We start from the raw sequence: 288,358 nt of genomic DNA, 5'->3' as shown, positions 1-288,358 counted from the left end.
CGATTTATTGTTTCTTCTGTCGTCCCGTGCTAGTATTCACGAAGAAAGAAAAGAAGGCTCTAATAGCATTACAAGTCTCCACAAGAGGGAGCGAAAATGAGTGATCACATCTGCACTGAGAAGAGGCCGTTACGTCACATTTTGTGAAGCTGAAAGTGGGGAAGATCGAGTAGACCAGCAGACCCCGAGTAGACGACTCCTCCACGAGTAGACGACCACGAGTTGACGATGGCCTCGAACCAAGTGATACTGAAACTAAGAACTGACTTTGCAATGTACTGAGTACCGAGAATTCTGATAAGCGACAATGACCTGCCATTCACCGGCAAAGAATTCAAAAACGTCACAAAGAGCTGGAACTTCGAACATAAAACGTGAAGCTCGGGTTACCTGCGTGCAAATGGAAGGGCTGAATCAGCCGTAATGAGAGCAAAAATGCTCCCTAAAAAAAGCACATGGAAGCCACTCAGACCCACAAATGACATTTGTTCATTAACGAAACACACCAATTCAAAAACAGAATGGTAGTACAGCACAAGTGTGAATGAGTTGCCACACTAAAATGACTGTGCCAACAGCTTCACAGTTACTGCAATCCAAAACAGTCGATGTGAGTGAAATAAGAATGCGGAAGAGGTGAAAAATCATGAGCTACTATAACAGACAAGCGAAGGACTTCCCAAACCTTAGAAATGGTCAGTGGATGTGCCAGTTCAACCAACGAAAACAGGAGCATGGGTCAAAGACAAGAAATAGGGGAATTGATGACAGGTCGCATGAAGTTCAGAGGGAAGACAGCATCCTGAGAAGGAACTGAGTACTCAACAGGACAAGCTTTTTCTCAGGCCAACACTTTGAAGTCAGTGAGCCAATTAGAGAGATCGATCAACCAAAGCAGACTGGAACTTCTACCGGACCTCGAAGATCCATACAGCCTCGAAAGAGGCTCTGGGATCCCACAGTTGGTTGAAGGATCGACTTCAGAAAAGGATGGATATAACATAAAAGATGGTTTCCATTTCATGAACGCACTTCACAACACCGGACAGAATCACTCAAATGTGACACGTTCCGCAGAACTTCACCACAGCGCAACACACAACAGCACTCGTACGGCGTTGCGCATTACGAATGATAACAATGACGAGCAATAAAACTTGCCCATAATTACCGTAGCAGAAGCTAACGCTCGCAAGCGTTCAAAATTTATGCATACAATTTGCTGCAACGAACGACACACCCAGAACAAACCCGGCGCGAACACTTGTTGCGATGATTACGAACTTTTCACTTCGGCGCGCACTGAACGCATATTCTGCTTTAGAAAGGTCGGTGATTGCATCAAGGAAATCTTTCAAGTTTCCTGCGATTACACTTGAAAGATGGACGGTACAACCCAGGAAACACGAAACGACGACACTCGCATCTGCAAACACACTTTCTACACTGTGCTCTTTTATCGTGTCCACTGTCGATAGCGCGCGCTGACGGGGCAGTGAACACTGGCTGGATACCGTTATCTCCCCGGGAGTTCACATAGCTTACGATGATCACAACGATAAAATCGGCTGTTCTTTTTTTTTCATGTCGCTGCAGTTCCCGCTTCAGCAACATGGAGGAGGGAAAAATATCCTTCCTCCATGTTCAACAAGCGTCATGCTTTATGTTTGCCAAGCGAACGCCGTGAAGGCCGTTTTTCGCACTAGCCAATAGGAGGCGAACTGCGAACCTGCGAACTCTCGCAAGGTGCCAGCCGGGGGAAGTGGTTCTTAAAATTGGAAAAGAAAAGAAAAGTGAACCCCGCAACTGTCTGCAGCTAAGTGCGACACCTCAGCAGTGGTTCACATGGGAAGGGGAATGGGGGATAATAGACTTGAGCGAAGAGAGGAAAGAGAAAGGAGAGAGCGAAGAGGAAAAAGGCACCTAATTTCTGTCTGCCTTCAGGCGACACGGCGCAGTGCCTTATAGGGGTGGGGAGAAGGAGGGATAAAAAGAATAGAAGGAAAGTAGAAGCAGAAGAAGACAGCCAACGAGAGGAAAAAAGAAGGAGATAGGAAAGTGGGGATCCGGTCGAAGCAGTCCAAGGGCGGGGTGCCACAATGCGAGAGCTACACGGCGTCAGGAGACCGCGGAGGGCGAACCAGTCGGCGGGAGCTACGCTGAAGTCGGAGATCGCGAGGGCACAACCGTCCAGCTTGAAATCCTGCGAGCGAATCGTGCCAGCCGGCTGGCACCTTGCGAGAGTTCAGAATAGGGTTCCTCGATGCGCACGCCCCCTTGGAGGGTAGAGCCGTCCTTTGAAGGGGTGAATGTCCATAGTGAGTGCCGCCTTCCGAACGGCGGTCGCCATTCAGTTCCCCCCGCCTCATTGTGGCTGGTTGAGGGATACACGTGCGCGGCGTTTTCTCGGGCAAAATACCTGGGTGTTGTGTGCGACAGTACACAAACAACTCGCCAAATGTCTACAGAATGTTCAGATTATCGAAAGATCCGAAAAAGGCGACTCTTGTGGCTTGTAAAGATCAAGTGCGAGGAGTGCAACCCACGGACCGTTCGTGTTTGTGCAGCGTAATTTATGCCATTTCAGCATTTCGAGAATTATAACTTAAAGCACTGTCACACGGGCACTTTCAATCACGATAAATCTCGATGTGATTTACTCTCTTACACCAACTGCAGAACGGCGCAAATCATGTTGAAAAATTTGATTCTGATCGGGCTTAATTATAATCACCAGTGCACCGGGTGCAATATACGTTCATTTGCATGCTGTGTACATGCGTATTTAGCCCTTTCATTTTGGATCGCACAAAATGCGTTGTTCTCAATCGCTTCTTGTACATGTTGCGCGAAGATGTGCGCCTAAGTTGTGCGCTTGTTGCTGCCAGCGCCTTCAACTATTTCTCTTAGGGGCAAAACCCTTTACGACGTGGGTCGTTTGTTGGGTGACGTCGTAGTCGTTGTAGTAGCCAGTTGCATTGCATTGCGTGTCAATTGAAACGGTGTCACAGCATATCCATGGAGTGAATGATTATGAGTGGGGTGAAGCGTCCGTGAGTCCGTTTGTACTTGCGTCCGTACGTCCGTCAGTTCGTCCATCCCTGCCTTAGTTCATGTGTCCATCCATACGTCCGTGCGTCTGTCCGTTCATGCGTCGTGTGTTCGTCCATTCATCCGTCCCTGCATTCGTCCGCGCGTCGGTTTGTCTGTGTGTCCTTCCGTGCACCCATTCCTAACGCCTACGATGTGAAATACGCTTTAAAGCTTGTATGCGTCAGCCAGTTTTTGCACATGCCAGCGAACTGTAGTTATGAAAATAATGAGTGATAGTACTTGGTTGACATGATTTCCTAAGAGAAAATAGTGTCGTGGAGATGCTGAAGAGAAAATTGATGATGGGGAAAATCTTTTCACTGAAGCGTTGACTTCAATAGAATGCGGCATTTTCACTCATATGGGTGGATTTCTCGTGTAAAGAATCTTGAACAAAACGGATTATGGGCAGTGCAGGGCTGCAATGAAGGGCTCGGCGAGCCATGAAAACGCATATTTAACTGCACTGAAGGAGTATGTTCAGGGTGACGAGACCTTGTGTTACCCGAGCATTGAGGTTATCAGCTCGCTCATATCTTGTGAAGGGGACTTGAAAGGATTCACATCTTGAGCAGACAACCTGTTCACCCTGATGTCCCCTTTCAAAGCTGTAACTGAGTATTCAATCAAAAAGGTGAAGTGCAGCGCGCAGGCATGCCAGCAACAGGAGGGTTCTCTCGAAAAAAATGTTGATATTGCCACTTGGCCGCTAGTTACGGCGAGCGCAAGCCATGGCTGCCCGCGAGAATTGAAGACGATGTTCTGGGATAGCGCGTGCTCTGGCTAGTTGTTTATTATTGAAGCAGCCATCTTGGAAGTTTTCGGTGTGTCTCCCCGCCGGCTCAGTTCTTCCTAGTTGAAGACATTTTGTAGCACGTGCCAACTGGTGGAGGTGCTGGGTAACCTCCAGCCGATGTTCCAAACGCCTCCAAGTAGCCCTGTACCTGCAGTGACAACACCTGTCCACCCCTCAAGCCGAAGACTCCGAGGACTACCTCCTGAGCGTGGACCTCTTCTCGAGATGACGTCTGTCACACACCCGAACGCTACGGAAGGCGCTGCAGCCTCCAACGCACAGGAAAGCGCTGCAGCCACGCATCATACGCTGTGGAAGCCACGTGTGCCGAAGGTGTTCCACGGTTCCGTCTAGGAGGATGTCGAAGACTGGCTGGCCCAGTTCGAACGGGTTTCAGATTACAATGGTTGGACCGACTTCGACAAAATCAGGAACGTGTATTTCAGCTTGGAGGACGGCACTCGTACTTGGTACGAAAACCGTGAGCCTTTTCCCTCGTGGAGCGTCTTTCGTCGATACCTGCTGGCAAGTTGGGCCAATCCCGATCGCCGCGAACGAGCCGAGCGAGCGATTCAGTCGCGCCTCCAAATGCCGAATGAAAGCGTCATGATGTACGTCGAGGACATGACGAGCCTCTTTCGTCGAGCCGACCCCAAAATGGCAGAAGAAAAGAAGGTTCGTCATTTAATGCGAGGAGTGAAGGAGCAGCTTTTCGCTGGCCTCGTTCGCTGTCCCCCAAAGACTGTGGCGCAATTTTCGACCGAAGCCACAACCGTGGAGCAAGTGCTGCAGCAGCGCTCTACTGTGTACGACCGGCAAGTGAGTGCCGCTTCGTCAATAGGTCAGATCGGAGGTGCGGCAAGCAACATCAACATCGAGTCTCTTTGCGATCTCATTCGATCGGTAGTGCGCGAAGAACTACAAAAGATTCAGTGCCAGTCCCACCCTACTGCAGGGTCTATTTGCCGCCTTGTCAGAAACAAAGTATGACAGGCTCTCCAAGTGCCGCCTTCCAGCTATGTCCCGCCTGTCCCGGCGGAGCCACATCGTGCATCATACGCAGAAGCTGTAAGCCGACATATTCCTGATTCACCGTGCTTCGTTAATCCTATGCCTCAGGATGCAATCCCTTCGCTGCAGCCAATTCAGCACTTAGAAAATCGACAGCTGCTTCCCAGAAAATCCGACGTATGGCGCACACCAAACAGACGACCACTGTGTTACCACTGTGGTGAAGCTGAACATGTGTACCGGGAATGTCCCTATCGTCGCCTCAGACTACAGGGTTTTGCCGTCGACGCACCACGGCCGAGATTTGACGAAAGACCGAGAGCTATTGAAGATTACCTCTCACAGCAGCGCATGTCTCTGCAGCGGCAGTCGTGGTCCCCATCCCCAAGGCGATCTTCTCCAAATTTTCGGAGTCTCCCAGGAGCGGCGCCGGTGCGCTCACCAAGCCCTAGGCGGGAAAACTAACGAGTGCGACTTTCGGGAGCGAGGCCGCTGACACTCGACGCAAGCAAGGCCTCCCACCGACGCAAGCACGGACACGGAGAGATTCCCTGACGACAGCGACGAAAGCCAGAAGCAGATTTTCTCTGGATATACATGTGGTAGTCGATGGTCACCACGACGTTAGTGCATTATTGGACACAGGTGCGGATTACTCGATAATAAGCGGGAAACTAGCAGCGCACATAAAGAAAATTGTAACGCCTTGGTACGAAGCACAAATTCGTACTGCCGGCGGGCACGTAGCCACCCCAATCGGCATGTGCACTATCAGAGTGAGCATTCGGGGACGTACGTTTCTCGCCAGCTGCCTCGTACTTCGTGACTGTTCCCGAGACCTAATCCTCGGAGTCGACTTTTTGCGGGAGCATGGCGCTATTATCGATCTTCGAGAGCGTACCGTGACGTTTTCGACTGCTGGATCCTCCGACAAACCTGACGACATCCGTGACAGCACGCTTCGCGTTTCTGCCGACAGCATCACGTTGCCTCCGCGTTCAAGCATCCTAGTTGATGTGGTGTCTGACAAGTTACGGGATGGTGAGGTTGTCGCCGAAGGCAACTTGACGCTTTCGTTCGCGCTAGGTGTCTGCGCTGCATGCAGCCTCGTCACGCTTTATGACGGACACTCTGCCCTACTTGTGACTAATTTCAGTAACGGGTACCGGCACCTGTTTCGTGACACCACCATCGCTTTCGCCTACCCTATCGCAGACGTTTCTGAATGCTTCGCATCTACATCAGCCAACGACTGGCTTCGACCGACACCAAGCGACGTGACTTCACTATTTGGAAAAGTTGATGTCAACTCGACCCTTTCGGAACAACAACAGACCGAGCTACGTGAACTGCTATATCAATTCGAAGAGTGCTTCGCGTCCACCTCGAAGGTTCGTCAGACACCAATCACCAAACACCGAATATTTACTTATAACGACGCCTCGCCCATAAAACAACACCTTTGCCGCGTTTCGACAAAGGAACGTGACGTTATAAATGCTCAAGTCAAAGAGATGTTGCAAGATGACATTATCCAACTTTTGAAAAGTGCCTGGTCATATCCGTTCGTGCTCGTGAAAAAAAAAAGATGGATCAGTGCGCTTCTGCGTGGACTACAGGAAACTTAATAGCGTCACTAAAAAAGACGTCTATCCGCTGCCTCGCATCGACGATTTCCTTGACAGACTGCGGCGGGCCAAGTATTTTTCATCGATAGACTTGAAAAGTGGCTACTGGCAGATCGAAGTTGCTGAACGAGATCGTGAAAAAACCGCCTTCGTTACACAGTATGGCCTATACGAATTCAAAGTGCTTCCCTTTGGCCTCTGTTTTGCACCTGCGACATTCCAGAGAATGATGGACACTGTTCTTACGGGTCTAAAATGGCACACGTGCTTAGTTTACCTCGATGATGTCGTGTTTTCTGCCACCTTTGAGTAGCATCTGAAGCGTCTGTAGAATGTGCAGAAAGCGCTCCGCTCTGCTAACCTGACACTGAAGCCAGAAAAATGCAATTTCGGTTAGAAGGAACGTAAGTTGCCCGGCCATGTTGTCAGTGCGGATGGTATTCGACCAGACCCTGACAAAAGTACCGCCGTGGCCTCGTTTCTTGTTCGACGTGATAAGAAGGCAGTGCGTCGCTTTCTAGGGCTCTGTGCGTACTATCGTGGCTTTATAGCCAATTTTTATAGGATTGCTGAACCGCTCACTCGACTCACTCGTGAAGATGTTCCATTGGTCTGGGAGGAAGAACGAGACGCAGCTTTCTCTGAACTACGGGAGCGTTTGCAGACACCACCAGTCCTCGCTCACTTTGACCAAGACGCTGATACTGAAATTCATACTGACGCCAGCAACGTGGGTCTTGGTGCTGTCCTCGTACAATAACAAGAGGGCAGAGAGCGAGTGATAGCATACGCCAGCCGCACTCTTTCCCGCGCCGAGGTCAACTACTCCACGTCAGAGAAAGAGTGCCTCGCTGTTGTATGGGTCACGAAGACATATAGGCCTTTACGGACGCCACTTCAAGGTAGTGACCGACCATCATTCGTTGTGCTGGTTAGCCAACCTACGAGACCCATTGGGGCGACTGGCACGATGGAGTCTTCGTCTGCGGGAATACAATTTCACGATCGCTTACCAATCGGGCCGCAAGCACGAAGGTGCTGATTTATTATCCCGTGCACCTGTCGAAGTTTGTGGCCACGACACCGAGGATGACGATGGTTTCCTTGGGGCCCTTTTTACAACAGATCTGATTACGCGACAGCGTGCGGACGATGAAATTCGCGCAGTTATCGAAAACCTTGAAGGACGCAACTCGTCTATACCTCGATGTATTTCTCGAAGTCTGTCGTCATTTTGTCTGCGAGATGGGGTCCTGTATAAGAAAAACTCCAACGGCACTGAGAGAACCTATATTCTAGTTGTGCCAACTGACATGCATGACGACATTCTTCTTGCCTGCCATGAGGAGCCCACATATGGTCACTTAGGTTCCTCTCGAACTCTTGCTCGAGTTCGACAAGCATACTACTGGCCTAAGCTTTCTGCATCAGTTAAGCGATACGTGAAAAGCTGCCGGGAATTTCAACGCCGCAAATCCCCGCCACTAAAGCCCGCGGGGCTTCTTCAACCAATAGAACCGCCCAGAGTGCCATTTGATCAAATAGGAATGGATTTACTGGGGCCCTTTCCGCTATCATCTGCCGGCAACAAGTGGATCGTAGTAGCCACCGACTATTTGACGAAGTACGCCGAAACAAAGGCACTACAACGCGCTACGGCTTCCGACGTCGCCCAATTCTTTATGGACCGGATCGTTCTTCGACATGGCGCCCCGTCGTGCGTAATCACAGACAGAGGAATAGCATTCATGGCCCAGCTCATTCATGACGTATTCAAGCTCAGCTACACGAGCCATCGCAAGACCACGGCATATCATCCGCAGAGCAATGGCCTGACAGAGCTACTCAACAAGACCATCGCTGACATGTTATCTGTGTACGTAGATGTCCAGCATAAGACCTGGGACCAGGTGCTATGGTACGTCACATTCGCGTACAATAGTGCTGTCCAGGAAACTACGTCATTCACGCCTTTCCGTCTTGTCTATGGACGTGAGGTCCAGACCATGCTGGATGTGATGCTTCCACACAATTGCGATGCTTTGAACCCTCATGATGCTGTGCAGCTTACCCAGTATGCCGAAGAAGCACGCCAGTTAGCACGCCTACACATTACGCACCAGCAGAGTACAGACGCATGCCGGTAGAACGCTTGCCATCGACAGGTTGAATACCATCCAGGCGATCAAGTTTGGGTGTGGACTCCAGTCCGATGCCAGGCATTGTCAGAAAAACTGCTCAGTCGCTACTTCGGAACATACAAAGTCTTGCGACGCGTGAGTGATGTGAACTACCGAGGTAGTCCCTGACGGCGCCTTCTCGCCACGATGGCGAAGGCACTCCTCGGAGAATGTCCACGTGGTGCACCTGAAGCCGTACTTCACGCAGTAGTGTGACTGCGCATGAACCATATCGCTGTTTTTGTGTATGTGCGTATTTTCTGTTGGTTCGCCCCGATTTTGCCCTTGTACTTTCCGAGCATCAGAGTGATGCCTTTTTTTCTCAGAGAGGGAATAATGCCACTTGGCCGCTAGTTACGGCGAGCGCAAGCCATGGCTGCCCGCGAGAATGGAAGACGATGTTCTGGGACAGCGCGTGCTCTGGCTAGTTGTTTATTATTGAAGCAGCCATCTTGGCAGTTTTCGGTGCGTCTCCCCGCCGGCTCAGTTCTTTCTTGTTGAAGACCTTTTGTAGCACTTGACAATATCAAGTTACGCCCGAGTAAAGCTACGCATTCACCTGCGCCAGCTCGAAACAACGAGAACAAGTGAAAGTGGAAGCAAGACATGCAGTGCGGTTAACTTTCAATGAGTTAAAACGCTTGTTTTTGAAGTGTAATAAAGTTGTTGGACAAATAAAGCTGTGGTATCTAAAAGTGCTGTATAATAAATGTAATTTCCTTGCTCATTGTTGTAAAGCCATGTGGTCGCTTGATTTAACGACATCAATGAACGCTTTAAAAATTGCTAATTTAAAATATATTCCTGTAGAAAACACACCATACCTGGTTCGACAGTCAATGTCTGCGTGCGAGTCATGATATAATGCTATGAAAGCCACATGTTGATCACCAAATAGCATGTTTTCAACATTTTTTTGCCAATCTGCTGTTTGCAGTAAGGTGTAAGAGATGAAAACAAGATACAATATACCGCGCGTTGCAGTGTGTGGTCTGTAAATGAGGTAGCTATTAAATCGGATAGCAATGTAAATAAGGTAGCAATCATAGTTTTGGAGGCGAAGCTTCTAAAGCCGTGGGTTTGTTCATGCATGCCTGTGACCTGTTCGTAACCACCTAGTTATATGATTCACTCAGCATGTGATGCTACTGCTAGTGACAGATGGACAGCCAGAGAGATGCACGGACGGACGGAATCAAGAACAGACGGACGGACGTACGCTTTGCTCCACTCATCATGAATAATGATAAGTGGAATGAAGCATTTGTCCGTCCGTGCTATGCTGTGCTCCGTGGATATGCTGGACTGATCGACGCGTGAATGGACGCACGGACAGAAGCACGGATGGAAGCGCAAACAAACGCTACACCCCAGATACATTGAATGGTCATGTGACTTAGGTGCTGGTGTTTCACATCTTTAACCTATATAAATAGTTATCGACTGGTCTAAAAAGACGCTAATTGAACGTGGCTTGCGTCGATGGTATTTTGTTACTGCGAGCAACTCCAACTGCTAATGTCACTAAAAATCAAGACAAGAGACCAGGTATCTAAGACCTTTACACTCCCGATGAAAAAAAAACTTTGTATTTCTCTCATGTTGTTTGAGTAACGCACGTTTTGACGCAACAAACTCTGTATGCAGCCGCGCAACACTCGTTGGCTGACAGGGCATCGTAATGGCGGACTTCGTAGCAGATAACGCGGTTGTCTCCACCCTCCTAAACGGCGGGGGGAAGGGGGGGCAGCGCGCATTGAGGAACCATAGTTGAGAACCGCTCTGCCTGACGTCACAGAGACGGCTGCTCTTCTCTGTTTGTGTGGTGCGGGTGTGCGGAGCGGGTGTGCGGCTACCGCGTGGGTTGGGGCCGTTCCACGCGCTTCCCGCACGGCCGCAATGCACGTGCCAGAACCCCTGCCACACGCAAGCGGAGACAAATAAGCCAATCAGCGACGCTCTTTCACCTTCTGTTTGGGAGCGGCAGGTGTGCCGTCACGTGCTTTGCGGCTGTGTGGCTAGCGGGCCGTTCCACTCGCTTCCCGCACAGCCGCAACGCACATCCCGGGACCCCTACCGCACGCAAGTGGAGGACAAATAAGGCGATTGGCGGCGCTCTCACCCTCCGCAGCGTCGTCAATTGGCTTATTTGTCCCCCGCTTGTGTATGGCAGGGCTCTCACCACGTGCGTTGCGGCTTTGTGGGTAGCGCGTGGAAAAGGCCTTAGCCGCAGCGCACTGCGAAGCGATCGAGCGGGGGAGCTTTCCGAAGGCCACGATGCCGAGAGCGAACCTGGGACGCCGACGCAAGTGGCGGTTGCTGCGGTCCTGAGCGGGCGCGATACCAGACTCTCCCCCTCTGGGAGAATGGGCATCGCTTTCAGCAGAGAAGAGCTACTGAAGGCTCAGCAAAGTGATTCGTTTTGTCGCGAAATGTACGATGGTCTCAGAGAGACTGACACCGTTACGCTGCTTGCCCTGCAACGGGCGCCGATAGCGACTGTCTCGGCGAGACGGAGCGCCGATACGCTGCTTTTCCTGCAGTGGGCGAAGATAGGGGGCGGAAACCAGCGTGTGTCGCTGAGTCACCGACAGATTCATATTTACTGGACCATGACGGGCTCCTGCTGAAGTATATAGCCACTGACGGCGAGTCCATCGACCCGTAAAGGTGGCTATGCTCAAAAGTCTGAGAGCCACACTGTTGCGACCCTCTCACGACGACGCCATGGCCGGTCACATGAGTGGCTCGAAAGTTTTTGCAAAATTAAGCCCATCGTGACCTGGCCTGGCGTGAAGCGTGACATTTTTTCGTCCCGGCCGCTCTTGCCACGTCTGTCAGACGGTGAAATCAAGGGGTAGAAACCACCCGGTCGAATGAAACCGATTGTCAGTGAGCGTCCATGGCAAGTGGCCACCTTCGATCTAATGGGACTATTTCCCAGAAGTAAGCATGGTTTCATTCACCTGATGGTAATCATTGATCACTTTTCGGAGTGGGTAGAATTGTTCTCTCTTCGGAAGGTGACAGCGCGAGCGGTTCTTGAGAAGCTGCAAAAAGTGTTTTGCTGGTTCAGCTTCCCGGAAAGGCTTATCATGGACAATGCTTCGTATTTTACTGCTCAGGTGTTTGGTGTCACGTGCTGTTCCCTCGGAATTGATCACTGCACCACTTCACCCTACCATCCCCAGTCCAATTTGACGGAGCGCGTCAATCGTACGTTCAAACCGATGTTGGCGGCATTAGCCAAAAGTCAAAGGGACTGGCTAGACCATTTGAGTGAGCTCGCGTTTGCTATTTGAATATCCGAGAGTTGTTCAACTGATTTCTCGCCCGCCTTCTTACATTTTGGAAGGGAGTTAGCTAATTCGGTGACCAGCGTCATTCAATGCCAGCTCGAGGACGAAAAGACGCAAGCAAACAGCTCTACTTACGCGTCGACACTTCGGGACAGGCTTTGTTGAGCTTTCTGCAAAGCAAGGCAAAGTTTGGCGCTGGCCGGGGCTCAGCAGAAGGCCCAATATGACCGCAAGCATCGCTACCTAGTTTTTGGGGTGGGCGATCTTGTCCTGAAGCGTAACCACACTCTTAGCAATACCAATAAGGGGTTCTCAACCTCGTTCGCTCTTAAGTGACTAGGTCCGTACCGAGTGGAGGAATTAAGCTTGGACCCCTCTCGCGTACTTGCTCAAAGATCCCCATTCAGGAAAACTTAGTCGTGTCCATATCGCAGAAATGAAACTCCATGTATCACGGTCTTAAGAGCTCGCGCCAGCTCCCTTCGGCACTTCGCGCAAGCAATGGGGCACACCCGGTGCGGCGGACTCCATTCGGACACTACACCGGTATAATATAAGGAAGCGACCACCTTTGCGATTTCGTGCTTCACGGTGGACTTCTCTGCAACCGAGGGCCCTCAGTTTACAGGTTGCCTCAGTATGGTTGACTTCTTTACGGCCTGTTCTCGTAAAGAAGTCGGCCCCGCCCAATTTGCAGCCAGTATTTCTTTTTCAAGTGTTCATATATGTTTTATGTGTTTCTTTTTGCCAATTATTGAGTGTCATTCGTGCTCTTTTCAACTTTTTGTGTTTCATTTTGTCTACCAGCGAAGAGAGTTGTGAACGTTGGTGCTTATGGGGGGGAAGGGACGAATGTCACAGAACGAGCGCTAAAAATGGGCGCACCGCCAAATTCTTGCGATAACGCGCGGGAGAGACGCCGCGAGGTCAAAAGAAAAAAATAAAGCAAACATCCAAGGCTCCCCGGGCGCGCGCTCTCCCCTCGGAAGCGTGGCTTCGCCGACGAAACTCCTCACCCCACATCGGCGGCCGAGCAAGCACTCGAAATTTCTAGAAGGAAAGGGGCGTGGTCGTACCAAGTTGAGTCATCTGTCGCGGAGGCCATTTGAACCATCTCGCCCTCTCCCCAGTTTTCACTGCGTATCGCGCCGACGAAAGGACGAGAACCTTCTGGAATCTCGCGCGGAAGGTATTTAATCGAGCAGCCGAGATGAGAGATCAGGAGAAGACGGAAGTTAGCGCCAGAGCGCGTTGGGATTCCGCCGTGTAGTCGGCGAAGGTTTTGTCCGTAGGGACAAAGCAGGAGTAGACGTGAGGTTATCTGGAAGAGAAACTTCGGAGGAAAAGACGGAAGTTAGCGCAAGAGCGCGTAGAGATTCCGCCGTGTAGTCGGCGAAGGTTTTGTCCGTAGAGACAAAGCAGGAGAAGAAGATCATTTCCACCTGAGGGGTGAAGGCTCGAGCTACAGGCAAGAGCGTGTGTTTACCGCTATCGAGCGAAGACGCGTGGCAACAGCTGCATGTGTGAAGCCAACGTGTTTCCGGTGAATAAGTTTGAAGCTTGGAGAGTGGCCTATTGAAGACGTGAGGTTTTCTGGAAGAGAAACATCGGCGAGGTTTCCTGGAAGAGAAACTTCGGCGACAGCGGAACGACAACAACGCTGGACTTTGAGTGAGTGATTCTCGGAAGAGTATCATCCGGACTTTTGTTCTAAGAACTTTGGACTGAATAGGTTTTCTATCTCTTTAGTCTTTAAGTGTCTTGGTTGTTCAATGCATGCGACTGCATTGTAGTGTGTATTGTTGTCTGTGTCCGTTGTTTCGAGTGTGGCTGATTGTACTGTGTAGTACATTGTTTGGTGTGTGACATATTGTATGCAACTATTGTGGGGTGTGCATTCTTGTGTATTGTTTTCGATCTGCCATTTTTGAGAATATAATTTTTGTTTTGTTTATCAACTCTCGGCTCTGACTTGTTCTTTGGGCCACAGCCGGCGTCCACTGGCGCGCCAAAAAGGACCACTTCTAAATTGTCCACGCTTTCGTGGTGCGGTTCGAGGGGCCGATACTTTGGCTTTTGGAATTAGCCCGGCGATCGCCTCCCGAATTAACGGGACCTGTGTGACAATTATTCTGGCGTCCGCGACGAGGACCCTTTTGGTGCACAGTGTGTCCAAAGTAGTGAGAAAGAGCCTCGAGTTGTGTATAGTGCTATCGGAACAATTTTGTGTGTTGCTCAGTGTTCTCGTTAACGAGTGCAGGGGAGTGTTCCGATAGACTGATTTAGGCAGAAAATTTTTACACGTGGCAAGACTTTATTTGCGAGACTCCGTGGATCTCGAAAAGTTAGTTGCTCTTGGTGAGAAGATAGGAATTTCTGGCGCCGAACTACGGAAATGGGTAAGCCAAAAGGAGAAAGAGGCGGTGGAGAGAGAGAGGTTGGCAGCTGAGAGAGCCAAGGAAGAAAAAGCAGCTGAGTTGGAACGAGAGAGGTTGGCAGCTGAGAGGGCCAAGGAAGAAAAAGTAGCTGAGTTGGAGAGAGAAAAGCTGGCCGCTGAGAGAGCGAAAGAAGAAAGAGAGCAGCAATTGAAATTGGAGCTGGAGAGAGAAAAGTTGGCAGCTGAAAGGGCGAGGGAAGAAAGAGAAGCAAAGGAGCGACAGCTGAAAGAAGAAAGAGAGGCAAGGGAGCGACAGTGAAAGAAGAAAGAGAGCTGCAATTGAAGTTGGAGCTGGAAAAAGAAAGACTGGCAGCTGAGAGGGCGAAAGAAGAAAGAGAGGAAAGGGAACGGCAGCGACAGCACGAGATGGAACTCGAGCGGCTCCGTTTGCAACAGTGAAGTGAAACTCCCGTCCAAGCTAGAGTTGAAAGCAGCGAACGGGAAGATCATGGCTTCCGCTTGAACCCAAGCAAGCTGCTCGTAGCGTTTGATGAAAGGAAGGACGACCTTGACGCGTACCTTCACAGATTTGAGACGATTGCGAGGAGCCAGAATTGGCCGGAACATCAATGGGCAACTGCTTTGAGTACTTGCTTGAGGGGTGAAGCGCTCAGTGTGTACGGTAGGCTGACGCTGACCGATGCAGCCAACTATGCAAAGGTGAAAGCTGCTTTGCTGAAGCGATTTAGATTTACTGTGGAAGGATTCCGGGACAGATTTCGAACAGGAAAGCCAGCTGATGGTGAAAAGGCTACGCATTATGCCGCCCGACTTTGCCATTATTTCGACAGATGGATTGAACTTTCATGGACAGCGCAGAAGTACGATGAACTTAGAGAGCTCCTAATTAGAGAACAATTTCTTACTAATTGCCACCCAAGCTTGTCGCTGTACTTGAAAGAGAAGAAGGCTGAGTCACTCGAAGGAATGCTTGAATTGGCGGATCAATTCTTGGAAGTGCAAGATGGCACTAATTTGGCCAAGGTCAAGAAGGATTGTCCCAGAGATTCGAAGAAATTAGCTCCCGAAAAAAAGAAGCGTGCACCGGAGAGCATTCTGCGATGTTTTCTGTATAACCGAGTGGGTCATCACGCGAAAAACTGTCGAACGATCTTTACGAGCCTTACGGTAGTAAAATGTTTCAAGTGTGGACAGACTGGGCACAAAGCAGACGCATGTCGAAACGGAGCGAGTCAAACTCACCAGGTATTCTGTGTGCAAGCGGCACCAAAATCAAGTAATAATGCCGTCACAGGTGGATTCGTAGAGTTGAAAAATGGGGAAAAAATTCCTATTGTGGGTGCTGTAATGGCAAAGCAGCCAACCGGTGTTACGAAGGGAATGCCAACGCTGCCTGGAAAAGTTGCGGGCAAAAAGGTTACGGTGTTAAGAGACACCGGTAGCTCCACGGTTATCGTGCGGAGAAATTTGGTACGGGAAAGTGAGTTAACAGGAAAAGCGAAACCGGTTTGCCTAATTGGCCGTACGGTTCGGATGCTTCCCGAAGCAGAAATCGAGGTTGAAACCCCATACTTCAGCGGGAAGGTTACTGCTTTATGCATGACGACCCCCCTGTACGACTTTGTCATCGGAAACATCGATAGGGCGCGAGGACCGAATGATCCGGAATGTTTGGGAGAAGACCCTAAGATAGAGCCCTCGCCAACCCAGCGACCGCGAGATACAGTGGAGGAGCAGCCCGTGACGGATCTCACTAGAGCCCAAGGTGAAGCCGTGGCGCAAGAGACAGTGAATGAGAAGATGATCGTGTTGGGTGAGTTCACGGGCCGGGCAACTGGACCTACGTCGGCACGACCTCAACCGACCGACAGTGAAAAGGCGACGGAGTCGGCCAGCCAGGCCAAATGTCGAGACATGAACAAGCTGGTGAAAAAACCGACAGGACCCGTTGAACGTTATGACCCGTTAACGGTGTCAGAAGTGACAACGATGGCTGAGACGCCGCCTCAGATATCGTCGTTGGAAAGGGCTCGCCGAAAAGGAACGTGGAAACACAAGAAGAGATCGAGCGAGCACCGCAAGAAAGGGCGCAAGCGCCGCTCAAAGTACACAGGATAAGTGCTGAGGTCGAATCAGAATGTGTTTGGCAGTGCTGAGTGCCATATGTTGTGTTAATGTTGTGTTATCCTGTGTCACAAGTGTCGAAGTGTTTGTGCTGTGATGTGATGTATAGTAGTGTACAATTGTTGTAATGAGAGAACTTTGTACATTGGTATTATTGGGAACGTGTGGTGGAGTGTTGTACCCATGTGCCTGTGGTTATATTTCATGTGTTGTGTAATTGAATTACAATGTACAATTGTATTAAGTGATCTATTGTGAATGTGAAGTGTCAAGAGCGACGGTTTGTGTTACAGTCTTTCAGAGTGTGTGGGGACTGTTAGCGCTCGTTTGTGTGGTTTTAAATATTGTGGGATAATATTCTTAAAGTGGGGGGCAGTGTCACATGACGAGCGCTAAAAATGGGCGCGCCGCCAAATTCTTGCGATAACGCGCGGGAGAGACGCCACGAGGTCAAAAAAAAAGAAAGCAAACATCCAAGGCTCCCCGGGCGCGTGCTCTCCCCTCGGAAGCGTGGCTTCGCCGACGAACCTCCTCACCCCACATCGGCGGCTGAGCAAGCACTCGAAATTTCTAGAAGGAAAGGGGCGTGGTCATACCGAGTTGAGTCATCCGTCGTGGAGGGCATTCGAACCATCTCGCCCTCTCCCCAGCCTTCGCTGCCTATCGCGCCGACGAAAGGACGAGAACCTTCTGGAATCTCGCGCGGAAGGTACTTAATCGAGCAGCCGAGATGAGAGATCAGGAGAAGACGGAAGTTAGCGCCAGAGTGCGTAGGGATTCCGCCGTGTAGTCGGCGAAGGTTTTGTCCTTTAGGGACAAAGCAGGAGAAGACGTGAGGTTTCCTGGAACAGAAACTTCGGAGGAGAAGACGAAAGTTAGCGCAAGAGCGCGTAGGGATTCCGCCGTGTAGTCGGCGAAGGTTTTGTCCGTAGAGACAAAGCAGGAGAAGAAGATGATTTCCACCTGAGGGGTGAAGGCTCGAGCTACAGGCAAGAGCGTGTGTTTACCGCTATCGAGCGAAGACGCGTGGCAACAGCTGCGTGTGTGAAGCTGACGTGTTTCCGGCGAAGAAGTTTGAAGCTTGGAGAGTGGCCTATTGAAGACGTGAGGTTTTCTGGAAGAGAAACATCGGCGAGGTTTCCTGGAAGAGAAACTTCGGCGACAGCGAAACGACAACAACGCTGGACTTTCAGTGAGTGATTCTCGAAAGAGTATCATCCGGACTTTTGTTCCAAGAACTTTGGACTGAATAGGTTTTCTATCTCTTTAGTCTTTAAGTGTCTTGGTTGTTCATTGCATGCGACTGCATTGTAGTGTGTATTGTTGTCTGTGTCCGTTGTTTCGAGTGTGGCTGATTGTACTGTGTAGTACATTGTTTGGTGTGTGACATATTGTATGCAACTATTCTGGAGTGTGCATTCTTCTGTATTGTTTTCGATCTGCCATTTTTGAGAATATAATTTTTGTTTTGTTTATCAACTCTCGGCTCTGACTTGTTCTTTGGGCCACAGCCGGCGTCCGCTGGCGCGCCAAAAAGGACCACTTCTAAATTGTCCACGCTTTCGTGGTGCGGTTCGGGGGGTCGATACTTTGGTCCTTGGAATTAGCCCGGCGATCGCCTCCAGAATTAACGGGACCTGTGTGACAACGAAGAACGCTTTGCGCCTTTGCGCGCGCAGCCGTTGGCGGTGTGTGTGTGTGTGTGTGTGTGTGTGTGTGTGTGTGTGTGTGTGTGTGTGTGTGTGTGTGTGTGTGTGTGTGTGTGTGTGTGTGTGTGTGTGTGTGTTCGTGCATGGTGCTTCTGTGCGTGCCCGGGAAGAGTGCCCGTCGTGGTTTCGTCCCATCGACATGGACACTGGGGGTGCTCGGGGCTCTGACCTGCTGACGACGGACAGTCCGGATGTGCTCTGCTCTCGGCCGTCGCCGAGAAGCCCTGCTGCCCCTTCCGCCTTGGCTCGGGCGCGAGGCCAGCTCACAGCAGCTATATGCTGCCTTCCAACGCCAGGGCGCCTCGCAGCCGATTCCGGTTCGGCCTCCCTGATCCTGGGGGAGGCTCGGCTTCCGAGTGAGGTTCCCCATCATCCATCGAGAAAGTGCGGGGCCTCCAAACCACCATCGAAGCGGCGTTCGTCGGACTCGCGACTAATCAAGAGCAGCAACGAGCCATCAGAGAGCCCCTTCTGTACACGGGCATCGCACCCAGTGGACATTATCACGCTTTGCTACTCCTCCACGTGGTAAACGCTATCTCGTCTCAGCCCCACGAACACTAGCCTTACTTTCCTTGCTCCCTTTTGCACGCATTTTATAGTGTCATGTGTTTATTTTGTTTTAATGTTTATCCTTTTCTTCATTTTTTTCTTCCGCAGCATTACAGTGCTGAACGGAGGTTAGTTGTTGCTCATAGCAGTGTCATTTTAACTGCATGGGTGACGTCTGGTTGCCTTTGCAGACCAATAGAAGGGTAATGTGGGAATTGAGGCTAGCCCATCGCCATAGCGCGGGCTTTGCCGCCTATTTCTGCCATTCTGATGTCCCGACATGACTCCCCTCCTCCGCGGTCTGCCGCACTGGGGAAGCGGGGAGTGACGTTTAACCCTTCTCACCCGGTAGCGAATGTCGACTGTGGCATTATGCGTGGAGTCTTTCGGGACGTTTCGCGCGCGCGTGTCGGGAGTGAGTTCTCTCAGTGAGTAAGATCTCTCCGGGATGACTTGGGTTGAGCACCCATTTTTTTCCGTCTGTCAGCTCCTGTTGTCTGGCGCTCACCGGACTTCGCCAACGACGTCTTGCGCCCACGGCGAACGCTCACCTTCCGTTGCGCCTTTTCGAACACTAGGCTGAAGAGTGGTTCGGTGTCCTGTGTAGACACCGCACCGCTCTTACCCGCACCCGTACCTCTCGGAAGCCAACGCGAGTGAAGTTTTTGCCCTCGCTCGAGCGACCAGGCCCTTTTGTCCCGGTGTGTCCGTCAATCACTTTTGCCCACGGAGACGTGCTTGAGGCACCCTGTGTAGTACTTTTCGCCCGTGACGTGGGTAAGTGCAGTTGCTTTCCCGCCGCGTCATTTGCAACCAACTCTGTACTGCGTTCTGGTATTGCCGGAGACAATACAATGTTGCGACCATGAGCAGTACCGTATTCTCGCCACGGCAACGGCTAATGCGTGCCCTGCAGCTCGCTAAGACCGAACCCACGCTAGTGGCCGTAATCCTTCGGGATGCGCGTACACTACACTATCAAGAAAGAAATTAAAAACGTCTTTTATATCAGTACAAGTGCTGTAATTCTCTCGTACGTAAATCTTGTATACTTATTTTGCATAACAGCAAAGCCAAACTGCAATTTTCGTCATCATGCAACTTCATTTTCAATGCGACCACGGCACCAAACTCCAGTGTTTCATTAGGCCTGAATGTATTCCGTACTCCTCTTTTATTACATACCGTAACTGCCACGATGATCACGTGCCGACAGTTTTTGCGTGGATGAAACGATCGGCAACGAACAGTCCGTCCATCACGATGTAGCGAACGAGTTTCATGCCAGCATGCTATTACGATTGGTACACGCCACGGTAGTATAACGGTTCCGGTGCTCGAGTGCTGACTCGCAGGTCACAACATCGAATCCAGGCCGTGGAGGCCGCATTTTCGATGGTGACGAAGATGCGTAAGGCCTTTAGATTTGGGTGAACGTTAAAGCAATAAGGCATCACTAATAATCATATGGTGGATGTTGGACGCTAAGTCCGAACGATTATCATTACAATGGTTTAAAGCTCTTCATTTTCAACAGCTTCTGCCATGTTCGTGTTTTGTGACCACGTGCACGTATGGCATCAAGTTCAAACGAAGCTGCCGACTAAAGGGACGATGTCCGACTAATTCGAGTTTTTAACGAGATTTTACTCTATATGGGTAATTTCTGAAGGCTATCTGGTTACTAGATTCTAACAACATATTGATACCTATCTCCAAGATGACTAAAATATAGACGCTGATTCAGATAGTATAGCTTTCTTTTTTTTTTCACGGTTATGTATCCACACATCGTGGCCACCGATGGTGCCTAACAAAAAAATGCTTTCAAAAATAGAACGAAGACGGTCATGTGAAGGCCGCGAGCCGCGTGACATTACCTGAGGGCCCTGTAGAGCTCGATCTGCGATCGGGCCAGGCCGGGCCTTGTAGACGAAACTTTTTTTCAGGTTCGGGCTGGGCCTGCGTCTCGCTTTTTGTCGCCGGGCCATGTTCGGGAGAGTAAACTTAAATGAGTTCCGCGCCCGAGCTGGGCCCGGGCCGAGAATCACGACCTCGTCATTACTCTATAGGTGTTCCGATATCCTTGTTCTTTCTATTAAGCTACATAAGGTAACTCTTATTTTTACTTGGAACTACAACATTCATTCTACAGTTCTGTACACCCCTAATGACCCAAAATTTCGTTTAAACTATAGGTTATGCACTTCGTTTTTTTTCTCTCTTTGCTGTTTTGAATTCAAACTGTTGTTACCAAAAACATTTCTGAAATGACAATATCAACCTTGAATTGTTTACTTCTTGTTATCCTAATTAGAACTATTGCAGTTTCTGTTACGTACACTTCCAATGGAACCCGCACTAGCTTTTGGTTTTAGTACCATCCAGTTCGTGAGTATTTTGTTTAAGATATGTGTGAAATAAGGAACAGTCATTCATTCAACTCTGTGCATATGTCCTATACTACACACAGCTCAAGTACCCTTGTGAGGTGCCTTCGCAATGCTCACTGGTGAGGGTGCCCATACAGGGCATGTCAAAAAATTGGTGCTAAAATAAAGGGGCTCTGCTACACTTTTTGAGCATGGTCAGAAAATGCTGCCAATCGGTAGTAGAGGCTCCAGAAAACACGCGAGCCAAATACTATCGTGCAGAACGTGGCCTGTAATTCACAATAAAGTATCAAAGTCAGCTAAAAATCTCTTTCTCTTCTCTCGAGGAATGACGTAAGATGCTCAAACATCGCGCGTAGAAGGTCATCTATCAGCCATTGGCTGATTTGAACATGGCGCGCTCGGTCGTTACAGGGACTGCCACAAGAGGCCGCGACTTGTCCATGCGTTCGATCACAAGAAAAAAGCCGCGTGTTCGAAGAAAAAAAAGAAAAAGTGCTCAAGGTAACGAGGCACACGTGACTTTTTTTTTTTTTGCCCATGCCATCTCTCCTTGCCTGGCCTCCAGCGCTTTCGCCGGGACGAGAGAAGAGAGAACGCGATTGCAGCGTGCAGCAATTCTTTGTAACTCCGCTCGTACAGTACGGATTCTTAAAATTTTTGCGGCGTTGAGTTCATGGGGAGATAAGCTCTTTTAGTGAATCCATTTCATTGTTACTTGAAAAAGTCTTTCAGGGCCTTTTTAAAAAAATATCAATAGCAAAATGCTTCCTCGCTGCCTTCGTATTTACTTTTTTTGTAGTGACTTCCATCACGGCAGTAACGTCACGAGTGACTTTCGTTTCGGCAGTAAATAATTTTAATGAGTGGATACAGGCGGCCAGCTCCCGTGGGAGAATTGAAGTCGTCTCCTGCGAAGAGCCCATTTCCGCTTTGAGACTTCCAAAAAGCGCGTGCAGGTAATTTCCACAGTAATTACCTTTTTCTAGTTTGACTTTTTTGAAATCTCAATGTGGCAATCGGATATGGGCTCTTAACAAGAAAGACTGCAATCCTCCCATTTAACCCCCGACTGCCTGTCTCCACTAATTAGAAAATTAATTTATTCAATTTCTATCAATACTGCCGCAGCTAATCCGTCTAGTAATTTTAAGACGAGTGCCTCTACAGAATAATTCATTATCAGAGCAGAGAGCAAGTATTCCATATTCCCTATTTTTGAGGATCTTCGATCATATGCCTGAAACACCCTGTATACAGCATACGCGGTACAATGCCGCCTCACATAGACCTCGGGAGCGTACTTGAGGTAAGGAAGGCAATGCAGCATCTCCACGGCTTGCTCCAAAGTGGATGATAAGGCTTACCTCAGACGTATGTTTTCTACGCAACGCAAGAGGGGGGGGGTGTTTTTGGCGGGGGGGGGGCAATTAGTGAACAGTGCGCAGTGAGGGAGACGTAAAAAAGAAAAATATTTTATATTGTGATAATGTATAAGTGTACTTATGCCCGAATCATTCCAGCAGTACTATTACATGTCAAGAACAAAATTCAAACGTTTCAAATTTTAATTGGTGCTGCTTCTCATGTGGCCCATCGAGACTCCTCTAATATCGCGAATTTTTTGGAAGGAACGCAGTCCGCCTCCAGCCTCTATTCCCACCCCCTCGACCCTTACTCGCACTTGTTCCTTTAGGCCTTCACTCCTTTGTCTTTTGACATTTCGATTGACCTTTGTACAGGTACACGGTTCGTGAGAATAACTCTTCGACAAGGCCTCAGTCAGGCAGATAGTGTTTTGCCTTTAGCCTTGCTTGCCATTCAAGATATTCGATGTCTGGAACATTAAAATAAATAAACAAATAAATAAATAAGTTAGGAACGCCATAAACTTTTATTACATAATTTATTCATATCGTGTGCTTTTCTTTTTCACAATGTTACAGGCCCCCGTGGTACCTGTGGTGCTCAGTAATTACAAATCCTTCTTCTGCTGTGAAGACAAGATATTTAATGACGGTGAGTTATGCTTGAAACCACAGGAGTTTGCGTTAGAGTTTGACTTGAAGAACTTTTACTGAAGGAAATATTCGCATCTACTGCATGAGGGGTCCTTCCCTTGAGCCTGCTAACGCCAGATTACGCGCGCGAATTTTCATTTTTTTTTTGTCCCGCGTAGTTCTCTACTATCAACTGCGTTTCCGTCCTCTTTAGGGCGTATTGTGTAACTGTAGAAAGCCTACTGGCCCTACGAAATTATTACAACGTATAATCAGTTAACTTCACTTCAAGGCCAGTTACATACCACGCTGTTTTCATCTACTTCAACTATAAAACTAACCTTATGAATGCAGTGATTGTGGGCGTTTAATTTCAAGGATATAAACTGTTAAAACTAATTTAGTAACACCTGCTCCAACCGAAATTCATTTTCACGTAAATAATTAAATAAAAATTAACAAATAGGTGTTATGTGATACAGTTACACAGCGTGGTAAATACAGAGTTGTACCTTAATGGGGGGGGATACACGGGTCACGTTCGGTTGACAACCTCACATCATCCGCAGCGGTATCAGACGCCATGGCGTTGCGCTGCTGAGACCGCTGCATCCCGACCGCATGCACTTGTCACAATTTAATGCGGCTTCGGAAGGGGAAAATATTTTATGCCCAAATTTGGGTGCACGGCAGAGATCTCATGAAGGTCGAGATAATTTCAAAGTGCGCGCTGCTACGGGGTGCCTCGAGGTAGCCCGCAGTATGTTTGGGAAATCAAACACCAGAATTCATTTAATTTGCGCGTAATTTAAGCATGCGCGTCCTTACAAAACGAGTGTATAAATCTAAGCGCACGAACGCTCCATGCAAGCTTTTGCTTTCATGCTTAAGTGAAGCCGCCACTTCAGTAAACTTTTTTTCGACGATGAGGTTACATTCAAATTCTAATGTTTTATTTACCGCTTTTACCAGACAAAACTGAAAGTTCACCAAGGCTATAAGCCGTGAGAACGGCTTGACAAAGGCACTGGTGACCTGTACATTCAAATGGCAGTAGTGCGGAAATCATTACAAGTTCATAACATGCAAGTACAATGTAAAACATGAACATACATACGAATTTAAAAATGATTTCCAACTGATTGTTTCACAATACCAATTATAAATATGTTCAAAAAGGGTTCTCAAAAACCAATACACGCCATGCATAGACTATCGTATATATTTACACCTATAAACTTAATAAGCACAAAAATTTACATTTACGTGAACACACATATAATATTATCGCTGATACAAAGCAAGATAACTACATGTAACATGATAGTACTATTTATTTACACTAGAGCTAAGTATAAAATATCACATAAACTGTGAGAATATTTTTTGCGCGTGTTCCTATGAAGCCAGAGAGCAGAAATATGAGGAAAGTTGTTTCTTGTTACAGATGATTGTACTTTGATGCGCGTTAAAATTTTGGGAACGTTGTAGGTCAAGTCTTTGTATCTATATGTAGTGCGGAAGCGTGGTACGAGCCAAATGTCTATACTTTTTGTGAGAATTGTGATGACACGACGCTCTAGGCATGACAGGGATCTAATGACGGTGCAGTGCTCCCTACTTGAGAAATAGAGCGAATAAAATGAGCGAAATGTGTGAAGGTTGTCAGCTCGTATTATATCAAACTTTCGGAAAGCTTCACGCGTCGTTCCGAACGATTCAATTTTACAGTCTCGCGGACTATCTATTTTTTTTTCGCAGAGTAATGACTTCATTACGTTTGGTTTGCTTTTCGTGGCCCGTACGAGACTGCAATACTCTAAATGTGAATTAAATGTGCATAATATATCTAAAGTCTCACGTTGAGCGGCAAAATGTTACGGCAACGAGACATCACTCCTCTTGCCGAAGAAAGCTTTTTACAAACAAAAGTTACATGTGTATCCCAGCCTATAGATTGTAAGAAAAATAAACTCCAAAAATATTGTAGGTAACCACGACATCTATCAGCAATGATTCAAGAACTAGAGGTTGATGGGTAGTGAATACTTTATTGTTGGCACGAAAAAAATGATTGTGCTTTTATTTGGATTAATTTTAAGCTGGTTCATTCTAGACCATGATGAAATTCTTGAAATTATATCATTTGTTATGGTTACAATGTCACCTAAGCTAACAGCATCCAGGATTATTGTTGAATGAGCCGCATATAAGAGGTAATAAACTGCTGTGTTCAGTTGAACAATATTATTAATGTAAACATTAAACATAGGTGAATCAATTACACCGCTTTGCGGCACACCACGAGTTAGGGGCGAAAATGACGAGCCATTTTCATTAATGTAAGCACTTTGGTACCTAGTGCTAAGATATGATTGAATTAAAAATTTACCAACAACACGAGTGCCATTTGATTCTAATTTGCCTAACTATAATATAATAAAGCGAGTCAAATGCCTTACTGAAATCTGAAAATATGCCAATTGGGATTTTTTTTGTTCAATGTTAGGACGCATAGATTCTTTTTTTAATGTCAACAGTGCAGTTTCAGTGGACTTGCCGCAGCTAAAGCCAAACTGCGCATCTGTTAACACACCCGGATGTTTATTAAAGAAATTATTATGTGGAAAATAATAATATTTTTTGTAAACATTTACAGAATAAGGCAACGACCAGTATAGGCCTGTAGTTACTTCCACTTTCCACTGCTGCGGTCCCCACCTTGAAAAATGACTGATGCTCGAGTTTTCTTCATGGCGTCTGAAAGCTGGAAAATCACCATGTTAAAGGATTAGGTTATATATATATATATATATATATATATATATATATATATATATATATATATATATATATATATATATATATATATATATATATATATATATATATATATATATATATATATATATATATATATATCACTCCCACGTTTAATTCATATATTCCCAGTAAGGTGGCTGGGAGGATAGCTGCCAGCTCAGTGGTAGAGCGTCGAACACGTTATTTGAAGGTCTCAGGTCTGGTTTCTGCCGACGGGAAGTTATCTTTTAACTCACTCTTCTTTCTTCACATTTACATTTCGATTTGGTCTAATTACTTCTCCTATACTTTCCTTGGCATTATTGTCTGTTAGATCTGATTAATATTGTGTCAAACACGCAAAAACGAGCCCTTCAGTGTACACTGCCTCACACACACACACACACACACACACAAACACACACACACACACACACATATATATATATATATATATATATATATATATATATATTGTAAAGAAGCTTCCGAACACTGAAATTGGTGGAACTCTCAGGTGCCTTCTAGTGGGTCTACCCAAAAGGGATGCCGCTCGCGCTGAGAGCCCGTGCTTGGCCGTTACGGTCGCCATTGTGCTTGCTCGCTGTGGGGGCCGGCTAATAAACGCCTTAACATTTTGGTGGAGAGTGCTGTGCCCTTCAAACATCTTCGGTTCACATTCGATGCCCTTGGAGCTTAGATCCCGTACCGTGCCTTCAACCATGCAACAAGACGCCGCCCAGCAAACGCTTCCTCCTGCGCCGACGCCATGTTCCGGTGTCCTCCGCATCCGCGACCCACCTGTCTTCACCGGCGCGGATGGCACCGACGTCGAGGACTGGCTCGCCATGTACGAACGCGTCAGCGTCCCCAATCATTGGGACGAGGCAGGTAAACTCGGCAACCTGGTTTTCTACCTCGCGGGTTTGGCCGGCATGTGGTATAACAACCACGCGTCTGATTTCGCAACCTGGTCCGCTTTTAACACCGCTATCACCAACGTTTTTGGCCGCCCTGCCGTTCGTAAGCTGCAAGCCGAGCAGCGCTTACGCGAACGCGCTCAGCAGGCCGGTGAATCATTCACCAGTTACATTGAAGACGTCCTGGACCTATGCAAGAAATCCGACGACAGCATGTCCGAATCAGACAAGATCCGGAACGTCATGAAGGGCATTGCCGATGATGCCTTCACGATGCTGCTTGCCGAAAACCCAGGCACAGTAGCTGAGGTCATCACGCTGTGCGAGAGCTACGAGGAGCTCCGCCGGCAGCGTTCGATGACCCGTCGCTCCACACCACGAGATGCAGGGCTTGCAGGCTTGGAGGCGAGCTGTGACCAGGTGGCACTGCTGGCAGACCTCAAGTCCTTCATACGTGAGGAAATCGCACGGCAGTTCTCTCTCCTGCCCTTTGCCCACCCACCGGCTGCTCAACAATCGGCCACTACCATTTCCCCCCCCCCCATCCGCCGAGCGATTGAGCAGGAAATAGCGGAGGTCATGCCTGCGTACCACCCACAACAGCTTCCGGCTGCTGTACCCCCAAGTTACGCCCAAGTGGTCGCCAGGCCGCCTCCAGTCGTTCAAGCGCCCGCCCCACTGACTTACGCCGAAGCAGCCGCACGGCCTCCATCCTTTGCAGCGGGTATGCCGGCTACGTATGTTGACGTGACCTCTCAGACTCAGCTCCAGCACCCCCTGCAGCCTTTCCAGCCACCGTTCCGTCCATCGGCTCTTGCGTCATGGACAAGACCTACCCCGGCGAACCGATGGCACACATCCGACAACCGGCCCATTTGCTTTGCCTGCGGTTACGCCGGCCACGTAGCACGTTATTGCACTCGCGTACAGACGCCCCATATCTCGTCGCCTGTTGCTGGCCAGATCAGGCGTACCTATCACGAGGAAACGCCGTCTATGCCACCGCCAACTCGCCTAGCTTCATCTTCTCGTAGGTCACCGTCTCCACGACGTCGTTCCCCGTCCCCCATGTGGCCAAGTTCAGCTGCTCACGAGCGGGAAAACTAGTCGTCGCAGTCCCCGAGGCAAGGACTGCGATGCTATCGCATTGTGAAAGCCCTCAGAGCCGCCCATCTAATGTCATTGACGTGCTTGTGGACGGTGTTCACGCATCTGCTCTTATTGACACAGGAGCTGCAGTATCCGTTATGGAAGAAACATTTTGCCGCTTGCTTCGTAAAGTGATGACGCCAATTTCTGGATTGTCCCTTCGTACCGCCGGTTTGCATCCTATCCATCCTACAGCAGGGTGCACAGTTCGCGTTGTCGTTCAGGACGTTCTGTATGTCGCCCAATTCATCATCATTCCCGCATGCTCTCATGACGTCATCCTGGGGTGAGATTTTCTCTCCCGCAACGACGCCGTCATCCATTGTGCCGCCGCCGAAATTGAACTCTCCCCCTTCTCGCATTTGACGCCGGAAAACAGTTCTTCGAAAGTGAGCAAGATTCTCGTGAAAGACGATACCATAGTGCCTCCAAGCTCCACAATGGGTGTATCTGTCTACTGCGCTGGACTCTCCGACACAATTGCACTCGTTTCGCCATCCGACCGTGATTGCCGAAGGAAAGGGTTGCTAGTACCTTTCGCGACCGTGCAAATCACCCAGGGCAACGCCTCTATTTTCGTGACCAACCCATCTCCGTACACTGTTACCTTGGTTCGAGGGGAATGTCTCGGCAGAGTGGAACCAGTGGATAACGCACAAGTCCTGGACATACCTGATGACTCGCGTTGTCCCAATTTGCGTACCATCAGTGCTGTTTCCACTTCTGATTCATCATCTCCTGATGTATTTGGCCCTTACATTGATGACAACCTCACGTCGGTACAGCCTTCCCAGCTTCTGAACCTGTTGCGAGAATATCGTTCTTCTTTCGATGTCGGGTGAAGTTCTCTCGGTCGTGCGTCCGCTGTTACGCATCGTATCGACACTGGTGCCCATCCACCATTACGGCAACGTCCCTACCGCGTGTCGCCAGCTGAACGTCGGGAAATTAACGAGCAGGTTGATGATATACTCAGACGCGACGTAATTCGGCCCTCGGACAGTCCATGGGCGTCTCCTGTTGTTCTTGTTGCGAAGAAAGATGGTTCTGCGCGGTTCTGTGTGGACTACAGACGGCTCAATAAGATCACTCGCAAGGATGTTTACCCACTGCCGCGCATCGATGACGCAATTGACAGCCTTCACGGAGCCGAATTTTTTTCTTCTCTCGATCTGCGCTCGGGGTACTGGCAAGTACCTATGGCTGATGACGCTCGACCGAAGACTGCGTTCATCACACCCGACGGCTTGTACGAATTCAACGTCATGCCGTTTGGTCTATGTAATGCACCTGCGACCTTTGAGCGCATGATGGACACCGCTCTGCGCAACTTGAAATGGCACACGTGCTTGTGTTACCTCGATGACGTTGTTGTGTTCGCTCCAGATTTCTCTACGCACCTCCAACGTCTGAAAGAAGTTTTTGCACGTGTCAGCAATGCCGGCTTGCAACTAAATCTGAAGAAGTGCCGCTTTGCAGCACGGCAACTCACCATCCTTGGGTACGTCGTGTCCAAGGATGGCATTCTTCCTGACCCAGCCAAGCTTCGGGCCGTGGCCGAATTCCCCAAACCTGCGTCCGTCAAAGAACTGCGTAGTTTCGTGGGCCTGTGCTGATACTTCCGACGCTTCATACGAAACTTTGCCACGATCATATCACCGCTGACGAAGCTCCTTGGAAGTAACGGGTCCCTCAACTCGTGGTCGTCTGAGTGCGACGACGCGTTCGCGAAGCTCCGCCATGTGTTGACGTCTCCTCCCATTCTACGCAACTACGACCCTACGGCCCCGACGGAGGTGCACACAGACGCCAGCGGTGTAGGCCTCGGCGCTGCCCTGGCGCAGCGCAAACCCGGATTCCCTGAATATGTCGTAGCATATGCAAGCCGTTCGCTCACGAGAGCTGAGACAAACTACACCGTCACGGAGAAAGAGTGCCTGGCGATTGTCTGGGCTCTTACAAAGTTTCGACCGTATTTGTATGGTCGCCCATTCGATGTCGTCACCGACCATCATGCACTATGCTGGCTTTCATCATTGAAGGATCCCTCAGGCCGTCTCGCCCGTTGGGCTTTTCGTTTACAAGACTACGACATCCGCGTGCTGTACCGCAACGGACGCCAGCATGCTGACGCCGACGCCCTCTCGCGCTCCCCTCTGCCTGAAGGTGATGTGCTCTGCTCAGTATCCTCGGCTGCTGTTTCTGCCATTGACGTTGACATAATCGCTACCGAACAGCGAAAGAATAATTGGATCGGCCCGCTGATCGAGTTGCTCTCTGATCCATCCGCAACGCCATCCACGCGTGCCTTGCGTCGTCGAGCTCGCCATTTCACCATCCGTGACGGCCTTCTACACCGACGCAATTACGACACCGATGGCCGGCAGTGGTTACTCGTGATACCCCGCAGTCTGCGGTCAGAGATATGTGAATCCTTTCATTCTGATCCGCAATGCGCGCACTCTGGGGTATTCAAAACCTACCATCGCATTCGGCAACGCTACTTCTGGTGCGGGATGTACCGCTACGTGCAGCAGTTCATTCGCTCCTGCCTCGCTTGCCAACGCCGCAAACCGTCAGCACACACGTCGCCAGCCAGTCTGCAACCGTTACCTTGCCCTGAGCGTCCGTTTGGGCGCATAGGTATCGATTTGTATGGACCACTTCCTCTGACGTCGGCTGGTAACCGCTGGGCCATCGTCGCCGTAGATCATTTAACGCGATACGCCGAAACCGCCGCTATCCCTGCGGCTACTGCGCGTGATGTCGCATCCTTCCTACTGCATCCATTCATACTGCGCCACGGTCCACCTCAGGAGCTTCTCAGCGATCGAGGCCGTGTCTTCTTGTCAGAAGTCGTCGAAGCCATTCTCACAGAGTGCCATTCTGTCCACCGCAAAACTACTGCTTACCATCCCCAGACGAATGGTCTCACCGAACGCTTTAACCGCACCCTCGGCGACATGCTTTCGATGTACGTCGCCGCCAACCACACGAATTGGGATACTATACTGCCCTTCGTCACATACGCCTACAACACCGCCCCTCAGAGTACAACCGGGTTTTCACCTTTCTTCTTGCTGTACGGAAGGCACCCCTCACACACTATCGACACAATACTCCCATACACGCCGGATCCATCTGAATGTGCACCTATTTCTGAGACAGCCAGGTTTGCTGAAGAGTGTCGAGAGCTTTCCAAGACATTTACGACGCATGAGCAAGATCGGCAGAAGAGTATTCGTGATGGCTCCGCCACTTATGAGCCCACGTTCCTTCCTGGTTCTCTTGTATGGCTCTCAATCCCGACCTCTCTAGCTGGCCTTTCTTCCAAACTACTCCCGAAATACGAAGGCCCCTACCGTGTCATCGAGCGCACATCTCCGGTGAACTATCTGATCGAACCAATTGAACAAACTTCGGACATGCGCCGTCGCGGGCGCGACATAGTCAACGTGGAGCGCCTGAAGGCTTACTATGACCCACTCGTAGTGACAAGCTGTTAGGTCGCCAGGCGGCTCCCTCTTCGACCTCGGGGTAATTGTAAAGAAGCTTCCGAACACTGAAATTGGTGGAACTCTCAGGTGCCTTCTAGTGGGTCTACCCAAAAGGGATGCCGCTCGCACTGAGAGCCCGTGCTTGGCCGTTACTGTCGCCATTGTGCTTGCTCGCTGTGGGCCGGCTAATAAACGCCTTAACAATATATATATATATATATATATATATATATATATATATATATATTGTAACGAACAAATGCAACGCCAGAAGCTAAAACAGCTATTTAATTATGGCGAATTTGTGCCCGTCAACTAAATACACAAAAATTATCCTTAGCTCGCTAAATAAAACCTCGTAAGCCTCTTCTTTTGCGTCTCGCCACGTGGCGTTCCTTCGAAAAACCGCCAGCCTTCTTTTTTCCAGGGCGTGGTGTGGTGACACGTGCAGCCAGCGTTGCATGGTGCGTTTCGCTTGGCGTGTTTGGCTTGTCAGGTGGTCTGGCAGAATTCATAAGAGCAGGAAGCGGCTCAAGACTTCAGTAGGTGCCTAACAACATGCGGCATTAATCCCCCTCCCGAAACACATCGTCCCGATGCGTATGCTGACGTCGAGCAGTTTTGTACAGAAGTATTGAACTGCATGATGCTTGAGCACATTTATCAGTTGTGTCGTTCAGTGCCTTTCGTAGTACGGTTTCATTCGTACTACATGTATGACTTCTGGGCGATTCCTGCGTCGGGTTGAGCACACTTGCCCTTCAGGAATTACTTCATAGTTTAGCGGGCCTAACTGATGAAGTACTTTGGAAGGGCCGAAATAGCGCCGCATCAGCTTGTCAGATAGGCCAGGTGCGCGTACAGGCGTCCACACCCGCACTTTGTCTCCGGGGAGGTACAGTACGTCTCTCCGCTTGAGATTATAGCGACTTGCGTCGGAGCCTTGTTGTAAAATGATACGATGTCTTGCCGATTGCCGTGCCTCTTCTGCCCTTTCTATGAAGTCGCTGTTGTGCGGGTTACTTTCATTCGAATCAATGAGAGGTAACATCGCGTCTAAGGTCGTTGTGAGCGTCCGACAATAAACAAGTTGAAATGGCGTGAAGTGTGTCGTTTCTTGCACTGTGGTATTGTACGCAAATGTAGCATAAGGCAGAATACTGTCCCATGTCTGGTGCTCAACGTCCACATACATCGAGATCATGTCGGCGAGAGTTCTATTGAGTCTTTCGGTTAATCCGTTTGTTTGTGGATGGTATGCTGTAGTCATCCTATGGTCGGTGTGGGTGAGCTTCATAACAGACTTCATCAAACGGACTGTAAATGCTGTTCCTTTGTCTGTAATGGCAACCTGCGGTGCGCCATGTCGTAGTACAATCTGAGTGACGAAAAAGTGGGCTACTTCATTCGCCGTTCCTTTTGCGAGAGGTGATGTCTCAGCATATCGAGCCATGTAGCCTGTTGCTACAACACTCCAGCGCTTTCCCGATGAAGAGAGAGGAAATGGACCAAGCAAATTCATTCCCACTTGCTGAAATGGCCTTTTTGGTGGCTCTATCGGTTGCAACAGACCCGCTGGTTTCGATGGTGGTATTTTGCGTCTTTGGCAATCCCCGCATGACTTGACATAATGGTGCACCGAATCTCTTAATTTCGGCTAAAAATACTTCCGGCAAATTTTGGCCAAAGTGCGACTACTACCTATATAGCCAGCCGATGGGTCATCATGACACGCTTCTAAGATTTCTGCTCGCAGTGATGATGGTGCAAGAAGCAGAAACGTCTCACCACTGTTTCCGCAGTTGCGCTTGTATAGGACGTCGTTTCGGAGGACATAGGATGTCAATCCAAGGACGAAAACTCGTGGTACCTTATTTTGGTGACCCTCCAAGTATTGGATAAGCGGGCGTAGTTCCGGGTCCATTCGCTGAAGACGAGCCATCTCCGACGCATTCAGAACTCCAAGAATTGGGGTGTCTTGTTCTTGGTCAGATGATGGAGACTCAACAGGTGCGCGAGACAGGCAATCCGTGCCATTGTGCTTGAGACCGGGCTTGTAGACCACAGTGATGTCATGTTCCTGCAGTCGCAGGCTCCATCTTGCAAGTCTTCCTGAAGGGTCCTTGATATTTGCCAGCCAACACAATCAATGATGATCACTCTTTGCTCTAAATGGTCTCCCGTTGAGGTATGGGCGAAACTTTCTGATGGCCCATATAATTGCGAGACACTCTTTTTCTGTCGCTGAGTAATTGGACTCAGCATTCGATAGAGTGCGGCTCGCGTAAGCGATGACCTTTTCTTCTCCATTCTGCCACTGAGCGAGGATGGCACCGAGGCCAACGTTACTCACGTCGGTCTGTATGTCTGTATCGGCCTCTTCGTCAAAATGGGCAAGTATTGGAGGAGACTGCAAACGGCGTCGCAACTCTGAGAAAGCCGCTTCTTGTTCCTCCCGCCAAGAGAATGGTACACTTTGTTTCGTTAGCCGTGTCAAAGGCTCAGCGACCTTAGCAAAGTTTTCAACAAAGCGTCTGTAGTAGGCACATAGTCCCAGGAATCATCTGACGGCCTTTTTGTCTTGTGGTTTCGGAAAATTTTCAACTGCTGCAATCTTTTCCGGGTCTGGGCGGACGCCTTCCGCACTAACTATGTGCCCGAGGAACCGAAGCTGACGAAATCCAAAGTGACACTTTTGCGGTTTGATGGTCAGTGCTGCCACGCGAAAGGCATCCAGTACCGTTCTCAATTGGTGGACGTGCTGCTCGAAGGTAGAAGAAAAACCACTACGTCGTCGAGGTAGACAATACACGATTGCCACTTCAGTCCGGAAAGCACAGTGTCCATCATCGTCTGGAAGGTAACGGTAGCAGAGCACAAACCGAAGGGGAGCACTTAGAACTCGTATAGTCCGTCTGGGGTCACAAATGCCGTCTTCTCATGATCTCGTTCATCCACCTCGATCTGCCAATATCCACTTTTTAAGTCCAATGACAAAAAGAAGTGAGCATTGCGTAACTTATCCAAGGCATCATCGATCCGCGGAAGTGGGTAAACATCACGCTTTGTGGCTTGGTTCAGCTTTCTGTAGTCAACGCAAAATCGCAGCGTATTGTCCTTCTTTTTGACTAGCAATACTGGTGATGCCCACGGACTGTTGGATGGCTGGATTACGTCATCGTTAAGCATTTCCTGCACTTGATTCCTGATGGCTTCTCTTTCTTTTGGCGCTACTCGGTATGGGCGCTGATGCACAGGCCTCACGTGTTCGTCGACCACAACGTGGTGCTTTGCGACGGGAGTACGTCCGACTTTCGACGAGGTCGAGAAGCACTCGGCGAACTCTCTGATGAGGTCAGCAATCTGTTGTTTCTGAGATTATGAGAGTTCTCTGTCAATGTCTACTGATTGGAGCACGTTATCTACTGTCTCTGAAGCTTTATCAAGAGTGCAAACATCTGAGACTTGCGCGTACTAATGCAGCGATGCTACGGATGTTCCCTTCGTGACATGCTGCAGCTCATTTCCAAAGTTAGTTATAGGACATACGCACATCCATCACGAAAGCTCACCAGGCCTCTTGCCACGCATAGTCCTTTTTCTAGTAGCAGTCCGATGTTTCCGTCCGCTAATCCGTCACAGTCACGGAGAACTTCGCTCCTCACAAGAACGGACACACTGGAACGCGGCGGCATGGTTACATCTTCGTCCCCAATGCGGAGAGGTAGAACGATTGGTTTCTCCGCGTGACAGATGGCAACGGCATTCTTTGTAGAAATCGAAACTTTGTATTCTTGCACGTCGATGACTGCATTGTTTGTTTGCAAGAAGTCCATGCCTATAATCAGTTCATGGGAGCACTCAGGAAGCACAATAAAGCTGCCAACATACACGAATCCTCTTATTCCTATCCTTGCGGTGCACAACCCCAAGGAACTAACTAAGTGCCCTCCAGCGGTACGTATCTGAGATCCGGTCCATTCAGTCATCACTTTCTTCAGCTTCTTTACGAGAACATTACTGACAACGGAATAGTCTGCACCAGTGTCTATTAGCGCAATGGCCTCCACGTCGTCGATCGTGACTAATATTTCGGAGGCAACGCCGCTACTACTGCACTTGTCCGTCGTTGCGTAACTGCCGCCGTCCTGTCGGGCTAACAATGGAGGGTCTTCAGTTGTCAGTATATCAGCGGCCCTACCTCCAGAGTTCGCTGGCTCTAGTTTTCCCGCCGCGGGCTAGGTGAACGTGGTCTTCGGAGATTTAATGACGGACGAGGACTCGGCGACCGATAGCGCATCGGTGCTGTCGAACGTGACTCCTGTTGTTGCGTGTCTTGCGGTGAATATCGTAAAGACAAGTACTCTTTGATTTCGTAGGGCCGTTCACCGTTCTGCGGGCACGGTGCATTGACTGGAAAACCACGCAGTCCCGTTCGACGATACTGGCACGCCCGGTAAAAGTGACCTGCTCCTCCGCAGTGGTAGCAGAGGGGCCGGCGTTCTACAGTGCGCCATAGATCGCTCTTACGTGGTCTTGCTTCCGGCATTGGTAGCGGCGTACTCGGAGAAAACGTCGGAGGCATCACAGCAGTCGCAGCCGTCCGATTCATGCGTCCGCGGTCCTGTCGTACTACTTGCGCGTACGACAACTGAGGTGGAGGCTCCGGTTGTGCGCGCTGTAGTGCCTGAGGTTGTGGTTGAAGAACTGCTTGCCGCACTTCTTCGCGCAGAACGTCGGCAAGTGAGGACATCGCTGGATAACCTTGAGTCATTTGTGTTTTCTGAAGTTCTTCCTTTACGACAGCCCTCACCATTTCACGCAAGAGGTTAATGTTACTCGTGAGGGTGGTCGACGCCGCGCTTACAGATGAGACGCCTACGTCCCTGTTGTATTGGCGCGCGCGCTGCTGCAGGGTCTTTTCTATCATTGTCGCCTCTGATATGAACTCAGCAAGAAAGCAGGGTGAATTACGCACCAGGCCTGCAAAAAGCTCCTCCTTCACTCCACGCATCAGTTGCCGCAACTTCTTTTCCTCAGCCATGTTCGGGTCGGCTCGGCGGAACAGTCGGGACATGTCTTCAATGTACATGCCAACGCTTTCGTTGTTTCGTTGGTTTCGCGTCTGAAGAGCGCCCTCCGCCTTTTCTTTGCGGTCCGTGTTTGGGTACGTAGCAAGAAACTCTCTTCAAAAGTCATCCCACGACAATAAGGACGCTTCGTGGTTTTCGAACTACGTACGCGCAGAATATTGCAGTACCACGTAGACGTGGCGAAGTTTCCTGTCTTCGTTTCAACCGTTCAGTCTGGCGACGCGTTCGAAACCGTCGAGCCAGTCCTCGGACTCCTCGAAAATATCACCGTGCAACACCTCTGGTATTCGGGGCGGGTCCATGACGATGTGAGATGGAAATGAAGTCCCTTGGGCGGCCATTTCAGGGGCTCCGGAACTTACGTCCTCCACTGGTCTCGAAGAATCGAAGAGGGCACCAAACTCCGGCTGCTCACCTCGTAGGCGGTGACTCGTGCGTTGGTGTACGGGAGTCAACTGTGCTGGCTCCAACCTTCGGGGTTCTGGGCTATGTTCCCTAACTTGAGATGGGCTTGGAATCATTCCCCGCACCTCCACCAGTTTGTAACGAACAAGTGCAACGCCGGAAGCTAAAACAGCTATTTAATTATGGCGAACTTGTGCCCGTCAACTAAATACACAAAGGTTATCCTTACTCGCTAGAGAAAACCTCCTGCAGCCTCTTATTTTGCGTGTCGCCACGTGGCGTTGCTTCGAAAAACCGCCAGCCTTCTGCTTTTCAGCGCGTGGTGTGGTGACACGTACAGCCAGCGTTGCATGGCGCGTTTAGCTTGGCGCGTTTGGCTTGTCAGGTGGTCTGGCAGAATTCATAAGAACAGGAAGCGGCGCAAGACTTCAGTAGGTGCCTAACAAGATTCGGCAATATATATATATATATATATATATATATATAGATATATATATATATATATATATATATATATATATATATATATATATATATATATATATATATATTGTAACAGACTAGAAAAAGGTACAGAAGAGAAGCAGAGGAAGACGGAGGGTCTTGGCACGATCGCTGTGTGCTGCTGCAAACGACCATCGTTCACCTCCTGTAAATAAAACCATCTTATCACAGCTCGCTGTTACAGTTGTGGTGGAGATGCGGGGTAATCGACACCCGAAGGCGGAAGGTGAACCGTAAGTTCTTCGACGGAGCCGTCGCATTGCTGGACTTCCTCCGAATCCATCTGGTCTGGACATGTCCCACAACGCAAATGAACATCGACCCCTCTCGACTTCTGCGCCGACCAGTTCGGCTCCACAACTGAGAGATGCTCGTCCCTTTGCCGGCAAACCAGATGAAGACGTCGAAGCTTGGCTCATCCATTACAAACGGGTGAGCACCGCTAACAGATGGGATGCCGCTTCTCAGCTTTTGTACGTCGCGTTCTTTCTGACGGATACTGCATTAATGTGGTACGAGAATCGGGAGGAAACGCTAACGACGTGGTACAGATTTGTTTCTGAAATCAAAGAGCGTTTCGGTGACCCAACAACGATAAAGAAAAGAGCTGAACAGACGCTAATGCAACGCGCTCAAGTGCCAGGTGAAACTTGCACGACCTACATTGAGGAAGTCATAAAGCTATGTAGGACCATTGACTCCGGAATGTCTGAGGAAGACAAAGTCGGGCACATTCTAAAAGGAATCGCCGAGGATGTTTACAGTTTCCTCATCGCGAAAGACACCTTGACATCTGTCACCGATGTCATTCGTCATTGCCGCACTTTTGAACAACTAAAGACGAGGCGCATCACGCCGAAGTTCGGCAGGCTACCCAATGTGACGACCATCGCGAGCATAGACAGCAACCAGGTGCTTGATCTTGCAACAACAATCCGGCATATAGTACGTGAAGAACTTGGCCTGTACGCGCAAGTGGCAAACCGCCCAAGCACTCATCCCCCCTATCAGCCACCAGAGTTCGAGCGAAACGTTGCTTCATTTTCCTCGCACTGAGTGGCGGAGGGCTTTTTGGATTCTGATGCCCCACCTCAGTATCAGCCACGTCTATACGATAGAGGCCCTGCCTATGACGCACGATCACGACGAGCACAGCCACATTCTTATACTCAGGGCTCTCAGCCAGACTACGTCCCGCTGCGGCAAGGACAGTACCAACCCTACTACCAAGATGTACCTTACGACGAATACAATGAATTCCAGAGAGTGACAGAAACCCGTTCTTCGCGTGATAACGAACTTCCTCGCTGACAGCAGCGGCCCAGGATTCGTCCCATTGAATATAGTATAAACCGTGACCCTCCCGTGTGCTACAACTGTGGTTTGAGTGAGCATATTGCTCGGTATTGCCGCCAACAACGCCGCCAATCACGAAGGACACCAGCCATGTCTTCGCCACCAAGACCCTTCGTCTTGCTCTGCTTCTCTTCTCTACCTTTTTCTAGTCTGTAACAATATATATATATATATATATATATATATCTGTGTGTGTGTGTGTGTGTGTGTGTGTGTGTGTGTGTGTGTTAGCACATTACTAAGTAAATATAAAATGTGTTTTATTGGAGTGATCGCCAAGTTGTCGGCATCAAGCAATTTAGTATTATTTAAATGCTTGAAGACTTCGCATGCTTCACTTTTTGGTCGAAAAAAATGCTTTTCCTTACGTTACTGCATCTGGCGACAAAATCTGCGTTATCATTGCACAATGAAACTTCATCTATGTAATACTTATTAAAATGATTTGCGAGCCCTGCGCCAGTTAAATCTTCACCCCCAAAGGTTACAGACTCGGGCAAAGCATTTTTATTATCATAACCAAGTACGGTATTAATTAGCTTCCACGTTGCACTCGAACGTTGCCGAGTGATATTTTCCTCCAGTAGGTTAATATTAACATATCCAGAAATAATGAGGAAATTATTACAACAAGCATACTCCAAGACATTCTCGTAAAATTGCGTGCAACTTGTCATGCTTCCATTTGGCGGTAGGTAAATTATCGAGATCAGTTCATCTCTAAACTGGACTGCAAGTAAAGATACGATGTATCGTAGCCATTCAGATTAAAGTTGGTTCATTATCTGTACCCTAAGCTTGAGTCATCATAATGAGGTCAAATTTTAATTGTAATTGCTCTAAAAATTCAACATTGTCCCTTTTATGATTAATTGACCTTGTGTTAATATGCAGAACTTAGTTGCTTGTTTGGTTGGGTAAGCAGATATCGCGAGAAAAAGCAAGCTCTAGATAATCCATAGCGAACAAACGCTGCTCAAAAGTTTCAAGCATGCACATCAACGGACATTACACAGACTCGGAACATGACTTCCAACAATCCTGTCGATATCACACTCGCTGTACATGTGTACAGCAGGTGTTTCGTCGGTCTGTTTAGCGTATATCTTTCCGACGTAGAAGGACCACTCAGATTTCTATTTCATTTCGTACTTCTTTTTTGCAGCGGTTGCGAGCAGTTTTTTCAACGTCGGGCAGAGATGTTCATTCACACACACAGGCGGTGAAAATGAAGTTGAGTTGCCAATACCCAAATCTGCATTTGTAAGGCACGTTTTTTTTTTTCTTCTTTAGCTCACTGTCACATTTGACACGAGTCTTAAATTGAACAACGATGTTGCTCTTGTTCTCCGCTCTACTCGGCACACGGTGACACGCCTCTATTTCATCCTTGCTAAGCGGCTCTCCGATAACCGTGCCTGGTGTACAAAGCAAGTCCCTGACTGATTCAGTCTCCGTTTTCACAATGCCTTGTATCTCGATAATGACATTTCTAGTGGACTGCTTACAGCTGGTCAATCGACCCTCCAACTCAAACACAGAGGTTTTCAAGGACGCGTTTTTTTAGGTGCAGAAAAGCATTATAACATTTAAGGCGAGCATTTTCAGCGACAGCTTCTATTTTTTTTTCAAATCCTCAATGCCGTCATGAACTGAGTCAATGCTTGTAGTCATGTTCCTTTGTTTTGGCTTCTTGTCTCGAATTCAATTCCAGAAGTTCCTTACCACAAAGTCACGGCACATTTTAAGTTCCTGCTGCATACCCTCATTGAACCTCAGACATTCAGCCTTTACTTCCTCTTTCAATTTACCCATATCAACATTTCACTTCCATAATGATGTACCAATCAGCAAAACAAGCACCATAGAATATTCAAAATAATTTGGCGGCGACGACGGAACATTTCAAAGCAAAAAAGAAGCTATAAGCAGCTATAGTGTATACTTGGTCACCGACCTGCACAGAAAGCATATTGCTTATTACGACGTTGAAAGTTCTGTTGCCACTGCCAAGTGATGCAGCCGGTGACTTGAACGCTCTTCTAGAGCGAATCTGGTGACGCGGACGAAGTTGTAGCGCGCAGGTTACGGCATCACGCAGGCGCATAATGAAGCACGCAGAAGCGCAACTATGCAGCCAGGAACCACGTTACTTTTCCTTCCAGGGTTGGGTATCACCGTTGAAAAACGTGTGTCCGTCTGTACAGAGAGCATATTGCTTATTGCGACGTTCACAGTTCCGTTGCCGCTGCCAAGGGATCTCATTTTAATACCTCTCATGGCAATACTTCTCATTGTATAACACCTCTCATTGCAATACCTCTCATCTCCTGGACGCGTGCACGCTAATGCGAAACAGCGAATGGGTTCAGAATGATAAATTGTACTTTCAGAAAACTATTCCCGGTAATTTAACGGTCATACGTTTATTCATAGAGGATAGCATCAAGGTCTTTCAATTGTAAATTTCGCGCCGAAATATAGACGCGTGGCTTAACGGATTTCAAAGTCTGTTTTTCGTATATTGGCAGCATTGCCTCAATGAAATTTTCTGAAACTTGGCATGTAAAGTATGACCCCATAATAGGACAATGTAATTCATTTTTATCGATCAAGAACTGCGTGTGACCTAGCACATTTCTGAAACTTGGAATGTAATGTATGGCCCCATCATAGGACAATGTAATTCATTTTTACCGATGAAGAACTACGTGTAACCTACGTGTGACACACACACACACACACACACAGAGCGCTAACTTGCTACTAATGTTTTATTTGCGACCACACATGCTACTTGTACATTAACAGTACATCGATAAAGCCTACAAGCACCGCCTCGGTAGTCAAGTGGCTGATGTACTTGGCTGATGACCCGCAGGTCGCGTCATCGAATCCCGGCTTCGGCGGCTGCATTCTCGATGGATGCGAAAGGTTGTAGGCCTGTGTGCTCAGATTTGGGTGCACGTTAAAGAACCCCAGGAGGTCAAAATTTCCGGAGCCCTCCACTACGGCGTCTGTCATAATCATATGGTGGTTTTGGGACGTTAAACCCCACATATCAATTGCCATCATAAAACCTAGAAAAAATCATGTAAAGATACAGGACAGCTCATGCATGTGTCATCACCGATTGCGACTATCTGCCCTCGCCAACGTCAAAGCGAAGATCTGGATACTTTTTTGCTTTAGCTAACAAGGCTAAGGAGGCCCACGCAGTTTTCTTTCATTTTTCTATCATTTTGTTAATTTCATAGGCTTCAATGATCTCATGCGTAGTTCTGTCACGGGCCCTATAGAGAACACGATTGTTTTGGAACACAGGGGAGCAACTAAACCTCTGACAATGATTGCCCGAATGACCGGATACGGCTTTTTCTGCGCTGTACTGGTGTTCCATAATTCTTTGGTTTACACACCTTCCACTTTGCCCTATGTACACGTGATCACAAGTCAAAGGAGTGATGTTTATATGATGTTTTTTAAAGTGTTATCGATCTACTGTTATTGTACATCTGTGATCAAAAAATAAAACATTAGTTGCACGTTAGCGCTGTGTGCGTGTCTCTTTCTTTTGTGTCCTTGTCGTGGTGCGCAGTACCCGTATGAGTGCATTTGTAATTTAATAGAGAGTAATAGTTTACCGTTAGCGTGATATAGCGGAAGTTAAGAGATTGGCGTTACCGTGCAGCAAACGTTCGTAGCCTACAGCTTCTTATAACTTAGCGAGATAGCGTTCACGTGGTTTACGTGCCCCAGCTGGGATGGTGGTGTCACCTAGAGAACTCATAAATTTGACAACACTGACATGGCCGGGCTATACTGCACCTGCGCGAGCTTCTTTAGCGCGCAGGTGCAGTCTAGCCCGGCCATGACAGTGAAACGAGAAAAGAAACGGGAATTTTCGCCTGTATCACCGCGCGAAGCGTTGTTACAAGTTTATTTTAGTAATAATAAAAATAAAAAATATGAACCGCGCACAAAACGTGAAAACATTCATGTTGGTGTTTTGTTTAAATATCAATCCTATATTAGGCCTAGGGACGCTCGAAATTGCAAGCTATCTCAAAAATTACGCTAGCTTATCCGTGATACTCTGGGATCGAAGCTAACTGAAGGCAAGCGAAGCCATTTTAAACAGTCGTTTGCTGTGAACGAAGTTAATCTTTCAACAACTACGCCAAAGTCACGTCGAAGAGGGCGTCCGAGAGCGCCGTCATGTTTACGAACACTACATACACTTACGCTAACACAGTAACCTTAAATCTGAAAAATACCGCGCGTATAGTAAGCGGTACGGGTAACGTACGTAATTGCGCATGCGCACTTTGATCCGGCTATCATGGTAAGCCCGCTATCCCGTGAAGCCCGGTGTTGTATAACTGTCTACTAGTACGCGAATAACTTCCGTACTGGAGTTTATTGACACATGAATTGATCGTTAAGAGTTTTTTTTTTTTTTGAATCCGTGAAGAACGACTGGGATTACAAGAATTTTTGTTCCGTCGAGTGCGCCATGGAAGCTACAGAGGTAGAGGCGAAGGAAGCTTCGTCAGCGCGCGTCACGAAACGCGATCGGTGTCTCCCATTGTGATTCTGGTGTGCGCTACACTGTAAATGAAAATAAGCCAAGATGGGAGTAAATGACTTGTTTTCTAGCGCACGCAAAGATGGGGATTCTAAAAGCTCTGTCAATAGGGGATAAAAAATTTACTCCCCTTTAGGACCTGGTTTTGGGTGGATTGAGGGGAGTTTTTGTTTACATCCATCGGGAAGGTTTTTCGGTCAGTTTGGGAGTATATATTTACATCCATCATGAGGTTTCGCGGGAAGCCATGTGAGTACATGTTTACATTCATCAGGGAGGTTTCTCAGGCAGCTATGGGAGTATATGTTTACCTCCTGCAGGGATGCTTTTCAGGCAGCTATGGGAGTTTATATTTACATTCATCAGGGAGGTTTCTCTGGCAGCTATTAGAGTATATGTTTACTTTCATCGAGGAGGTTTCTCAGGCAGCTATGACAGTATATGTTTGCATCCATCGGGGAAGTTCTGCGGGCAGCTATAGGAGTATATGTTTATGGACATGCTCTGTTTATGGACATGCTCTGGAGTATATGGACATGCTCTGGCCACTTGATGTCACCGTGGCTGCTGATCTGAGCTGCCAAGCGCACTGTGTGGTGGCCTCAGAGACTGCGTACAACCTGTCAGTGTGCGATCTCGGAGGTCTAGAATGATAAAAGCTCAAATCTTCGAGAGCGCTCATGAGAGCTCTGAGATCGCCAGGGTGCCTCATGGGTTGAGGAGCTCAGCCAGAGATGAAAACGAGGGTATGATACAATTGTCTGTAGCGACATTCGTACATGGTGTCAGTAAACTTGTGGTGCAAATAATTTGATGACACTCTAGTCTCAACATTGACAAAACTTCAGAAAACCGTTTCAGGGTCCTTTTAAAACAAAAAAAGCACTAAGTACAAACACTATATACCACTGAGGTGTCACACAGCCCCTGAAAAAACTAATCATTTCCAGTGTCTTAACACGGGGCTTTCAGTGGCACAAATTTAAGAAAACATGCTCGAAAAATGTTAGTATTCTGCGTGCCTTCCTTGGGTATCTTTGGGTAATCAACGTAGAATACCAAAAATGACGCGAAAAGACAAGTGATGCCCCCAAGTAACGAAGAGGCTCTCAATATTCGCTCCCTATCAATGTGTAGGGACAATCCTCTATCCGCTTCTCTCAGCAGAAAAGGCGTGAGTGGCATGTCCTTCTGTAGACGAGCGAGCAAAAGCACAAACTAAGATTACAGTTTTGCTAAATTCATAATTTTATTGACCAAAATGTCCTTAAAAAATTTCCTGAGCCTAGTATTTGCCCTTCTAAAGGCCAATACAGTCACATCTTTGAAAGTGTGTATTATTGCGATATTATACTCATCTTCGGGCTATCACTGACAACAGCCATAAAAATAAATTAAATTCGGTTCCCCAGCATTCAGCGCTAGTAAGCTGAACCTTTTCTACATGGTTCAGTTCCGTCTTATGACAATTAATGCATTTGATAACACTAGAAAGGGCCATATCTAGTTTTTGTAGCTACTAATATGCCTTCAGAAAACAAGTCACCCTGGTAGCAATGTACAGCCTATTTCTAAACCTCAATCATGTTTTCCAGCACTACATTCATGTGAACAAGAAAACGTGCAAGGCGCAGCCAACATTTAAGCAGCAGTTTGCCACAGCAGCGGCATGCCTCTGTCACATGAAAACACACATTGTTTTTCTTTCAGTACTCGGGGGTCAAAATTTCTTCCTTCATGATCACTGTACACTGTGTTCCACTACGGTAAGCATATTTACTAATATGGCTGCACACGAGACACCTTGTCATTGGAAACACAATGCATGCATTTAATAGTAGAGAAATCTGCAATGCCACTGTTCCCTGCGATGTCAAAACGTTCGCCTAAATGTCCAGCCTGAAGTGGTCCTGCTGACCCAGGTCAAATACAAAGAGTGCAGATGTAAGCTAGCCGAAGCATCAATAAAGACAATGCGTTCCTAGACCGAGCTTCGAAAAACTTAAGCACAAGCAGGGTCAATTCACTTGTGGAGCTGCGGTTGGTAGTCTGCAACGTTTTCAGACACTCGGTTGGAAAAGCTCGCTCCGGAGGTGGCCCTCAACTCGTATGCGCTCCGAGGAGCGGCGCTGGTGTAGCGCTGACATTAGGGGGCTTTCACACTACAGTGTACTAGACTGAGGCAGTGGGCTCACTGAAGTGCGGAGAGTGACGCACTTCATGTCGTCACCGACAGGCGGTGCGCTTCGTAGCGTCACCTGAAGCTTTCCGGTGGGTTGACAGGCGCGGCTTTTGCACGTGGTTGCTTAGAGCTATGAAAAGTTATGCCGCGCGTCTAACTGTTTCTTGTGAAATCAATTACTGCCATCGCGACTGGTTTACAAATAGTGGGGGATGTTTTAAGCAGCTACTGAATGGATTAATGCTCCTCTACGCAGCCGCTGCAGTAACAGGGCGAGTAGTGGGAAGCATTCAAATTTTTGTATCTCCTAATCAATACGACGTTCAATGCTATTTTGCCACTTTAGCGATAACAGCAACTTCGCTCCCTCCTTTCGAGCTCCACTGTGCATATATAAATGCCTCATTTTCCAATGCTTTTTTTTGCATATGAGCGGGTCCAATTAGAACTGAATGTTTTTTTTTTCGCAAATCACTCATGGGTAGAATCACTTGGTTTTGTGATAATTGTATCTGCATCGTAAACTTAAGCCTTTCAATTACACGTGTAGATCGTACGAGGTTATGGATTATTGATATGTGGGGTTTAACGCCCCAAAACCACCATATGATTATGAGAGATGCCGTAGTGGAGGGCTCCGGAAATTTCGACCACCTGGGGTTCTCTAACGGGTAGAGATCTGAGCACACCAGCCTACAGCATTTCCGCCTCCATCGAAAATACAGCTGCCACAGCCGGGATTCGATCCCGCAACCTGCGGGTCAGCAATCAGGTACCTTAGCCACTAGACCACCGCGGCGGGGCGAGGTACTGACGAATCCAGCGAAAAAATATCTAAGCGCTTAGTTATAATGAGTTTATAAAAAGTAAAATATACATCACGTGCCACGACATATTTTTACTGCACCATAGAAATAATTTCCACCAGTTTTTCTGCAGCGTGAATAGAACAGGGCACGAAGAGACACGGGACAGCATCTCGTGCTGACAAATTGATTTTATTTGCCCAATACCGTGTCTATGCATGCGCGAATGCTTGCTATATCACAATATAAATTAAACATGCAGGAAAATTGTCACTCGTGGTCAAAGATTAAACAGAAGCAACAAATGTGAATAAGCACCTGCAACTCGACTACAAAAATGAAAAAGAAGAGATGCAAGGAATATTCATTGTAATTCCAAAACCTATCAGTATACAGCCAAAGGCCGAAGACGGAAATGTTGTTACTGTGACCCCGATACAAAACGACCAATGAACGTACAACAAAGAATCTATGCATATATCATTCAAATGAGCATCAAATATAAAAAATAATGAAAACAAAAAATAGGGCAAAACAGTGCGACAAGCCACAAAAAACCACACAGAAACGCAAAGTTTGCGTCATTTAAATGACTGGTTGGCGTTGTTAGCAGCCAAAAGTTGAAATACAAAAAGGCCAATCTCGAAATGTTCTATTTCTGTTTGTCTTTCTGAATAAAAATTTTCCTGTAGTTGCTCATCTTGTCTCCTTCCCACTTTCACTCCTCTTCGAATACTTAGCATGGTACTTTGTGATCACTACCCAGACTTCTGGAGCCGCATTCATCTATGTTTATTCCCCTGAGCCTATCATACATCCTATGTGACATCAGTGCGTAATCTGTCGTTGACTGCAGCCTTCCTACCTCCCATGTTATTTGCCCTTCACACTTCTTTGTACTGTTGCAAATGATCAAATCATGCCTTTCACACATACCCATGATCATTTTGCCTGTTTGGTCGGTATACCCATCTATATCTTCTATGTGCGCATTCATATCTCCTAGTATAATTATCTCGCACTCTCCTCCTTACTCCTCAATGTCCTTTGATAGACACTCTACCATTGCCTGGTTTTCCTCTCGGGCCTTTTCTCCCGTCTACAAGTACACTAAACCAAGGAGTGTCATTTGCCCTGCGACTTTCCCTCTTAGCCATAAACGTTCCTTGCACTCCTGCTTTACCCTTTGCCAGTCTGCACTTTTATCAATGAATGTCCCGATACCACCCTCCTTTCTGCTGCTTTCTGTTCTATTACAATATTCCCACGCGTAGCCCGGATTGTTAGGCAATTGTTCCATGTCCCTAAGATGTGTTTCTACAAAACCGTATACCATCGGCCTCTCCTCTCTTAGCTGTTCTTCTATCTCTTCCCACTTCAGCCTCTTCCTGCCACCCTGCATGTTAATATACCCTATGTCTGCATTGGCTCGGCCCTCGTGGCTACGTCTATTTTTGCCCCGGACTCTACCTATCTTAGATACTGGTGCCGCTTTGCAATCGTATCTGTTCATACCACCTCTCAAAGGGTCTCCCTGGTTGTTTTCCTCGTTACTAGCTACCCTGCACCCCGAAGGGCCCGCGCACACCCCCCCCCCAAAAAAAAAAAAACTACTGCGCGTCCTGCAAGTCACCAACTCACCTCATGACCTAGCCGCCCATCAAAGTGAATTCTGTCTCATTGAAAACCATCTCATCTATGCACATTTCTGCTTATTTCCACCACTTCAAAGCCTTTCTCTCGACTAATCTGCCATATCTCTTGGTTTACGTTGACAACCACATTTTGCAGGTTGCCGTCACGCACCGGTACCTCCGGTATCGTGCATATCACTACCTGTACCTGAGGACAAGTGGCGCGCATGTCATCGACCCCTTTCGCCAGTGTGGTCGCTATTCATGCCGTATCTTCATTTAAGACATCGTTTGAACCGCCTAAAATTATCACGAGGTTTCATCTATCAGCTGTAGTTTTGAGTTTTGCGCTCGCTTGCCTCATGACTGCTTCCAGCTTGCGTCCTGGGAATGCCCCCGCTGCAACCCTCTTGTCACCTCTTACCCTCTCTTTGATGGCTTCTGTGCATCGATTTAAATTTGAGTCCCCGGCGATTATCACATGCTGTGACTTTTTAGCTGGAGCGTCCTGCGCCTGGGGGTTACTTGCACCTGTGACGCCGGCTGCTTTGTCCCCTCCCAGCCGCACTACTACTTCGCTGAAGCTGGGCCTTGCGACAATTGAGCCGGCTGAACCTGTTTTTTGCAAACTTGCTTGCTCTTTCTTCTCCGTCGTTCTGGTTGCCGGTTCCCTACTGTTCTCTCTGTAGGCCACTCCTCTGTTCACCTTGGCTAGTGCTTTCTCAGCGGACTTCAGCCTTTCTCACATTGCCCTCGTTTTCTCTTGCTCTGCCACCAACGCAGTCTCCAGTTCGGTGATTCTCATCAGCAGTACACACTGGGCAACCATAATTTTCTCCATTTTTTCTTCGACCTCACATTGCCTACACTCCGCGTCAGCCTCCTTTTCATTCGCTTCTGCACTTGGGTCTATTTTCAAACTCACCCCGCATCCTGAACACTTTACGGCATTTTTAACCATGTCTTTATGACACCAATTGTCCTTATGGCTTGTCTCACTCACTAATTACAAAACAGGATCCATGCCCTACGAAAAAGAGAAAGTCTAAGCTCTACTACAAAAATTTGCGTGTTCAATGTTCGTGCACCTCCCCCACGGGCTTGCAAGAGAAAAAACACAAGGAAACAAACACACACACGCACAAACTAGTAAATACCTGGTGACTGAGCCCTGAAAAAGCCGTATAATGTAATAAGTGCTACAAAGATTTTAACTCCTGCCTTATTAATTATAAAGGCAAGTTCAAAACATGCAAAACCACTTATCTGCGCAGTCGATCGGGAGCGCTCAAAAAACACGTCCATCCACCGTGCCAGTCCGAACTGAATTGGCGAAACTGGCGAACTGAAAGGATGGATGGATGGATGGATGGATGGATGGATGGATGGATGGATGGATGGATGGATGGATGGATGGATGGATGGATGGATGGATGGATGGATGGATGGATGGATGGATGGATGGATGGATGGATGGATGGATGGATGGATGGATGGATGGATATGGCTGTACCCTTTAGATCGGGCGGTGGCTAGCGCCACCAAGCCGTAATACTTAATGAACCCAAAACTATATTTATTTTTTCCTTAAAAAGTGAGTTTAAGGATTCGTACTTTGCCGTGAAGAGTTTAATTTTCACTCGTGCCTTGACTTTAGCCACCAACCAGATAACCTCCTCCTAGTTAAGTCTACTTGCTTAAAGTCTATTTTGCCCTCCCGGTCCCTAAACCCCAGTGCTTTGAAAAACTCTGCGCCATCATCCTGAACTATGGGGTGAATCCCTTTACAGAACATTATCAAGTGTTCGGCAGTTTCTTCTTCCTCTCCACACGCACTGCATACTGTGTCTACCTCTTCGTATTTGGCCCGATATGTCTTGGTTCGCAGTACTCCCGTCCTTTGGCCAGCACAAATGGACGCGAAGATTAAGGTGTTGGAGGAGGACCTGGCACGCAGTAGGCGCGCTGGGCTAATACCTAGACCTTAAAATGGCGTCGTCACAATCATTCACAATTTGGCAATGGAACGCAAGTACCCTCCGTACGCGGAGAGAAACGTTACAACAATTCATTGGCTCTATGACCCAACGACCGGCCGTCATTCTCCTGCAGGAAACGCGTATCGACCGGTTCGCTCTTCGCGGATACAGAGTCGAGGCCGTCTGTGGGAACAAAGCTCGAGGAATAGCCGTCTGTGTGGCTAAGCCTTATGCTTACACGACACATGCAGTACGCCCAGACCTCAAAATAGAGCATCAGATGATAGAGATCATCCCCAACGCTCACATTAAGCAATCGGTATTTATCCTTAACGTGTACAGTTCACCTTCACACAGCACAGAAACATTCACCACACTACTAACTAAAGCGACGCAGATAGCAGGCAACCATCCCCTCATCATCGCGGGGGACTTCAACGCCCCCCATGTAGAATGGGGTTACAACCGCACAACACAGAAAGGACGCCACTTACAAACACACATCACTCAACACAATCTCATGTTACTTAACGACCTCTCTACGCCCACACGCATAGGTAACTCAGTGTCACGGGACTCATCCCCTGACCTGACCCTAGTACGCAACGTTTCGAATCCCACATGGATTAATCTGCAAGCTAACCTCGGTAGCGATCACTTTATCTGTAGCACAACAGTCAATATAGACAGCCTCGAGCCCAAAGACTTTAAAGTAGTAGACTGGAACTTCTTTAGGCAAATACGCAAACAAGACACCAACCATTACTCTTCACTCTCTGAACTCTTTGCGAGACTACAGCGGGACGTAAAACAAGCTACCAAAAATATTTCTACAACACGCAACATAGACCACATGGACAGCCACCTCGCACATCTCCTGGAGGCTCACTAAAGTCTTCAAAAAAGATGGAGAATGCATAAACTCAATCGTAGGCTACGAAAAAGAATTGCATTGCTCAACCGACAAATCGAAGAGTACAGTCACACACTAGCACGCAATCAGTGGAATGAGGTATGTAATTTGCTTGACGCACGCATGAGAAAGGGTCTAAAATGGGACCTTCTCAGGCATCTGCTCGGCGACAAGCCCACCAAGTCAGAGCAACGACTAACTCTAGATAGACTGTTACACAAAGCGCGAGGACAGCAACTTACCGACGCGCAGATTTTAGATGCTACTGCAGCCCGGTATCTATGCACAGAACCTACCTCACATGAAGACTATCCACCTTACGCGGGGGCCACAGACGACCCATTTGAGCAGGCTATAACTAGCGCTGAAATACTCGCGGTAATAGCAGAGCTCAATACTCAGTCAGCCCCGGGTCCTGACGGAGTCACCAACAAGCTACTCCGCAACCTGGCTGACTATGACATTGAATCACTAGCCACCCACATGAATGAGGTTTGGAAGCAAGGGAGCGTCCCGCCAGAATGGAGGGCCGCTACCGTCATACTCATTCCCAAGCCGAACAAACCCCTGGAACTCGACTCTCTACGACCCATCTCCCTCACATCCTGTGTGGGTAAGGTCATGGAGCACGTCATTCTCCGCGAGTCACAAAATATTCAGAGCGAAAACACCTCTTTCCTTCCAATCAAGTAGGGTTCAGGCCGGCTATGGCCGCGCAGGACGTACTTCTCATGCTGCAGGAGACGTTACTTAGAGTAAGGAGCAAAGACCTCAGAGCAATTCTAGCTCTTGACTTAGAGAAAGCTTTTGATTCCATAAGCCACGCTCATATACTACACGAGATTCAGGTGGCAGGCTTAGGCCGCCGCTTCTACGAATACGTCCGCTCTTTCCTAAGAGCCAGAACGGCCACACTTAAAGTTGGGAATCTCAAGTCACACACCTACAACCTAGGCCCGCGCGGCACACCGCAAGGGTCGGTGCTCTCACCGTTTCTTTTCAATTTAGCCCTCAGGCAACTTTCGCAAAAGCTGAGACACATCGAAGGCGTAGAACACGCGCTCTACGCCGACAATATTACTATTTGGCGTACTGGGGGGAGCGATGGACAAATCGAAGCGAGCCTTCAGGAAGCAGTCACTGCAGTACAAACATTTTCAAAGCCCACGGGCCTCAGACTATCGGCATCTAAGTCCGAGTTGCTGCTTCTGCCACCACAGTACGGACGCACCAAAGCCGAACCTACCATACACCTCTCCACAATGGATGGCTCGGTTATCCCGATAGTGTCGTCGGTTCGAATTCTGGGCGTTACCCTACAGGAGAATGGCAAAAACGACTTAACCATCACACATCTCACCAAAAAAGCTGAGGCAGTCATGCACCTCGCCAGACGCGTCGCTAATAGACACGCAGGACTCACAGAAGAAAGCTTACTACGCATCTTTCATGCGTTCTTAATGTGCCACGTTCACTACGTTGCCTGCGCTCACCCGTGGATCAAAGGCGATGAAATTAAAGTAGACAACCTCATCCGAAAATGCACAAAACGAGTACTTGGTCTACCCATGTCCACAAGCACGCAGCGCCTGCTATCCCTTGGGGTACATAACACGTTCCAAGAAATCATCGAAGCACAAAGAATGTCCCAACTCACACGCCTGTCTTCGACAGCTGTGGTTCAGGAACTCCTCTCACACATAGGTCTTCCTATCCCAACTCAAGTCAACGAACCAGAACCATTACCGCAACACCTTCACGCTAAAATCACAGTGCTACCCTTCCCCAGGAACATGCACCCGGTGCACAATCAGGCTGGAAGAAGGGCACGAGCTCAATCCTTACTAAAAGCGGCCAGCCTACACGCGACAGACGTGGTTTTCGCAGACGCCGCTAAATACGTGGACAAACCTTACTTTGCAGCAGTGGCGGTCGCCCCAGACGGAAAAGCTCTTAATGCTCTTACCGTAAAAACACAGAAAGCCTGCGAGGCTGAACAAGTGGCCATTGCCCTTGCTCTAGCACTCTTTCAGCGCGACACAATATTTACCGACTCTAAACCCGCTGCACTGGCATACCGCCGCGGTACACTTTGCCAGGCGGCATTAAGAGTTCTATCATCTGTTCAGATAGCTGTAGACAAGCATATCCACTGGTTCCCTGGTCATGAAGGGATCAACGTTCAACCAGGGGTCCCCAACGGTAATGAGCTGGCCCATAACCTCGCGCGTGATCTTACGTGCCGCGGGGGGTCGTGGTCCGGCTCACTGGCCGGGGACACCAACACGCACCGGGAGCCACTCCTATCATATCATGAAATTTGCTCGCAATTTAGAAAGGAATTCCCCTCTCCTCACTCAGCACTAAATAAAGCACAACAATTAACGCTTCGACTGCTGCAAACGCACAGTTACCCCAGCCCCTATATCTGCAGCAAATACCTACCAGATATAAGGCCAGAATGCCCCAAATGCCAAAATTCAAGGTGCGATTTAAATCACATGCTGTGGCAGTGTCCCGTGCTAAACGCTAGCTTCGGGTCCCCTGCCACCGAGGACGACTGGTTCAACCACCTCAGGAGCCCCGACAAGGCCCTTCAACACCAGGCCGTCCAGAAGGCCCAAAAGGTGGCTGGCGAGCTCCGACTCCCAGTCCCCACATGGGCGGAGCCACCGGGCTGGCCCCCGTAAGGGGTGCCCAGTCCCCTTCAGGACCTTTATTAAAGTTAATTCTCTCTCTCTCTCTCCCGTCCTTGCCTCAAACAGTAAATAACTACCCTGAGTATTATCATAGATCCTTTCCTTGGCAATTTCCTGCTTAAAAGTTCGATAGATCTCTAGTGCGGACTTATTAATCATGCACATTTTCCACATGTCAGTCTCCGTTTCCTTCACTTTCTTCTTAACCGATAGTTCTTTTTGGTTTGGCCACCTGCTGTTTTTTAAGTATTTACCAGTCAACTTCCTGGTTCGCTTCCTCTATTTTCTATCGACATTCTTCATGTACAAGTAGCTGAAAACCTTCCTAGCCCAACGCTCCTCCTTCATTTCTCTCAATCGCTTCTCAAATTTTATCTTGCTGCTAGCTTCCCTGCCCTCAAATGATGTCCATCCCATATCACCTTGTACTTCCTGATTTGGTGTATTCCCGTGAGCTCCTAAAGCAAGCCTACTTATTCCACGTTGCTTAATTTCTAATCTTGCTCAAACTTCTGATCTCATACACAAGACCACATTGCCGAACGTCAGCCCAGGAACCATGACCCCTTTCCATATTCCTCTCACAACATCATACCTATTGTAATTCCACAGTGCCCTATTTTTAAACACTGCTGCATTCCTGTTACCTTTAGTCGTCACGTATATTTCGTGTTCCCTCAGATACTCTGTCCCATTGCTTATCCATACGCCCAGATATTTGTCTTTATCTGTTATCTCAAGCGTGACCTCCTGTATCCTAAGCTCACTACCTTCGTTGTCATTAAAAATCATGACTGCTGATTTTTCCTTACTGAATCCAAAATCTAACCTATCTCCCTCATTACCGCAGATGTCCATCAATCTCTGCAAATCTTTCTTGTTGTTGGCCATTAGCACTATATCATCTGCGTACATTAATGCTGGTAGTGCCTGATCAATAGGTTTTCCTTGTTTGACTAAAGAGAGGTTGAAGCCCAGCCCACTTCCTTCTAATTTTGCCTCTAATCCTTGTAGGTAAATCATGAATAATGAGGGTTACAGGGGGCACCCCTGCCTAAGCCCCCGTTTTACCTCTGCAGGCTTGGATACCTGTTTTTCCCATTTTATAACTACCTTGTTATCTTTATAGATACCCTTTAAAAGATTAGTGACTACATTGTGCACGCCTAGTGTGTCCAGTATTAGGATAAACTGGCGGCAGCGCCCCTGGTGGGTTCCCGGTCTGTCGACGTGGGGAGGGTTATGGCGGCGCAGCGCAAGAATAGGGCAGTGAGCCCACTGCCTCCTTCTAGTAGACAGTACTTCATACACACGTGCCTCCAAACCGGGCAGGAGGCGCGTGTGTATGAAGGCTCTCTAGTTGACATTGAGCCGCCACCACCACCGGTGTCCCGCGGCAGCGATGTTTTTTTTTTTTTTTTGAGATAGCAATTATATGGCCACTTTCGGCTGAATTTTGCCGCCGGCGTCGGCGTTGATGTCATGCACCGTATATGTACGCGTATTTATATATATGAAAACGCAAAAAAGAAAAAAAAATTCAGAAAAAAACACTCCTGCGCGCGCAATCGAACGTGGGACCTCTGCGTTGTAAAAAAAAATGCGTTAACCACTCAGCCACCCGGAGCACATCCTTCACTATGCAAACAACAAGCTACTTATATCTACCACCTACCGCTGCTCTCAAGTATCTCGGAGGGAATTGTGTTTTCAGCATTACAAGCAAGATGGCGCAATGAGCGCACGGCGGCGCCCAATCTAATCTACTACGCGTACTTCGCCCAGCGAGATGCTCCATCACGCGCCCTTATCTCGCGGCGGCGAAGAGAGGAAGGTCATACGCCTTGGCTGACCTCGGGCTTTACCTGGAACGATTGTTTTGTAGTTACCTGGAGCACAAAGGTCACTGCAATCATTGCAGTCTCCATTTGCGAGAAGCACGCGCTTTTCAGATACAGCAAAGTAACGAATTGGACGCTTATTCGCGTGCACTCGTTCCTGTGAGTACATTTTGTGCGTGAGGAACGCGAGACATGTTCCGATCTGCTTTCAATTCTGCGCGGGACCTTTCAATTCGTTGCTATCACGTTCATTGCTTCGCCTTTCTGGCAAAGCTACATGCAACTTTTTTTTAGTTCGCTTGCTCAGAACACAGCGGCGGGAGCTTGAAGGGAAGGTTAAAGGTTAGGTTTCGGTCATCACAATAGTACTTAACATGTTACACGACAATCAAGCATGCTTGATTAAATTAGCAGTTTAACATAGTAAACATGCCGGCCTGTCGAAGTGGCTATGCCTCTGAGGAAAACACTTGCGATCGGCGGTACTTCTTCAAACTCCCAAAGATATCCTGCAGTTCTCAGGACCTGAACAGCTGTTATTTTACGAAAAGTCTTCCTGATGATAATCAAGACATACATTCCCGACGTACATTTCGAATCCGAAGACCATACACTTGCTGCGAGCCCATCGTAAAGGGAAACGTGAAACTTTCATGTGGTATGTGGACACCTAAGCCCGTTGCGTTACCTCGAAGTTTCACGAATATTCCTGCACACTTGTCTAAACCAGTAGCAATAAAGCGCAAAAGGAAATCACCGAAACTTAGAGAAACCGCAAATGTCGAGGGCTGCGTGTCCGCAAGTGCTGGCTATGTGACGAAGTTAACATGGAAAACAGCGATGTTGACAAAGCTAATGGCGTCCCCTTCGATCCTGAGTTGTGTCCACAGGTAGCAACTTGGTTCCCTGTATTACAAGGCCGAAGAATGTTCTAATTCTGGAAGACCGAGCTTATCCAGGAAGTTTTATTTTATTTTTTTCAAATTCGCTCTTTGTGCTGCGCTGAAAGTTTCAAAACAAAGCCAGCCAGACGGTTGCGCTACGAAACCGAGTGGCTGATTACTTGCCTGTTATTTGAAATATCAAGCCCTGCTGCTGCTTATAGGTTGATGTCAAAAGTGAACATACTGCCTCTGCGGACATCTTCACGCCTTAAACAAATAAATTATCAAGGGAATTCTTTGCGAATTCACGTTCAAAGATGTTTCGGTGAGGAATATCAGTTGTGTTGGAGGAAGGCTGGTCATCAGTTAGTCCACTTGACAGGTAAAATCTTTGGAAAGCCATGTCTTCATTTTCCGAATGTCGTTCTACACTTTTTCTCCGAAACTTTGGCCCTATTAACCGTCTTTTTTTAGTTTTTAGTAGTCGAGCGTAATTTTTGGTGAAGCTTCGTTGGTTTTATAGATTTCTCTTTTTTTTTCTTCTACCGGGCTCGCCCATTCTTCCTTGAGGTCTTGTATGGTGGGCATAAGTCTTTCCGGGACAGCCCGATAGTGATCCACCACACGTCCCGGACCTTCGGGGCTTCTTGAAGAGAATCAAGTGCTATGACAGCCCGTGTATATCTTCAGGTGATCAACATAACTAAATAAAGTTGATACCATCTGCAAGCTCGTGAGTTTCAGCTGGCTTCCCAAATTAAGTTCCCTGTATTCACTCTAGGGAACAAGCTTCCCTTTACAACTGAGGACAAAGGTGAAGTAGTTTGTTACCACCACTACCTTGTCGATTTCGACAATACCTTTGTTTTGAATAACTTTGAAAAAGAAAAAGAACTTCCTGGATAAGCTCGACTTTCCTCAATAGAAACTTTCGTCGGTCTTGTACTGCAGGCAACCAAGTAGCTACCTCTGGACATAACTCTGGATCGGAGGGGACGCCAGCAGCTTCGTCAACATAGCAGTACTCCATGTTAACGTCAGACACATCGCCAACAACGGCCGACTCACGGCCGTAGAAATTCGCGTTTTTTTCTAGTTTTGGGGGGTTCCCTTTTGCGCTTTGAGGTCGCTTATTTAGACAAGTGTGCAGGAATATTCGGAAAAATTCGAAGAACAGCACCAGGCTCTAGTGCCAACGTACCACTTTGAATTTTGACAACGTTTCTACCTACTATATGCTCGTAGCAAGAGATTAGGTCCTCGGATTCAAAATGTAGGTCTTGACTGTCACCTGGAAGGCTTTTCGTGGGATAGCAGCTGTATATGCCTTGAGAACTGTAGAAATATTTGGAGTTTGAAGTGCCGCCGATCACAAGTGTTTTCTTTGGAGGCATAGCTACTTCGACACCCCAGAGCGCTACAGCTCGGTATCTTTACTATACTACTGCTCTTTCACTCAAGCATGCTTGATCGTCCTGTCACGTGAGAAATACAAAATGTGAAAGAGCTTTTCCAAATAAAAGTTATTTAAATACTGACTGTATGTGATCTATTGCACTGTGTTCTATTTTTTCTTAAATTAGTCTTCCATAACTTTGGAAGCCTTTATCCTAACTCCTCGGGTACTTTCAGCTAAAATCCAAGGATTTTGTATATGAAATGCATTTTCACATAAAATTTATACCATTTATGTCAGCTGTACCAGCGTGAGGCTTGCAAGCTTGATATAAAGCATGATTGTGGCGCAAATTCGTGCAAGACTTCCCATGCGGCCTGTCTATTTTCCCTTAGCTGCTCAAAAAAAAAAAAAGCAGAGCCGTTTCTAAATATATTCTTATACGCGATTTCTACGATGTGTAATCACGACAGGTTCGTTCGCTTAGAATCGTCCACAACCTGAGGGCGCAAATGAACCCTATTTATTGCAGAGGCGCACGCAGAATTATTTTTCGGGGGGTAGGGGCACCACCTCGATATGAAGAGGGTGCCGGACAGATAAGTGTGGTCGAGTGTCACTTTTTGCTCTGTAAACAAGAGCGAAAAGATGTTTTTGTGGGGGGAATGGGGGAGAACGACACTGGCTCGGTGTGCCACCCGCTGGCCACATCACTGAGTCATTGCAGGCAAAAAAAGTGATAATACATTCTTAGGTACAGGTGCGGCCCTTATTTATCACTAAATAGTATTCAAGCAGCGCCACCGCCACGCCGGATAAGGGAGAAAGCTGCTTCTCGCCGCTGCAACCACGCGCGCTTACCCAGCTCACGTTATCTAAAGACGTTGGTGGTCTGTAAGGCGGCGTCGTTTTAAAGGTTGCGTGCTTTTCGGCCAAAATGGTGCAGAGGTAAAATGCAACGCTTCTTCTTTAAAAGGCCCGGGTTCTAATCACAGCTGTAGATGGTGCACTTTCATTTTTAGGGTCACTTGCACAGCTGTATTCCTTTGACTTTGTTTTTTTTAATATAGCTCAAGTTACAACGTATACCTACAAAAAGTTGTCACAAATTCTCACACGGTGACCCGCACAAGGCACTGGAGCTTCACACCGGCGAGCTAAACAGGTGCCTACACGCTCGCACACACACTGACATACAGACACGCACGCAAGTCACGGCCATGATGTTTTTTTTTTAACTCTCATGTGGAGTTTCTAACCAAGTGATAAGCACGTCCAGGCCAAAAATACTTTTTAAAACTCCCACTGGGAGTCTCTAACCTCGTGACCTGAAAATCCGTATGGAATTTAACAAGGTTGTGTCGTTCGTAAACTCTTTCACTAAGCAAGGGGCGTTTTATGGCGACATGTGTCGGCATCACTCCGCTACCAGGGAGTATACAACTGGGGCATGGGAGTTTTGATACGTCTCATGCTGGCAAAACTCCCGTTTCGGCTAATTTCTGCTTACAGTGTATAGTGTTGGTTCTGTACAATTTTAGTACACTGCTCAGGGTGTAACCTTTTAGACGATTTAATAATTTTTTTCATGAAAATTCTTTCATAATAAGACTTCTTCCGTATTCGCACATGAAGGCGGAAATTGTTGGCCGCACTGAAGTGATATCGAAGTGACTCATTTACAAAAAAAAACGGTTTTTTTTTTCAATACAACTTAATCACGGATTTGAGGACCACTGTTTATACCAAAAATTTGCGACAATTTATGACGTATCCATTTTTTTAGTACTCACAAAAGTTGCACGCAATATGATATGTTCGCAATCGAATTTTTCATGCCGAATGTTCGCAATCGAATTTTTCATGCCGATATTGAAACTGGCCACGCCCGGCTCGCAGGAAGCGTCTGCACTTCGTTACGTCAGAGCACAAATTCCTAAGACGAGGAGGGGGCAAAATTAGAACGAGGGCGCTTTGAAAACAGAATCTGGTCAGGAAAAACAAGTGCTATATTACAGTAAAAGGTCGTTAATTCAGAAAATCTGAGAAATTCAGACGGATTCTCTGGTCCCAGCAAGCCTGTATTGTTCGACGTTACATCGAACACTCGTTCATTCGGTCGTGTTTGGCCGCGACCCACGTTCATTCGGATGATCCCCAGAGCGCGCCTCGCGCGTTGATAGTGCGATGCAAAGGAGCCAACACGAGGTCACACATTCTACATCACCATCGCCATTAGCGCGAACCGTACGGTTATAGTACGGTAACGCGGGCATAATGACGTTTCTGGCTGACTTCAGGTTAGCCAGTTTCGGGTTAGTTATAGGACAGAGAGGTTTTGAGTCTGTGGCGACATTGTGGACAAAGGTGCGAGTGGCGAAGACTGCTGCTATTGACGGCTCTTATGCAAAGTAAGTACCAGATTGCTATATTCGTCAAGAAAACGCCAGTGTATTGAAGTAATAAACATTTTGTACTGTTTTCTTGATACCTTCGATAATGCGGAATCCGGCTAATTAAAACATTTTTTCCGTCACGTGAAATCTGTATTAATGAGCTTTAGCTGTACGTGAAATACAGAAGCCACGCACATAACGCACGCGAAGAATAAGCGGTCTACTGCATTTGAGACTACTTGCTGGAGGTGGTATACCCCATAATACACATTCTTAATAGTAATCTGGAGTTTTACGTCCCCATAACCACGATGTGAGAGATGCCATAGTGGAGGCCTGGCTCCGGAAACTTCGACCATCTGGTGTTCTTTAGCGTGCACTGACATCACACACTTCACGGGCACACTTCGCCTTCACCGAAAAGTCTCCATCACGGCAGGGTCGAACCGGCCACCTTTGGGTCAACAGCCGAGCCCCCGCTGAGCCATCATATCATGGCGGACATAATGCATATCCTTGTGTGTATACATGTATACATATATGATCCGAAGTTTTTGTAGGGAACATGCAGTTACTGGACATGCTACACTTAGCCTGAATGAGTCATATGCAGTGATTGCAGACCAGGGGTTTCGAACACGTATGGCCCGCTTGGCGCATACGACCCATCGACATTTCGCTAGCGGCCCGCACATGACGCTCTTCGTTCGGTATTTTCTTTATCACTTTGCGAATCTTCGTAATATTGCTAACTGCGACCGCATTATTTTTTGGCCATCGTGATTAATAACGCTTTGTTCGGGCGAGCTACCCAGCTAGGCCAAAAGCTGTTCAGCAAATCGTTCCTTGCGAATTGATCCAGAAAGCTATCCTTCTCATAAACGTGCATGTACCGCAGAAATCGGGTACATCCCACTACTCATGCACAACTGGTTCAATAAACATTAAAAAGGCAACAGTTAGCCCATCAAATGGCTGCAAAGACACGGTGATGAGTCAGAGTATGTATACCACGAGAGATAGGAAACGAAAAAGGCAACGTCGGCTGCTAGAAGACGCTTAAGCGATGGATGGCATATACGCCAACGACGACTTGCCCATGCACATCTATGAGAGGTGCGAGCGCTTGGTTTCAGTGCGAGTTTCAGTGCGAGTTTGTGGAGTGCGGACATACGTGCTGTGTCCTTGACTGTCTGTGGTTGAACTCGAACCAATATGCGCCGATACGCAACTCATACAGCATCAGCTAGAGCCGGCAAAAATATGAGAGCAACCAGATTAGTCTTATGATTCGTCCAGTTTCGCTGTTTCAAGCCTTCCACGGCTTATTTTAAGCTTCACCGATTTTCGTTTTATTTGTTATTTTTAGATGTGAAGCCACTCTTTGACTAACCTGTGTAACGCTGTCTGTCCGTGTCTCCGGGTCAACGCGCTGCACCGCGTTCACCCCGTGCAGTTGTTGGAACGATGCCAAGTAGGTCAAGTAACAGCTGCGCGTTGACATCACTCTTCCCCACTCTCAGCAGCGGCCGGCTCCTTCCAACACACCTTGGTGGTGTTTCTCCTCCGCCCGCTCACAACACACTTCTCTCTCTCTCTCTTCATATCCTTTCCACTGCCCGCAACGCTCGACCGCACGTCGAGTGGAAACACTTTTTTCGGTTTGTTTATCTGCGATGAAACTTACACAAAACCAAACCCGCCTCCAGTGTCTTTGCGTTTCAAAAAAAAGTTTACTCGAGTAAAGGCTACACCGAGTTTCGCTTCAATCCATTCTTCCAGCACCCACGTCGACGCCCGTTTCAGCCGGGTCAACGGCGTGAGCGCCACTGCTGCTTCGCATCCCATCATGGTTTCCTTCGGGGACATGGTCCATATTTTTTTCGTAAGGCACACCATGCGATCACATTGTGTTGAAACATATCAGAGGAACAAAAACTTGGATCAGCGTTAACATTTTAGTCACTGTAAAGATCGGCATCAATATGTTTCTAGAATCCTGATGCCAAATCCCCGAAGTTAGATGTTGGAACGGCCCTCTGCGCAATTGCAACGTTAGCTAATATTGTGCTCAACCCCTCCCCCCCTCCCCTAGCTGCTACCACTTCTTCATAGTACCAGGCCCGTTTTATAGCTAAATTTTGTGATTGCAGCTTGGTAGCTTATGTGATTGAGACCCCTGCTCTAGAGGAATTTGACTCTCAACTCCCCCACACCACCACCATCTTGCGGAGCTCCAGCGCAGACATTGGTTCCTTTGCTGCATACGATTCGCAATCGCTCGTGTAACGCAGATATTGCAGCACGCTCAAGCTTAGACCGCAGTATATTTATCTATCGCGCACACAATGCAAGTAGCATAAAAATATCAGGAAGCCATCGATGCGGTACATCGCTCAAGACAAACAAGAACTTGTACCCCCTCATGACCACTTTTATAATCTTGTGCTTTACGAACTTTCATAATTCGCACTCTCAAATGCAAATTAAACAAGTCTCTTTTGTGGTGCATGCGCACTTCTCATTCGTTCAACAGTGTGTCACTTAATTTTGTATGCAGGTGTTATTAAATTGACCGTGCTGCCCGTAGTCAGCACCGACGGTTTGACCCTGCGTGATGTGTCGGACCTGACGAAGCGCGTCCAAAGCATGATGCAGGATGAGCTGGACCAACAGCGAGACGAAGTGGACGCAACGCGACAGGTGGTGCCCCTCGCCGCCGGTTCACAGCGGGCCGTCGTCACGCATTTCACCAGCTCGGCATCAAACGAGTCAGCACAAGCCACCAAGGAAGGACCTGGAAGTGCCCGAAGGAGCAGCCGCTTTGAACGATCAGTCTGACTGTACTACTGCACGAGCCACGGGGGTCTTCAATGAACACACTAGTGTAAAAAAATTACGAGAACTCGACTGCAAAGCGACGGCGGGCAATAAGCGTGGGTGACAGAGCTCCCAAAGTGTATTTCACTGCGGGATAGACAAAACTCGCTTATTTAGACAGACAACATGATGTTCAAAAATCATAGTGGCGGAATTAAAGAGAGGTTACCTAAACGAGTCAAATAGCGGTATTGCCGTCTCTCAAGTGCCTCTTGCATTGCATGCACGCTCCCTATGTAGTATCTCTCTTTCTCAATAATTCTGTAGTGTAGTGGTCAAGTTTTTTCGGAATACGATCACTTTCGAGAGACGCGAATTCGTCAGTCTCGGTACCGGATGCATAAAAGTTTACGGCTGGACGTGTTCATTGTCAGAGCCTTTGGAACCATGTTCCAGGTTACACAAAAAAGGATAACGAACGTTTTTAAACGTTTGTCCAAGACCATATATACGTCTACAAAACGTCATGAAGAAGAAACACAAGATCTAGCAAACGTATTTCATCTCGTCTAATGTCTGGCCAAAATCCGTCTTTAAGATTCTCTAGAGAATGTTCAAAACGTCACAAAAAATAACATTCTGCCAGAGGACGTTTTATAAACGTCTTAAATCCTATTCTATAAAATGGTTTGCCAGATACCTAAAATACCTCATTGCATTGTCTTTGAAAAGGCATTTTCTAGACGTTTTTAGGACATCACGTTGAATCTCGTTTCTTTCTTCCGTCTTGCTTTTGCGCGTGCAATTAGTGCGCGCTTATAGGAAATCCTCTCTTTTAAAGTAATTACAGTTACATCATTCTGTAATTACTATTACAGAACGAGAACTCAGTAGAACCACAGACAAAAGTGGTCACGTATATTTATTAACTAAAACAGCAACTATTCCTGTACAGCATAGAAACGTAAAAACCACAAAATTAGATACAACATGCGAATGGATGACCTCATACGGAAGCGGAAAAATAACACCGAATGTCACGGTAGTTAAAATGCAGCTATATGGCATCCAACCTTCAAGAAAACAACCTCTTGTTGCACGATTCATCGTTAGCAAAATCGTTGTAAACAACTAGCAATACAAAATGACAAAGCTTAGGACCTGGCACAGATATAGCCATGTTGCAATATGTGAGCGTCGTCTCATTAACTCTGCTGAATAAAACACCAAGATGAAGTGAAGAGACAATCGAATATGCAATGTATTTGACAAAAGGCACAAGTTTCCATCAAGGCCCTGACGAAGACAAGCCTCCATCTTAACACGCTTCCTCAATACTTATTCTTCTGCAGTTTTTTTTTTTCGTAAGAAGGAGAGAGAGAAATAAAGAGTTGAAAATAAGAAGCAGGTTAACTTGCGTCCAGTTTGCTACCTTATACTCATGGGGCGGGAAAGGAAAGAGATAACAATGAAGACTTGTTTCACAACAGACACACACAGAGGAGCGTGTCGCAGGCGGTCGCTCAATTCTCTTGTTTTAAAGTACTGCACGTAGGCTCTTGTAGTTTTCTGGGCTGACGTGCTTTCAAGCCAGACTCCCAAGATCTCTCGTCCAGTGATAGGCCGACCATAAAGCCTCCTGAAGGAACACAGGAGAGTACGGTAATGTTGTTCAAATTCGGGGCAGCGTCACAATAGGTGATCGATAGTCGACAGCTCTGTTCTCGCACATTGATGAATCTTCCACACAAGTCTCGCAGCTGAATGAGTTCGAACACGCTACACCAAGCGACAGTCAACACAGCCTTAGTGCGCAGGATTCCCCTACAGAGGTGGAAGGTAGGGGAGAAAGTTTTTCGCAGTACCCCCCTCCTGATTAATTCAATATGACTTTGCAACCCCACCCCTCCCCCCCGAGTCGCAGCACGCCCCCATGATATCATGTCAATGTACGGGGCTGGATTTTAGCCCCCACCCTTTCTTAGGTGACTAGGAAAGTGGCCGCCCCCCCCCCCCCCATGCCCCCGTGCGCCCGCCTTCGAACGCAGCATTGTAAGCAGGAAGGGGGCATGTATTAAGCACCTGGTGTGCGTCTCTCTTTGTTTGAAAACAATCGTTCAGTAGGGCGAATTAACATCTTAGTGGAAATCAACTCCAATATGTGCTGAATACACTAATAAGAAATTGAAGCTGCAGAATAACATTTGACCTATCCCTCCAAGAATGCATAATAAAAAAACGCAAATGGCTAGCAAAACCACTCTTGCTGAAGTGTATTGTTAACAAAGTGTAAGTTTAAGGAACTGATTTAAAAAATGTGTTGACAAAAAACTCTGGCATCATTGTAGAAGTAAGGCTCGTTCTGAACATAAGGCGTGATCTTAGACGTTAGTTGAAAAATATTTGTGGTTGCCGTATCCGTGTTTCAATATCCGCCCACTACATAGGTAACGATTTCAGGCTTCGAAAATTATGGTCTGACATCCCTACTACAGTTAACTTGAAATGTACCATGGCTAGGTAGGAAACGTAGACGCTGTAAATTACAGCAACATACAACAAAGAGCACAGCTAAAGCAATTGTCTCTCGATAACCATTTTTATTCATACGAAAACCTGCCGGTTCTTCTTCAAAAAGAAGAATGTCATAATTTAGTTGGTGCAGCCTTTGTTTCTATACATATAGGGCGAGTACCACGTGCAATAAATAGGAGAAAAAATAATTTCATTATATGCTATTATACTTAAAATAGGATGGCGTGAAAAGTTGAAAACTCAGTAACACCGTACACGGCGACAGAGACCGAGCATGTTATATTTAATCCGGAACAAGAGACGCGCAAGAGAACCTCTTGGTTTTGCTAAGGGGTCACCGGATTTACGGAGAAAAAAGGAGGTTAACACCGAAGGAAAAACATATAAATCACAAGTGCGAAAGCGAATTGTCCGCCTGCGTGGAGTGGTGGCTATAGGGTTACGGTGTTCAGCTGCATACTGACCCAAAGGTCACGGGTTCGATCCCGGCTGTGGTGGTCGCATTTCGGCGGAGGCGAAACGGTAGAAGTGCGTGTACTGTGCGATGTCGGTGCAGGTTAAAGAACACCGGGCGGTCAAAATTTCCGGAGCCATTCATTATACGGTGTATTTCATAATGACATTGTGGTTGGCTTTGGGACGTAAAACCCCGGATATTCTATTAATCAACTTTATTTTAGGGGCGAAGCTCCTTAGGGCGTGGGCTGTGCGTCCCCTGTATGTAGCCACCTCTAGTTTAGTTCTTGCAGGGTTCACTAGATGGCGGTACCCTCCCCTGTATGTAGCCACCTCTAGTTTAGTTCTTGCAGTGTTCACTAGATGGCGGTACCGTCTCCTGTATGTAGCCACCTCTCGTTTAGTTCTTGTAGTGTTTACTAGGTGGTGGTACTTGTAGCTGATGACGAAAAGATGCAAGATGTTATAAACTAGAAAGCGGTACTTGTAGTTGATGAAAGACGCGAGATCTTATAAAATAGGAATGATGTCACATATGGCGCGTGTCATTGGTTGAAGGCAATCGTTCGATTTAGTGCGGCGACGTACGCTAGGGGGAGCGATGTAATAAAATCGAGTGGGCAAAATGTACAGAGAATGCATGGTTTACCAGGTTTACCTCCGGAGCTTCGCCCACTCATCATCATTCACTTCGTGGATATGGCGGCACTTTTTGTCTATATCTCACAGAAACAAAGGAGCGGTGAATATTAGCTGTCTTCCGACAGCTTGACGAGCACCCGCATGGTTTCACGAGAGTGGCACAGCGACAATTACATTTACCCGTGTGCTCAGATTTGGGTGCACGTCAAAGAACCCCCGGTGGTCGAAATTACCGGAGCCCTCCACTGTGGCGTCCCTCATAATCTTATGGTGGTTTTGAGAAGTCAAACCCCTCATATCAATCGAAGGAGTTTATCACTTTCACAAATCGACTGTGGCAATTTTTTTTAGATCTGTCAAGGTACGCCCGTTTGTCAGCGCGCGTCATGATCTTGAGCACTTTTTTTTTTCACCGAACACGTGGTTTACGTTAAGTGCATCGCGAACAAAGGAACGGGTTCGTCCGGGCTTTCCGCGGTAACTAGGTGGCCCACGAAGCTCAAATCAGCCAAACATAGAAATTCGAGGCCCTGAACGAAGTGAAACCGAAACTTCGCACATCGGGAGCGCAGGAAATAGTCTTATTACGTCAGACCAGAAGTAGCTCAACACTCAAAAAAATATTTAGTAAAAAGGGCGTCTTTTTGTCCTACAGCAATGATAGTTATATACCGTGCTTTGTTTTCCTTAAACTATGGCAGCGTGCGCGGCCAATGCCACCTAGAAAAAAACTTTGTCAGGCCTGCTCACTGCTGCTGTGACGTCACTAATTTTGCCCGAGTGAGCGCGCGTACGGGAGGCTGTGCCCCACCGTCTCTTTACATGCTTTACATCTCTTTTCTGCCTTTCGCGCCAAAAAAGGCGCTGGTTCAAGTACTGTGTTACGCATGAAAGCGCTTGGAGGTTTATCTGTTAGACATTTCTTCCTGGAAAAAAAGTCACATAATGTGCACTATCCAACGTGTGTTCGACCTATAAGAGCAAAATTTTATGGACCACCAAAGTGACGAAATAAATGAGGTAAATTTTATTCATTCTTTATTTACACGCACGCACACAAACACACACTATCTAGAACATGCAGAGTACTATTTCTATTAATTTGCGAATTTTCTGCAGTTTTATACCCTTCCGATCATCTGTCTTTATAGACACGTAGTTATTGAGCAGAATGTGTGCTGTTGCCCCAAGTATGTTATTCAGCACATTATCAGGGCGATTACCAGTGTAATAGAAAACAGAAGCTTTCGTTTCACAAACGGCTCTTGTGACAGACACAAGGAGTGGCGTTTTCTCTTTTTCTCTGGCACCTCTCGCAGTGGTGCGTACAACTTAGGGCCTGAGAAAAATGTTAATACTGTGTCTAGATTAAACCGCGTAGCCCCCGTGGGTGCTTCTTCGGCACTGCCGGTTCTTTGATCTGTATATTTGGTAGTGGTTTTTTAATATTCTAGCTTGAAGTAGGACTCGCACACCTGAAAACCATTTGAGAAAGCGCGTTACCGTAAGTCTCTACACGCATCTAAATTTCAAGGAAATATAATAGGCTAAGGTGTTGGCAAGACTGGTGCAAAATTATAATACCGCGATGAAGTAGTCGGAACACCGGCAAGAAAATGCTATGCACAAACCCGCTAAGCAATGCAACAGCATTCCTTCCATTTTTCTCAACCAGGTAAACAGACGTAATACCCCAGACAACACAGAGGCATCCTTTGGATTTCCCTAGGATGTGCTGCTTAGGATGTGTGGGAACTTTTAAGGATGTCCCAGATATTTCCCGGAAACCTCCATGAAGGCTCCAAAATGAGACAAAAAACGAGATTCTTGGGACATCCTGCTCTTCGGACATCTTGGATCATAAACGGATTATATTTGGACGTTACACATTCCACTGTATCCAGAATTTACCAGTACATGCAGCATTTCAGTTCAGTTCAGTTCAGTTTATTACCCTAAAGCCCCCCCACCCTTTCTAGGAGGGGCATTAGATAAGGGGTGGGGTCAATAATACCGTCTTGAAAAGCAGATGATGAGGCGATGTCCCGGGGGAGGCCGTTCCAGTCCGTGGCTGCTCGAAAAAAGAACGAGGCAGAAAAAGCAGTGATTCGCGATGATGGGCGGGAAACCTGAAATGAATGACTGGTTCGATGAGATATGCGTGCTGTGGCTACTATATAGGGTGGCTGATTGAGTGAAGAATGAAATAATTTATTTGGGATAAAGCACGAGAGTTGCAGTGCGGTGGCGCAAAGAAAGGGGTGGCAGTCCAGATTTCGCTTTTAAAGATGTACTACTGATATCGTATGAGTAAGATGAGTGAATGAATCTGGCAGCACGGCTTTGTACCGCTTCTGATGCTTTTATTAAATACGCTTGATGTGGGCTCCATATGGCAGATGCATATTCTAATTTCGGTCTGTTTAAAGATTTGTACGCAAGTAATTTTACATGTACGGGGGCTAGGCGGAGATGGCGTTTGAGAAAACCAAGTGCTTTATTAGATGCTGAAACTACATTAACGATCTGGGTACGCCATGATAAATATAAGACAAGGTTGTTCCAAGATATTTATAAGATGGTACTAGTTCAGTTGCGGTGTTAACGATGGAATACTGGAAGCGGTATGGGCTGTGGCGACGAGAAAAGGACACAAGTTTACATTTAGAAGGATTAAGGGTCATTAACCATGTGTTACACCAATTAAGCACGTTGTTAAGATTGGTTTGGAGATACAGGGGATCATACTGGTTACTGATAGTGTGATAAATGGCACAGTCGTCCGCGAACATGCGAATGCTGCAGGATACATAGTCGGGCAAGTCGTTAATATATATTAAGAAAAGAAGGGAACCAAGGACAGATCCTTGGGGAACGCCGGATGTGACTGGGAGAAAGTTAGATGGGTGGCCATTAACAAAGACTGACTCAGAACGGTTAGTGAGAAAATGTTCAATCCAACGAAGAATGTTAAGGTCTAGGTGCAGGTGTGAAAGTTTTAGCAAAAGGCGGTGGTGAGGAACTTTATCGAACGCTTTCGCATAGTCTAGAAAAATTACACCAGTCTGCATGTTACGGTCTAGGTTAGTGTGCAAGTCGTGAAGAAAGAGCGCTAATTGTGTTTCGCAGGAGTGACCTTTACGAAATCCGTGTTGTGATCGATTAAAAAAATTACATGAGTCCAAGAAACTTGCTATTTGAGAGTAAATGACGTGTTCCATGATTTTACAGGGTACACTATAGTTAATGAAATGGGGTGGTAGTTCAAGGGTGAGTCTCTGTTACCTGATTTGTACACTGGAACGACCTTCCCCGTTTTCCAGTCATCTGGAATGATTCCTGAGGCGAGTGACTGTGAAAAAATCAAAGATAAATAGGTGGCACAAATTGATTTACCATTCTTCAGTAGCTTAGAATTAATTGAGTCCATACCGGCTAATGATGAAAGCTGCATGTTATCGATTACGGACGCAATGCCTTCTTCGAAAAACGAGATAGTTGGCATGAATGCTTCGATGTTAACTGATGGTGACTGTGAAGGTGCGTCAAGTTCTTGAGTAAAGACAGATGCGAATGCGGTGTTAAATATTTCCCCACCTTCATGGTCTGTCACTGGTTCATGCGCGTCGTTAGTCAGTGTGATGTCTAGAGTCTGCTTTGGATTGAAAAGTTGCCAAAGTTTCCTGGGGTTGCTGGTTAGTAGCTTTGGTAAGTCATCGTGATAAAATGTATGCTTGGCGTTCCGGATCTCAACTAGATATGATTTTTCAACTTCGAAGTATTTATTCCAGTCACTCCGCGTGTGACGGCGTTTGGACGAACGGAAGAGCCGTTTCTTTTTATTTTCCAGCCGTTTCAAACGTACAGAAAACCATGGCTTATTGTGATTAGTACGAAAGGTAACCCTCGGAATGAACATATTAGTGAGCACACTTAATTTATTTTTGAATATTGACCAGTTTTTATGTTCTGTGCGAGTGGGAAACACTGATTTGTACTCAGAAAAAAAAAGGTGTTAAGGTCTTCAGTTATTGCATCGTAGTTTCCCCGGTCGTAAAGGCATATTGTTTTTGCGGATGTGTACTTTGGAGCAGAACTGAATAAAAATAGGGCATGTATGATTTTATGGTCGCTGATTTCTGGAAGATAACTGATAGATGAAAGGTTCTCAGGACTGTTAGTTAGTATTAGGTCTAGGATGTTTGCTGTTTCTTGCGTAACGCGTGTTGGTTACGAGACTGACTCAGGTTAAAATTAAGCATACGTCAAAGAAGTTTTTAGCCTCTGCATGACATAATAATGAGGAAATGCCTAGGTTATGTCATTCGATGTTCGGGTAATTGAAGTCACCAAAGAGAAGGATGCGAGCATTGGGGAAAGTGGCAACAAGTCGCCTTAGGCTATTGTTTAGGTGCCTACAGACGTCTAGATTAGTATGCGGTGGCCTATAACAAACGCCAAGAAGTACTCTTAGGGGAGGAGCGTGACAAATGAGCCATAATGATTCAATGTCGGATGTGATGTGTACAACGGAACATAATATACCTTGGTGAATTGCGACCAGAACACCACCCCCTCGAGTACACTTTCGGTCGCTACGATACACGTGAAATTCGGGTAAGTCAGTCAGAATTTCAGCGTCCAAAACGTTATCGTTGAGCCAAGTTTCAGTTAGTAGTATATATTGCTTCCGGATGACAAAACAATGTTCGATAAGAGTTCGCGCTTTGGAAGGAAACTGCAGATGTTAGTAAATATCACGGAAAATGAGAGTGGTTTGGCAAGTGCCGGGCGTTGTCAGTTTAAAGGTACATGGTGACAGGACGACTGCTATGTGATTTCTTTAACTGTGCTAGACAATTCATCAAAAATATAACGTTTCGGACCGATGTGCAGGGTTTTATACAGCAAGGAGAACTTAGCAGATTTAACCTTGGCAAATGCTTTATTAATTGTTTTCGCGCGTGTCGAACGGAGAGCGAAAAGTCCTCTCCAATGCTAAAGTTGGTATTTCTTAATTTCCAGCCATTTGATAGGATTGAGTCCTTTGTTTTTGTAACATGCGAATTTTATGATTATGGGACAATTTCTACCGAACGAATGACGACCAAGGCGATGAGCTCTTTCGAAGTCATGAGGTCCTACGGTTATTCCTAGACTATTATGGCAGAAATCGATAATTATTTTTTCGGAATCGCTCCATGTCTCGCTGTCAGTAGGGTCGGAGATGCCATAAAAGATGAGGTTATTTCGACGTGATCAATTTTCCGCGTCGTCTAGGCGGTCTTCCAACTCCTCGATCTTGCGAGACATGCTGCTTGTGTCTGCCCGCATCTTTTCGAGGTCGTTTCGGATAGGAATAAGGGCTTGGTAGTGTGCTTCTAGGTCGGTCATCCGTTTGCTTAAATCCGTTATTGTTCTATCAGTAGTGTTTAGCTGATATTTGAGGCTCTGTACTTCGGTAATTACTTTGGATTGGCCTGCGGCTGTTTTCTGAAGTTCTGTCAACACGGCATCGTTTCTGCCAGGGCCAGAGTTAGTTTCCACATCTCCTGACAACATCAACAAGGAATGAATAACGGAAACCAATTCGGCGGCAATGGCGAGACAGCACCGTGGGCTCGGCAACTGCATCAAGACGTAATTGCTAGTTTTTTGTTTTTTTTTTTGCAAACAGCGCGTAGGATTTACTAACCTGCATCGCAAAGATTAGCGGGTTAGTTGGCTGCGTTGAGGTGCAGTCGCAGAGCCCACGGGGCGGTGCCGGCGGCGGATCCGCTTTTATATGCAGCGGAGCTGTTGAGGTCGATGATGATGTGGCCGTCCACAATGCTTTGGCCTCCGGCAGCCACTGCTCCCCTGGCGGCACGGTCATCCCGGGTCGACTGTTGACGAGCGACAGGTGGTAGCATCCCGACGCTGCTGCGAAGCACGGCAGTGCGCTCCCCGATGACGCACCGGCAAAGATGCGCACCGAGGTCAGCAGTAGCTGGCTGGTGATCATACGGAAGATCGTCTGCATCGCAAAGATTAGCGGGTTAGATGGCTGCGTTGAGGTGCAGTCACAGAGCCCACTATTTGAAGGACGCATGCTAGTTAGTAGCAAGAACTGTCTTTTTGAAAGTCTTGCATTTCTTTACATGTTTTAATACCCCTCGATGTACTGTTCGAGCGATGCAATGCACTACTGCTTTTCCACGTGACTTTAGGCTTATAACACGTTCAGTGGTTCTGTTGTCTTCCTCTTTGCTTGTAATTTTCCAAATTTTGAAAACACTGCTCCATTATGTTTTCGCCTGCTTATTTGTTATGTGTATATTCATGAAGGGTTGCGCAAGTTCTATATATATGTACAGGTGCGTTAAATATGATCGCTGAAAATGTACGCTAACTGATGAAGCAACGTGCATATATATGTGAGAACATCAGTAAGTAGATTAATTTAAACCGCGTGGGATGATATATACCATGTCCATTAAACATCCCATAAGAGGACATGAGTGGGTGGATGCATGCAGATCTCACGCATGCATCAACTCATTCATGTACTCTTCCGGGATATATAATGGACATCCGTTCGCTGAAGTCTACAGGACATCCATACGACTGCCTTTAATGGATGTGGGACTTACGTACTTGTTTGGGGCATCCTTAGGACTTTTTTATGTTGTCTGGGACAAGTCCGCTGCGCTAATCGCCAATAGCAGAATGTTTACCGACTCCTGAAGGAAAAGCGCTTGTTCTGAAAACGTACAGGCTGCCACACGCGTTTATTATTTTGATGCCAGGGCTTGCGCTAAATAGTCGGAAGCACACATGAGACATGATTTTAGAGCAAGAATTGAACATGGTGGGGACGGTGCCATTGGAACTTAATACTTAGTACGGACACACGTACGTACCTTATGGGTCACGAAGAAAACGGATGTCGACGTCAGCTTGACGAACGACACGCTCCCATTCCGTTCGTTCATTGGGTTGTAGGAAACCAGAACACTCGCAGCTTCGGTCCTTTCGCTGCGATGATTCACCACGCAGCATCACCCAACCGTTCAGATTTGCAGTCGTAGATTGCGAATACCCGTTGCACGAAGCGCATCACATATTCATACTGCAGTTCACTGTCACAGAAAAGCACGGGCTCCTCGAGTCACCGACCAGCACGCCACGAAAACATTCGTCAGGCTTGGCAACCTATGTCTGTAGAGCGACGAGAGCAATCGTAGGCACGTCTGAGCAGCGAAACACAGCGGTCTAAAAAAGGAGTGAAGTTAGAGCCCACGACAGATACAGTGAGCAGGCTTGAAAGTATTTAGGTGGCATTGGCCCAACATGCGCGTTATCAGCGTGACACAGCATTCCTGAAAGAAAAGTGGCCAGCGCCCAGTTTTCAAGAGAGGAAGCGCAAGCAAGCCGGATGATGATTATCGTTGTAAGACAAAAGTCACAGCTTTGCCGCAAAGGCGAAGCAATGAATGCGATAACAACAAATTGGAAGGTCACGTGCAGAATGACAAGCAGATCAAAACATGCCCCGCGTTTCTATCACACAAATGACGCACGAAACGTACTCACAGGTACAGGTGAACGCGAATAAGCGTCTCAGCTGTTACTTCGCTGTGTCTGAAAAGCGCGCCCTTTTCGCCAACGGAGGCTGTGCAACGATCGCAGTGACTTTTTGCACCCCTAACTACAACGTAATAGTTCCTGTGAAATCCCCACGCCGGCCAAGACCTATGATCCTCCCCATCGGACATAAGGGCGCACGGGAAATCGTCCACTCCTTTCCTCTCCGCGGGCCAAAGTACGCATGAAAGGTTGGAGCTGCCAGGCGCTCATTGTGCCATCTTGCTGATAATGCTGAAAACACGATAGTTCCTCTGCCCTCCCCCTGAGATGCCCGCCAACAGTGGTGGTAGATATAAATAGCTTGCCGTTTGAACGTTGGAGGAGGTACCACTCAGCGGCCCAGTGGTCAACGCGGAGGTCCCACGATCGATCGCGCGTGCCGAAGTCTTTTTTCCTGGATTTTTTTAAAGACCATAGTCTTTTTTGGGGACTTTCGACGCAAAAATTTTGGTCTGTCTGTCTTTACATTTGTCTGTTTGTCCACTCTTAACGGCACCGGGTACTTGAAACGGCCGACCCCATCCGCAGCGCCCACCAAAGTTGCTCAAGATTCAGCGTTCATACTTGTGCAATTGTCAATTAATAAGCAATTATTGCGCAAGTCTGGAGCACCATAACAACATGTATATATTCTGTATGTGCATCTTCTACTAGAAAATGCATACATAAGTAATTTTAAGGACCGTAGCGCTTATCACGCAGCGCTGACCACGCAACGCTTGCACGAAAAGGTGAGTGTTTCCAACGCTTTGCTAAGACGCGATGGTGGTGGCACCTACCCGTCGCCCTGCGTTTCTCACCTTATCACGTCGGAGACGGGCGCGCACACCCGCCTCAGAGCCACGTGCTTCGTTTTGCAAGAAGACTGCCAGGTGGCGCTCATGTCTCACGTGTGACGTGACTTGATGTGCTCGTTCGCCTCCGCTGCACGCTCGAGGCACTCTAACGCAGCGCCTTAAAAATACCGTACACAGATTTTCTTGCGCAGAACATCAAATTAATTGTTCACTCTCTCCACACGCAAGACTATCGTCTTTCGGGGACATTTGCAGATTACATGCAGATACGGGGCCAATTTTTTTCGTTCTTGCGTTTTCATATATATATAGATACGCATACAAATACGGTGCATGATATCGGCACCGACGGGGAAATCCAGCCGAGAGTGTCCATATAATAAAAAGACACCCTTTTTACGCAATCATTTTTAGAGCGAAAAGTGACCATTTCGAAAAAACAAAAGGTGCGTTGCAGCAGATTGTGGTCTACAATAACGCCAAGAAGTCCTAGATATCAAAGTGGTCCGCTTCTTTGCGTTTGGTTGTAATGCTTATCGGTTTCTCGCCGTAACCAATAAAACCACAATTTCTTCTCTTTCTGTCACTGTACAATTTAAAGGAGCCCTGAAACATTTTTTAGGATGGTTCAGAAAACGCTTCCCATCGGTAGTCGAGGCTTTTTTAGAACGCGCGAGCCAAGCGTTATAGCTCAGCACGCGGCATAGTTTTTACAATAAATTCTCAAAGTCAGCTGAAGATCGCTTTCTTTTCTCTCTATAAACGATGCCACACATCAAAGTCACTGCGCCATATACCCAAACTATAATGGTCATTGACTTATTTGAGCATTGGGAGCTAAACAATTACCGTGGTCACCTCTGGATGCCGTAAAGTGCCCGCGCGCCCTCGCGATCACGCAGAAAGTAAGCGGCACGCTCGAAGAAAATTTACACCATCTCCCTCTAAAGAGAACCATGTGCAGATGCGAAGCAGCGGGCGCTAACGCTTACACCGGCGGCGGCGTTGCACAGGAGAGAAAACTGGGGAGGTACAAAGCATGCTACTGGAACATGCCAATCGCTGCTAATGGGTACTGAGAGACAGACGACTCCGATTGGACACAGAGACCCGCAGTCCACTTTTATTAGTTAACGCGCCCGCTACGAATTGTTATTGTTCAACAACGCACAGGGAAAATCTTCAACCAGCACTGCATTGGATGTCAAGATCCAGTGCCTGTATACGCGGCCAGCGAATGGTTGTGCAGAGGGAGCAGTCGGTGTTTTTATTCCGAAACTCGCGAGCAGACGCTGCCTGCGTCGGCGTTGCGAGGCGAGAGTTAAGGGGAGTGTAGGAGAGGAGGAGGTGCGCATGCGCAATGGGGGTGTAAATTCCGCGGGAAGAGATGCTGAGAGGAGAGAGAAGGGGGAGCATAGGGGGGGTGGAGAGCGTATAGACTAGCAGACGCAGCCTGCGTTGGCGTTGCGAGGAGAGAGACTGGCGGAACGCAGGAGAGAAGGAGAAGGAGTGCACATGTGCACCTGCTTTATATTCACTCTTGAAGGAGAGGAGACCAGAGGAGGAGTGCAGCGCATGCGCCACGAGTACCGCGAATGCAGAAGTAGCGGAAGCGAGAACGCAGGAGAAGCGCTAGCGGGTCGTAGGAGAAAAGTGGAGAAAGCACGGAGGAAGGAAAGTAAGGAGAGGGCATGCCCAGCCGGCGCAGGGCGTAAAAAATGCGGCGGAAATTACGTCGCGCGCGGTCATATTGACTGGGCACAATGGCGGCGTTTTGTTATTGTTGATTTAGTGCGGTGCGGCACCGTTCAGGTGGTCCAGCGGCCGTGTGCGCGTTTTCATGGGCATCGCACCTAACCGTGGCGTACTGCAGGTGTTCGACAGCATCCATTTTTTGTGCCGCATTGTTAGCTATGCAATTTTCCTCCGGTGGTAGTTGTAACCAGGTGTCTGAACTAGAAACCACGGATCGAGCACGCGTATGCGTACTCCGAAATTGCAGCGTCCGTCAAAATTATGCTGAAAAGCCATCATAGAAGACTGTGCTCAAGAATTCGTTCGATGAATGCCTTGCAGGTTAGTGACAGTTATGCGGTGTGGCTTCTTATGACAACGGACGATGCATTCTTCTTTTTTTTTCTCGTCTAGCCCACAGCCTGACCAAAAATTTCACAAAGCCTAAAGAGAAGCACAAAAGGGGGGGAAAGTGATCTGAATAAGCTGTACAAATTTCGTTGCCTGGTTCATCATGCGGCAATGCCCGAAATATCATCTTTATTTTCACAAAGAACACATAAAAAAAAGCTTAACGTGCAACTTGCAGTGTTTATCGTAAACGCTGGCAGTGCAAGAGTACAACAGCCATACGCAGAGATTTCGTCAACCGTATCGCGGCAAGACAGCGTGTTGAAATCCGTTCCGTTGGTTTCGGATAGCTCCGGCGCAAGCGGCGCGTAGGCCACTTGCTTTTTGAGACAGAGAGGGAGTCGCGCCTTCTGCTTCGCATTCATATGTAAACAAGAGAGAAGAATTTGCCTAGTCAATATGGCCGACTTCCGGCTTCATCGCGGCTTCACAACGAGTGACGTCAGGGCCTCTCCTTACCTTTCCTTCCTCCGTGGGAGAAAGTGACGCACAGCTGTTGGAGAGAGGGAAAGAGGAGAGCTACGCATGCGTAGCGTGAGTGCGGACGCCGACGCCGCGCGACATAAACACGGCGTCTAAGAAAGTGTCATACGCGTGCTGACGAATATGGTCGTATACATGCGATCCTTCGCCAGCACGCGATATATACCATCCTCGTCATCAAAGAGATTTAGTTCAGCGCGCGCAACGGCCTTGCGCACGCATCGGGCGAGATATATTAAGACTGCGCATGCGCTGAACCAAGGAGAGATGCGCACGCTATATCTCGGCGCTCACGTTGCGCCCGCTACATGGAGTAAGAATAACTTATCCTTACACCGTGGCCCGCTACAGCCGTTCAGTACCATACTAACCTTACCGGTGGCTGTCTCGCGAGATCTCGACGGCTGCGAGCGTCGACGGCATGGCTAAAAAAGGCTGCGTCGATCGACTACTGCAGTTCATTTCGTTGATGGCGCAGAGCAGCACTCAAATTAAAAGTGCTACCTAAAAGTAGCATATATTCTGTACTCTAGAGTTACTGTATATATGCCGCATTCACTCTAGAAGTACTGCACATGCTACCTAAAGGTAGCATATTAAGTAACTTTAGAGTGAGTGTGGATTTTAGGCCATCTATTATCGTCATCTTTCAGGCCAGAGCTGATCGGAGCGCACAGAGGACAGCTGAAGAATTTCAAATCAGCGCTTAAGGACAAGATGTGTTCATTTTGTCCATGTTTTTTATAACACTATAGTCATAGGAAAATTCAACGTTTTTGCAAATGTAGTCAATAAAGTGCGGATACATTTAAATTTTTTATTTTTATTCTGTTTTTTGGTATTTCAACGACTTTCATTATTTTCACCGTGCATTGAATGTTCACGTTTGTTTGTTGTCATAATAAAGTTACACAAGCCCAATTTTTATGCCCTGTCGGGTGCATATATTAGGAGCTTTTCTGCACTTCTGTCAGTATAAAACATTTGTCTTTTTAGTATGTGGCCAAGTGTTGTGTTCTAGTTCTGTAAGTCCGTAACCTTGCTGGAAACTATTGAACATGTGTATGTTCTTTAGAAGAGTAGAGGTTGGGGCCAGTTCGTGATGCATACTTGAAGAAATGAAGAGCAATGCATGGGACAACAAAAGAGTAGGCACACTTGACAAAATGCTTCGTCCTGCGTGTCTCTTGATTCTTTTGTTGTCCAGTTCGTTGCGGTTGATTTCTTCAAGTATCGGTATGTTAATCTGTTATTCGCTTGAGGTTGTGTCGCACCACGTTAGATGGAAATGTTGATTTTCGGAAATGACGACAATAAAACGAGGCCTAAGACATTTCGTCTTGGGTGCAACTCATTCTGTTGTTTTCTGGTGCATATTCTGCGTGGCTGCTGGGATTACGGTATGCATCGTTGCAAAATGTTTGAATTGAAACGTGCGAAAAACGGCGTAGCACGAGCAATTGGCACATTAACAAAGAAAGCGTCGCGCACATCGCAGCATGCTCAAATAGGTTAGTAAAAAAAAAGAAAAAAATGCGCCCCACGCGTGTGACCACACACACACACACACACACACACACAAAAACTGTGTGTGACAGAGAGGGCTAGGGGATGAGGCGCGCCTGGTATTAGTTTTGCAATGACTACTCACACCGTATGTGCTACCATTAATGTGATTCGAAACTCTGAAGTCTCCCTCACTGGGGTCGCAAATTAATGCTGTGGCGGCTGTATTTTCAATGGAGGCGAAAATACTGTAGTCTCGTGTGCTCAGACTTGGGTGCTCAGATTCGGGTTAAAGAACCCCAGGTGGTCGAAATTTCCGGAGTCCTTCACTACGGCGTCTGTCATAATCGTAAAGTGGTTTTGGGACTTTAAAGCCCCCCATATCATCAGGGGTCGTGAATCAAGGGTCATTTGGCGCTGCCACCATAGAGTAACATAGTATGTTACTCTATGCTGCCACCGCTGTCGTCATCAATTAGGCATCATATGAAAATTACATGGAGTAGCTGACCTCTAGCCTACCCCTCGTGAACCGTTGAACTGAGCCGGTTCACTTAAATGAACTGAGCCGTTCGGAGCCGCTTTGCTGATATCTAGTCCTCACGTACCCTGCACTAAACCATAACTACTCAAGTTTGGCCAACGCTTGCATAATCTTGGCCACCATGGGCATTGTTAATCCGATGTATTTCAATCCAAAGCCAAATGCAGTCGATGCCGGATTCGTCATTTCTGCATGGATATCATCGACATCACGGGTGTGGGGGGCGTGCTGGCTAAGGGGGCACATTTGGCTGATGTTTTTGCGTGTATGCGTTCAAGACAGCAAGCTTAAATGCCACAATGTACGAGGCCTACACTGCGTTCCCAATCATCAAGAAGATGCCATTGAAGGTTGAGTCCGTAGCTGCGCACGGAGACAAGCTGTATTTGGGGACGAAGGACGGTCACCTACTTGTTTACACCGTTGTCGTGAAAGATAGCGCCGACGGTCCGAAGTTCGCTGTCAATCTGGATTTTTCCAACAAAGTTTTCGCCAAGAAGCCGATCACCCAACTTTGCGACATTCCCGAGCTGAACTTGCTCATTAGCTTGTCTGACGGCTCCCTGAGTGTGCATCATCTCAGCCTCGAGCCTAACACACCACCCATCGACTGCCCAGCTTTGGCCAAGTGTAAAGGATGCACATTGTTTGCTGTCAATGTACAGGAGAAGACAACGCTTACGGGTGAAGTCAAAATAACTCTCATGTTGTGCGCGGCTGTGAAGCGCAAGCTTGAACTGTTTTACTGGAAAAACAATACCTTCTGCGAGCACCCGCAAGGCCTGTGCGTTCCCGACACTCCGCGATCTATTGTGTGGTGTGGTGACGAATCTCTTCTCGTAGGGTTTAGATCCGAATACAATATCCTAAAGCTGTGTGGGGAGACGAAACAACTTTTTCCTACAGGAAAGCAACCGGAACCGCTCTGTGTGAAGCTAAAAGAAAATAGCTTTGCTCTCAGTAGAGATGACATGACTATCTTCGTAAATCGCGAAGGTCAGCCAACGCACAAGTATGCAGTTACTTGGTCAGAACCGCCGATTTCTCTCTGTTATGACCACCCGTATCTCTTAAGTGCACAGTCGTTCGGTGTCGAGGTGCGGACAGTGGAACCGCGAGCTCTAATTCAGAAGGTAAACTTCCTGAAACCGAAACTTCTCCGGCTGTGCAAGAAAGGCCAGCTGTACGTTATAGCGCCAAGTGGTGCAGTCTGGTGCGTTCTGCGGACTCGCGTGCAGGACCAAATTCCGCAAGTTCTTAAGGACAAGTGCTTTGAACTGGCTTTGAAGCTAGCTGATCTGTCCGACCAGACTGAAGAGGAACGCAATGCAAGCAAGCGCCACATCCAGAACCTGCATGCTTTCGACCTTTTCTGTAAGAAAAAATTTGAAGAGTCCCTGAACATCTTTATGGATCTTGAAACTGATCCATCACATGTCATAGGCCTTTTCCCAGATCTTTTGCCTGAGGACTATCGTAATTCTATCTCGTACCCTGATAAGGCACCGGATCTCAGAGATAGTGATCTGGAGGCTGGTCTTTATGCACTTGTAGACTACTTGGTTCATGTCAGATGCAAATTGCTTTCATACAACCAACAGGAGCCGGCTCTTACTGGCATAGTGCAAGGCAGCAAGACAGTAAAAAGCAAGAAACAGCTGCTACAGATTATTGACACCACAATGCTCAAGTGCTACCTTGAAACCAACGTGGCATTGGTAGCCTCGCTGCTACGCCTCCCAGACAACTTCTGTCATCTGGACGAGTGTGAGCGCGCCCTCAAGAAGCATCAAAAACTTAGTGAGCTCATCATATTGTATCAGCAGAAGAACCAGCATGAAAAGGCACTTGATTTGCTCATGAGAGAGGCACACAAGGCAGACTCACCCCTGAAAGGCCATGAAAGGACTGTTGGTTACCTCCAGCACTTGGGCAGAAAGCACATGGAGCTCATACTGCGTTACTCATTATGGGTGCTTGAAGAGCACCCGGAGGAAGGTCTCAAGATTTTCGTTGAAGATCAGCAAGAGAAAGAAGGTGAAGCCTTGCCGCGAGATATAGTGCTCGACTTCTTGTCCAAAAAAGCACCCCACCTAGTTATACCTTACCTTAAACACGTCATCCATAAATGGAATGATGATACTGAAATGTTTCACAACACACTCATTCACAAATACATTGAATCTGTGCGGTCTTTGCTTTCTCAGCAACATTCTCTTGTTGGTCCTGGTGAGCCAGGCTCAGTGGGAAAACTGCGTAAAGAATTGGTACATTTTTTGGATGCCTCTGACAGGTACACAGCTGAAAACTTTCCCACACACTTGTTAAGCGATGGGCTGTTTGAAGAGGCAGCTGTCGTGATGGGCAAGCTTGGACGACATAGTGAAGCCCTTGAGGTCTACATATATGTATTAAGGGACCCATCCAAGGCAGAGCAGTATTGTGCATCACAATACAGCCGCAATCCTGAGCGCAATCGAGACGTATTCCTTATACTGCTTCAGATGTACTTGCAGGCTCCTGATGAAGGTTCCAGGGTTCTGGATCTGTGTAGACGTACTGTAGCTAACATTGCAGGGTTGCCGTCTCTCTTAACAATTCCCAAAAGCTGTCGTGAACAAAACTTGAAAGGTGCGCTCAAAATATTAATGGATCACGTGAAAGAAATTGACCCATTGCGTGCCCTCCAAATGATACCTGGGAATGTGCAGGTGGAAGACGTTCGAGATTTTCTCCGAGAGGTGTTAGATGGTTGCACCAAAGAGCTGCATGCGGCTGGTCTGCAGAGGTCACTGCTGTTTGCCGAGCACTTGCAGGTCAAAGAGCGTTGCATACGTGTCAAGTCGCTGAAGATAACGCTAACGGAGCTTGATGTTTGCTATGTGTGTCAAAAGAGGATAGGAAGCAGTGCCTTTGCCAGGTATCCAGATGGTGCAGTAGTTCATTACTCTTGCCGAGAAGGGTACGAGTCAAGGTTGGCATCATGAGGCACTGCCTTAGTGATTAGTCATAGTTGCTCCTAGACCAAGTTTTTAGCATTCGTCAGTGCCCTGTGCCTACAGTTTCTGTGGGAAGTTATGCACTAGTATGTTGTGGTGCTTGTGCGGACTTGTAAAACATGCACAAGCTTGGGAGTGAATGTTTCTGTGATATTTCATGCCTTCTCTGTAATCCTGTGCAAATGTGCCGGTATGGGCCTTGCTACATTTTCATGCTTTATGTAAAACTTGTGTATGGGAACTACAAGGTGCTCAATGTGAACTTTTGTAGAGGCACAAAAGTTCCTGTATGTATTTTAGTTGATAGCTAAAATGACACAAGTTTGCCATGGTTAGTTTTGTTTTATGAGCAGTAGCTAGACTTGACTGAAATGAATAAATTAGAATTACATTGTTGTTTTATGAAAATAGACATGTGCTCATTCACTGTCATTTGTATTAAGGACTTTCTGAAAAGTGTCTTGCCTAAACATAGTGCAATAACAATGATGCAGTGAAGATAACCTTGTTTTATAGCAGAGAATCCAAATAGTTGTAAAGTTTTTGCATATTAATACAGTTGAAAGAAGGAAATGCTGTGCGAGTGTGACTAACATAAAAATTATGTACCCTAGCACAGACATCTGCTTCATGCCATTTTCAAGCACCAAGCAGATGCGTACTCTTCATGTGATGACGAATTATTTCAACATGAAGTAATGTTCAGTGACTTATTTAGCCTGTTTTAACATGTGTATTTTGTTGCATCAAACATTTCAAGGAAGTCTAATTATGTAAGCTTTCCTTTTTCTTTTTAATTTCTCATACATTAAATAGGTGACAGGTGAGAATGAAATGTAGAATAATTTCAGCCAATGATGACAGTGAAAATAGAAAATTGATCCAAAGATTGCATAACATGGACCCTACTCTGTACAGACAGCTTAAAAAGCCAGATGACCTGTAATGCCCTGTCGAAGAATTTTTGTTCATAGTAAAAAAAAGTGCTATTCTTAAATTTATATACCTCTCGCAGCTGCATAGTTTTGTACACTGTACTTTACAAAGTTAGTTTCAGAAAAAAGATGGTGTTGCTTGTACTTGTGTTACTTCTGAGGATGTGATCCTGGTGCAATTTAGGTGTTGGAAACCCTTTTTCATGTTATTTATCAATCCGTCTGGTGTGAACCAGTTGTGCTGCAGTGAATAGGAAATGCTTGCATAGCATGCACTACCTTGTTATGTATGATAATGAGCTCAAATGATAATGTAAGGTAGTGGAAAAGGATAAACACAATTGTATTTATTTTGTGAGCCTCCATGGCATTCCTTATAGCCTTCTGCCACAGTGTTAAAATGTGAAGTTGCTTTCATACATACAAAACACTTCAGCTAACTGTTCACTGCAAGTGTTCTCTTCTTTGACATATGATGTTGCTATTGCAGGCTTAAGTACAGAACATGGCATATGTTGCAGAGGTTTTCAAAGGAACCTGCTTTTTCTGTTCACTGGAGGGCCATTTTATTGCACTCAACTAAACTTGGAATTTTTCTGCATGTTACATTAAAATGAATGGGCATGAAAGCAAATGGGTACTGTCATTTTATTGGCAGTCTTGCTGGAATGAGAAATGCCAGTGGCTGTGGTTGGATGGAAGTGAAGCATTGTGCTAATTTATTCACCGTTAATAGTTGCGTACAATGCCATGTTTTAAGTTGGAGTTTGTGTGGTAGTTCTCACCAAATATTTGTGACAGCTAGGTGGTGTTATGTCGTGCTTAAGATGCTTTACTCTAGTGGAGTTTTAATGAACAAAAATCACTGGCAGTCACAGTTATAATTTTTGCTATTGACTGCAATGCTACATGTCTTTTATAGATCAAAGAGCAGTAAATACAAGTATTTTGTTGTATGATTAAGTTTCTGTAGTGCATTAAAGAGACAGTAAATAAGTTGAGCTGTATTAGTAGATGATGCTTTTACAATACAGAAAAGGCCACACTTACCCTAAGAGGTGGCTTATTGCAAAAGAGTGGCTACTTGGGCTGGTTGCTATTGCATTTTTGAAAGAAATATACTTCCTTAGTGCGCAAGGAACGTTTTCAGAAGGAAGAGCAGAAAGATAAGTGTGCGCTCTGTCCTATCTCTCTGCTCTTTCTTCTTTCTGAAACGTTCCCTCAGGAAGTATATTTCTTTCAAAAAAGGTGGCTTATCGCCGCAGTGGTGCCTTCTTAGATTTAACTTAAAATTTTTTTATTGGAGCGATGTACTACATCACGTTGAAGCCGCCACGAAACCGAGCCAACAGATAACGTTTACTGCACCATAATGGCCAAAATGAGAAAAAAAAAAACAACATTGAAACCAATAACATCATGCATACCTGCTGGCACAAATTTAGAAAATAATGTTTGGGCGTTATGACTAAGCCCGCTACCATAAAAGTAAACTGCAGAAAGAATACTTTATCATGGTAAAACGATTTTCTATTTTTCTTGAGCATTATTTTGAAGCCTGAATTCAAGCAAGCTTTCCAGGAAAAAGTGACGGCACCTACTCCAGTGGGGCTTGCTTTGCAGGGGCACAAAAGGAAAGAAAAGAAAGCACATGTGAGGCTGGACCATCCATTTACTTAATTCAGTTTTATTGTAACTACCATTGGTTCTTTTCATGCTTAGTCGGAGAATAGGCTCAAATCCTACCGCTCTTGAAAATTCTTTCTACACCGAGCCATAAAATGAAATGTGAAAGAAAAAAAACTAATACCCGCCATTTTTATGAAAAATCCATATGGATATTCTTGTGGCTTTGGCTACAGGGGGGGGGGGGGGGCAGATGACTTATTTTCTTTCGTGAATCTTCCACAGAACTCCTTTGCCATAATGAAATCTGCTCTAAAATGACCATTGCTGCTATCAAACTGATACTAACAGCTGATTAAAATCAAGTGAACGCTGCTTAAGGTATTTAGAATGACTGCTTTCTGGCATTTGGGCTGGTTGGCACACTCATGATGCCAGATTGCAAAATGTATATCTTTATACGCAAAACATGGCAGTCCTGATGGCCTCGAGAAGCGATATTAAATTGTTTTAGCATAGATTTTTGTTTACGCAGTCTCATCAAAGAACCCACGCTTTAAAAAGCTAACAAGTTTCCTTACAAGTCCTAGTGTCGGCAAAAACTGCCTAAATAATTTTTGCTCATCATTTGTGGCCAGACTAGGTAAAACAAGGTTGGTGCTTTGCAGACTATACATTCGTTTCAGATATGGTACTTGCAACAAAGCAGCCATAGAGCTTGCCAGGTTTCTCTTGTTGATGGAATGATTGGTGGAATCGCCCAGCCCATGATGCAGTTTGAAATGGTCGTGTTCAAGTAGAGCAAGAATTCCCGCAAGACAAGTTCGAGTTCTTCTTTAAGATAAAATTTACAAAGGGCTAACCCTGAACAAAGCATCCATGATGCTCTCCATCTCTTGCAAGTTGGTGTAGATACAATGTGTACTAGTTGAAAAGCCAACAGAATTTCGCGAGGATGCTGCCACAGTGGCGTCACTGGTTTGTACGAGACTGATTTGTAGATATCTTCGTGACTTGCACAAATAGGTAGTATGTACTTTGTGGGAAATGCCTGAAGCGAAAATTCAAAGCTGTGAGGAATTGTGTCTTATCTCGTCCACTAAGTGAGATTACCTGTTACCCTCGTTTACAAACCTCTGGAATTAATATTCTCTTGCCGAAGGCATGGTACTGCCTTTGTTTTGCAAGCCTTTGTTACTGCCTTTGTTAGCACTGTAAACAAAGGCACTGCCTTCGTTTACAGCGCTAAGACATATACGCCACAAGCTGTAAAATGAAGGGCTATATGAAATTAATGTGAGTAAAAAGGTGTGTAAGCCTAATAGTGTTTGCTAATAGAAAAAAAAACGTGCTAGGCAAGCAGTTTCTACTGTGAGCACACTTCCTGCAACATAGCAACTGCTGAGTGTTTATGGGTCATGAGAATACATTACATCAATTTACTATTGCTTATAACTATGGCTGCAGTTCTGGCCAACCAACTGACTGCATTACGTTAAATGACTACTGGAAGACTAATTCTTGCTTGTGACATTTACAGTTGCACTAGTAGGTCCATGTCTCATGAGCATGAAGAGTCGAATCGTTTATGCTCTGACATAGCATACAGTGAATGTTAGTGTCATTATGATCAATTTTCATCATCATCATCATCATCATCAGCCTGACTACGTCCACTGCAGGACAAAGGCCTCTCCCATGTTCCGCCAGTTAACCCGGTCCTGTGCTTGCTGCTGCCAATTTATACCCGCAAACTTCTTAATATCATCTGCCCACCTAACCTTCTGTCTCCCCCTAACCCGCTTCCCTTCTCTGGGAATCCAGTCAGTTACCCTTAATGACCAGCGGTTATCCTGTCTACGCGCTACATGCCCTGCCCATGTCCATTTCTTCTTCTTGATTTCAGCTATGATATCCTTAACCCCCGTTTGTTCCCTAATCCACTCTGCTCTCTTCTTGTCTCTTAAGGTTACACCCACCATTTTTCTTTCCATTGCTCGCTGCGTTGTCCTCAATTTAAGCTGAACCCTCTTTGTAAGTCTCCAGGTTTCTGCTCCGTAGCTAAGTACCGGCAAGATACAGCTGTTATATACCTTCCTCTTGAGGGATAGTGGCAAACTACCTGATCAATTTTAGCTTTGCTTAAAAATGCCCTCAATTTTAGCTTTGCTTAAAAATGCCCTCCTAAGTTCATTAGAGATGGTGTTACACAGCAGTGGAGCACCATCAGATTACATGGGCTCAAGCTTTGGTGACATTTAATCTTTTCAGAATTAAGGTCCTGTGGATAGGAAAAAATTAAATGACACTCTTGCCAAATTTTTTGCTTACAATAATACAATGACAATCATAAGACGACATAAGAGAGAGACACCCACCTAGCAAGTCGCCACATCGCAGTTAAGTGTCGACCTCCTCCGACAAAAATTCTTGGCTATGCCATTTAGATGCCTCTGCCGCAAGCAGCCAGAATCACCCTAAGAGCAGCCTAACAACAGGGCGAAGAGAGGCAAACGTTGAAGCCTCCTGCATGCACCATGAAACTTGACTGTGGCGCCAGAAATGCTCGTGTAAACTTTTATAAGCCACCTAACACATCACATTAGTGACAATGTTGTGAGGGGCTAAAAAAACTGATGATCACTTGCACTTACTTTAAAAGCCCATCAAATTATGTTCAGGGCTATATTTGCTACTGGTACTTGGTCAAATGTACCCACGTAAGCTGGAGAGAGCATTAACAACATGAACAGTTGAAGTTTTAAACTTTGGTGCCAGTGGTCCTCACGTATTCAGCTATTACAGCAACACCTTAATCTGTAATCATTACATCCTTGCATGCACAGCCTTTAAATCTCTGTAGGTTGCATTTTTAAACTCCTGAAATGTTAGCAGAGCTTGAAATTTTGTCTGCTTTTGACACAAGTGGCCTTGGACTAATGCTTTCACAAATAATGCCAAGCTTAAAAAATTGCGGAATAGTTTTGCTGAACACATTTATGCAATTTCAACACATGCTTCACTTCAGACTAGAGTCAACCTTGTTTCACTCCCCGATATTGATTTTTTAAAGGAAAGATCGCTGAAATTTGTTAACCACAGCTGCATGAATTAAAAAATGATGGCAAACAATTCATCAATCATGGCACAAAACCTTTGAGCATAGCTGCACATTAAGCAAACTATAACTTGTTAGCCTTGCAAACTATGCTAAGTGTACAATCTATCGCAAAAGTTTTTAGGCTAACAGGCCATTGGCCATAGCATAAAAGCATGCAGGTCTACAGGTGCTTCAATATCTGTATGATCAGAGTAGACTAGTGCAAGTGAGCATACCACTGCCAAAACTTTGTTAGGCGCTGATAACTTTCGCAGCAGATGATGCACAGGTACATGCTCAGGCCGCTTTATACGGTTGGATATCAAAGTACTTCAGTGCTTTCAGTCGCAATGTCAAACTAACCAACTTGCCACACTTACTGGCATGGGTATGTTTGTATATATGTATTTTTTTGCTATGCAGACCATTGATTTCTATATATGAATGTGCTAGTCCTAAACATGGTTTACCTAAGCATGCTGCACACATGAATATGTTGATAAACAGGCAATCGATATTTGAACCTGGCAAACTACATGTAGCTATTTTGTTGGCATGTGTGGCTCAGAATCTACTTTGTGGATCTTCCATGAAACATTGCACTAAGTAGCACATTGTCTAAAATACCACTAGATTAAAGTGCTCCATTTCTGCTTTTCCAAATAAGTACAAGAGGTTCAAAAAGCAGTGGACCAAGTCTTTAGTGCTGTGTATCTTACTTTGTACATTGTGCTTCTTTATATAGATACGATAGCTTTGAATGTTAAAAAACCAAAGTGTATAGATATATAACTAGCTCACATCGTTATTTACCACAAAGCATGCTTCCTGCGCATTTGTGTTGTGTGCAAATGTTAAAAGATTACATGAAATATAAACTGACAATACTGTTTGTTCAAAAGTGCCATGCGATATAACTTTGTTTCGTTTACACCATAGCTCTTATGTCTAAAATGTGACAACTGCAGGATCCTTATTAGAAACACCAGCATGAATAGAGGCCTTAGTTTTACTAAAAGTGTGACCCAAATCAATATCACGGCTACAATAGATCATAGGTACCATCTTCACATAGCAAATACAGATATCTAAGGCCATGCTCATTCTCATGGCAGAAACTGGACACGTCATAGGTGCTGCTTGCGCCACTTGTGTGGCTAGCCTCACGGTCAAGCCGGACTAAGCTGCAAAGCCATTCAGCTGGCTCAGAATACAGAACTCGGCACTGGAATGTAACAGCAGGGTTCCACTGCACCACACTGTGTCGCAGTCGTACAACTAAAATAGCAATCTTGTGTGTGTCTATGTAGTGATGTGAAAAGACGGGAAAGCACAGTTTTGTCCGACCAGGCAACAAATGAAATTTATTTCCATGGAATTTTACACAAGTGTTAATCCATCCATGAGCTCAGCTATGTTGACACAGCTGGTAGAATCCATGGTGGTCCTGAGTTGTTCCACGTTCTCGAGGAGTGAATTCACTGTGGTGTCACATTCAGCATTGGACAAGTAAAGCACCTCATTAACATGGTCCACTATTGTCCGGAAGTAAACTACACGAAAAGCACTCTTCAGCCTTTCGTACGTTTCTTTCTTGAGTGCCACATTTCGGCAAACAAAATTCATCACCACCGGACCTGTAAGAGTTGGAAAGGTAAATTATAAATAGTTGATGATAGGAGAATTGATACATTTCAACACTGATATGTGAATGTCGGAAGTACGTGGTAGCTGGTACTTCTGCTGCTACAAAGCAGCTGGTAAAACTAAGGTTTTAGCATTCACAAAATTTATCGCTGTTGTAGCTATGCCTAGCTACAAAAACATTATTTGAAGGAAGTGAACAAGGAATATTTCTCAACTGCTTGTCTTAAAAAGAACCTAGCAGCCTTTTCAATATGGCTGTAGAACATCGCCAATAATTGGAATTCTCGTGAACATGTGAGCCTAATGTTACTGCACTGCATGCAGCATGGATTTGGTTTCATGTAAAAAAGTACTGCTAAAAATTGCTCACTGTTTTCTTGAAATAAAACAGCACCAGCTGTACGGTGAGCGGACCTGACTATTCAGCAAATGGCCCATCCTGGCGACTTGAAAAATGATGCCCCAGGGAATGATATTACCGTAAAAATGCCAAGCAAGTGCCCCCCTCCCTTTTTTTTTTTTTTTTGAGATCTGAAGTGCCAATAGCCGAGCAAGCACCCTTCCTCTACATCCTTTACTGCGGCCACTTTTTTTCTTTCAAGATGAGCATCACTTGTGTAAACAAAACAACAATGAGTACACTGAATTATTATCTAATATTGTTTATGAAATGCTTCATAAATAAAGCAATTCATGAGAAACAAGGATGGGCATTTTTCGATTTCTAGCGGCTCTTTCACCAGCATCTTGAATTTCGGTCTGGGACCGAGCAAGCGCCTCCTCCCGAATCTGGTTGGATTATCCTTCACCATAGGGGGGGTGCTAGCTCGGCACTTTACAATACAAACCATGGGCTATGCCGTACAGTTTCTGCGACCACATCAAGGAGCTGCACATGCCTGAACCAGAAAGAGCGAGTAATGCATTCATAGAAAAAAAGGATGCTTCAGGCTACAATGCATGGCTATGCGACTTGAAGGCAGCACAATACTGCCTTGCAAGGGTGCAAAAGCCAAAATTGAGCAATTTTTGGAGTATGAAAATGCAATCATTGAAGCAGGTTACGGGGAAAAAGCACAGCAGCTCCACTACTGCAAAATCCAGGGCATTGAGTAGCACGGGCACCCAAAAATTCCCGCTTGTATAGTTCCCACTGTCCACTTTACCAAACCGTTGATGACGCCAATGTTAGAGGTAAGTATGTCGGGTTTCCCTGGCAAGACTAGAACCAAGTTAGGGAGATTTGCAAACTCAGTGCGCGACATGTGCACTTGCACTTTATAGACTTCCTGCTTGTTCCAGCAGCAGAGTTATGCGTAGTCGGTAGCAAACTGCATTCGGTTGTTTCCCCTATCACATGCAGAAATGCAGCACTGGAAAAGTGTAAGGGGTCAGCCCTGTTATTTAACTTCACTTGCAATAACACTTTAGGTTTAGGAGACAAGGTCCAGCAAGAGTGACAAATGAATTCAACGGAAACCCACAAGGTGCGGTCAATTTATACCAATCTGCAAAGCTGGTTAATCCAAATTCTTGAAGAATCTTGTTCGGTTAATGTGGCAATGGTGAACGTTCATTTTAATCAATGAGCGCTCCATGCAACCACAGCGCACTCGGGAGTCCCACACAAGAAAGAAGCAGCAAATAGCATGTTTATTGGCCATTAAATGTGTGCAGTACGTTTGAAGTGTCACCAACAGCACCATACCAAATTGCTACTGAGCAGACAGCTGAAGAATCTTATCATAATAGGCCGGTCAGTGATAGATCGCAGGGGTGTACTCGCTGGTGCCTGCTAGATCACACCTTTATGCTTTCCCATGCCTACCACTATAGGAGTTCCCACACTGACACTGAAATCAATATTATTAGTCGAATAGTCTGCATTTCGCAAATAGGCATATGGCCTTTCACACCATGTGCGTGTGGTCAGCCTTGCCTCGAAATGGGGAGCACAGTTATACTTATCAGGACGAACCAATTTAGCTCAAGAAATCAACAAACACACTTGTTTTGACTACATTTTAACTATTATTACTTCACTGAAAAAGGGTATATATATTGAAAAAATCTTACTTTATTCATACAACATGCTAAGCCATGCACGTTAGCACTCCTGTGTGCCTTTTATTAATGTACCCGTTTATTCGTGCTCGTTAGTACAGCACTGCTACTTCAGCAAGGGCAATGTGTTCAAGTAGTGGAGCTTGTAGTAACACCTTACACTGCAAACAATGACGACGGCTATATTTACACTGGCAGTGCCTATCACACGCGTAACAGCTATTCTGGCAACGTGGAAATTCGAAAGATTCATAAGGTGGGGGGGGTGTAAGAGGGGATGCAAAAGAAAAAACAAGCAAAACAGTGCACATTTACTGTTTCTAAAGATCACAGCAATGTCATAAGCAGCAACAAATGACTACCAGTATCTTTTTCTTTTCTTCTTTTGAAGGATCAAACTAGCACTTCTGGATATTGGGAATGTACAAATGTTCAAAATTTCAAATAATTTTCTAATAGCGTTTGCTATTTTATTCCCACTGGTGTTTTACTATTTGCCCCATTCGAACTACCTGAATACAAAAACAGCCAATGTTCGATTGGCAGTGGCCCCTTCAGATTTTCAATATGATTCACCCCATCAAATTCTCGTATTATGGCAAAGCTGCCTTTCAGGCTCCGCTACGGTGGCAAATGTAATGACTCAAAAAAACGCTGGTTTCAACATGGAGATGATACGTGTGGCTTAATTATTGCTGTTCTGGACCTAAAATTCTGGTAGGAAGTAAAAAAAAAAATTGGAGAGCGAAGATTTTTAGCACCCAAAAATTCAGATGTTCTTATGTATTAACGTCTACGGGGCAAATTTGGAGCTATAGACTCAAAGGGAGCACGTCCTTGTCAACGACATCAGTTGGGTTTCCACAGAAATTTAAAGGGGAACTCCGGTGCATTTTCATTCATACTGAGATAATGCTGTTTTCTAATAGTATTGACAGTCCTGAAAAAGCTAAGCTGATTCATTTTGCCCAGGCACTAGTCAATAATTTTAATTAAGCAAAAAACGACGAGTCAAAACAGAAACCGAAACAGGGAGCGGCATTGTCGTCCATGGTGGGTATCCAATGACGTCACAAGATACCGTCGGCGATGACGTCACAAAATACCGTCACCGATGACTTCACGAGAACCGCTACACCCTGCCACGGCTGGCCAGGGTGTAAACATAGCTCAGGTGCCTCGATCTTCTGATGCACAAAAAGCAAGTTGGCGATGGAGCTGACAAAATTGAACTGTGCTCGCGTTATCGTCACCTCGTAAAAGAAAGCGTGCACTGCATTCCTCTGCTGGGAAAGGCGGGGGTTTTGAAAAAAAGAGTAGGCCCCGACGTCATATACACAGCGTGGCCCCCATTTACAAGTGTGATTCCAAAATCAGCAACAAATTTTATAATTTGTTTTGTAAAAAACTAAATGACTTATAGTTGTATAATTTGGCACATACCACGATACCAACACGAACACATGTTCAAAGTTTAACTGCAATTGGTGAATGTCAAAAAAAAACGCCGAAGTTCCCCTTTAAAGAGGAGGAGGAGAAGGAAATCGCACTTTTGCCTTCACATGTAAAGTGTTGTCGACAACACTTTAGTTGCACCGAATCATATCCATAAATGCAATTCGGCCTCTGTGTTGCCTCATTCTTGATACAACAACTATGAAACATGACCTCACCAATGCTTGATCAACATAGTTAAAAGAAACACTTCCATGTTCGTATCTCATAAGAATGTGCTTAGGGATCCTCTGCAACCTTTTTTTCTGCAAAATTTTGCTTCCAATTATTAAAAAAATCATCATTTCAATGCAGACTTCAGTATTCGAATTCGCTTTGCACCTAAAATTTTGCTATTTGCACCTCTAGTAAATATATGGCACATGCTTAAGAAATAAAATGTGCTGCGTCCCATGACCGCCAGTTGGCTCTTTCCAATCTTAGTACGCTTTTTCACAAGACAACAGTCTACTGTAGTGAAAGTGACTAAAAAAAAGTGTTTCATTCAAGATAAAACAAGGCCAGGAAATTATAAAACTGCAATCCCTCATTACTACGCAATAGTGCCAGCGGCAGTGGGAGTCGTATCAGCATGTCTGCACTTGTACGTACGTAAATCCAACGTGGTATGCGATAACTTCAGTAAGAGTCTTTAACACCAGAAAGCCTAGAAAACATTTTACATCAGAGTAAATAACAACTTTATCAATTCTATCAAAAACATTTTCAGCAAGTTAAAATAATTGATATATTGCTTGCCAATTACTGCAATCCTGATAAGCAAGTTTGTACAACCGCAACACATAGGAGCATCCCCTCATGCTTCTGGGGCTGGCACACTTGCTCTGAATACGAGCACAAAACATGCAGATCACTCGACAACAATGAGAGTGAATCATGTGGAAGATGTAGTCATGCTTTCTAAGTGGAAATAAAAGAGGCACAAATACAGATTGAACAAGGAATGACTGAATGAGCCACAGTCACACATACATTAACATATGCATGTTGTAAGCAATCCATAAGATCACGTGATAACAAATGATAGTTGGTTTCGTTTCTTTTTTCCAGCAAAATGCAGTCTGCTGAAAAGTTCTGAATCTCACCAAGAATGAGTTTAACAATGCATTATGTTTGGAGAGTTAGTTTTTCACTTGCATGTTCGCAGCACTAAAGATCACACAGACATACACAGAGAGCTGACTGACAACTGAAATTTAGTAGAACTAGCAAGCCCTTTTATCTGATGTTCCAACTATAAAACAGAATAGTTTGGGAACCCTGGAACAGAATGGCTCGAGAGAGATGTGGTCGTAAGGCTGAAAGGTGCAACAGTCTACAAAACAGTCACTGCACTTGGAACTGTCAGTAGAAGGCACAATGCCCATGCGAAGCAAGACCTGCCTCCTTGAAAGTTCTGTAGCCATTCCCATTTAGCAGTACCTCCGATCCACAAAAAGACACACACGAAACTGCGTTATCTACTGATTTGTCAGCAATGTGCCTCTGGGTGTGTCTTCAATATGCCGAGCATCCCACTCTAAACATAACTAGCATCTCATGCTCACCAATGGTGCTTTTAAGTACTTTCTTCAATCGTAATCAGCTAGGAAACACACAAAGAGTGCTTCACATGAATAAAAGGAATTCGTCTTCGGGTCTCCATTTGCTGGCTCCCTCGGCTGCTGACAGTCATACTGTTTTCGAATATGCAACACTACACAACTTAGACGAAGACTAAAAATAGCTATCAGATGCAATTTCTTTTAAAAATTTGCGCCTTTCTCCTGTTTGGCAGACATTCCACATGTGGGCTTCCTTTGCAGTTGACAACGAAAAATTAAAATACTAATTGATTGATACTGCTTGCCTGCACTCGGCAAGTTTACTTACCTATGCCCAAAACAGGCTATCTGATGTTATTTCATGAAAAGCTTTGACAGCACAATTGTAAAAGCATGAGCCAAACATTCACACAAAGCCCTGCGCTATATGCACATTCAGTGCTAAAAATATAGATTCCTATAGAATTTACCCGTACCATTGGAGATGGCTGCTAGTTGTTTCAATGTCTTTTCAGTCAAGAATGCTGCTGGTGGACAGGTCAGCCCCTCTGACAAGTCCTTACTGTCCACATCAAGGAACACAATGTCAAATCTTCTGCCTGCGCACAGAATGATAAAACAAAAACACATTTGCAATACAAATCAAACATTTAATAACTATACAATCAACTCTTGATACATAAAGATTGCATTGTAGTGAAATTTTTTGTTATTTATTACTTCCATTGCAATACATGCCTTTTCCCCTTGATAACCAAGTAGTTTTGTGCAACAATTTTAATACAGCAGAGTTCTGGCGAGGACAAATTCTGAAGTTCAATAAATATAAACAGATCTCCCATACTTTATTACATGCTTACTTTACTGATTGATTGATATGTGGGGCTTAAGGTCCCAAGTCACCATATGATTATGAGAGACGCGGTAGAGGAGGGCTCCGAAAATTTCGACCACCTGGGGTTCTTGAACGTGCACCCAAATCTGAGCCCACGGGCCTACAGCATTTTCACCTCCATCGAAAGTGCAGCGGCCACAGCCGTGATTCGATCCCGCGACCTGTGAGTCAGCAGCCTTAGCCACTAGACGACTGCGGCGTGGCATGCTTACTTTATTAAAAGCATACTTCATTAAACAAGATGTTAGACATGACCAATATGTTTTAGTACTTATCATTTGTGGAAAGTGGTTAAGATAATACGCCCTTCACACTGCATGGCAACCAAGCAGTAATCATGCAGTCGATGGTGCACGCCATGGTCCATCATTGTGCAGTAACATTTTTTTTTTAGCAAATCTGATGCAATCAGCCCATAAAAAACATGTGACAGTTCATCTGATCACTGTACGCAGTTGCTGAATAAATTTATCAGATTATACGGTTCAGCATTCGATAAAAGCATCTGCTTTGTGGCAGTTGTTTCAGCAGTGCATAAACCCATGATACCTTTTGGTGGCAGTGTAAGTTGGTGGCAGAGTAAGTTCTACATCACAAGTTACACAAAATCAGAAACACACATGGGAGTGGCTTAGGCAAAATGTCCAGCGGTACTGAGCACAATAAAGGTCAACTGTAAATCCAAAAGACACTTCTGCAGTTGGCAAGAGTACAAATACCTCCCTCTCACCAGCTATACCAGAACCCCGCCCCTTTTTTTCTTCTTTAAAAAATAAATTAAAATCCTACAAAATGAATTTCTCTTGAAAAAGACATTACCAACATATACTGAAAAATCAATGTAGTTTAACTGCTACACTAACACACATACTATTGGCATAAGCAACTTAGGGGGCAGACGTTCAGTGAAAGAACCCAGTGTCTAGCCTCGGAGTAAATGAAGCACTGCATTAACTACACACTGTACTATTACAGACTTGATGTCCGAATTCCAGGCCTTGTGCCCTAAAGACAAAGAAACTGCTTTTTTTTCACGTATTCTACATCTAAAAAGCTTTACACATTGACGAGTAATGTGAATTTCAAGCTTAGAAAAACAACTTTACTATCATTCAAGTGAAACTGATTTCTGCATTTAATGCTTTTTCAGTGTTCTTGTTCCATACTACAGCGAAATGCTTAACCAGACACAAAATGATCATTATACGTTCTGCTGATATGTAAATCCAGGCAAAAGAAATGTGAGAGCCACATGCCTTCTTTGGCAAATCTTTCGAAGGCACTCAGTCCATCTTCCACAAAAATTTCCATGGGGTAGTCCTGCTGTTGAAAGTACCACTTCCTGGCAACATATAACACTTCAGGGTCTAACTCGACAATAGTCAGTTCCAGCTGGACATCAAGAAAGAGGGACAAAAAATTAACCACAATGAAATGCATTAACCTACAGTGGTCATGCCTTGGGTGCTTCCACCTACCAACACGTCATCTGATGACACATGAAACACATGTCGTCAGATAAAAGATCACCTATACAAAAACCATCTCCACGGAACTCACCCAACCACAATGTGACACAGGCTGGAGACTATACACCAAACGAGAGCCTTAAGAACAAAAAGAAATTTTCTTAAATAGATCACTTCATAGACATCTGCTGACACGGGTGCTACTTTTGGCCAGTGTATAATAGACACAGCACAGTTCCAGACTAGAATGACAACGATGTGGATAAATGCTCTTGACAGTAAAGGGCTTGTAATTATAAAACCAACCTATCCCAAGCCTCATGCATATCAAATATCTAGATATGCTGTCATAGACAAACTTCCTCAAGAAATTTCTGATCCAATGGGGATGTACGTGCATACATTTTAAGGAGATTCATTCCTGTGATTGTATGCACTTGCACCATGAACAAGGAGTTCTTTTTTTCTTTTTTTGACAATACAGATTTTTTAAATAAAAATTTTGTGAACGTAAGGCTATTGTTGCTTTCACAAGTGAACTCCATGTTGAGGGGGAAATACTTTTATGCAGCTGAAATAACACTGCTGCAACTAACATAAGCTTGTCAATTAATTTTTAACTATTGCCTTGAGTGCTGCTATTTATATTAGAAAGTTTTAGTGCACAATAATTTATTGTATACCCAGTCTTGTAAGAATCAGAACCGTTGAATGTAGTTCAAGATATTCGTCGTAAATTTCATGACTGCAATCAAAACATCACAGCCAGAGCACATGACATGCAGCCTCTCTGTTACGTTACACCGGAGAGTAGTCCTGACTGGGAAAGGATGAAATTTGAATCAAGGCGCACCGAAGCACAATATGGTCAAAAAAATCACCAAGCATTCTGAAATACACAAGTAGACAGTTTGATGCTTGTGTGCAATGTGTAGTGCCAGTTCGTTTCTCAAAAGTACAATGAGGAGCAAAAAACTATTTCACCTACGCAGCAGCGGTGGGTCCCGAGTTCTATGCTTTCCCCACAAAAAAAGGTTGATATTGCGGTTTTCTTGTGCACAATCCGTAAAAAACAAATAAGCACTTAACACTACATGCAAAAGTAATGTGATGCACTGGCACAAGAAAGATAGCTTGCAGCTTTTCATGAAAAAATACAGCTTCGGCCTGCCTTCAATCATATTTCGTCACTTCGTCATAGCCTATTCCAGACTGACATAATAAAATGGCCTTGCTTCATCAATGCTGGGCTCACCAGTTTTAATATCACTTTTAAAACTCAATGATGAATACAAGTGCAACTTTTATTTAAAATAAATTAGTATGCCATAAATTGGCAAGCACTATAACTCTGTTATATAAACAACTGCTCTCAAGTCAATAATTTAAAAGGTAATTAACCAAATTTTTGTTAATTAGTCATAACAGCATCATTCAGCTGTGGCAAAGTATTTCGGTTCTGAGGAGTACCTCATCTGCGAAAGCAACAGGAGCCTCACTGTCAAAAGGTTTTTATAAAAAATCTGCAGGAGGCTCACTGTCATAAGGTATTTATAAAAAATCTGCAATGTAAAAAAAAACTGTATATCCAGGAATCTTGGTCTTAAAATAAAACAGTCAAATTGCCTAATGCAGTCACAGTGGCTTGAGAAAGTCATATTTGAATCCCCCTTTTCATCACGGAAAGCACTACTATATTGACTCGTGTGCAGGTCATTACTTTTAAGCAGGAATATTGTAAATCAGAAAAGGCGGGGGAGCTTAGAGGAATGCAGTTGGGAAGAAAATTCCAGATACTTATTTTAATCAAGCAGCCACAATATTCTAGGCAGCACACAAATCTTGTTACAAATAGTCATGAGGTAAGCGATTGATTTTCTAGAGTAAATTTCAATGCCATAAAAATCCAGTGGCAAACTGAGAAAAAACTGAGAATGCAGTTCATTTTTGAAACTAGAAATCTTCACCTGCTTGCACTTTTGTGCCAGCAATGCCACAGTATGCATTGATGCAGAAGGTACATTGCAATATTGTTGTGATAAGTGTTACAAAAATGCCAAAAGTAAAACAATGTGGTGTCATCTGACGTGATATTGAATGTGGTGTCATCTGATGAATTGCTGGCAGCACAAAAACTCACAGTGACATTGTTGTTGATCAGCTACAAATTTGTATTTATAAAAGCGTTGCCGTAAGTAAAGAAAGAGGAAGACGTTGCACGCCACACAAAATATTACCTAGAACATGAACAAATACTTTACTTCTCTTTTGGGATGAGATCTCCCTGACAGCACCCCTGTGTTTTCGTCTACATTAGGACACAATTTCTAATCGACGCATAAAAATCTATATGCAGTCAGTAAATGTGTCTCCCTTTTTAGTGCATAAAACAACAAGAATGAAAAGCAATGCGGGCACATCATTGACTTTTAGCAAATGGTTTATTTGCCACAGTGGTATAGCTGCTCTCATTTATAACGAACTCAAAACTGCCGTGATAAATGATGGTTATATCAGTAGTTCGTCGGATATGAACCCGCCCATAAAAATGTCCACTTAGTGGCCAAACCTTTTTTTTTCTGTGTATTTTTATTAAAAAGTGTGAACAACCCCTCTGCTGACAAGTTAGGCCTTTTCGCGTGTTGAAGGGGCTCTAAAGTCAAATAACAATTTAAGTTGCAGTGAAAGCTCAATGTATGACAACATCTAAAACGAGGATATTATTAACAACAGTGCCCTACTTACTGAGAAATTAAGGTAAGTGCACAAAAACACATGTGCCGCAGTAGGTCATTTTCAAAATGATCCCGATGACATCAGATGGACCGCCTACAATTAATCACAAGTAATCGATCTAGCTGCACTAAATAAAGAACCTTCTGTTAATCAAGAGACGCAATAAAATGCTGCATGTTGCGTGCAGCAATAAAATGCTGCACGCAATAAATGCTGCAGAACCGCCGGACTATGAGGATTGGCGCGAGTGGTTCAAAAATTCAATTTTCGCGTAGTTGGATGGATGGATGGATGGATGTATCCGGCTGTGCCCTTTAGATCGAGCGATGGCTCACGCCACCTAGCCATAAAGTTTGCCCCACTTTCCATCATTACCCAGCTTTGCCCCACCCATCATTCATCCAGTGGAAATGCTGTCATTCTTTTTTCTATTCCCCGACGTTGCTCCTAGGAAGCACATGTATTTGCGACTTCCATTTAACAAAGTAACAGCTGAAGACAACCTAGATATAACAAGTTTTCGCCACGAACGATCTAGGAGTTTTATCCTAGATTTTGTCATTTCGGTCTTCCCCCATTTTCGTAAACCAAACACAAACAAAACAAAAGAGAACTTCTTTTGCATTGGCAGTGCCACGCTTTTAGTTAGCATCACATAGGTGGGGCTGCGCTGCATATAGATGGCACTTTAGCAAATAGTTTTCTATGGTATACATGTCGTTCACTCTTTGTTTTTGACACTGTGCGAGCGTGCATGGTTTCAGTGCGCGCATGGTGTTGGCACCCGAGGACGTCCAGCTTAACTTTTTTTTTTCATTTTGCTTTTTAAATGCACACAACCATGTCGTCACTGCCAAGGGGTTGTGAGATTAAGCACTCATGGAAATTCTCTCAGACCACGATGACGACGGATCTTCGGAGGTCGACTCGTCACGCACTTACGTCTTGTGTCGCGAGTTCGCAGGATTGTAGCCTTCGCGATTAGCTGATTAGCACTAGAAACAACACGAAGGCGTGTTGAATGCAATGCAATGAATGTGATGGTGAAAAATTTTATGTTATACGAAGTAAGGTTGGCAGCCAACTCTTTTGGATCCCATATCGTGGAACTCCTACGAAACGCTGGTGTGAGCAAGTAAGGCCGCTCCAGAAAAAAGTGCTCCTTTTTAAACAGCTGTGCGATACTTGCCGAGATAGCACGTGCCATAGCAATCGTGACCGCCCTTAAGATCAAAGTTCATTGTTGCTAATAACGAAATCCTCTTGTTTTTTCAGGAATTTATCAATTTTGTTATATCCAGGTTTAACTGTATTCGCACAAGCCTACTGATTGTGAAAGCAATGGCTTGTGCGAATACTGATTGTGAAAGCACAGCCGTTCCTTAAGCATAAACCTTTCAACATTTGAAAATTTAAGGGAATAAGGATTCACACTCTTAAATAGACTCTCGAAGTGGCATGGCTGCCTGTTCGTCACTTCTGGCACATGTGCATGCAGCCTTTGAAAAATGGTGTTTTGATTATAGAGTGTACATTTGCTTCTCGGGGTCTATGCTGTAATTATAGAAAGGTGGTCCGCCCAACACTGCACAAATGCACGTTTTCCTTAATCTGCGCATACTCACAGACAATGTAGTGCAGTATATGCATGTGAGGATAGGTGTTTGCTAGGGCGTCTCAACCTCGTGAAATTGGTCTGGTCACTTCTAGGGCATCCACAAGAACATCCCTTTGTTTCATCATGGCAGAGAAAATAATTTTATATATTTAAGCAGCACCACATTTCTTCTGACAAATATTAGTTTGCCTCATTGGCAAAACTTGACTCACCAACATTAGTACTGGCAATCAAAGCAACTACCAACCAATTTACAAGAAAAAGGGCATAACGAAAAAGCCAATTCCCACCTTTGGGAACTTTGTTACCAGAAAAAGTGGTAGCGTACCACCCCCTAGTCCAACTATCAATGCATTGGCTGGCTCCTCTGCAATTGAAACAAGAGAAAGGAGCATCAGTCTTTAAAATGCACACACAAAAATCTCAAAACTTGGCAATATCACTTGCAAACTACACATAGCATAAGCAGGCGCATCCCTCTAAACCATGCGAACCATAAAAACTCCACAACAGAGAAAAAACACTAATGTACGATGAAAAAACAACAAAGCAAACTATGCTCTACAAGAACACTACAATAGGTACAGACAAAAAACAAATATGTGGAATGTTAATAAAATAACAACATGATGGAAAGAAAAGAGGAATACAAGGAAATAATTACAGAAGGATCATGGTCATGCTTCCCGATTTCTAAGTGCGACGCAGCGCACACAACTACAATTATTTAAAAGCTGGTTATGATAAAATAACAGTTAAAGAAAAAGTCACAATAAAAAGTTCCACACGGACTAGGCCAGGTCTTATTACACGTAGGGGAGTTGACGGGTGCCGCTGAAGATTTTGCCAGCTTAGTAGACGACGAGGGTGCCCGGTATTCCAGCCGCCTCGCCTCAATACGTTGCGCGGGTCACTCCATACTCGCCGCCTACGCGAGCCTCGCGACACCGACAACCACCCGTCTTGCTGGTTGCACGTCAACTGCCGATTCTGAAGCAGTCAAAACTTTTTCGTGGTGTAAGCGTGCTCCCTTCACCTCTGGAAGTCATTTCCTTTTTCTCGAACACATGTGCCTTCTTTCGGTACAGGTGTAGAGAAGACGACGCGGCACCGCTGTTGCGTCGTTAGTCGCCGGATGTCGTTCTCCCAACACAAACGAAAATTACAGTTGTTTGTGACAATGGGCAAAGCTGACGAAACTCCGATCTGGTTCGATATGCCTTCGAACCAGACTGTGACTGCTAAAGGATCAAAACAAGTGAAGCTCTTGACAACGAACAACGAGCATTCGTGATTTACAGTGATGCTCGCATGCACAGCTGATGGAAAGATGCTGCTCCCTTATATCATATTCAAGAGAAAATGATCTAAGAGAGCAGCGTCAGAAATGATATAGGCGAATTCAGAAAAATATATAAGGCGAGGGCTAAAGCCCTAAAGCGGGGCTTGTCTGCACGTAACGATTGTGAAGAAAGGCTAGACGGAAGGAGCCACTTCATCTACAAGCTCCCAGGGCAAAGCAGCAAGGACTGCGCCGTTTGTAGCGATAGGCAAACAAAAAGAAGGTGGAGGGAAAGGAGACGTTCTTTTGAAGCGAACGAAAAAGAGTTCATGAATGAGTCCCTCATGCTTGAGTGAAACCAGCTCGTGTGGAATTTGCAACCAGGTGCGCTTTTTCAGCAACCGAACCTGTTGGTGCTTGACTCATTTCTAGGCCACCTCATCACCGATTTAAAGAGAGCACTGTCCGATGGCAAGACGAACCTTGACGTGATCTCTGGGGGACTAACATCAATCCACCAGCCACTGGACGTAGTGCTCAATAAGCCCTTCAAAAATCGTGTGCGCAAGCTGTACAATGTGTGGATGCTGGGCGACAATCCCAAGACCTTCGCTGGTCTCGTGACCGTTTGTGGCTGGGTGTTGTCAGCTTGGAAATCTATGCCTGAAGAGATAGCGTGCAAGTCTTTCCACAAATGCTGCATCAGCAACGCAGTCGATGGAATGGAGGACGATGCACTCTGGGACATAACTAGTGAGAAACAGTCGTCAGACTCAAGTTCGGACGAGCCTGAGTGACAGCACTTTGTGGCCTTCTGGCGTTTAATTAACTACATAAGATTAGTGGCGAAATAAAAAGAAACGTCACCACAGTGCAGCTGGTTGTGTCGCGTATCAATAAAGGTAAGGGCGCGCCACGGTACTTTCTGATTTTTTTTAATTTCTTTTTCGGAGATCCAAAGTTGGGGGGGGGGGGGGGGGATCAACCTATATTCCAGTCTTTACGGTGTGTTTTCACCAATGTTTTTGTTTCATTTTTCTTTCGTCACAGCAATGATACATCACACACAGCCTTTTTGTCAATATTCATAGGTGAATCTTATATAACAGTGCGTTTTATACGTTGTTGGCATTTCTTAGACACTTCATCATCTGCACATAATAATTATTACATGGGATCTTTATCTTCATTGCTTATAGAGACTCGTCTAGAGATCGATCTGTGCCTCGAGTGTGGTTGGACCACCATGTCTTTGGGTTGCATTAAGGTTTTGTCAATTGCTACGTTACACGTGACAGGGGTGTGGTGTATTGATCCCAGTACCTCTCACAGAAATGAGCCACTGTGCTCATTTAAAAACATCTGTGAGAAAACCCCACAATGGGAGCATCAACGAAATGCTAAGGCTTTAATTACAGGAAAATAATGACTCACCAGTTCCTTTTGGCATAATAAAGGCAAGTCCAGCAACCATGTACTTGTAGTATTCACTCCGGAGGTCATCCTTGACAACCTCCCAGACTTTACCCTTCTGTCCTTTCTGCTTAACTTCTCACACAAAAGAAAAAAAAAGATCGAGAACAACACATTTAATGACCACAAATAAAACAGCTCCAAGTCATCAAATCTGGTTACAAGGGGACCATGCACTACATCATATGTGGCATCAGTCTCCAATTCCTGTCATCTTCCATTTTCATGAAACAATGAAATGTCATAATGTTGTGCATTCCTACTTTGCCCATGTCTCGCACACCTGTTGGACAAGATGATTTACTGACACCTAAACAGGCTATCACACTGCAGTTGTAAAATCTGCATCTGGTAGTCATAACAGTGCATTAAATGCCTGTGGTGAAATGCAGTTTCCAATGCAGTTTCCCAACTTCCCTTCTTTAGAAATGCGTCAAACAAGGGTGGCAATGCTTCAGAGAGAGACTGTAAATCTGTAAATGTCTATTTCTTGCTTCAGTGCAATTCAACCTTGATCTAATTGAAGTTGGATGTATTTCTACCATGTTATGTGCACAACATTTCCATCCTTATACTTTATAAGTACTGCTACAAAACAGCACCGGTCTGCGAGATATTACTGGCAACAACAAGCCCAATTTCACTTTTTTTTTTTTTTTCAATACTAAACATCTTGTTTGTTTTGGCACATACTACCTAAGAGTGTCAGTGCTACATAGCATTGTTTGATAAACTGCAAATAGCCCATTGCGAGTTTTGAGATGCGAGCTGAAACATGGAGGATAAGGAAGGAACTTGAGAAAAAGTTCTGGACTGTGGAGCATGTGATAGAATGGAAAAATAGGCATAACATTAACGCTTTGCGGTCCGTTGCAGTGCCCGACAACGCCACACGGCCGTACCGGTCCGCTGTCGAGCAACGCCCGACGGCCGTAGTTGTCCGCTGTCCAGCAACGCCCGACGGCCGTAGTTGTCCGCTGTCGAGCATGTCCCTCCTTTAAATTTCGCGATTTTCTCACTGCAAGTCATGCGCGTTTTTTAAATACATGAAGCTTCATCTCTCAAGATGAGTGAGCTTTGTTTGTTGATGTTTACTTTTTTTACACTAGGATGCAGCACTATGTTCAGCACGGAGCGTATTCACTCGCACGTAGTTCGTGGAGAATCATGGCCACGTTTTGACCCAAGCGTTTTACGGTGGCGCTTTTAGCGAAAGCGAAGATGACAGTAGCGAGGAAGGGAATTATGTGCCCCCATCAGACAGTGATTCGACTGAAGTGAATTCGACTGTGCGAGCTACACATTTTGTCGCAAGACGATGAAATGATGGCGCAAGCTTTTTTTCTGGATTCTGGAAGTTTTCATTGTCAACAGTTCGATCTTGAGGTGCATACAGCTGCAGATACATGGCCAATACGAACAGCGACACCTGCAGTACCACTGCAACCTCATCCAACAGCTTGTGAGTGACGCGAGGGCTAGAGCCCGAAAGCTGGGCCCATCTGAACGTAACGATTGTGAAGAAAGGCTAGACGGAAGGAGCCACTTCATCTACAAGCTCCCAGGGTGAAGCAGCAAGGACTGCGTCGTTTGTAGCGATAGACAAACAAAAGGAGGCAGGAGGGAAACTGTTCTTCTGCAAAACCTGCGGTAACAGCAAATAATGCTGAGCAGCTTCGCAACCTTTGTGCTGTACTTGGCAAGCTTCAGGAATCGGGCCTCAAGCTGAAACTAGAAAAATGCCATTTCTTCGTGCCGCAAGTTGAGTATCTCGGGCACATCATCAGCAAGGAAGGCCTTTCCCCGAATGTTGACAAGATAGCAGCCATTCTGCATGCTCCTGTGCCTCAGGATGTCAGGGAACTTCAAAGCTTCTTGGGACTTGTAAACTTCTACAGGCGCTTCTTAACCAATCTTTCGTCACTCCTTCGTCCACTGCACTTACTTCTTTGTGAAGGGAAGAAGTGGGAGTGGAGACATGAACAACAAGATGCATTCAATGCCTGCAAGCACTTGGTGACATCAGCTCCAGTTCTAGTGCATTTCAACCCTGCCAGGCCTGTTTGCCTCAGCTGTGATGCATCGCCTTATGTTATAGGTGCAGTTCTAGCGCACAAAGATGCTGATGGCGGGGAACATCCCATTGCTTTTGCCTCGAGGAGCTTGTCAAAAGCAGAACAAACCTACAGTCAACTCGACAAGGAGGCACTGGCATTAGTGTTTGGTGTGGATCGGTTCTACCAGTACTTGTGGGGCATCTCATTCGAAGCACGCACTGACCACAAGCCACTTCTTGGTCTGCTGGGTGCCAACAAGCCCGTTCCCGTGCAAGCTTCACCTCGAGTGGTCAGGTGGGCACTGAAGCTGTCTGCTTACAAGTACGAACTTGTATACAAGCCTGGCAAAGAGCTCGGCCACGCTGATGCTCTTAGTAGACTGCCTCTCCCAACCGACACTACTGCATTACCACGACCTGCTGAAATCTTCTTGCTAGAGGAGGCATATCCGAAACTCCTTTCACCAGGTGTTGTGGCCCAAGCCACACGAAATGACCCCCTTCTGGGCCATGTTGTTCTTGCAGTTCTGAAAGGAGAAAGCCTTCCAGTAGGACCAGAGTGGAACCCTTTCAATACCAGAAGCTCAGAACTCAGTCTCCATGAGGGTTGCCTACTCTGAGGATAAAGAGTAGTGATCCCAAAGCCATTGCAGACCCAAGTTCTTGGTGTTCTTCATGCCAGCCACCCGGGTATTGAGAAGAGCAAGATGATTGCCAGGAGCCATGTTTGGTGGCCAGGCATTGACAATGATATTGCCAACAGCATGAAGAGCTGCGCTACGTGCCAGACTCAACATCGAGCTGCACAGCCGGTTCAGCAGACGCCGTGGCCTTTTCCACAGCGACCCTGGTCAAGGCTTCACATTGATTTTGGGGGACCATTTCTAGGTCACACATTCTTGGTTATTGTGGATGCGTTCTCAAAGTGGATAGAAGTCTTTCCTGTGTCTTCTACATCTGCAGAAGCTACCATTTCTGCATTGAGAATTGCATTCGCTCAGCATAGCCTGCCTGATGTCATAGTTTCAGACAACGGTCCTGCCTTCACCAGTGCCCAGTACCTTGAGTTCTTAACTCGAAATGGAATACCCCGATGCTTGTACCGCCGTATCACCCTGCCTCAAATGGTGCAGCTGAAAAGAGTTGTACAAACTGTGAAGAACAAACTCAAGAAGTCTGGTTCTGGGAACTTCCAAACGCAGATCTCCAGGTTTCTGTTCCATTATAGGACCACACCACATGAAGTGACAGGTCGGCCACCGTGTGAACTCTTGACAGGAAGAATGTTCAAGACTCCGTTGGATGTCCTCAGGCCAAGCCTGCAGGCATCTGTATTCCTAAAACAACTCAAGCAGAAGTTGTATGCTGACAGAGGGTCCCGGCAGGCTCCATCACTGTAGCTAGGTGATGATGTGTACGCGCGTAACTTTCGCAGGGGCACACCCTGGGTGCCTGCCAGGGTCGTGGACGTCACTCCATCATCAGCCAGTGTCCATTTTGAAGACGGCACCTTGGGAAACCGTCACAGCGACCACTTGCGCCTTGTGGAGACAGAAATATTGGCCTCTCCTGAAACTGCTATCGCTGTAGCTCCACCACAGTTGGAGCCGCTGCTTCATCATGTGCCAGCTATTCCAGAAGTGCCTCATCAGGAACAGCTACCTGGAACTAGCTTCTCTGGGAGTAGCTGTGCCACAGAGAGTGACGGGACTGCGCTCAACAGGGGTGTGCATGTGAACAGTGACTCTGTCGTGCCTACGCCTAGCACGCCGAAGTTGCGACGTGGACTAGGAAACCGGTGAATAGGTACTCCCCGCAGTCTTCCTCCTAAGAGGGGAGGAGTGTTACAATGTTGGTTCAAATGCAGCGCCCCCACACGGCGCTGATAGTTGTGTTGAGCTGTGCAAGCCTGCCACAGCAGTGGGGGTAGCCGTTTTGGGAAATAATAAAACAGTTCGTTCTGGGCTAAGGGCTCAAGATGTTCTCGTTTTCTTCGCGGGCCTGATGGCCTACTGTTCACGGTTGTCACTACCGCCTGGCCATCAGTTAATCTTCACATGTAACAACAACCCTGGCCTGCCCCCAGGAGAATGCTTTGAGCGTTATCACATGCTGCCTAAATATGGCTAAAGGAGTTGCCTGCAGAATGCAAAAGCAAAAATAAATATTCTGTGAGTTTTTCTTCCGCAGTTCATGTTTTTCTTCGCAGGGCCAGAAACTGACGAAATAGTTTCAGACCGGAAGAGGCGGAAAGTGGGTAAAAGTTTAGGAACGCAAAGGGTTAAGGGACAAGAAGATAGCACAGAGGATCAGAGAACAAAAAGTGATTGCCGATATTCTTATTATGTGAAAGAAATATGAACATTATGTGAAAAAAATGGTTCTCAGCTGGGCACATAATATGTAGGTCAGATAATTAGCGTACCTGCCAACCTAGGAACATTTGTCCGGTGGGGGGGGGGGGGGAGGGGGGTATTTTATTGCTGAGACAGACATTTGCGACCCACTGTTGTTGCTTCCATCTACTGCGATTGCGAAAGCACCACATTCGAGAGCCTCCACTATTGTGTTTTCGGCATCTGCAGCCATACGTCCACACCCGTACCACCTCGCGTGCTCACACTTCGGGAACACTTTCTAAAACAATGGTCCAGCGTGATCACGAACCGATGCTTAACGGCAAGCTGTTTTCCCGCAAGAAATCCCGTTAATATATAGGCGTTCTGCGCGGATCGCACTGTCTTTGCAGCTCTTGTTGAAGAAACTCATATGTTATGCTGTCCTTTCACAGCACGAAAATAGTTCTGACGCTTCTGTGAAGCGATAAGCACCTTTATCTCGGCCTTGCTGCCGTGCGAAATGCTTGCATTACAGGCACACATACTACAGAGTCCATATACTTGTGAACTTTCCACGAACTCACGAAGCGTAGAAACTCCCCTGTGTACGAGTCCAGAAACGCAAATATTTCCTTAATTTGACACCCCCACCAACCTTCCAACTGAACTCAGGGAAACACACGCAACCCCCCCAACCACGTAACAAACACAACTGACGTTTTGGCAAGAGGCATAGAAGTGTGGCAGCTTGGGCTAGTTGGTATGGCATGACGATAGTTATAGCGCGAGAACAAAACGACGACACAGAGATAAGCAAGTCTTTCGTGTCCTTCTTGTCTGTGTCGTCGTTTAGTTCTCGCGCTATAACTATCGTCAAGAGGCATATACCTAGCGTGGTAAATGCAGCGGCAGAGACACGCAAAAGTTGCAGTACCTTATCCACTTTGGTACTGTGATAAGCGCATCTCGCAGAAAAAAGTGCATTCATTACGCAAGTAAATACGGTAGTACCACACACCTAGGCCTTCGCCTAGGTGTGTGGTACTACCGTATTTACTTGCGTAATGAATGCACTTTTTTCTCTCGAAGAATCGGAGCAAAGTTGGGGGGTGCGTTTATTATGCAGAGTAAATTTTATGAATACTATTTCGAGAGGACCAAAAAATGCAGTAATGCAAAAAAAAGTTCGGTTGCTTAGCTTTTCCTGATTGACATACGTGTACACTGTTTGAAAACAGCTTCTTTGTTGCACTTTACTCATCTTGAGTGGTTGATCGCCCTATCTTCTGCAAGTTGTCCCCGGGCCGCCCGCGCACGCCATAAAAGCGTTTTGTGGCTATCTTTTCTCGCAATCGTATAACCACAATACGTATCTGCTGTGATCTCGAGGGGCGCCCAAAAGCGTGTGCAACAGCACTACAACGCACTTTGCCAACTTCGCACTTTGCCAACAAAAATAATAAAAAACGAAAGAGATACAACGGGTGCCAGGTGTCTATAAGCGGGACTGGACTGGATGAATGTAGGTGGTGCGCTTATAACGGGGAGAAAAAATCCAGATAATTTTTATGACTGAAGTTGGGGGTGCGTTTATTATGTGAATGTGTTCATTACGTGAGTAAATACGGCATATAGTGCCTAGAATATACTAAGTGGTGCCCTACAAAATGGTTACAAAGAAAGAGTGCTCTTTCGCAGCACCGCAACTGTCGCAGCTGGAAAGGCTGACGTATGCAGGCGATTAAAAACAAAACGGATCAGCTATGGCGGCCACTTTTCGGGAGATTCGAGATAGCATCCGTACAATCGGGAGATTAGGTCCAAATTTGGGAGTCTCCCAAACAATTCGGCAAAGTTGGCAGGTATGAAGTAGTGGTAAAGCTAGAGCAACAGATGCCACAGAATAAGAAAGACAGCCAAGGACGCCAGAGGTGGGGTGAAGAAATAAAGTTTGCAGGCATATAATGAAATCCATTCATGCAAGGCAGGGCAAATTGGAGAACATTGAGAAAGGATTTCATCCTTCACCCAATGAACTTGGTGAACTGTATTTTCTCTTTCCAGGAAAATCCAAAAGCTTAAGTTACTTTAAAAGCATTATCACATTGTAGGGACTATCAAATGCGTTGGCTCACACATCTTAGTGAACTGACATTTTGAAGTATCATAAATGTAGTACAGTTGAACCCCTCCATAATGAAATTGCCAGGGAAGCGAATTTTGTTTGTTTTAGTGAATTGAGTTGCCAGAAATATAGTCAAATATGCAGACTAATCATTTTGAACAACTAAGTTTTCGTTACATGAAGTCACTGATCTTGCTATGTCTTTCCACCTGAGAAGTGTAGACAGCAAGCTGCTCAAAATCCACAATTCCTCTGTGATATCTACCTCTTTTTGGCCTCTCCAGCTTTGGAGATGATCCTATACTGCCTCTCATGCATCACTAACTTACGCTTCTTAATAAGAGGCAGCATCTTTCCGAAAGACCAAACAGCACGGCACGTAAGCAAAGCGTGGAGTGCACATGGAAGGCACACGGTGGCAAGCTGTTGGGCAGTCCACAGAATGTCTGTCGGCATGACATCACTTCTGCGGGTGTCATCACTTAAAACGTCATGTGCCGACGTAATCGGCAACAGAGGCATTGGCAAAAACTGTTTTTGGCGAGTAAAAAAAGAAAGGTCTTCTTCCTATCACTATTATTCGAATGAATGTAAGCCAAAATAAGAGACTGACTGACTTGTGCCTGACTTGTCAAATGAGTGGTGCTGCAATTTTTTTTTTTTTTAAGTTTTGGGTTCCAAAATGGCTCCTGGTTCGAAGATGTTGCAGATCATTGCTGAAACTTTCAATATGGCAAGAGGCAAATGCATTGAACTTTATGTACAAGATTTTAAAACGAGATGGCAGCTGACCAATAATCCTTCTCATACTACCTTTGCGAGAATTAGACCCTCACTATGAATGAAGAAAGTGTAAATTTTAGGCTTGTGCGAATATTCGAATGCTTCAGATATTCGAACGAATAGTTGAGTATTCGAATTCGCTTCGATTTGAATTTAACAAATTATTAAATATTTTCGAAGTATTCGCAATGAACGAATAGGTGTATATTAGACCACATCGTTTCACAGGAATGTAGATGTGCTAAGCCGAGAAAACACCTAGTCAGAAAAAATTCGCTTTGCCGCGAAGCCCTTTTCAAATTTAAGGGGACCCTGCAACACTTACTGAGCATGGTCAGAAAATGCTGCCGATCGGTAGTCGATGCTACGGAGAACACGTGAGGCAAATATTATAGCGTAGCACGCGGCCTGTAATTCACAATAAATTTTCAAAGCTAAAAACTGCTTTCATTCCTTGGAAAATGACACTATGAGCTCAAAAATCACTTGTCACCCCTGGTGAAAATTTCCTGCTGGTTTATTAGCACATTCCCAGTAGCTAATGGAACCAGCAGGTGATGAGTCCGTTTAGGTATATGCATTTGTTGTAGCAGACATCATACAAGAGACAGATGAGGGTGTCTTGGAAACTTCAGCTGAAATGGTCATAGTGTTGCCCTTTTACAGTATTAGAAGAAAAGATTAGTATGGAAAGCTTGAAATGACAGAAAACAATGATGCTATAATTAAAAGAACCCTGAAACACTTCTTGACCATAACCAGAAAACGCTGCCAATCGGTAGTCGAGGCTTCTGAAAATAAGTGAGCCAAACATAATATAGCACAGTTCGCAACTTGGAATTCACAATTTACAAAGTCAGCTAGAAATCACTTTCTCTTCTCTCGACAAATAATATTGACGCCACATACCCAAAATCCACAGCAATCAGGGTCAGTGCGAGCAGAGTGCGCTGTCCCTGATAGCACCACCCTGTTTTCGCTTAAGAGCAAGCACAGTGAAAACACAATGCACAAGTTCGCCACTACCCCCAAAAGAACCCAGTTCAGTAAAAAAAAATCCGGGTGCCATCCTTGACGGCCATTGGCTGATTTGAGCATTGTGAGCTGCACAGTTACCGGGGCTGCCATGGGAGGCCACCACATGCCCGTGTGCCCGATCACACTGAAAGTAAGGCACATGTTCAAAGAAAAAAAGCATCCTCAAGGTCATGTGTGCTCAAGATACACGCTGACGAATGATCATAGCTTCTTGCGCCCTTTTCACCTCTCCTCTGCAGAGCATTCAGTGCGCTCGCTGGTATGAAAGGAAAAAGAAAACACTTGAAGTGTGCAATTAATCACTAAAACTCCGCTCAAACTAGACAATTTCTAAAAACTTTTGTAGCAGTCAATTCTTGAAGCAATGAATTCTTTTAATTAAGCAATTCCATGATTACTCTAAAAATTGTTCCTTGGCTCCTTTAAAATTGTATTATGCAACCAAAACCCTTTTATATGTGATGTATTGACAATGTCTTCGATATTGGCAGGTCTCTCCTCATCCTGAAATCAATTTATTTATTTGAAACAATTTTTCCAAATTATTTTCTAAGAACAAACAGACTGACAAGGCAATTGCAAAAGCTAGCGATGCTGCACTTAATATGCAGGAATTTCAAACAGGCGATGTACTTAACATTTTTTTCAAGTCAGGTCAATACTTGATTACGCATGTGTAATACGAGATTCCCACTAAGAATATCATATAAATAGACTACAAAATATTTATAAACAAGTGGCAAAACTTCTTTTCAAGGATTACCGCCCCCACTTCAGCATTTCTGAATTGAAGGGGATAGGATCAGTTCAGTGTATGTAGACAGAAACTAAGACCCATACCATTCCACTGATTATACAACTTCAAGATAGATATTTATCATCTTAACTACCTTGTCGACTGTACTACACATCCACTCGCTGTGATAACAGCAAAAATATAATGTACCCTGAACGGTTTCCAAGCCCGGACTGCCTCCTGTGTGGTGGTTATGCGGACTTCGAGCATGTACTGTGAGGCTGCGCCTCTGCCGGTCCCCCTTTCACCCAAGAGGAAATGAAGCGACTCATTAAGGCCCAGGACCAGACCTCTCAAATCCTGGCCGTCCAGAGGGCCCGCGCGAGGGCCGTCAGGTTTAACCTGATGGTCCCCGAGTGGGCCTAGCCAGGTGACGCTGAGTTTACTCGCGTCTATTGTGGACCGAATAAAGTTGTTTCACTCACTCACCTACAATACAAGACTGAAATAGTTTAATAGATGACTTCATAAAGATAAAAATAATCATTTATTTTTTTCTATGTTGTGAAATAACTCTTGAACAAACAAAGGTAAGTACTAAGTGCCTGATCATTATTTGATGAACTACATGTTTTATTTTCATAATGTTACAGTGATCTTTTTATAAGTGTCTTATATATGTAAAACACTTTCTTTTCTACAAGCTATGTTCTTATGCCCCAACCTTATATAATGCCTCAATGGCAATGGAGGTAATTTGTAAAATAAATGAAAAAACCATCAAATTTTTTGAAAATAAACAAATGTACTCAACCTTCCCTAGGTTAATTTCTTACATTTTGAAGATTTTTAACCGCCGCTGACATATCTGTGTATTGTTTTAGCTAAATATTTTGAAGTAAAACATTACAAAGCTGTGTACACTTACCCGATTTAATCCTGGCTTCTGTCTGAATGACATGCGGCTTATCAAGAAATATCAGGCGCCTCACAACTATGCCTTTTGGCAAAGTAACATCTTCAACAACATAGTGACCACTTATTACACTACATCCTCGGTGCCGAATCTGACGGTTGCCCACATCTTCACCTGTTGTCATGAATGGAACCTTCAAAAACAAACAAAAAGATAAATCATTGCACGCTGAATAACCAATGTACAACAAATTGCTCCCCCCCCCCCCCCAAATGCAATCAAGCCTCAATTTCATGACCTTCAATGTCACAATGTATTTAACTCTTCATAATTTTTGTGAAACTCCTCAAACATATTTGTGCTCCCCTACTTTAGAACATCTGACTTGAAAGATTACAAAAATTGCAACAACTTTATGCATATTTTCATTGGCCAGATCACAGGCTTTGCCAGATCACTGGCTTTAAGATCTATCCTAATGAGAAAAAAAAAGGACATTTTAATCTGATTTTCGAAGTCCAATTTTTCTGCTTCTCAGCATCTATATGGCAGGCACTTTGTGTATAACGAGCACAGTCTAAGAATACGTACTTCAGGGTGCAGTAAGAGAAAGGATATACACTCAAACCTCGACATAACGAACCCAGATATAACCAAATATTGATTATAACGACGTCATTAAGAAACAGTCATGTTAGAAATAAACCTTTATAACAAATTTTTGGATACAACAAACTTGTGTAAGATGCAACTTTGTTATAATGAGGTTTGAGTGCATATAATGAGAGCAAACAAGGCTCTTCTGGCTCCAATAGCTCATGATGGAGGAGGACGCATATTAACAAAAAATTTATGATTAGCCAAATTTCAAACCTTTGGCTCAAAAATAGAGTACTGCTAAATGATACATTTGTGGCTACACAATCTGCACAGAATTCCACGCAGCCTACTCCTCCTCGCTATCACTTAGCTCGGCATGACATGGCTGTAAAATGCACTTCTTTGGATAAGCCACAGCGCGACCTCAGCATTACCCGAGGTATACGTCACTGGTGGATGTTACAAATCCAGGCTTCAAGCTAGCGAGATCATCCTTGCTCCGCAACCTCCGACGAGCATAGCGTCGGAATGCTCACCCAATGCTGCTGCTATAGTTGAATAAGCAGTTGATGTGTTTTCATGTTGGGATTCGCTCTTCTGTCAATACGGCAGCTCACAGATTTACACCTTCCCTTCATTTTCTGTTTAAAGAGATTCTACTGTGAACAAAATTAAAAACATCTCAAGTGTGCACATGCAATGATTATTGAGTATTCAACTGCCGAACCTGACTGATTGATATGTGGGGTTTAACGACCCAAAACCACCATATTATTGAGACGCCGTAGTGGAGGGCTTCGGAAATTTCGACCACATGGGGTTCTTTAACGTGCACCCAAGTCGGAGCACACGGGCCTACAACATTTCCGCCTCCATCGGAAAAGCAGCCGCCGCAGCCGGGATTCGAACCTGCGACGTGCGGGTCAGCAGCCGAGTACCTTAGCCACTAGACCACTGAGGCGAGGCATCAACTGCCGAACCTGTCATGATTTGTAATGAAGGCAAAGCTGGCGCTTTGTTGTGGCAAAATTTATGGGAATGTGGAGCGCCTCGCTCCCCAGCTTCTACGTGCGCCAAGAGCATGAGCACAGTAGTTTTGCTGCCAGGTCTTTTCGTCTGGCACAAGCCATGTGTTGGTTTTTCCCTATGCAGCGAAGCGTGTCCAAAAATGCCCGGACGAAGTGCCTCCCCCTTACATCAAGCTAGCACACATCATGGTGCTCAGCCGATCCTCATTGGCCGCCCATGACAGCCCCTCCCCCTGTAGCTTGCGTTCAGCGGGGCAGATGCACACAGGTTTGCACGAGATAGACGAGCTAATCTAGCAAGCGGCTTCTTGTACGTGGGCTTGGCTGCTGCCTTCTGTGTGATAGCCCTAGCGCCTGCCGGAAAGGGTACACTCGGTTGGTCTTGCCGAGTTCCCTGCCGGCCTCAAGCCCGAGATTGTCGCACTGTGCTGTATCTTAGATAAATAAACTCGTGTTTGTTGACGACCTACCTCGAGTGCAGTCTCTGCGCCGTGTCCAAAAATTGAAGAACTCAACTGTATAGCATATCTATGCGCAACGGCAGTGGAGATTCTCGCATCCCTTCTCGGTCGCTTCGTAAGGTAAGAGGTAAGCCTTTAGCAAACCTATCTCCACAAGTTCATTTCTCTCTTTAGAAGATTTTTCTTCAGAAAACTAAGCGAACTTTGCTAAACATCAGAACTGTCAAAAAACCATGCTTGGATGATCATGCAGTCAAACAGCAAAAGTTTAGCAGCAGAGCTGACACAGCATAGGTACTGGACTTGAACAAAACATCTATTGAAGGCACGCTGTAGAAGAAGCAAGTGGTGTGTATGACATGGACATTTCATTTTTAAGTAACACATGCATATGACAGATCTATACTATGTAAGCATCAAGCTGCTTGAATGCAAGTTTTAGAGTTTAGAGTTTAGTTTATTTTACCACGTACAGTTGTACAGTAAGTGGCTGGGACAGAAGAAAAAAGCTTATAAAACAGCTTGACAATGCCCCACATCCCCATGGTAACTGTAGAAACAATATGGCAGAAGCAAAGTAAACACAGGACAGTTTAAACCAGCAATGCATATGCTTTGCACGGGAACAAAAAGTTATACAAACTTATACAAACCAGAAACACACATGCTAAACATCGAAAGAAAGAAGTATACAAACAAAAAATAATACTACACACAAATTAATAAAGCATATTTAAAATAGAAATGGTAGAAAGCAAACAAACATTTTCACAATTAATTCCTAATTTATTTAGTGTATTCGGCAAGCAATAGCACAATGTCTGAAAACTAATTTGAACGTGGTCTCGGCACATGCCAATATTCAGAGTGTCGGTTTAGGCGCGTCAAATATGTTATTCGACGTGCGAAGTGCATATATTATTCACAAGCAGGAAAACCAGATTGTTCACCAGTCACAAAACAATGCTTTTGCACTTTTTAAGAAGGCTTGATAAAAAAAAATTCATTCTTCATGAAGTCGTGGATTTCTTTTATAAGGCACCCACACAGACTCACGAATTGAAAGTTATCTTGCTATGGCTCCTAAGTTCTGGAAGCAACTTATACAAACAGGCTGAAGCATCTACCGTTTCTAAAAAAGAAAAAAATGTATACCATCTGCCCTGGTACGTATGAAGCCGGGGCAAGCTCCATGACCTTAGAGGATAGCTCCTTCTTGACTTGATCCAGGCACAGGTAATTTTGTTCCCGACATAAATGAACTACAATCACACGTTCAGCTTGGCATTCTTCAGTCAGCTGCTCCCGGCCCTCTGGAGTGCTGAACATCCACTCTGATTCCCTGCAAACCAGTGATCATGCCTCTAAACCAGGTCTGCACATGTCTGTAATACCCTTGTCACACGAGACGGTCTAATGTCCTTTGCACCCAATGAAATTCAAGTTTAAATAGATTAGCCGGCTGCCACACACGGAAGTCTAGTCTAGTGTCATCAACAGAAAATGACATAAACAGCATTTCAAAACTAGAGATGAAGTAATATAATAAAAGCTATCTTCATACTAAACTGATAGGGCTCTATAAAAATAAATGTAAAAAACTTATGTTCCGGTCATTAAAGTGCCACAGCCGATATGAGAACCACGAAGAAATTTAGATGGCCACGCCGTGCCACTGCTAGGCAATGAAGTGATTTCTTTAAATTAGGATAGGAACTACATGGGCACTTGATGGGTTTTCACCGTTGCCGCCATGTTTCGCGTAAACTACAAGTTGGTAACATTCATGAGAACTGCGAAGAAATTTAGATGGGCTTGCCGTGCAACTGCTAGGCAATGCAGTGATTTTTTTTTAAATAGGATAGGAACTACATGGGCACTTGACGGGTTTTCACCGTTGCCGCCATGTTTCGCGTAAACTACAAGTTGGTAACATTCCCCACATATACGTTCTACCCACGCGCAAAATTGTGCAAGCTGGGGTGGTGAGCGCCGCACAAGCAGAGAATAAACGAGGCGGCCGATTTCCGTCGCTTGGAGGGCGCACGCTATACTACTATCCCACCGCATGTTAGACATGCTGTCGAATGCTCAAGCAAAGAGGAAACACACCACCAGTCTTGAACAAGCATGAAAAAATACGCGGAGGAAAGGGGGGTGACAGGTCGCTCGAGCAGCAGCGGTGAACTTTGATTCTAAGGGCGTGGTTGTGATAAGCTGGTGCGCGCGGTATCGGCAAGCATCAGCGCGCAGCTCGTAAACCGTTCTACATGGTGCGCTCTCAACGGAAAGAAATTGTAGGATAAGAGCATTTCTCCCTGGAGCATCCGTACATCCTTTCTTACACCAGTGTTTTGCACAGTGTCGCGACGTCAAATTCAAAAGCATTAGCTTCCAACCTTCATATTGTCACGAGGTCATGAGATTGACGAAAGCAGCAGCCGCTGTTTTCACGAGTGAACCTTATTTGGGCGAACCTTTGCCGGAAAACAAAACGTCACTATACGAACAATACAATCCGCAGACTGATAGCTGCAAATTAGAGCGTCGGCCGTCGATAATCTGCCAAGCAGCAAAATGCGTCGGCATTTATACATGCGCCATCAAAGATTCCCGCGTTATCACTAGCGGCTGCGTAAGTTCAGAACGAACTCTAATGTACGCGTTGTGCGCATAATCTCATCGGAAGATTCTAAGATTACCTAGATTGCTCCCAGTCATTCGGGAGCGGACTGTGCAAGGCAGCGTTACACGCGTAATGGTGCGGTAGTAAAAATAGAAAGCGCGTGAGGCATTACCATTACAAATTTTTGCTATTGCAGTCATCACTTCATCGGTGAAACCGATTTTTATTGTTTTCAGTTTATAAGGTTTGGCTAACAGCTTTGCTGTTAGCCAAACATATATTGAGTCGCATAATGAGGTATGCACAGAAACACCACTTTAACAAGATTCAAGCATGAACTGAAATACGATGTCAGAGAACTAATTTGATATAGAAGCGGTTGCACCTTTTGTGTAGTTCATGCACGTTGCTCGCTTGATGATAAAACTCAGCTAAATTTGGCACTGCACACACAAATTGCCGTTCAGGAGCAGCTTGGCACAGCGGGTCAGATTGTCGAAGAATGGCGCAAATGGCGCAGTACTTCCACCCCTGCCTGTTCCCACTTTCAAGCATTATGGGATTTTTTTTTTTTTTTTTTGAACAACTTGACTCAAAATGCTTCAATACCCCAATTCCCAGTAACACTGTAAGAACGGTGCACTGCTGCTGACCATGTTGGCTATGTGCTCTCAGCTTGCTGTAGCTGTCGGAATTGTCAGTGTGTAGCCTGCATATCCCTCTGCCTTATAGCATCAATGCACCTTATAACAAAGGAAAAATATGCTGTGACAATGCTTCTGACCCAGTCGCCAAAAAAAGTTGCAGTATCACACTCCACCATGTCGGCCATATTACACGTTCACCAAAACATTGGTTCCCATTTTGCCTCGACATTGAATGTATTAGCTTTATTTGGATATTTAGAAAACCGCATATTAACATTCCATAATCGACGCTGTTCTGGTGAAAACAATTTTTACAACACAATATAAATCAAACCTCGATATAACAAACACATATACAACGAATTATTGGTTATAATGAAAGTAATGAAGAACAGTCTTGTAATGAATACATGCAGTGTTATGAATGCTTTGATTACATATAATAAAATTTTGGATATAACAAAGTTTATTCCATGCATATGTGACTTTGTTATACGAGGTTTGAGTGTAAATACTATAATACACGTTTTTACACACGCTGCTACTTTTTTGTTCATTCCTGCTTTCAGTGCATCGCGATTGCCATCACCAGAAAATGACATATCTTGGTGTGTAGCAGCACACGGCACCTAATGTCATTCGATGTATGAATTGTCATTAGATCACAATTACATTTTCGTGTGACGGGTAAAAAAGTATCATGCCTGTAGCGGGTACACTAGAGTATTGTGCATGCTTCCTACAAGACCTCGGGCAACACCAGTAGATGGACCTTTGCGAATAGCAAAATTTTCAGTTTGAGGTAGATTCAAATAATAACGCTTGATTGCAAATTCAAATAAATATTTTTTATATATTTTTCTAATAATTTCAAACAAAATTGCAAAAAAAAATGCAGAGAATCCGAAAACATATCATTACGACACAAGAACAATCACAAGCCACAAACCAAGTTGAAAAATGGATTTATTTCTTAAGGTGAATGTGGCTTTACGATATTGAAATCAACAAAAAAAATAAATTGTAAGACGGCGTCCAGTACCCTCAAGGCTCTTGTTTATTGTCTCGAGTATGTTCCCATCCAGATTGTAAGTATAGCACTCCGAGACATTGTTCTCTAGCTTGAACTGCCATAGCTGACGACGTAGCCTGGCATTAGGTGGAGAAGGCGAGCCGTGCAAGTATCCGATGATGCGGTTACAGTAGGGGTCGTCACGTTGGCACGTGGCAAACTGAGCGCTGCTGTTTAAAGATGGTGACCCAGCAACTGCCAGGGGTGATAACGTGAGTGAAGAGGAAGCCGCTTGATCACCTGAGGGGCATTGAGGATGTGTGGGAGATGAAAGTGGCAGAGGGTAGTGAGAGAAAACATCGGCATCCTGATGCTGTTTGCCAGACATGTACACAACGTCAAAAGTGTACTCTTGCAAACGAAGTACCAGCGACCGAGGCGCCCAGACAAATTCTTCAGCAAAGCAACCAGCATAGGGCATGGTGGTCGGTAAACACAGTGAAGTGACATCCATACAGATAAGGTAAAAATTTCTGGATGGCCCAAACGACAGCGAGACATTCCTGCTCTGTTATCGAGTAGTTCTGCTCCTCAGGTGTTCGTGCGTGGCTGGCATACACAACTACTCGCTCACAAGAAGTGTTGTCGCGTTGGAGGAGGACAGCACCGATGCCGTGGCCGCTGGCATCTGTGTGCAGGAAAGTGCGTGCACTCTCATCGAAGCGACGAAGAACGGGGTCTGATGCTTCGGGGTCTGATGAAGCACGCTAAAGGGCTTGGAAAGCACACACACACTCGTCAGTCCAAGTGAAGGCCGTTCCTGGGCATCATCTATGCCCAGGAACAGCCTTCACTTCAAGGAGTTCAGGGCATGATCTATGCGTGGCAACGAATATACATCTTTTTTCGTGATCTTATTGAGCGCTCTGTAATCAACACAAAAGCGGACAGAGCCATCCTTTTTCTGGACCAACACCACAGGAGACGACAAAGAGCTGGATGAAGGTCGAATAATATCCCGTTTGAGCATGTCGGTGACGTTTTCCTCAATGATTTGCCATTCTGCCGAAGACAGACGGTATGGGCGGCGGGATACAATGGAGCTGCCTTTGGTTTCGATGCTGTGCACTGCAACTTTGGAATGTACGTCAAACGAAAGGATGTGCTTTTAGAGGTCTAAGAGGTCTCTCTTTTGCTCGGCAGTGAGGTGAGGACTTATGGCAGCGTTTAAAGCAACAGTGGTAGCGTTGATATCAGTTTTAGCAGACAAATGCGGTGATTCTGCATGAAGGGAAACCAGTGAAAAAGGCTCGCTGTCAGCGAAGCAGCTCACAGCAGTGCCCTGGGGCAGCATCACTGGCGAAAAAGTTGAGTTCAAGGCGGTGACCAATGCTTTACCGTCGTTAAACCGCACAAGGCCGGGTGCAATGGTCACCCCGCAGGTTTGGAGCGAACTGATGGAGCTATGAACACGTCACCGTTAATTATAGTATCCGAAGCGATCGTGATAATTCTTTCATCTCCTGGCGAAATGAAGCAATCAGCGGCAGCAACGAAACAGAAGCTGTATGAATCGACATCGGATGAACTCTCAGTAGCTGACATATGAATTACTCGCTGACGACACGATATGAAAGCTGATGCCGAAGAAAGGAAGCCCCATCCTAAAATGCCTCGACAATCCACTTGCAGAATAGGGCAATATCAAGCCTTCGGACTCGTCCTGTCAGCGTCAAGTCGTAGCAGCCTTCAGCCATCCACTCGGCGTAATAGCGCTTGACATGCGCTTTGAAGGGCTTGTTAAGCGACAAACCTAGAGGCTGCAACATTGACGTCATTCCACCGGGTATAACAACTAAGTCGGTGCCGTTGCGTGAAAGGCGGTCCTTCACTTCCTCAGTTGTGTGGCCGTGGAACGAGTCAAGAACGAGCATGGATCTGTTTGCGAGCATCGCACCGGGCCTCTTCTCTCATACAGTCTTGATCCAGTCTACGGACAAGTCACTGTTCATCCACGCATTCTCGTGTGCGTGCACCACCACACCGGCGGGCAAATGAACCTTTGGTAGAGTTTTCCTTTTCAAGATGATGTACGGTCACAGTTGCGTGCCGTCGGCGAGGGCACAAAGCAAGACTGTGATGCGCAGTTTCGTGTTCCCGCCGGTCAGCCACTCACCAAACTGCTGCCCGTCTTCTCAATCGTTGTGTCTAACGGCATTTCAAAATAAACAAGAGTTTCATCCACATTGCCGATTTGCGAGAAAATGTAGTTGTGCTGCTTTCGCAGGCCAATTACATATCTCTGGTACTTGAGCAGCTTCTCCTCATAAGAAGCCGGCAAGCTTTGACATATTGTAGTCCGCCGTCTGATTGAGAGCCCTTGCCGCTTCATAAAGCGGTGCAGCCATCCGCGGCTCGCACGGAACTCGTGAGGTAGGCCTAGCTCCCTCGAAAGCCACCGCGCTTCCATTTGGGCCATCTCGGTCGATATGGCGTGACCCCTGCTTCTCACATCTTCGATGAACTTTACTAGCTTCGCCTCCAGCTCAGGGTAGGCACCGGTCTTGGGGCCACGAAATGACCTACGGTCGCGGTGCGCGGATTGTAGGCTCTCTTTCTTCTTTCTCCACAGTCGCACGCAAGACTCGTCCACATTGTGCAGTCTTCCCGCTTCGCGATTTCCGAATTCCTCGGCGACAGCGATAATTTTAAGCGTTTGCTGTGCCGTGAAGGCTTGCTGCCGTACGCTACTCATGGTGACAGAACAGATCGACTTAGGCTTGGCGAACGGGTCGAGATGTGGAGAACTAGCGGCATCAGCGAGGTAAAGAGCGCTCACACTCGGCGACAACTTGACAGCACTACCCCTTCTAGTACACTGTAACAGCACCCTGGAAACAACAGAACCGAAATGCATGCCTGCTACCGCGTCAAAAAGTAGTACATTAATTTACTGATAATATCTCTACAGCCACTATATCTCATTTGCCTTGTGGAAATCAATACTGCTTTATTTATTACGGAACTTACTTTATTTATTATGGAACTTCTTTAGACAGCACCACTATTTCGTCAAGCCCTTTCCTAAAGTAAACATGGCGTTCGTGATGTAGGAACATGTGGAGGGTCACTGAGCGGCCGCGAACGTCCAAAAATTATACTTGTGGTGCGACAGTGAGATTTTACACTGAACAATCGAATTGTCTCTCCCCAAATGTTTTTATAAACGCTTCAGCGATGCAAGCAAGCGAAACCAAAATCGGCCGCAAGCTGTCGTGCTACTAGCGGAGCAACACGAATTTGCGGAAACCGCCTCCGTAGCCTTCGCCACACTGTTAAGGGGCTTCACAGCACAACACGCATTGCTGTGAAGCAGCACTATAGGAAAAACCCCGCGTATTATTCGCACCTCCACTTTGCCACTGAAATTTTTGGATTTTTGGTACGGGTTATACGCGCGAAAATACGGTAAGTTAGCATGGCCACAAGATATGAGCTCGGAACAGGTGTGACAGTCATCGAGGCCAGGCTTTGGTAGGGCGCAGGTGTCGTTGCAGCAACGTGAGCATAACTTGGTATGGGCATGGGATGTGAGCTCGGAACTGGTGTGCAAGTGATCAAGGCCAGTTCTTCCCTCACGACGTTGCGTGAACTAGTAGCAGGTGGCGTCGTTCGAATATCAAGGTGGCGAGGTGAAGCCTGTGTATGAAGTTCCTCGGGGATGATAGAGCGGATCAATGCACGCAGCTATGTTGTGTCATGACTCGAGCTCAGATCAGACATATCAGGTTGCACCAGAGTGGTTTGAAGCTCCTCAAGGTGCTAACAGGTAGCGACAACATAGGCTATGGTAGCGACAACATAGGCTACAGTAGCGACAACATAGGCTACAGTCTGGGGATTCTGCACCACAAGTGCATTTAAAGCGACAGTCGCAATGCCTTTTAGCAGGTGGTGCACACGGTCGTTTTCCACCATATAGTTGTTGATGTGGCGGCAAAGGGCAAGAAAATCTTCAATGTAAGAAGTGTAAGACTCGCCGGGGTGTTGAACACGTGCACCAAGCCTCTTCTTGGTGATATCCGAGCGCACTGACGGGTTGGCGAAAATCTGGCGGAGCCGACGTGTAAAGGCGGGCCATGTCAGAAAATCTGTAGCGTGGTTGAAAAACCACATTTTTGCGACGTCGCTAAAGTAGAATGCAACGTGGGTGAGTTTCGCAGGCTCATCCCAGTTGTTGATGGCACTCACGCCCTCATACTCCTCGAGCCAGTTTTCAACGTCCTCACCCGGAAGCCCTGCGAACAGCGGAGGATCCTTTTGAGGGCTGGTGACCAGGTGAGAAGGGTTTCTTGGCGGTGGGAGCGGTGGCGAAGCTGGCGCACTGGGCTGGTCGGCTTGAGACATTACCGAACCCAGGTTGTTAAAGCGGCGACCTGAACGGAGCTCCAGGGGTGCGCTCTAGAAGACGCTGGGAATGTCCGAGAGCGCGAGAGGACGCAGGAACCAGGCAGAACTCTCCATTACTTGTAAGACGGAGTCAAGTACCCTCAAGACTCTTCTTTAATGTCTCCAGTATGTGCCCCACAACCTAAACTGGAGTGGTGATGATGAGTATGTACAGATGAAAAGATGGGATGCATAAATAAAGCTTACAATATATATATATTTAAATCATGTTTTTGATTTTTGTAGCCCTTTTTCTGATTCCAAAATATTTTCACGGAAACTAAACTATGTAGAATGCTGTATCTCAGCACCCTGGGCCATGAGTGGGTTGTGATGCCAGTGGGAATGATTGGGCAGGTGAGTGCTGCAAGTGATGGCGGATCAGGCCTGTCCCCAACATCACCTGCCTCTCTTGTGCCAGAAGGAACATCACTGTCCCTGCACCACCAATTACAGCTAATGCCTGCTCAAATGGAGCATCAGGCCCAGTCAGCTATCAGCCAGGCCCGCCATTTACGTGACCAGCTCTTAGCTGAGGAAAACTGCTCGTTCTGAAGCAATGGTGCGTACCTTACTTCAAAGCACTCACTGGTTTCTCTTTCTCCCGTCCCCCTAACCTAATGTTCATTCTGTAATGTTGCATGTGCTGTGGTGAGTTTATCCACAGCATCTTTTTACAGAGGCTCCATTTGGACATTAAATTATGCTTAGGTTAATATTCCATAGTTGTGTAGAATGTTTTTTTATGTTACTGCAGCATTGGCTGAAGTATTTTAGCTGAACAAGGCCTGACAAGTAAGCATACAAGCCACTTTAGTTGGTAGCATGTGCAATGAAGTACTTTATCTTTAATTTGGTACAAATTGTTAGCCATGAGCTAATGTTTTGTACACATGACTATGGTCGGGTACAACTTAAGAAGGCAGCGGCATTTTCCCCTCAAAAGCGGATGCAAACGAGCCTCCACCAATAGACGCGCACTTCAGGTGACTTCATGTGCCGGACTACACCCTAGCCGCGGAACCAGCTGACGGAGAACATGCTTAACATGGCCGCCCTCGCTTCAAACTGGGTCGAGTCCCATTGGCTTTGTGCGTCTCCCTTCGTCAGAGTGAATTCGAATTATGTGTGGTAATCCGTCATGCCAGAAATATTATTGTGAGCTTACAATACAGAATTTGTGCCGCATGTGTTTATTCTGAGCCGTGAGCCGGCGAAGAGAGATTGCCGCAAACATCGGTGACGCTGCACTGAGCTTGGTCTTGAAACAGGATCCCAAGAAAACATAACGATGCAAACAAACATTGTGCGTGTTTGTTTCATGGTGTTTTATTTGCACCTAAGTAAAGTTACGACGAAGAGAGTTTACCAAAGCCTGGTATCTACTGTGAGTGCTGGGTGTGTTTGTGTACTGTGCCCCTGCATTTCCTTGTCGGACGTGGCGAAGTGACAGAGCAAAACCTATATCAGGCTAAATGAGAAAACTGTGCGCGGATGAAACCAACCTACGAGTTTCTCAACAGAAAAGATTTGCAACAGCAAGCTCCAACGCAAAGATTAGTTGCTGCCAGCTGAGTGCGGAAACGACCGATCGGTGGTGGCAGTGTGATAAGATAGTCGAGCGTCACGCAGCGTCGTTAGAGTGTTTTGTAGCACCGTCGATCGATTGATTTCCATCAATGCTAACAATCAATGACTTACACACGCTGCTTCAGAGAATGTCATTGGATTATTAACGGTCAGGCGTTTGGGAGCAGTGTTGGTTTCCTTCATATTAGCCTCAGAGCTAATATAAAATTATGACTGATACACTAGTGCCATTAAAAAGAGAGCTTGGCATGAATTCGTACCGCTATGTGGCTTAGAACTCTTCGCTCACTGCACGCGCCAACTGTAGAATGCCTGCTGTGACAATCGCGCATAAGTTGCGCTGCCAGCGCTTGGCTTGCTTTCCTACAACACAGCTTAGCGCTGCTTTTCGATTATTGTGATATGTCGCAACTAAAAAGTTCCTGACAGTGAAGGCAACAGAGCCATTATGTACATTTAAAAAAGTATGATAAAGTAGGCACAGCTGCTTGTGAACTGACTCTTAATATTTAATCCTACTTGCACCTGCGTTAAATGTGCGTGCGTTTTTGTGTACATTTGTTATTTTACCCTTTTTTGTATTTTGGATCTGTTTTCGCGCTCGCATTTGTGGGTATGTGTGTGAATATGTGAGTGCTTTCATGTCTGTATATGTTTATTCCCATTTCTGTATTTCTTGCATTTGTTTTTGCAACTTTACAATTTCATTAACACGTTCAATATTGCTTAGCATTTTTCCGGTATGTAAATATGAGAACACAAAGCTAGCAAAGTTAATAATTGAGCTTGCATTTGCGTTACTTGCCCAAGTCAGACTAATAAATTAAAAATTGGCTATGACAACACTTCCATTCTCAGTCCAGACTAGTAACATAATCATAAAGCGTGCTCCGACTACTGCTATTTCTCTATGGGGCACGTCACATACGACGGTGGCTACCTGAACGGGCCTCACTAAGCTAATAATGTTTTATATTTGTTCTCTTATTTGCATTACCGGTGTGAGCCAGATAACCAAAATAAACAATGCAGCCACATAAATGTGCTTTGGCATGCAAGCTGCTAACAGTGGCTGTCAGTTTCATGCTGAGTGCCGCTATTTCACCGGCACTGGCTATGACAACGCTTCAATTCTCAGTGAAGACTAGTAACAGAATCATAAAGTGTGCTCCAACTACTGCTATTTCACTATGGACCGCATTACATTCGACGGTGGCTGTCTGAACGAGCATTTGGGCTTCACTGAGCTAATGATGTTCTATATTTGTTCTCTTATTTGCATTACTTGTGTGAGCCAGATAACTAAAATAAACAATGCAGCCACATGAATGTGCTTTGGCATGCAAGCTGCAAACAGTGGCTGTCAGTTTCGTGTTGACTGCTGCTATTTCACCAGCACTGGCTATGATAACAGTTTAATGTTCAGTGCAGACTGCTAACGGAGCAATAAAGTGTGTCAAACTCGACGGTGGCTTCCTGACTAAGCATTTTGAGCTCTCCAACGATGATCAGGGTTAAAGACAGTGTTTCAATTCAGATCTGCCAGCATTGAAATGTGCTTCTATGCCACTTCTCAAATCGAGCATGAAGTGCGAGGAACGTTGCTTATTGGAATTAAGCTTTTGTGAAAGGAATACACCACAAATGGAACTGCTTATTTGTTTGAGAGGTCACGAAATGGATGGTTGGCTGTTGCAAACCCACAGGGCAAAAATTTGGTAGCCCTAATAAGGGCTGTTTTTTTCATTGATACGAAGCCGCTATACTTCGTCAAATGGCTCAATGCCAGAGAGCTCACAGTCGTCGTCGCTTTCTTCAGTGTCATCTTCACCCAGCTGGATGATGATTGGTTGAATTTGCTCACTCCCAGACATGTCAAGTCTCAACTTTGCCTCCACTTCCCAAACGTGCTGAATGCTCGTCATCCAGTCTTCCGCTGTTACCTGCTTGATTTTATCTCTCAAGATGGCTTCGACCATGGACAGCTTGAAGTCTCCGTTGTCCTCAGCGACACCGTTTTTGACCTTGGCCCACACAAGCTCAATGGGACTAAATTCACAGTGGTACGGCGGGAGCCTCAGTACAATGTAACCGGCCATTACAGCTGCGTTGTCTACGATGTAGCTCAGAAAGCGTGACTTTACAGATGCCACCAGCTCAAGCAGCTGCTTCTTTATCATCCTTTTACTGCAGGTGATGTTCTTGCTTGTGAGCCACTCATGTATCTCTTCCTTGTTTCAGGCCGTCGTCGGCAATTTCTCTTCTTGTCGGCTATGGTAAGGTGAATTGTCTAAAACAACAACGCTACCAGCTGGCAACTTCTGCAGAACGTCATTGAACCAGCCCTCAAAGCGATTTTCGTCCATTTTCTCGTGGTAGTCGGCTGTCTTTTGGCCTCGGAATACATCGAAGCAGCCGTCGACGAAGCCATCCTCGCTGACTATGTGCGTCACGATCAGGCGTTGACCTTTCCCAGAAGGTTGTTTTAGACCCATCTTCAGGCCATTTGCTCAAGCGAACAGGCATCCGCGCTTCTACACCACGGCGTCTGTCCACACGATCAACCGAGTGCGTCCCACCGTGACCCATGTCTCATCCAGGTAAAAGATCTTTCGGCCTTCTGGCGGGTAACGCTCCACGTCACGGAGGTAGCGATTCCGCCAATTGGTGATGTCATCCCGGTCGATAAGCAGAGAGTTGCGGCTTCTCTTTTCATGCTTAAAACCGATATTGGCAAGCAGGTGATGCACAGTACATTGTCTTAGGGATGGGAGTTCCATATGCTCCGAGAACTCGGCAGTTATCTTTTCAACCGTCAATATCTCTCGTTGCGGCAAAAGAAATCGTGCACACATACCGTATTTACTCGCGTAATGATCGCACCCCTAAATTTTGTCATCTAAATTCGACTTTTCTTTTTCCCCGCGTAATGATCACACCCTGAACTTGCCACATCGACATGTCATGTGCCAAGTCTAGCTGAACGCGCCTATCACTGTTTCGGTGATATGAAAGCGGGCATCACTATGCTAATGCCGTAAATTTACTGATTTAAATGAAAGCATTTCTTATTTAGATGGAAGAAACTGTCTTGAGGCGCGTGACGTACTCACAACCTCCATAACTGACGCAAAGAAGAAAAAAAAATGCGGTGGCTTCGCTCCACGAAGTGCTTCACTTCGTCAGCCGCCATGTTTGTTTTGACATCCCGCACTGTTAGAGTTACTATATATGCTACCTTTAGGTAGCAGAGTTGCGCCAAGGTACGCCATCTTGGGTTCAAATGTCTTGTGGGAAAGCCACTTACCACCCTTGTAGGAGCAACGCTCGTGCTTCAGAGTGCTACATAAGCTCTCAATATTGAGGGATTATGGTACTAGCGTTGCTTTATTTATTTTTTCGCCTTCCTTAAATTTTTTTTCAAAGTACAAACTCGGTGGCTCCGGTCACACCTAGAAGCCTTGATATGATGCTTACGTTCTTGGTATGTAATAATAAAATAAAGTGCGTAGCTCGTTGAACCAGTGAGATACATATTTATGGTTGGTTACGCTAGCTTCACCTTTTCTGCTGTTTTTCCCATTTACAAATATGAAATTATTTTTGCACTTTTGAACGCAATCGAACCAGTCAGGATGAAATTTTTTCATGTTATACTCATTCGTTCACTGTGCGAGGGAGCCAGGTGTAGTTGTATCGTCTTCAACTGAATCGAGCTGAACAGCGATCGAGAGTGCCGTGCGACGCCCATATTACGCACGGCTCTCTATTGCTCTCGTATTACAATCGCGGCTCACGCCAGCTGATGTGAAACAACAGCCGATGTCAGCCACGCTTGATCTGCCCGGAATCATCATAGCGTTGGCTTCTCCGCAGTGCATTTCAACCACTTATGACCATGTGATGGCGCTCGGCGAATAGGGGCGCTAAAGTCCTGTAGGCGGAGTGAGCGGCAGCCGAAAAACAGTGGCGTAACTCTGCTACCTAAAGGTAGCATATACTCTACGCACTGTTACAGCGGCGGCCGCCTGTTGGTCGACCTGTGTTCATCCCGCAGAAATGTTTTTTTTTCCTGAGACCACGTTTTTTTGTGTGTGTGAGTGTGCTTTGTGATCGTCTGTTGAAGCGCCGTTTCACCATGGGGCGGTATGCGAGCTTTACTGCCGCGTTGAAGCAGAGGCGCTTGACTACGCGCTAGAGCACGGCAACTGCACGCTGCCGGCAGACATTTCGGCGTCAACGAAATCCGAATCCTATATTGGAAAAAAACAGCGCAACAAGCTCATGGCTACTAACGGCACGCAATGGGCTTTCCGCGGACCCAAATCTGGCAAGTTTCCTGACATTGAAAAGGCAGTCCTCGAATACGTGAAAAATATGTGCAAGGACAGTTATGCAGTGTCATTAGACATGATACGAACGCAGGCGTGCACAGTTTCCCGGAGGCTGGGAATAGCCACAAAGGACTTCCGCGCCAGTTCCAGCTGGACAACACGCTTCATGCGGCGGAATGGACTGTCGCTGCCATTTCCAACGCGCTCGACCGAACGGAAGATGACCCTCTGTGGGACAGTAAAGACACTGCCGATTCCGACAGGGAATCGTGCAGCGACGACACTCACGCGAGTGATGCTTCGGAGTCTGAATGAACGTTAGTGGGTCAGAGAGATAAAGAATAAAAGGGTAGTGTGCCATGCATGTAGCTCCTGCATAAAGCGTGCATTTTATAACAAAGGTAAGCCTTAATTTACTTTTATTATTGGTTATGTTCATGATAGCTACTGTAAGAATTCCGATTAGTGACTTTTTTGGGTTTCCGGTGCTCAGAATATTTTTTCATGAAGAATTACCCCGCGTAATGATCGCATCCCGAAGTTGGAGTGAATTTTTTTTTTTTTTAAGTGCGATCATTATGCAAGTATATACGAGAACCTCAGCGCGCACAATGTGAAGCTGTCAAACTTCGCGCTGCATCTTCTCTGCTCCGAATTGCGTGGGCGCTTTCACGAGGGCATCATTAGTTTGGTACCCGAAATATGCGAAGCTTCAACTTCCTCCCTCACCCTGAACACAGTACTTTCGCCGACACGTAGCATGTCGGCAACAAACTTGCTCATGTCCTCCACGCTGCGTTCAGGCTCCCTGTTACACCAGTACGTGTAGCTGTGGAAGATCATGTAGCGTAAATCGCTGTTCAGGATGTGGCCGCTCTTGTTCTTGCTGAAGCTCCTTGGTGGTGGCCATTGTGGCGACACAAGGCTCGTACGGCAACAAAGGATCGCTTTTCGATGTGACCTCACTGAGCTACATGGCGGAAAACTTGCAAGGAACAGTTATTCAATCATATGAGATGCGAAACTCCCCATAGGATCCATGTATCAAAATTCGAACACGTCATTGGCCCCCTTGTCGGGAGTGAGCAGATTGTCGCGCCACCTGTTGATCCGCACACCCACTATTAAACGCATTATTTGTGTTTAGTGTTGCTGCTTCCAGGTAGCGCGAACCTCAGCTAACTCCTGAAAAATTTGACCAACTGCGTGTCTGGATTCTGGAACGCAGTTTCGCAACTGGTATAATTGAATAACTCTGGCACGGAATGCCACGCGCTAACTATCGAGATTGCAGGTTTGTAACTGAGAAAAAAAAAAACGCCTGACACAATAAAAACAAAAAAAAGCTTGTGCAAACACACAAAAAGCACATATGAATCTGATGCTATGAAACCAGCGACTGCTTTACAATTACACACCCAGTGCCGTCACCTTGCTCCGTGGCAGACGACACACAGCGTTGTAGAAGGCACAGAGTTATTTTTCTCTCATGATCAGGCATGTGCTGTAGCATTTCCATCATTACAGCTTTACCAAAGCACTTGTCATGGTACAGAAATCTTATTTATACCGACAAATACGCAATTTAGAAGAAGTCGAAATTTTTTGAGCGGGACTATTTCTTTAGTCGCGAAGCAAATTGGCTGCTGCACATCAGTCATCTGGGTGGGGCTTCTCCTGCCTTCTTAAGTTATACCAAACTATGGACAAGTTTGCAAAACAAAATTATTATTTCTTTAATTGCAGGAATTTATATACAGTCGACTCTCATTAATTCAAACTTGATGGGACATCTGCATTTTGTTTGAGGTATCAAGAAGTTTGAATTATTGGAAGTTTGCAGATGACTCTGGGTGAGGCGACACCACACATTATGATTAGGCATTAATATTATTGCATTTAAAAATTTTTAAAGTGTTTTTGAACCCTAACTACACAAAATGAACAGAAAGCAGAAGCGCAAGGTCCACAAGTTTATTGGCCATTTAGTGCTGATCCGACCTTTTAATGAATTTCCAACTACTTCTTTGCTATAGGTACGTGCTTTCGGCACAAAGCTCTCTATACCAGTTGAGAAGCATTACGGTTCACAGTGTACCGTATTTACTCGCATAATAGGCGCACTTTTTTTCCAGAAAATCCGGCTCGAAGTTAGGGGTGCGCCAATCACGCGGGGTAAAATTTTCGAAAATTTTTTCAACTCGGTTCTCGCGCTTTAAATCTGCACACTTGTCAAGTAAAAGGCGACTTTATCGTTTACCAATTAATTCAGCATGATTAATTCAGCATAATTCAGCATTCAGCTTCGATGCCCTGCGCTCGGGCTATTCTGCGCGCCTCAGTCTGCACAATATCCAACGACACAGCACAGCCGTCTTGTCGTAGCTCCCGTATATGCCGGACCAGTTGCTCTTCGACGTTCGGATACCTGCCGGTCTTGGCACCGCGGAAAGCCCGTCGTGTCTTCTTCGTCGCCTTAAGTTTTTCTTCTTGGTCCCTCCAGTACCGAATACTGGTTTCTCCAACGCTGAAATGCCTGCTTGCAGCCCGGTTGCCGTGCTCCAGCGCGTACTGCACTGCCTTCAGTTTAAACCCAGCCGTGTAGCTCGCGTACTTCCCCATGGTGGAACCAAAGTTCAATACACGACCACAACATACGCACACCGCTTGCAAAATGGCGTTTCTTTCTTTTTCTCTGATGGTGGTGATGGCGATCGAGCCCCCGGCGTTGTACACGTGACCTCCAAAAAAAAAAGCGCGGCGATTTGGGGGGTATCAGTAATTGATGGAACAGCCGTTTTTTTTTTTCGCTCATGGACGCTTTTTTTTTTTCAAGTTTTATTTCGACAAACACGTTGGTTAGGTCGTTGCACTTCGAATTTTTTTAATTTGCTCGTCGATTTGCCTTCTTTTTTTCTTCAGGGTACGGGGACCACGTTCCAACTGTACCGCTGGGGGGTAGAATCGTTTCTGATCACGGCCAAGTTCGGGGTGCGCCTATTATGCGCGGAATTAAAAAAAATCGAATTTTCCGCGACCAAACTAGGGGTGCGCCTATTATGCGAGTGCGCCGATTATGCGAGTAAATACGGTATGTGCTTTGTTTCAAACATTTCTTTACTAGCAAAGTCCTTTTTCTTGAAGGCCTGAGGTGCTTATTTTTCATTTTTAGACTGTTGGAATTATTAGCATGCAAATGTTTAAATAGTAGTGAGAAAGCAGCAGATATTTTCTGGTATGGAACTGCAAAAAGTATGAATTAATTAAATGACGGAGTTGGAATTAAGAGGCTTCTAAATACATTGAAAGAATAGAGAGCCAATCAAAAAATTAATTTAGTTTGAATTAACCAAAAGTATGAATTATCAGAGTTTGAATTATCGAGAGTCGTACTGTACTTAGATACGAATCTGCACTTGTTCCGAGTTCACGGGTTGATGACCCTTTAGAATGCAATTACACTTCAATTGTCATGCACAAAGAAAATTATTACCTGCCCTGGGGTACAATGAAGATGGCAAACCTTAGCTGTGTTTGACTTGGAACCTGTAGATCGCAGACAAAGAGACGGTAGCGAGGTACGTCACTCCATGATACAAAGAGGTTCAGACTGACATCTTCTCCTTTTTGAAGTTTCCTGAAGAAAAGAGAGTTGTAAAACTCATTAGGAGAAGCTAAACACACATTCACAACTACAAAACAACAAGAAAGACTTCATATCTAAGCAGGAAAATTTCGAGAAAAATAGATATGGCAAAACTGTGCTCAAAACGGGAGAACAATGCAAGAGAACCATAGAGGTGAACAGGGCACTATGTATATAGAAGGTGCCTTTCCTGAAGGGTATTAAAACAATATGATGCCACATCTATCTGTCACTGGCCCATAAACTGCTGCATTGCCAGGATTGGTCACTCATTGTGCAGATGTCAGAAACAATGCAAAATTAAAACCAACTGTTACAAAATATCTGGCTCTGCCATGCTTATTGAACATTCGGAAAGTGGAGCACACGTTAAGTGGCAGATGATCCACAGCACGAATAGCACAGTTTCAAACACCAGATAGCGCAAGAGAGAAGTACACCACGCGATGAACATAGATTACGAGTCGTAGCACGGCAGTTATCATATCACAAACACACAGGCACTGCTTTATATCCAGTTTGAATGAATTAAAAAAAAAACCTTCAAGTCCAAGGCTCACTCTAAAAAGAAAGGAGGAGGGGGGGGGGGGGTGGATTTGAAGAGGCCCTTTTTAACCAGAAACCCAAACTACAACTTTCATAATGCCAGAGGAAAAACGGTGAATCGAGATATGCCTCAGAAGGTCCTTAGCAATTTTATGTCGCGAAAAAGATAACATACTAGCACAAAACCTAATGTCCTAACTTGGTCTGCTTGATATTTGTGCCTAAACTGCTGTGCACATAACCACTACCTGACATAGTGGCCTATTACAACACTCTTGATTGCCTGGGCCTTTTCTGTGCCATAAAGGCTTGGGCTGTTTCATAGCCTTTATGCCTGTTCCTATTTTATTTCGTGTGGAAAAGCACTCGCACAGTGCCGATCTAATAAATTATGAATAAACCAGAATACAATCAATATATAGACACCACAGGGGCCAAAGGCTTAGATTTTATGATGGCGTCACGCAATACCAGCCTATGTCATTTTATTTCACACTGGGCCTCACTTTCAGTGTAGTTACCTATGTGCTTTCCATTTACAGTTCAATGTACCAACAGAGCTCAATCATAATGACAATCACAATCACCACAATCGCAAGCTTTTTACAGCCAGCAACGTTTTAGCCTCTCACTTGCTGCGTTTTATGAAAACACACAAAACATCAAGTTTTCAGTCTAATTGACATCAAAAGCTGCTATTAATCATCACAGCTGCCAGTTCAATTCTCCTTGCTGCTTTAAATCCTGCTCTGGCCTGCAAAAAGCACACAAGAAAGAAAAATAGCGAGAGGCACTGGCAAGAATGCTACAGAAAGTGTGACGGAAGTAATACACCTTCTTTCATAGAGGAGTCCTCAGACAGAATGTCTGGGCAGTAAAACTCATAGAAACCATGCTTTGATCACGTAGCCAAGTGAGTGAATGAGTGCGAAATTTGCTATCATGCATTTGAAAACAACCTGGCTTCAGGAAAGCGTACACTTCCACAGATTATCTTCATGCCATTCATTGAATGATTGAGAAAACTGCCGAATTGAAAAACAAAAAACTCTATATTGCATTCCCAGATTACGACAAAGCATTCAATTTTGTAGATATGCCTGCAGTTCTGGAGGTGCTACGCCAACAATGAGCACTTAAACTTATGTGAATACCATAGCCGATATATGCAGAGATTCCACGTGTACTGTGTTCTCCCTCAAGAAGAGCAGGAAAACACTGATCAGAAATGAGCCCATCAGGAAGATACAACCTCTCCATTGTTATTGACAGCCTGTCGAGAAGTATTTAACCACTAGATTGACAAGAAATAGGAATGGGGATCATCAGATAATATCTGAGCAATTTAGTTTGCATATGGCATTGTACTCTTCAGCAATGACAGCAGTGAACTGCAAGGAACAACTGAAAAAAAAAAAAATGGAGAAAGCTCAGTAAGGTTTGTAGATGACTATGCAGATGGCAAACATAATGCCAGCAAGTCTGGAAAAAAAGCGAAAATTCATGGCAGACAATTGGACTCTTGAAGCAGTAAAACAGTATGTCTTTCTAAGGCAAATATTAACAGGGGAGCCAATCATGTAAAAAAAAAATTACTGGAAGACTAAGAATGTGTTAGTACAAAAATGGCAGGCATTCTCAACTCGTGGCCAGTAACTTACCACTGTCACTAGAACAGAAAGAGTAAAACTACTGTATTTTGCCAGTTTTAACGAATGGGGCAGAAACATGGAAAATACCAAAAAAAAAACTCAAAAAGAAGTGAAGGGTCCTCGAGCACGCAATGAAATGAAAAGTGGTCGGGGTGGCCCACTATGCGAGCACGAAAGAGGCAGAAGAAGAGATAGAAAAAAGTGCAGAACTTTTTCTGCTTCTTTTTTTTTGTGCTCACGCATACGCCATATGCCACCCGTTCGATATGAACCAACTAAATGACAACAAGGTCTGACAGCGGTAACTCTAAAATATAGGAAGACAGCAGAGAGGACCAGGTAACAGCCAGGCGTAGCTGACACCCCAATAGACATCAAGGAGAAGAAATATACCTGGGCAGCTCACATAATGAGGACAGATAACAGATGGTAAGTTAGAACATTAGAACGAATACCAAGAGATGTGGATGCACAAAGGAGAACGAGTTTGTGCAGGACAGGGAGGGTTGATGATCATTGGAAGAGCCTTTGTCATGCAGTGGACATAAGCCAGGATGTGCACACAGAGCTGGCTTGTGCAATGCTGGCAGCATACATAATGCGTAATGTGGAAATCATTGCAATTCAGGCTCAGTTGCAGAGCTTACAAGCATTGGCCGAAGTGAGGTGAGCGCTATTGTAAACACTCTCAGGCGCACCATTTTAACAGCTCCGATTGAACCAGATGGCCATTACAGCCCCCTATGAGCATCTCAAAATATCAGCACTGCATATTCTAACAATATACAATGGAATTCCAAAGTTCTCAGAATGGCACTGCTAGTTGACTTTGTATAAAGAACATGACAGCAACGGCAAACAGAGGATACAGATATTCACCAAGGCCATAGCATCAGACTTGAAAAAGAAAAGAAGGCACAAAAGGCTTCCTTACTTCCAGCATGCACCCACCTAACTTCCTGCTTTTGCAAATATGCCATGAGCCAACCATCAGAAGTGAATAAGCGCCTTATACCCTGGATAACACGGGCGAATTCAGCGTCATTATGGGCGAGTGCCCCTTTTGCAGCACGATAAAGGGAGCTGTACTTTGGAAATCATGGTAATGGTAATGGGTGATTCAGTAGCCGAGCCGATATTTGTTATTTCAGGCAATGTGTCTGAAATAACAATGCGTTACAGCAATAAAGAGACATCAAAATAAACTTTGCATACAGATGTGGTAGCTGCGGCCATTGCCCGGCGTGTGCTGGGCAATGGCCCTAGCCGTCATGGCTGTAAACTGCCTGAAAGTGAGAATAGCAGAATAGCTTTTTTATAGCACTATGTTGCAATGCACAGGAATATTCTCAATTATAAAAATGACAGTTTAAAATGCTACTAAATAACTTCCAATAATAGGTTACTTATTCTCCAGCCACAGCATAACGAGTTTGGCAAACGCACTCGCCCGCAGGTGCACTTTGCAGCGAGTGTCACTAAATGCTCCCATGCGACAGCATGCAAATGACACTAGTGGCAAAGTGCACTCCCTCCAAAGAGCACTCAAGTTGCCCTGTGTGACAGGGGTGATGACCTGATGTCAGACACCTTCACAAAAATATGCGCGCCCTTGTAGCACTTTGGTTATTATTTACCTTAAGCTTGCTCAGTCAACCTATACAGTGTTTTAAAAGATTTAATAACTACAATAACATCATGAGGGACACTGCAGTGGGAAATTCCCGATTCTTTACGATTACCTGGGGTTCTTTTCACGCTTCCTGAACCACTGACAAGTATAGTGGTCATTAATGAAAAGTACCTTCATCGAGAACAGGTAGTAATTACATCTGCTAATTGCTTTGCAACTGCCATTATACAAACTAGGCGATGTGCACATGGTTCCTCTCTATATTCAAGTGCTTGATACATGCACTGGAAATGCGGCTTGCCACACTTCAGGCAAATTCGCTACAATTTTTTTAATTACTTCCCCTATGAAATGGGTTAACATACACCTAACATAAGTAGACAGGTGCATTTGCAATATGCCTCTATTAAAATGGGGCTACATGGCAATAAAAGAAAAGAGCCTATGTTCTTGAGCTTAGCAATGCAACAACTTAACTGCTAGGCTACCGCAGCAGAATGACGCAGCACTGCAAGTTGATGGACACTTAGAAGTGTGGCGGTTTGGGCTAGTTGGTATGACATGACGATTGTTATAGCAAGAGAACACGACCACAAAGGGACAGAAAGAAGACGAGCACTATCTTCTTGTCCTTTTGTCATCGTTCTGTTTTCGCGCTATAACAATCGTAGTTGATGGACACAATACGTGTATTAAAAAGTTAATGCTTGTATCTGTTATTAATAAAATTATGCACTAACACTATCATTTCAAATGCAAACTAACTGCCTATACTCCTTACATGACAAGGAGTGGCATATATTATTGCCTCAACAATAGAGTGGCTATAGGGTTCTTGCTGCACTATAGGTAATAAAAAGCACACAACAGATAAAATTAAGCCATCAAGCCACCAGTGGTTCCAATGATCAAGAGTTGCTTTACTATCACAATTTTTACACAACATATCTAATAGTCGCACTTTTCTGCTAAGTGTCAATAAAACAAAAAAATGTCTCCCAAGGAATGCACAGCAACGAGCAGTACTTTATATAAAAAACAAAGGGTGCAATTTTAAAGTCTTATACCTTCTGGAAATGTCAAGTCGAAGAAATGCATACTGCTGCAAAGAAGCAACTTCCTCGCATAGAGTAGAAGCAGGAACACGTTTTGGTTTTGATTGAGGGTCAAAGGCCATCTCGGTCACCTGTGCAATGAAATACATGAGGAATAGCAAAATAACACTCAGATTTTACAAAATAACCAATTGAAATGAAGCACCTAGCTTTTACTTTTTTTTTTTTAATTCTGTAGAAGTTCCACTAAAACTGCACTGCATAGGCTGCCTGTACCCCTTGATCAGTCTAAAATATACTTTCCAAGGAGAAGGCAGTCCTCAATTTCTTCCTGCTATTTGAAAGTGACAAAATTAAAATCGATTAAATTCCTATCCCTAATGAGGCTATCTTTTACTAAGTGTTCACATATAGATTGGTATCTGTGTAATCCACAATGAGTAGGTTGTACATAGTTGAAAGTAAGAATGTCTATAAAGAAAATGTGCACCGCACTAGTTGTCTTTTATTTCTGGGCATCGGCTAATGGTACTAAGTGCAGCTCACAGTATTTAGAGCAAATATTACATGCAGCAGAAAAATGCTTATAAAGGCAACAAGCCTCCCTCACAGGAGATCCTATATGATCATCATGACGGCAGCAGTATAGTGCGTTTTACAGTGATGGTTCAATTTGCACATAATGTTAAGTAGATGTATGTTAATCAAAAAAAAAAGTTGGTCTAGTTCTCTTGCACAAAAGACGAACTACAACTCCCCAAAATGACTCCCTAAAATTGCTCAAGTAGAATAAATTTGCAAGCTGCCAAAAAAATTTGCAGCAAGCAGAACACTCGCAAATGGGTTGGCAACGGCATAAGAAAATGGAAAAGTTACATATCATGTCAAACTGTCTGTGCACAAGTAAATAAAAACATATTTACTCTGCTTATTTCTCAATATATGTTTAAAACTAGAAAATCTGAAAGCAGGTAACCTGGCAACAGAAAATGTATATAGAAGATGGCTCGACTCATGAAGCTTAATGCATAGGAGCAAGCACCCTCATAATATAACCTCGCAAATAATTTTTGTTCGACCAGTCGGGTAACTTGAACCACATGCTGGTGATAAAGGAGGTGTGGTCAGCAAGAACAAAAGCACCGCTATCAGCCAAATAAATTTAAAAAAGAATTACTTTGTTCTCTAGTGCTGCTTTTGCATCCTGAATAGTATAAGTGAGCATGGGAGTAGATATTTAGCAGTCAATGAAAGAGCCCTGGCAATAGCAATATTCAATCCAGATACTTTAGTATGTAGTAATACACATGGCGCTGTTCTAGGTAATACATGTCTCAAACATGCTATATATTTTAAATGTTCATTGACCATAGGTCAGCAAACCTTGTGGAGCTCACTCAGACTCACTTGTGAAATATATTTTGTGCTTTGGACTCACTCGGACTCGAACTCCCGAAAATTTTTTCGGGCGGACTCAAAGTCACGAAAACATAACTCACCCGGACTCAGACTCGCAGATTAATCTAAGTCTGAGTGCATCCGAGTGAGTCGAATGAGTCCATCAGCTTAGAATTAGCTTCTTCGAATGTGGTGTCAATGGTCTTTATCGCCAATATCTCACATAATCGGTGCTCTTCTTGGTGCTGTTTGACAAACTATAGTATATTCGAAAGCGAGTTCCGTGTGCCTCCAAACAAGTAAGGTCATTTTTCTTGGGAGAGATGACAACACAAGATATAATAATCAAGAACCTGCCTGAAAGAGTTAGTGAGGCGATGTCAAGGCACCCCCCTAGTTATTCGTGTCTCTAATTAATAAATATTGAAACGGTGTATTAACGACACTGCTTTGGAATACCTCTGAAGACACACGAGTATAAACGTGATTCTGGGGAAGCCTGATAGTAATGCTGAAGATTACTAGATAGTACCTTAGATTGGCAAACGAAAGTGGAACTCACTCAGACTCGCTGAAGAAATATATTTTGCGCATTGGACTTATTCAGACTCACCAAAACATTCCCGAGCTGAAGTCACTCAGACTCACGGATCGATCAGAGTCTGAGTGAGTCGACTCATAAGAGAATTCACTGACATATGCTGTTGACTAGAATAGCAAGGCACAGCATGACGTGTAAATAATGCATTCTACAAAATATTAGGAAAGCTGCAGGGTATGCTCTAGAAACTGGAGGTCCACGTCTGATTTCCGTGACGGTTCAATATTCCACATGACAAGTATACTTGAATAAATATCCACCAAAAATTTATAAAGTAATTATTCCAACTGTCTCGCAGCACCAACCTTTGTCATTTGTGCTTGTTCATTACAAATTTTAGTGTTAATGCGGTGATAATCTACAATAAACTTTGACCCCCCCCCCCCCCCCCCCGAAACTGCTATAGAGAACTTATCCTGTGTTCACCTTTCAAACTGATTTTATGGTGCCAATGTTTTTTGAGTTTTCAAAAGCTATGGATTAGCGTCAATTCAGTGTTTGCTACACTACACAGGTTCAGCTATTTGCACCAAAGATGCATCCGAATGTGAGCCTGAAAAGTGTCCTTCTAATTCTGTTTCTTTTGATGTCTACACTATATTCTGGAACTGCGGTTAGTTGAGGAAAGCTTCAAACAAAATGCCTACAATTAGACTACACTGCACTGACACTTTACCAGGCATAGACCCTCACCCATTCAAGGCAAAACACTACTGCTGGCTATAAAAATGGCAACAAGAATACTCAACTGTTTCAAGCCCCAGCAACCGTTTGAGTTTTATGAAGACCACCACGAAGATTGGCAGCACTAGCCTTGATGAATCTTGAGGTTCTGCATCCTCAGAGCGGTGGAACCTAATGACCCAAGTCCAAGCTGGACTGAGAAAAACATTCAAATTATGTTAACTGTACAGGTGGCACCGGATGCTTAAGAAAACATTCAAATTATGTTAATTCTAAAGGTGGCACCAGATGCTTAAGGGGTCATTCCAAGTGAAACGTCGCAGCCTAAAATTCAACCACCAGCGATTCTGGTGGAAAAAATTTTGCTGAAAGGTAACTATGTGAGAGTGATTTCTGTGAAGCATTTTTGTTCAAAAAGGTTGTGTGGTCACGTGACCACCATTCAAATGTGCCAACGAAAAGGAAGTCGGGCAGGAATAAATTATGCGTAGGCAACCTTCAAACTTGGTATGGTGACACATTTGGTTTTAAAGCATTGTGTTTTCATTGTTCTTTCACGTGACATCACAACTTAAACCATATATTACTTCTACGGCCTAAATATAGGCTTAACAAAAAAAGCAAGAGAACACCCAAATTCAGGCAATTTTCGTAAAAACTGCAGAAGCGTTCCAGCTGCAAAACATTTTGTGCTTTTTCACCGGGTGACATACTATCTGTTAAACATTTACTGAGAAAAATGTTTGCCAAATTGACAAAAAGTGACTTTTTGGAGAGATTCAATTGTAAATTAAGCATAAAAGGCTGCCGTGCTAAAATTACATGAGTAGTTCATTATGTGATTCAATGCCTTTTATTTTGATGTGTAAAACTTTATCCCTGTAAATATTGTTCAAAACGAAAAAATAATTTTTGATGTGCACAACCAATGTCAGCGGTGCGCTTGTGGTGCGACGATTTGTGAGCACCACAAAGGAACTTTATCTACGCTGATACACTTTGAAAATTGCTTCAAAGCTGTGATCAAACCCATTGTTTCGACATACAAGACGCTGTCGCGAGTCGACAGTTATTACAATGGCCCTTGCAAATGCCCCCTTTTCTCTTGACCTTGTTCCAGGAACTCGAATCTGTTAAAAGGACACTAAAGGCAACTATAAAGTCAACGTTTATTGATGAAATAGCGGTCTAGAAACCTCGTAGTGTTACTTTTGTGCCAAGGAAGCACCTATTTTGAAATAAAATCATGTTTTAGTGGTCCGCATCGGGTTAGCACACTTCAAATTACCTGCCTCGAGAAGTGGACCAACTTACATCACTGTTGCCATGCACAACGTTGCCCGGCATTACTGCGCTAGTAGCAGCAGACCAAAAGCAACGAGAGCCACGGCAGCAACAACAGCCATTGACTAATTTTGCCATTGACTAGACGTTTTTTGTTCAACTGTGCCCTGCTAGATGGCACCACCGGTTTAGTGTAACTACACGAAAATAGATTTTTTGAACCATTTACACCATTCCCCATAGTAACGTCTGGCGGTTCTTTTTTTCCATGAATCAAACATAAACGAACAAGCAGTATTTTATTGCGCCTATTGATGCACTGAACGTTTTTTATTTAGTGCAACTAGATCGATTACTCGTGATTAAGTGTAGGCGGTCTGTCTGTTGTCATCAGGATCATTTTGAGAATGTCCTGCGGCACATGTGTTCTTGTGCATTTACCTTAACGTCTCAGTAAGCAGGGCACTGCTGTTGATAATACTGTTGTTTTAGATGATGGCACACATTGAGCTTTCACTCTTACGTAAATTGTTATTTGACTTTAGTGTCCCTTTAAGCACGCAGGCTTATGTTATATACTGCTCCCAAGAATGTGCACCCTGAACAAGAGCTCACTGTGCTCTCCACAGGAAGTGAATTCGCACCTGGAGAGCCAGCTGCTGAAACAGCTGAAGTCTTTAGACATAGATACTGGTAGTGAAACGATACTGGTGCAACATGGGCGACAAAAGCGAGGGAAACGAACCGGACCAAAAATTACCAAAGAAGGTGCATACATTGCCGGAAATTGGTCAATCATCTACCTGCGACAGGTATGAGGACTTTGGCTTTGCTTTTAGTGATTACATGACCTTGATGCGAGACCTTAAAAATAAGTTTGTGCAAGAAGAAAGCACAGAAAAAAAGCTTCAGTGTCTTACTTTGGTCCCAGTCTCCTTACACAAGAAAACCAAGCAGTTCTTTGGCGCATCGAAAGTTCGCAAAGCCTTGAAGATCAAGGCTTGCAATGGGATTCTGGGTGCACGAGATAAAAAACATGGCCGCTCACTCAGCGAAGAAGTAAAATTATCAATCTAGGACTTCTATGAGGATGATTCCCTGACATATTGCTTACCAAGAAAAAAGAACACACTGCAATGCAAACAGAAGCATCTAATTTTAATGAATCTCAAAGGGATGCATGAGCAATGGAAAAGGACCTTCAATTTAATGTGTGGGTTCTCCACATATGCCTCTCTGTGTCCACACCACTGTGTCCTGGCTGGTCAGAGTGGTACGCACACAGTGTGCGTGTGTGCCACCAAAACTAAATGCTTCATGCCAGTGGCCTCAAACAAACTGAAGAGCTCTTGGCTACATTGGTATGCGGGCTTAATAATGAATACTGCATGTACAGCATATGCGCATCCCGCCCCGGCACAACTTATGCAGTGAATCTGCTTCAGCAAAGCATCACCCGTATTTTTGAGAGCAGAGACAGCATACATGTGCAGCAATGGATAAGCGGAGCTCACTCGAAACCATTGCTCTCACACAAGAATTTTCTGGAAGGTTTACAGACATGCTCAATCAGCTGAAGAGGCATCATTTCGTAAGCAAGCAGCAGTTCAGACACTTCCGAGAAATTAGGCCAAGTAAGTCTTCAAGAGACTGTTGTGGTGATGAATTTCACTGAAAATTACTTTTATTTATGGTACGCTTTAGTCGTACCACTGGGTGAAAGCACAGGCCACCGCACACCTTGTAATTGTCTACTTAACTGACCAGGAAAGCACCCCTGGGGGTGTTTCTGTGCAATGTTTTGCCGTTAGTTCTTATTGTCCGCAGCATGACAAAAGTCGCAGTACAGCATTTCAGTGCGAAGTACTGGAGGTAGTGAAACGAGATCTGCCACAAGTGAGAATGATCCATTGTTTTTTTGATGGAGCTTTCTCTCAATATAAAAACAAAAACGTTTTCAACTTTTGCTATTACGAGCGGGACCACAACTTTTCAGCCGAGTGGAACTTCTTTGCCACTTCACACGGCAAAAAAGCATGCAATGGTGTCGGCGGCACGATAAAACGTCTGGCAACAAAAGCAAGCCTACCGAGGCCAAATAATGGTCATATTCAGACACCAGACGATCTTTTTTTTCTGTGGGCTAAAAGCATTGTAAAGGGACTTACAGCGAATCAGCTGCTTCATTCAACAATTCAAAAAAAAAAATCAAGCTCACTTCGAGATTCGCCATGGTGCTAGCTGTAAAAGAACCTGACAATTGCACTATTTCAGACAGTCTACTCTTTCTGCCCTTCACGTTGGCTTTACATCATTCTCCAAAGCTCGTGTAATTCAACTGAAAAAGTCGGTCCGATTGGCAAGGTAGCGTACTTTGATATTAACTATTAGGGTGTCAACAGAGGACAACACATCACAACGAAAAAAAGTAGAACGACAAAACATTTAGGTTACTGAAGCCATAATTTTCTTTTTTTATTATTGGTAAAACATGAAGCACTGTCTTCCTGCGAATATCAAGTACCTGAGAACAAGGAACAATTTCATTCCCCCATCAGTGGAAGATAAAGTGAAGCAAAATAAGCGAATGGATACTATTGTTCATGTTTTGTTCGCCACCATTACTTTCCCTAGGGCCGAGAAAGCTAGTTATGAAAAGAAACAAGCAAGTTTGTTCTAATATATATACACTGATGCGAAGTGACCTAGCGAAAGCTTGCTAGAACAACTGACGTGGTCCTGATGCAAGCCCGAAAAATCGCAAAGAACGAGCACGCGTTTTACAGAGACGACAGATATATCCACTCCCTACCCCCGACGTTGGTCATGCACATCAAAAATTACTTTTTTTAATTTTAAACAAAATTTACAGGAATAATATTCTCTACATTAAAACAAAAGGCATTGAATCACACAAACTACCCTGTTTGTCAAGCTAGTGGTTATCTCCCGATGGAAGCAATTCGTTTCGACACAGCAGGTGTACAAAAAATAATAGAAAATCTTAAAATCTCGTCTTCCGCCGGAATTGACAACATTACCTCCAAGTTTTTAATCAACACTAAAGTCTACAGCGCCATAATCTTAACAAAAATATTTGAGCAATCTCTGGAAGCGGGTTGTCTTCCGGATGATTGGAGTGTGGGAAGAATTATTCCATTCTTTAAGTCAGGTGATAAACTTTGTCCGGAAAATTACAGACCAGTATCAATCACTTCGATACCATGCAAAATTATGGAACACGTAATTTATTCGCAGCTTGTAAAATTTTTAGAGGGCAATTCTTTCTTTACTGATTCGCAGCATGGATTTCGTAAAAACTTTTCCTGTGAAACGCAACTAATATGTTTTATACATGATTTGCATTCTATTCTCGACAACGGCACACCCATTGACTGTATCTTTTTAGATTTCTCAAAAGCGTTTGACAAAGTACCTCATGATTTACTCATTTTAAAATTACGGAGCCTCAATATAGATGATAACGTCCTCGCGTGGGTGATTGCTTTCCTCAGTAACCGTTCCCAATTTGTAACTGTTAATAACTTTGATTCGCCCAGGGTCCCGGTTGGCTCTGGGGTCCCACAGGGCTCTGTGTTGGGACCATTGCTCTTTCTGGTCTATATAAATGATTTGCCTCTAAACATTACTTCTTCAGTGAGTCTTTTCGCAGATGACTGCGTAATTTATCGGGCAATTAAGGGTCATTCAGACGTTCTAGAATTGCAGGCTGATATGGATCGGGTTCAGGAATGGTGTGAGACTTGGGGCATGGCGTTAAACGTTAACAAATGCAAGTACATGCATGTTAACCGACACAGCACTAGTATCAGCTCGTATCATATTAATAATGTTCTTCTCGAAGTAGTAAATTCTTATAAGTATCTGGGTATCCACATAACTTCTACATTGTCTTGGAAGACACACATTGAATATATTGCAGGTAAAGCTAATAGCACGTTGGGTTACCTTCGAAGAAATTTTAATCAGGCACCCGTTTCCTTCAAACTCTTATTCTACAAAGTATTGGTACGTAGCAGATTAGAATATGCAGCATCTGTTTGGGACCCTGGTCATGACTCGCTTATCTATGAATTAGAACAAGTGCAGAATCGGGCAGCGCGCTTCATCCTTTCAAATTACCATCGCACCTCGAGCGTCACATCAATGAAAACTACACTAGCATTACCCCTACTGTCTCTTCGCAGGAAAGTGTCTCGGCTGTGTATATTCCATAAAATTTACTTCACCAATCCGTTACTCAGAAGCAGATTATTGGCCCAACCAACTTACGTTTCCACTCGCATTGATCATCGCCATAAAGTAGGACTTCCTTTAGCGCACACCAAGTGTTTTCACGATTCATTTGTGCCAAAAACATCTGTATGTTGGAATCATCTTCCTTGTGATATTGTTGGTATAAAAGATGCCGCTTTATTTAAAACTGCCGTCACTAATTTTATTTGTACGTAGCCTCAGTTCAACCCTGTAGCAAGTGATGATTGCAATTTTTCAGTTGTATTTTGCTTTGTATGCTGTACATGTATGTATGTACCCACTCCCCTCTGTAATGCCCTCGGGCCTTGAGGGTAACTGAATAAATAAATAAATAATGAACTAACTCGTGTATTTTTAGCACGACAACCTTGATGCTTAATTTACAATTGAATCTCACATAGTTACCTTTCAGATAAATTTTCTTTCAGCAGACTCACTGGTGGTCGAATTTCGGGCTGCGACGTTTCACTTGGAATGACCCAAAGGCAACCATAACAGAATATTGTATCCCTAAAAGCTTCATAGAACTAGAGAGTATCGCAAAACTACTTACTCAGAGGAGAACCACTTGAGCAAAGCTTGCAAGACGTGACTCTGCAACAAAGATATACACAAAAACCGGCCCCCAACTCTGAGAACCCTGGACACTTCTTTGAGCACTGCGTACAGTTTTGCAGGGCAATCCTTGTCTGGAGTCAGTGCATCCACTAATCCTTTGTCCAAAATTACAGTGAATTCCTCATCCTTGAAATCCATCTGAAAGCAAACAAGCAAAATAATTGTCGGTACCCTTCTGCAGTGACTTGCTAAGATAGACAGTTGGGGAAATTGGGCAAAAAAAGAACGGTGCAGCAGACGCAAGCACAGCTTGGCTGATACGCGTTTCACTGAAACGCTAAAAGCACAAACCTTGGCAGCATCCATTTGGAGAAATCTCATCTGTGGTCGCAATGAGCCACATTTATCATTCATCTGCCGGATCACCACTTCACTTATATCAATGCTGGTGATATTTTTGCAAGAAGTGCAGTCATAGAGGTCTGTGCTCAAAGTAGAGTTTCCACAGCCAATGATTAGGATCTGGTCATTTGGATCCTTCAAGTACTTGAATACTGCAGTTGCATGTTGCCACAGCTCTCCATACCTGAAAATAAAAGAAAGAAAAAGGGACAAGATTGTGTTACTGAAACAAATGAAAATGTAAACATTAGCCACGTGCGACACCGACAGCAAAATGCAACACTTACCATTCAAAAGTCTCCTTTCCTCGCTTATTGAAGAACTCGTTCCAGTATTTTTCACTGGCGAATTCAGAAGACGCCTTCGGCAAGAGATCCATGCTTACAGGTCATTCGCCAACCATTCGTCGCACGCGGACTAGCAAAGAAAATGAAGACGCTCGTGCGAGCGCGTCTCTGTGATGCGCGTTCTGCGCGTGCCTACATGTATGACATTTGGTCACTGATTTGGTTTAGTGGCACAACCGCGGATGTGAACAAACCTTTCATTAGAGGACTACAGCACATCTCCTCGTCCACAAATGCAGTTCACATTATTAGGTACCAAGCTAGGCGTTAGTTAAACTTTGATTCAGCGAAATATCCGGCGGCAGAAAAGTTATTTTCATTCAAACGCGATGTAGCTTGATTGCGACCAGCCACGCTTGTGTTCTTAACTACACTTTTTGCATACTACAACACTGGGCACCCTACTGGCAAGCGAACTAAGCTACTGGTAAGAATTATTGTTTGAACTTTTGCTTTTCTGTTGTCCGAACTTTGCGGTTTGTTCCACCAACGCACATTTAAATCATAATTTTTAATTGTCACAAAATAATTTCATCTAGCTGATTTCAGAATAGCAAGAAATCTACTACCGGCGCACTACCGCACCGGCCACCCTGCGTTCTGATTCGCTGCTGTCGGAAGCTTGCTTGACGCAGATGCGTGACGCATTATTGACGATACGACGAGTAGGGCACCGTAATGGCACTGAAGAGTGTCGTCGGCTTGAGTAAGTAAGCATTAGTTTCCGTTTCAGTAAATTACGCGTGACTTGGTGGTTTATGTGCTCGATTGACATAATCCTGTCGTACGGTAGTTCTTATTCAAGTGGCTTTGCGTGAAGTTAGTGAGGCGCCTGTGTGAGAAACCGCCTAAGCAGTTCACGCCCATCTTGGCTCTGTTGCATCTTTCACGGACGCCCACATGAAACAGAGTGATCGCTTGCGTACCATTTACTTCTATCGCTAGTTGGGCTTCATCAGATTATCAATGACAAGAGAGTGTTTCGTCTATTCGCTCCTAGTGCTTATACTGCAGTGGTTTTGTGGTGGGAAACGGTAGTAATGTCGTTAGTTTCGCCGTGGTTATGATTATTGCGGCTCGGCAGAAATTAGCTGTGAATCCAAAGTGTTGAAAGAAGAAGAGCTGATAATGATAAAAACAAGTCACTGTTGTAATCGTAGCGATTATTGCATTACTTTGCGTCGTTCCTCCTTATTGTCTCGTCTGTTTATAATCACACCGGTCAACGCACTTGCGCGTGGCTCTGAGCGCAGCTGGCTTTCTGAGGCATTTTCCAATCCAGAGTTTGCACTTATCGCCGATGCTGTTGTCGGTTTACGTAGCATTTGTGCTTTCTAAAATACCGAGTTGTAATTTTTTACAGGCGTACCGATAGCGTAGTGGTCCTCACTTGAGAGTGGTGGTCGGTACTGTTCGTGTTGGCACGTGCTTATTGTATTTGCGTTCATATTTTAGAAATCACGAACGATGTTATCCGCACGGTCAAGAAAAAGGGAGAATGGAAGGTTCTTGTGGTTGATCAGCTGGGGATGCGGATGATATCCGCCTGCTGCAAGATGCACGAGCTCGCGTCTGAAGGAATTACGAGTGAGTTTTCTCTCTCTCTTTAACCCTTTTTAAACCTTAATTCTGCATGAAATTCAGGGCTTCGATGCAATATTTTTGACGCCAGTGGGAATTGCGCTAAGACATACGAACTCGCACAAGGTTTTATTAAGACAGCGGAAATTGTGCTTTGAAGCTAACCCCTCCACCCTGTATTTTTTTTTTTTTTCCATGCAGTTGTCGAAGATCTGAATAAAAAGCGAGAACCTCTGCCAAACATTGAAGCGGTGTATCTTATCGCCCCGACAGAAAAGGTCTGCACTTGAAAAATAGTGATAACTGTGTGTGTTTATATGTGACGTGTGTGCAATTGCAAAGAGTGCTAACAACACAAGTTGTAACATGTATGTAACGCCTGTATCACCATGTGGGTGTGTATAGCAGCATTGTCGAGATTCTTGTTGCCAATGGAATGGCTATAAAGGCTTATTCACAGTGGCAGCACGAATATGTCATGCTACTATAGTTGCAAAACTTGCGAACCAGGAATAGGACATCTGCTTGTTCTATGAGGGGATGTTGATGTGGAAAGATGTTAAAGGGACACTAAAGTCAAATAACAATTTACATCGAAGTGAAAGCTCGTTGTATGACATCTAAAATGACAATATAATCAACAGCAGTGTACTAGTTAACGAGAAATTAAGGTAAATGCATGAAAACAGATGTGCCACAGTAGGACGTTTGTAACATGATCTTGATGATGTCAGACATACCGCCTATAATTAATCACTTGTAATTGATCTAGCTGCACTAAATAAAGAACGTTCCGTGCATCAAGAGATGTAATAAAATGCTGCTTGTTTATTTCTGTTTGATTCATGGAAAAAAAAACGCCAGGCATAACTATTGGTAATGGCACGAGTGGTTCGAAAATTCAATTTTTGCCTGGTTAAACTGGACAGGTTGTGCCATCTAGCAGGGCCCACTTCAACCAAGCACACCTGCAATTTTGAAGGCCATGGCTAAAAATTGTTCAATGGCCGTTGTTGCTGCTGTGGCTCTCACTAATTTCCCTTTGCTGCTACTATAGTGTCGGCAGCCACGGATTAAAGCTGGGCAACGTTGTGCACGGCAGCAGTGACGTCAGAGGTTCCAATGAGCCCCGTAATTCGAAGTGTGCTAACCTGACGCGGACCACTAAAACGTGATTTTATTTCAAAATAAACCCTACCTTTGCACAAAAGTAACACTACGAGGTCTTTGGACCGCTATTTCAGCAATCAACGTGGACTTAATAGTTGCCTTTAGTGTCCATTTAAAGATGCAGTATTTCAGTGTAGTGATGGGTTGCTGGCGTGATCATTCATTAAGTCGCTGTATGGCTGTCATTTGCTATTGCTTGCACAATCTCGGTCATTCATTAGAAAGATTGAGGTTTAAAGTAAATCAGTTATAGTATTGTGAGAGATGCCAAACTTTGTATATTCGTGTGCAGCCCAGTGGTTAAAATGCCAAACTTTCTGTATTTGCCGACATCTGATCAGAGGGATCATTGGTGCAGCAGCCCAAACTTCTTGTAATTTTTTTCCTAATGTGAAGCGTGATGAAATCTCTGAGGTAAATGTGACTGATTTTGCTCCACTGTTGTGGTTTGTGTGATAACACAGGGAAGTGAAGGCACAAGTGAAACTATTATAAATGTTGCTAATTGCACTCTTGTTGACCACGCCTTTCCTTCTAGTCAATGTATTTATTTCACAACCTATAGTATGCATCACCACCAGCTTGCACAACTTTCAATTCTTCAGTTGCATATAATGTTTCATTGTTTAAATGACTGGTGCTGTGGTGTTCAAAGTAGAAAAATGGCTTTAAAACTTGCAAGCATCCTGCTTCATTGGACGTGAAGAGTTTTTGCTTAAAAGGTCTCTGAAACACTTTTTCAAGTAACCATAGAATGAATTCACTGGAAGAGCTTATTGCCTCACGAATTCAACGCTGCAATAATTTTAAGAGTCCGTCCAGTACGAGTGAAACTACAAAGATTTGTCACATGTTGTAATTGCATTCTGTCGTTCCGACAAAAGCGCTGGAGGCTAAGCAGGGAGGGATGGCAGGGGCAAAAAAATAAGTTACACGTGCCTCGTGACCTTGAACACTTTTTCCGGGTTTTTTTTTATTCGAATGTGCAGATTTTTTAGTGTGATCGCGCGCGCGCGTGAACAAGTCGCAGCCTTTTGCGGCAATCTCTCTAGCGACTGAGAGCGCCATGTTGAAATCGGCTAATAGCTGATATGTGGGCTTTCTACGGGTGATTCTTGAGTGTCTTCCGTCATTTGTTGATAGAATAGAAAGCAATTTTCAGCTGACTTTGATCATTTATTGTGAATTCTAGGCCACGTGCTGCGCTATAATATTTGGCTCGCAATTTGTCAAGAGCCTCTACTACCGATCGGCAGCGTTTTCTGACCATGCTGAAAAAGTGTTGCAGGGCCCCTTTAATAATAAGTCAAGCCTGGCACTAATAAACTAAAGGCATTGATATGTCTGGAACTTTATGATGCACTAGTGATACAGGATGCAGCTCTTCGTTATATTGTACAATTATGCAGAGAAGTCATTAATGTTAAGTAATGCCATTTTTGCCTAATTTGAAATGAAATAGCCACCAGCTACCCTTGTTCAATGGCTTTTTGTCAGCATTAAATTTAACCACTCTTAATTGTAGTATGAATTTGGTTTACTTTCTTCAGCTTGTGGTAAGCGTCACCTCATGGATACTTGTGGCAAGCTCATATATATCAGCATCATCACTTCAGCAAATGCATCTTGCATTTGGTGCATTTAAAAATGGATGCAATGTACATTCGTGTCACTGGCACATGAAGTAGTTGACCACAAGAAAAGCTTGCTTATTTAAATAACTCTGATTGATTGTAGAGATTGTGCTTACTACGTGTGATGATTTGCAGAGATTTGTATGCATTGCAGGCTTCATTATTCTTGACTATGCCACTATCATTGCATCAGGTGAGGCCAAGTGTCCAGGTCTGAGATGGTGTTTTGCATTGCAGATAATTCAATTGGTCTGAAGTAATAATTCAAGAGATAATTCAATTGTTCTGAAGTGAATCTTTCAGATGTGCGATATTTACAGTGCATGTATGATTGACACCTTCTGAGCAGAGAGGACCTGTTCTTTGATGTTACTTTCTAGCAGCCAAAACATTTTCTGGCATAATTTTGTTCTTGTTTCATTTTTGTCTGACACTGTGTTTATACTGATGTTTATGTGACCAAGCTTCCTTTACATTTCAGTCAGTTCGTGCCTTGATGTCGGACTTCCAAACACCAGCCCGACACATGTACCGGTGTGCACACATTTTCTTCACAGAGAGTGAGTATTCAAAGCATATAATGGCACCATTGAGCAGTTTCAGGCAGCTTTTGTGGTGAAGAACATTGGGGCAACAGAAGCAAAGCCATGCACAGTGGGAGCAGTGACTCTCAAGTCATTATTGGAATGTTGTTTGCATCTGGAGAGCATGTGGGAATGTGATAAGGGAAGAGAAATTGACCATGTTTCCAAAATCATTAGAGTATTCTCATTGGGAGAGTAGCAAAACACGCGTGATTGTGAAAGTGGTCCCTCATTCACGTGTTTCCCATTCACCCCTGCGATGATATGTCTTACAGATATTACTTCACTCATTTTGAAGCAGTGATGTGATAGTTGCACCAATTGTGCTGAACTGTGTCAAGAAGTGAAACCTGCTACATGTTGGCGAAATTTTATTGTTTGTGCTAAGCATCCATGAAGACTTCGTTCTTTCGATGAAAAACACCATGGCAGGCACTCAAAAGCCATAGGATACCACTAGGCAGGAACGTGCTACGTACGAGGGTCATTCGTAAAGTAAGGGCTGTTTGGTCTCCAAAAAATAAATACTTGTTAGTAAAAGTGTCTATTGGCTGGTTTCATTTTGTATGAACCTTCTTCACTTTTCTACACAACCACCATGAACTTCTGCCCCACCGCTGTGGTCTAGTGCCTAAAATACTCTGCTGCTGACTCGCAGGTCGCGGGATCCAATCTCTGCTGATGCGGCTGCATTTCTCATGGAGGCAGAAATGTTGTAGGCCCGTGTGCTCAGATTTGGGTACACGGTAAAGAACCCCAGGCTGTCGAAATTTCTGGAGTCCTCTGCTACGGCGTCTCTCATAATAATGTGGTAGTTTTGGGACCTTAAACCCCACATATTAATCACCATGAACTTAGCACTTTTAGTACTGCTGCACCAATTTCTGAAGGCCCTCCGCAGTGGTCTAGTGGCTAAGGTGTCTGCTGCTGACCCGCTGGTCGTGGGATCGAATCCCGGCTTAAACGGCTGCATTTTCCATGGAGGCAAAAATGCTGTAGGCCCGTGTGCCAAAGTAGGTCTCCCGGACTCTAAGATACGTCATTGTGACGCATGTTGTTGTATCGTGCATCGACCTGTTGCTGCTGACCAATGTGTAGCCGGACGAGCTGGCGAGTTTCCTCGGCATGGTCTGCAAATTCTTTAGAGTAAATTGTTAATTGATCGGCGTCTTCACAAGAAAGCATAGCATTTAGCATTGCCTTCACTTCGCGGCTGTAGAGAAGGCAAAACGGTGTAAATTGTGTTGTTTTTTCAACGGCGGTGTTTTAAGCGAACGTCACATAAAGCAAAAAAATACAATCCCATGTTTTGTGTTGGACGTCGATGTACATTGCGATCATGTAAGCCCTTTAGTACCGCTGTATCAATTTCTTTAGAGCCCGCGGCAGTGGTTTAGTGGCTAAGGTACTCGACTGCTGACCCGCCGGTCGCTGTATCGAATCCCAGGTGCAGCGGCTGCATTTTCGATGGAGGCAGAAATATTGTAGGCCCGTGTGCTCAGATTTAGGTGCACGTTAAAGAACCCCAGGTGGTTGAAGTTTCCGGAGCCCTCCACTACGTAGTCTCTCATAATCATATGGTGGTTTTGCCATGTTAAACCCTACATATCAGTTAAATCGAACAATTTCTTTAATCCCTCATCATAGTAGTTCACCGCCTGCTGATTTTTTGCTGTTTGAGTTGGTTGGTAAGCATTTTCAGTACCCAGCTTGCACACACTTTGTGATATTCAAGCTTTTCAGTTACAACCATGCAAATTGTAGAGCATTCAACAAAAGCAAATCTATCTGACGGATTACAAACTGTCATTGATCTAAAAGCAATTCTCGGTTCATTTGTTGAACAGTTCCACTGGTCTTGATGTTAAGCCTTCCACTCCGTTCTTCCTCGTGCCAATCCTGCGACGATTTGTGCAGTATCAGCACCGTTTTCTTGACAGTTCGTTCACTCATCAGTGTAGGTTCATGAACTAGGCACAACTGCCCACGAATTCGAGAACGTCATGTTCATTTTGCCTGCGAAAATCGTATTATACAGCTCGCAGTTTGCAACTGGTGGGAGCAGCGATTTTTGAGGACAGTTTCACATCTTTTGCTTGTCAAGTAAACAACTGCTGAGCCAGAACAATGACTTCAGCACCTTGATGAAGAATGAACAGATGGCCCTGCACTAGTAAATCTTTATTCTCTTGCGTGAATATGTAAATATTAGCAAACGGTCTTTACTTGTTTATTTGATTAGCCTTCGTAGTTAAAGCAGTTGCTGGGCGCAAACTTTCCAAACATTGACTCGCCGACACTGCAAAACTTACTGCATTGCCCCGCCACGGTGGTCTAGTGGCTAAGGTACTCGGCTGCTGACCCGCAGGTCGCGGGATCGAATCCCGGCTGTGGCGGCTGCATTTCCGATGGAAGCAGAAATGTTGTAGGCCCGTGTACTCAGATTTGGGTGCACGTTAAAGAACCCCAGGTGGTTGAAATTTCCGGAGCCCTCCACTACGGCGTCTCTCATAATCATATAGTGGTTTTGGGACGTTAAACCCCACAAATCATCAAACTTACTGCATTAGATTTCAACTCGCCCATACGGCAAAACTTACGGCATTAGTTATCTATCACTGCTAGGCCATACTGTAAGATATTACTGAGTTCAATAAAATAGTTTCTAGCAGTCATAGATACAGTCGGGGGAAAGTAATGACAGTTGTTTTTGGTAGGTAGTCTTACTCGACTGCCTGTATAAACTTGACTGCCTGTATAAATTGATTACAGTAATTCATATGTACAACCGAGTTTTATTTTTTTAGTGCTATTCATTCTAGATTACTGCTAAATTATTTATACAGGGTGCCTGAGTTTTAAGGCTATACAATCGGCAGATTTTACCAACAATACCATGAGCTATACCAAGTGTCTGTTACTTCACTGAGAAGTCATGGTGTACCAGTCTTGTGGTAGACCTCAGCTGGGCTTCTCGACCTCAGAAACTGTACACGTCAAAGCTTGTCAAATGTCACTGTGTACTCCCCCATCACTGTCAATTTTGTAGAGCACGAATTCAATAACGGGGAGAAGTGACCAGTTACATAGCCCTGCTCCTTATGAGCTGCTCATTAACCAGGATCCTAACGATTCTGTGCATAAAGCACGACTGTAGACACTTCTCCAAACAAAGACAGACTAGGTTTTACTAAAAGCATTAACGTAATTGGACATTTAAAAAATAATAAATGCTAGAATGCATTAAAAATTTTCACTGTGCGTCCGTATTGTAACTAAACCTCCAGAGGAAGCCAGAATCATTTAAATACACATTTAATTTCTGGAAAGTGTTAGGTAGCTTGAGCTGCCCCGCCGCGGTGGTCTAGTGGCTAAGGTACTCGGCTGCTGACCCGCAGGGCGCGGGTTCGAATCCCGGCTGCGGCGGCTGCATTTCTGATGGAGGCGGAAATGTTGTAGGCCCATGTGTTCAGATTTGGGTGCACGTTAAAGAACCCCAGGTGGTCGAAATTTCCGGAGCCCTCCACTACGGCGTCTCTCATAATCATATCGTGGTTTTGGGACGTTAAACCCCACAAATCAATCAGGTAGCTTGAGCTGACTTAGGGATGTCTGCAAAAAAACAAAGAGCAGTGGCCTAATTTCATCTTGAGGAGTATACCAAGTGAACATGCGTGTATGCATGCATTAATGGATTTTTTTTACATTGGGTGGAACAGCTTCAGCTTAGAGACATGTTTACGGCCAGGAATGTGTGGCAAATAACTACTCTAAACTGTTGTTAGGTGACTCCAAAGTAAGATTTTAGTTGCTCCAGAAGATGGGCCAAAATGGCTTGTGTGAATCACGTCACTGTTAATGTCGTTGACTGTACTGATGCCTACATTCAAGATAAACTAGGACTGCCAGATTCTAGTGTATAATAGTTAGAGATTTTTATCTCATTGATATCAAAATAAGTTGGCCAAACCACTATGTTTGGCTGCTGCCATTGATCGCCACTGCACTTGCCAGCTGAGGCAAAATAAAAACAAACAAGCCGGATGGAGTACTTTGACGTCAATCGAACTCGTTTGTAAAATGTCGCATTCCACTTTCCAGACAAGAGTGCCTAAGATTACTTTGTGCTTTTCTCGGTGTCGCAGAAGTACTCTTGTACCTCTGGTTGACAGAGCTGCTGCTCTTCTTTTACAACTGAAACACACCAGCTCTTACTTTCAGTGTGCTTTCGAGGGCTGCTACTGTTCTCATAAAAAAATGCCATTTAATTAGTTATGAATTTTTAAGATTGCAGCTAAATCTTGTGCATATGTTCCCATATGTTACATTTCCTCAACTACTTTGCTCTTAAATGCCTCTTATAGAGCCATGTGCATTAGCTCCTTCCCCCTCTCTCTATTTCTATGCCTTTTAATTATATCCTTTTAACCCCTCGTGAGCTACTATTGAGGTGTCCTCCCTCGGAGAGACAGTTACGGGGCTCACTTCTCTCTTCTTTTCATTTAAGAATCATTTCCCCCCATTTCCTATGTTTCCTTTCCCAGCTGTTACATCCGGAAATTGTAACTGCAGCTTTATTAACTCCTACATGTCACCACTAAAAATGCAGCACTTGCAGTGCAGTACCATCACTACTAGAAACAGCTGAATAGCCTGTTGTGTCTTAAGGGTACTTAGATAATGGCTAAATGCCATTTGTGAAACTGCGTGCACACCAATCGTGTAGTCACCTTAAAGCGACTCCTGTCGACAGTCTGCCCTTTATCTCTCCCGTGTACTCTTACTCCTGCCATGTGATCAAGAACCAAGTTATTGTAGCGTGCACCCTGTCATGTCATGTTCTTTTGCTTACAGTTTCACGCACTAAAATAAATAATTTTCCCCCAAAAAGAAGTCTTTATTGAAAGTGACATTTTTCCAGAATTTGCATTATTTTTTCTTGGTCTCCTAAGAAAAAAAGAAATCATTCCTCTTGACCACATCATTGTGTGCTTGTTGTTTCAGAATGTCCAGATGACCTGTTCACAGACATATGCAAATCATCCATGGCAAAAGTAATAAAGACGTTGAAGGAAGTCAACATTGCTTTTCTGCCATATGAAAGTCAGGTCGGTGGTCTAGGGCTCTTCTTCACTGTATTGTACAGCTGCTTTCAAATATACAAAACCTTGCTGTTACTCTTGATGCCTTTTCTGTGTATCGCTAGCATATTTAGCTAAATAGTTAAATAATTGAAGTTTTCATGTCACAGCAGCAACCTTGGCAGTACAGTCGAACCTAACTATACTGAACATGGGTGCATCAAATTATCCTTTCTATCAAGCTATTTTCGAATGCAGCAATGAACAATAATGCATAGAAAAATCTCCAGCAACATCGAATGTAAATACTAGCTGGAACAGTTGATATATCAAACATCGGGCCAACTTCTCAGGGCAGCATGAAAAGCCACAAGTTGGCTTTCTCGTACAAATATCTAAGTTTTCTAATGGAAAGAGCTTTCCTGCATCTATATGGGAGCACAAGTGGTATGGTTAGAATGGTGTCGCATGGAGTGAGTAGAAACTACCGCTTGCCATCGCATGCTTTTCTCCATGATTTCATGTCATTGCGCTCCAGGCCTGTCCTGCACATTTGCTTCTCCTCTTCCTTTGTAAACGTTGTTAACGTGACGGATGCCATAAAATCGAAGAACATGCTGTTTTCTGCAAAAGCTGGTAATAATAAATACAGTTGAATGTTAGGAAAAGAAACCTTATGTTGCCTATGCATAGAGCACTTCAAAAAGCACACAGAGTACATTGTTGAAAAATAAAGCCAACCCTAAAGCCGCTTTCGGTGCTAGATGAGTATACACAGCTGCATGTGAACATTTGTGATTCTATTTATGTCGATACTGTATTTTTCAGTCAGAACCTACCCCTGCATATAACCCTGCATTCCTAAGTAGTAACTATGGAAAAATACAGAATAAAAAAAAAACTTATTTCGTCGAGGTGCCTTCTTTACATTATCATGAGTGGTGCTATGAAGCTTACGTGCACATTCATATTCATATCAACAATACAGTGATTGCATTAAAGGCTTTATATCACAATATTTGACATATTAATACCCATTTTTTAGAGTTCAATGTATGCAGATACAACTGTAACAGTTGTTGTGCAATAGTGAGGAGTACCCAAAAAAGATGCGAATGTTTCATGCACATCTCCTCCCGCCATGAGTGGGCAGACCGTAATCTGATGAGAGGTGTGATGTACGCGCAAGTCTCATTTTCTTCGTTCCCTTAGTGACCAATGCCAGTTACCCTGTGATGTCCTCCGTGTACTACATAGCATTTCCTTGTCAGCGGAGGGCGCCCATGGTTTAGCCCTTTGTGACATCTCTAATATAAGTGTTGTGCAGGCATTATATTATCCTTCTATTCCACATGTAGAAAATAAACTCTGTGCTTTGTAATTTAAAGGAATTGCTTAGTAGTTTAGAGTGAATGCTCTGTAAGGAAAAAAATTTTGGTAGAGGCATATGAGCACATATCATTAAGCTCAGTGTTTGCTTACATAAAACAATCTGCCAATCTATGTACTGCAGTTGACCATTGTGAACCCCGCAGTGCTGAGGCACGGCGATACCAGTCATATAATATTGCATGGTTTTTCACATATGCTAGCTAGGTTTGGAAGCACAAGATGTACATTGTGTCCCACAAAACTGTCAGCATTTACATTGCATGTCACGTGATGCAGCAGCTGTCAAGGCTATTGAACTAATGTGTTCTAAGCATGATCGTCTGCTTAGGCAGGGTTCTGCTGGTTTGCTTTAACTGCACGCGGTCAAAATCTATGCTTTGCTTCACAGTGATGTTGCAGTTAAGAGGGAGGATGCAACATTTCTTGGGCCTGCTTTGACATTCTTCTGGAGAGTTGAGCAGGCGGCGCTGTAATACAGAAAGACATTAAAGTTGATAAGATTGCTCTCCGTAATGGCCGATGTTGGTTATGGTGTAAAAACCGTGGCCCTACCGAACACCTTTGCAAATCCTTCCATTTTAATTATAAGCTGCCTTAAAAATTTATTTACTTTGATACCATCTGTATGCAAAATGTCTTCTACCCTCTGCCTAGGAATTCAGCCTAGACGGTGGCAGTGTTCTGGAAGCCAACGAGCAATACCAAAGTGATAATTAAAATTTCTGGATTTTTCATGTCGGAGAGTACAATGTGGATTATGAGGGGTCTAATAGTGGGGGAGTCCAGCTGAACTTTTCGTGCCCAGTGTTCTATCTTGTGCACCTACCATAAAAACTGGAATGTAGGTTAACTGCCCAACTTTGAATTTTGAGGAGGAGGAGGAGGAGGAGGAGGAATGAACTTTATTGTAAGAAACCAGCAGGCTTAGGTGGCTTACCCCCATATTCACAAACGCTCCTCGACTCGGCTTCCACCCTCCACTGGACAGAGTTGAGCACTGCGCCACCGCTCGGCTGAAAATGACGCTGCGCCACTAAAGAATCACATCAGATTGTCGATGATATGCAGTGACTTGTCGTGCCTAGAGACGGCGCTCCTATCGGCTTTCTCAAGTGAAGGGGAAGTGTTGAGTGAAGGGACGTTCTAGAATACGGGAGTTAGCCTCCTAGGCCTCCCATGAGGAGCAAGGGCTTGCCTCGATGCTGCCTCCGAAAAAAAAAAAATTTTAAAAATCGCAAAGTATCGTGGTTCCCCCGTTCTTTTTATAAATACGCGATACAACCAGTTGCACTGTGGTGACGTTTCTTTTTAGTTTGAAACTAATCTTATGTAGTTGACCGCCAGAAGGTCACTGAGTGCTATCAGTCAGACTCGGCCTAACTTTAGTCCAACGACGTCTCTTTCTCATTACTTTGGTCCCAGAATGCATCGTCCTCCATTCCATCCAATACATTGCTGACGCAGCATTAGCAGAACGACTTGTGCAACATTTCTTCCAGGAGAGATTTCCTAGTTGACGACACCCAGCCACTAACGGTCGCGAGCGGTGGACGATGTAGGTGGCCAGCCAGCGAGGGTCTTGGGATTGTCACGCAGCATCCATTCATTGTAGAGCTCGTGCACACGATCTTTGAAGGGTTTATTGTGTACTATGTCCAATGGCTGGAGGATTGATGTTAGTCCCCAGTGATCACGACAAGGTTCGTCTTGCCATCGGACAGAGCTCTTTTTAAAAAACATCAGTCTGGAAGTGGCCTCGAAATGAGTCGAGCACCAACATGCTTGGACACTGAAAAAGTGCACCAGTTTGCCAATTCCGCACGAGCCAGATTCACTCAAGCATGAGGAACTCATTCATGAACTCTTTTTCGTTCGATTCAAAAGAAAGTCTTCTTTTGGTAACCCTTTTCTCTTGAAAATGATATAAGGGGGCAGTATCTTTCTATCGGTTGTGCGTGCGAGCATCTCTGTAAATCCTGAATGCTCATTGCTCGTTGTCAAGAGCTTCACTTGCTTGGATCCTTTAGCGGTCACAGTCCAGTTCGAAGGCACATCGAAACAGAGCGAGTTTTGTCAGCGTTGCCCGTGTGTCCCATCATGTAACAATGCTGTCGACAAAGCACTGATACTCAATCAGCTTGTTAGCGAAATCTTCAGGCAGTTTTTGGCACACGGAAGTATGCCGCCCGAGTGCAAAGCCCTTTCGCTTCAGAAATCAGTGCACCCACAATGGCAAGCTCTTGAATTGTGCCCTCGTGAGTCCAGAGTCGCGCGCTATCTCAATAGCTTTCATGCGGATGCACTCCACTGTCACAGGTAGCGACCTTGCACGCAGCTCCGGGACGAATTTGGCGAGTAGCGTTTCCAGTTCGGGGTGCACTTCAGTCCGTCCACAAAATTCAGTTTCCCCCAAATTGTCATTGTGCGCAGTCAACTAGTATGCACAGCTGGGTAGATATTCCCTGCTTCGACAACACAAGCCCGGTGTATTGAAACAGGCCGCACAGATTCAGTTCCCTTTCAGCGTGTACTCATATGCGCCGTTGCGCGTTGATTTCCTAATTCTGAGATACGATCGTGTCCGGTCTCTTAATTGCACAGCTGCACACACAGCAAATGCACGCCAACTTGCGCAGCACGGGTTATACGTTCAATCTGTTATTTAAAATGACCAACTTCGCACACGCATTCGCAAAATGCATCGCTGACGACACAAAGCCCTCATGGGAAAGGCACAGCTACAGGGGCAAATTTATCCTTCAAATCTGGTGGCAGTCTGGCAACACTGACCCCTAAATTTGGCAACAGACTTATGCAATGCTATGGTCCCTAGAATATACTGGCTAGTCTGCAGTCTCCACGCCGTCCCCATCCAAGGCCACGTCCATGCCACTGATGCATGCGCAGGGGGCGCTGCAGTCTATCCGAGCGTGTGGCGCATTCACGTAAGCTGCGCAGGGGGGAATCTGTGGTGCATCGTGCCTTGTCTTTTATTATTGTACTCCCGGATGAACTACCCATTCTGTTTCTGTTTGAGTGGGCGGTGACTGAACAGTCTTTAACGGACCAAAGGTTACATCCAACGTCATTTCTTTTTGAGGCACTGACGCGATCACAGTGGCGGAACTAGTCACTTATTCAACAGGACGCGGTTGCTTGAAGAAAAACTAAAGGGCATAATAAGAAATTTTTTGTGTATTTAGAAAGGCTGCCATTATAATATAAGTAAAATTAACTTGTTCTCACAAACGTATGAACTACTATTTGTAAGCTCAGTTTTCCCTGCCATATGTAAACATTTCTGAGAATAAAAACATCACAACATATTTACTGCACTAAGTCTCTGATTAATACAAATTGGTTCTCAGTGTCACAGAAAAAAGAAACACAATGATATTTTCAGAATGAGAGGGAAAAATTCATCACACACGGTAGCAGGCTTCAGTTAAAATCTTATTTTTTTTATGCATAGTTAGAAAAGTTCGTATGATTTTGTTCAAACTATTTAGGACCAGACAATATAATTAAGCGAGAAATAAGTTCCTCAAACTTTAACAGAAGAACATTCGCACAAAATGCTATCAGAAGAATATGTGTATCAACCTCTCATGCCATCAGATGTATAATACTGCTCTCGTGATTATTACTTACTATAGTATATTACTTTATTATTACTTGCTATACTATATTACTATATTATATTACCAATATATTATATTATATTACTGCTCTTGTATTTTGTGCCCTCTTCCCCATATGCGGTTGTTCTTTAAAACTGTTGAAGGCTGCGAGAATGAACGCGAAATAGGTGTGAAGTAGGCATTATTTGCGCGAACGGTGGATGGTAATTTCAATCTTTTCAGTCGTACAGAACACAGAAAAATTAAATGTACAACTGCACATATCTCTTTCTTTATCACTGTTTCACATGCTCACGAAAGGCACATTCGTGGCACAATTAAAGAACGCTTAACAAGATGTGCTCCTCAATGTTATTGATTGACCGCTCGCCCACCTCACTTGTCTCACACTGCAATTATTTCTTTGCTTTGCTATGTTTGAATTTATTGAGGTAAAGGGGCCGCTTGATTTATGCTGTACGCGCCCAACAAGATACTCTAAATTGTTTTTGTTTTCTGAACAGTAAACACTCATTACAGATTCACCCTGCGTTTCACCTTTCTTTTAGTTCGGCTTATCGCGTTTAGATACCGGTATGAGTTTCCATTTTGTAAGTGCACACGTCATCATTAAATAATTGAAAAAGGTAAACATGCATAATAAAAAGATACGAAAGCTAAACCACCGAGAAAGAGCCTAAGGTATTTCTCCAACAAGCGACGGCAATAGCAGTTTTGCGTGGGAAAGCAAAAACAAATTAGCTCATTTACCGTTAGTCCAGGGTGGAAACCGACTACGAAGTGAAAAGGTGGGCGCCCAAGGCATAACACCACCACTAATTTATACACAATATTAGCATTTGTAATAAGAAACACCGCAGACTTGGAAAGGCACGCGAACGCCAAAACGCGTGGCGGTTTGGGCGAGCTGGTATGACATGACAATTGTTATAGCGCGAGATCAGAACGCTTCTTGTCCCTTTGTTGCCGTTCTGTTCTCGAGCTATAACAATCACCAAAGCGCAGTTGCAAACGGCTGCGCCTGCCCGTCTGTAGGTGGGAGTCGCGGGAGGGCCGTCTGCTCAAGGAACTTCGATAGCATACAGCACCACCACCCATGCATCACTGAGTGGCGGCGGAGAGCGGAGACGGCAGACTAGCCAGTATATTCAAGAGACCATAGCAACGCCAACCAGAACCTAGTCGGTGTTTTTTTTTTTTTTTCTTCGGGATAGGATGTGCTGTTTTTGGCTCCTCCAGTGTAGGATGCTTTTCTTCGATGCATTGAATTCCCATTGTGCCGCCAGATTTCCGTGCTCTTCGGCGTACTCAATAATTTTTTTTCTTAAAGCCTATCGAAAACTGCCGTCGACTACCAGTAATTTCTGAAGGAAATAAAAAAAGGAAAACAGGAGACTGACAAAGAAAACTGAAGAAAAATGGCATTGCTAGTACACTGTAGGCCTTGCTTAGCCTTGCCCAACGGTACCACTGCTGATGCTCACAATGGTAATGGAATACTTACTTCAGCTCCTCATTGTTGCGAGACTTCCACATCTTTTTCTGCCAATCATCGGTGTAAAAGACTAGGGTAAAGCTTTCATTGCATTGTTTTGGAAAAAATTCTATCTATATTGTTTTCACGGTAAATCTAACTACACAAAAGTTTTTACATTTTCTCCCCCTCGGGGCACCTAACATGCCAAAAGGCCATTGAAGAATTAAGCTCATTGTTCTCTTGACATGTACTACTATGCCAGCAAAAGACCTAGGAATTCTCAAGAGTTACTCTTTCCTTTTATTTATTAAAAACAAAAACAAGATGCATACACTTTCCTCTGAACATCTATCTGAGACCTGGTTACAGGGTTAAAATAAAGTTTGCCTCGCCAACAATGCACTAAATGTGATAGCAATGAATTGTAATGTTATATGATATAAGGCTAGCAGCTAACTCTGTTAGGATCTGATCTGTCAATGCTCTACAAAACGCTTGCATAAGGGAACATGGCCACTGCAGTAAACAGAGCAGCTTTTGTGCTCTAACTTCAGTACAATTTAATAAGTGACAGCACATGTACTAAGATATGGTTCACCTGCTGATCTCCATTGAGGTAGCTTGCATGCTACTGCACCTGTTTCACAAAGTTCTCAGTTCTTGGCAAAGTGATGCAGCCCCCCCCCCCCCCCCTCTGGCATTTCTCCATGGGCTTTTGTTCAACAGAGATGGCTAGCACCTTTGATCTGTGCTTGAGCCGCAACCAGCAACATCCCTCATGTGCTTTCATTTACACAAACTACCTAAATGTGCTGCGCAGTACTATATTGTTGATGTAAACTTGATGTGGAACGTTATGGTGAAGGCATAATGCCTTCACCATAACCAATAATTGTTTACCAATAATTGTCACATTGCAATTGAAAACGGGACAACGATGGGCTCAGATGATAGTATACTGGCTGGCATGTGCATTTACATCAATTTCTTTTTTTACACTTGTTATTATTCTGGAATTAAGAGTAGCATATTGTATTGTCTGCTACAGTGAGCTCTATACTGCAAAATTTATTCATATGACTTTGCATGTTCATGTTGCAATGTATGACTTTGCATGATCATGTTGCAATGGTCTAAGCTGCTTGATACACGTAATATACTAACATATTACAAGAAAGTAATACCAGCTACTCTATTGCAAGCCTAATATTTCATATTACAAGTAATAACCAGCTAGCCCAGCAACAAATTTTACTATAGCCCCTTCAGTCATGATTTATGATGCACTGTCAGAAACGCGTCAAATTCGCATGGCATAATTCCAAGGCACTCAATATTACATTCATAGTACTAAAACGAAGCATTGTTCTGGGCGAGTTTTTGTAATTCAAGTTAATAAGAGTGTAACCAATTATCTAATTATTTTGCCACCAGTAAGCTTCAGTACTCTCATCAAAGAATCCACTATTAGGTCTGAAATGCATGCACAGTTTGTTTTTCGGTTGTATTTGCTTTGAGCAAAGACAAAAAATACTTTTCACGCTGGTCCTGGAAACCATCATGTCGAACATAGTAGTGCATCCAGCAAAGTGATCCTCTGCAGCAATACGCAGCTTAATGAAGTTAAAGTATCGCCAGTTGTCCACTTACAAGGCCTGCATGAATGTGCACACTAAGTTTCAAACCATTTGATTCAACACGCAGTGCGTGACGTGACATTGAAGTTGGCACGTACATTTGTACACACCATAACTGAAAGGGATTGACTAACATATTTGCCAGACACCTTTATTGAAGCATTGTTGCCTTCTTTGTTTACTTTGTCTTGTGCACTAAAAATGGCATTTATTTTTTAATACTACATTCTGGCTGTATATTGCTGCAAAAAAGAAATCTCTTTCCTCTGGATAGCTTTAGTGTAATTTCAAATTCCCTATTTGCAGGTCTTCTCTCTGGACTCTCCAGAGACATTCCAATTCTACTACAATCCAAACCGCATAAACGAACGCACTTCCAACCTGGAACGCATTGCGGAGCAAGTGGCAACATTGTGTGCAACGCTGGGTGAATACCCATCTCTGCGGTACCGGAGGTGAGATTCAGTTCACTTTGTATGGTGAAAGGCATTAACTGAGGTGTGGTTGCAGACTCCTCTGGGTGATCCACGCGAATTTAAGAAGTCACCTATTACCATATTTACTCGTATAATCCTCGCACTTTTTTTTGGCGAAAAACCGATGCAAAGTTGGAAAGCGTGAGAATTACGCGGGGAAAACTTCCCATAAAAACGCAGAGCGAAAAAGAAAATGAAGTGGCCGTAAATCGGAATTCTCACACCAGCAACTAACAGCAAGCTTTGAGAAGTGCTAATTAAAACTTACCTCAACAATAAAAGCACAGGTTCAACACAAGGCAAGACACAAGACAAGACACAAAAAGTGCAAACAAATAGTCAAGATTTAGAATACCATACGCAAAGCTTGCGGGCGTAGCGGTAGCGTTCGTCGCTCAACATGCACCCTCAAAAGGTAAGCGTAGAACGTCAGTATTGGGCTAATGACTATTTAACTGAATCGTCCGCAGTTTCCTTCTGGAGAAATAAAGTTTAACATCAATCCCAGTTTTAGGCACACGGCAGGCCCAACGCGTCTTGGTGGCTTTCAGCTGCCGTCAGCAGTAGCGAACACAAACCTTGTAGACTCCGAAGGGCCTACCGGCGGCCCTGTTGCCGTTGTTTAGTGCACGATCTATCACTTTCAACTTGAAAGCAGCCGTGTAGCTTCAGTATCGCCCCATAACTTGACAAGATTACCGACACAACATACAAAACATGCCGCAACGCGCACTTGCCACTTTGGCTTGGCTTGGATTGAATATCCGTGCAATAATAGTATGCTTGATGCTTAAAGAGATGGTGCCATATGGCACGCGCTATCATCATTAGTGGCTGGAACGAGCAGGCGACGTTATTGTAGTAGTTTTGGGGGGTGAAATATTTACTCGAGGAAAAAAAAAAATTGTATTTTTGTTGGGCGATGTGGGGGCTGCGGGAGTTATGCAAGTGCGAGGATTACGCCAGCAAATATGGTACACGCATCTGTTGCAATGCCATTGTAGTGATGGCACTTAGGTTTTGTGACTTAAGCTAACATGGTAGTGTGTTGCTATTTACAATTTGCTCATAATTAAGCTTTTCATGGCACCGAAAAAACTTGGAAAAGGTCCCGTCCTCGCGTTGCTGTTATGTAGCTAAAATGGCTAGAAAAACATGTCTCATTTAAAGGCTACAGGAAAAAGGTAGAATGCAAGGTGACGTAATATAAGATCAAGCACATATTTCACTGGAAAACCTTGCAACTCCTTATTTGTAATGCCTCAGGATTTCAAATGTGTAGCCAGAGTTCGAAAAATGCCATCATACTAATATATAAGAGGAGTGACATTACCACTTTAAAAAGTGTTAATGGCCCATTTGCTTACTATTCATATTGTTCATACTTTCCAAGCTAATTTTATGTACAACCAGGTTAATGCTAAGCATGAGGGTGCAGTTCGTGGCTATATATGTCACATTCCTGTGGTGTTGAAATACAAAAATGCTCGTGTACTTAAATTCAGTTCCACAATAAAAAACCTCAAGGACTCAAAATTAATGCTTAATGCAAAGTCTGCTACTACAGAATGTGCCATCATAATATTGTGGCAATAATATGTAAAACTGTGTAGTTTTGTTATTTTTTAATTTATTCTGTCAGACAAGACGGCTGTACAGGCCAGAAAGTATAGTTCATATGGTACAGGCCAGAAAGTATAGTTCGTAAGGTGACTCATAATGATATTGTTGTTTTGAGAAGTAATACTTCACGATTTACACATTTTAAAAAGTAGAAATTGTTACTCAGAATTTTTTAAATTTTAAGCAACTCGAGATTTTAAGATCGTTGTAAACATTTCACCCTTGAGGATGGATTTTGCGAAAATGCCTTCATTCTATATATTAAGGGAGAGCGCAATACCGCTTTGCTAAGACCCATTTAGATAATTTCCTTTTGTTCAAAATGATACAACATATGCAGGGCAAGTATTTCAGCATAGTATAGTTTACATGCCTCTTGCATGCCCATAATGCAATATTTTCACCATTCTTTGTACTCTGAAGCTTCAGACTCCACTTTTTGCAGTATTGTCTGACGGTGCTTTTATGAGCTGTATGGTTTGTGTGTTACAGATTTGTTGTTCATTTATAAATAGGAGCAGAGCTATACAATAGCTCCCCATGAGTGTCCTATGTATTGCGTGCATGTAATTACAATAGTGAAATTTCACAACAAATTCAACGCTTGCATAGAAAATTGTGAAAATAGCCTTGGGCACCACCTGGTGGCATAAACTTCAATTGTCAGAGCTGCCCTGCCATGTGACCACAGACTAGTGTACGTAGTTAACAATTTTCCTGTTAGTATAAAAATATGGCACTTACTGTGGAAGTTAGCATACTACTACAAATATATCACAAAAATTTTGATTGCTATGGCTAATAACTAAAAAAGTAGTGTTGCCTGACCCCGGCAGGAACATCAGTTCTAGTATAAGAGAAAATTCTGTATTTGTACAGGTGCCATGCAAAGTGTACTTGGAAGGTTTCAATGTCAAGGTACAGACTTGTAGAAGACTGCAAAGGGCTTTTCTGTGTGTTCAAAAGTTTTGGAGAAAAAAAAAAACAGTACAGTCAATGACAATTTGCTTGCAGCTCCCTCTCTGGCTCTTTCCCTCTGGGCTCAAAGTAGGCACTAAGGTGCTGCACAATATTTGCAATGTAGCACTAAATGACTCAGTGCTGGTTCAAAGTGTAGGAATTTCGCTAGTCTCAGAAGAGTAGGCATGAGTGTTCGCACAATAGGAGAGTGCCTGGGGGATACATAAGTAGGCTACACAAAAACTGGGTGTCTAAGCCTTAGCGCTAATAATAAAGGACGTGTCGATAGAAATTTGTGCAAAGCATGACTGTTTTCACCATTCAGGAATATATTTTTGCCTAGCTAAACATATCACTACTTATGATTAAAACTTACACCCTTTTTGCACGTGGGTTTTCAAGATTGTGGTGACGCACACTACGCGATACTTCTACGCAGCCCAATGAATGATTTCCACAGGATGTGTTGCCACAAGCTGATTTGTAAACTTTGTTCTGGTTTCGAGCCATTGTCTCTTTATTTCTTTTGCATCCCTGTGTATGTCCGCTGTATACATCGGCAGAACTTCTTGCTTGTTGCAATGTACACACTTTTGCAGTGTAAATTTTGACCATTTGGTGCCACCATTTTGCAGTGATTTTGATCACAACATGGACCTGGCACAGATGTTGTATCAAAGACTGGATGCATACAAGGCAGATGAACCGACCATGGGAGAAGTAAGTGGTTTTCATATTTTGTACAGAAAATGCCAGCTGGTACTTGCATAATGGAACACATGTACAGGTGTTAGTCTTATTAGTATCTTCAGATATGGACTTGTAAATCATAAGTGCACATCTTAAGTTGTGTTTTTGTTTAACAGTACAATTTTACTCTTTTAGCGTTCACTGACACACGAACAAAAAGAGGGGACGACACCACCGTTGGTGTCGCTCCCTCTCTTTGTTCGTGTGCCAGTGTGCGCTAAAAATAAATTGTGCATCCATATGAACTAGCTCGTCTTGCAGTGTTACTCAGATTCATTTCAAGAATCAATTAGTTTTATTTGTCCGTTTATATAACTTTCCTTCTATATGTGCTTCTGTTTCTTTTATAATGTTGTGGTTAATGTGTTGCACTGTTGGAAAAGTAAGTTTTGTTGAACCTGAGAGGCAGTTCGCAAATTTACATATTATGCTACATCAACCAAGTCGTAATTATGTGGCCACGTGGCATGTGGAAAGCCAAAAGAAACACAGGTACAGTAGAGCCAATATCAAGCATGAGCGGAACTTGTACAGTCGTCGGCTTGCATCAAAGCCTCGGGTATTGTCCAGATTTGTTGCACTCTACTTTCTGCTGAGTCCAATGAACATACAGTGTTGCAATGTGTTGTATAATCGAGGTGGCAGCCATAATTATGGTGCTCTTGTTCCCGGTGACTGTGTATGGATTTTCACACTATTTCTTCAGAAGGCAACTGGGGATGATGCCATGTTCGATAGCCATTATCCTACATCTTCTGTCTCACAATTTTGCATAAACATTGTCTGAAAAGTCGAGCAAGATTCTGTCAAATCTCGATTGCCGCTATGCATAGGTTCAACAGAAGACCTGTAAAGCCATTTTATTACATAACACTAATATAATTTTATGGTATAGGTAGCAATACATCGAATAACTGTTGTGGGATGCCTTGTCAACTGAGGGACGGACCCCAACAAGAAAACATAACTGTTTATTCAACTAGTATAGCAGCAGCATCGGGTGAGCATTCCGACGCGACGCTCGTCTGAGGTAGCCGAGCAATGATGATCTTTTAAGCTTGCAGCCTGGTTTTGTAGTGACCGTCGATGACGTCTCCTTCGGGTGGTGCTGAGGTGACACTGTGGCTTATCGAATGAAGTGCAGCAGTCATGTCATGCCGAGCTAAATGTTAGGCAGGAGGAGGCTGCATGGAATTCTATGCAGATTGTGTCTTCATATCGCCCTCCCCCCTCACAAAGTGGAAAGCTCTCAGAGCTTGTAGAAGCATACCTCCCTCCCATCCATAGCGCTTTGTAACAAAAGCGGGCTGCTATGTCAGCAGTTGTTGATAGATGCCTGTGAAAGGACTGGCATTTTCCAGTATGCCGGAATTGATATGTTGGCTTCAGCCGATGAATAGAAATACTGACATTGCCATTTGCGCCCAGGGTAAAGTTTTTGCCGCTGCGTTGGACAACCACGCATGTTCCTCTGTAGGGTAGCTGGAAAGGGCTGGGGACGGTGTCATTGCGAAGAGAAGCATTTGTGCATGTTGCTAGCTTACTGAAGACGAAAAGTGTATGTTTACGATGGTGGGCTGTGGGAGACGGGCAGAGGGGGGCAGTGGTGCATGGTGTCGTCGGTGGGATCGGATGTCGAAAGTGTTGCACGGCATTGCAGTGAGAAATTTGCCCGGGAAACGGAGGGATTCCCGTAGACTAGTTCAGAGGCCATAGCCTGAATGCCCGGCTTTAAGGGGTTGTGAAAACCTAGGTTGACGGTTGGGATATGGCCTCGAGCCACATTAAGTCCAGGTGGCACATGATGGTTGCTTTGAATTGCCGGTGTAAGTGCTCTATCATCCTGTTGACGCAGGGGTGGTAGCTGGTGGTCTTTGTAACGCTGTGGTTTTTTGTTTCGCACAACGCGCAGGTTCGATTTGGGAGGTTCGAGGAATCACCTCAGGACACTTCCCGAAGGATGAGTCCGTTTGATGCAAGCATCTAATAACAATAGCTTGAGAACACTTAACCCAAATATAACGAGTCTTATCTGTCGGATACTGTTACCAATAAATACAGAAGCTGTATATTAGTCCCTAAACAAAAGTCCTGAGCATGCAGTTCCTATACAGAGAGTGTGTCGAGGAATGTTAAAGCAGTGGCATCTCACCCGCGCTGTTGTGTAGGAGCTTAGGCGCGAAGCACGGGGTCTATGCAGTTGTCGTCGTAGTTGGCATCAGCGTTGGGCAGCTACAGGAACCGTAGGAGAAGCAGCCTTCAAGGCTGCCGGTGGACGCTGCACTAGCTGACGCTGCATTTTACGCACTGGCCTCGAGGTAGAGTCCCAGCCGGACAGCCTCGCCTGAGCTCAAGCCCGAAGATCGATAGCTCAGAGCTGTCCATGAGCACGGGAACGTCAGCACAGCCTGGTAGTCCTGGAGCCCCTCAGGTCACCGGACAATGGAGATAGCAGCCTTGGCTCGGGTCCAAAACCCGACCGCCCTGATGCGTGGCTAGTCTTCCTCGGGCCACCACTGCGACTCCTCTGTTTCACTGTATCGTTTCAGTCATTTGTGAAACTGGGCGCTTCAGTCATTTCTTGTTATTCACTAACATCCGTGCCAGCTTCTTCTTCCTTGCCGACTTTCAACTTGGTTCATGTCGTGCACTTCAGATCCCGCTCGTTTCGTCTGTTTCAAGTTCCGCGCGCTCTAACCACTTTAAATTCCACACACTTCATCACAGAGGCCCCCCTTTCATTTAAGTTTTTTTTTTCAAAAAAAAAAAAACAACCGTTAAGTGTGCGTTTGGCACCACATCACAGATTCACTACATATATGTCCCCCACACAGTTCACTAAACATCGTCCCAATTACCACATTCGGAAGCACTAAATACACTCAATTGGACTTGAGTTCTGAAACCCAATATGGATCTGTTGCACATACTACTATTTCGTACTTATATACACTGTCATGAAAAACTGTACATCATGTCACCCTGCAGATTGCGTGCAAGTTCATAATCTCAACTATATACAAGAGATACCCTTCCGTGTTCCACAATCGAGATCCAAAAAAGCCACCGGTAATTTCTGCTTAACTCTCAAGTTATAGTGTTTTACACAAGAGCGGAATAGCCCTGATCACCTGGTTGGAGGCAAGAATGGAATGACTGTGAAAGAGTCTTCGACAGTAGGCTCGCCTGTACCTACAGCTATGGAACATCAGGTGCTCAACCATCCAATTGCTAGCGTCGATGCAGGTTTGTCTGTCATACTGTTCGACGCGTTGCCTCCAAGCACGCTAGTACCACAGTGTCTGAAAGACGGCATGAATGCCTTGCTTGGACTCGTAGGCCTCTAATGGTCCAGGCGTCATATAAGAACTGACCTGGTCAATGTAAGATGGCAAAGAGCACAACTTTTCTTCCCCACAGCTTCAATAGCAGTGAACTGGGGAAATAAGGCTCTTTCGGATTTCCTTTCTGTTAATTCAGCTGTATATCCACTTAGCTCTTCAGCATGACTAACACTCTCACCTGTGTCATCTTGGCTACTTTCATCATCATAGAATGAGTACGGAACTTGAGAGTCTATTCTTTGTTCTTCTATTAGTGTTTCCGCACTCTGTTCCAGTTCTCTCAAGCAACTCTGTTCTGCACTACCCCGAGACATTAATGTAACTGCCTCTTGAGGAGGCTTGTCTACAGCGTATTCTACGATACCGATGTCACCCACTACTGCAGCCTGTGCTACACAGCATTCGGCCACCGACTGGTTTTCTGTTGCAGTCATTGTTGCTCAGTGTCAGTTGTTGCTCGGCTTCTGTTGCTCGGTGTCATCACTAGCTCATACATCAGAGCTATCTCACAGCGTATGCGCTGCCGAAGGCAATGTACCTTGGATTGCACCTTTCCAGATAGCCACATCACTTGCAAATGAACTTGAAATTTCTTCCATGGCTGTGTTGCAACAACCCCTGTCTTCATCTGACCTGAGATGGTCGTAGAGCTCGCTCCTAATAATTTCAAGTGCCTGGCTGCCCATCTATCTTCCGTGCTTTAGCTGAGTGTCTATCTCGACCAAAATGCTATTAAGAGGTTCCAGGTCATTCACCCCAAAAGAGCATAACTCGCTTTGACCGAACATTTTTTTCATTTATTTTACATATTGCCAGTCCCAATGGGGACTATTGCAGGAGGGCAAACAAAATACACAAGAAATACATATACTTCCAAATACACAATAGATACACTTGCACTTGCATGCAAGAATGCACGACAACAGATATTCTATAATGGTACATGAAGAGTATAAAATCACAACCTATGTCTGGCAGATATACACAAAAATATTATACTACGTAATGCACTGATGACACTGACATATTCAAGAAGCACCAAGAACTGTACAAGCGAGCAAAAAAGCATAGAAAAGAAAAACAATATTTAAGCTATGAGTATCACGAATGTGGTTTTCAAGTAAAGATAAAAAGTATTTCAATCTTTAGTATTAGTCAGACAATCGAGCAATCTATTCCATTCTCTAATTGACTGTGTGAAAAAGGAATACTTGAAGCAGTGGGTGCTGAAACGGTATTCCTGTAATGTTAGTGAATGTTTATGGCGTGACTGTCTGGTTTCTGAAGTAGATATGAATCTCAAGCTGTGGATGTTTAGCTGCCTATGAATAAGTTGGAAGAGCATTTTTAGGCGTGCGAGTTTAGTGCGATTTCGTAATGTTAGTAGCCCGGCTCTTGCAATCAGTTCAGAGGGTGAGTCGAGCAAACTGTATTTACTATAGGTAACTCTAACTGCTTTCCTTTGTATCCCTTGTGGCTTTTTAATTAGGTTCTTTGTTGCCGGGAGTCAGACTAAGTTGGCGTATTTTAATAATTGGTGGATTAAGGTTTTATAGGCTAATAGTTTTGTTTTAGGTGGTGCGGAACGTAGTCTTCTTTTTAGGAAAAATAATCTTTTTAAGGCTGAAGATGTAACATAGTTAACATGCGCCTCCCATCTAAGATCATTAGAAATCACTAGTCCTAGGTACTTATGCTGTTTTATGGAAGTTAGTGGTGTGTCGTCAATAGTGTAATCAAAATATGAGAGCGTTTGTTTATGCGATATTCTTAACAAAGCCGATTTTTTTACGTTTAAGGTCATCTGCCATTTCGTGCACCAATTAGATACTGATAATAGGGCATTGCTAAGAGCCATATGGTCCGAAGGAGAGTTAATTTCTTTATAAATAATACAAATGTTGGAGAGAAGCTTGATGTTCGTTCTAATGGACTGGGGAAAATCGTTAATAAATACAAGGAATAAAATAGGGGCTAAGACGCTGCCCTGCAGTACACCTGATGTAACTTTTGATAGCTCCGATCTTTGCTGGTTTATTTTTATGAACTGCGTTCGCTCGGTCAGATATGCGCTAATCCGCAGCTGAACACAAAGATACCAGTTCTTTTCATTCCTAACTGCACCTTTGATACCTCTGTGAACTTGAGCTTTTGCAGAAAGGCTTTCTGCTTCAGTTCCTCACTTTTCAACTGTTCTATCAGCATTTTATTTTGTCCTTCTCGTTCAGCAGCCCTCTCCTCACGTGCACGTGCTTCACATTCCTCAATCCAGGCCTTCAACTCTGCACATCTTAAACCTATGGGTAACGGCAAGACCGTTGATTCTGCCGTGCTCACTTTTCAAGCTATCTTGGACTCGTGAACCAGGTTTGCAAACGGCCTCATCCTGTCACTGCGGACGCCAATGTAACGCTGTGGTTTTTTGTTTCGTACAATGCGCAGGTTCGATTTGGGAGGTTTGAGGAGCCACCTCTGGACACTTCCCGAAGGATGAGTCCATTTGACGCAAACATCTAATAACAATAGCTTGAGAACACTTAACCCAAATATAACGAGTCTTATCTCTCGGATACACTTACTAAGATATACAGAAGCTGTATATTGGTCCCTAAACAAAAAGTCCTAAGCACACAGTTTCTATACACGAGAGTGTGTCGCGGAACGTTGGAGTGGCATCTCACCCACGTCATTGCGTAGGAGCTTGGGCCCGAAGCACGGGGTCGATACAGTTGTCTTCATAGTTGGCATCGGCGTTGAGCAGCTACACGAACCGTAGGAGAAGCAGCCTTCCTAGGCAGCCGGTGGTTGCTGCACAAGCTGACCATGCATTTTACACACTGGCCTCGAGGTAGAGTCCTGGCCGGACAGCTTCGCCTGAGCTCGAGCCCGAAGATTGACAGCTCAGAGCTGTCCACAGGCATGCGAACGTCAGTGCACCCTGGTAGTCCTGGAGCCCCTCAGGTCACCGAACGATGGAAGTAGCAGCCTTGGCTCGGGTCCGAAACCAGACCGCTCTGATGCGTGGCTAGTCATTCTCGGGCCACCGCTGTGACTTTTCTTTTTCACTATAGCGTGCGTGCGTCTAATTGGCGCTTCAGTCATTTCTTGTTATTCACTAACATCTGTGCCAGCTTCTTCTTCCTTGCCAACTTCCAACAAAAAAGAGAAAAGCGATGTTCAAAGACCATTTAAGTTTGCCGCAATGCGTGGCATCGCGGTGGAAAGATGGCAACGTATCGTTCTATCACTTCCCGAAAGTTGCAGACGACACCCGATGGAGAACGGCGCAAATCAGAAACTTACACTTTAAAAGGCAGGTGACGAACACTATGGTAGTTTGTTCTAATCGATTCGCTCACGATTACTTAATTCTCCTCGGTGAGTACACCGTTCAGTAGCGCGTGTACATTCTTATCAATATTCGGACTTCTCTAAGCACAGAGCATAGTTTGTTTATAAAGCAAGCACTTTGGGAAATTCGTTGCGTTATGTGTGTAAGTGTATTTTTTGCATATGCTCGTTTTCTGCGCAAGTAATAGTGCTACACATTCTGAAATTAAGCTACAGTAATTTTTTATTTCGTATGGGTATGCATGTACACGCACACGAATGCGTGTGTGAAGGAGGCATGTGCACGTGTGTGTAGTATGTACATGCACATGCGTGTATGTATGTTCATTCGTATATATATGACGTAAGTGCATTCGTAGCCGCGGTAGTGTGCATGCATATACAGTGGACTCCTCTCAAATGGAACTCGAAGGGGGCAAGAAACTTTGTCCCGTTTATGACAATTTTCATTTAGGCAAAGCCCACAAAGTGAATGAAATATGACTTCATTTTAAAAGCACCAACTGTGGCTGACAGAACAAAAACATTTGAAATATACAATACTACTATAGTCGATTAGAAAGACAAATGTTGCAAATATCTGACTCAAAAAAAAGGAGGTGATAACAGTGCTTGGCCTTGTTCAAGCACTTTCTCACAAAGTAGGAGTGCATTGCTGAAAGGCTGGGCAGGAACTTAGTGCCACCATCATGTTCAAAGTAGCACTGCAACAGGATGACAGCATCTCTTGTTGCACTGTTCGCCACTGAAAAGGGCTCGGGATCGCACATAATCTGATCATCACTTGAGCACGGGTCCTCATCTTGAACTTCAACTATACACCATTTTCCAAATGCGCTCAAGCACAGCCATCTTGGACTGATAACGTTGCAGTTTAGTACTCATATCAAATAAACAAACAGTTCTACGGTGAACTCACTTGCACATAATCGCTTTGCCAGCACATTAAACTTTTTATGACCACGATCATTCCCCATTGCGACATATAAAATTGACAAAACAAACGCTTATCAGTCCAAGATGGCGGCGCCCATGAGTCTAAAAGAAAATCGTGTATAAGTTCCTGAAGGCTGTCCTCTTGGCATGTGGCGATGTTTGCATCAAGTGTTTCATAGTCCTCTCGCGTGAAAGAAGTAGACTGTGTCACCTGACTGAAGAGAATATCAGCCTGCTCAGCCTAAGCAATGTTGTCCTCCTCATCTGGAAGGACTTCTTGTCTTGAGAATCTTGCATGGTGGAAGCACTTTTGCACAGTTGACACTTTCATATATTCCCAGGCATCGGTTGGAATGTGAAGAGCTGAGAGCAAGTCCACATTGTAATCTTTTTTGTTGTCTGCACAAAGAAGCATTCGCTGGAGGATTTGGCGGCCATAGAGAACTTTCAAGTCTTTAATTATGCTCTCGTCCATCGGTTGAATGATTGCAGTCGCATTTGGTGGCAGGTACTCTAGGCTGATCGATTTGAGTCTATCGACTTGACCGTGAGCAGGGCATTGATCAACAATAAAAATAACCTTCCTATTCTGCTGTGATACTTCTATCCTCTATGCGCAACCATTTCTCGAAGATTGCTTGTGTCATCCAAGCTTTCCTGTTCGCGTGGTACATGACAGGCAGCATGCACACACCTATAAAGCAGCGTGGGTGCCTTAATTTCTTCATGACCATCATTTTGAACTTTTCGCTACCGTCCATGTTGGCGCCTACTAGCACCGAAATATGATCTTTGTTTTGCTTTCCTCCCACACAGGTTTCCCCCTTATAAGCTAGAGTTTTAGTAGGGAGTGCTTTGTAAAGCAACACCATTTCATCAACATTAAACTCGTCCCATTGTTTGTAGGCTTCCAAAATTTCTTGCAACCTCTCCTGTTGCCAGTGGCTACAGATATTTCTGTTGACAGCTGCACTTTCTCCAGAAACTGTCTTAAAGAAAAGACCATGCCGCTTTTTAAAACTGCTCAGCCAGCAATCGCTCACCCGGAAGTCGATTCCTATCCAAGTAGCCATCTCTTTGGCCTTCTCTTCCAAAATTGAGCCGCTGATCAGGAAGTTCGCAGTGTGCGCATGCTTGAACCATAGGAAACGAACATTTTCGATTTCTTTAGACGCAGTCGTTCTCATCCACATTCTGTCCGCTGTTGTAGACCTGTGTGCTTATATTGGGGTGCACGTTAAAGAACCCCAGGTGGTCGAAACTTACGGAGCTTTCTACTTTGGCGTCTCTCATAATCATATGCTGGTTTTGGGACGTTAAACCCCACTTGTCAATCATCAAATCACATTCTGTCCGTGGCAAAGTTTCCAAGCTTTATAGCTTCTTCAATCTTCCCATTGTTCTTGAGTGTCCTCGACAGTGTAGACTTCGGAATGTTGAACTTCTCCGCAATATTTGTCGTTGTGGTCAAGTTCTTGAATGATTCTTACTTTCGTTGTGAGTGAAAGTGCATTGTGCTGCCATTTGTTTTGTTTCCATCTCAAGTTTATGATGATACATCGATCGCTGCTCGACATGGACGAACATGTGCGATTGCCGGATTGGCTTAGCTAGCCTATGGTAGCATCGGTATTTGTTTCATGGTTGTTAGACTGCCGTGGCCATTTCCGCCGTTCATAGATTTTGCCAGTTGTAGTTTCATTTAACCGATGTGAATGAAGAAAAAAATGTTGCAATTACCTGAACCTTTTTATCATTAAATATATAGGAGACCAACCAAATGTGCCAAGATAGTTTCGTTTAATGAGAGTCCTGTGTACTTGCTTTGAATATCAACTACTGCCTACACAAACAAGTGAAGTTAGGAAGCATACGACCTTATTCATTAGAAATCTAATAACATGGATCGGCGAATGAAAAGAAAGAAGCATATTGCAATCGAAATTATTATTTGTCTTATCTCAAGATACACTGGCCCAGGCATAGCTTTGTTCTGTAATCAAGTGAACGGCATGCGTATTCAGCCTTTGATGGGGCAACGGAACTCAGTGGGATGCATGCCATCCGCAGCATGAGTTGCAGAGTACCTCAAAAACTGTCAGGACCTTGCCTGTAGCAGTGTAGCAATGCAGGGCAAAAGTGCTTTCTCCTTTCGGAGAGGCCCACTACGCATGAACATTTGCCTCCTTCAACCTCGGGCTTGCTATACAGGTTCTTCAATTCAACTTGAGATAAATCTGATGCGGTTCGCCGAAAAGGCTCAATGTTTGTGCGCACGGTGCAACTATTTCCTCTTTTTCAGCAGTGAAAATTTTTATGCAGATGAGAATGATGGGGTTCGCGACCAGCGCTCTTTCGCTTTCGACAAAGCAATGCAATCCGACGTCACAATCAACAAACTTTGGCACAGTGCCAAGCCATGGCCAAGCGAAAGTGCCGCATTGATCCCATTCAGCGTAGCCATTTTTGTTTTTTTGATCAGTGTTGCAAGCATACGGAGCGTTTTCTGGAGTTGTGAATAGCAAGGAACTAAGTTTTTCGACATCATTCATTTCCTGAATGACTATGATAGCTTTCAAAATCAGTGAGGCCATTGAGTTTAGTACTACCACATCTGCCATAACTCATGCTTGTCACTTGCTGTATAGTGACAACAAAAATTCCAAAATCAGGTGCTGCACAAGTGATGCATGGAGCCTAATACAGAACTGTAGTGCTGCATACAGTGCACCAGGAGTAAGGTGCACTGGTGTGCGAACAGTCGTGTGCCCTTGCCCTACCAGCTGTTTCCAGAAAACATTACGTATTAAAAAAACGTCTTTGCTGTGATGGTCACTCTCCGGTGCACAATGCATGATTTCAAATGTGCATTTTACAAAAACACCGTGTGTAACTAACATTTAATAAGCACTATAATAAGTTTTTATTTATCGTATCACTCTCTACCTCTGTGGCAGCAGCAAAGCTTTATTATATTGAAGTTGTAGATAAACATGTTTCATTACATTGAGGATAGAAATATATGGTGTTTTATGGACACAAAGTTGTTCTAAAAGCAATGTTGTTTGGTGGTGGTGGTGAAACTCTATTACCCATAAAGGGGTCCTGAAGGACACTCGGCTTTAGATTGTGGAGATAGGTTTGCAAAAGGCTTACCCCTACGAATCGACTGGGAAGTGATGCTCTCAAATACGCTAAGGCTGGGTTCGTCGACTCGCCGACACGGCGCAGAGATGGCATTCAAGGCAGGTCATCAACAAACACGGGTTTATCTATTCAAGATACAGCACAGTGCGACAATCACGGGCTTGTGGTCCGGCAGGGAACTCCACAAGACCGATTGAGTGTATCCTTACCGGCAGGCGCTAGGGCTATCACACAAAGGGCAGCAGTCAAGCATGCCTACGAGAAGCCGCCTGCAAGAGCAGTGCGTCTACCTCTTGTGCAGGCCTGTGTCAATCTGCTCAGCGGCAGGCAAGCGCCGGGCGAAGGCAAGCTACCGGGAGAGGGACTGTCACGGGTGGCCAATGAGGATAAGGAACACCATGACGTGTACTATCGTGACGTGAAGGGGAGGCGTTGTCGCCCTGCCACGGTGGTGTAGTGACTAAGGTACTCGGCTGCTGACCCGCACGTCGCGGGATTGCATCCCGGCGGCAGCGGCTGCATTTCTGATGGAGGCGGAAATGTTGTAGGCCCGTGTGCTCATATTTGGGTGCACGTTAAAGAATCCCAGGTGGTTGAAATTTTCGGAGCCCTCTACTATGGCGTCTCTCATAATCATATAGCGGTTTTGGAACACTAAACTCCACATATCAGGGGAGGCCTTGTCCAGGCAAGTTCGGACACGTGTCTTCGTGCAGGGAAAACCGACGCACAGCTCGTATCGGACAAAAAGGCCTGGCGACGAAACCACAGTGGCTTTGTTCCCGACGCTCGAGTCGCGCAGTGCCAGTGCTCACACTAGCAGGGAAGCGAAGTACCAAAAGGGGAGGGCGCGCTCTATTCTCACAAGATTTAGAATTTCCGTTATCACCGCATCATTGTTTCAGTATGTAAAGCATAAGAATTCAACCATCATGAATAAGTTCGTGGCCCATACCTAGACTTTGGTAGTTCATCCTATTTTACATGAAAGTCTCCAGAGTGCCAAAAGACACAGGAGCAACTCTATTGCTGCTAGAGGGCTTCTTCGATTGCCCAAGTTTGTCTGACAGCAGCCTGTGGTGACCTCTCTGATAAGTAATCAAGTCGCATGATCTAAATGTTCCAAGTGGTTCTGTGCCATCTGCGTGTGTGAACCATTGGCTGCCATCTGCCACAGCATCTGCTTCACCTACCGTACTTACATATCGGGGGAGGCCTTGTCCAGGCAAGTTCGGACATGTGTCTTTGTGCAGGGAAAACCGACGCACAGCTCGTATCGGACAAAAACGCCTGGCGACGAAACCACAGTGGCATTGTTCCCGACGCTCGAGTCGCGCAGTGCCAGTGCTCACACTAGCAGGGAAGGGAAGTACCAAAAGGGGAAGGCGCACTCTATTCTCAAAAGATTTAGAATTTCCGTTATCACCGCATCATTGTTTCAGTATGTAAAGCATAAGATTTCAACCATCATGAATAAGTTCGTGGCCCATACCTAGGCTTTGGTAGTTCATCCTATTTTACATGAAAGTCTCCAGAGTGCCAAAAGACACAGGAGCAACTCTATTGCTGCTAGAGGGCTTCTTCGATTGCCCAAGTTAGTCTGACAGCAGCCTGTGGTGACCTCTCTGATAAGTAATCAAGTCGCATGATCTAAATGTTTCAAGTTGTTCTGTGCCATCTGCATGTGTGAACCATTGGCTGCCATCTGCCACAGCATCTGCTCCATCTACCGTACTTAATTGCATAATTTGCGGCATCACCTAATGTGCGCACCCATAATTTTTTGTCAGCTTTACGAACAAAAAATGTTTACTCCCACAATTTGCGCTCCCTGACTCGGTCCAGCCAGCTCGCCAGTGCACGCATGAAAAGACTGTGACCTTCGAATTCTTTAGACAGGCACACGGCCCGCGGATCAGGCGAACGCAGTCAGACGGGCTGCGAGTGCGAAGTCACTTTTTTAGAAGACTTCCGCTGAACTAGGGTCCCTGGAATACCGTGCACGAACACTCAAACCTGTTGACAGGTCGCCGCAGCTGCTCGAGCGTTCGTTCACCTCTATCTCTCCATCTCTACCACTGTGTGAATTCACGCTCGCGTCACTGCACGGACAACTTTCGGCGCCGGAGGCGTGTGAGGACCTGTCAGGACTTACGTGCCAACTGTTCCCCTCGTTCTCTTCGTCCACGCTGCAACGCATGCTTGGTTGATTTGGGAGGTTTAGGTTTCGCCATCTGTCCTTTGCATTTTGACTGTTCTCTTACGATAGGCTACAGTAATAATATATAAGTCAAAATTCAAGCTCGCAATTATGACGTTTGCTGAAGAAAACAGGAATCGTGCTACCACCAAGCACTTCAGAGTGAAGTTTTCCAACCTGTGACGATCGTTGCGATCAATCTGAAAGAAAGAAAGTGCGTGCTTGCTGAAAAAAGTTCCTGGCCGTGGAAGAAGGACTTTTCAATTATGTTAGGTTCTCCGGTATAGCTGTGTTAGGGGACCTAGTTTCTCCCAGCCTTGTTGAGAAGAGCTTCAAGAAAATGAGACATTCGAATGGGCTGGACAGAATCAAGGGCGATGCGCTTTGATAGGGCGGTGGCAGCAGCTGCGACGATGATTTTCGACCACTCGTACTTTTGTATTAGCGATTCTGACTGGACGTATCGCGCGCGACCAGGTCTGAGTGGTTAAAGTACATGCTAATGCTGTTAAATAAACAAGTACACTTGGTTGGAAATTTATTCTAATTTCTTTAATGTATATTGCACATTATTGCATTATATTTCATATGCGTTCGCAAAAGCCCCGCATAATTTGGGCACCTCTTTCTGAAGCCCCAGAATTGCGAAGAAAATTGTGCAAATTATGCGCGTAAATATGGTATAGCTTCTATGCTGGCCAGAGCACCAATCTGATCCTGTCCCTAACTGTGGTTAGATGACGAAAAATAACTTTTGTCGTTGGGATTCAATTTACCATATATGAACTGCTGCAGCATTCCTGTGTTATTGATGAGTGTTTCATGACCTTTTTTTTTTTTGGCATGCACCATGCATGTGTTTCTGATCTCCAGAAGTGCACACGTGAACTCGATGAGATGCACAATGTAGATCACGCGACATGCACGAATTATGTAAAATTTCAAATGCGTCAAATGGCCGAATTTGCCATGTTGAGTTCAATATGGCTGCATGCATGACATATTGCACCTTTGTGTGGCAGCTGCCAAAAAAATATATATATATACCAGCTGTTTGCTGGCCTCTCTGTATACAAAAAGCAAATATGCATATGACTTGTCACGTACAGGTCATATGACTGTAAACCCAGTATTTCAGCATATTTCACCATGTTGGTAGCGTCTTGTACTGCCTTGCACCAGTAGCATTGAACCAACCTGTAGCTGTAGTGCAATCATTGATGCAGGGACCCGAGAAGATGCGCTCGCAACTGATAATACTTGACCGAGGTTTCGATTGTGTATCACCGCTGCTGCACGAGCTGACCTTCCAGGCCATGGCCTACGATTTGCTGCCCATTGAAAACGATGTCTACAAGTTCGAGTCTACTAGTGGCAACGACGTGCGTGAGAAGGAGGTCCTTCTGGATGAGAAGGATGACCTATGGGTTGAGCTGCGTCACCAGCACATTGCTGTTGTCTCACAGTATGTATGACAGTATGGTGGTTGCACCAGTAAAGATGCCTTTTTTGTAATTTTACAGTAGTTTTCAAGTACACTCAAATCTCATTATGACAAAGTTGCATGTTACACGAAAATAAGTTCATTATATTCAAAAATTGGTTCTGAAAATATATTTATAACACTATCTATTGCAGGAGTATTTGTCATATACTTCATTATAACCGATATTTAATTATGTAGACATCCGTTATATTGAGGTCGAGTGTAGTATAGTCATTGTGAACGGCCTCTTTTATTTGGTATTGTGCATGTTCTTGATCGAATATACCTCGAGGATTTTACCTTCGACATCTGCTTCGCTGGTTACCAAAACGATCAGAAGTGTATCTTACAGGAGGGACATGCAGGCAGAGGCAGCCTTATTAGTATTATTGTTTTTGTGTCTTGTGGTTGACAAGGCATGGCCATAAAAATTGGTACTTAAAAAATTTCTATCTCTGTGGAATAATATTATACATACTTCATTTTGCATCTAAAAAAACAAATAATTAAAAAAATGGAGGAGAGGTACCGCTACATGTGATGAATAAGGAGCATAGGTTCCACTTCAAAAGTCCAGTGGACGCATGATGTATTACATGAAGGCTGTATGATACATGAGTATAAGAGGTTCATTTAGTAAGACCATTAGAGCCTGCGGCTAAACATTGCAGTGTGTACCAGTTTTATAGTGAAAGGGTGGCTGCAAGCTCATGGGACTGTGCACATGGCGTGGTGTGCAGGGCTGTAACGAAGCAGCTGAAGAAGTTCATTGAGAGCAAGCGCATGACATCTAGTGGCGACAAGTCGAGTCTGAAGGATCTGACAACGATGATCAAGAAGATGCCACAGTACCAGAAGGAGTTGAACAAGTACTCCACACAGCTGCACCTTGCTGAGGACTGCATGAAGTGTTACCAGGGTTATGTTGACCGACTCTGCAAGGTTGAACAGGTAAGGGGGCCATTATTGTTTTTACATACAGTTAAATTATCACTAGCCTTTCTCTAGTTGACTGTATCTTAAGGTGAGTCCCGCTTATATTTAAGGGATTTGGGTGCTTTAAAGAACTATATTTGTGCTCTATTGGTTATAAGGCTATTCATATTTCTAAGACATGAGTCAGGCTTGGTCAACCTATCTGCCAAGCAACCTACAAACAATGCAGTCTTGTTCTGTTCAGTCAGTTCAGTGGTAAAGAAAGCTGTGATCTGCTTTGTGCTGCTTTAATGAATGATGCACGTGCAGACATCAAATTTGCTCTCAGTCTGGCTGTTAAAAGATTAGTTATTTTAGCAGTACAAGCCAGAATCGCACACTGGTGTGCAAAGCAGGGGGAAAGCCGCATAAAACCTGCTTGACTGACTTTACTACCCTTGGGAAACAAAATACAGAAACAAGCAATGACGCTAGTGTTTACTCCTAACATCTAATGAAATTCGCTGTATGAATGTCTGACCATTTGTAAAAGTAGCTCGAGCAGAGCACGCTATGAATACTGAGACAAAAGTGAAATGAAATGAATCGATACTGTCAATGAGTTTTGCAGTTGAATTGCATATGGGGTCATGTGCTAGTTAAAGGCTTGCATGCAGCATAAACGCTGCCAATGTGGCACTCAGGAGCACCAGGGAAGGCTTTGGATATTGAAGCATCACAATGGCAACACTGTTGCAGTCTTGGCGATAGCTTATTTCAGAATTTATATAGCCTTTCTTCTTTTATTACTACATGCATGAAATTGGTGTGTCACGTTTATGCTTCGCTGAACTGACTGCAGGACCTGGCTATGGGCACGGATGCTGAGGGTGAGAAGATCAAGGACCCAATGCGCAATATCGTGCCCATCCTGCTGGACACAAGTGTGTCCAATTTTGACAAGATACGCATTATCCTGCTGTACATTTTATCTAAAAACGGTGAGCCTGCCAAATTTTGCTAGAAAGGGCCAAAGTGCACATACACGTGGTACTGCCAATACCATGTGGCCAATGCATGTTTGCTTGGCACCTTCATTAGAGCTTGTATTTGGCTAGCCTTGTGTGTCATGTGGGAGCACTTCGGCAGAGCCAGAGAAACAATCTTTAGCTACCGTATAGCAGCTTACAACATTGTCCCGGTAGTCGCTCAACTTCATGCCGCGAACTGCCGCACTAGTGCATGCTTTGCCTATGAGATATAAATGCATGCACATGACGTGCTACTGCGTAAAACTTCATGAGTATCTAAACTTCTCAAATACGTACTAGTATGTTTTGTTTAAGAGTTTCTTTTTTTCAAAATTTATGAACAAGGTTTTACTTTGCATGCTTTTTGCACCATTGCAACCTTTCTACCTCTGTTGTCACATGGGACTAGTATTTGAGCACGCTTGTTGCAATATAACCAAGCCAACCTGCCAACATAAACATGCATGCACCTTGAAATGTGTCATTTCGAGTTGCTTTCATAGAATTGCCACTCACTTTTTCTATCACTAAGGTGCTGAATGTGTATCCAAGCTTGGAAACTATGGCAATTGATCTAGCTTGGGAATAAATTTCAGGCTCAATTGTCAATCATATCTGCTGGTATAAACATGTTGATGGCGAACTTCCAATGACAGCCGCTTGGCCAGCTGCGACATTTTATCACAGTAGTGCTGCCTAGGTCTAACTGGTGCAGGGCTGTTAAGAATGGGCAATGTTGCACCATGGTGCTGAGTTCGCATGTCAGAAGTTTTGTTATTTTTGCCATTATGTTTGCAGTATCACATATAGAAATCATGCCCATAAGATCTTGTGGTGGTAGCATGGGGAAAACAAATTAATGGTGCCATTGTGCTGTTAAGAATGGGCAATGTTGCACCATGGTGCTGAGTTCGCATGTCAGAAGTTTTGTTATTTTTGCCATTATGTTTGCAGTATCACATATAGAAATCATGCCCATAAGATCTTGTGGTGGTAGCATGGGGAAAACAAATTAATGGTGCCAGTTGTAATTTTTTTCTTTTGGCCAAAGTTTGCTCATTTATAGCACTGTTGTTTATACGAACATCGCTAAAAAGCCTCTGTAGACATGTTGTAAGAGGTTGCGGATACCGAATTTACCATAAATTTGCAAGTTTAAGATTTCTTCAGTGTCCCTTTAACCTACCCTGACTCCTTCACTGGGGTGAATGTGAAACCTACATCTCTCCTTATCACCAAACTATGGGTTTATATTTTTATTGTTGATGTAGCAGCCTATAGATATTCATGTTCATTGTAAAGCAGCTTTCGAATATAATAAATCCAACTTTACTGTGGTGTACTGAAAAGGAAAAAAAACATACTGGGCTCGGGCTAGTAGTAAGTGACCTGGTGCCTCCTACACCAACAAAAGCTTGGGCTGGCAATGCAGCAAACGGTATCACTGTAGCCTTAGTGGCAAGGGGAGGGCTCTAGTGTTTAAATGGTAATTAAGCATCTGTGAAAAACCAAAGTCAAAGACACTTTTAGCTGCAAATTTATTTTGTTGTGCTTTATTGAGCATACATGTGTGAAACTTGCAGTAGCATGAATTTATACATTGCGCATTAGTGCCAATATTTTGTAGAAATGACATGTGCTTCCATGACTCTGTGTAGGTATCTCTGAGGAGAACCTGACTAAACTGATTCAACATGCTCAGATACCAGCTACAGAAAAGTGCATCATCACCAACATGGCACATATTGGGGTTAACATTGTGACCGATGTAAGTCTTCCCTTCACTAGGAGTTGGTGCAGTGCACTTAGACCAATTTTAAAGTATTCTGTCTCTTATTTCAAAAAATTGCTTTGTGAATGTGGTGCTCTTTGAATGTGTATGCAATGTTTATTTTGTTGCCAGACTCAACACTCATGTAGCACTGGATATAGTAAGGCAAAAATGACGAAGTAGCGGTATACTGTTCTCCTTTCAAAGAATATAATGTCTAGATGACCTCCATGTAGGGAATTGGAGTGTGAGGCTGTTTGAGGTCTATGTGTCAAGGTTTTTTTTACATGACCTTAACAATATTGTTAGCTGTTTTCAATGTTCTTTTGTTATATTTGATGTTTGGTTATATTTGATGTTTTTAATGCTGTGCTGTTAATATGAGTGTGTCCTCTATTGCATGACTGTAATACTATAAAACAGGTTTCTTGTGTGATATGTTGTAAAACAGGGGCCGTGTTGGTTAGAAGCTTTCCTAATCTGTGTTCATTACATTCTTATCAGTTGTGATGACGAGTTAGTTCCCACAAACGTATTTTTCGCTGGTTTAGCACAAGCCACTGTAATCTGTATGTAGCCATGTTGCATCATGCCTTGATGAAAGTGAATCAGTCTTACAGAGTGACTTGAAACACACGTTGGCTTGCTTAGCTTTTATTGGTTGCATTAAAGGGGGCCCTGTGACACTTTTAACAGCCAAGCTGTTTTAGCTTGGTGTAAAGTGTGTAGAACTGCCGAGAATCTAACGGGTATGTGCCACTGATAATGTGTGGCTGTGTTCAAAAACTATCGCCATTAAAAGGCATTTGCCACAAAGTATAGGTAAATTTTACTACTCACCACCACGTCATCGCCCGTTGCGGTGAGAATGAGTACATGGACAGGTAGCCAGCCGAGCTGTTGAGCTTGGGCTATTTTGTCAGAGGTTATTTGGGATTTTCTCACTGCTGTTTTTTGTGACAGTGAGGACTATGTTGCCAAGCCTTGGCTTTGGTGTATCGCTAGAGTATTTTGGAATAGAAACATGTAATGCAGCATTATTGTGAGCAGATTTTGCCTTTTGTAAAAACTAACATCCAGCAAGCTTGAAGTTTTTGATAATACAGCAGAACTTCGGTATAATATTGTCAATATTAAGCAGTTGCAAAATCCTCTTCAAAATTCTAGCATTGAAATATAGCATTGTACAATGTGTATATCAAGACCATTCACCAATAAATTCACTGACACATTAAACACTGCACTCCTGCAAGTCTGTTTCTTCAACGATAATGCAATCACTTCTCGTTCACTGTAAATATTAATGTTCTTGGAACAGCACTGCTTTTGTAGATGCTTTCAAGCAAGGAGTTAATTCTGAAGTGCAGTAACGTGCAGTCCACTTACAACGATGTCCAAGTTCCAAGGAAATAGCATCATTATAACAAGTAATTGTTATAAGCAGGTTGAAAAAAAGAAGAGCAGAAAGAGAGAGGAAAACATCTTCATTTTCACTCAAGTAAGGTAATTATGTACTAATCGTTAGCAGAAAAGGCATAGTCTGTCAGGCGAAAATGCTGTAGGCCCGTGTGCTCAGATTTGGGTGCACGTTAAAGAACCCCACGTATTCTAAATTTCTGGAACTCTCCACTACGATGTTTCTCGTAATCATATAGTGGCTTTCGGACGTTCATCCTCACATATCAATGAATCAACATTAGCTCCATCAGCCAAGAAAACTCGTGATCTGTGCGCTTCAATGGGGAAGATATGTTTGGCAGAGGCGACATGACATGACTGCAGAAGAAAGGAAGACAAAAGTAGTGTCGGGCGGTCGTTTCTTTCATGTGGTCAGTGGCCAGTGGTCTGCAGACCCTCTTTGCTGTAAAGCAAGCAAAGAATGGTTTATGTCAGCAAAATCACTGGTGTTTTCTGAGGGGCTTTGCCAAATGCAAGGCCTTTTTTGTATTCACCATTGAAGTCAAATGTAGACTCCTACATTTTGGAGACTTAAACTGCTCCAGGGACCGTAGTGCTTGCAGCATGCAGCATGAAATTTCCCTTGGGGCCTTGGCCACCAATTTGAGCATTACAGCGCTGTGCAGCTGTGATTTCATAAGGTGGGCGTGGAGCTCGTAAGCGGCAGGGCCCAGCGTGCGTGAAGCTGTTAGTGGCCTCTACAGCCACATTGGCTTTGCAGACGTACAGCTATTGTCACAGTGCTCCTTGCATGTCCAGATTGGTGCAAGGAGAAGCAGAGGGCTATTGTTTGCCATCTCATACAGTTCTGTACAGGTTTCCCTTTTTTTCACTTTGTAGTTAATGGAGGCTAGTTAACATTTCTGTTTATATAACTCACTCCGAAATTCCTGCACTTCAAACAGAACTATGAAAAGTTCCAAGTAGTACAATAATTTAAATGGAACTTTCATTATTATGAAGGTATTGAGGCTATATTTTGCAACCTCTTGGATGCAAACAGCCATGTTTTGTGTGAGTTGTTTCACACTGACAGACTCTAGATATGTTCAAGGTTCCTCAATTTGTGCACACAATAAAAGCAAGCCTTTCTTTAATTTTCACTGCTTCACATAATTTCTTAAGTGTATTCTTCATGTGAAAGCTAGAACTACTTAGAGAAAGAAAAATCAATACTATTAAAGGGCACAGACAGAAGGTTTGTGTTTGAATAGAATGCACATACTCTGTAAAATATTTGCTAGGTTGCTTTAAAAAAAATTATGAAATCTTGGTTTTGTCTGTCTAGAGGATGTAAAAAAATTACATTACAATGTAAAAAAACATGCAATCTTTGGAATGTGTTTGCTCTGTTTTTGTAAAGTGTATTGATTTTCAACTTGTTTTGCCAGATGATTAGACAGTCAAATGCTACTGTCACCTAACTTTCCGAAGTGCCTTCCACGATTTAACATTTTATTCACCTCCATTTCATGCCAGACAAGTGTTAATGATTGGGCTGCAGTCTGAAGGTATGAGCTCTCACTGCAATGGCCATCTCTGCTGCACAATTTAGAGTGCTAGTATAGTTCAGGCCTGGCACTTATGTAGAACTTGAAAAATTAATACTGTCTCATCCTGGCAACCTAAGTACAGAGGATGTGAAATTGTTTCAGTGCATACTGTTCTTGCCCTCTGGACAAGGCCACACAACAGTGGCAGTCATAGAATCGTCAAGAGTTCACCAACAATCTGTTGCTGTGTTGAGCTTTGTCAGCACTTTGCTGGGGATAAATCACTGTTGGTGTGAGATGCTGTTCAGGCAGTAGTAAATTCACTGGCCAAGCTACAAGTCTCTAGTCTCGTGTATGTCACTATTGCTTCCCTAAATGTGTCATTTAAGTGCTCTAGACAAGTATAGACAGAGTTGCTGGAGTTAGTTTATTACATATATCCGACAGAATCTTGTCATTATCTGATAAATTTTGTGGTTGTTAATATCAGGGTGACAAGCTTTTCGTGCATGTGTGCCATGCTTTCTGTCTGTGCCCGTTTAACGGTGTCACCGCCATTCTTAATTTTGTAAAGGCTGTGATGTTCATCACCATTTTTCCGTTCCATAGGAGCAAGGCTATTCCCTGTATCTGTATTGGTTTGACATAATGCATAAGCAAAACGTGCACGTGTACTATGTCGCTGTTAAACAAGCAAGAGCCCCGAGCGCCTGACCACATGTGTGCAGTTTTGTTTACAGCAGCGAGAGCTTGAGAAACTGCCGCCGTTCAACTCGCACACCCCACTACTGTTATCTCAACAGTTTACCAATGAAGTTCTGGGACTAGTACGTCACCACTTTTTTTGTTCCTCTCTCTTTTTTCGTGGCGGGGACGAATTGGGCCACATGCTTGCTCTGTTTCTCTGCGCGCTGCCTGTCACCGGGGGGTGCCCTGTGTGTGATGTCTGCCAGCACACATCACAAGGCACAAAAACTCCATCCACCCTTGCCCGCCTCTACTCCGCTTCACTGTTACCTTCATAATGCGTGTCTGCATTGCGGGAAGTGTCCTGTTGTCCTCCAGTGTAGAGAGTCTTCCCCATGTATTCCTTGGTAGTTGGTGGTTTGGTCTTCTCTCAGCGTGCTATGTAGACGTCTTCAGTGCTGCTTTGTGATTGTAGGTGGCAGTGGTAATCTGCTTTCCTGGCCAGGGGTCTAGAACGTCTGGCCTGTGAAGTTTATTGCAGAGGGCCTAGGAAGGTCAAGGTGGAAATTTTGGTGCTTCATTATGAGACATGTTTTTTTTTATGGCTGTTTAATAAAAGAAGAGCAGGAATTTTATACAAGCGTAATTTCTCGTGGCAGTGCATATCATAAACTTAATGTTTAAGGCTGTTTCATTGCTCATCAAATTAAAATAAGCAATTTATTCTTCTTTGGTAAATTCTTTACATTATGTAAGTTTTATTTTTTTATGTGCGTAGTTGAAGATGAAAAAACTTTTATATTAATCCAAATGAATGTTTGTTACTAGCTTCGTCATTAATGCAAACCTCTAAGTCAGTGAAAGGCTGGACTTCTTGGAATTCTTAGTAGTAGTAAACAACTTACTTTTAGTTAAGAGGCATGCCAGTAGCATAAGACTTTAGAAGACAGTGAGCAAATTTCTTTATTGAAAGTTTCTCTTGACATATTTACAGGATTTTTGCAAATTTTAAAGTTAACGGGTTAGCAGTTATGGCAATGACTTTTTGTGTTCTAGTCCACATGAAAGTTGGCAAATAAGACACAGCCATTTTGTTCTTTCTCATATTGATGTCAAGCTGGTTTACTCGGACACTAGCATTATTGCCCTTACATACCCACGCCATGAACATAGTGTGATTAAACGAACTGGTTCAAACCAGTTCAGTTTCCCTTCTAAAAAGGAACTGGTTAAAACCAGTTCAGTTTCCCTTCTAAGTGTCCAGGCTGATAGTTTCACTGATGCTTCTTTTAATTGATTGCAACAGTGAGCATGCTGGAAATGGTATAAGAACACATTGCTTCTTTAATCACAAAAACAATTAGCATTTCAAATATTTTGTTTTTGATAGTTATGGATAGTTTCAGAGTGGAAAAGAAAAAAGAGCAACAGTGTGAAATATCACTTGCACGTTCGTATAATGAACTTTCTCGTTAGTACAAGTGACTGTGAGTCTACTCTTTCACTCCGAGAATTGAACAGCTAAGATTTTAAATACAGTTGTGAGTGTTCTGGCTTGGTGTTACGGCATACAAGGTCACCAGGTATGCCTTTAGTTCATCGTGGGGAATTTTGAGGATGCTGTCATTGATTTTTTTCTGCTTGATTTGATGATGTCTGATGAACAGGGAAAGTGTTTACTTTGCCTTATCTGAGCCTTGGTTGTGTGGGTGCACTGACCCTTATTTCTGCAATCACCTGCACACCAGCACAAGTTGAGACCCCTGGCCAGAGTAGTGCTGTCTCATTTGTGGTGCCCCCTTTTTTTTTTTTTTTTTTGTGGTGTTCTGGTGTGCACATTTTACAAAGAGCACCTACTCACATTGTTTGACGTCTTTTGATCTTCCCTTTCATATGCATTCGATGGTGATGGTGATTTTTACTGGCGTAGTGCACTTTGATGGGTCTGGGCATTGTAGTTTGCAGGTTTTTAGCTGTCACTGATATGGTACACTGTACACTGCCTGTTTTTTTTTTTGTTTTTTTTTTTTTAGAATAGGTAGCCTGACTGCTTTGTTTGAAATGTACTGTAAGACAATCATGGCTTTCAATGTACTTTTTTATCAGTCTATAGTATCAGGGGCTCTATTGCTTGATGTAAAGTCTTTTAGCTGTGTTCTTTGATTGGTTGGAGCAACAAGCTTAGTAGGACTGATTCAGCCATCACGAAGTGCCATTAAATTAACACTTTGTCACCATTTACACTTGGCTGCATGGCCTCTTTACTGAAAGTTGTCAAAGCGGCCATCTCGCATTAATACTACCGAGTGCCTCATAATGGGATAAAACATTTTGCGGGTAGAAGATTCACAAAGAAATATTGCGTGTAAATAACAGGAGCTGTGAAATTTTTTTTTTTTTCTCTGGCTATAGCTCCTACAATGTTGCTGTAGGTTCAAATGGCGGTGCTGCCTTTGCACACTTGTATGGTCGCATATCTTCAAGATTCAATTGCTGAATCTTTGAGGTTGTAGTGTGCACTCTAAGTTAGGGCATCAACACCCATCAGTGCAACTGAGCTATTCGTTCACTCTAATAAGAGTATGGTCTCAGGCACAGCATTTCTACCAACAGTAGCATTATTCATTTTCCGAATAGACTGTTGCTAGAATTTACTTCCTAGAATATCGAATGCAAAGATGATTTGTACATCTGCATTGCTATTTCAGCTCAAGGAATCGGTCAGTTGCCAAGAAATATAAAATGTGCAGAATAGTTCATTGCGTGCCATTGTCGTACTTATAATTTATTTGCATTCGCATGGGCCAATTTTTTATGAACATTTATGTATGTGGTGGGCTTGATCACTCTCTTTTACGGCTCCTAGTTTTCAGTCATTTTTGTGATCTCTATTAGCATACAATCACTCAAATGTTTGTGAACCTTGTGTTTCAAGGAAGTTTGGAATGGAAGCCCTGATTGTCTTACATTTTGTAAATGCAGTTTGATGAGTTGCTGTGCAAGTTAAATATACAATATAAATTTATGCTAAAGAATAGCTGATAGGTAACAACAGCTTCTTTGCTTACCCTACACTGTGCTAACCTGCTGGTCAAATTTCTTCTGGTACTAATTAGGGGGGAGATACTAGCACTGAAATGGAAGCATTATGACACTGCATGCATTAAAAAAGGGTTTTGGGGGAAGCTGGCAAGCAGCTGGAGCACAGGTTGCCTCTGAAATGGCATGTACTTTTGGGTGCACCGCGGATAGTGTTCGTTCTGCATATTACTGCCTTACACCTTTACATTAGACGTAATTTGCGGTGTGTGCCATTGCAGGGAAGCCGCAAGAAAGTCTACCATGTTCCCAGAAAAGAGCGCATAACCGAACAGACCTACCAGATGTCTCGCTGGACTCCCGTCTTGAAGGACATCATGGAGGTTAGAGTCAAACATTTGATTTGTTAATTGTGCACACTTTCAGGTCTTAATACATTACAAAGAGAAGTAGGGAGAAAACAGACATGACGCTGTTGACAAACAAAGAGCTTTCTTTACAGAGGTCTAAGAAGTGTTTGTGTCGGTGATGTGAGCAACCGATGCAGAAATGCGATACTGTTTATGCTTATCCAAGGTTTGAAGGAGTCAAAAAGAATTGTATGTCACACCGGCACCCCAAGCTTTTAGCTGTGGTCCTGCAGGATGGAGAGACAAATACGGCTATCTGTTATAATTGAGTTGATAGGAAAAAAGGTTTATAAAAGAAGACAGAGACAGGAACACTGCATTGTTATGAAAAGTTTGGTTAATTAAGGGTACTTTTAATGCGTGTCATGCATGCATGTTAGATGCTGCATGTAACATGCATTCATGTAATGCATGTTAGACTGGCCCAATGTGAAAACCAATGAAGCAAGTAGTACAACGTTATGTGTAATTGAAACTAAGAGTTGTTCAAGACCGGGATGGACCCCACATGGCTGAGGCATTCTCCCTTTTTCGCCAGTGTTTTGAAAAGAAATAATTCTTGGGTCTGAAAGACAGAACTAAAATTGCAGTGTGAGCATCTGAGCATGCAGTTAGAATTTTAATTGCATAGTCAAAAGGCGTGTGCTAAGGTAAGGTAGTATTTGTTCTGTGAAGGCTGAAATAAATGCAAGAGGTAACTGATGGCACAGGAGTGCTGCTAGTAAAGCATGTGTGTATTGTAGTGTTTCAAAAAGACTATAGTTTCTTGTATACGCAAGAAACAGTAAAAAAAATTGTTGCACTTGGAGCATTAAAAATATTGGATAGTGTAATGGACTGCTGCTCTAAATATATTGTTCAGCCTTTCCCTAGAATGGTATCTGCATGCTGGGTTAATGTCTTTACGAAAAATATCAATACATCTGGCTTGGAAGAGCTACTATTATGTATATACGTGCAATACCACGGGAAGAATACCACGTGCAATACCACAGGAAGGCTTGCCACCGCAGCTACCAGACATGGAGGACGCGGGAGCAGGCCATAACAACCTCGTTGCTGATGAGCAACACGCTCACCCGCCAGGACAAGATCGCTGCGGCATGCCGGAACGTCAGCCAAGGACCTTTTCGGGGCAGCCGGATGACGATGTTGACGACTGGCTCAAGCACTACCAAAGAGTGTGTCGCAGCGACAGCTGGAGCACTGCTAAGCAGCTCGAGAACGTGGTGTTTTTTCTCGTCGGCACCGCGTCTCTTTGGTTCGACAACCATGAGAGTGCATTGACCACATGGGACATTTTCGTGGACGAGCTGAAGAGGTGTTTTGGTGACTCAACAGCTAAGGTCAAGCAGGCGGAGCAAACGCTTTCACGCAGAGCTCAGTTACCTGGTGAAACATGCACCACCTACATCGAGGCCGTCTTGAAGCTTTGCGGAATCGTGAGTGCGACCATGTGTGACGAAGATAAGGTAAGTCATCTGCTCAAGGGAATCCCGGAAGACGTGTGCAATTTCCTTATCACTAAGGAAGACTTACACACACCTTCCGACCTAAGGAGACACTGCCGAGCGTTTGAAGCGCTAAAGAGGAGGAGAGTCCTACCGAAATTCGGACGTCTTGAGAATGTGCCCACGATTGCAAGTGTCAACCTTCCATTGCAGGATGACATTTCTTCTCTTATAAGACGAGTGGTTAAGGAAGTACTTGCTCAACTGCAAGCTGTGGACACCGCTGGTGTCTGCCATCAGTGTGCATTCGACGAACGGCCCCGTGAACCACTGGTACCTTGGATGCGACAGAGCTACTTTAAGCCTCGCCCGAATTACACCGATCGGTTCGAACGAAGGACTGAACGACCACTCGAAAACCAGGAACGCAGGCAAGCTGCGTCACAGCGATTTACTCCTCGACCACCATCGCCCGGCTTTTATCAATCGACGAGGTTTACTTCGCCGGGGACGACTAGACGCGACACCCGTACTTGCTACAACTGTGGGCTACCTGGACACATCGCTAGGTACTGCTACCGTCGCCAGCAGCGAGCTCCACGATTCAACGTGTACACGCCCTATGTACCTGCTGGCGAGTCTTGACCATTTCAGGGCTCTTTCCAACAGCAAAACGCAGCACGTGCTGACTCACCTTGCTCCGACCGCAGCGTTACCCCACCACCCGCACGCCAACAGCGATCCCCATCTCCGCGCCCCGTAGGCTCGCGTATCTTCGTTTCAGTATTTTTCATTCTATTACTAGTGTGTTGCACATATTCACAATGTGCAGTTGGTACACGAACATTTATCATGGTTTTGCTATTCAAGTTCACGCAGACTCAGTTTTTTCTTATGACAGCTGAGCTAGCCTATAAATAGTATGTGCAGTTTTAAAGTGTTAGTCTGAGTCGCCTCTCTCTGGCCGGGCTTACTGTCCGACAATGGCAGACTTCGTCGGAGGTTTAATGGCTTGTGCATTAAAACAGGCATAGGACGGTTGATGAAATGTGTGTAATAAAACATTAAGATTTCAGGCGTTGCGTTTTTTGTGATGACAAGAGAGCACCTATCGGGTAGTTAAAAGAAAGTCTGCTTGCAATTTCACAAATCTGAACCCTTTTACTGTGCCAGAGCAGGCTCCCTCTGCAGGCACAGCCATCTTCTTGAGCATTATCTTCATCAGTGTTTCTGCTCACGGGTGGAGTTCTCTTTTGTGAAGGCCTAACCTTTGTCCCAAAACACAATATTTTTATTTTTCATGTGCTCTTGCAGGACGCCATTGAAGACAAGCTTGATGTGAAGCATTTCCCTTACTTGAGTGGAGGGCGTGTTCCCCCCACAGGGTATGGGAGGTCAGCACCAACAAGGTTAGTCTATTCATCATCGATCCTGGTTTTGTGCCCAAGGTCATTACTTTGCATGAGGGTAGTGTGCAACTTTGTAATCATTTTGAGCCGTTTAGATTTTGAGCATGCACCCAAATTATGTACCCAAGTATCATGTTTACAACACTACCACTGTGTCTCTGTTGTTTTGCTTGAAGAAGAGCAAATGAGAAATCTGACGAGCATCAACTTTGTCAAATGGTCCTCCTGTCTAGAATGCTTACAGTACTTACGAATGCCTCAAATACTGTAGGTTTCTTAATTGCACTGCCATATAATGTAGGAAGGGCATTTATAGAAGTTATCAGCTTACTATTCACTACTATGTCACTGAAGTTCTGCTTTGTCACATCTTGTATAGAGATGTTATGCAGTGTAATGGCACTTGTGATACCCATGAAACTAGAACGTGGTGTCACTATGACTGGCATTGATTCGTTGTTTATATGGAGACAGCAAATCAGCCATGAACATGCATTCTTCTCAGAGCAGCAGTACTGTACTTCTTTCATGGCAGAATCCTGCATTACCATGCAATGGCAGCAATTGAATAAAAAGTATGGGTGTATTGGTAGCTGAGAAGCTTATGAACAAGATAAATACATGTTTATGCAGTGCAAAGTCTGTATAAAAGCAAGTGGATATTAAGCAAAAGATTGTGGACCAAGTACAGAGATTTGTGTGGCTGTTGCTGCCCCAATATGATTGAATAGCATGTGTCCGTGTACACATTTCAATCTAAATAAATACAAACAGCAAACAAGTGTCTTTGTTGCATCTACTCAGAAATATCATGATGTGCGAGAGACTAAATAATAAACAACAGCATGAAAAAAAAGTTTCTTTATTGAAACTAGTTGTTTCACTGTCTGTGGTGTGCAGCTGTTGAAAGGTCCACAAATTCCCACAAAATTTCCCAGGTGTTAATGTATAAACTAGGAGGCAAAACTTCAGAGAAAAGGATCATGTTTTTATGTCCTTGTTTTTCCAAACGTAAGTTCATTGTGCGGGGGTTCGAATGTAGATATTCATAGCATGCCTTTAGCAGTGAGTCGGAGAGACGTTTATTAAAGGAATAGTTAAGGTAAATCGACCAGTTGTCAAGCGGGGCGAGCAGCGACAGTCTTCCTTCTCTTCTTCTGCTGGGGTTCCTGCCTGTGCCATATATTCATGCTACAAATGACTCCCCCACAGAAAAGGAGCCAGCCTGGCGACCTATGGAATGGGTATGACGGGTCGGTCGTAGTGTGGCTTCAATCGATTGACATGAACAGTCTCGCAGCCGCGACAGTGTCGGTCTGTCAATGTTTGACACCAGCTCAACAATATAGTTTACTGGGGAAGCTTGATGTAGGACTCGGTAGGGGCTTTAATATTTCGGCAGTAGCTTTGTGGAAAGGCCAGGAGCACATGAGGAAGTGCGAAGCCATACCAAAGTTCCAGACGAATATGACTGGGAAGACAGGTTTTCGTTGCGACTGTCCTTCTGGTACGCTTGATCTTGTCTGGTTAAGGAACGTGCAAGTTGCCTGCTTTCTTCCGTAAAGTGGCGACTTCAGATAGAGTAGTGGATCTAGAAGCGTCCAGATGATACAAAAGAATGGTGTCCATCAATGAGGAAGGTTCGCGCCCGTAGAGAAGGAAGAATGGAGATAATCCTGGCATAGACTGAGTGTCGCTGTTGTAAGCATAGGTAACAAAGGGTAGTATGCGGTCCCAATTGGTGTGGTCAGTAGACCTCTGTAAAGAACTTCTCTTTTATTTATACAGTCAAACACGGATATATTGAACTCGAAGGGGGTCGCGAATTAATTACGTAATAAAAAATTCGATATAAAAAATATAGGCCCCGAGAGCTTATTTGTAGTGGATCATCACCTACAATATGTGCATTGATGAATGACAACTAATTCCGCACACACACCGCAACATAATCATTTATTTGCATGAAAAAAAAAAAAAACGCTAACCTCGGCCTGCTTCTTCATTCTTGAAATGTTGAAGACGCTAGTCTAGATCTTATCACAACTCGCGAAACGTGTCGTCTATGCGCTTGTCGTGCCCCGCCGCGGTGGTCTAGTGGCTAAGGTACTCACTCGGCTGCTGACCCGCAGGTCGCGGGTTCAAATCCCGGCTGCGGCGGCTGCATTTCCGATGGAGGCGGAAATGTTGTAGGCCCGTGTGCTCAGATTTGGGTGCACGTTAAAGAACCCCAGGTGGTCTAAATTTCCGGAGCCTTCCACTACGGCGTCTCTCATAATCATATGGTGGTTTTGGGACGTTAAACCCCACATATCAATCAATCATTATGCGCTCGTCGTCATCTTCACTGGTTTCCGCAAGTTCTGCAGTCTCCAAGCCTGCCTTGCGAAAGCAGTTGTCCACTGTGTCCTCTTCACGTCTCACCAGGCATCGAAGATCTTTGCGGGAGAAAACTTCGCAGAGATTTCCGGCCACTCCTTCGTCATCCACTGCCAGATGTCCTGACTGCTGACAGCTTCGTTTTCGTCAGAAATGGTTTTGCCAACGATGTTGTAGCGTTGCTTAAATCGGTGAAGCCACCCGCTGTTGTCGGCAAAGTTGTTTCACCGAGTACAGCGGCAAACCATTTGGCCTTGGCGATCAGCATCGGGCCATTCACCGGAATGTTCTTCACGCGCACTTCTAGAAACCAGGCAGTACCTTTTCTACATTCCCGTGGGAAGAAGCGCGCACATGTCAGGCTCCCGGCGTTCGCCCCACCGCCTTTGCCTTGATATCTGCCTTGTTTTTCAACAAGGTACTCGGAGTGCTCCGTGGTATCCTGAAGTTGTCCGTGACAGTCGAACATTTCTCGCTCGTCTCAACACGCTGAAAAGCCTTCAACTTTATCGCAAAGTCAAGGGTCTTGCGCTTCTTGACGCTGGCCATAGCTACACGAGAAGTCAACAATTCAAGGAGTCCGCAGCGGCTTTGCACTCCACGCATGCAAAAGAGAAACGCTGCACATGCGGTGGTATGTCGGCAATGCGACAGCTCAAGAACACCAAAGCACTCAAAGGTGATGGCTACTTGCGAGGGCAACAGCAAAAGGCGCGAGCTGTGTTTGGCTGATCAAACATCGCAAAACAGCAACAAAAAATAAAAGGCAAAAGGAGGAGGACATCGGCTCCTTCATTCCTGCTCTCCGAGCCGACGCATACGCGGAGAAGCATGAGAGAGAAAAAGATCGAAAAAAAAACTGTTCCGTAAGTTGGAGATTGCGCAGTCTGAGCCCTCTCACCCTTACCTTTTTCGAGCGTTTCGGGTTCTAGCGGAAGCATGGCGCTGCACGGAGGTCGCTGGGCGCTGCTGCAAGTGCCAAAAGCGTGCCTTTCAACTCGCGCGCGGAGCCCCGCTGCCGCAGAGATCGCGGGGGGGGGGGGGGGGGGGGCAAGTGTTGGAGCGCACCTTCCAGCTCGCGCCGCGTTCGATATATCCGAAGGTGGGTGAAAATACCGTTCGATATAATTGTACGAATTTCTATACTTTTACTAAGGAATTTCAAGGGGATAACTTGCGAGTTGGATATACCCGAAAATTCGATATATGTGGGTTCGATATAATCGTGTTCGACTGTATGTCTTTTTTATTTTATATTTTATGAATTTTAAATGAGGTGAAGCGCGGGAAGTGGCTGACTTGAGTTCGTGCTCCTTCTCGCCACTCGCTCAGCGATATTACAAGTTGGATCGAGCTCAGTTGTCTCGTTCGGTTGGCGTGCCAACCATAAGAAAGATAAAGACAAGTTGTGGCGGGCAAAGAGAAAAAGCCGCAGTGAGCTATGCGAGCAAGTCAACCATGCATTGGACAAAGATGGCCAAATCAGGCAACACATGTTTTTCACGGCCCAGCAGTATGTTAACTCGGGGATTTCTATTTCCACGAAGGTTTTTCAGGTTTCCTAGTGGTCATGGGTGAGCACAAGTATTTAGACTCATTATTTGAGCATATATTGATTTTGCATGAGTGCATGAGTAAACCCAGTTCTCGGCAAGCCAGACTGGATTGACAGAAGTGCAGTGCCACTAGACTAATTGGTTAAGTTGGCAGTGAAGCTGCTGTCAGCAAAATGCATTTAATGAAAGGCTTTAATTTGTGTTGACTTGGCTACACAGTTTTTGCTTCTTTTACTTTTGGCATGTAGTTCGAATAACGTCAATTATCAGCTCCTTACTGTTCATAAAATTCATGTGGCTGTGGTTTAAGTCTTTACTTCTAATACTGTCACTCAAATACATGTGATCGACTAAATGCTTCTAAAAATCATTACAGGGAATGTTGCTGGAGAAGACATTTTGATAAGTGAACTTGTCTTCGTCAAGGTGACGCAGTTGCCCTGACGAGGATAAGTCAACTTGCCGAAAGCTGAAACACTGTTTCCAGAAACGTTCTCTCTTGAAAAACATTTAATTACTTCAAGCCTCTCCGTGCCTCTGAACTTCAGTTTCGTTTGGTACTCAAGAAAACTATGTGTGCCGTCATAACAAACGTGATTGAGCGAAATGCGATGTGTCGTACTCGTGATTGTTAATAATATTCGTATTGGTTTGGATATGTTGGGTTCATTGTTTGCTCATTATGTCCATATGTCATTTGTAAATTAAAGCTGCCTTTATAAATTGACACTTTCACATTATGTGTCTATGTTATTTTTGTGCAAAATGTCATGTAATAAAAAAGTTCATTTTATTTGTCCCAGTCAAGTATCGTTTTACTGAAAAATCGGTCAGCTTAATTATTGCCACTTCAGAACACACGAACAAATTTTTTTAAAAAATAGTTGAAGAAGTTTCACAAATGGCCACATCACCCAAGTAGCCAGCGAACCTGAAAGAACGCAATAGTGCATTTCCCTAGCATGCGAAGTGGGAAAGGAGGGTTTCCACGGTCTCCCTCCTTTTTACGGTTTTTCGTCCTTTTTCTCTGTTTGGTGACCTCACCAGTGACGTCATGAATGAAATGTTCTGTTCCTTATTTCTAGTTGGATGCCTGGCAGCCACAAGTGGTAAAAGCGGCGCTGCCACTGCGTATCAGCATGCAAGTGTGCTTACATGGGAGGTTTAGGGAGTTTCCGCCTCCTGGTTAAACCACTTGGTCAATCCGTTGGTTTGCAGATTGTACGTGCTCGTTTTTCGATGCACAACATTGCATTCACAAAGGGCTTCCACGGTTTCAGAGAGGAAAGTGCGTCTGCGGTCGCCGAGCAGCTTACGAGGTGCGCCATGGCAAAGAACAGGATTGTGGAGGATAAATAAGCCAACTTCATGTGATGTGGCCTCTGGCAGCATGGCAGTTTCAACATGGCGTGTCAAGTGATCAATAGCGACAATCGCCCAACGGTTCTCGTTAGGTGTGCAAGGAAGGGGACTGTACAAGTCAATTCCGATGCAGTCAAATGGCCGGGAGGGGCAAGGCAATGTTTGCAGTTGTCCATTGAATGTGTAGTGCGCTCTTCTGGCATTGACATTCAGAACAAGAACGTACATACTGTCGGATAAAGCAGTACATGCCGTGCCAGTAGTACCGTAGTTAGAGGCGTGCATACGTTTTTATTGCACCAGTGTAGCCACATCGGAGATCCACGTAAAAGGAAGCGCAGATATCTGCACGTAAGTGGCGATGAATCCCTAGCAATCAGTTGCGGCCGTCAGAAAGGTAGTTGAAACAGTACAGGAGTCTATCACGATTGGTTAAATGTCGAGCTGTGCGTTGCTGTGAACGAGTGACGGTACCTTGGGATGACTGAGACAAGAACTCTATTATAGAGACTATCCAAGCGTCTTGACGCTGCTCGGAAGGCATGTCATTGTATGAAAGTGCCGCAGCATCGAAGTTGGAAAGAGATGCAGTTCTATATTCATGGGGAAGTGGAGAGCGGGAAAGAGCATCGGCATGTGAATCTCTGCGACCTGACCTGTAGACGAGGCGGATATCAAAGTCCTGGAGATGTAATGCCCAACAAGCCAGACAACCAGGTGGGTCTTTTAGTGACGATAACCAGCAGAGGACATGATCAGTCACGACATCAAATGGACGACCATCTATACCTAGGGTCGAAATTTTGTGATTGCCCACATGATGGCCAGACATTCTTTTTCTGCGACTGAATAGTTCTCTTCAGCACCAGTAATAGTGCAACTGGCATAGGAAATGACATACTCGTTGAAGCCAGACTTGCGTTGAGCAAGAATAGCGCCAAGGCCGACTCCACGAGCATCGGTGTGGATCTCAGTAGGGGCACCTGGATCAAAGTGACAGAGAATCGATGGAGATGTAATCAGATTACGTAGTTTCACGAATGCGGCTTCCCAAGCGGAAGGCTCTGCCTAAATGCCTTGGCTGTGAGAAAGTAGGCATGTTAAAGGAGCCATTACGGATGCGAAATTACAAACAAACCGATCAAAGTTTGAACATACGTCAATAAAGCTCCGGAGTTCCTTTAGTGTCGATGGCTTAGGAAACGGAACGCCCGGAGTTTGGCAGGGTCAGGTAGAACACCGTCCTTGCTGGCAAAATGCCCTATGATGGCGAGCTTTCTGGCGGCAAAATGACACTTCAAATTAAGTTTGAGCTCCACATGTTTGAGGCATTCCAGGACACTTGTTATGTGCAGAAGGTGGGTATCGAAGTTTTTCGCAAAAACTATGAACAGCGTTTGGATAGAAAAGGCACGTTTGCCATTTGAGGCTTTGAAGTATATTGCCCGTCAGGCACTCGAAGCTGGCAGGGGCATTACAAAAACCGAACGGCATCACGTTAAACTCATACAAGCTGCTCGAAGTTGCAAACACAGTCCTGGGGCGGTCAGCTTCATCTATGGGTACCTGCCAGAATCCCGATCGAAGATCCAGCGAGGTAAAGAACTCTGTTCCTTGCAAACAGTCGAGAGCGTCGTCGATTCTAGGGAGCGGATAAGCATCTGTGCACGTGATATTGTTAAGGCGCCTGTAATCAACACAGAATCAGATGCTATTGTCCTTCTTTTTGACGAGTACCACGGACTGTTGGATGGCTGTATGATGCCGCAATTGAGCATATCAGTCACCTGATCGTCAACAACTTGGCGCTCAATGTGAGAGACCCGGTATAGACGCTGAAACAATGGTGTGTGGGTGCCACTGTCAATTTGATGAACAATTGGAGATGTTCAGCCGAAATTGGTTTGTTTGAAGTCTAAAGATGTTTTGAAGTTGTCTAGAAGCATCAAGAGTTGGGTTCATTGAGCAACAGGAGTGTCCAAATCCATTGACGGCAGGAAGGTGTGTAGTCCCGCCGCGGTAGTCTAATGGCTAAGGTGCTCGGCTGCTGGCCCGTAGGTTGCGGGATCGAATCCTGGCTGCGGTGGGTGCATTTTCGATGGAGGCGAAATGCTGTAGGCTCGTGTTCTCAGATTTAGGTGCACGCTAAAAAACCCCAGGTAGTTGAAATTTACGGAGCCCTCCACTACCACGTCTCGCATAATCATATGGTGGTTTTGGTACGTTAAACCCCACATATCATATCAATGAAGGCATTTAGGGAAGATGTGGTGAACGTGGTAGCGGGAGTAACACTGGCTATCTGAAGGCTTGTTGCACGATCGGGCAGTTGACTGGCACAAACGCAATCAATTTCCTCAAGGCGGCAGAGACATTCTCCACGGAATAATGTGGCTGGTACTGAAAGGAGATCGTGGCGTAAATGGTTGTGCAAGAGTTTTCAATCATCACAAAAGCAAATGGTAGAAGGAAGTTCATTCCAGAAGCGAAGTCTTCTGACGACATGAACGTGGCATTCAAAAAAGGAGCGTGGTCACAAGAGATCGGCACGAGAGCAGAAGACATAGGTGGGATATCTGTTTCAGCAGCAACTACGCTACGAGAAAAAGAAGGCTTGTTAGAATCGTCAGAGATCGATGATCATTGTAGTTTGGCCCAGGCACAATCAACAACTGCGTGAAGTATAGAAAGGGAGTCCCAGCCCAATATGATGTAGTGCGAACTAGAGAGATGATGGATTCAACCACGTACAGAATGTCCTGAATGAAGAGCCAAGCCGTGCACGTCACAGAAGGGTTTACATGTGGTGCACGGTTGCCATACGCAGGGAGAGGCCAGAAATGGATTCGTAACTTGTAACATGCGACACATTGCTTCACTCAGTAAGACACAGCAGCTCCGGTATCGACTAATGCTCGATCGACAACACCTTCAACAAATAGTTATTTCATTAGTAGGAAGAGAATGAGGCCTTGTAGAATTCAACAGCGGTGCAGTTCTGCCTTTGGAACTGCGATGGTCAGTTTTCAGTTTGGGCAGCTGGTGCATGACAAAGCATCGGCAAAGGCGAACGTCTGTGTGGGCAGGGCAATCAGTGTGGGGAGGGCAATCGATGCGGGTTGAAGGCGCGGCTGCTCGACAAAGGGGTGTTTGAAGTGGCATGAGAAAGCAATATCTGTAGTGGTTGTGTGTGGGCATAGCTGTAGGTTTCATCAACAGTACCTAAACGAGAAACGTGTCGGCGACAGAATCGTTCAACATGGCCAGGCATATGACAGTAGTAACAGATAGGTCTGTTATCCGATGTGCGCCAAGGGTTGTTGCGAAGCGTTGAAAGATGGCGGTAAAGGGGGATGTGAGGATCTGTTGGTGCGCGCATTGCGTAGAAGGTGTTTGTTAGATGAGCATGGTCGGCGGCGTTTAGCGCCTCACGTGCCTGCCTTCGCACGACGTCAGCGTAGGTCAGGGGAGCGGACACAGGCTGTGGCTGGTACATTAGCGGCAGCACCTCGGAGACGTACTCATCGATGGTTTGGTGGAACGACGAGGTGAGCCCATGAGTATTGCTTGGGATCAAGATCCCATAAGACAACTGGCGTGCCACTTCCTCTCGGATGAATTGTTGGATTTGCTGCGTCAATACAGTCGATTCTGGAGAAATGGCACCAATGGTTAATGCGGACGTTCTTGTCATTTCGAAAGTAGGGTGTCGCGTTGAAATAGGCTGTTTTCGCAACTCGTTTTAACCTTTGAAATGATAAGTAACGTTTGCAACTGTTTTTGGGTCTTTCGCCACGAGCATGTGGAAGGCATTGCCCTCGATGTACTTCATGATGTGTTTGACCTTGACAGTTTCGGACATGTCAGAATCGAAGCGATGAAAAAGGCCTACGACATTTTCAATATATGACATGAAACACTCTCCAGACAGTTGGGCATGATCTCGCAAGCGCTGTTCTGTGCAAAGCTTGCGCACGGTCAGTCCGCTAAACGCGTCTGCGAAGGTGGTTTTCAGAGTCACCTAATCAGTAAGCTTAGTTTCGTGGTTGTTGAACCAGAGTTTCGCTACCCTTCATAGGTAAAAGTGGATGTGGCCAAGTTTGTCATTGTCGTCCCACTTATTATTGATGCTTACTCATTTGTACGAAGAGAGCCAGTCCTCGACATCCTGCTTATCTCTTTTTGAATGCCGGGGCAGCGGGCAGATAGGAATGTATCAACAATCTGTTGTGCAACGTCGGTTGACATTGTTAATGGCGAAGGTATAGTCTGGTTGCGGAGTTCCAGGATTGAAAAGAGATCCAGCACTCTCCATCACTTGATACCACGCCTTTAGCGGTGAGCCGGAGAGACATTTATTAAAGAAATTACAGAAGTAGAATCGACCAGTTGTCAAGCGGAGCGAGCAGCAACAGCAGTCTTCTTTCTTTTCTTTCGTTGACGCTTCTACCTGTTCCGTATATCCATGCTGCAATATGTATTTTCATCTGATGCACACAAATTCAACTGTTCAGTGTGTGTAAAAAGCAAATGCCTGTTTATGTTCACAGTCAGCGCTATGGCCACTGGCACAAGGATAAGAATACACCTAATGTCAAGAATGTGCCTCGCCTGATTGTCTTCGTCATTGGCGGCATGACATACTCTGAAATGCGCTGTGCATATGAAGTCACCAAGGAAGTGAAGAACTGGGAGGTTATCATTGGTAAGCTCTGCACCTTCTCACTGCCAGTGCTGGGCTTTCTTTGTATTTGTTATAGTCATTCATTCTTTGCTCTTGTATAATATTACCAGATAGTTGGCTTTGATATTCTATTAATGAGTGTTTGCTTGGTCATTCCATCTTACTTTCATTGTTTTTTTTTTTTTTTACTGGCCATGTGTAGCCAAAATTAACTGTGCTATAAGCATTACCATCAGAGCATTGATGATAGCAACTGCTCTTGATTTGCTCTTACTTGACTATTATTATTGACTTGACTCTATTAGCATTGTGTATTTGCGTTGTAAAGTGCTGATAGATAAAAAGGCAATAATGTAGGACTAAGTAATGTGTGGTTTTGTTTCCAGCGGCTGCATTTCGTGTCATATTGGCTTAATTGTGGCTTGAACACTTACACATAGTTAACGTTAACTTTAGGAACCAGATTGGCAGCGACATGACATGGTTATCACAAGTAATTGCACATAGCAGCCATTCTACTAAAAAATATCTCGTTTCAATCCATGAGTACTGTACATGTATTAAGATTACAGTGTTGAGTATACTAAAGTTGATATGTTGTGGATCATCCGCCTCGGCATATCAGTGGCTAGGGTACTCGACTGCTGAGCTGAAGGTCACGGGGTCAATACCTGTGGCGGCAGTCGGAAACAAAATAGTATAGGCCCATGCGCTGTGCGATGTCAGTACACCTTAAAGAACACCAGGTGGTTGAAATTTCTGGAGCCCTCTACTACGGCATCTACCCCATCACAATATGATTATGAGAGATGCCGTTGTGGAGGGCTCCGGAAATTTCAACCATCTGGTGTTCGTTAACGTGCACTGACATCGCACAGTACACAGGCCTCAAGCATTTAACTTCCATCGGAATGCGACCGTCGTGGCCGAGATAACCACTGCTTCATTGCAGCGGACATCTTTTAACTTGATTTTACTCTGTGTTGCTGCAGAAAATTCCTTTGCTGAACACACTAAAATCTTCTTTAAACCAAGTCTCTATCTCTGCATATTTTCGACAAGCTGTTCAATGTGCCCCATTCTAGAAGGTACAAAAAAATTCTAATTTGCTTGGAATAAATGCAACCAATAACAAATTGCCCATGTATTTTGAGCCTGAGTGTTTATTATTTTTATACAAAAGTAGGACATGACTGAGTTTAAAATAGATATTTAATTACCTCTAATTTAAGGTTAATCAGTAATCACTGAAAATGTGTGAATCAGCGTACTTTTTCTCTATTGCAATAGATTATGAAGTGCCTTAGAACAAAGTTCTGTAAATTTCACACATTTACAGACAATCGCTCATAATTCACTCCTGAAGGAGATATTATTTGGTTAGCACTCACTACTGCTATGTTCACTTAGTGAATAAGGGGAAAAAAGTACAAAAAAATGTATGTCTTGTGTGCAAATGCACATCTGCCCTTCCAAACGCAATGTATCAGTCACCTGCTGCTCACGGTGGTGCCTCTGGCAATAGCTTATGTCCCTGTATAAAACCTTGGCGGGAATTTCATGAATCGTCACCATAGAATCATCATGAATCATCACCACAATATTGACAAAGCTTCATGACTGGAGCAAGTCGCCACAAAACTTGCTCGCAAGAAATGCTACCATCCAGTCGAAGATGCTAGGTGTTTTTCTGAATCTGCAAAAAATCCACAAATAGAATTTTAAGTAATAAAGCATAATGTAGTAAAAAGCATCCTATGTAAACAAATTGAAACAATAATCACTGTGTTAAAAACAAACACCAAATGCTTAAAAGGTGGATTAAGAGCTCCTGTGGCACTTATTTACAAGTCTGACTGGGGAATGCCTGTTAAACATTTTAAAATTATCCTTGCTGTGGTAAGTACTGCTGGAAGAGAGATGAACATAGGCCTGTGCATGACAGTGCAGCTTCCCCCCCCCCCTCCAATCACCTAATCACCTAAGTGGTAGAAGTTTGCTGTGATTAGCTTTTGCCCCCCTCCCCCACCCTGAAGGGTATCTCTACACATGTTAATGAGCACATCTTTTTTAAAGACGATAGTTTTTCTTGGGGACCTTCGGCACAAAAATTTTGGTCTGTCTCTCTGTACATTTATCTGTTCGTCTGCCCTTAACTGTACTCTAAGCGGCACCAAACGATACCCCGAACAGCCGACCCCGTTTGCAGTGTCCACCAATATTGCTCAAGATTCAGCGTTCATACTTGTGCAATTGTCAATTAAAAAGCAATAATTGTGCATATCTCAGGCACCATAACAACACGTCAATACTCTGTATGTGTGTCTTTTTACTAGAAAAAGCATACATAAGTAATTCTAAGGACCCTAGCGTTTATCACACTGCGCTGACAATGTAACGCTTGCACAAAACAAGACAAGTGTTTTCAACGCTTTACTAAGACAGACACAGTGGTTTACACCTACCCGGCGCCTTGAGTTCTAAGCCTTATCAGCTCAGAGATGGTTGCTTCCTTTTCCAAGATAACTGCCAGATAGCGCTCCTGTCTCATGTGTGACGTGACTTGATGTGCTCACTCGCCTCCGCTGCACGCTCGAGGCACTCTAACGCAGCGCCTCCAGAATACCATTCACCAATTTTCTTGTGCCGAACACCAGATAAACGTTTTGTTCACTCTCTCCAGACGCAAGACTATCGCCTTTCGACGACATTTGTAGTGTGACATGCAGATACGGGTTTTTTTTTTTTTTTGCTCCCACAAAATTTTGGGGGTTTTACATTCAAGATCTTAAACATTCCTTTGCCAAATCATACATGCTAGAAACAAACGCATGTAAATGCATACACTTCAATGTATTTTAACCGTACAGTGTAGTGTACTGACAAGAGTTTTTCATGAAGCTTTTTTCACTAAAATGCTAGTGGATGACATGACTTACTGAATAAGCATGCTTGATTTTCTAAGTCAGATATGGGTTTTTGCATTGTGCATTTAAATACATAAGAATTGACTATTGACTTGGCAGAGCATAAGTTTTGTTCCTTCGAGTGGGACAGTTCATGAGTGCCTGCAGTCATAGAAGTGCTTATTTTCCCCTCCTGTTCTTAGCGCACGTCTCAACAGTAAAGCTTCCTTGCTTCTGCGAACTAGAAGGCTGTGCTTTCCAAGAACTCTGCGTTGCTAACAGTCGGATGCCACTTTTCCTAACCCGTCTTGCACTTTGCGAAATAGAGAATATGCTTTTTTTTTTTTTTTCATTTGACGCCTACTTTTAATGGTTCCTTCCCAACAGGCTCGGACCACATTCTTACACCCGAGGGCTTTCTCAGCGACCTGAGAGATCTGAGCAATTGAGGCAACTGCTGTGCACCAAAGGGAGACATTCCTGTTCAGTGGGTCCAGGGAGCTTTATCCCTTCCACAAACCCCTGGCTGCCAAAGCTATCTGGGAGCCACTCTTTAGCAGAAGTTGGTCTGTCTGTGTGTGTATATCATTGAAAACTAGAGCGACATGCATGGATGATGTCAAGCAGTGTTGCAGACTTCTACCAGCATGCGTTGTTGCATTAAAAAAAATGCTACTATACCTGCAGTCTTTCCCACCCCCTCCACTTTTATGCACATGGGGTTGTGGCAGTGTTGTTCAGGCAATCGTAGACCTAGGCAAAAAGGCGTTACGTGCGAGTGTCCAGCATCTAATTCTTTAGTGGCAGGGAGTAGGTCTTTCTGTACTTCGCGGGTGTGTGGAGGTGCACCGGTGAAGGCAACCAAGCAAGTCAATAGACTTTAGTGGGGTGTGTGCAACACTTCTGCAACATGTACGCATGGCAATGCTTGTCAGCATCATGAACGTACATGTGCTGCCATACAGAGGTTCAGTTGGCACATGCAATAGTGCACACTATGTACAGGCTCTTGCAATGAGTAGCTGGTGATGCAGTGGCTGGCAACGCCAGTTCTCACAATGCGCTTCAGACACTACGCAAACAAGCATTTGGCCAACACTGCACTACAGTGGTTGCAAGAGTGTTGCACTGTATACTTATGCTATTTATTAATTATAGCTATGCTGTAGCAATGTCCTCCCGTGCGTGATGAGCACAAATGGGAGTTGCCAACACACTGAAGCATTGCCACACAAAATAGGCACCTTGCGCACACCATGCCGAAGCTCACTAAGTCACGTGCTGCATCCTGCTCTGTTAAATATCTACACTACATTTACATGAAGTTTTTGCGTTTCTTCTAATGTTAAACAATGTGCTGTTGGCAGTATTGCATGTCCTCTTATCAATCCTGGGACCCGTGTTCTGGTTGTCCATTACGGAACGAAGAAGAAAACCACTTTCAATGCAATAAATCTGCTTCAAAGCATGTTTTATTGGTCTGGTGTGATCACTCAGTCAGCCTTCTTGGCAGGGCGAGCACTCTTCTTTTTCAGCACAATAGCCTTTTGACTCCTGAGGATGGTACTGGCACGACGGAGGCACAACTGCAAAAGGCAAAGTAAGGTTCAGTAAAGAATGGCTCCCAGGAGCCACATTTCATGTCATGTGTGGGGAAAGATGCCACCAAACATTTGTACAAGAGCAATCAGAGGTATGGGGTGTGACATATAATTTTGCTTTTGTGCTTTCTAGTGTGGAAGATGATATCCCAAAACATACACCAAGAATTTTGGCTTTAAAGTTCAAACTATCAGCTTGCCCAAGAAAGAATGGCAGCCTTGGCAAGCATGTCTCTCCTGGATCAAACGTGGTCTTTGAACTGCCAGTGTGAATGAATCTTCAGGGGTGGAACATTTGCACCTACATGTTCAAAATCACCCCGGTTGCGGAAAACTCGTTTATCAGCACCATAGCACCCGAACTCAGTCACAAGGAGCGACAGCTACGAAGCTCCATGCTTGATAACACAGCTGAAACATTGTTTTCAGTTTCATCAAGGCAGTGATCCCTTGAGCAGCAGTTGTAAAGTTGGATCGTGAGTGTTCGCTGGCATGTGTGCTAACTCTGCAGGCATCAGCGCACATGGCTTCCAAACCCTTTCAATTCCAGTGCTCTCTAAGCGAAGAGACTGTGCGAAAAAATCAGATCATTTCCCTCTGGCACGGCAATATTCTCTTACACCAGCATTTCGCAGAGATACACGATACTGGATCCACCAGAGTTATACCCCTGTCACACGGCAGATATGTCATTTACAACGAATGGCATTAAGCAAACAATGTCATCTTACCCAAGTGCTGTCACACGACGAAAACAAATGTCATTTTGAAATGACTTTACCTCAGCTGGGAATTGTGGGAGAAATAAAAGTATACTAGAACTTTCATGTAATATACGTGTATCCACAAATATTTTAATGAGTAAAAAGATGCTCTTAAGATATAAATGCGGCCGTCTTATACAACTTGCCACAACTGCATGACCCACTCAAAACCCAAAATGGCCGACGATATGACGGAGCGCAAGTACAACGAACTGAAGCGGGACGCATGACTTCCCGGCTGCAGAAATGAGACCGTGGCACCGATTTCATGTAGTCACCACCTTGGTCACCACAACATGTGGAATCGGTTGGTATGTGGGGTTTAACGTCCCAAAACCACCATATGATTATGAGAGACGCCGTAGTGGGGGGCTCCGGAAATTTAGACCACCTGGGGTTCTTTAACGTGCACCCAAATCTGAGCACACGGGCCTCCGTCATTTCCGCCTCCATCGGAAATGCAGCCGCCGCAGCCAACATGTGGAATCGGACCATCAATATCTGCGATACAGGCAACAACAACAAAGCAAAACAAAATGTGGCCGGCGTCCAGCCACTGTGGTTGAGAGTTTTTTTTTTTTTTTTTTAAGACATTTTCGCACGTGCCATCATGTGATCAAACCAGTAATACGTTGATCTATTAATGAACAAGATATTTGCAAATAATAAAAGTTGTGTGTACATCAGTTAACAGAGTCATCTCCCAAGTCTCAGGCGCCGAGTCTACTCATTCGGTCCGAAATCGAACGCGAATGCGCTTCGGAAACTCCTGCAATAGAAAATCTAATTTTCATCAAATGACATTAGTTTTCCCACGCGACAGCAAAGAAATGACATCACAAACGAATGACATTCGCTGTAAACAACATTATATTTACCGTGTGACAGGAGTATTAGTTGTAATGTTATATGAAGTAATGCTGGCAACTAATTGCTATCGCATTCATTGCTTCACCCTTGGGGCAAACCGATTTTTTTTTTAACTTGATGGCAGTGTTCACAAAAGTGAAAATGACTGCAATGGTGGTTAAAAATAGCGGGGTGGTGTCCACTTCCCCAAAAAACAGCCTAGTAGAGAGAGCGCTCAGGACTGCTCACCAAGTGTACATTCTCCTATAACAATGCCTATAAGGCTATAGCACAATTTAGCTTAACGTTTGAAAAAAAAATGCAGCATTACATTGAATTCCAGTGGCAGAGTCTGGGGAGCCGATGGACTCTGTAAGCGAGCACTCAGCACAGGTCACCCTGCCGAAGCAAGCATGGGAAGCAAGGTCGAAGCAGAAGTCGGAGAGTTGCCTAGAATACCTTGCGTGTAGTTATTCCATTCCGCTTATTCCACTGTCGAATTATGTTGAATTAATGCTTGTACACGGTAGTTTCAATCTCGCTGTCACTATTCGATGAACCGCTCGTGCAAGAACTGGAGATTTCCAACTTGAAGCGGTCACTATCTAGCGCCCAGTCGGTCACGTCGTCCACCATTACTGCCAAAACATGCGACAGCGGCGGCACCCCCAAGCCGGCGAACGCGTTAAGAGTGCATCAACGCCGAGTTACGGTACACTTCGCCAATTTGAGTGGAGCAACTTTTCCTGTTTCTCGGAGTCACTCTACACAGTAGCTCCAAAAGGAGCAGAAAAACTTGCTCAGACTCCACCATTGGAATTCAACATTACACAAGGGTTGCTTCACATGTGCATGTGAAACAAGTAACATCTGCTGTGAACTTTTTCTCTGCTCCCAACTTGCTCAAAAGGGCCTTGTGGTGCTCTAAGCCAGCTACAAAAGGCACTTTTGCCTGCTCATAGGACTGTTCCCAAACCTACATATCCTGTGCCACCCTTGCATCTTGAAAAAACACTACACCAACCAAGGTTAAAGTAGACCATTACCTAAAAAGCATTCTTAAAAACAATAGCTGTTAGGTAAATTCACTCAAACACGTGTAGTCCTTACAATGCTATTTAAAGGGGCACTGCAACACTTGTGACAGCCTTATTTATCACCAGAACGTGTGTAGCAATGATTCCCAAAACCAATACAACAATGATGAAAATTTTTGCACGAAAAGTGAAGTTATGAGTCCTCAAAATTCAAAACTCAAGCAGAGAAAGACGAGAAACGTTCTCTTTCGCATTTCACTCTCCTGCCGACGTGAAAGACCACTTCTAATCACAGTGCGCACCGTACAAAGACATACTGAAAATGTCACCTCATGGTGGACTTCACACAATACCTCGCTACCACTCTTTTGGACGGTGTCGCGAGCATGATTGGGACGAACCACGTGGGTCAGGTAGCACACGCTCCCAGTCTCGCTGTGCAAGATAATACATACCCTTTGGGTGGGGCCACTACTCGGCTTGCATGTCAGACGCATTCTACGGCAACGCTGGCGTCTGCCACAAGTCACATTTTTGGCTCACTAAAAACGCGGTATGTGTTTCCACCTTTAGTTGCTGGCATACCGTAACCTCGTTTGCTGAGTAAGTGTCATGTTCACTGTTAAAAAAATGCATATTTAAACACAGGAATGATGGCTTCCCGAGAAAGTATAAAAAGGGTTTTTGCTGTACTTAGCATCCACTCACATGGCCTAGTTACCACCACATGAATACTGCATCTCACTTGTCGCGTCAAGACAATCAAAAGTGAACAGTCTTTGTCATCACGTCACTTTCCATAACAAAAATAGCCTATGTGTGTCGCTGTAGTCCGAGATCAGAGTAATTTGTCCCGTGAATTAAAATTATAACAGCTTCAATTTTGGCGTTGCCACTTGCACGATTACGGCGCATTTCACGGCACCAGAAGAACCGATAAAAAATGCATGCTCGAACTGTTCGTAGGTCCCCTTTAATTGGCACATTTTATATTAAACTTGTGAGAACGCTCAATTGTAGTCAGATACACTTGACGGGTTCCTGCTGCAACGTCCTCTACACGAGACCCAACCTTGAAAAGCTTCACAAGACACCAAGGTACCTTTACTCAAGGAAATCATACTTGAAAACATCAAACATTTTAGGGTTCGCCGCGATGGTGTAGCGGTTAGTGTGCTAACTGCTGACCTGCAGGTCGCAGGTTCAATCCTGGCCGGGGCAGTTGCATTTTGAAGGAGGCAAAATGCTAGAGATCAGTGTCGTATGTGCCGTCGGCACACCTTTAAGAACACTAGATGGTCCGAATTTCCGAAACCCTCCACTACGGGGTCTACTCGTGTTGTAGTTTTGGGACGTACAACTCCAGATATTATTAACACATAAGGATTACCATGCTTTATCTAACAATTCAATACATTGTGATGCAGTTGTATGCACTTCAATGCTTAAAGGCACAGGTTATGCAAACCACCACATCTTTAACCTCTATCCTGTCTTCTAGCCCCACCGTGCTAATTCTCACCAGTAAAACTGGTGAGAATCAACTAGTATGAGCACTTATCTGGAAGCACCATATTCCCTTTCCTCTTTTTATACATGTACAAAAAAGGGCAAAAACATTTTTTATGAAATACGAATACTGCAGCTCCAGTGACTACACTATGAGGCACTAAGCTTTTACGCTGAAAACTACTTAACCTAGACTTTGGTCACTAAGTTAAGACATTCCATTTCGCAAAAACTGAAAAAAATTATTGACAGGCTTGATCCAGATGCATCTGAATGAAACATCACGCTTGCAAGTAATCCTTCAGTATGCTTGTAGATGAGGCCACAACAAATAATCACTTGCTGCCAAAGCCTTTATTTTGTACCAATGCCTTGTTGTACTTTGACAGAGGCGAAACAGACAGTACACCCATGTTCTCAACCGGCAGTGATCCAGGATAACACGACCACATAATTGAATGAATCACTACAGAACTGTTCATGTTTCTTTTTGTATATTCTTTCTTTTTTATCTTATATATGGTGCGCTTGCATGGATGGCGCCGATGCTATTGAGTCTGGCTAGGCAGCGCTTTTGTGAGGGAGTGGCCAGGGAGTGCAGTTGTGATCGAGTGAGATGCAAATTCAATTCCAAGGCGTGTCATGCACTATGTTAGCATCTCTGGAAGACTACAGCGCTACGCTGCATGGGCCAAAGAGACTATGAGCAGTACAAAGAAAAGAGGAGACTGTGTAATGGACCCATTCACGCTTCGTGTGGGCAACTGTGTAAGCAACGTGGACTTGTGGTTACACGCCGACAGCTCCGAAGTTCAAAAGTTTCTCGTTCTTAGGATGAGTTCTACTACTTGAAAGCAGTTGAAGTCGAGAAAGCCACCCCCACCCCCACCGGGCCACAAGGTTATGCCGAGTGGCTGTGTGCGGGAGCCATATGAAGATCGCATGTAACATGGGGCTGTGCTTGCTGCTGCCGGTTGCCTTTAATGAATCAGGGCATCGAAAAATTTCTTCAAATTCTCTTTTGTAGGACCCAATCGTATAGGTCAATTTTGTGAAGCAATATTATTCACTTTTTCGTCAAAACATTGCTTGTTCATCGCTGATGACATGAAGTCCATAGCAGTCACTGGTTGTGCATGAAGCTTTTTGACGAGTGAAAGAAGCTAGCTGTGCCACACGCCACGCAACAGCACAGCGGGTTACACAGTCGCCCACATGAAGCGTGAAAGGGTCCAGTCCGCAAAGTCTAGTCTTGTCTTCGTACTGCGCTTGTGTCTTTTTGGTATGTGCAGTGCTGCGGTCTAGTCTTCCATTGACACCGACATCGTGCACGGCACTCTTTTGAGATAAATTTTTATCGCACTCTATTATGCCTCCGCTACTGCCTCTGAAAAAAAAAAAAAATGGCTCCCTACCCAGAGTGCATAGTGCCACGACCCTCCGTGCAAGCTCTCTATATTTCTTCTTTCCCCACCCCACGTGTAGGGTACCCAATCAAGCCTAGCGGGGTTAACCTCTCTGCCTTTCTCCATATCTCTCTCTTGCTCTTTAAAGCAATATGGGCACTGTTTGTTAGCATACAGTCAAATGACATAGGCAGATGTCACCAGAATCAGCCACATTAATGGGCAATTTCAAGATAGAAATGTCCTCGTTTGCTCTTGGCATACCAGTTCTTCAGTGTTTAGAAACAACTTAGTAGTAGTGTTCGTACAGATACATACCTGCCAAGTTCAAGGATTCTGAATCCGGGAAATATCCGCATAGGGGGGGAAGGGGGTGTGCAGCATAAAAGAAAAACAAGTACAAACAAAAAACCGTGAAAAACAAAGGTGTTGGGAGGGGGGTCTCAATCGTCAACATCAGTGTTGTGGTCCTGTAGTGGCTAGGAGTGGCCAAGCACACGAGTGTAGAGTTTTTCACTAAGGTGAGAGTCTCAAAGAAGCAACACAACTAGCAGAATCTATTTCCGTCAAAACAACTCAAGCGTATCTTCCTGGGACGCATGTGACCGTACAGGTCGGCGCAGCTGGCTGCTGCAAAAGTGCAGGTCAAAGCTTTGCTCACTACTAGATTCTTTTGACAAGAACGCCAAAAAGCGTCTGGCCCACTTTTTATTGCGATAGCAATTATATGGACCGTCCAGGCTGTTTTTTTGCCGTCGCCACCGTCCTTGACCATATATATGTATACGTATCTATCTATACGAACACAAAGAAAACCCGACCACGCTACGCGCCGAGCTCGTCGTGATACGGCGACGCGTGCTTATCTCTCACGTGTACTTTGCCCCATGGATAGATGCCTGTGCGTGCACGCTTATCCTTTGGTGGGGGAATCGTGTGCCTTTGGCTTTCACTGAAACGAAAGCGTTAGTTGCCGGGCCCACAAAGGTCACTTTGGTCTCTGCACAGGCCCCTTTTGCGAAAATGGTGCGCTTTTCACACACAGCGAGGTGTAACAACTGAAACACTTGTTAGTCTGTACTCATCTGTAACTGTGATTACGTATCGTACATTGCTTTTGTTTAAACAGCGCGTTACGTTTCGAGAGGTAAATGTTCTTAGTTCGCTCTTGTCCTGCGAGTATCGTTTTCGTGCGTCATTTGTGTGTGGGCAGCGCACTGCATTTTTTATCTGCTTGCCGTTCACAGCGTTACATTCCAAATTGTTGCTGTCACATCTGTTGCTTCGCCCTTGCAGTAACACTAACTTTTTTTTTTATTTTTACGTATTTACTGCCTTTAACCTACCGCTGCGTGCTATCAGAGCTCGTAGATCGCTATCGCGTCGCCGCGGTTTTGAGCGCGGCGGTTGCGGCAAACAGTAGTTCATTTTTACAATCCCCATGCACTTGGCTGTGCATGCGCCTTCGAAACTAAGTCGTTTTATGCCATCTACAATATCATCTGCCACAGTTTTGTCCTCAGAGTTTGCGGAAAGCAGCGTTGCTTTGACTGGTTGAGCACACATTTTCGGGGTTCTGATGATGTCAAGAGTGCCCGTAGTTTCATCCACAGCGGTTGTTGCAACGACAATCACACGCACTGTAGAAGACAGTGCGTGCGCCGGTCGCACGCACACCTCCGAAGCTCTGAGTAGGCTGCTCTCGGCCTTCGTTGCGACGGTTTCCGTACTAAAGTTCCTATCACCCGCCACGGTTAGGAAATGTGTTGAGAACATTTGAATTGAGGCCCAATGAACATAGTAAACTTTGGCTGGCGAATTTTAAGAATTCGTATCTGCCGCAGTTTCGCATCACTGAGATTATACTGTACGTTTACATGCACGCCTCTTAAACTGATTTATAATTAAAGTGGTAGGTTTGAAAAGCCTGGAGCGGATTGAGCTGCTTTTTTTGTCAATGCGGCCAGATCACGCACAGAAATTTCGATTTCCAAGAGATTTTCATGACGACCGTACAACCGGAAAAAAAGGTCAAAATTCAGGAGTCCCCCGGCCAATCCGGGAGACTTGGCAGGTATGCAGATACTTTAGGAATCAAACAAAAAACTAGGGTCAGCATCAGGAAAACTCTCATATCGAAGTTGTACAATCTAGCATAGAAATCTCTGCAATCTAACAGAATGAGTTTCTGAAATGCTTTTGTTGCAAGAGAAAGAACCATTAAATGTGAATGCTTGAAGGAAGCTTTGCACACAATATATAGAAAGAGCTTCAATGGGTAGGAAAATACCCTCTGGCAAAGCCATCATGATCTCCCAGTGCATTAAATGCAGCCTTTGAGCAAGCACATCAGTGACAAAAGTGGCTCCAGTTTGAACAAGTGTGATCATGATTCACTCAAAATTATATAAATGGCGATCATATGTGGTGATTTCTGCAGTTCTATCCCCTTCAATGAAAAAAGTGCAACCCTTGCACTTCTAGCCAAAAAGACAGATGGTTAACAGTGCTGCCTGGCAAGCAGGCGCATGCAAGAAATAGGCAGCTCTCGCATGCTAAAAATTTCAGAGTTCTTTTTTACACAGTGAAAGACAAATTATTGTTAGTGACTACCTTCTGTCATTGACTTGCAGACTATTACTGATTACATCATGCAGAAAAAGATTAAGAGTAACCTATGCTTTTCAAATGCAATACAGGCATGTACACATGAAGTTTAACTCAAATTTCCCCACTTCAATAATAACAATAATATATGAGGTTTAATGTCCCAAAACTATATCATATGATCATCAGACACGCCATAGTGAAGGGCTCTGGAAATTTGGACCACCTACGGTTCTTCAACATGCACTTAAACCTAAGTACATAAAACATTTTCGCCTCCATCGAAAATGTAGCCGGATCTTCGGGTTAGCACCAGAGCGCCGTAACCACTAGACCACCGCGGCGGGGTCCATTCACGAGAGTACACAAAACGGCCAGCATTTGTGTACTCATGGTGCAATGGAGAGCCACGGTTCATCCTAGCTCACGATTCCAAATCGTTTCCACGCCGTCCATGGTGCAATCATCGTCTGTAAGATGAGCTAAGCTCTGTGTGTGCAGACTGCAACTGAACCAAGCTACAAATTGTTACCTCACAATATGTAGCAATTGATGCAGTCACAGTCAAAAAATATTCACAGCAATAATACATGTCTACCTTGGGATATGAGACTCCACACAAGCGACCGCCACGTATTTTCACACATTACTCGAGTCGCACGGCACTTACGGTCTGCAAATCCTTCCTGTAGTACTGGTGTCCCTTCACCCAATTCTTGATAGAGGACATCGTGCGGCGGGCTCCCTTCTTCAGGGGCACGCGGTCAATCAACTTCGCCGGCTTCTTGCGGTCTAAACGGCAAAACGAGGATCACAATCAGTATGGCTCTACCACGTGCACCCTATTAGATTCAATTCTTCATGCGCTGTGCGGATACTCACTAGCTTGCTTCTTGTAGACCAACGTGACGCCTTTGCCGCTGCTGTGAGGTTCGATAGTGAGTGCCTTGTCCCTCACGGTGCCACTGTAGCGCTTGGCGTGCGTTCCCTTAGGGTTCAGGGGGTCCTGCATTACACCCGGACAAAATGACAGCGCTAACCACACTGAAGGCGCGAGAACAAAAAAAAAAAATCTGAAATCATTATCGACGCAGACGGCGACACTTACAATGCTGAACCACGTTTTGATCATCCGCTTCTTGACCAGGAAGCTGGACCGGTCTTTGACGATCATCCACTGCAGTTCGGCCGACATGGTTACTGCAAGAGAGATCAGTTAGGCCTCGCAGAATTCCACAACACGGGACTGGACAACTCGCGGCGCACGAAAGAGCTCAACAATGAGCTGGGGCCTGGTAATACGATATTATTTACCTACGAACACACTTAATACGAATTAATTACGAACATGTCTACGCCAACTGGGACAATCGGGAACACGTGTACGAACCTTGCGATGTGAGGCAGCAAAAGAAATAAGCCGGCTGATGGCGCCCGAGTTGGCGGCGACATTGATGACCATGTCTACTCGACTGATGCAATCTAAAAGTGTCTTGCTTCTTTTTTTTTAGTAAACAAGAGCCATTATCATTATTTCATTACGCAGTCCTAATAACTTTGCCTTTACTATTAGGCAATTTTTAAACTCAAACTTTGTGCGAATTTTTTTAGTTACAACTTTTGTAGGCAATTTGTGTGTGTGTGTGTGTGTGTGTGTGTGTGTGTGTGTGTGTGTGTGTGTGTGTGTGTGTGTGTGTGTGTGTGTGTGTGTGTGTGTGTGTGTGTGTGTGTGTGTGTGCTGAATTCAAAGTTTGAAGCACCACCAGCTCTACTTATGACCTGCCCCGGAGAGCTCCTCTCCAGAAACTCTATGCTCTCCAGCACCCACGTTCTAGTTCATACCTTCTGCCGCTAGGCCTGTAACCTAGGAGTAGCGTGGCGCTAGTCAGCACCTGCTCGCTGACTTCACCTTCAGCGTTTGTGGTCATATTTTGGCCAAGGGAGCACTTAAAGTACGTAATTATTATGCACAAATAAAAAATAATTAAAAATAAATAGACAAAAGGTTGTTTAGAATTTTTTAGCATATAAATGAACGCGACAATACATAGGCTCTGTAACATAGGCTGTCCTACATCATGTAAGTTTACGGTACCCACGCTTGTCAACCAGTAAATCGTTAAAAGAGCACTGCCATCAAATTTACTCATGCCAAGATTTTTGCCTCAGCGAGTAGCTACAGAGCCCGTAGCGGCGATTCGCGACCCAAAACGCAACTCTAGGGATGAATAACTATCACTTTTATTGATGTATACTGGGACCTAGCCCTATTAAAAAATGACCGGCAATCCCGCCATTTTTAGCGCTGGGAGCACTAGCAGTGGCGCTACCTCGCGGTCACCTCCAGACATGGAGGAAGGAAGTTGCTTCATCGACACCACGGAGGAAGGAAAAAAAAAAAAACCGTGATCGACCGTCACCCCCGGAAAATCTTTGAAAAGCTTCCGGGGGTGACGGATCGACACACTAACCCGTGACGTCGTTGTCACGTGACGCGCCATCCTCGCCTCTCCTCCGCGGATTTTTCCCTCGTGTGAATGCCGCTTTGATTGATTGATATGTGGGATTTAACGTCCCAAAACCACCATATGATTATGAGAGACGCCGTAGTGGAGGGCTCCAGAAATTTCGACCACCTGGGGTTCTTTAACGTGCACCCAAATCTGAGCACACGGGCCTACAACATTTCCGCCTCCATCGGAAATGCAGCCGCCGCAGCTGGGATTCCATCCCGCAGCCTGCGGGTCAGTAGCCTCGTACCTTAGCCACTAGACCACCGCGGAGGGGCTGTGAATCCCACTTTAAATACCACAAATCAACGATGGTGTCAATGCTTTTTCACATCAATATCTCATATAATCAGTGCTCTTCTTGGTGCCGTTTGGCATAGTATATCTACGAAAATGAGTTCTGGGCGCTTTTAAACAAGTAAGCTAGGTTATTTTTCTTGGAAGAGATGAAAGCATAAGATACAATCATCAAGGAATTTCTTAGAAGAGTTGGCGGGGAGAGGTCAAGGCAACCCCCCCCCCCTAATTCATGCCTCTAATTAATAAAATTGAATATTGAAACGATGTATGAACGACACTGCTTTCGAATACCTGTGAGTAGACGTGAATATGATCGTGAATCCAGCTGAGGCTTAGGATGACTACATAGTACCTTGGGTTGCCAAAAGAAAATGTAAGTCACTCAAGAAATAAGGCGTTTTTTTTTTTTTTCTAAAAGAGCCAAAAGCAGAAACCGAAACTACCTAGGCTAAATTTCAGTGGAACGTAAAGCACGCCTAAGTATCTTCAATTTCTAGAACAGTTTTAATACAAATGGGGCAATTTTTCAATGTAACATGAGCTCGGAAATGCAGTTTCTAATAAAAAAATGAGTCAAGTACTCCAACTGTTTCCATCAAAGTGAGCCATATTCATTAAACCAGCTCTGCGCCATCAAACATGATCAAAATAACCAACATGGTCCCACCCAAAATGTTTCATTTGTGCCTTAGTTGCTTTGTTATCATGTTTACGTTCCACAATTAGGTTTTCTAGCACGAGTTGGCACTTATTGAAGGACATGATGTTGATGACAAAACTCGATAGTTAAGAGTGAGAGGCTGATTTGCCTGCTTATTTTTGCATCTCATTGATTCTTTTCGACTTTAGCGCAACAGTATCTTGCCATCAGTTGGCTCCAACACGGTATATTTGAAATAAAATAGGTATGAAATAAAGACATCGGGCGTCTATCTATTTCATAAACAGTAGAAGTGGTCAGAAAAGGCACGACCTAAAACTAACTGGAACACTTTTCAAGGCCTTCATTTGATGCCATGAAGAAGAAAACACTGATGACAGTCCAGAATAGTGCTTTTTTTTTTTTTTGCCAGAAGGGCCACTTGCTCTCCAAATCTTGTAATCGCGAAATACTGCTATACCATACATTCCAACCGTTTTACACTTATTTCGCTAGCTGATTCATGTCGAAATGAAATGTTTCAACCTATATGAGCCAAATGCAAACTTCACTCCCCAATACTGGCGATATTTGGTTATGTAGATTTTAGCCACATAATAGATTTGTGGCATTTAGGGGAGAGGAACATCCTGGCTAAAAGTTATTGGAGCAGGCCCAACCACATTTCAAGCAGAAAAAAAGTGTGCTTTTCTCGGTTTTATTTAAAGTGCATTTAACTCTTCTAGAAAAAAAAACGTCTCAAATGTATTTGAAAATAAAAACGTCTCAAATGTATGTACTCGCTCGAACTCGCCAAACTTTTCCTGAGCCGAACTCATTCGGAATCACACTCACGAAAATTTCGTTCCATCATCTCAGTGAGTCGACTCATGAGGGAATTCGTCCACCTATGTCGTGTTGTGAGCGGGGGATTTCGCATATATTCAAACACAATGTTCAAGTGCGTGAGGGAACGAGATATCACGTTAGGGAGATGGAAAGGCGTAAAAAAATCCAGAAAACTACGAGCGCATTTCATTTTCAGAGTAAGAAATGGTTTACTATTGTCATTCGCTATATTGAACGTGGGATGGTGTCTCTGTAACAGATAAGCAAATAAATAAGTTTACGGGTAATCCGCATGAAAACAAATGGACGGATAATTCGTGATGCTATGATGTGTAGAAAATAATTGTACGTGACAAAAGATGTGTCTTAACACCACTTGCAGCATAACAACAAGCATGTGTTCGTAGGTGTATGCCGCTTGAATGAAGAAATGACCACTCGCACGATTTTAACTATCTCATAGTAACTACATTTGTTACTGCAGCTAAACCACAGAACACCTGCCAGGCTAAACTGCATAGCTCTTTGATGTATTATTATGCAGCAATCTGTGAGAAAAGGGCACCGCGAGTGCTGGGCGGAACACGCAAGAAGCGGCGGAACCAGCAAGAATGCTCGTACGGCGACTCGACCGCGAAGTCTATGCAGCCGGCCGCGGTGATCCCACAATAATGTGGCCACAATTGTTTGCGTGAACCACGATTGAGCTACGAGACTATCATTTGTTTAGACAAGGCGGGTAACACTTAAGAGTACGTATGGTACTCCACTATGGGAGAGCGCTGAGCCGTCCCGCAAACAGACCTGTGAACAGACCAGGGCTTACAGAGAAAGCGCGAGTACGAAACCACCTAGTGAGAGTTCCTAGAATGCAACGACGGAATGCACACTGCGCTGACACGAGTACAAAAATGCGGCCATCAAATGTGCTTGGGTCGCTTGCGAACTTTTACGCGCTTTTTTTTTTTCAAAAATTAATGTTTTCAATTGAAAATTCATCAATTATGAGCCAGTTTTGATACGCTAACCTGACCTTTTAGTGAGATAATTGCCATTCTTTGTAGTTGCCCGTAAAAACCATATTTTCCTTAGCCTTGTTGAACACTCGGCTTAGGGTGCATAGAAAGGGGAGGTGTGCGGAGCGCCGCGCCTTTCCCTTGCCTGAGAAGGCTCCTCTGCGCACCGATGCCGGGGCCATTTTCGAGGTCACCGAGGATCTGGAAATCTCGGAACCAGCATGGTATTTGCAGTTCAGGCTGCAAGCTAAAGCCAAATTGGTTGTGGCTGCATCTTGCGAGGACAAGCGGAGCCCCGGGATATGTGCAGCTAAGCTACAGCTTCTAGCAAACAACCAGGAATGGAATTTGGGGGTGAAGAAAAAGATAATGCACTATCTTCTGCAGCCCTTGCCCGAGCCCGCCTTGGCGACGAGAGATTAGTTGACTATTCCTCCTTCCCACCCTTTCTCCATAGGATCAGCTGAATGGGGTGGCATATTTTGAATATATGCTGGCCCACCACTACATTGTCCTACCCAAACAGTCAGGCAAGTTTGACACGTGTACTGGCAGCCGGTTTTTCGAACCTCACCCAGCTGCCAGAATAATCTTGGAAACCAAAATCATCGGACGTGCGCGAAACTTGGTGACGTGTGCGAAAACGTCGGTGCAGTGCTTTGGTGACCATATTTGGACATCGTGTGGACTGTGCCCTCTCCGAATGCATTGTGTGGTGTCTTTCCTCTCCTTCGTGGGTGGAGCACCTAGACCATGGAGCGCCCTATTGGCGGAAGCCGCGGACAATGTGCCCAGGGTTGGCAACGAGGCGCTATATAAGCCGAAGACTTTCGTGTAGTTGAAGTTCTACAGTTCAACAGCTCTCCTGTACAGTTCTGATCACTTGATCACCTCCTTTCTCTCCTATCTTTCATCATGGCTTCTTCTCTCACTATTGCTACCTTTAATTGTCGGGGTATTACTAGAGCAGCGAAACAAGCTGAGGTCATTCATTTAGCTCGGTCTCGAAAAATAGACATTCTCCTTTTGCAGGAAACTTTTGTGTCTAGATTGCAACAGATTAAGAACTTTGACAGAACGTTTGGCACCAAATCCTACTGGAATTATGGTGGCACACATTGCCGGGGAGTTGCTGTCATTTTAATGCCACGATTCACCGGTTCTGTGCTACGCTACGCCAGGGATTCGGACGGCCGTGTTCTGTCAGTGGATCTTGACTCTGGCGTTAGAATTGTGAATGTGTATGCTCCAGCGCAGCGCGGACAGCAAAAAGATTTCTTTAACTCCCTAGATTCTTATCTAGTTGGCCCTTCCCGTGTCATTTTAGTAGGCGATTTCAACTGTGTTTTAGAACAAGCGGATCGCGTTTCCATCAAAGGAACCCCAAAGTATAGAGGCCGAAACGGCGACCTAGAGTTGCGGGAGCTTGTTAAAGAGCTGGGGCTTGTCGATGCTTGGCGGTCCCTCCGTCCTCTCCAGTCAGACATGACTTGGACGGGGAGGGGGAGCCGGTCGAGGATCGATCGTTTTTATGTCTCGCCCTCGCTTGCTCCTAGCATGCACTCTAGCTGGCTGTGTTCTTCCGCATTGAGTGACCATAGCCTCCTTGCACTGAGATTTGCCGACTCTAGTTTGGTGCCATGGGGCAAGCGACCGTGGCGTTTAAATCCACGGCTCCTTAAAGATAAGGACGCCACAAAAGATGTGGCGACCTACCTCATAGGTTCACTCCTTGGCGACCAGAACTTAGGTGGTAGCGATTGGGACACGGTGAAAGCCGGAGTCGCGGAGCGCTTTCGGGATTGGGGCAAGAGGCGGGCGCGGGAGGAGCGCGCCGAGATCAAAGCGGTCTCTGACGCGATCCTCCTGCTCTCAAAGCCATTGTCCTGCGGCCCGGGGGTAACCGCGGCTCTTACTTCACTGCGCAAAGAATACAGAGTCCTGCTCCAGCGACGCTGGGACCGCTTGCGGGCCACAGCACGCGCAGAGCAGTGGGAAATGGAGGCTTGGTGCAGCAGAAATGTCCTTCGCAGACACTTGGCTAGGAAGAGCTCAGCGATAACCTCTTTGGTCGATCCTAACACAGGCGGTTTAGTGGAAACGCAGGACGAAGTATTAGAGGTGGCAAGACAGTTCTACAAGAACCTTTACGCCGAACCACCTCCCACTCCGTACTCGTTTCCTTTCACCAAAACTTACGAGGACTTTGATATTTGTGACACTCCTTTCGTCGAAGAGGAGGTGTTTTCGTCGAAGAGGAGGTGTTTGCAGCCCTTAAATCCATGAACCATAATCGCAGCCCAGGTTCAGATGGTTTGACATTCGAGTTTTATGTCAAGTTTTGGAGGGTTTTGGGGGGGCCTTTTACCACATTGGCAAACAGGCTTCTCCGTGAGGGGACCCTGTCAGCAACTCAAAGAGAGGGGCGGATCACTCTCCTGTGCAAGGATGAGACGAGACGCACCGACCTGAGAGCCTGGCGGCCCATCACCCTCTTGAACTGCGATTACAAGCTCATAGCTAAGTGCCTGTCCGTTCGACTCACTCCAGTGCTCAGTACTGTTTTGGGTCCATACCAGGCGTGTTGTGTCCAAAATAGGTCGTGCCAACTTCATGGTTTTGCTATCAGGGACCTCATAGAATGGTCGAATTCTCGCAACCTAAGTGGAATCCTTTGTTCTTTTGATCAAGAAAAGGCTTTTGATATTATCAGTCACAAGTACATCTTTAAAGTTTTAAAGCAGGCGGGCTTCAGTTCAAAGTTCATCAGCATGGTCAGGGCTCTCTACTTTCGTCCTATTTCTGCTGTTGTCATACAAGATCGCGTCTCGGAGTCGTTCGGTGTGTGCCGTGGAATCCGACAGGGTGACCCACTGTCGCCCGCTCTCTACGTGCTCGCATTCGAGCCGCTCTTGCAGAGGCTTTCTAAAGACACCAGCATAGGTAGATTTCCCCTTCCGCCAGGTTCCCCCCCGGTGGCAATGTTTGCCTATGCAGATGACCTCTCTATTGTCGTCCCGGACGAAGCAACTGTTTGCACCGTCTTGGACGTTATGGAGGGGTACTGCTCGGCGAGCGGCGCCAGAATAAATAAGTCGAAGAGCGCAGTCATGTATCTGAACTGCGCTCCCTCCAGTCCACGTCCTGTACATGGCCTCCCCATACAGAAGCGCCTACGTATATTAGGTTTCCATTTCGAGCCAGATGGCCTGACTACCGAGAACTGGCGGTTAGCAAGGCAAAAGCTGACTGATAGGATTAAGGAACTCGGTGCCTTGTCTTTTCCGCTTACAGCTAGGGCAACGATAATTAAATCACTGTTGTTCAGTTTCCTTTCGTACATAGGTTCGGTTATGCCAGTTAAACCCCACAACAAAGTTATCTTGGAAAAGAAAGTTTTCGAATTCTTTTGGGGTCGTGCCTCTCCTTTTGTGGCGCGCCCCGTGTTGAAGTTGCGCAGCGACGAAGGAGGACTAGGTATTCCCGACCTTAGCGTTGTGACCACGGCATTACATGTTAAATGGACACGGGTAGCTCTTGATTCAGATATGCTCCTTACTAGAAGCTTCGCATCGTATTTCCTGAGCACCAGGCTGAGGTTGTTCTCGCCTGGGGCATTTTCGAATTCCGTGCCTCGGGCGGGAACGCCTTCTGCCTTCTATGCAGGGGCCGCTTCTACTTTGGCCCGTCTCCAAGAGGTCGACCCCGAGATAGATTTAGTTTCAATCGAACTCCGCGAGTTAGTCGATAGATTCGCTCCCGAGTTACCTGAACGCTATAGAGAACACGACCTGTCCGAATACAGTCCTAACTGGCGGTTAATTACTGCCAGTTTCCTGGACGCCAAGCGCGCTACATTCATGTATCGCCTGGCCAGAGATCGCCTGCCTCTAAGGTTCAGGCCCTTCGCAAGAATTGCTCAACGAGTAGTGTGCCCTTTTTGTGGCACTATGGAGGACCTGGTTCACGTGTTCTCTCAGTGCGCACTACCAGCTGCCCTCCATCGAAGGATAGCTAGCTTGTTTGGCCACCCAGGTGTTCCTTTCAACACCGTTCGTTTTCTTCATCCCCTGTCGCGACAAGCGGCTAAGCAATACGTGCTTCTGCTTGTTGAGTGCTCCTACCAAGTGTGGGTGACACGGTGCTGTGCCGTCTTTGACGGCAAGCGACCCGGGCTTCACGAAGTGCTTGCAAAAGTACGGAAGGAGGTCTGGTTCGTTCTCCACCGAGAGTGGCAGCGCCTAGGTGCAAAGAAGTTTTATGAGACATGGCACCGTCCGGCAGTGATCTTCAGTGAGGCAGGAGGGCAGATAACCATCAACTTTTAATGATGGCTTTCTCTAAGGCTCCATGACTAGGCCTAGTGAGCCAGTCGCCCCTGAGTTTGGTCTGTATGGTCTTTCACCCGAGTTTTGCATGTGCTAAGGTGATCCTGCCACCTTGTCGGGCTTTACCCGCAAGGTCCGTGTTGGCCCCTTCTGTAGGCTCGGCTACTTTACTCGTCGAGGCGGAAGGTGGTTCCCTCCTTCGAGAAGGACTAAGTCGGCTTTCAGCCGTGCCGGTTTCCGTGGGTACGTTTGGTTTGCGTGCAGCAGCACTGGCCTCTGCACCAAAAAGTAGTCCCGTAGACCCCACAGGACGGATTGTGTCTCACTGCGCCCTTGTGGTGAGGAGACGGGCCATGACCGCAAAGCGCCTCGTGCCGAGCGATAGCCCATCCGCCCTGAGGGGGTGTTGTCGCAGGCTCTCAGCCGCGCGACAGTGTGAGGACACGGGCACTTTGGTTGTGGTGACTGAAATTACCGCAACCAAAGGCAGCACCGCTGCCACGTTTTTGGGTACGTCCGCTTTGCGTGTGGTGGCGAGAGCTACCGTGCCGAAGGGTAGCCCCTGTGTCAAGTCTCGCTGGGCCCTATCGGTCAGGAGACGGGCCATGACCGCAGCGCACCCTACGCGCTGCGATAGCCCACCTTGCCGGGGTACGTTCACTTTGCGCGCTGCGACTGAAGTTGCTCCGCCAGAGGGTAGTCCCTTTGTCGGGCCTCCCTGGCTTGTATGCCGGGAGGCAGGCCGCGTCTGTTGGGCGCCTGGCGCCGAACGGTGGCCCCCTTGCCAGGGCATGGCCGTCTGCCCGAAACAAATCTTCCCCCACACAACCCTGGGGGGAGGTGGAGCCGGGACAGACGTAGGATGATGATGGGTTGATGAGTTAAGTGTGACTCTGGGACAAAGCGTTTCGGCGCCGCGTCTCCTTCCTATCTGACAACGGCTCCTTTCTGATTCTCAGTTACTAACCATGTAAATAAATTGTTGTCGTTATTACGAGCGCCTCATCTGACTTGTTCGACGATGGGTCCTTGGACGGGGGCCCGCTACCAAACTGAGACCCGCAGGACCCGGAGTCACAACAACGGCTAATATGTCAGCGTTTAAAAGGTGATAATTGTTTTGGGGGTTTGACGGGGCAAAACAGTGATAATATTTGGCGATGCTGCAGTGGATTACTTGTGACCGTCATCGGGGTTAATTGTGACCGCCTCGTTATTTTGATAGGCCGATCTCGTTAATATTTGCAGCAATTTACTAACTTTGTTGCAATTGTCTATTACAACGCGTGTAGCACTTGCTAACGCTTTGTAGACTTGTACTTCTCCATTTCGACGATATCAGAATGACGTTTTCATATCTCGGTTGCATAATTTGAAACAAAATTTATTCGCTTGATCTATAGATATCTTCTGCGTCATTTTTCTGTTTAATGAAGTACGTCGAGACGATTCTTTTCATAAACTATCATAATAGGGATTGCACACTATTTTGGACCAGATAGTCTACAGCCTGGTAGCAAAATTGTAGTAACAGGACAATAAAGGTAGTAACGGGTGCAGTTACTGGCTATTTCATTCCAGTTACTAACTTTTTACTAACGTAGGTAGTAAACAGGTCGAAAAAATAATAATTGATTTGTGGGGTTTAACGTCCCAAAACCACCATTTGATTATGAGAGACACCGTAGTGGAGGGCTCCGGAAATTTTGACCACCTGGGGTTCTTTAACGTGCACCCAAATCTGAGCACACGGGACTACAACATTTCCGCCTCCATAGGAAATGCAGCCGGGAATCGAACCCGCGACCTGTGGGTCAGCAGCCGAGTACCTTAGCCACTAGACCACCGGGGCGGGGCATGGTCGCAAAAAAATAAGTAACGGTTGCAGCTAGTAACCGTTTACTAACGTAGGTAGTAAACAGGTTGCATAATGGTAGTAACGATCCAAGAAAGGTGGTAACCGCTGCAGTTACTACCTATTTGCTTGCAGTTGCTACGTTTTTACTAACTTTTTTTTTTAAGAGTGCAGAACACACGGTAGCGCGAACAGCGGGAGTCATACTTCATAGAGAAATTCAGATCAATTACCCACGGAATCAACGAGAGCCCTGGGCGACTGACGTGCCTTCGAGAGTTTCGTGAAACACAGCCTTAATCACTCAATTAATTTATTTATACATTTGTTAAGTCACACACATAGGATATATAGCGCGTAAAAATAAACGAATTTGATGCTATGTGCACCAACCGGCGCGTGTTAGTATTATTAGATTTTATTTTATTTTTAAATACTTTTTATTGATTATTATTATTATTATTTTATTTTGGTTGACGTTTTTGTTTGTTAATCTTTTAAAGAATATCCATTCATTTATTTTGAGTTTGACTGGTTGTACACTTTTCTGCAAGAGAGGGCGGGTAAGGGGAGGGAGAGAGGGCACATTAGCTTTCCATCGTGGCCAATATTAGCGGGTCGTATGCTTCTTGTGTGTGTGATCGCTTACTCGATCCATGTGTGGGATGCGAGTAAGCGGCAATATGTTTCACTTTTTCCCGTTTCCTTGGTCGCCTCTGCTGGCGGTGCGTCTTATCTATCCCTATAGTAACATTGCAAGGATTACCTGACGGCTTTCAGTCATTCTTACTTCTTCTTCTTCTTCTTGTCTGTCGCTGCCTCGTTCACCCGTTTGTCTCGTTTTGTTCTCTCTCTCTTTTTTCTTTTTTTTTCATTTTGGGGGTCTTCAAACTGTGAGGGCGGTCCTCTGCTACGGGAACTTGTATCATTTCGCTTAGATCCTCCGAAGATTTTGGCCAACTGTAAACCTTCGGCGCAAGGCTAGCACCCAGCATTTTTTTTTGTTGTTGTTGTTGCTGGAAGGGGGGAGGAGGCTGCAGCAGAACGGATAACTGGCAATTGTTGGTCGCTGTGAATGCGTGTAAAAATTTTGGTATACCCTAAAAAGTCAAATTGAGAAAAAAAATTTCGTGGTGTAGGGGGTTCAGGTTCCCTTCCACTCCCCTCTCTGCTAACGGCCTCCTGGTCCTACGTGCATTTGAAACGGTATTTTTTTTAATCCCACAGCTTTCTGGGCGCAGCTAACTTCCGAAAAATCGGCTCAGTTATTCTTAATATTGTAGACGCCTATCCAACGAAGAAAGAGTTAAGACAGAAGAAATCAGTGTAAGACACGCCCTTTCTGAATTATTTTCTATCTCTCACAAGGGTTTTTATGAAGCTCAAATTCAGTAGATTAACGTGTCATACTTCAAGGGCTATGGCATCATGTGCTTGACAAGAATGATGGGCAGGTACGAAGAAATCTTCATCAAGAAAGCGCGACGGATGAGCCGAAGAGCATATCAGTTTCTGCACGCGACGCGCGGCTCTTTCATTGATTGATTGATTGATTGATTGGTTGATGTGGCTGCACCCATTAGATCGGGCGGCGGCTAACGCCACTTAGCCGTAATACTTAGTGAACCAACAACTAGATGTATCTTTTTTTTTTCTTTAAATAGTGAAATATAGGACTGGTACTTTGCTGTGAATGGTTTAATTTTCACTCGTGCCTTGACTTTCGCCACCAATCAGATAACCTCCTTTTAGTTGATTCTACCCGCTTAAAGTCTATTTCGCCCTCCCTGTCCCTAAACCCCAGTGCTTTGAAAAACTCTACGCCGTCAACCTGAACTACAGGGTGAAGCCCTGTACAGAACATTATCAAGTGTTCGGCAGTTTCTTCTTCCTCTCCACACGCACTGCATATCGTGTCTACCTCTTCGTATTTGACCCGATATGTCTTGGTTCTCAATACTCCTGTCCTGGTCTCAAACAGTAGAGAACTAACCCGAGTATTATCATAGATCGTTTCCTTGGCTATTTCCTGCTTAAAAGTTGAATAGAGCTCTAGTGCGAACTGCTTAGTCATGCCAATTCTCCACATGTCAGTCTCTATTTCCTTCACCTTATTTTTAACCGATAGTTATTTTTGGTTTGGCCCCCTGCTGTTTTCTAAGTATTTACCCGTCAATTTTTTTGTTCGCTTCCTCCATTTTGTATCGACATTCTTCATGTACAAGTAGCTGAATACCTTCGTAGCCCAACGCTCCTCCCCCATTTCTCTCAATCGCTTCTCAAATTTTATCTTGCTGCTAGGTTCCCTGTCCTCTATTGATGTCCATCCCATATCACCTTGTGCTCCCTGATTCGGTGTATTCCCGTGAGCTCCTAAAACAAGCCTACCTATTCCACGTTGCTTGATTTCTAAACTTGCTTGAACTTCTGATCTCATGCACAAGACCGCATTGCCGAACGTCAGATCAGGAACCAGGACCCCTTTCCATATTCCTATCACAACATCATACCCATTGTAATTCCATAGTGCCCTATTTTTCACCACTGCTGCATTCCTGTTACCTTTAGTCGTCACGTATATTTCGTGTTCCCTTAGGTACACGGTCCCATTGCTTATCCATATGCCCAGATATTTGTATTTATCTGTTATCTCTAGCGTGACCTCCTGTATTCTAAGCTCACTACCTTCGTCATTATTAAAAATCATGACTGCTGATTTTTCCTTGCTGAATCTAAAATCTAACCTATCTCCCTTATTACCGCAGATGTCCATCAATCTTTGCAAATCTTCCTTGTTGTCGGCCATTAGCACTATATTATCTGCGTACATCAATGCTGGTAGTGCCTGTTCAATGAGTTTTCCTTGTTTGATAAAAGAGAGGCTGAAGACAAGACCACTTCCCTCTAATTTGTCCTCTAATCTTTGTACGTGCATCATTAATAACAAGGGAGACAGAGGACACCCCTGCCTAAGCCACCATTTTATCTATGTGGGCTTAGATACCTGTTTTTCCCACTTTATAACTACCTTGTTCCTTTATATATATTCTTTAAAAGATTGGTGACTCCATCTTCCACACCTATTGTTTCCAGTATTCCCCACAAGTCCTCTTGAACCACGCTATCGTACGCTCTCTTGATATCCAAAAATGCTAGCCACAGGGGCCTGTGTTCCTTTTCTGCTATTTCGATGCACTGCGTCAGTGAGAACAGGTTGTCTTCCAACCTCCTGTGTTTCCGAAACCCATTCTGCAGTTCTCCTAGCAACCCCTCATCCTCTATCCATGCCTGCAGTCTTTCCTTTATAATCTGCATCGCCAGCCTGTAGACCACTGATGTCACTGTTATAGGATGGTAGTTGTTTATGTCAGCTTTGTCCCCCTTTCCTTTATAGATCATGCTCATCCTGCTAAGTTTCCATCCATCGGGGACTTCACCATCGATTATTGTTTTGCTCACTGCCTCTCTCACAGTCTACTTTGACTTCGGACCCAATGTCTTTATCAGCATAAATGTAATGCCATCTGGGCCTGTTGATGTTCTACTAGGAACTATTCGACTGCAGCGCCGCCGCTACTGGCAACGCGGAAAAGACCAGGTGGGTGTTCTGTGATCAGGCGGCGAGGCGCGGTCACGCCACTCAACACTTCTAGTACACTCTAGCATGGAGGAAAGAAAAGTGAGGAGGACTCGCTCGCTAAATTCCGTGCCGATCGGTTGTGCCCTCGCGATCTCCGACGATAGCGCAGCTCTGGCCGATTGGGTTCGTCCTACGACACCTCCTGCCGCCGGTCCCCTACGACGACGTCAGCGCAGCTCTGGCCGACTGGATTAGCCCTACGCCATCTCCTGTCGCCGACAAGAGCTCTCGCAAGTGGTGTCCCGTCCTCGGACTCCTGTGACCGTGTTTCCATTTTTCCTATCTCTCCTATTCCACTTATGTCGTCGCTCGCTGTCCTAGCGCATCTCTCTTTCTCTCTAAACCTTTAATCCTATCCTTTTAATCCCTCCTCACCCCCATCCCTTGTGAGCTACTGTTGAGGTGTCGCACGCTGATGCAGACAGTTACGGGGCTCACTTTTATCTTCTTTTCCCTCTTATAACCACAATCTCTCTCAAACTGAGGAGAGGCCCTCGCTATCATGGAGGAAGGTCCTCCGTGCCTCCAGATCACGCCACAACTAACCACTTCTTCACAGAAAAGAGTGACGTCAGGCTCAGCTGCTCCGCAAACATTTCGTCTGCTAGGCGGACACATTCAGTCATATTTTGTCACTTGCATTGCTGTCATCGCCGTACAAAGTGTCGACTCAGGTTCAGTACGATAGTCTGGAGCTTGGAATCTCCGCGGTTCACGACTTCGCGAATTATTTTTGCTTCGATCGACCTTTTGCAGAACAGTGATTCCGGAATGAACGCCGTTCCAAGCAGCACTGCAGAAGTGCTCGAGTACGTATGCACGTTTCAGCCATGTTCACTCGTGTGCCTCAGTTAGCTATATTGGTGTGTTTTGGCGTGCAAAACATTCAGGTATACGCAGAGGGGTCAATGCAATATCGCTATCGCGAATGAGCATCAGCGGAGAAATAGAATACGTTTCCTGCTTGTCAGGTTCTGTTTTTCGCCTTCAAATGGCCCTACCTATCCAGCCTCTCGCGGTTGACACGGTATTGGTAGTGTATAGGTAAGGTAAGGTATGGTATGTAGGTACGGTAAGGTAGTGTATAGGAGTTCTATGGTATTACCACTTTTACGTGGACGCAAAGTCTACAGATGAACTAAAATTCAACGATATCTACATGTTACTTGTTAGCGATAATATCTGACTACACGCTCGTCCACTTTTAATAGCTTGTGGTCGTGTTGATGTGTAATACATACGTAATATGAAAAGACACCCTTATTGCGCTTTTTTTATCCTTCGAACTAGACGACTGCAACTCACCTGCAACTCACAACGATTCCCCGACAAGCTGACCGACAAGTACACGTTAATCATGCTCTTTTATTTCGCCGTTCTTCTAAAGATGGTTTTTATTTTGATAATTTAACGAAATCATTCAAACCGGTGCGACGAAGATAAGACGCGACGAGCGAGTGCGTTTCTGCGCTTCGGCACCACGATAAGAACACTCGGATCGTACTCATCATCGCTACTAAGGCATCGTCACTCAGGATGGTATTTGTGGAATGTATCACAGCGAACACGTAGCACTAGGGTCGATGTCGCAGGGGGGTCTATTTTCCGTTTTTTCTCTTTAGCTTTTCTACGCTGTTTGACATAGAAATAAAATAACTTCCACGTCATGGATGCCGTTCAAATTTGGCCAAGAAGGCATATGCATACCAAGCGATCGAATGATGGGCACATCTCGATCTTGAAATTTGATTTCAGTGCTCCTTTAAGCGCACAAAACAGATTACTTGACCAGCCATCTAAGTGAATAGTCACATATATGCCAGCAGTTTACCCCAAAATGCAGGCATTCTTACCCCAGTGTTGTAAAAACAACCTTAAAGTAGCAGACGAACAGGTTGCGTCACCAATGGTGAGCGGTTGAACGAGAGCGGGGACATGCGCTTTCATAGGAACCCTGCTATCTGGGCAGGTCAGGGGTACAGTAGGTGTGGTTTGGAGTAAGAAACGCATTACTATAACGTAAACATTTTTTTTAATTTTGCTTTAGCAGCTATCTGTGGTCTAAGATCCGTGCATTTAAAAATTTATTTTTATTGCATGTTTGATTGCATATAGTTTCATACAATAATACGTAGAGGGGAATCTGGCGTTGCGATCGTGTACCCCCCATGGGAATTTCATGGCCGCTGGTGCGCTCTTTCATCCAGCGACGTGGGAATTTAGACACGTGCGCTCTTTCATCCAGTGGACGTGGGAATTTAGACAGCGGAACGATCGTCCGCGGAAGAAATTTGTGCGGATATGTCCGTCGTGTGGATACACGCTTATAACTGCCATATACAGGGTGTTTCAATGAATCGTTCAAAAATCCTCAAGAGGACACTAAAGAGAAATAATAAATTGGTTATATTGACCTCTCAGAGCTCTAATGGCATATGCTCCACTATCATCGGTTCATCATGAGCGGAGAAAATCAAGGTTAAAGTTTCGTTTTTTTTTTTAATTTCACGTTCAAATCTTCATATGCGACGTAGAACATTTCAAAAAGTATTTTTCGTATTTTCGCGATAGTCGTTCGATGAAGTTTTCTGATACTTCGTATTCTAGGTCTATGGCACCCACAGAAGGTATACCTAGGACCCAGTAGACACCTTCAAGATTATGACGTCACGGTGTTTATAGTGCGGCAATGTCAAGGTGGCGTCTCCACCCACATTTTCTTTTCAAGCGTTTTCTCGTTTACTAGTGTCGTGTCGCAGTAAGAGTGGTGTTATTGCGGCTAACATGATGCCACAGATACAGCCACTGTACAACAGAGGGAGAGAGAGAGAATAAAACATTTATTTGCGACCGAGGAAGGAGTGTCGGTGAGTGGGCTCCTTAGTCCGGGATCCCATTGGCAAGGGCCGCTGTCCTCGCTCGTCTCACGAGGGCCTACACAGATATTCTAGAACATCAAAGACTCGAAAGACGGAAACTTCCGCCCCCGGGGCCAAAGCTCAGTAAAGAATCTCAGGTAGCGTGGCGTCACCTGCAGACCTTGTCTTACCCGAATCCATACATACTGTCCAAGATAGATCCCGACACATACACACCACAGTGCAAGTTTTGCTTAACTGAAACAGCCACCCTGTACCACATGGTATGGGAATGCCCACACAATCCACCTCTACAGCCTAGAGCACAACACAACACTGTAGGGTAGGAGGCAGCTCTGTCCAGCTCGGATCCGAAGACTGTACCACAGAGCAGAGTGAACAACAGACCAGCCATCTAACGGTGCTTTAGCGTAGCGCGTGTACATTATCTCGCCAGTGGGAGATACTTGGATGATACACTCAGCTTCTGAGCGTGAGGTCGTAGGTTCGAAACATGCAGCTGCTACCCACGCGCTGCTACCAACGTTTTTTGAAGAGCTGAACTATAGTGACTAGAATATATACTTCTAGGCATTAAAGCTGTACGTGGTTGATTGATTTGTGGGGTTTAACGTCCCAAAACCACCATATGATTATGAGAGACGCGAAAGCTGTACGTGGTGGCCACTGCTACACTGTTCAAGGGTAAACATGCAAAGGCTGCACAGAGCTAGTGTTCGCAGTTTTTATATGGCGCTCGGAATGGGAAGGCAGTCTCGGTTTGGCGCACCTATTTGTGACCAGAACTTGTCACTAATAATGCCCGTGGCGTTGCGTGGCTATCTCAAGGAAGTGACAGACAGTGTGCGTTTTTTATCTGTTCGTTTTTCGTGGGACTATCTAGCAAGCGTTAGAAGAAAAGAATTGTACAGAGATGTATGTGTTATGATTTTGCCAGTAACATTGTACAGGGTCATAAACCGTGAAAGACCAGGACTGAATGTTCTGAAGCGGGTGAAAACATGCAGGTACCTAGCTGCAGGGGTGAAGACATTTTTCTTTGAGTTACACACAGGAACACTATCGGTAAAGACATTCACCGAGTAACGGGGCTTTTTTACACCATGGGGGTCACACTGCTTGATAAGAAACCATGGAGAAACAATAAAGCATGTTTTTTTTTGCATTGTTGGGAAGGTGTATATGTATACATTTGTATACATTTTGGGACAAAATGTATACATTTTGGGACAAAATGTATACATTTTGGGACAAAAATGTATACATTTTGGGGACATATTGCAGAGGACAATAAAGAAGGATTTTCCACTAGATCCACATGGGATAAGGTATCTTGCAGTATGCAATGATGGGGTCCCACTTGATGTAGTGATGTACGTTGACCAGTCTTCGCTGTATATGGCGTGCACGAATGGCCGGATATCACTTTGACCCGGATGCAGAGCCAGCAGTAGTTTATTTCAGGCAAAGTATGTCCGTATTATTTGAGTGTAGCAATATACAGGATATCGTGTTAGAATGGTTGTCAAGGTTAGAACCTCTGGCAACCTTTAATATATTTTAAGTGGACAACATCAGTCCAAATGGGACTGATGGCAATGTGTGTTCCTTCTTACTATATATAATGTGAGTGTGCAATGATTGCCCTGTACATTGTCCAAGCCAGGCAAAAAAAAAAAGTACGTGGTGGCCGCGTCTGGTGCAGCACGTCAAGAGCGTACTGGACAAGGAGGCCCCCTGCAGCAAGCCCAAAATGCCAAGCGGGCCTGAGGTGTGCTTTTTTTCTTCTTTTTTTTTCAAGCATTGGTACCGTCTGTGTGGATTTATTATGCTTTACACATCAGTTATATTTACAGCAACTATCGAGGTGAACTTAGAAATCATTAACACATTTTTTATAGCGCCACGCAGCACCTGCTGGTGGCCCGGTGCGTCATTGCATGAGGTAATCACACATGATTTGGCACCGCAACAATAGAAAGCTGATTTATATGTGGGGTTTAACGCGTCCTAATTGTGATTATTAGAGACGCTGTAGTGGAGGGCTCCGGATATTTCGACCACCTTGGGGTTCTTTAACGTGCACCCAAATCTGAGCACACGGGCCTACAGCATTTTTGCCTCCATCGAAAATGCAGCTGCCGCAGCTGGGATTCGATCCTGCGACCTGCGGGTCAGCAGCCGATGAACCACTAGACCTTCGCGGCGGGGCAACAATGAAAAGCTTGGTTAGTGGTGGTGGTGGTAATGGTTAGAAGATGAGAAAATGCATCTAATTTCTGCAACACAGAAGTGTGGCAGCTTGGGCTAGTTGGTATGGCATGATGATAGTTATACTCTGTGTCGTCGTTTTGTTCTCGCGCTATAACTATCATCGTTCTGCAACCCGGTCGAGAGCACGGCGCAGTGCCTAAGGTTAGTAGGGTTTGCAATTTGAGCACGAGCGCACCCAAGTGTTCGTGTATGACGCGTGCGCGGGGGCAACAAACGCAAAGCTTTGGGCACCTAATGAGAATTCGGGTGATGGTACCAAAGAAAACCTATATACTGTCTGGTCTGTATGCACACATACTTCAGGCTGTGTAGAAAATCAAAACGCACGTCGACTCACAGCACAGCCGATAACTGCTGGTCTGCTAGTTAATTTGGCAACACTGAGCACCCCAAACCCGCCAACGCCAACAGACGCTGCATCGTTTTGTCGTCTGCGCTTCTTCCACCTTACTTTCACTCAGTGCATAAGTATTATCCTGCACTTCATTCCGCACACAATGACTTCACTAAGTCGTCGAGGGGTTCAGCTGCTCGCCGCAGCCGTTGCAGGTTGGGGTAGTTGCCGTGCGTACGACCACTTCTCCGCAAAAGGTCATGTGCACGCTGCCACCCTTCTGCCAAGCTCTCCTGCCATCGTTCCTGTAGAGCCTGTTGAAAGTGCCAGCCGCCAAACGCAGATCATGCGTTTCGGCTTTCCCGGAACCGACACCCTCCGATTTTTGGACGACTACGTCCTCTCTTACGACCGCAGGAACAGAACTGCGCACTGGGTCTTTGAGCACCTGACAAGGGAAAAGCTGTTGAAGAACGACAAAGTAGACAGGTCAAAGTGCGAGTTTCACGAAGACACACAGATACACCCGTACTTTCGGTCCCTCAACTCCGACTACTACAAAAGCGGCTTTGACCGTGGTCATTTGGCGGCCGCGGGTAATCACCGGCGGTGTCAAAGCGACGTGGATCAAACCTTTCTGCTCAGTAATATGGCACCCCAGGTGAGTTCGGCTTATTCACGTTTTCCTAAAGTCAAGCAGGATTAGTAACATCCGAAGGTAAATGAAGTACCAAACGCATGATCAAACTTCTTGAAAACGAACAAGCTTGGTTTAGCATTGCCACTGAAGGTAATGCGAGTCTGCACGCATGCCGGAATGCTTTTTTTTAAGAGAACCATTGCTTTACATTGCTTAATTGGCATCTTTGTTTAAACATTCATCATGTTAACAGTGAGTCTTTAAAAGCCCATACCAGCTGGGACGTCGCGGCCGCATTTCGATAAGGGTGAAATACGCGAAATACAAATGCGCTCATGTACTTGAAATTCGGTGCACGTAAAATAACTCAGAGTGATCAAAATTAATCCGTAGCTCTACGATAATGGTGCGTGCTGCATCATTACCTACTATCCAAAATTCTCAGTGCTTCGTTTGTCATTTTCGTATGGTTAGCTCGGGATACAAGCCTGAAATGAAAGAATCGTGGTAGTACCCTTTTAAACAGATTCGTGTACTTTTAGAGCGACTTCAAAAACAAATAATTAAAGGACCAGTCAACAGGCTCGCCCCGCAGCGGTGGTCTAGTGGCTAAGGTACTCGGCTGCTCACCCGCAGGTCGCGGGATCGAATCCCGGCTGCGGCGGCTGCATTTCCGATGGAGGCGGAAATGTTGTAGGCCCATGGTCTCAAATTTAGGTGCACGTTAAAGAATCCCAGGTGGTCAAAATTTCCGAAAACCTCCACTACGGCACCTCTCATAGTCATATGGTGGTTTCGGGACGTTAAAGCCCACATATCAATCAATCAATAATTAACTTTTCAACCTACCTACCCGCCCCGGTTGTCGGAAACTTTGAAACTTTATTCAGTCCAACATTCCATCATTTGAGATGCTGAGGGCCGGGGTCAAAAAGCCTCTTCACGGGCTTGATTAGGGCCACGACCCCGTACAAAATGGCATGGACAGGGAAGTGTACAGGGCAATACAATAATGTATGGATTGAAAAACAACATATCAAGTTCAAATTTTATCACGTGTAAATCACGCATAAACAGCAAAAACAGCTCAGTGAATTTAAAGAAAGAAAAGAATGCGCAACACTGCTACTGCCGTAACTTGAGTGAAATTGTTATGGTATAACATAAACCAGGCAACACTATGCCGCTCAATCAGAACTTTAAGCAATACTGTAAGGGAAAGGGAATACATAAATATATACATATGCATATATATATATATATATATATATATATATATATATATATATATATATATATATATATATATATATATATACACAGATAATATAAGTGAATCAAAGCAATAAATAAACCTGTAAGACAATGTACTAACCTTAACCTCAAAAATTGCATAAAAGATCCATGAGACCGTACGAACGAAAAAAACATGCAAGATAACAAAAAGTATCATTAGCATTATTTTCATACTGTTAGTTAATTCAGATGAGAAAGTGCGAGAAATCGCAGCAGCTTCTTGCCGTAGTTAATTTGTGAGCGTGTGTGGAAGAAACCACGTGTGAACATGATGAGTGTTGTTAAAAAAAGGATCCGCTGGTTTACTCGAGCAAGTGTGCCCAAAAAGTTATCACTATTTAGTCCTATGTATAATAGTGTTTCATGAGGCTTGTGTGGTAGTAATCTGGTAGGGTTAATAGATTCATTTCATCAAAAAAGCGGTGAAGTGTGACTTCCATACGGAACATCTGCAATGGTGCAAACTGCCCTTTTCTGTATTACATGTAATTTGTGAGTGTTGGTTAAAGTAGTTGTGCCCCAAACCAGATGTCAATAGTTTATGTGCAATAAGAACAATGATTTATAGATCAGAAGTTTAACTTTTTTAGGAAGCTAGAAACGCACCCTAGACGAGATTCCGGTTATCCTGAATACACTCGAAGACAGCTTGGAAAGATCCAAGTCTAGTGTTTATGGTGCTCGGCTGCTGACCAAAAGTTGCGGGATCGAATCGCAGAAACCGCGGCCGCATTTTCAGTAGAGGCGAAAATACTTGAGGCCTGTGTACTTAGGTCTAGATCCACATTAAAGAATCCCAGGTGGTCGAAATTTCTGCAGCTCTCCACAACGGAGTCCCTTATAATCGTATTGCGGTTTTGGGATTTCAAACCCCAAAAACTTTTGAACCTACTTAAGAGAAGTAATGGAGGTCAATTCACATAACCTACGTAAAAGATCCAAGTGCATATTCACCGAAATGAATGAATTTTGTTGAAGTATTATATAATTACTTTATAACACTTATTAGAATTTACAAATTGCAGCCATTGCACTAACAAGTCATATCCACTTGGAAGTAATCTTGAGAGTGATGGTGACTGTTTGTAGAGGTCAAAGTTCAATATACTTCTTATAAATAACCCACACTGTGTTGGCTTGTTTTGTTTTACAACATTTTGCTGAACTTCATATACATTTGACCATCATAAATTTTAGTTACATTTTGGACCTTTCGTTTTTTTACACAAAATGTTTTTCTTTTTTTTTCTAATGATATGCTTTTTTAAGACGCTAATTCATGTCTGTGAAAATTTTGTGTTTCAAAAAGTATGGATGCACTACGTACTTTTTTTTTGATGAACAAGTTTCTTAATGCAAGAAATGTACATTTTATATGTTGCCCCAGCCACATGGCGCAATCTTTTCTTTTTTTGCACTCTTGATGCCCAACACCCCAAGAACTCCATTTGAGGCCCACAGCTTTGAAAAATTTGACCGCTGCTTTAGGCAATATTCTTATCCAGAAGCCATATGACTGGCCATATGATCATATCCAGTTAGTTTATGTGCTATGTGGACCCAATGGGTGTCCCTGCAGCCATTGCATACTGGGCACTTGAAACGTTACTAACCTAAGTTTTCTCTCATAGGTTGGCAAAGGATTCAACAGAGACTCTTGGAACAGGCTAGAGAAGCATGTTCGAGGTCTAACAAAGCACTACAAGAATGTCTACGTTTGCACTGGCCCTCTCTACTTGCCAAGGTAGTGCTTCGTATGCTTTTCTCAGGTTTTATTAGACATTTTCACAAAGCAAATAATTTATTTCATTGTAATTAGCAGTACTCATTCCACATCTACCCTTCAGATACATCCTTTAGCTTGTGCGTATGGCGTCCAGTCACTGCATGTTGCTGTGCTCGTCGTGTGCTTTCAGCTTGGTACACTGCGATCACTGGCTGCATCGAGGGAATCTCTTTTCATGCATGATACTTCAGTTTCAGTGGCCGGTGCCTGCCTGCTGCATAATGTCCAATGATGCCTGATGTAATGTGCTTTCTATGAGCTTCTTTCCCTTCAACAGTGGCTTTAAACAAGTGCTGCCATTTGAGACTACTACATGATTCATATCACACATGAGTGATCAGTACCTGTGTTGGCGTGATACTTAATCATAATAATGCTAGTGGTCCTTGTACTGTATGATGTCAGCGCAATTTAAGAAACATCAGATGGTTGAAATTTCTTGAGTCCTCCTCAATGGTGTCCCTCAAAATCATATTGTGGAATCAGGACATTAAGGGCGCCGAGTAGACCCTATACATCCCTGGCATTTTTGGTCAATTTGAGGTACCGTTTTCGCAGTGACTAAAGGAAATATCCACATAATCCATACATCATTTCTTTCAAATTTCCTGCCCTTTCAACTGAAGCAGATATATTAAAATATAGATATTCAGATGTTAGTGAATTTTTTACCACTAGGGCCTAACCTTTAAGTTAATTGGCATCTATACAAAGGTGTAATACAAAAACCGTAAAGTGCATAACTTCAATACTGCTTCAGTAGTTATATGCATTTATGCAGGATACAAGAAAAAATAATCAACTGGTTATCTTGAAATGCATACAAAATAATGACACCCAAGTAATAAAAACATGGTTTTGAAATAATAGAGTTTAAAATTTGAAAACTGCTGGAAAGCGATCACAGTTTGTCACAAACACTGTTCAACTACTCTATTCAGTAGCTACAAGCTTGGTTATCATTGCTAAAGAAAATGTTTTGCTTTGGAGCATCTCATAATGCTTGTCTTGCTTCTTTTGTGAGATGTCACACAGCCCAACTGTAATGTATCGTCGAGTGTGGTCAATGATTTACAGCAATTAGACTGTAGTTAGGCCATGCTTCAATCCTAACTATTTCATAATTTAGGCTCATGTGATACTACCATCATTAAATGCAAGAACAATATCCAATGATGCAATTCTTAATACTCTGAACCTAAACAAAGACGGCAAAGACTCGGCGGGCGACTCAATTCCCATTAACTTAACTTTTACTGCAGGCTGTTCTCATGTCTAATCGCATCACAAATAATAGTCATGTCCATTAGACCATACTCGTCACCGTGCATGTGATTTGCCTCGAATGATGCTGAAAAGGCTGAGAGGTTCAACAATGAAGAGCTTGCTGGTTCAGTATTCACCGCCTCAATATGTCATTGGCATTTATATACATTAACAAGAGAACTGTATAGGTTGCCACGAAATTCACACTTGCTGAAGACCTTCTTTTACCCTCAGCATCTAAGCTTATCAACAAGCATGACAAACATGGTGTAATGAATCTAGGAGTTGATAGCATTTGAACTGATGCACTCCAAAGATGAAGAGCGAATATAAAGGAGCACAGCGTCTTCTGAGTGCTTAGAAGTTACCTGACAATTTCCTGTACACAGCTGACTCTAGACAAGCATTTGGACTTTGGTACATGAAGTTTTTTAGAAAAATAGGCTTTAAACACAGCGCATTTTCACTTTCTACTTGTTTTAGGAAAAATTGGTTTTGAGCCACAAAAGATGCTATTTAAGAAAAGCACAAATGTGGAAAATATGTACAAAGGGCCACCCTTCCTGAGTAGCGAAGAAAACAAAAAGGTTTTTTTTTTCTTCAAATTTTGTCCTATCCTGTGCCCTTAAAGGGGTACTGACACAAAATTTTGTGGCCAAGGTAGCCTGTGGGATTGATTCCCGTGAACATGTGTATAATGCGCAAAATATTAACAGCGAATACAGCTTCCAAAGTATTTTTACAGCAATTTTCAAGTTCGTATTTTAAAGGTATTGACACCATTAATGACCCGTGGGGACCCCCTTACTTCCCTCGCGTCACCATGCTGCAGTGAATAAAAAAAGTTATGAGGACATCATAGCCACCTTTTTCTTTTGCCGCATTTAATCCAGCAGTCTATACTTTTCGGCGCCTGCTCGCGAGTCCGTATATGCAGTGCACACATTGAAAGTTTTGCATTTGGCAACACTGCTGTCTCGTTTCCTGTTCGAAAGGACTTCTTGATGCAGACCGTGCAGAAGTGCGTCACAGTTCTGTGTGTTGATGTGACCGAGAGCTGCACTCGCTAGGTTGTGATAATTGCACCTGGCGGCTTGTCAATTTTTGAGCTCTCTCAAACTGAAACTGGTCGATAATGTACTTTATTATCTGTCGCATGCTGTAGCAGATAATGTGCCGTGTTATAACTAGCAGGCCCCCAGCAATATATTCCAGCAAGAAAACGTGAGGTCGAAATTTTTGTGTCAGTGCCCCTTTTTACCTTTTAAGACGCTGTGTACACCATTGTATACACCACTCTTTTTTGCTATTTGCATCAAGTAGAGGCTAAAAAAGAGCAAAATATGTCGTACTTTGGATGAATTGAACCTCCCACATAATAAATACATCTTCATTTAACTTCATTTTGCAGTGTACCGATACATGTGACCACTTTTCTGAAGGCACTACCAGGTTTGACGAGTCGTGCAACATGCGGCTTCCTGCAAGCAATGCGAAAAGTAGAATTTTTCTTTGCTCAAGATTGACATAACCAAAAATGAATTTGCACCATAGTCCTAGCTTGAGATTTGATTCTGTTAATGCCAAAAGTAAGCATCAAAGACTTCAGGATCAAGAGATATTAAATTACAGCTTAATTAGAATGAGTTTCTATAGAACACATATATTCAACAATTATCTCATTATTCCTGTTACAATCGAATATTGAGTGCCTTGAAGTAACATTGTAGTGATTTCACACATTTACAGACAGTTCTTCATAGGTAGCATCTGAAATGAAAATATCCCAAACTCCTCATGTGGCCAAAATGTTGAGTTCGTCAGTATGTTGAGAAATTCATGAGCATTTTTTTGTCTTGTTTAAACACCACTTAATTTTTTTAGTTTCCCTTAAACTGGGCAGTGCTATATGGTTTTTTAATTGTTTTTATAATTTAACAGCTTGCAATGGAGCAAACAGATATTATGTGCAAAAAATACATAAAAAGTGAAATAACAAAAAGTGGCTGAGCTGCATTTAGTAGCACCATTTCATTTTACTTTTATAGGAACCTGGCACTTATGTGTAGTTTGCAGACATGCTCAGTCCTATAGATTGCTTCATATTGCTTTGTAAAACTCTGGTACATACATATTTTTCTACACTTCCAAACATGGTGCTGTAACCATTTCAAGCATACAGCACATGTATGCTATCAGAAGGAACATGTTTATTAAAAGAATTTTTATGTGGTTGCACAAGCATTATTTGCAAACATAATCTGCGATACATTAACGCTGCCTTTATGAAACCATAAGTACTGTGATTGTACCTTTTTTCCAGAATGGAGAGTGATGGAAAAAAGTATGTCAAGTATCAAGTGATTGGTGCCAACCATGTAGCTGTGCCAACACATTTCTTCAAAGTTGTTGTGGGAGAAACTGAGAATGCAGAATTTGACTTGGAATCATATGTCATGCCCAATGCTGTCATACCTGATGACACGCTACTTCGGTCATTTCTGGTAAGCCAGAAGCTATTTATTTTTACATCTCAGCATGTGGTATTCATACGAGTGCCATCTGGGAAAAGTACCTGGGCCAGTAGTTTGTGGCGATGCATTATGCTTGATTATGTGCTAGTCTTATCATGCACCACTCACAATCAGCCGATCCTATCATCAACAGACCACTGTTCGAACCATTTCTGCTAGGCATGCAAAAAGGTGTTAACACCCAAAGGCATCATCATCATTTATTAACCCTTAAAGGCCTGTACAAGGCATTACATAAGGGGGACAATATCAGTGACATGTCATGACACAAATGCAGTGTTTGAATAGTATGTAAAAAGCAAAGTAATTATACAGCAGATAAACAAAAAGGCAGAGTAAATTAGAATAGTGAAAGAACTGATATGTGTTGTAGGTAGTTGGATGCAAACACCAATGAATACCTTAAAAAAAAAACAAAAAAAACTTTATTGTTGAAAAGAAGCTAATTGACAAGCTGGCTGGCGGGAGAGTCAGCTAAAAACAGAAAACAACAAGACTTTGAATTTCGCTGGGTCACGCTCCTGAACAACAAATTCCGAACGACTGTTCCAGTGTTCAATTGCTGAAGGCAGGAATGATTTGATAAAGGCTCGAGTAGAGCCATGGAGGCATCGAACACTTTTAGAGTTGAACAATCTAGGAGTAGGTGGAATGAGTAGAGTGCCATGCAGATGACAAAAGTTGTGGTACAGTTTATGAAACAGGCTGATCTGCGTGGTTTTTCTGCGATAAGCTAAAAGAGTAAGCTCAAGAAATAATTTGATCTGAGTGACGCTTACATGTTTACTGTGCCGAGATGATATGAACCAGGCGGCCCAATTCAGAACTGACTCAAGGGAAGAGACGAGGTAATCTTGATGGGAGCTCCAAATGGCAGAAGGAAATTCTAGTTTGGTCCTTACGAACGTTTGGTACACAAGTTTTCTTTTTGCAAAAGGCGAGGGACACAGAGATTGTTTGAGGAATCCAGTGGTCCTGGACGCATCTGCTGCAAGTTTGATGATGTGGTCCGACTAGGTAAGGGTACTGTTTATGAGGACACCCAGGTAGCGGTAGGAATCCTCTTGAGATATCACAGTGGAGTAAAGTGTACTGAAAAGGAAGGTTGCACTTTTTGCGAGAAATGAGCAGGTGTTTGCATTTGGAGATATTTGATTCCATGAGCCAGCGTGAGCACCATGCATCGACGATATTTACGCGAGTGCACTGGTGGACCAAAACGATGATAAGGGGATTTGGTGGACACCAGGTAGTGGAGCTCTGGCTGATCAAAGATAAAGAAGGTGATCTTGCTGTTTGGCTGCTGAGAGTCGCTGTGTCAATGTTTACCTGCCTTTGGTTCGCACTGTACCGCGACAATATTAAGGTCTTGCTGAAGTGATGATTGATCCGTACTTTTGGTTATCCTGCTATACACAACACAGTCATTGACGAAAAGACGAATGGACGAGGTAATGTGAGATGGCACGCGTCATTGACGAATATCAGGAACAAAAGAGGAAGAAGGACCGATCCTTGAGGAACCCCGGAAAGTACATCTGTTTTGGCGGAAGAGTCCCCGCCGATGGAAGTGAATTGTGAACGAGGTGTAAAAAAACTTACTAACCATGACAGTGCAAGTGGGTCGAGATTTAGTGTGCAGAGCTTAGTTATGAGACGACGATGGGCTACGTGGTCGAAAGCTTTTGAGAAGTCGATGAACATGGCATCAGTCTGATAGGATGAATCAAGGTTTAAGTGCAGGTCAGCTGCGAGTTTGGCCAATTGCGTTTAACATGATAAGGTTAGACGAAAACTGTGCTGCTTGCTTGCTGTAAAAGAAAGGTATCTTCAAGGTGACGGTCAATATTGGAAAATATTATATGCTCTAATATTTTGCATGATACCCATGTCAGTGATATGGGGCGGTAATCGAATAGATCAGAGCAGTTACCTTTTTTAATACTAGCATGTCTTTGGCCATCATCCAATCCTCATGAATTGGGCCCTCTAAGAGTGACTGGGTGAAAATAATGTGAAAAAAGCTGCCCGAGACAACTTTCGTACTTTTTAGAAATTTGGATGGGATGTTGTCGAGTCCTGGGGCACTTGATGTTGTTAAGCTGTCGATGAGTTTAGACTCCGAGCTGATATAACGATTGATGCCATACCGCTGAAACATTGATGGGGAAGTTGTGCATTCTTGGAGGACTCGAGGGTCAAAACAGAAGAAAAATAAATAAGAGTTCATAACATTTGCTCTCTGAGCAAGTGGCACGTCAGCGCCATTTGGGAAGACAAGCGTGATGTTGTGCGACTGGTTTTTAGGTTTCAAAATTTTTCAAATTTTTTTTGGATTACACTGGAAAATGTTCTTAAAGTCTTTATGGTAGAACTTTGTTTTCGATTTTAACAAAAGGTCAGTGTATTCATGCATGCATATTAAATATTTGTTCCTCCGCACTGCCAAAGGCAAAGTGCGAGCACCACGAAAGTTTTTTTTTTTTTACATTATAAGTTTTCTCAATGCTTTAGAATACCACTGCTTATCTGCATCACCACAAATGCGTACTGTGGGGACATGTTTATCGATTAGATGTTTGAACAGCAGTCTCGAAGGTGCTGACTGGCAAAAGTGCTCATAAAATAATTCTAGGTCAAAGTTAATGGCGGAAAAGTCAGCCTTGTTATAGTCTCGAATGCTTTTTTTGTAGGTTGATTTTTTTTATGTGGGTACAGACAGGAGAAATGTGATCAACTTTGTGGTCACTTAGCTCAATGGGAAGTGCGATCACCTGAACAAGAACAGGGTTAGAGACAAGAACTAAGTCAAGTATGCTACTTTCTTGTGTGGGTAGATGAACAGTCTGAACCAGGTTGAACAGTAGGGTAAGCTAGAGGAAATTGCTAGAAAGTCTAGAAGATATTGTCAATTTCGTCCTGTCATTATCGGAAGTCACTACAAAGTAGGTATTTGGCGTTTGGGAACTGCGAGGTAAGGTGAGTGAGTACCAAGTGAAGGTCGTAAGTGAAAGATGGGTCACTGTTAGGGGGAGGGCAACATGCAATAAGGATGACTGTAGAGCCAGTTTCAAGTGGCAACTTGATGCATACAATTTCTTGAGTGCTCTTGATGGCTATCTGGCATGAGGTGAAACAGGACCGGATAAATACCAGCACACAACCTCCCTTACTGTGTACACTTATAGATAAAGAAGCTGGATGCATCATGCAAAAGAGCTAAGCCATGATTCTGTGAAGATTGTGATGTAACCGTGATTATCAGAAACGAACCCCTCAACGATATCTTTTTTTTTTTTTTTGCAAGAAACTGCGAATGTTGAAAAGAACAATGGATAAGCGATGATGGTTCGACTTCGTAGGTGCAGGCAAATCATTAGAAACCTGTGTTGAAAGGAGGCATGTAGGGGGATGCAGTGATGGCTAAGACTGCAGTTCGATCACAACATCGGCATCTGAATTGTAGGTATATTGCTTGTTTCCAACAATGAGCTTGTCGAACCTGATTTTGAAAGATGAGCTCCTCTCTTGCGCCTATTGGTACAGCTTACGCCTGGCTAGGAGCACACGTGCGGAATAATCTTCCCGTATAGCAAAGGAAGTGCTTTTGAGTTTGCCGCTGCGAGAAATATCAGCCGATTGATCTTTTAAATGCGAGAATTTCACAATAATGGGCCGGCTTTTGTCAGCATGGAAGCAGCCCAGTCTATGTACATGCTCGATATTTTTGGAGTCCAGTTTTACGCATTGTATACACCACTGAAAAAAAAAAAAAAAGGCTGCCATTATGCATCACTGCAGAAGAACAGCCCTGCTTTATGCACACATTTCATAAGCACCAGAGCTCTGCTCTGGGAAAATACCTCGAATTGTGAGGAATAATAAAGCAAGAGAAAAGCTGTATACCAGGATATCAGTGCACTAAGTTATTCACATTCCCATGGATAAAGTCCATTCACTGAATGTTTAAAAAGAGAACAAAAGTTGGTGGAAAAAAGCTAAACATTTTGGATCATACTCCAGACTTACATTCCAAACAGAATATTTCTAAATGTGCATAACTAAATCTAATGAGCCATTTAAGCACACTTCAAGGTATACTCATTCAATAAAACTACAAATAATGTGCTCATCACATACAGCTCAAGTGCACCAAATTCTGAAAAAAATGTTTCATTCAAGTTGCATAGAATAGTTAACTGGTGGAATGAGCAAACGAGTAGTCAACTGAATAGCACTTGAAAGAACCTTACATAGCTATTAAGTAGTTCCCTGTTACTGCAATTGAGAAGTTACTGCAATCGAGTTGCCATATGAAATTCAAGGAAAACTTCTTTCAGCTGCGTAGCATCAGTATCCTGCAGCCATTCTATTATACTACATCCAGTGAAAAAAACAGTACTATACAGTTTACTGCAGCAATTTTCCAGCACAAGACAGCTCTTTTCTGCGAAAGCAAAAAATACCTCCATGACCCTCCTTGCACAAGGCACTTGCCTAAACAGGTGGAAAGAAAGCAGTTGTTTAAAATACCTCGTTATATGTCTAAACATATAACATAAAATACTTCGTTGTAAATGTCTGCACAACACAGCCAACATTGGCTGCCAAGTAGTGACACTAGTGCATACACCTGCCACCGAATGCAACAGAAGCAAATGTAGGATGTGCTTGATATGATATAGGTCAATCGATTGGCTTAAAATTGTTATGTGAACGTGCCAGCAAGGCAGTGCAGTCCCCTCATTCTGTACAATGAATGAGAGAAATGACTGTTCACTGAAGAAGAATCAGTTGCATTGTCCAGGTATTTAGTGATCAACATTTTACAAGGTCAAATGTTCGCAGCACTTTTTCAAGTAACACCAATAGACAAAATAAAGGCCGAGAACATAAAAATACCTGCCTTATAGCAGACTTGGTTTAACCACATATTATACCGTAACCCACACAAGTTGACTGCTTGTGTTTTATTTTGGCATGATACTACATGGCACTCAAGTGGAACAGTGTGTGACAGCAACACTTCATTGTGGATTGAAGCAGCTGCTCCATGGCATTTTATATATTTGGCACTTGGTGTCTAAATTATTTGTAAAATGTAATCCACCCAATGTTTGAGTCTGTGGTGAAAGACTCGGCAGTGTAGCCTCTTTGGCACGCTGTCAGGTCGTTGAAAAGTCACAAAAATATTGAAGTGGCACGTAGCACAAGTCACTGTCAGCATGATATGCAGATATATCATTTATACTCCATCTAACCACTACAGTTCAGCACTGCCAAAGCTATGGGGTGTAAACAAGCCACATGCTTGCGTATAAAAAACATGGTTCCAGATATATTTGCCTTGCAGTTGGCACGGTTGTGACATTTGCCCCTGTTTAGCATCTGTTCTTGCACATTGATTAGTATTAATATGCTAATTATTCAACTAATTTATGCCTTATTTCTTTAATTGTTGGATCAGTAACCGCTGATTACTGGGGATAAAAATCAAAATGGCAGTGCCTGTGCAGATGAGACCACCCACTTCGATTCAAACTTGCCCTTGATGCTGGCGTTCACACTCGCAGCTACAAATGAATGGTGTAACGATCTATCACTTTATGCCATTTCATGATCAAGACAAAGCATCAGATAGGCTCTGCCATTATTACAAGATAAACTATTTCTTTGACCATGACTGTCAAGCCCAATGTGTTGAGTTGACAGCGGGTTATGGAAATGCTGCATTGTAGTCAGGAATACATTGCTGCCAAAGTGCCAAGACATAAATCTAAAGCAAGCACAAGCGTCAGTTTGGAACTTAAGGGCCACAGAGTGCATCACGTCGACGTGATAAACTCGAGGTGGAGGGCACCAGCGTCAATGGGTGCAGTCATGTGCTTTTTCTGTGTTTCAGTCTGCTCGCTGAACGTGTGGGCACAGAGGCCAGGGAGACGCTTAGTAGCCAAGGTGGCACAGATTAATGTATGTGGAGGGGCTAATCGCCCTTCAAATTGGCAAAGGGGCCTTGTAGCATCCACAGTACTGAAGGAAACTTTCGAGATGGAGTATAGTTGCCTTCATTTGTTTATAAGCTACTTCATTACAGCCTAAGATCAACTTAACAGTTCTTTGCAGTGGAAATGTGATAATTTGCCAGTATGGTGGCCGCTGCTTTTTCACACTGCCATTCAGGCTTGGCCTTCACAACCAGTTTCTGGAACGAGAAGAAAAGCTGCCTAAAGTTCCCCTCTATTTTTTAAACGTGCAAAGTGCTCAGTTCAAGCATCTGGACTGATAACGTAATGAAAATGTAATAAGTGATAACGAGACAAAAGTTATCACTTTTCACATTTATGGCTTCTTGCGTTCGAGGCATTGTTGGTTTATTGTCGGCAGTCGTCGATAACGAGAACGGCATCAGAAAAGTTTGCTGTGCGAAAGCTGACCTCAATTTTCTATGCTGCCTCCTATTTCTTCTTTTGGTTTTCATTCCCCTCACTTCCCGTTTGCCTGTGAAGAAACGTCTAGAAAGTGAACCACCTTGCTCGCAGCATCCAAAATATGCGTGCGATGCTTGCCACATTCTGTGATATCTTCCGTCGCAAGCAAACTGCAGTGGTGCACACGCGAGCACGCCTATCACATGCTTCTGAATGCCTGTTAAAACATTTTTTTTTTCGCTTCGTATGCGCTGTATTTTTACCGTGACCACGTCGCAAGTGTTCGTTCTAAAAGTAGGAGGCGCTGAAAAGCGTTCGCTGTATCAGGACTGAGTTTCAAAGGGTAGCATTGGAAAATCGTAAGTGCACCGAAGTGTGGTCATTATAACCGATACATTGTTATATCTGGGATCGTTATAAGTGGTTTGTACTATATTGAGAAATGATCGACACTAAATAACCAGCACTGCAGATGCAATCAGTTGAAAGGAAATAAACATTTCACTGTAGTTTTGTTTTTATTGACACTGTGTGCCACAACAAAATGACATAGGTGCACCACACAGCAGTGGTTCCCTGCCATCACACCTGGTGGTGGAATCTGAACTATTCACAAGGTGGCTACTGCTGTATCACCAGCATAACACATCGGGAGTTGCCGACCAATAAAATCTGTACTCAGAAGTCCTGTGTGTTATATTCGCAAGATAGTGAGCAACATTGCTCTATAAATGCCCTCCCTTCTTCCTAATAAAGGTGTGTATTTTTGGCACACTCATTAGATGGTCCATATTTTCGTATCGGCGCTTTTTTGGGATGACATCAATGCAATGTAAATAGCACAAGACAAACTCCTAGCGGCGCAGTCTGAAACATGTTGCCTCATCACATTGCCAGAAATGCTGCCGCTCATCAATGCATTCTGTGTTACTCATGCAAAAAGAAAAGCACCTTCGAAAGTGATCATCCAGGAATTCAGTAAAAGTTTATATATAAACTCCATGCTGCAGCACACACACTTAGGAGGAGACCGACTTGGAAGAGCAGACACATATATATTTACAGCCAGTTAAGTGAGCGGCGCCAGCAATACAGATCAGCTTGTGCCAATCTATCTTCTTTGTCCTCTTCATCTTCATGCCGCTGGTACGTAGCAATATCTGCGTGGCTGCAACATTGTAGCGATAAGTATTCTTACATTATACCTCTTCATGCTTTCTTATGGTTAGTCAGTGCTCTGCCCGCATTACACACAAGATCACTAGGCCATGAACAGTGGCACCAAGCGAGCAGCATCGCAACACACTAATTGTGGCCCATATCTCGACCACTATCATGCCATTGATACAAATAAAGAGTGCATGCAGTGCATCTTCCCTGAATTTATAGCAGTAAAAGCCTGCCATAGACATCAAGAGTAGAACTGGTGCCATGTGAGGGATACCCCATGTTGCCCATGATCGTATGACAAATTGTAAACTTAGGGTCTGGACATTGTCAATGGCTACTAATATACTGAAGTATTGCACAGCACACTGTATTTTGTCTATCCTTATGGATTAGTCAATGAGGTGGACTGTTTGAGTAATCAGTGATGTCTAAACGACTATTGGTAGGGGACTGTACAGTACCGATCACTATCAGCATCTTATTCATATACAGTGCAGTCCACTTATAACGATACCACATATAACGATATATCGGTTATAACGATGGGTCGACTTAACAGTCTCATTTTATGCATTGGGGCTATGGGGAAAAAAACCATATATAACAATATGTTATCCACCGCATATCGGATACAACGATGAAAAGTTTGCCGTGGACGGCATGTTTCATTCAGAATAATCGTAACATTTAGAATGATAAGTTCTTCTGAAACGAACTATGCCGAGACAAGACGAAAAGTTAGCGTAGGCGAGTACGTATCTGCCGCCACTGCAGGACAGCGCCGGCAGCACGTCCCGGCCGTTCAAAAAGCCGAGGAGAGCATCGCGAGTTGGCGCGACGCGCTACAGATGGCGCCAGCTGTGTCACGTTTTGCGCCTCGCCGCGCGTCGACCGCGGAGAGGCTGAGAGAATTTAAAAAAAAAAATGCGAAAAGCAAAGCGCCGCGCTCCGCGGCTCCCCGCCTTCTACAACGGCAAGCCGGCAAGCTACTCGTAGCTTGCCGAACGAAAGCGAGAAAGAGAGAGAAAATAAAAAAGCGAAAAGCAAAGCGGCGCGGCGGCATGGGGGCGGGGCCTCGTTGGCATTCCGGCTGTGTACCTCTGGCTGTGCTTTCTTCCTCCCACTGCTCCCACCCCGCCGTCGGTCAGTCTCTCTTCCTCAGCGAACCCGTGATGCGTTCTTCGGAGTAAGAAATAAAGTCTTGCTTTTGACATCCTACTATCTACAATATTTATTAATTGGTGAAAATAGCAAAATGAAGCCTGGAGCTACAAAAGGTACGTCCGGCGACGATTTTTTGGCGGCAGTCCAGATATAACGATCACCGGTTATAACGATCATATTTTTAGGTTTTCTCGATATCGTTATAAGTGGACTGCACTGTATATTGCACTGCATAATCACACACTCTGTTTCAGGTTCCATTAGATACCATAGAGAGGGCAGCGGGGCTGCTGTTTTTCGACAAGATCGACAAAAAAAAGTTTCGTCGCATCAACAGGAGATGACATGCATGTATGTGCCAGGATCACACACCAAATGAGTGAAGCATTTCCTCAGGAGGAATCCAGAGCACCATCGCCACTCTGTGCAGCCACAATCTTGGGTCGCAAGGCCGAGAGGGAAATGAGGATAGCCTCCTGCATGATAATTAAACATTAATGGTGCTAGTCAAACCCACTTACAATACCAGTTTTTACAACTTATATTCCATAGTATGACAATAAGCAGCCCCTGCACTGTAAGCTCTTGTGAATTTTCTATGCTGAAATAATAAACAACCTACTACATTCCCATGTCACATTATCAGTTGTAACTATGGCTCTATGGCAAGAAAAAAAAACAATGTTTGAAATGCTAGTAAAGTAAAGAAAGAAAAAAAGACGCCAGCTGCTACATCTGCCTGTGTGTCACATTCATATTATATAGCCAGCTTCTTTGCAAACCTCATGTGTCTTGTTTTTTTTTTTTTCTTTTTCCTCACTTTAAGAAAAAAATGGAGTGTTCGGGGAGTAGTTCTGCTACACAACAATAATCCTCATCTGACTTGCTCGCATTTCCCTTCTTGAAAACCCAGCACTGGCCACTTTCCTGTCGGGAATGATATGTCACACTGATAACGCGCGCGCCGTTTGCAGTAACGCGAACTACCGGAACCGTGGTGATAGCACTGGGAAAGTAATTGAAGCAGATGACTATTATTGTTGTGTAGCAGAAACACTCCCCAACTACTAGACTTATTTTCAGAGTGCTTTGAAACTCGGTTATAACAATGTAATTTGCATAGAACTACAGTGCTGCTATAAATATGCTTGACCATATGACGTGTACATGCATATATACAGGGTGTTTCAAGAAATGTGTTCAAATTTTTTTTTTTTTAATCAGTAAAAGGTGCTATTTGCTCGCTGTCTTCACAGTTGCTTTTTCTGCGGTAAGACCGAAACATTAAAAGCACAACTGCCATATTCGTCCGAAATGAGGGAGCGTTGTTATATAAACCATCAACCAACTTCGTAGTGTGGGTGTGTGCTGCGCTTGCAATTACAGCACGCATGACGCACATACGTTAACGAAATGGGAAGAACTGCAGCCCCGTAACCGCTGTTTTGAACAGTGACGTCATTGTAGTTGTCTGCTTGTTGCGCTCATCGGACATTTGGTTTCGGTTTCGCCACAGTATTTGGGAGAATTTCCTTAATTTGCAATTATTGCTAGAGGCCGCTTTTACAAAATCTGAAAGCGGCAATGGGTTCCTCGCGTGAATGACTTCAATTGTCCCATTAGACTTAGCTACCTAACTCTTCTAATTGAAAAGTCAATTAATTTAACATTTATAATTACTTCTTTAAGTGATGTCTTCAACCAACCCAAGATGCCCGCCGCTACAGAAAAAGCAACTGTGAGAACAGCGAGCAAATAGCACCTTTTGCTGATTTTTAAAGAATATTAGACATTTCTTGAAACACCCTGTATAAACAGAGGCATTGACCTAACACTTATTAAATTTATCCTGCACCAACTGTTTTCATCAGGCATGTGTGAATACCAAGTAGTAGTAGATTTCAATTTGAATACTACAGGTTTTCCCACTCACTTTAATCCAAGTGCCAGCTTAAGGGGGGACGCGCCCTTTGAAAACCGAAAAATCGCGAAAAAGTCGATTTTTTGAAAACCACATACTCGGGCAGTATGACTCATAAACTGCCTCTACTGTAAATATCAATGTCTAATTCATCGCGAAAGTACGTCAAATAAATTTTATAACATGCCGCGGCAGCCGGCAAGCGGCGAGCGAGCGGCAAAAATACCCCAACTTCGCGCGCTCGCCATTTCCCAACCGCTCGGCCGATCGCCGCCATCTTGATGTTGTTTTGCTCGTGAATTCTTGCGCTTTTTTTTTCGCCACCCGCGGCAGGGGCGGTGGCGCTCCGAGGCGGGAGTCGCTCACGATTGGGGGGCTCGCGGAAGCTTTCGAATGTCCCGCTGCCTGGATGCGAAGCCGCGATTGGACAAAACGCGCGCCTCTCGAGGGAATGGGGGAACGCGCGGCTCCTATTGGCTGCTGCGCGCGATGACGTAGCTGCTTCTCCGGCATGCGCCAGCTCGTCGTCTGCACCGGCGCTTGCAATGCCGGCGTTCTTTGTGTGCCCCGTTTGCTATCATTCCGATCGGTCGTCACACGTGCTCCTCTATCTTTCACCAGTTTCCTGGACGCCAAGCACGCTACATTCATGTATCGCCTGGCCAGAGATCGCCTGCCTCTAAGGTTCAGGCCCTTCACAAGAATTGCTCAACGAGGAGCGTGCCCTTTTTGTGGCACTATGGAGGACCTGGTTCACGTGTTCTCTCAGTGTGCACTACCAGCTGCCCTCCATCGAAGGATAGCTAGCTTGTTTGGCCACCCAGGTGTTCCTTTCAACACCGTTCGTTTTCTCCATCCCCTGTCGCGACAAGCGGCTAAGCAATACGTGCTTCTGCTTGTTGAGTGCTCGTACCAAGTGTGGGTTGCACGGTGCTGTGCCGTCTTTGACGGCAAGCGACCCGAGCTTCACGAAGTGCTTGCAAAAGTACGGAAGGAGGTCTGGTTCGTTCTCCACCGAGAGTGGCAGCGCCTTGGTGCAAAGAAGTTTTACGAGACGTGGCACCGTCCGGCAGTGATTTTCAGTGAGGCAGGAGGGCAGATAACCATCAACTTTTAATGATGGCTTTCTCTAAGGCTCCACGACTAGGCCTAGTGAGCCAGTCACCCCAGAGTTTGGTCTGCATGGTCTTTCACCCGAGCTTCGCATGTGCTAAGGTGATCCTGTCACCTTGTCGGGCTTTACCCGCAAGGTCCGAGTTGGCCCCTTCTGTAGGCTCGGCAACTCTACTCGTCGAGGCGGAAGGTGGCTCCCTTCTTCGCGAAGGACTAAGCCGGCTTTCAGTCGTGCCGGTTTCCGTGGGTACGTTTGGTTTGCGTGCAGCGGCACTGGCCTCTGCATCAAATAGTAGTCCCGTAGACCCGACAGGACGGATTGTGTCTCGCTGCGCCCTTGTGGTGAGGAGACGGGCCATGACCGCAAAGCGGCTCGCGCCGAGCGATAGCCCATCCGCCCTGAAGGGGTGTCGTCGCAGGCTCTCAGCCGCGCGACAGTGTGAGGGCACGGGCACTTTGGTTGTGGTGACTGAAGTTACCGCAACCGAGGGCTGTCCAGCTGCCATGTTTTTGGGTACGTCCACTTTGCGTGTGGTGGCGAGAGCTACCGTGCCAAAGGGTAGCCCCTGTGTCGAGTCTCGCTGGGCCCTAGCGGTCAGGAGACGGGCCATGACCGCAGCGCACCCTACGCGCTGCGATAGCCCACCCTGCCAGGGTACGTTCACTTTGCGCGTTGCGACTGAAGTTGCTTCGCCGGAGGGTAGTCCCTTTGTCGGGCCTCCCTGGCTTGTATGCCGGGAGGCAGGCCGCGTCTGTTTGGTGCCTGGCGCCGAACGGTGGCCCCCTTGCCAGGGCATAGCCGTCTGCCCGAAACAAATCTTCCCCCCACACAACCCTGGGGGGAGGCGGTTCCGGGACAGACGTAGGATGATGATGGGTTGATGAGTTAAGTGTGACTCTGGGACAAAGCGTTTCGGCGCCGTGTCTCCTTCCTATCTGACAACGGCACCGTCTCCACGAGACGATCTTCTACCGTCTTTACGAGACGATCTTCCGCTGTGTTCACGGGACGGGGATTGTTGCGCTGACGGTCACGATGGGCATTTCGAAGTTCAAGACTCGGCACGCGTTCAGTTCAAGAAAGCGTCAGCTGAAGCTCGTACGCATGGCGAAGCTCATCTGCACGCCCACGCGCGGCGACAGTTGCACCGATGCTTCCGCTTCATCTTTTCAAGACGATTGCGTCGACGCTTCTAGCGACGAGACTTCTACACCATCGGCACAAGGATCCGTCGTGACGAGCGAGGCTGGTGTTTCGTGCTCAAGTGCGCCTGGTGTGTCGCGCTCGCCAACCGCATTGATTCCGTCCCCGAACAGTGAGACCGCGTCGTCGACTGTGCACATCCAAACACGTTTTCGGACGTGCGAGGAGTTGGCGACGGCGGAGAGAGAGCGTGCTGCTGTGCAACGAAAGCTTGGCGCTATGCCAGCGACCGAGAGGAAGTTTCAAGCGATGATGCCTGAACCCGAAGCTGCCACCGCTACGACCGAAGGCGAGAGATATTTCCTCGTGCAAGGGGATGCCCTTAGCGACATGCTGTCCAAGACCCCGTGCCCGCGCTGCCTCGCGACCGGGATGAAAGTTCAAGGAGGCACCCAGCTTGAAATTGCCACGAAGCTTGAGCTGGTATGTCCACATTGTGGAATAGTTTCAAGTTCGTGGAGCTCTGCTCGTCAGAACGAGTCAAGGGCCTTCGACGTGAATATAAGAGCCATTACGGCCATGAAACAAATAGGGAAGGGACAGACAGCCCTCAACGACTTTTGGGCAACTATGAATGTTTCCCACCGTGGCCTGCACCACAGAACTTTCCAGAGGCACCTGAAGCAATTCAGAGAACCACAGCAACAGACCCTGGATAAATTCTATGAAGAATCGGCTTCTGCTGTGAAAAAGGTGTACAAGGAGATGGACCCATCTTTCTGCAAGGACATTACAGTGAACTATGATGGCACGTGGCATAAGCGCGGACATACATCTCCCATTGGAGTTGGTGCAATCATCGAGTATCACACAGGCCTCATCTTGGATGCTGTAGTTTTATCGAATCAGTGTCTCGGCTGCCAGGTAGGACCGAAGTCTGAAGACGAGGGCTATGCAAGCTGGTTGAAGCACCATGTGTGCCAAAAAAACACTGATGCCAAGTCTGGGAGGATGGAGGTTGAAGCAGCTGTAACTCTGTTCTCACGTTCACTGTCCAAGCACAATTCCGGTATACAACCATTGTATCTGATGGGGACAGCGCCACATTCTCTGCCCTTCAACAAGACAATGTTTATGGGCTAGTCCCTATTGTGAAAGAAGAATGCTTGAACCATGTCCGGAAGAGGATGGGCACAGCCCTACGTAATCTTGTGCAGAAAAGCGAACAGGCTCTGGGAGGGAAGGGCAGATTGATAAAAGCCCTTATTGATAAACTCACAGACTATTATGGCTGGGCACTGTGGAACAATTCAAACAATGTGGCTGCAATGCAGCGTGCAGTGATGGCGTCATATTATCACGTCACCTCAACTGACGAGGATCCTCACCATGACTTGTGCCCGGAAGGTGCAGACTCGTGGTGCCGTCATAATGCCTGCAAGGGGAATGGCGTGCCACCTCCAAAGCACAAATACAATCTTCTGGGCTACGTTGCAGAAGCGCTGCTGCCAGTCTACTAGCGCCTTTCGCAGGCTTCTCTACTGCAACGCTACCTGGGAGCAAAGACGCAAAATGCATCGGAGTCATTCCATTCTGTCCTATGGTCCTTGATGCCCAAGGAGCAACATGCATCATTGATTGCTGTCGAGACAGCACTGCATGACGCAGTTTTGCGGTGTAATGCCGGCTGCTACAGGGCCACTCAAGAGTTCTCGTCATCAGTGGGACTCACACCTGGCCACCTAACCATTCAACGAGCTGCAGAGAAAGACTCTCTGCGTCTGAGAAAGGCTCAGAAACGGATGAATGAGAAGCAGGAAAAGCGGCAAAAAAAAAAGAGAGCCTAAGGACACATCTAGCTACTCTGCAGGGTCATTTTAGACCATAATAAATGTTTGAAACTTTCGAAGTCAATTTTCTCAGAATGACTTTTTTGGCCAGTGAGGCTGCTTAGTCAGGTGATCTCTCTGGAACTGCTGGTCTGATTTCTATCAGGTTTTTTTTATTATGCACCTTAATAAATTGCCCAGGGCAAGACAAGCCCGCTTTTTCAATTTATTGTGTCTGTAATTTGTAATAATTAACTAAAACTTCATTGATGAGAGCCAAATTGTGAACACTAAATTCAGTGCTCTGCTAACATTTTTTGGCAAGGAAATTTAAAAAAAGGGCTCTGTCTTGCCCTAAAGCACCTATCCAGGAATCATCATAGTGAATTTCACAGTGCTAGCACATTTTTCAAATTCTCCAGACCCTGACTAAGGGACCCATGTGGACTACCCTGATAAATGGCTGTAACTTGGGAACCAGTGAACATAACTGCATGAAACTTTGTGGTTATTCAAATGGCTTTGCTATTAGTGTACCCTGAAAATTTCATTAAGATATCTCAACAAACAAAAAAGTTGCCCTTCAAAGGTAGCCTCCCCCCTTAAATAATCTGCTCGCCAGTGAAATAATCTGAGCGCCGAGCTATTTATTTCATGTGCGAAGCATTTAAAACAAGTGCCAATGAGTTTAATCCAAGTGTCACCATGTTTAATCTAATTGCCAATGACTAATTCAGGTGCCAGACAGTTTAATTCATGCACAAAAAGCGGAATACGGGGCGTAAAAATGGAACTGCAATTGAAATGCAGTTCCTACAATATAAAGACAATAGTCGCAAGGTAAAATAAATCATTATTATTGGTATTCGCCACTATTATTAGTTAGAAAAAAAAATTACCACTGCGGTTCGCTTGAGCTGTTTTTGGAGCGCTTATACTTTGCTATGTGCAAGTTTGTAGATGAGTGCTTAGCCCGAGTGGAGTAATTTTAATGGCAACGAAAGGAAAAGCAGTAACATGTTAACAAATATTTCATGTTCATTATGAAAGCTCATAATTGGATTTGTATAGCATTATATGACCGGGCCAGGCCATGTAATGCGAGAAACATAGTATGTTTATTGGAGTGCTGGAATGCACACCAAGATATGGTAAACCTGGCCATGGGCAGTGATGAGTCAAAAGCAGGTACACAGGTACGTGCTCAGTAAATTAGGGGGCCCTCACAGGACAGAGGGAATTAGAAATAATTTGAAGACATTTTCGTCCTGCAGTGCACATAAGACGTAAACTCATGATCCTGATGTAAAAAACGGAAGTCATATTTTACATTCATATTAGCTGCTACCTTTTATTCAAGCTCGGGAACACTGTTTCGGAACATAAATGTTCATTTCATCATAAACAAAGTTATGTGTATTCGATAAACGCGTGCTTCAAGCAACAGCAACACTAGCGTCATCTTTTACATGAAAACAGGAGTATCTCTGGTGATGCTTATATAAAAAACTTAATTTTACATGAACCGAAATAAATGGAAGTTCAGTTTTGAATGGTTATTTCTGATTTCAAGAATAAATGAATATCATCAGTCTGCTGCCATTGTTTTCACCGGACTGAGCAGACGATCGCGAATGCCTCAGCGAATAAGTAGCCAAATTCTGTTTGCCGAGCAAACGGCACGAATCCATGCATATGCGATGGTGTACATAGTTAGCTGGAATAATGCAGCAGCGACGAAACATAGACTAACATGAACTCTTTGAGCAAATACATTTAGTACCCATAAATGCAATTAGTAAACATTTTTTTTTAAATTTTGAAGCTATAACACCAAAATGTTAGGGGGAAATACCACTGTGCACTTTATTTCATAAGCGCTAGCATGTATAGGCGAGGGAAAAGTTTCTTCCTGTGAGTCCATGTTTACATTATTCTGACATTTATACTATATAAAATAACCAACTATATGTGTTTGTGGTGCATGAATTAAACTGACTGGTACCTGAATTAAAGTCATTGGCAATTGGATTAAACACGGTGGCACTTGGATTAAACTCACTGGCACGCGGCCTCATTGAGTTGGCGCTTGGATTAAATATGTTGGTGCTTGGATTAAATAGCTCGGCTTTCAGATTATTTAAATGGCATACAGATTATTTAAGCTGGCACTTGGATTTAATGTGAGCGGGAAAATCTGTGGTACTATATAATGTTGACAACATGGCATGAAAAAAGAAGTTCTACTTGACTGATACTTTAAGATCTGTTATCTGTTCAAGTTGACAAGGGCTGGAGTATTAAAAAAAATTAATAGCAGGAAGTATTCAATTTGTGAATCAAGCATTTCAATTCAGGTAACAAGGTCAAACATATACTATGTCTGAATTGATAGTCTCACCATCACTGCTTCAACCCTTGCTTTTATGACCATATTCACTGCCACAAGCACACAATTAAAACATGAACACATTTCATAAACCAGCACAATTCTTATTCCTCTGCAACAATCCCTACATATTATAGCTGCATGTCCTAGACAAGCACACAAACTTATCCCAAAGATTTGATTGAGTGGATTCGACTTTCTATTTATCCATAATAGCAGTTGGAGATAAAGATTACTCAAACTACAGACATACCTCTGTCCTAATAGTTCTTGATCCTTGGCTAGGACATGTGTTTAGATAATAGTTGAATAAGAATTCAGGATCGTCAACATCCAGAGCTTCATCTGCTTCAAGGGCTGCCTCCAAGCCTTTGAGGCCTCCAAACACAACAAGTACGTGTTCGAACCTGCAACAAAGGAAACAACTTACTGTCGTTACACGAATCTACTATAGCCATACAGGTACTAGATAATCAGCAGAATAAAGAAAAAACAACAGTGGTTTATAAACCATTCTCTGAAATTCTATGCTTACTTGGAATCAAACTGAAAGCTATTACATGCAGCTTTAAAAAAAAACTGGTCAAAGAATTTGAGGCTATGTGACTTTTTAACCAAAGTAGTTAGGCAAATTAAGCAGTGCCTGATAAATTTTTGGAAGTTGCAGAGTTCAAGGCAGCCATTTGTTAGAACAGTTACTGGATACCGATGAAAAAAATTGTTGAATTTGCATGACACATGCTATGGATACATCCGCGCGATGCTCTCGCCAGTCAGGTCCTATACTGCGCTTCACAAGCTGTTGGCAGCATTGTGGACGGTACGGGCACTTCAAACAAATCATGATAGAGCGCTCTTCATAAGTGTGTTCTGTTGCGGACTGGGTCTACCCGACGCATCCCCGTTGACATGGGTTGCTGAGACGTCAGGGTTTCATCGGACCTGAACTACTCCGGTAGCGTGGAGCAACTCCAGGTAGAAGGAATAATGCTTACAAGTTGGGGATTCGAAAAACTAACAGGTCTACTGGCACTATTTACAATTATTTACAGCATAAGAGGTTAGAGTTCCGCAAACCACGAGTGTGGTGGTGAACCATTACACCACGCTTCAGAGCAACGTACAGAACTTTGCAGCGTCGTTTTGAGCCCTCTCGGGCTACTCCTCCTTGATTGAAACACCAATCACACACATGATGCCACCCACCATGGCATCAGCCAACAACACACGGCTGCCGAATAGTCATTGCACCTCCTGACACAATGCTCCTCCGGTCAGTTTCACTGAAGAGATGGAGTGGGGTCCTTTACGAAACAAGTTGGCAGATGAGTGCTTCCTGCCGTCTTTCCCTGGAACGGCAGCAAAGGATCAGAGACTTTAATCGCTTAGACACGACGTGCGCAGTCGGTATGGCTCGCTGCCACTCCAAACAAGTCATCATAGAGGAGATGCCTGTAGGGATATTGGCTCACGGACCGCCAAAGTCGCCACATTATCATCCCTTTGTTGCTTCCTGCCGCTTGACGCTCATTGCGAGAAAAATGCACTGGAGTTTCAGGACATGGGAACACAGCCCGGCTATGCTTCTCATGGCCAGCATGGCGCCCATGGACGAGAGTCACAACAGTTCCTACGCACATGTCACATCTGTTAATTCGTCAGGTGGCCCCATCTGTGGGGAAGTAGGTGTACTATACTATCTTTTGATTTTCATAGCAGATGATGTTTGGTACCTTTTTGATCTGTTTTGCTTATTTTCAGACGCGACAACCAGCATTGCAATGAACTAGCTTGACCTTTTCTATTGTTATCTTTACCAGTTCTTATGAGCCATAATTGAACAAATGATTGAATTGATCAATCTGAAGCTTTATTTTCACTTCTCAGCGGTCACTTGCTTTATTCCTTGCCGCAGCTAAGTATCAACGTCTTAAAGCTTGAACATGCTGTTTGCTGCAGCTACGGAGCCCTTAACGTCACTCCAAACGAACTCTATGGGGTTCAGCAGTGGTAGGGAGGTAGGCGCACAACGAGGTGACCAGCAGCCTTTGCATTGCAGTCCACACAATCTTCACATGCGTGTGCGTTCTTGACAAGCTTCATAAGCTCCGCCTCTACCTTGTCGCTGCTCCACACAACACCCTTTCGGAAAGCCAGGCTTGTATGTCCTTTTTTTTTTTGAGGCTACCCATGCATGCCACTTTTTTCTGCTTCACAGAATGATATGGCGCATTCAGCAATGGAAGCAGCATCTGCGCTTTCGGTCTTTTCCATGCAATAAATGAACTGGATTGATGTGTGGGGTTTAACGTCCCGAAACCACCATATGATTATGATAGACGCCGTAGTGGGGAGCTCCGGAAATTTTGACCACCTAGGGTTCTTTAACGTGCACTCAAATCTGAGAACACAGGCCTACAGCATTTTCGCCTCATTCGAAAATGCATAAATGCAGAACATGGCAAAACACATGGAAAATGCAGAACATGGAAAATGCAGAACATGGCACAGAAGATGTTAATGTTCATGTGAGGAAGCACTCAGTTGCCTCACATGCGAGTGCTGCCCCACACTCGGTGTACTCCACACCTGCTTTTTCAGACACCGTAACCTCGAGTCAGTCACTTGTCTCGTATAAAACCAATACTGAGTAGAATGTTTACTAGCACATGGTTACTCAAAAATTTGTCACAATAATGTCATCTACAAAACTACCAGTACACTTGCCAGTGCATGCTAGCTCTGTTTCTTGACATGCTGCTTTTACCAAAGCAGCCCCTACCTTCCTCATTTCAACAGTGTATTGTGAAAGCTAGTTTATTAAAGGTTGACCTCTCTTTCATACTCAACACTACATGCAGAACTTTGCCTACCACCATTCATAAATCGCTGATTACAGTGGTAGAAACGCACTCTCTCATCAAAGGCCACACACAGAAACAGCTCTTTCAAAAGCTGCAATCGCTGCTGTCTTGGCTCATACAGTCTCTCTAACCACTACAGACTAGCACGCTAGGTTCGCTTCTAGAGCACGCTGACAATCCCTAACGCCATGTAAGCTGTTTTTATTACAATGCTCTATCACAATGTGCAAACTATAATGTAATCTTTACACAATTTTCTGTGCCAGCACAGAAATATAATTCCTGAAGAGAACTATAATTGTTTGTATTGCACCGACATATTTTCACCGACACCATAACCTTGGGATGTATTATTTTTAACAGTTGGCAGTTATATGCAGCCTAAGTGTTGTGAGCATAATACAAAACCAGCTCGTATGTACTGTAGTGTAGAATTGCATGTTTTAAGACCTCATAAAAACAAGTGTCACTAGTACAAACTTGCTCTTAGAACGGTTACAATTTTATGGTACTGCCTAAAATGAATATTTACCGATGAGGCAATTCAAGCTCATCAACAGGTGTCCCTCGTTCTGAAGTGCCCAGGGTGATGTCATAGCCACTTGGAAAAGGGCACTCGGCCAGGACTGCCCCAAGACTACGAGCTACCCTGACATCATAGCCCCAATAGAGGCCTGCTTCTGTTCGGGGACACGATGGTGACACAGCAGTGCCTCGCAGCTTCTTGCCAGGGACCCCTTCTTTCATTTTCACTGTAACTCGCACTCCTGGTTGCAAACAGCGGTCTATCTTCACCTGCAGCAGAATAACATAAAGTGATGAGTGTGTGCTATGCTGGGAGTAGAAGCATGGCCCAATGAAAGTTCAAACACCAAAACGCTATGTAGAGCTTATGCATTGCCCTTCATTAGGTCACAAGTGAAACTACAGGAGAGATGTAATGCACACACCTTTTGAAACTCCACAGGACATTATTTTAAAACAGGACATACTCAGTGATTGAACAACTGTTTCACGTTTTTGCACCGCTCTCGCTGCAAGTAAAAAAAACAAACAACTGGGGCGTATTATGAACAATTGATAGTTTAAACTCGCAATTATTAATGATATGCATCCATTATGTTGGCAAGACCCTCGGTAGCCTCGAAATTGCTCAAAACATGAACAGTGAAGTACGGCCGTGCCTGCAACAGCGTAATGAGCCGACCGGATTAAAGCTTGACATGCGTTTAAGAGCCGTGAAGAACATGCTGCGGGACCTACGGGAAAAAGCGGGTCCTGATGCTAGCGACGCTGCGGCAAGCAAATACGTCGTATGTGCAGTCCGCCTACGCAATTTGCCCAAGACTGTTTACTCACGGTATCAGTAGTTCGGAAACAACCCAAAAGCAATCTGATTCACAAAACACACCACACACACAGCTGCTCTCAGTACAGGCGCTACCGGCGAATCCGTGGCGGCCTTGACTGCTGGCGCGGCTTCAGAAAAATAAAACCGCAAAAATTCTAACTGAACGCGGAAATGACGTTCGTGGTGGCTGCTCCCAATGAGCATCGTAGCAGACGACATGGGCGTCTCCCTTCTCTCTCGCGCGTTCTCTAGCATACGGTTGTCAAACACGCGCAATAAAGTAGTTAGAAATTAACGATTTCTTTAAAAGTTCTTATCGGCAGTAAATGGCCAATAAAATTATAGACTTCACACCTATCCTTTTTTTTACTACGTGCAGTTAAGGGTTAAAGACACCTACCAAATTTTACAGTGTGATAAAGTCCATGCCTAATCATGTGTGGCGTCACCTCACCCACAGTCATCTATCTGAGAACTTCTGATAATTCAAACCTCTTGAAAACTGAAACAAAATTCAGAGGTTTCTTCGAGTTTGCATTAACGAAAGTCAACTGTACTGTCGAAACACGAAAAACACGAAGGTGGCTGTAAAACCGTGAATATAAGCAAAAAATTGTTCAAATTCCGGCTAATTGCCAAATGCTAACTGCCTTGCTAGCACAAAAAAATGGCAACACTTGCGTCAATTTGCGTGCCTGCGATAAGAATCATTCAGCATCTTGCATTTAAAGCGCACCAACAACAGCTCCGGAGATATGCATGACTCACAAGTCGTGTCGACGAGTCTACGAAGCACGCGCACGGAAAATAACGTGGTGGGCATGCGAGCGTATCTGCATACTGAAATTTTTTCCCTAGATACAAGCGCGCACATCTTATATACACTATATAACGTTAGCAGTCTACCGTTGCTGTTGCTGCAGTACCATCTGGTGAACCTTTCCTTATGCTTTGCTAGAGGGTCTTTCACTCAATATAATGATAGAAACATATTGCGAGTTTCTTGAAATTATGTGCAGGATATACCGATGAAGCAAAGTGCTAGAGGTATTGTACTTTCCGTTTTTAGTGCATGCTAATGCACTCCAGGTAGTCTAAGTTAGCTGAAGCCTTCAACCACAGCATCATAGGTAACCTCGGTCGCTTCAGGATGTTAAACCCCACAAAGCAACAAAACCTAACAGCGTAGACACGCCATTATATCAATATAAAGGGGGTTTCATGTGTCGAATATTATTTAAATATTATAGAAAGGAGGCATCTGCGCCTTACCTGCGGCATTCCGTTTACTTTAGCAGAAGGCATCTTCCTATGTGTAGAAAGATTAATTATAGCAGTAATTATAGAAATAAAAACAATTAAAATTTTCACCAATAAAAATAGACGGTCGAGTCAAATGGGCGAATCAAAGTTCTTCCTACGAATAGTCTACAGCCACTTAGTCTACAGCCATTTAGTGTGTTTTCACTTCGAAAACACACTAAATGAAAAGTTATTGTTTTAAATTGTTTAAAATTTGTTGATTGTTTTAATTTCTTTAATTACAGTCATAATTAATATTTGTACAGATCTGAAGATGCCATCTGCCAAAAGTAAAGGGAACGCCGCACGTGGCACGCATATGCTTCCTTCCTGTAAGTTTTAAATAACATCGGACGCATTTCTTGAAACACCATGTATATGTGACCCGGGCCTAATACTGGCCTGACTCAAGCCCAGGCCCTACCTCGCCGCGGTGGTCTAGTGGCTAAGGTACTCGGCTGCTGACCCGCAGGTCGCGAGGTCGAATCCTGTCTGCAGCGGCTGCATTTTCGATCGAGGCGAAAATGCTGTAGGCCTGTGTGCTATGATTTGGGTGCATCTTAAAAAACCCCAAATGGTCGAAAGTTCCGGAGCCCTCCACCACGGCGTCTCTCATAATCATATGGTGATTTTGTGACCTTAAACCCCACATATAAATCAAATCAAGTCAAGCCCGAGCCCGAAAATCATGGGCCCGAGCCCGGCTTGATCCAACAATGCCTTACCAGGCCCGCGGGCTGGGCTCGTGCAGTGCTGTAGTTGGTGTATATAAGGATGAACATCTTAGTTATACATAAATTGCTTCCCATACATAAGATTGTCATGAATGAAAGCAGGCCACATCAATGTAAGTGCATTTACAACTGCTGAATCAGATATGTGAACTCTATCCAAGCCTGAGAAATTAGCTTTTCTCACAGATATTGTACATTCATGTTCTCTTTTGTTTCTGGTTGTCCAAATCATCAATTTTGTCATTTTTTTCCTTTGGCCCTCAATTTCAGAAAGAGCGTCTCAGCCAGAGCTTTTGGTCTCGTTGCCATTGCTTTCGTAGTAAAAAAAAAAAGAATAAAAAAAAACTTGAGGGCCTTCTACATAGTAAAATGCTGCTTTTTGAAGCAATAATGACTATCAAACTTGAAAAAACAGTTACGTGTGCATGTTATGTAGTTAGGCTAAGCAAGAAATTGCTTCATATTTCATTCAATCGCACTTCTAACACTATTTTTGGCCGATTTAAAGCTCCAATTAAAAAAACTACCCTATTTACTCGCGTAATCCTCGCACTCGCATAATTCTCGCACCCCCCACATCGCCCCCCAAAAATATGATTTTTTTCCCTCGAGTAATTATCGCACCCCCGAAAACTGCCGCAATAATGTCGTCTGCTCGTTACAGCCATTGATGATGATAGCGCACACTATCTGGCGCCATCTCTTAAGCATCAAACGTATTGCACGGAGATCCAATCAAAGCCAACCCGAAGTGGCCAGTGCGCGTTGCGGCGTGTTTTGTGTGCTGTGTCGGTAATCTTGGCACGTTATGGGGCGATCTGAAGCCACATGGCTGCTTCAAGTTGCAAGCGATAGATCATGCGCTAAACAACGGCAACAGCGCCGCCGGTAGGCCCTTCGGAGCTTACGAGTTTAGTGTTCGCTACTGGTGACGGCAGCTAAAAGCCACCAAGACGCGTTGGGCCTGCCATGTGCCTAAAACTGGGATTGATGGTAAACTTTATTTCTTCAGAAGGGAACTGCGGACGATTCTGTTAAATAGCCATCAGCCCAATACTGACGTCCTACGCTTACTTTTTGAGGGCTCCTTTTGAGTGCCGGCCGTTATCTCTACGCCTGCAACGCCCACAAGCTTCGCGTATGGTATTCTAATTCTCGACCATTTGCTTCCATTTTCATGTCTCAAATAAATCTTGCCTTGTGTTGAACCTCTGCTTTTATTGTTGAGGTAAGTTCTAATTAGTACTTCTTAAAGCTTGCTGTAAGGTGCTTTTGTGAGAATTCCGATATGCAGCCATTTCGTTTTCTTTTTCGCTCTCTGAGTTTTCGTAGAAAGTTTTCCCCGCGTAATTCTCGCACCCCCCAACTTTGCATCCGTTTTCTGGCAAAAAAGTGCGAGGATTATGCGAGTAAATACGGTATACTTGCATGCTAAAATTACTTCTCTCAAGATCCAGAGGAGAAAAAAAAATACTATAACTTTAGAACTGACGGCAGTTTTAAAAGAAATTCAACAGAACGATGAATTTAAACTCAAAATCACAAATACCATGCATCGCAAATGTGCCAAATATGTTTTCATGTTTTCCTAAATGTTTCTGATACACTGAAGCAAAAAAAAAAGCATATAGTTGACGGCAACAGGAAGCAGTCGACAAATCTTTACTGAAGTAGAAAAAGCGGGACAAATTCATCCCATTATCCCTAAAATGATTGAAGGATACCTCTTGAATGAGGGTGAGAGTATTTTACATTCTACTTAATTGATTATGTTGAATCAGGAAAATATGTATTAGTATCCGTCTTAAGACTAACCACATTTTTCTTACATGATAGTGGCATTCAAAAACAACCAGTGTAGTTTTTTACAACAATATATCTCCTCCGTGGAACTTTTTTTTGTATTTAAAGAAAGCCCATAAAGTGCAAAAGCACGCAAAAATAAGTGTGGCTGCATTTGTGCAATGCTGTATTGCAACCCTCTCAAACATGTTTATTGAGGTTCAAGCGCACATGTTTGTTTTTCCAATTTAACACGTGACGAATTCACTATGAGTTCAACCCTGTTTGCACTAACATTTGCAGTAATGCACTTGACCGTACCATAGAGATTTTAGCAGCATATCTAACTTTATTGTCAGTAGGATGTCCAGATGAATTAACAAGATTGGATCAACAGCCTGTTAAAAATAATGATAAAGAGACTAGCTGGCTGTTGCTGTATAGCCGGGTTTTTTTTCCCTTGCTAAACCTTGTACCAATGAATCTGCTAAGTGAACAGAGCACTGACACTCAGTAAATGACCCCAAATACAAGTCAGTATGACAGTACCTCTTTGTTGAGGCCACAGTTGACGTATGACCCACTGCCTCCTTTAACAGGCAGCCGAGCCACAATTCCTTCACGGTATGGACTCTCCTCAGTGGCACGTAGGTGGTGTGGGCAGTCCAGTGGGTTCAGCAATCCTGCAAACTGCAGGTCACGATGCAAGGGGAAAAGGTGCTTGCGCAGGTACTGCGGGCACTCAAGGTACTGCAGCACACGCGCCAACTGCACCACACCCTGACCAGACTTAGCAAGGCCACTGAATTCTCCATCCACAGCAGTCCCGCTTGTACCACTGCAAACAATACCAGTACAGCTGGGGTTTTTCCTACATTACCAATCCAAACACACACTGCATATACCACCATAGAATTTGTCCCACAGTATTTATAAGACCAATGGTTTTCTTGCTGAAGCAGCGATAAAATGAGGCACGTGTGAGTGCATGATAGTACATTTAATAATGCTGACGAGCAAACTGTAGACCACTCAAGAGCTTGAAATGAGTGTGTAATGTTTAAACACACTTTAGATTGCTTAATATAAACTAAAGCTCCTTCAGTGTGCAGATGAACAAGCAAGCATCATCTGCCTTGGACCCGTAAATCTATCGCACCCTTCTCACAGGAAAATGTCAAATAATGCTGAACCCTAGATTCTGACCACAATTTCTCACGTCATTTTCTAGTGTCCATCAAAACAAGGATACTAGATGAGTCTCTTCAGTAACAGGCATAATGCATGCTAAATTTAATCATTGAAGATCATTTCAAGTATATGTATATTGGTGACATCCAAACTGGTGCAAACATACCGTGTAGTTGAGCCATCATCGTCAAAGACAACAATTTCATCCACACAAAAAACAACTGCAGCCCTTGCAATCTGAAAGGAGAGAGGAAGAGCTCCTGAAGAAAATAAATTTTATAATTACTAAACCTAGATTAACTAATGAACATGACTGACATCATAAACTTTAAAAGCACGGTGTAAGGCTCGCAAGGCATGAATATCACAAGCTTTCATATGCTAGTACAGTTTCAGTATATTCTTAATTTGAAGCACGACAGATGAAAAAGTTGTAGCTTAATGAAATAAGTGCTAACATTAAAAATAATAACATATAGTACACCAACTGTGACACTCCTACTACCCCAGCAACACAGGTAGCTTAAATGAATAAATCCAACATATAATTCTACCGTGTAATAAAGAAGAAAAGCCATCAACTACTGCCACAGTAATTCCTGAATACATAGGCAGCATGGGAGTAACTCTGGGACATTTACTTCTGTGAAGTCTTGACCAGATCATCAGGTTCCCTGTTACAATGTCATTGAATTAAATGCCTTGACATATTATGTTTTCAAAACATAATATGTCAAAGTGGCACAAACACAATATTTCACTGCTACAAGAGCCAGCGAAATCAATTACTCTGAACACGCATATATCTACTGAACTTTTTGTCAGCTGTCTTGCATGTTTCGCTTTGTCTACACAATCAAAAAGATTGCTTTCTGCAACAATATTTTCTAACAACCCCCCCCCCCCCCCTTTTTTTTTTTACAGAAGGCTTTTCTCACTATAAGTGCGTTCACCACACCACATTTTAGCACAAGCACAAGAGCACCACAAAAGCTTTTCAAAAATTACTGCTGGAATTTCAGACCTCATAGTTACGCTGCACCCCACACATGTTGAATGAAGAACCTATCGGAGGTTAACTCCGTAGTGTGCAGGGAGAAAAGAAGAGTGGTGAATGGTGAGAAAGGAAGGAGTGATGAATGAAAAATATAGTTTGTTCTGCTAGTCTGCAGTGAATGTTGTTTGGTGGCAAAATATATTTGCTTGACAACGCGCCCTGAACATCTCAACTCACCCAAGCAACACCCATGCTTACGCCAGTTCTCGCAGGCTGGCACCTGGCAGAGCCACATAAAAGTAAGAAAAGTAAAGCGGGCAAAACGTATTTACTACTACTGCTTCCTTGTCTTCTGGAAAATCTGAATCAATACGTGGGCATGCGAACAAAAGCTAGGATCTACATGCTGTCGTCCTTGATGTGATGTCGTCACTGCTGTTGCACAATGTGTAAGATTCGAGGGGCCTCAAAAGCCACAAAAGAAAGCAAGCAACCTTGCAGGACTGTAGTTTCATTCTCTTACTTTATGCACTGGTAATTTTTCAGATCCCAGCAGAATTGTCCACATTTCAGAAAATTCTTTGTACCGTGTTAGAGAGTTCAAGCTCCGCTTTAACAAAAAAAGCCATTAGTTAACTTCTCAATTTTTATGTTTACAAAGTAAAGGAGAGACAGGACTGGGACGTTTGGAGGAGTGGGAACTATCATCAACACATCAGTTTTGGTACTGTCTACATCTGGCACTGTGTAGTGGCAGTTCCACGGGGTATTAAAAAAAATGTGTATTTTGCAACAATAAATGTTTCTGTGATCCTGTTTTCTTGATGCTAAAGCCAGGACAACAGGTCAAGCTGAAAAAAACAAGATGATGTGAGAAATTGTATTTTCAGAGTCCGATTTCACATATAATTGATTGCCTACTGATTGACAGTTCTGTTGTTTCCTATGCTGGCATTTTGAAATTAAGTTTTTGATGCTTTCTTCTGAGTAAAACTGTTAAATTTTCATTGTTCGCGATAAAACTACTAGCCCGTGTTTGCTTTTCTGTTACTTTATGACTGCACATGCATAAAAAATACGAAAAGAAACAACACAGCATCTCCTAAATACATATAAAAAATTATCTGAAACTACTTCACCTAGCTTGGGTGAACATTAAAGAACCCCAGGTGGTCAAAATTTCCGGAGCCCTCCAGTACGGCGTACCTCATAATCATATGATGGTTTTAGGATGTTAAACCCCACATATCAATCAATCAACTTCACTTAACTTACAGAAGAATAATGTTAAAAATATGACAAAAAAACACTCAACAGACCTAAAGCCTTAGACAGATTGAGATTTAAATCTGGGTAGCTAGTGTGCTAGAAAATACGCAGTTAGCCTTCAATGCATATCTAACCACCTTCAATGGCAAAAAAAAAATTCTCACAGTTTTGCCACAACTGTTCCTATCCTTCTGCAGGGTAAATGTGGAGCACGAGCAACAATTATTAGGTTTACATTTTGGAAAATTTTCTAAGATATGTTGGAATAAGTATTTTTGGTAGTTTGTTATGTTATGTAACCCTCACTTCATACTCGCGTCACTTGAACTTGGTTCAATTTTCATTTTGATAGGTGCCAAACAAAAAAAAAAGACCTGTACATGCATTTTTTGCAAGTTAAAGAACCTAGTCTCCAACTATGATTAATCCGGTGCACAAAACAAGGAACTAGTCTAAATAATGGCCCCAATATGCGAGTGGTACTGAGGCAATCTTTTTGAGAGTGAACACGGGGGCATATTACTTTCCATGCTCCCAGCACTGTTCAGCGACAGCAGCGAGAAGCATTGCTCAAGTGCAGTGCGTCCGGCATGCAATAAATCTGCTTGCTTGACATTGCGTCAAGCAAGCAAGAGCATGTAATCTGCTCCATGTGTACTGCAGTAAGAATACCGTGTCCTTCAAAGTGGTAAAACTTGCAATTAAATTCGACTGATTCACGAATAAATCCAATGCGATTTTGTGCTTTAGCATGACCTGGCACCGGTATACACTGCAAAAGTTGTGGAAGAGCCGATAGAAAATCATAGGATTGCTGCACTCTTCTGACTGGCATAAACATTTGTGAAAATGTAAGGCAATGTATATAAAAGCAGCCACGGTGCCATACCCTGTTTACGCAGCAACTGCAGATGAACTCTAGGTAGTCATTCACAAAGAGAGCATTCAAGTGCATCATAGTGCCAGCACTATACTCGTCAATATCCTCTAGAATGGCAGGTGTTTTTTTAAAAATGGGGACAAGACAAAATACTAATATTAAGCAAAATTATTCCAGTTTCCTGATGCTACTTCTGTAAGCTTATCAATCTTCCATGAAAAGTGTGCCAAATAACAGTTCGCATTTTTGTTTTTTGGCCTGTACATTACATGCCTTAAATAACACAAGAGGAAGAAAAACGTGAAAAATGGGTTACACGCAAAGCACACGAAACACACCATTTAAAATAAGAGAATTTGAACTTTAGTTGCCATCATAATATGATAACCACAGAGGACAAAAAATTGGCCCCTATCTGTGTGGTTCACTGGAAAAGACGTCGAAAGATGATTGTCTTTGGTCTGGAAACGCTGCATGACATATGGACGCCATGTGGCAGTAATGCCAAGAAATGAAAGCTTTCTAGAGCGCAGAGCAGCTGGTGGGTTTAGCAAAGTGTAAGTAACACTCGCTTTTTCATTCATCGGGCTCTTGTAGTGATCTGAATACACCTCTGTAATATAAGAGCTCCAACCACCATCACTGCCACCAGAGTCATGACAGTGAGCATAGAGCAGCTGCTTACAAATGGCTAGGTAGGAGTTGGGTGGAAGAAAAGAGTGACAGCTACCACCTGTGGTATCTGTCTCCCTGGTTTACTCCCCCGCTTGTTGTTGCAATAACAATAAGCATATATGCAGTTTAAAAATAAAGTAACACACTATATAATACTCATGTGTTGAGGTTGCACTTATACTGTTCACTAGTATGAACACAACCAGGAGATCGAGATAGGTGGTAGCTCAGCAAGTGATTAAACTTTCACTCTGGTAGCTGAATCGAGTGACAGACAGACCACAATTTCCACATCAAGTATCCCAAGAAAGACTATGGTCTTTAAAGCAGCTAGAAGATGGCACAAGAACACTCTGGTGATGTGATACGTGAAACGGAAAACAACCCTCCCAGTGCACGCACAAACATATGTGACGTGTTGCCTAATGGTGCTAGTAATAAGGCCACGCACTCCTGTGTTCACTCTAAAAAGATTGCAACTGTACAGCACCAAATTTTTAATCTTAAATGTACGAGCGTCGACCACCCAGTCGATAAGTGGCGTTTAATGGTACACGCCGGTGAAATGAATGATGATATGTGCATGCCTGCGATGAAAAGTCCTGTGCAGTTGTCTTCTGCTAGGCTGTTCTGGGAATCGAACACCAGAGTGCCCGGAACAGGCACTTACAGACTCGGCGGTCGATGCTTGCGCGTTCAAGTTTAAAAAATGGGCGGCTCTACATATACAAATTCCAGCCAGGGTAGCATCACAGTGTTTCATTCCCATGTGCCACTTGTTCACAACTTGATTATGTGTCTCCTCACCTGGCCAGCTAAGTAAGTTCGCAGTTCTGCATTCTGAGCATTGTCCATTATGGAACCTGGAACTGCTATGCTGAGGGTGTACTTCCGGCCTTTCGATTGAGAATCCATGGACGAGGCCTGCTGTTCTTCGGATTCCTTCGCTTTCTTTTCCTTCTCGAGCTTTTTGATCAACCTTTCTTCCCTCCACTTGAGAAGCTGCTGTTTTCCTGGGGCAAAATACGAAATTAAGTCAAGTTGCTCTCGTGCGAACGTGATGGTTGGTTCTAAGAACATCATCCGGGCTGATAGCATATTTGCAGAAATGCTGTAATTAATGCGAAGCGAGCGGCCACGCAGAAACCAAGTGAACGGTTCGGCCGGCATACAGTCGCTGTGCGAAAGAAAACTAGAACAACACTGACTTGGACACCGTACTGGTTAAACCAGACGATGCGATGCAACTAGCTCACCAAAATACCGTGTCAAGGAAACGATTCCCCTAAAACAAAAGCGCAAGTATGCATGCGCTATTTCGCAAGGCAGCACGTCGATTAACACTACAAAAACTACAGTGCTGCCAGTTATTCTGGTCTCGAAAATGCTAGTTCACATAGAAGATGGATGCTTCCAAACCATGTCGTTGCTTGCGGACTGTTTCAGCTGTCGCAGATCTCCGTGCGACAGCGTCACGAAGGCAAGAACGGACAGTGAAGCATTAGCGTAGTACTTACTTTCTGCACGCCATTTTTTCCAGTTGCAGGGCTGGAAAGTAAAAGAAGCACATTGTTTAGAACAAACCAAACTTGCGCGCAGTGTGCTACACACGAAGCTTCTAACATTTGGCGACACGTGTACAGTCTTTTGGTTACCAGTCGTCAAGAGGTAAAAAAAAAAAAACCGCAAAACGCAAATTCACCCACACCGTACCTCATCTTCATTTGCCTGAATCCTATTGTCAGAGCTCTGTCGTTTCATTTTTCTTGACAACACACAAAACAACAGCTACACACAGAATTGAAGATCGGGCTCAATGTCAATGCACGACGATCCCGAAGCAAACACGAGCGATACACGCGCTGATGGATATGGCTAATTGTTGGATTGGATTTTAAAACTTGTTCAACTGGATGGATAGATGGATGAATAAATGGATGGATATGGCTGTACCCTTTAGATCAGGCGGTGGCTAGCGTCATCAAGCCGTAATACTTAACGAACCAAAAACTAGATTTTTTTTCCTTAAATAGTGAGGTTGAGGATTCGTACTTTGCAACAAAAGGTTCAATTTTCACTCGTGCCTTGACTTTAGCCACCAATCAGATAACCTCCTTTTAGGTAATTCTACCCGCTTAAAGTCTATTTCGCCCTCACTGTCCCTAAACCCCAGTGCTTTGAAAAACTCTGCGCCATCAACCTGAACTACAGGGTGAAGCCCTTTACAGAACATTATCAAGTGTTTGGCAGTTTCTTCTTCCTCTCCCCATGCACTGCATACCGTGTCTACCCCTTCGTATTTGGCCCGATATGTCTTTGTTCGCAATACTCCCGTCCTGGCCTCAAACAGTAGAGAACTACCCCGAGTATTATCATAGATCATTTCCTTGGCTAGTTCCTGCTTAAAAGTTCGATAGATCTCTAGTGCGGACTTCTTAATCATGCCAATTCTCCACATATCGGTCTCAGCTTCCTTAACCTTCTTAACCGATAATTCTCGATAAGGCTCGAGTAAAGCAACGCCTCCTAGGAGGCGTTGAATAAAGTTTAGACGGTTCTGTGGTTTACCTGCTAAGCTGACTAAAGACAGAGTGAAAAGGCCATAGAACAAAAAATAATAGACATCTCATTATTGCATGACTCATATTGAATAAAAGTGATTTTGGTGCACAACTTCTCCGTTGTCAGGAAAACCAAACTCAAGACGCTTGGATGCTTCCAAATCATGTCGTTGCTTGCGGACTGTTTCGGCTGTCGCATATCTCCGTGCGACAGCGTCACGAAGGCAAGAAAGTGTTCTCTGCGAAGGTGTTCTCTGCTAGGACCACGGAGGAAGTCCTTCCTCCATGGCTAGGACTAGGAGAACAGTGTACTACTACACTGTAACTAGGAGGTGACAACTTTTCTTGGCATTGGTAGGCACCATAGCATCGGAGCGAAGGCTACAGAGCCAAATCACCTGCATATCCTACCACCATTGAATGTACAATACACCCATGTTTTCAACGTGAAATACAAAAGTTTCTCTTTTATTTTTTTACGTGGAACTATTTGAGACAGGGTACGTGCAGCTGACACCTGTAAGGTATTCTTATTTATTTTAATTTATTCGTTGCGACTTCGCGTTTTTGAACGCGCGAGAAAGTCCTGTCTTTTTGCGTGTACCGCAAACACTAAGCGGCACTGCGGACACCGCTCGCTGGATTCCGTGCCGACCGGTGGTGCCCTCGCGATCTCCGACGACAGCACAGCTCTGGCCGACTGGGTTGGTCCTACGCCACCTCCTGCCGCCGGTCCCCGACGACGACGTCAGCGCAGCTCTGGCCGACTGGATTAGCCCTGTGCCATCTCCTGTCGCCGAAGAGCTCTCGCAAGTGGTGCCCCATCCTCGGACTCCTGTGACCATGTTTCCATCTTTCCTATCTCTCATATCCCTCATATGTCGTTGCTCGCTGTCCTAGCGCATTTCTCTTTCTCAATTCTATCCTTTCAATCCCTCCTCACCACCATCCCTTGTGAGCTACTGTTGAGGTGTCGCACGCTGATGCAGACAGTTACGGGGCTCACTTTTATCTTCTTTTCCCTCTTATAACCACAATGTGCGTCATGAAACGCTGAAGGCGCACCCGTCACTTTCCACAGCGTTACGAGACGCGCGCCGAAACAGACTACTTCGCGTGGTGCTACATGTGCAGAAGCTCCGCCCCCGCAGCTTTCCCTTGGGATACCCGGGATATGGTGGAGTAACCAAGCGCGTCGTCCTAGTCTTAATTATATATAATTTAACGAGAGTCGCTGCACTATGTCTACAAGATAAGCACTCTGTCACCAACAAGACGCGAACGTATCGGCAAGGTATCGGCAGCGAACTTGTAGCGTGAGAGACCTTGGCTTGAGCCAAGGTCGCTACAATGTTGTGTCAAGCATGTCGTTTGTCGTACCTCACGAGCGATTGGCAGTGCGCACACTAACCGTTCCGGATTATGCAGGACCGACCCCACATGCAACGCGCGCCTCCCTACGGAACATGAATTTCGCACGAATCGCACGCACGAACTAGGGGCGTAGCCAAAAATTCATTTCGGGATGAGCTAGGAGGGGGTGCAACCCTTTGTTAAGTTGATGTTTTCTTGTTTTTGTATTATTGCGATGGGAATTAATTGGGCTATTAAAGAAATAGAGAGAAAGGCTTACGGAGAGTATTGAGAAGACAGTAAACAAATGTTTGTTTCATGAAAAAACATTCATTGTTTTGATGCGTACTTCCCGTACTTATTTGTACGAGAGCCGTACGAATACCGCAATTTTCATCATCCTGCGACTTCTTTGTCAATGCGCGCCCACGGCGCAAGATTTATACTTGTTACTGGCCCATATTATCCGTATTTTAGAAACATGAGAGGAAAAGTAGTGTAGATATCAACAGTTCCCTGTGAAATAGCTGCAAGACAGGCCGGCCAAGAGTCCGGGGCTAAGCCAAGCTCTTAAAAAATAATAACCAAATCTACATTGGGAATTGCCCTTATGTGAAGCATGCGAAGGGAGGGTGACCGTGTTGTGATTTTTGTTTATTGAGTGACACATTATAAAGTCATGACGGGGACCAGCACATGCCATATATTACATCGAAAGCTGGCATGAGATCACAAGATCGGTCACGGGCGGCTTTCGTTGTCCGCCGCCGCTGGTGTCCTTAATCACGAAATAAGAAAAAAAAAGACTGCAAAATTTCCGGTATTATACCGCTGGGCCACGCTAATATATTTTTATTTTCCTTTATTGCAGTGCTTTAAGAATTTTCAACAGAACAAATTATCTACAATTGTTTTATTGATTGATTGACATGTGTGGTTTAACGTCCCAAAACCACCATATGATTATGAGAGACGCCGTCGTGGAGGGCTCCGGAAATTTTCACCACCTGGGGTTCTTTAAGTTAACGTGCACCAAAACCTGAGCACACGGGCGTATGCAGCATTTTCGTCCCCATCGAAAATGCAGCTGCCGCAGCCGGGATTCGATCCCGCCACCTTCGGGTCAGCAGCCGAGTACCTTATAACCACTAGACCACCGCGACGGGACGCACAATTATTTCAGTACAATAGTGATTTCACGTGTGGTACCCAATCGGGCATATCATTTTGCATTTTTTTGCAGTTCCAGAAACGAAGTTAAGGACTGTCTAAAGTATTCTATAGCTTGTCAAGCATTTACATCAGCATGACGCATGGCCATGCGTGACCTCCAAATACTATGCAGAGCCATAGCATGATGATGTTATACGAAAATCCATTCTCATTATCAATGACGAAGTATCTTAATTTTTCCCTGTGCGTCTAGCGGAAAATCTTTCTTGAATGTCCTTTGTAAGACATCCCAGAAGAACACCGCGCCCCAACAATCAAGAAAAAACATGCTCGATTGTTTCGGGATTCTGACACAAAAAGCAGTGATCACCTCACAGAACGAATACACCTCTGTCAGACATCCACGTCTTAACTGGCAAGACACCGGCATGTAGCTTGAAGCGCTTTAGCACTTTGCTCCATGTTCCAGCAGACTGAGTGCGGTACAGTGGAACTGGAAGAGCTACATCGCATAAATCTTTATACAGTTTTCAAAAAATGTACCTTCAGGAAGCGAAAAGACTCCATGATTTTCTTAAGGTAGCCTTATGGTCTACCTTCCAGTTTAACAGAAGACACAACAGACTTGGGCAAAGCACTTGTCAATCGCATTTGAGAGACAGTACGCGAAAAAAAAAAGGGGGGGGGGGTCCTTAACATTGCGAAGGTACAAGAAACGGTTTACAATCTGTCGCAGAAGCAGGTGCGACAAATTTAGTCCACCATCACGCACACGTCGAAACAGGTTCGTCCGGCTTGTTTTCTCCCACAGAAACCCCATATAAAGACCGCAAAAACACGATGAAACTTCTACACACTCGTTCGAGAGCAGTGCAATACTTGCAAAACATAACACAACTTCGTAATGAACAGGTAGCAAATGGTTGTGCGAGCAAAAATGAATAAATCCCTATATATACTTTTGTATTTGTCTGTCTTCTTCACAAATTTCAACTGCCTGCCTGCGCCAGTAAGAATCACTGTCCCTGTAGCTTGCCAAGGGCACGCCCAAGTATTTTTCCCGTTGTTGTCACCCATTGAACGTTCATGAAATATTTTGGTGTCAGTTTTCAATTACCATGCCAAAAACTGAGATACTTTGCCTAGTTAACTGCACTTCCACTAACCTCACAAAAACGTATGTTAACTGCCTCTGCGATACTCTCGAGGTTTGTATGAAAAATAGCTATGTCGTCCGCCAGCAGGCGCACTTCACATGCATAATGTCGGAACCCTTTATTATTGTTGCTGCGTAGTATACTTAGACAGAAGCATTGAATGTAAATGCAAAAAAATAAGATCTAGGAGAGAGCGGGCACCCTTGGCGCACGCATCGCTGCAGCTCTATCAATTTACTTAAATCTTTGTTAACAATAGTCAGACGAGTAGTATATACATCCCGTGTACGTAATCTTAACGGCTTCAATTATTACTGTCTAATACGGCTATAAGCAAATCGTGGGGCACGCAATCGAAGGCTTTCTTCAAGTCAATCTGAAGCATAGTGACTGCACGCAGAGCCCATATGATATCAGTACATTCTAATACGCATTCGCTGCATGAATGTTCGTAAATATTCTCCTTCCCTCTATTGCGCATGTTTAATGTGGGTCTACTATTTATTTCGTTACGCTCTGCAACCTATATACCAGCCATAATCTTCAACAGGATCTTGTAGTCTACATTGGCCAGACTGATAGGCTGAGACCTGTAGAAGTTTCCTTGAATCATTTGTTTTAGGTATACCAAAATAGTACGGGAGGACAGAAATGGTGGAGGGAGGGATTTCACTTCCAAAGCTTCATTAAAAAGATATATATGGGAGATAATTCCGGCTTAAACTTCTTGTAGAAAGCAGCACTTAGGCCATTCGAATCTGGGGATCCGGACCTGGGGATGCTTGGGACTCGTTTGCGAACTTGCCTTAGGCAGGCTTGATGTCGGGAAAGGAATCGCGTTCATATGAATAATAAAGCGTTTAAGAACATCAAAGGAACAACCAGGCGTCACACAATGCGAACCACTAAACGAGTGGGTCGTCCAAGGCCCCAACACAATACAAAAGCTTGTTTTTGATCACCTATTACCTGTGGCATATACCCACTTCAAGCGTAATTCATCATCGTCAGCCACTGAATGCAACACAAAATTTGTTGCAAGTGCACGTTTAGCGGATTCCACACTTCTCCAAAGAATGACGAAGGAATGCCACCCTACTATACAGAAATTATGAATATTTATGGCGTGGTGCTTCTATCATTTATCCAAAGAGTGTTTAGGGAAAGCTCTGAAAGGCCGCTCTTCATGCTTCCTCTGTGACTGCGCTGCACGTTCTGCGCAGGCCTAGCAATTATTTTGTGGATTTAAATGCAACAGGAGGGCCAGAGGCGTAGCTGAGGGAGGGGGGGTCGTCACCCCCCAAAAAATATTTTGCGCATCCTCCCCCCCCCCCCTCACACACAGTACTTATTCACCTTTTTATTTCGTCGCTTCGCGCTGACATGATTTAGAAATTAATTAAGCAATATGATTCCTGGGCGCTCTTACAGTAATGTCTGCACACGGAAAAACGTGTCG

The 288,358-nt window shown here is 44.6% G+C and overlaps 7 protein-coding genes across 14 annotated transcripts in view; 4 read left to right on the top strand and 3 right to left on the bottom strand.

The window, feature by feature from the left end:
* LOC119162061 (1-acyl-sn-glycerol-3-phosphate acyltransferase beta) overlaps positions 1-63,287 on the top strand; it is a 115,003-nt gene extending 51,716 nt beyond the window's left edge. The window contains exons 5-6 of the mRNA XM_075879647.1: positions 23,130-23,202; positions 62,788-63,287. Of these exons, the coding sequence (XP_075735762.1) occupies positions 23,130-23,202; positions 62,788-63,068 (354 nt within the window). The 3' untranslated portion in view covers positions 63,069-63,287. The remainder of the gene's footprint in view (positions 1-23,129; positions 23,203-62,787) is intronic.
* A 16,675-nt stretch (positions 63,288-79,962) lies between these two features.
* Vps39 (vacuolar protein sorting 39) lies at positions 79,963-82,955 on the top strand. Its single transcript, XM_037413622.2, has one exon. The coding sequence runs from the start codon at positions 80,084-80,086 to the stop codon at positions 82,769-82,771; it is 2,688 nt and encodes an 895-aa protein (XP_037269519.2). The 5' UTR covers positions 79,963-80,083; the 3' UTR covers positions 82,772-82,955.
* A 6,825-nt stretch (positions 82,956-89,780) lies between these two features.
* Positions 89,781-149,784, bottom strand: LOC119161250 (eEF1A lysine and N-terminal methyltransferase). The gene is made up of 13 exons (XM_075879644.1): positions 149,452-149,784; positions 149,114-149,348; positions 148,758-148,960; positions 142,708-142,837; positions 139,972-140,090; positions 134,921-135,064; positions 117,925-118,111; positions 114,693-114,873; positions 104,649-104,762; positions 102,223-102,299; positions 97,362-97,501; positions 95,691-95,809; positions 89,781-90,081 (listed from the first exon to the last, which is right to left on the bottom strand). The coding sequence occupies exons 1-13, from the start codon at positions 149,541-149,543 to the stop codon at positions 89,825-89,827; spliced, it is 1,998 nt and encodes a 665-aa protein (XP_075735759.1). The 5' UTR covers positions 149,544-149,784; the 3' UTR covers positions 89,781-89,824.
* Positions 149,785-150,072: 288 nt separating this feature from the next.
* Positions 150,073-213,212, top strand: Rop (Syntaxin-binding protein Rop). 2 transcript variants are annotated; one of them, XM_075879645.1, is made up of 16 exons: positions 150,073-150,217; positions 150,967-151,098; positions 151,294-151,370; positions 154,378-154,456; positions 159,485-159,588; positions 168,015-168,163; positions 171,403-171,487; positions 185,722-185,960; positions 186,722-186,932; positions 187,759-187,897; positions 189,586-189,695; positions 193,390-193,476; positions 196,657-196,758; positions 199,551-199,645; positions 209,493-209,647; positions 212,920-213,212. In XM_075879645.1, exons 1-16 carry the CDS (start codon positions 150,190-150,192, stop codon positions 212,979-212,981), a joined length of 1,854 nt encoding a protein of 617 aa, XP_075735760.1. In that variant the 5' UTR covers positions 150,073-150,189; the 3' UTR covers positions 212,982-213,212. The 2 variants fall into 2 exon arrangements, with proteins under 2 accessions (XP_075735760.1, XP_037269523.2); XM_037413626.2 differs by lacking the exon at positions 193,390-193,476.
* Positions 213,213-213,986: 774 nt separating this feature from the next.
* On the bottom strand, positions 213,987-223,742 carry RpL28 (ribosomal protein L28). Of its 2 annotated transcripts, none has more exons than XM_037413625.2 (5): positions 223,696-223,742; positions 223,414-223,505; positions 223,188-223,311; positions 222,976-223,097; positions 213,987-214,118 (listed from the first exon to the last, which is right to left on the bottom strand). In XM_037413625.2, the coding sequence occupies exons 2-5, from the start codon at positions 223,498-223,500 to the stop codon at positions 214,026-214,028; spliced, it is 426 nt and encodes a 141-aa protein (XP_037269522.1). In that variant the 5' UTR covers positions 223,501-223,505; positions 223,696-223,742; the 3' UTR covers positions 213,987-214,025. The 2 variants fall into 2 exon arrangements, with proteins under 2 accessions (XP_037269522.1, XP_075735761.1); XM_075879646.1 differs by lacking the exon at positions 223,696-223,742 and adding an exon at positions 223,620-223,642.
* A 19,079-nt stretch (positions 223,743-242,821) lies between these two features.
* On the top strand, positions 242,822-259,856 carry LOC119161255 (endonuclease G, mitochondrial). 3 transcript variants are annotated; one of them, XR_012887415.1, is made up of 5 exons: positions 242,828-243,591; positions 246,498-246,610; positions 250,242-250,422; positions 253,815-259,327; positions 259,469-259,856. XR_012887415.1 is itself a non-coding variant. In XM_037413630.2 (4 exons), exons 1-4 carry the CDS (start codon positions 243,094-243,096, stop codon positions 259,556-259,558), a joined length of 882 nt encoding a protein of 293 aa, XP_037269527.2. In that variant the 5' UTR covers positions 242,834-243,093; the 3' UTR covers positions 259,559-259,856. The 3 variants fall into 3 exon arrangements, 2 of the variants coding, with proteins under 2 accessions (XP_075735758.1, XP_037269527.2); XM_037413630.2 differs by lacking the exon at positions 253,815-259,327 and having other exon boundaries at positions 242,834-243,591; XM_075879643.1 differs by lacking the exons at positions 250,242-250,422; positions 253,815-259,327; positions 259,469-259,856 and adding an exon at positions 249,330-249,872 and having other exon boundaries at positions 242,822-243,591.
* On the bottom strand, positions 246,637-282,551 carry LOC119161253 (28S rRNA (uridine-N(3))-methyltransferase). 4 transcript variants are annotated; one of them, XR_012887414.1, is made up of 10 exons: positions 282,369-282,551; positions 282,173-282,203; positions 281,463-281,668; positions 277,001-277,071; positions 276,193-276,481; positions 271,007-271,269; positions 267,864-268,017; positions 264,781-264,945; positions 259,587-259,690; positions 257,847-258,048 (listed from the first exon to the last, which is right to left on the bottom strand). XR_012887414.1 is itself a non-coding variant. In XM_037413629.2 (9 exons), the coding sequence occupies exons 1-8, from the start codon at positions 282,414-282,416 to the stop codon at positions 259,607-259,609; spliced, it is 1,146 nt and encodes a 381-aa protein (XP_037269526.2). In that variant the 5' UTR covers positions 282,417-282,550; the 3' UTR covers positions 246,637-249,399; positions 259,587-259,606. The 4 variants fall into 4 exon arrangements, 3 of the variants coding, with proteins under 3 accessions (XP_037269526.2, XP_037269525.2, XP_037269524.2); XM_037413629.2 differs by lacking the exons at positions 257,847-258,048; positions 264,781-264,945 and adding an exon at positions 246,637-249,399 and having other exon boundaries at positions 282,369-282,550; XM_037413628.2 differs by lacking the exons at positions 257,847-258,048; positions 264,781-264,945 and adding an exon at positions 250,627-256,654 and having other exon boundaries at positions 282,369-282,550.
* Between the last annotated feature and the right edge of the window lie 5,807 nt (positions 282,552-288,358).

Source organism: Rhipicephalus microplus, chromosome X (assembly GCF_043290135.1).
Source record: "Rhipicephalus microplus isolate Deutch F79 chromosome X, USDA_Rmic, whole genome shotgun sequence".
NCBI classification, from domain to species: Eukaryota; Metazoa; Arthropoda; class Arachnida; order Ixodida; family Ixodidae; genus Rhipicephalus; species Rhipicephalus microplus.
Note: the sequence above shows the minus strand (reverse complement) of the source record. Positions and strands in the feature narration are given on the sequence as shown.

Coding starts and splice junctions, on each gene's coding strand:
- RpL28 (XM_037413625.2), bottom strand. CDS start 223,500: ATGTCGGCCGAACTGCAGTGGATGATCGTCAAAGACCGGTCCAGCTTC. Junction 223,312..223,413: donor TCAAAACGTGGTTCAGCATT/GTAAGTGTCGCC, acceptor GGTGTAATGCAG/GACCCCCTGAACCCTAAGGG. Junction 223,098..223,187: donor GGTCTACAAGAAGCAAGCTA/GTGAGTATCCGC, acceptor TTTGCCGTTTAG/ACCGCAAGAAGCCGGCGAAG.
- Vps39 (XM_037413622.2), top strand. CDS start 80,084: ATGTACGAGGCCTACACTGCGTTCCCAATCATCAAGAAGATGCCATTG.
- LOC119161253 (XM_037413629.2), bottom strand. CDS start 282,416: ATGAAACGACAGAGCTCTGACAATAGGATTCAGGCAAATGAAGATGAG. Junction 282,204..282,368: donor TTCAGGCAAATGAAGATGAG/GTACGGTGTGGG, acceptor TTTACTTTCCAG/CCCTGCAACTGGAAAAAATG. Junction 268,018..271,006: donor GAGCTTGAATTGCCTCATCG/GTAAATATTCAT, acceptor CCTTTGTTGCAG/GTTCGAACACGTACTTGTTG.
- LOC119161250 (XM_075879644.1), bottom strand. CDS start 149,543: ATGGATCTCTTGCCGAAGGCGTCTTCTGAATTCGCCAGTGAAAAATAC. Junction 149,349..149,451: donor GGAAAGGAGACTTTTGAATG/GTAAGTGTTGCA, acceptor TTTTATTTTCAG/GTATGGAGAGCTGTGGCAAC. Junction 90,082..95,690: donor ACTAGCAGCCATCTCCAATG/GTACGGGTAAAT, acceptor CAACTCTTACAG/GTCCGGTGGTGATGAATTTT.
- Rop (XM_075879645.1), top strand. CDS start 150,190: ATGGCACTGAAGAGTGTCGTCGGCTTGA. Junction 151,371..154,377: donor TTATCGCCCCGACAGAAAAG/GTCTGCACTTGA, acceptor TTTACATTTCAG/TCAGTTCGTGCCTTGATGTC. Junction 185,961..186,721: donor CACATTGCTGTTGTCTCACA/GTATGTATGACA, acceptor CGTGGTGTGCAG/GGCTGTAACGAAGCAGCTGA.
- LOC119161255 (XM_037413630.2), top strand. CDS start 243,094: ATGACTTCACTAAGTCGTCGAGGGGTTCAGCTGCTCGCCGCAGCCGTT. Junction 243,592..246,497: donor TCAGTAATATGGCACCCCAG/GTGAGTTCGGCT, acceptor TTTCTCTCATAG/GTTGGCAAAGGATTCAACAG. Junction 250,423..259,468: donor CGCTACTTCGGTCATTTCTG/GTAAGCCAGAAG, acceptor ACTCTGTTTCAG/GTTCCATTAGATACCATAGA.